The sequence below is a fragment of the Pseudovirgaria hyperparasitica genome, assembly GCF_010093815.1.
Source record: "Pseudovirgaria hyperparasitica strain CBS 121739 unplaced genomic scaffold EJ05scaffold_3, whole genome shotgun sequence".
Taxonomy (NCBI): Eukaryota; Fungi; Ascomycota; class Dothideomycetes; order Acrospermales; family Acrospermaceae; genus Pseudovirgaria; species Pseudovirgaria hyperparasitica.
In genome coordinates this window covers 121,025-380,944 of record NW_022985551.1, presented here as the reverse complement: position 1 = coordinate 380,944, position 259,920 = coordinate 121,025, and the positions used below count along the sequence as shown (strand labels likewise).

The following is a 259,920-nucleotide window of genomic DNA, read 5'->3' as shown; positions in this document are numbered from 1 at the left end:
TCTATAACCACCTCCACCGATAAGTATACCCTATAGACTATTATACTAATAACTAGTACGGCATTCCGTATAACCGTAGAAGATTATCTAGATAATAAGGAAGGAGTCCATTATACTCTATCGCGGTCTAGTTTATACTATACTAGACCTATCCTTACTATAAGACTAGACCCTATTAATATTAACGAATTAATTCGTTAGAACCGACTAATATTAACCACGCCTCACGATAATATATATACTAAGCTACACGCGGAGAGGTAGTATTAGACTTAGCTCGAGTAGTAACTTCACGAACTTAATAAAGCGTAAGAACGAACTACTAGACTCGAAGCCGTACTACGCGCTTTAGTACTAGTAGTAACTAATCTATACTAATATAGATTAACTTAAGCCGAAATAGTCTAACTAAGTCTATTACTATTCTAGTTACCTTAGCCTAAGAAACTACCTTACTTCGACGGTAAAACCAGAAGAAGCTTTCACGAATAGGCTTACTAGTATAGCCGATTCTTCTACCTATTTATAAACGATAGTAATAAGATTAGGTTCGTATAGAACTACCTAGACCTAACGCTATCTAAACGTTAGATAGTATATTAAATTAAATACCCTAAGGATACGTATAACTAGGACACGTTCACCGAATTCCTTCTTTAATACTTTAGTAATAGAGCCGAGCGACGTGAATAGGCTTAGAGCCATATCTTTAAGACTTAATAGCGAGAGAGATAATCCCCGTTATAACTTCTTAAATACCTCCGACCTCTTTAGAGAGAAGCCGAGGAAGATTATATGGTTTAATAATATAATAACTTTAAAAGGTCCCTTAACCCGAGCGTAAAGGAACGTATTAACCTTATAACGTCTATCTCTACTAACCTTTAGGTACTCGCGAATCTCGTAGAACGACATTAGTATATAATAAATAACTAATATCGTATAGGCGTACGACTATCCCCATTAATCTAATCTAATATAAAATCGTCTAAAGAGGACCGGTTTAGTAATAGATTACGCGGAATACCTCGTGGGCGCTACTACTCTATGAACTCGAGAAGACGAGGCCCGTACCGCGGATCTTTCTACTAGTCGATATATTAAGACGCGAGAAACGACTCGTATAAACGACCTAAAGTTATCTACTATACCTATGGTAGGATAGGCTATATAGTACCCGAGTACCGCTTAGGGAAACCACCGAATACTAATATAGATACTAAGTTAGTTATATACTATAAGTGCTAGTAGCTAGGATACATCGCGCCTAACTACCCGGTATACGATATAAAAAACTAACTATCTATAAGGAACCCTCGCGACTTATAGACGTAACTAAAATAGAGGGATAACTAGCTAACTAGTATATTAAACTATAGGCTAGGCCTATCGAGGTCCCTTATGGATAATATTAGACCGTAATGCTCGATAGCGGTTTAGCTACTAACGTTATATCGACTTAACGAGCACGAGAACTTAATATCGATATTTAAGTACTAATAGGTGCTACCTTCTATAGTATCGACGGTCCTATTAAATTATAGGGTACCTATACTATTAAATACGGTATCTAGGACAGCGGGGGGAAGTAGAAACCCTACTACTTAACCTTTATCGTGGTAGATAGTCCCTTTAACATAATTCTTAGTATACCGTGGCTCGAAAAATATAACCCGAAACTAGACTTTATCTAGAAAACAGCTGGCTGGCGTATATACCTACTATAATAGAACCTAGTATAGCTAGTCGACGATGAATAATTCTAGAAGGACTATAAAAAGGTAATCTCCGCTATCTACGTCCTCTTACTTACTTAAAATAGAGAGCTTAGTATTAAAGTAGACGAAAACCTACTATATTAGTATAAAATATACTAATATATCGCGTTAGCGATTAACTCGTCTAAATTACTTTAATACCAACCTACTAACCTTACTATTAACCTTAAAGATGGTTAATAACCCCTATACGGACCCATCTACCCTCTATTAGAACCCGAGCTATAGGTCCTCTAAGAATATATCGAAAAGAACCTTACGCGAGGATAGATTAGGCCTAGTATATCTCTAGCCGGAGCTCTAATCCTCTTTATAAAGAAGAAGGATAGAAGTCTCTATCTATATATTAACTACTATAGCCTAAATAACATCACGTAAAAGAATCGTTATCTACTATCTCTTATCTCCGAGTCTATTAATAGACTAGGGCGCGTGAAGATCTTTACTAAGCTCGATCTATACGACGTCTACTACCGCCTACGTATTAAGAAGGGCGATAAGTAGAAAACGGCGTTTAGGACCCGTTATAGACACTTCGAGTATATAGTAGTCTCTTTTAGACTAACTAACGCGCTAGGAACCTTCTAAGCGTATATTAATAACGCGCTAGTAGGCCTACTCGACACGACGTGTATCGTATACCTCGATAACATCCTTATCTTCTCTAATAACGAAGAAGAATACATCTAGCACGTACGCGTAGTCCTAGATAGGCTAGAAAAATATAAGCTATATATTAAGCTATCTAAATATAAGTTCTACTAGGACCACGTTAACTTCCTTAGCTTCGTTATTACTAATTAAGGTATAACCATAGAAAGAGATAGGGTTACTACTATCGTGGACTAGCCTAAACTAAAATCGGTTTAAGATATACGTGTCTTTATCGGATTCGCTAATTACTACCGAAAATTCGTTAAGCATTTCTCCCGGCTAGTAGTACCGCTTAACGCGCGCACTACTACTATAGATTCGTCTATTACGGTCCGCGGTAGATAGAAATAGTATAATATTAAATTATAGTCTATAGAATTATCGGAAGGCGAAAGGGCCTCCTTTAAGAAAATCAAAGAGGCATTTATAACTACCCTATTACTAGTATACTTCGACCTAACTAAACCTATCCGCGTTAAAACCGACGCGTTAGAATTTATAATCTTAGGCATTCTCTCCTAGCCTAGACTAACTAAGTCTAAAAAGGTCTAATAGTATCTAGTTACGTTCTTCTCATATAAAATAGTCGATATTAAGACTAGATATACTATCTATAACCAAGAGCTACTAGTAATAGTAGAGTCGTTTAAATAGTAGCGATATTATCTTAAAGGTACTATATATAACGTCGAGTTACTAACTAATTACTATAACTTAAAGAGGTTTATAAGTATGATAGTTTTAAACCGTCGATAGGTCTAATAGGCTAAGTAGCTTATAAACTTTCACTTTATAATCTACTATTAACCTAGAAGTATAAACCTAGCTAATAGAATATTAAGAAGACCTAACTATAAAGAAGGCGCCTAGGATTATAGTAGCCATAGAGTCCTAGAGTAGCTATAGGCCTAACTCTTAAGGACGAGGTTAGATTTTAAGTTATTAGGCGATTAGCGAGATGCTAACATCGATACTAGTAATTAAATCTCTAAGACCGAAGCCGGTAACTAAAGACGCGGTACCGAAGTCCCTAGTAGGCCGTTTATTAGCGCTATCGGGAAGGGCGATAATACCCGGCGTAAATATCTAATTAACCTTACCTAGTTAATTATGGATCTATAGAAGATAGACCCGATAGTTTTAAAGTTACGTAAAATATAGTAAGATAGGTTATTACGGACTAAAGTAGACTATAAGTAGACCTTCGTGGACGGCTTACTTTACTATAATAGAAAGTACTATATACCGACGGATAACACGCGATTTAATATAGTTAGCCGATACTATAACGCTAACCTAGTAGAATACTTTAGGTATATACGTACTCTAAGCTTAATTCGTTAGTACTATTTTTAGGAAGATATACCTAAGTACGTTAAAGAATAGATAGCTACTTATCTAATTTATTAAAGAACGAAGGCCCCTAGATATAAGCTATATAGGAATTTATAGCCTCTTTTAGCCCCCCTCTTTATATAGGAAGATGTTACTATAGACTTTATAGTTAACTTGCCTCTAAGCGAGATACTTAGAATAAGTTATAATTCTATTCTTATTATCGTAGATAGACTTATAAAGATATCTAGATATATCCCGGTATAGAAGATGATTACATCTAAAGAACTAGCGTAGGTGTTCTAGAATAAGATTATTAAGGTCCATAGTATACTAAAAAGGATTATTACGGACCGAGGAAGTATCTTTACGTCTAAATTCTAGACGTTATTCTATGAAATAGTAAGTATAAATAGAAATATATCTATAGTATTTCATCCTTAGACGGATAGCTAGATAGAGTGATAGAACTAGACGCTCGAGGCCTACCTACGCGCATTCTATAATTTCGAGTAGGATAACTAGGCCTCCCTACTAAGTATAGTAGAGTTCGTATATAATAATAGTCGTTATAGTATAATAGGTATTATACCTTTCTAGGCGAACCTCGGACGTAGTCTAAGGATAGGTTTTAAGCCTTAGATAGTCTAATTTAATTGAATAATAGACGTAAACGTCCACGCTTAGGAATTAGCGATTAAAATCTTCGAAACCGTATATAACTATCGCGCTATAATCTAATAAGTAAACGACTCGTATACGAAGTACTATAATAGGTTAGCTAAGAATTAGACGTATAAGGAGGGCGATAAGATCCTTCTTAATATCCGTAATATACGAACGTCGCGAGTAAATAAGAAGCTCGATTATAAAATGGCTAGTCCCTTCCGAATTAAACGTCGTATCGGTATAAGAGTCTATAAGCTCGACTTAGGAAGCGATATAAGAATTTATAACGTATTCCACGTCTTACTACTCGAAAGATTTCGATCTAACATGTATAGCCGCACGAACGTATAGTTACACTCTATTATACCCTAAGATAGACTAGACGTGTTCGAAGTAGACTATATTATCGAATATAGGATCGATAAAGACGGTATTTAGAAATATAGAATCCGTTAGAAGGACTATACTAAGGACGAGGATACCTAGAAACTAGTAGTATATATCTTAAGTTCTATAATGGCTGCGTATAAGCAAAAGATATAGAATAGCGTATTATTAATATAAGTATAGCGACGTCGCGGTCGTTATAAAAAGAAGAAGGATACCGTAGAGAACGAAGTACTAAACTAGGAAATCTAGACGCGTACTAGAAAAACTCTATATAGTAGCCCTATAATTTAAGCGTCGTATAGTTACTAGACGTAAAGAAAGTATAAATAACCATTTTAGGAACGCGACGCGATATACCATAATAGAATAATATAGAAGAGTCTAGAATAGACTAATATAGACTATTATACACGAGAAAAACATAGGACTAAGAACCTAAAAAAAGGTACCCTACTATAGAATTAAACTCTTAACACGAAATATAAAAGGTTAGAGTACCCGAACTAATAACTACTAGGCTACTAGTTCGGGTACTCTAATAGAATTCATAGAGATAAACTAATTTATATACGGTGCCTACACTTAGGTAACTTAAGGAAAATTAGAATATAGAAACCGATAGTTATAAGCTAAGTAAGCGCATATATAATATCATTAAGTTAAGAATTAAATTACTAGAAACTAGCCGATAGATATCTAAACGGTCTAAAAAGGACTAAAACGGATAAAAGCTAGGTAAATAGAGCCGGCGCGCACTACCTATAGTAGATCTAGAATATATAGAGCTAGGCATAGAGCTAATATATAGAGCCAGAACCATAGAGCTACTCCTCTATCTTATTATCTATCCTAATCTCTAGTATAGTTCTCTCTAACTATACGATATAGCGGCGGAGGACGATAACCTTAGCCTCTAGAGTAATAACCTAATCCGTTAGAGCCTAGAGAGAAGAGCCTTAAGCGCCGGAGCGTAGCGACTAGGTCTAAAGTTAGCTAATACGATCTAGAATAATCTAGAAGGGAATATATACCCTCTTATAAGGCGACTTAGAGGGAGAAATAGTAGACCTCTTATAAGATCCGTTAGTAGCGCGAGATAGATAGAGGGGGATAGAGTAAATCCTCTCTACGGCCTCTATAGCTAGAATAGACTCTCTAGAATAGATAGTCTAGGCGCTAGGGATCTCGCGGCGGCTAGAAAAATTAATAGGTATTAAAAATAATTAATATACTTATAACTTATACTTTAATAACCTCTAGGAAGAGCTTATAGCGCTCCCTAAACTCCCTCTATATAGTAGATAGGCGGCTATAAGGACCCCTAAGGGTCTCGCGGACGCGAAGGTCGTTATATATATCTTATATATATATAGGAACCTAAGAATATATTAGCGTGGACCACTTTAGATTATACTAGATTAAGATAGCCTATTATACTCACCTATAGATAAGTCTTACTAGTTATAGTATAGCGGTAGTAGCGGGTAGGTAGAGTAAAGATAGAGTATATAGGCCCGTCGTGGTTAGTAGAGTAGTAGCTAATACTAGAGTTAGAGCGAAAGAGATATTTAGAGCCGGCCGTATAGCCCTTAATATACTTATAGTATATCGAACCGTAGTTCGCTGTTTTCCTATAGCGTAAACCGTAACTACGTTTAGTATCCTTAGCGACCTAGGCCTTATTATTAGTAGACTAGGGTTTAGAGCGAATATTAAAGTCCTAAAAGAACCTAGAGTAACTAAATCGGTCTATATTAGACCGGAAGGAAGAGCGGTAAGGCGGCGGCGTAGGTAAGCGCGAGGGCTCGCGATTATCGTCTATAATAAGATCTTCTTTATCCTCTAGAGGAGGTAGAGTAGATAGCGTACGCTTTAGAGCGAGAGGAGAATCTACGACTACTTTATCTATAAGTTTAGTACTAGAATTACCTAGATTAGAGCGACTAGTAGCTATATTAGTAGTAGAGGTAGTAGTAGTAGCAGCCCTAGCTACTCTCTTCTCCGACTTAGAGCGCGCCTTTATACTACCGTAATAGGTAGGCTTCTTAGCCGGCGTGGCCGGGGAGGAGGCGATATCTTTAGAGCGAGTCTTATAAGAGAAAGAGATAGGCTTAGAGATAGGACTAGTATTAGACATCTATATATATACATTAGCTAGAGATCTAAGGAAGGAATATTTATCTACCCTTAACGGCGATTAACGAAGCTAAATTAGTAACCGTAATAACGCGAATAGGTTATATAGAACCGGTTCTAATAAGAATGGACTACTATAGACCCTTCTAAACCTAAACTAGAGAAGATAGTATATAAATTAACGACTTACCTTAAGAGCGAGGTGGATATACTAGAGAATAAAATTAAAGGCGAGCGAAGCTAAATATATACTCGACTAAAGTAGTAATTATATATTCTAGGTAGTAGCCACGAAGTAAGGGATAAGCGCGTATATAAACTAATAAAAGTAAACTAGAATCTCGAGTTCACCTATATTAAGGATAGTTATAATATTATAGGAACTTAGTTACGGATATATAGGTACACGATAGATTATAGAGACTTAGAATTATATATACTTAAGTGCTTTAGGGCGAAGCATAAAAAGAAGAAGAATATTATTAGGATGGGAACTATAACGGATCTATATAGACTATTCTAATCTATATAGCCACGTAGTGGCTAGAGCTAGGTTAAGTTAGCTAAGTTAAGCGAGGTCACTATATAAGTAGACCGTATAAACCGATTCCTACTCGTTAGGAATCAACCTCGTATAAGAGTAAGATTACTCTATAAATACATTTCTATGTCTCTCTATGAACTGTTAGACTACTATCCCACGTCTTTACTCTTTATATAAACTCCCTTATAGTATAGAGTTAGGTATATTAAGAAACTTACTACTAGAACCCTACTAAAATTAACTAGTTTAGCTATATATAGAGCCTTATGTTATATATCCGTTAGCTTATTAAATATCCGCTATCTAGGACCTATATATTTAATCTAATATAATTAATCTAGCTAATTAGATTAAGATTATACTGTCTTAGCAATCATTTTAAGTCGTAGATTAAGCTTGTATTCTCTATTAAAATTTTGGCCTAGATTGAGATTACATAGATTCGGATTGTATATGCTCACGTCTAGGTGTAACGGGGGCCGTTTTACTACAACTAATCATTCTAATCATCCTGATCGGTGAGAGTTTCTTATTTGGCCTGTTACTTGCTAGAGTCGTTCGGAGTACCGCGGTTAGGGGCGCGCGGGGTCTACGTAGCTGGTTATAGGGGTGTAAATTCTAACTAACATGGTTTTCTTTCTCTTACTCTCTTGCTTACGCGTCTATTTAGGGGAAGGGTAGATAGGGGTTGTTAGATAAGGATAGAATACTAGATGGGGGACGTTAGATAGGGGACGTTAGATAGAGGACGTTAGATAGGGGACGTTAGATAGAGAATATTAGATAGGGGACGTTAGATAGGGGACGTTAGATAGGGAACGTTGGATAGGGGATATTAGATAGAGAATATTAGATAGGGGATATTGGATAGGGGACGTTGGTAGGGGATATTAGATGAGGGATATTAGATAGGTGTTATTAGATTAGGGATGCTAGATAGGGGATATTAGATAGGTATTATTGCCAATTGGATTGGGGGATGTTAGAAAGAGAATCTTAATAAGGGGTCGTCGTTAGAAAGGGGATGTTAGGAACTAGACGTTAGAAAGAAGTACAATTCAAGACAAAACAAAAAACAGGTTCGCACGTCGCGTCGTCTACCTTCCTCTTAACTCGAACATCCGAGATCCTTACGGCCCTTTTTATATGATACACGATACAGCTATAATTTACTTGCACCTAATACAAGGATTGCATCGCTAGGACATGTGTATATATATACATGTGATTAAAAACAAGGATAACAACATAAAAATGAAAGCTGTAGATATACCGCAAAATCAAGAATCATAAGAAAGGCACGTGATGTAGAATAAATGTAAGATAAGACAAGCGATGGGAAGAAGGGGATTATATTATTGTTTCGTTATACGAAGTAGACTTAAAAAAGAAAGGGTAATAGATCTTTTATATATAGCTAATAAGGAGTTTTAGCCGCTTACTAATCGTAAGCGGGCCCCCTAACTAGGTAATCTAGATAGTTAGCTAAGTTACGTGATAATCACGTAACCCAAGAGGATAATGTGTAGCCGTCACGTGATAATCACGTGATAGAGCACGAGATTTAAGCACGTGGTGCTATCGATTATATTTAGCCCTACTTTTCGTTTAATATATATACTATAACGTAATCGGTAATTCTTCCTAATCCAAGGTAATTTTATTAGTTTAATTATAAGCCGAAGCCTAACTAGGTCGCTTATCTTGGTAATTCAAGACAATTGTACTCTTGCTATTGCTTGCCTTGCAGAAACCCATGTCTGGATATCGCTGTTCGAATGCGGCTGAGGCCAATTTAGGCAATTCGAAACGAGCAGGCAACACCCAAAACGCAGCCCGGCGACCGCCCCTTCATTTGGAAACAAACGTTTCCTAGGCGACAGATCCTCTTCACTGTGGGACAAGACTCAGACGAGACTCAGCATGATTGAACAACTAACGATCCGCAATGAGCCACCAATATCACGTGGCGTTGGCAATAAGCTTTGCGATTTTTGCTTGCATCAGCAATTCAAGGGCGACGAGCTGGTCGGAACCCATCACAACGATGTCGATTCCCTGAAGAGGTCCCTCAATACTTCTTGTATGATCTGTCAAGACCTTTACCACCAATTCCTCCAAGACGGTCACATAAGAGCTGATGTCAACCTTCCTCTCTACAGATGGTCGCTCCGCAGACCAGGGTCTACGAGGGAGACAACTGGTGGCGAGATTGTTCTCACGTTTCGCCCATTAGGCCATCTAAATGCGGCTTTGTTGGAAGACCGAATCTTTTCGCTCATACCAGATATTGATGGTGAGATACGTCACTGTGTAAGCCTCCCGTGTGACTTACAACAGTCTAGTTCCCCCAGAAAGACATTTCGGGCGAAGTACAAAGCTCGAACAATCGTTCAATCAAATTACGGCATGGATGGAAACCTGTCGAGAAGAACATACAAGATGCAAAAAACTTCTCACCAATCCTCATGCTCCATTCATCCCCAGACGTCTGCTGAAGATCGACGTTCCTCTAGGAGCCAACATTAGGATAGTGGAAAGTGATAAAGAATTTCAATCGACAGTGACAGGACTCCTATATGCGACACTTAGCCACGCTTGGGGTAATCATAAGATTCATAAGTTTGACACGCTTACTAAAGACAACCAAAAGCTCTTCGAAGCCTCTGGTATCGAATGGTCTCGGCTACCAAAGACGTTTCAAGAAGCAATACTAGTTGCAAAGCATCTTGGTCTGTCATGGCTCTGGATAGATTCTCTTTGTATCATCCAGCAAGGCGACGGTGGGACAGACTGGACGTTCCAAGCTCCCCTGATGCACCAGGTGTACCGGAGCGCTTTATGCAATATCGCTGCTGCCGATAGCTGCAACGCAACAATGGGCCTTTTCCGAGATCGCCAGCGAAGCTCATTCCTACCAGCGCACTTTCGTACTCCTGCACGGACAAAAGTCTACACTAACCGAAACTGGTCTGTATTTCGAAAGGACTGGTGGGAGTCAGAGCTTCTTAGATTGTACCTCTACAGCAGAGCGTGGGTTTTTCAAGGTCAGTCTACATCGTTCAAACAGGCCTCTCGCTATAGATTAATAAGCGTCAGAACGTATGCTGGCAGCCAGAATCGTGCATTATGGCCGGAATCAGGTATTCTGGGACTGTGCAGAACTCACTGCGAGTGAAGTGTTTCCTCAGGGTCTACCATACGCACTGGACGGACGGGCGGCGAGCGACCGACATTGGCGAATGAGACTGCATGAGCGGAAACTCTTTGAAGCTCACCAGACCTGGGGAAGAGGTGACGATTCGATTGAGAATTTCTGGCAGCTTGCTGTCGGAAATTACACTCGGTGCAACTTGACCAAATGGAAGGATAAGCTGAAGGCACTCGAGGGTGTTGCGGTGCTGGTTGAGGAGGCCACTGGCGACAAGTATCACGGAGGGCTTTGGCTCATACACCTTGTGGAACAACTTGCGTGGAGGGTCGCCACGCCATCTCAACGCCCTGCTCCTGATCCAAAGGAGAACGACATTCATAGGTTTCCTACTTGGTCCTGGGCGTCTATCAGAGGCATGATCGACCTTCCCACCAGAATCAATAAGAACAGGACTGAAGAAGCGAAAGATCATAGTGGTAACCCAGTCCGGGCTGTATCTTTGCACAAGGCAGAGCAAGGTATTATACACATGCCATCTGAGTTGCCAGCAGAGTCCGACTCTGCAGCAACCCATGATCTACTGACATGGGACGAACGAGCCATAGAGATAACTTGTCACGTGGGGAGCGTGGAGATTCAAGAGCGTGGTGAAAGCTGGACTTTCGATCTGAAGCTGAGTGAAGGTGTGATTGATGTCTTTCCAGACACGATTCCACGAGACACCAATTCAAGCTTCTGCATTCTGGCATACACCAAAAATGAAGGTGAGAGCCGAGATTTCTCGCCTCGTGGGGAGTCAGATTGGCGATATACTGGCATCGGTCTGCTACTTACTCCAGTGAGCGAAATCCCTCGACAATTTACAAGATCAGGCTCTTTTCGATTTACAGGTCTGGACCAGCGGTCTTGGACCTCTTTGCGAAATATCTGCGATGGAGACCACGAACATCTACCTGGGACTCGAGGGAAAGACACTGGCTGGGACATACTGATCAGATGAACCAAGTTCAGGTGAGTGTGTTACCCTCTGCTAGCCAGTCCGGGGGCCTATGCGCAGCTTTCTATTCTGATTAGACCGTGACACCCGCTCCCTGATTTCTCACGTTGCACTTTATCGTATACAAATCCTCATCATAGTCGTCGTTAATGTATCTTGTAAGGACGGGATTGCAACATTGTGTTCCATCCGGAAACACAGCAAGAAGGCCATTAGCTTTACGAATCAACGCAAGTAACTCCTCGCCAGGATCGATATCATCATCCTCGTCGACGATGTCTTCCAGCACCAACAGGCCGCAGATCTTGTTCTTTGTTTCTTCATCCGACATCGTCGTGATCGGCTTCAAGATTGCATCGCAGAACGTCTGAAGGTTTCTTGGTAACCTATCCGGCAATGACATTGCTTGTTCTAATGAAGTTGCATGGAGTAAGTTGTCGAGCCTCATCTTCACAATTGCAACATTGAAAGCGCCAGACTCTACTACGTGATCGACCAGTTGAGTTGTATACTCTTCAGTCTGCTGCATCTGCTGTCCGAGTCTTGACCCCTGGTACTGTGGTAGATGTTCGTTCGGTAAGCCTAGGCCAAGGTATCCGTGCTCTCTATTCAGATCCCAAGCTACATACTCCCGAAGCTTGGCATCGGTAACGCATTCATCCATGCGGTATTCCACTTGTGAAGGGAATACTTCTAGGTCGTCATACGACTTGTCGGTGCTCTTACAGGACGCGCAGACACTGTAGACTTCTGACCCGTTAGACGCCCTACTCCGCCACCAGAATCGGTTCAGGCCGTCTATGCATTCTGGAACTCTGCACTTTTCATCTTCCATCTCTTCCTTTTTGAACAAGCTCGGGATTCGTGAAGTGGTGAAGATTCGGAGCCCATGATCATGAAGCATAGTCAGTTCCTCCTCAAGCACCACAGAAGAGATCGTATCGCAGTAGTCAATGCTGTCTATCACCAAGAAAACGTGTTTCCTCGTATCAAGGAACTCATATATACTGTGCCGATATTGCTGGATACGCTCCTTGCGGTCCGTTCCTTTGTCTACAGCACTAGTGGACAATTCGAGGAGCTGGGAGTGAAGCATGTCCAGAAAGTATATACGCAGGAGAGATACTGGGTAACCCGCGACTCGCTTGGTGATAAAGATGGATGCTACGACGTTTTGTGACTTCGTTCTCAGCTTGCTACTGACGATTGCCGCCAAGGTTGTCTCCATGAAGGTTAATATGTAGTCTTGTACCAGCTTGGTGATTATCTGTACCTTTCCACATCCTGGTCCACCAGTACAGTGGAAATGCCATCCTATCTCTTGCCATTGTTCGAACAGGTCGGAGTCCAAAAAGTTACTAAACAAATCCACGTAGATGTCTGGTAAGATGTCGTGGTCCTCAGCGAAACAGAGCTCTAGCGCCTCGTCCATGATGGAACAACTATGTATTGCTCTACATGATTCTCGAGATCGTAAATAGTTTACAAAAGTAAGTGAACGTCCTTCGACGAGGCTGAGCACCAGTCCCGAAAAGGTTGTTCAGCTGATGTGGATGTGCGCAGAACAGTCCCGATAAGGTTGTTCAGCTTACGTGCGCAGTCTTCCTCATGTGTGAAACGATGCATATCAATGCATTTTCGTCACACTCAACTGCCAGAGGCCTACATGATAGGTGCGGGACGAGTCTCGGCAAGAGTCAGTGACATGGAGGCAGGCATTCCCGAGACAAAACACACTTGGAAGTTGATCGCTCAAGGCCAGGCAGCCAAAAGGCCTTTCCGATTGACCAGCGATTTGATTGAATTTTGAATCGAGTGACTCGAACTTTGCCTCTTTTGACAAGGGTCGCTGATATTTAGAGGCCTCTTGAATCGCCCAAGCTCCAGCTGTTGAGACGATGTGCCTACACACGTTTGCCGCAAGCGTATGCTTTGCCGTATGTTACTGAATAAGATGTATTCTTTCAAGTTGACAGCGCTTGTCTTTGCGTACCTCTCACCTCACTTTGGTAGCGCGGACTCAGTACCGTTACCAGATGTGTACCTGCGGAACCCGCCGTTGATCAATCGGGCCGCTGATCCTCTATCGACAGCTTGTGGAGAAATCCTATCCTATGTCGACGCCGAGTACTATGTTTTTCCAGCCTCTCTAGCATACGAATGCCTGATATATGTTCCTTTCCATCCAGAGGTTGCACTGCGGTTCATCCAATACTACAATGAGACTCTCCAGTTTCAAGGAACGCTGCCATATCTCGCGAATCCTCCTCAGGGCTATCAACAACCGGCTGTTGATTTGCTTGCGGAATTAGACCGGCTGAAGCAGGCAACTACGTCTGGTGTCTTTCAAAATCAGTACGACTTTGAAGCCGCAACCATCAAGATTGTCAACGCAATTCACGACTCTCATGTGGAGTTGAACCAAGGTATTTTGGCTGCCTTCTCGTTTGCGAGTCCCTATGAGATTTCCTCTGTATCCAGGGACGGCTTGGAAGCTCCGCAAATCTACTTCACAGGTCAGTACGTTCTTGCTTTGCAATCAATTTAATTACTCATAAGAAGCAGATGATTTGGTTCAGCGTCAGCAAGGCTTTGAGATCAGTCCCATCACGAAAATAAATGGAGAAGAGGCGATACCCTTCCTCACCCGCTTTGCAAGTGAGAACTCACAAGGCAACGTGGAGCCTCATGCCGACTGGAACCAGCTCATGACCGTCCCTTCGGACAAGCCAGTAGATGTGTACAGCGCTTTTGCTGGCAGCGCAATATTGTACCCGGGCGACAATCTCACATTCACATGCGAAAACGGAACCTCCTTCGAAACAGTCTGGGTCGCGTTCTACAATGACGTACCCAACGCAACAGGCCCTCTGGCTACTCCTGGAGACTTCTACAACTATTTCGTCCTAGGTCTTCTCCCATCATCCTGCTCCGATGATGGTACATGTCCTGCGAACCCACCACCGCCCGGTGTTGAGAATGCAGAGGGGATGAAACGACAGTCTCCTCGACAAGACCAACAAGGCAGCGCAGAACCTGCCCTTACTAGCTGGTATGAAGTCTCGCAACACGCGTATCCCAGTAATCCCGATATTGTCCAGGCGAATCTTGCTGTCGGAAACGGTGGCGTGGTCACTGGATATCTCCTCCGGGACATCTCGACAGCTGTTCTAAGCATACCCAGCTTTTATCAGACCGGAGACCAGGTGATTGAGTTTGACGAAGCTGTCCACAGCTTCACGGCCCTGGCCAAAGAGGCTGGCATGTCAAAGTTTCTCATAGACCTACAGAGTAATGAGGGGGGGACTCCTTTGCTTACACGTCAACTATATCGATACTTCTTTCCGGGTCCGCCTCCATTTGCCGGTTCCAACCGCCGAGTAGAAGATATCGCTAATGTTCTTGGGAACGAATATACCAATTACTGGGATAGTTTGCCGTTGGAAGATGGTGACAAATATGACTTTGCAGGAAATGAATGGGTCATTACGAACAGGATTAATCCTGATACCGGGAGGAATTTCACCTCATGGCAAGAGTACAATGGTCCGATCATCCACAACTCCACCTGGAAGTTTTCGAGAACAGTGCGTCCTTCCCCACGATTGTTCTCGTAATCCTATTCATACTGACCACAACAGGAGCAATACAACTGGACCAATGAAGAGTTCACCGGCTCCGCATTCGGCGACCTCCATCTTCCCCCCGACGGCCCACCCGAGCCCCCACCATGGAGCCCAGAAGACATTGTGCTCCTCACCGACAGCACCTGCGCTTCAGCATGTGTTCTATTCGTGGAGATGATGACCCGGAAAGGCATCCGCACAGTCGTCGCCGGCGGCCACCCTTCCGGTCCAGCTCCAATGCAATACGCCAGCGGCTCCCGAGGCGCCGCCGCATACACGGCCGAGGACATCGACAACGACTTTGCATGGGTCAACAGTAATGGCAACGCAACCGCTGCATCGCTGCTACCACGTCCACACGAGACCGGCATCTTCACGACCTTCGCCGGAATCACTCTCCGCAATCAAGTCCGAAGCAACGAAACGTTGCCGCTGCAGTTCAAGTACTCGGCTGCAAATTGCCGCATATACTACACGCTGCAAAACGCATGGAACATGAGCCAGCTGTGGCGCGATGCTGCTGCAGCTACTTGGTTTGACACCTCTCTCTGCGTCTCTGGCTCGGCCGGATACGCAGAGCCTCCTCCCGACTCCTCGGATAACGATACAGCGCTGCCGCCTCCGTCATCGCCCGCACCACTTGGCCCGATGATCCAGCTTTCAGACCACCAGATGGACTGGAATGATGACGGCTGGAACATCAGCGACATTTTCGCTGGGGATCGGTTGCGCGATGTCAAATCCCTCTTCTCCTGTGCCGGCGGCTGCAGCACCGGCTGCCAAGTGCGCACCGTGCAGTGCGCCGGGTCGCCTGGGTCCCCGCCCGTTAGCAGAAACATCGAATTCTGTGGCAAAGCCTGCCGGCTCGAGAAGGGCAAACAATTGAGCTGCGCGGCTGTCGACACGACATGCCGGACGGGTGTTGGGGGCAAACTGGAGCAGAAGGGTACTGCGCCGGGCCTTGTGGGTATGGCGGGGAAGCAGCAGCTGACGAAGGGGCGCTGCTGTGCGGATAATCCGCAGGCGTTGGGAGAGTTGCGGTTGTTGGGGAGTTGTGAGTTGGTTGGATAGTAGGGAGGGACATGTCAGGAATGGCAACATATACATTTTCTCTTAATTCTTAAAAACTTATATTTTCTCTAATAACTCTAGAACTAGGACTCTAGAAAGTTTTCTAATTATATCTAAATATACTTCTATATAGTCTCTTACTTTCTATGTGATAAAATTAAGAAAAAGAAAAGAAAAGATTAATTAGTAATTCTAAGAAAAGCTCTGTAGCATATATAAAAAAGGTAACTACTAAGGTACTAAGGTATATTCAGAAGAGAAGAAGAGAAAATAGAGATTTTCTCTATTATCTATCTCTTTAAGATTCTTTAGTCTTTTAGAAAAACTTAATAAATATTCTTATAGTAAGATATAAATAAAATTATATAAGATTCTATTACGGAAAGTAACAAGGAGACGAATAACGGTAAGAACTACGGACTAAAGGTCCGATATAGATAGCCGTAGATTCTATAAAGTAGCTAGCAATTAATTTAATACTTGACTAAGACTTAACATCTCTATCCTTAATATCTTAGTAGCTAAAAGCATACTACTAGCTAATCATTTTCGAAAGAAAGATAGTACTAGTCGAATATAAGACACTAACGCCCTAACGTACTAGTTCTCCAAAGCCGAATCAAAAGACGTTAATATCCCGACTTAGTAAATAAAAGACGCTTCCGTAAAATTTAGTAAAAGAAGTTCATAAAAACGGTAAGATAATCGGTAAGGATAAGAGAATACTAGGCACTAGGTAACGTTCGTCACCGTTACTATTATTAAGACTTATAAGAGTATTAAATTATAAAAGGAGTCCTAAGGAAGGAGCCACGGGAACGGTAAATAAAGGATTTGCCACTAGAGGAAAATAGGAATAAGTATCCGCTTTAAAGGCCTTACCTTATTCTAACCACACTAATTTCCGTAAGACTTATTCCAGAGTATTATAGGAACGTAGTATAAGTACTAGTATTCCTAAACGAGTCGTGCATTAAAAGGATCGAGCTCCCTACGATTCCCTAGTTCCCGTTAAGTAAGGAATATAATACTATACTACGACCGGTTATACTTAGTGCTAGTCGAACTCTACTTTATAGGAATAGGTTAGTACTAATTAGACAAGACGATTAGTACGCGAAGCCTTAGTTTCCGCGAGCTACTAAGGTTAGAGTAGGTTCCTACTAAACATTCCTAATTATCTAAGTATACTAGAGAAGCTTACGTCCGCGCCTCTCGCGGCTGATATTCTCGGTATACTTAGGAATATATAAGATATACTAGCTCTATTACTAGTATTATAGAAGGAACCGATTCCTAAGCTATTAGAGTAAGTTATTAAAATAGCTTATTAACTTATTTATTACTTTAAAGATAGCCTACTACATAAATTAAACCCCTATACCCTTATCTTACTTCGAGGTATTACCTACGTATACCTAGAAGTCTTAAGAAATCGAAATCGTTTACGGTCTAGGGGTAAATAGCCTTAGGAAGATAGATATCCTTCTAACTAGAACTATCTTATAAATAAGGATTACGGAATACGTCTAGCGACTACCGAAGCTATAAAGGTTAAAAGGCTAGCGGTAAATTTCCGTTAATCTAAATATTTTAGTAACTTTAGAAACTTCGTATAGCTAAGAGAAGTAAATTTACCTTCCTCGTCCCCTCTATTATTAATTAAAGTTCCTACTACGCTAAAGAAAAGGCCCGTAAGACTATAAGACTTCGAGTTTTACGATAAACCCGTAAGACTAGAGAACTCTAATTCTTACGAGACGATAATCTCTAATCCTTATAAGGCGATTATAGTACTAGAGAATCCTTATTAGAGAGGAAGCTCGAGCTAAGGCATAGAGAGAAGCGGAGAGTAAGTCGGAACGCCTTAAAGCCTCGAGCCTCTAATCCCGGCTCTAATTCTAGTTTCTATTATGGCTTAGTAAGCCTAGCCTAATATACTAAGCGTAGAAATGATCGCGTAAATTACGATAATAGTTTCAGCGGTACTTAATAATCGTAAGAGGGTAAATCCGCTAGTAGAATAAAGTAGAGCTAGCTAAGTCGCGCCCTCTTAGGAAAGGCCTTAGGGAAGAAATAAAGAAGAACTTTCTAGAGACCGTCCGTCTAGAAATGACTACTATAGGTAAGCTTAGTCTATAGTAAGAGTTTTAAGGAACGATAATAATCTAAGCGAAGGCTCGGATAATAATCTATAGGGAGACGACGATAGAGCTTAGGGTTACCGTTATAGATTATATATGCCCCCGTATCGTCGCCGGCGAACTACGGAAACTAGAGACTATAAAGATAATAATAGCTTAAATCTAAGAGACACGAAGTTTAGGACGGAGGATATTAGATTCTTCGATCCGAGTATAGATCCTTCGAGAACGGAAGATGTTTATAATAAGAATAGAAAGGTCTATTATAGATCCGTTCAGCCGTTTATTAACGTAATAAGGAACTATTAGTAGATATACCCTACGAAAATCATTCGTTACAATCTCTATAAGTATCTTAGAGGCACGGTGTAAATTTGGTATAGCTCTTAATTAAGTAACGCTATAAAGTTAAGTCTTACTAGCGGAGATAGACTTAAGCGCTAGGTTAAGAAACTTAAAAAGAGATTCTCTATACCTCTAAGTGCCGCCTTAAAGAGACTCTAAGGTATATTATATGGCCCCGAGAACTTACATGGAGGCTAGAGTATAACTAACTATATTATGAAAGTACTTAGGGCTTATAAAGAGGTAAATTTAAAATCTAAAGCACTTATTATGGTATAGGCCTAGAATAAGCTCGATCTAAGATTTAGGGTGAGCATAGAGGAACCCGGATCTAATACTAATCTAGATACCTTTTATAAATAGCTCGAATAGAAGTTATAGACCTAGCGTGAACTCTATAAGTAGAGTAAGTTCGACTATTCCTATTCTAGTAAAGCGTTATAAGGCTAGTATCCGTCGAACCGCTATCCTCGTAAAGAAAAAGAAGTCGGAAACGACTACTTTCGAGGGAACCGCGGGACGCGATATAGTAGTAGCGGCGGACGAGAGGACCGCCCTAACAAGTTTCAGATAATAAAAGAAAGCGAGAAAGTAATCTAAGTCGTATCTTCTTAGATAAACGAGTAAAGGTCTAGTAAAGACCGCGGTTAAAACTAGTATTAAGGTAGAGACTATAAAGAGTAAAGACGTGGGATAGTAGTCTAACAGTTTATAGAGAGACATAGGAATGTATTTATAGAGTAATCTTACTCTTATATAAGGTTAATTCCTAATAAGTAGGAATCGGTTTATGCGGTCCACTTATATAGTAACCTCGCTTAACTTAGCTAACTTAACCTAGCTCTAGCTACTACGTGGCTATATAGATTAGAATAGTCTATATAGGTCCGTTATAGTTCCCGTCCTAATAATATTCTTCTTCTTTCTATGCTTCGCCCTAAAGTACTTAAGTATATATAATTCTAAGTCTCTATAATCTATCGTGTATCTATATATCCGTAACTAAGTTCCTATAACGTTATAACTATCCTTAATATAGATAAACTCGAGATTCTAGTTTACTTTTATTAGTTTATATACGCGCTTATCCCTTACTTTATAGCTACTACCTAGAACACGTGATCGCTACTTTAGTTAAGCATATATTTAGCTTCGCTCGCCTTTAATTTTATTCTCTAGTATATCCACCTCGCTCTTAAGGTAAGTTATTAATTCATATACTATCTTCCCTAGTTTAGGTTTAGAAGGGTCTATAGTAGTCTATTCTTATTAGAACCGGTCCTATATAACCTATTCGCGTTATTACGGTTACTAATTTAGCTTTATTAATCGCCGTTAAGGGTAGATAAATATTCCTTCCTTAGATCTCTAGCTAATATATATATATATAGATATCTAATACTAGTTCTATCTCTAAGCCTACCTCCTTCTCTCATAAGACTCGCTCTAAAGATATCGCCTCCTCCCCGGCCACGCCGGCTAAGAAGCCTACCTATCGCGGTAGTATAAAGGCGCGCTCTAAGTCGGAGAAGAGAGTAGCTAGAGCTACTACTACTACTACCTCTACTACTAATATAGCTACTAGTCGCTCTAATCTAGGTAATTCTAGTATTAAACTTATAGATAAAGTAGTCGTAGGTTCTCCTCTTACTCTAAAGCGTACGCTATCTACTCTACCTCCTCTAGAGGATAAAGAAGATCTCGTTATAGATAATAATCGCGAGCCCTCGCGCTTACCCACGCCGCCGCCTCGCCGCTCTTCCTTCCGGTCTAATATAGACCGATTTAGTCGCTCTAGATTCTTTTAGAACCTTAATATTTACTCTAAACCCTAGCCTACTAATAATAAGGCCTAGGTCACTAAGGATACTAAATATAGTCGCGGTTTACGCCATAGGAAAACGGTAAACTACGGTTTAATATACTATAAGTATATTAAGGGCTATACGGCCGGCTCTAAATATCTCTTTCGCTCTAACTCTAGTATTAGCTACTACTCTACTAACCGCGACGGGCCTATACGCCCTATCTTTACTCTATCTACCCGCTACCGCCGCTATACTATAACTAGTAAGACTTATCTATAGGTAAGTATAATAGGCTATCTTAATCTAGTATAATCTAAAGTGGTCCGCGCTAATACATTCTTAGGTTCCTATATATATATAAGATATATATAACGACCTTCGCGTCCGCGAGACCCTTAGGGGTCCTTATAGCCGTCTATCTACTATATAGAGGGAGTTTAGGGAGCGCTATAAGCTCTTTCTAGAGGTTATTAAAGTATAAGTTATAAGTACGTTAATTATTTTTAATACCCGTTAATTTTTCTAGCCGCCGCGAGATCCCTAGCGCCTAGGCTACCTATTCTAGAGAGTCTATCCTAGCTATAGAGGCCGTAGAGAGGATTTACTCTATCCCCCCTCGTCCGTCTCGCGCTACTAATAGATCTTATAAGAGGTCTACTATTTCTCCCTCTAAGTCGCCTTATAAGAGGGTATATATTCCCTTCTAGATTATTCTAGATTATATTAGCTAACTTTAGACCTAGTCGCTACACTCCGGCGCTTAAGGCTCTTCCCTCTAGACTCTAATAGATTAGGTTATTACTCTAGAGGCTAAGGTCGTTATCCTCTACTACTATATCGTACGGTTAGAGAGGACTATACTAGAGGTTAGAATAGATAATAAGATAGAGAAGTAGCTCTATAGTTCTAGCTCTATATATTAGCTCTATGCCTAGCTCTATATATTCTAGATCTACTATAGATAGTGCGCGCCGGCTCTATTTACCTAGCTTTTATCCGTTTTAGTCCTTTTTAGACCGTTTAGATACCCGTCGGCTAGTTTCTAGTAATTTAATTCTTAACTTAATAATATTATATATGCGCTCGCTTAGCTTATAACTATCGGTTTCTATATTCTAATTTTCCTTAAGTTATCTAAGTATAGGCACCATATATAAATTAGTTTATCTCTATAAATTCTATTAGAGTACCCGAACTAGTAGTCTAGTAGTTATCGGTTTAGATACTCTAACCTTTTATATTTTATATTAAGAGTTTAATTCTATGGTAGGGTACCTTTTTTTAGGTTCTTAGTCCTATGTTTTTCTTATATATAATAGTCTATATTAGTCCATTCTAGACTCTTCTATATTATTCTATTATAGTATATCGCGTCGCGTTTCTAAAATGGTTATTTACGCTTTCTTCGCGTCTAGTAACCATATAATACTTGAATTATAGGGCTACTATATAGAGTTTTCCTAGTGCGCGTCTAGATTTCCTAGTTTAGTACTTTATTCTTTATGGTATCCTTTTTCTTTTTACGATGACCGCGACATCGCTATACTTATATTAATAATACGCTATTCTATATCTTTTACTTATACGTAGTTATTATAGAACTTAAGATATATACCACTGGTTCCTAGGTATCCTCGTCCTTAGTATAGTCCTTCTAACGGATTCTATATTTCTAAATACTATCTTTATTAATTCTATATTTAATAATATAGTCCACTTCGAACACGTCTAGTCTATCTTAGGGTATAATAGAGTATAACTACACGTTCGTACGGCCATACACGTTAGATCGAAATCTTTCGAGTAGTAAGACGTAGAATATATTATAGATTCTTATATCGCTTCCTAAGTCGAGCTCGTAGGCTCTTATACTAATATAACGTTTGATTCGGAAGGGACCAGCCATTTTATAATCGAGCTTCTTATTTACTTATAACGTTTATATATTATAGATATTAAGAAGAATCTTATCGCCCTCCTCGTACATCTAATTCTTAGCTAACCTATTATAGTACTTTATATACGAGTCGTTTACTTATTAGATTATAGCGCGATAGTTACGTACGGTTTTAAAGATTTTAATCGCTAATTCCTAAGCGTGGACGTTCACGTCTATTATTCGATTAAATTAGACCGTCTAAGGCTTAAAACCTATCCTTAGACTATATCCGAGGTTCGCCTAGAAAGGTATAATATCTATTATACTATAATAACTATTATTATATACGAACTCTACTATACTTAGTAGGGAGGCCTAGTTATCCTACTTAAAATTATAGAATACACGTAGGTAGGCCTCGAGCGTCTAGTTCTATCGCTCTATCTAGCTATCCGTCTAAGGATAAAATACTATAGATATATTCCTATTTATACTTACTATTTCGTAGAATAATATCTAGAATTTAGATATAAAGGTACTTCCTCGGTCCGTAACGATCCTTTTTAGTATACTATAGACCTTAATAATCTCGTTCTAGAATACCTACGCTAGTTCTTTAGATGTAATCGTCTTCTATACTAGGATATACCTAGATATCTTTATAAGTCTATCTATAATAATAAGAATAGAATTATAACTTATCCTAAGTATCTCGCTTAGAGGTAAGTTAACTATAAAGTCTATAGTAACGTCTTTCTATATAAAGAGGGGGGCTAAAAGAGGCTATAAATTCCTATATAGCTTATGCCTAGGGGCCTTCGTTCTTTAATAAATTAGATAAGTAGCTATCTATTCTTTAACGTACTTAGGTATATCTTCCTAAAAATAGTACTAATAAATTAAGCTTAGGGTACGTATATACCTAAAGTGTCCTACTAGGTTAGCGTTATAGTATCGGCTAACTATATTAAATCGCGTATTACCTATTAGTATATAGTACTTTCTATTATAGTAAAGTAAGCCGTCTATAAAGGTCTACTTATAGTCTACTTTAGTCCGTAATAACCTATCTTACTATATTTTACGTAACTTTAAAACTATCGGGTCTATCTTCTATAGATCCACGATTAACTAGGTAAGGTTAATTAGATATTTACGCTAGGTATTATCGCCCTTCCCGATAGCGCTAATAAACGGCCTACTAGGGACTTCGGTATCGCGTCTTTAGTTACTAGCTTCGGTCTTAGAGATTCGATTACTAGTATTAATATTAGTATCTTACTAATCGCCTAATAACTTAAAATCCAACCTCGTCCTTAAGAGTTAGGCCTATAGCTACTCTAGGACCCTATAGCTACTATAATCCTAGGCGCCTTCTTTATAGTTAGGTCTTCTTAATATTCTATTAGCTAGGTTTATACTTCTAGATTAATAGTAGATTATAAAGTAAAAGTTCGTAAGCTACTTAGCCTATTAGACCTATTAACGGTTTAAAACCGTTATACTTATAAACCCCTTTAAGTTATAGTAATTAGTTAGTAACTTAACGTTATATATAGTACCTTTAAGATAATATCGCTACTATTTAAACGACTCTACTATTACTAGTAGCTCTTAGTTATAGATAGTATATCTAGTCTTAATATCGACTATTTTACGTGAGAAGAACGTAACTAGATACTATTAGACCTTTTTAGACTTAGTTAGTCTAGGCTAGAAGAGAATATCTAAGATTATAAATCCTAACGCGTTGGTTTTAATATAGATAGGTTTAGTCGGGTTAAAGTATACTAGTAATAGAGTAGTTATAAATGCCTCTTTGATTTTCTCGAAGGAGGCCCTTTCGCCTTCTAATAATTCTATAGGCTATGATTTAATATTACGCTATTTCTATCTACCGCGGACCGTAATAGACGAATCTATAGTAGTAGTACGCGCGTTAAGCGGTGCTACTAGCCGGGAGAAATACTTAACGAATTTTCGGTAGTAATTAGCGAATCCGATAAAGACACGTATATCTTAAACCGATTTTAGTTTAGGCTAGTCCATAATAGTAGTAACCCTATCCCTTTCTATGGTTATACCTTAATTAGTAATAATGAAGCTAAGAAAGTTAATATAGTTCTAGTGGAACTCGTATTTAGATAGCTTGATATATAGCTTATGTTTTTCTAGCCTATCTAGGACTACGTATACGTGCTAGATGTGTTCTTCTTTATTATTAGAGAAGATAAGAATATTATTAAGGTATATAATACACGTCATGTCGAGTAGACCTACTAGCACGTTATTAATATACGCTTAGAAGGTTCCTAGCGCGTTAGTTAGTCTAAAAGGGACTACTATATACTCGAAGTGTCTATAACGGGTCCTAAACGCCGTTTTCTACTTATCGCCCTTCTTAATACGTAGGCGGTAGTAGGCGTTATATAGATCGAGCTTAGTAAAGATCTTCACGCGCCCTAGTCTATTAATAGACTTAGAGATAAGAGGTAGTAGGTAACGATTCTTTCGTATAATATTATTTAGGCTATAGTAGTTAATATATAGACGGAGACTCCTATCCTTCTTCTTTATAAAGAGGATTAGAGCTCCGGCTAGGGATATACTAGGCCTAATCTATCCTTATATAAGGTTCTTTTTAATGTATTCTCGGAGGACCTATAGCTCGGGTTCTAATAGAGGGTAGATGGGTCCGTATAGGGGTTATTAACCGTCTTTAAGGTTAATAGTAAGGTTAGTAGATTAGTATTAAGGTAATTCGGACGAGTTAATCGCTAACGCGATATATTAGTATATTTTATACTAATATAGTAGGTTTTCGTCTACTTTAATACTAAGCTCTCTATTTTAAGTAAGTAAGAGGATATAGATAGCGGAGATTACCTTTTCGTAGTCCTTCTAGAATTATTTATCGTTAACTAGCTATACTAGGTTCTATTATAGTAGGTATATACGCTAGCCAGCTGTTTTCTAGATGAAGTCTAGTTTCGGGTTATATTTTTTAAGCTACGGTATACCGAGGATTATGTCGAAGGGACTATCTACTATAATAAAGGTTAAGTAGTAGAGTTTCTACTTCCCCCCGCTATCCTAGATACCGTATTTAATAGTATAGATACCCTACGATTTAATAGAACCGTCGATACCATAGAAGGTAGTATCTATTAGTACTTAAATGTTGACGTTAAGTTCTCGTACTCGTTAAGTCGATATAACGTTAGTAGCTAAACCGCTATTAAGTATTACGGTCTAATATTATCCACGAGGGACCTTAATAGGCCTAGCCTATAGTTCGATATACTAGTTAGCTAGTTATTCCTCTATTTTAGTTATGTCTATAAGTCGCGAGGGTTCCTTATAGATAGTTAGTTTTTTATATCGTATACCGGGTAGTTAGGCGCGATGTGTCCTAGCTACTAGCACTTATAGTATATAACTAACTTAGTATCTATATTAGTATTCGGTGGTTTCCCTAAGCGGCACTCGGGTACTATATGGCCTATCCTACTATAGATATAGTAGGTGACTTTAGATCGTTTATATAAGTCGTTTCTCGCGTCTTAATATATTAACTAGTAGAAAGATCCGTGGTACGGGCCTTATCTTCTCGAGTTCGTAGAGTAGTAGCGCCCATAAGGTATTCCGCGCGATCTATTACTAAACCGGTCCTCTTTAGATGATTTTATATTAGATTAGATTAATAGGGATAGTTATACGCCTATACGACGTTAGTTATTTATTATACGCTAATATTATTCTACGAGATTCGCGAGTATCTAAAGGTTAGTAGAGATAGACGTTATAAGGTCGATACGTTCCTTTACGCTTAGATTAAGGGACCTTTTAAAGTCGTCGCATTATCGAACCATGCGATCTTCCTTAGCTTCTCTCTAAAGAGGTCGGAGGTATTTAAGGAGTTATAACGGGGATTATCTCTCTCGCTATTAAGTCTTAAAGATATAGCTCTAAGCCTATTCGCGTCGCTCGGCTCTATTGCCGAAGTATTAAAGAAGGAATTCGGTGAACGTGTCCTAGTTATACGCATCCTTAGGGTATTTAATTCGATATACTATCTAACGTTTAGATAGCGTTAGGTCTAGGTAGTTCTATACGAATCTAATCTTATTACTATTATTCATAAATAGGTAGAAGAATCGGCTATACTAGTAAGCCTATTCGTAAAAGCTCCTCCTGGTTTTACCGTTAAAGTAAGATAGTTTCTTAGGCCGAGGTAACTAGGATAGTAATAGACTTAGTTAGAATATTTTAGCTTAAGTTAGTCTATATTAGTATAGATTAGTTACTACTAGTACTAAAGCGCGTAGTACGGCTTCGAGTCTAGCGGTTCGTCCTTACGCTTCGTCGAGTTCGCAAAGTTACTACTTAAGCTAAGCCTAATACTACCTCTCCGCGTGTAGCTTAGTATATATATTATTATAAGGCGTGGTTAACGTTAGTCGGTTCTAATAAATTAATTCATTAACGTTAATAGAGTCTAGTCTTATAGTAAGGATAGATCTAGTATAGTATAAACTAGACCGCGATGGAGTATAATAGACTCCTTCCTTATTATCTAGGTAATCTTCTATAGTTATACGGAATGCCATACTAGTTATTAGTATGATAGCCTATAGAGTATACTTATTAGTAGAGGTGGTTATAGGGAGACTATTCTCTTCGTTTAGATTTAGAGAGAGTCTCTCGTGTAAGGTAGTGCCACGGGTATTATAGCGTGTAGTAGAAGCTATCTCTATAAGCTACCGTCGTACTATATAGAGAGGAATTAAAATATAAAGAGTAAAGACGTGGGATAGTAGTCTAATAGTTTATAGAGAGATATAGGAATGTATTTATAGAGTAATCTTACTCTTATATAAGGTTGATTCCTAATGAGTAGGAATTGGTTTATACGGTCTACTTATATAGTAACCTCGCTTAACTTAGCTAACTTAACCTAGCTCTGGCCACTACGTGGCTGCATGGATTAGAATGGTCTATATAGGTCTATTATAGTTCCCGTCCTAATAGAGACCGTCGCCTATATAAAGGGAATAGTAAGTATTAGCTAAAGAGTTTTAAAAAGACCACGACGACTTCTATATAAGTCGAGAGGCAACCTTATATAAAGCCGTAACGCGCCTATTATAATACCATTCTAGTAGAGTTTCTTAATTAAGAAGGATTATAAAATAAAGAAGACTCGCCGGACGAAGATTAGGGTAGATAAGCTTAAGAGTAAGCTAAAGAAAGCTAGTCGGACGAGGAACCTTATAAGAAGTTAGCTAGAGTTTTCTTCGTAAGAACTAAGGAAGTTAAGACTCTACCGGTACTATCGCTTAAGAAACCGTAGAAGAGTAAAAGGACTATAGCAAGGAACTATCGCGTCTATGGATAAAAGTATCCTTCTAATAATAAGCTATATTAGTATATTACGGAAAAGCATCCGAAGAAGCTAGTGGATTATATATACATGGTAGACGAGTTTCCGTCGCCTCTACTAGTACCACGAGTTATTAAGAGTACCGTAAAAAGGATAGGAACGAAAGGCCACCGCTTTCGTTATTAGAACTATATTATAATAAACGTAATATTAAACGGGACCATAGAGTCTAAATAAATAATCGTAGATACCGGAGTAAAGCTAAGTCTCGTAGATAGAAACTAGCTAGCCATAGTCCTACTAGATTATAAAAAGCATATCACGAAACTCATGCATCTAATAGTAGTTATGGGTATTGGTAATAAGGTTTATAATAGTAACGAGTCCGTTAAAATAATACTTACGGTACCTACTACCGTAGAAGGAACTAATATCGCGGTTACTATTAAATGCGAAGCACGTATTATTAAAAACCTAGTACTAAAACTACTAATAGGTATAGATACCATTAGTCTAGAAGAAATGGACATTAAAGTTTAAAACCGTACGATTACCTTTCCGTACGGCTAAAATACGGTAGCTCCTATAAGCGTCCGCCTAAGATATAAGAAGTAGTTAAATGTTATAGTAAGAGCATAGTACTTAGTATCTATTAAGCCTAATTTAAGAGGCGTGGTTCTTATAGACATACGTAACCTCCTAAATAATCGCGATATGCTTTTTAAACCTACGAAAGAGTACCTCTCCGCTACTAGGAAGCGATAAGCCGTAATGTATACGGTAGTTATCGACTCTAGTAGTAGAGGAATCATAATTAAGAACGACGGAAACGAGACACTCATAATTCTAAGGAATATAGTACTCGGTAAAATCCGCGAACTAGACATTATAGAATACTACTAAATCTCCGATACTAACGTAGACCTCGCTACCCTTCCTCCCTTAGAAGCCGCGAATATTAACTCTAAGCTTAAGACTCGTCTCCTAAACGGAATAATACTCTATAGTAGGGAAGAGAAGGCTATAAAATATAAAGAACTTATTAAAGAGTTTATAGAGTTATAGCAAGATAAAAAATCCATCGTAAACTCTAGGGAAGTAAAGCTTATCCTTATAGAGGACTAGCGCGAACTTAAGAAGTTATATACTAGAGTATATAACGTCGGCCCTCGGGACCGTAAAGTAATTAATAAAACCTTTAACGGGCTTTACGATAACGACAAAATGGATTAGAGTAAAAAGCCTATCTAATTCGGCTCCCTAGTTTTTATCGTCTAGAGAGAGGTCTATAATCTAAAGATAAATGGGCTGATATAGAAACCACGCGTAGTGATTAATATTAGAGGCCTTAATATAATTACCGTTAAAGATTCCTACCCGTTAATAAGAATACATAACATGCTCTAGGCTAGCCGAGATTACTACTATATTATAATAATAGATGCTATAAGTATATTCTACTAATGGTTAGTACGAGAAGAAAATCGTGAGTAATTTACGGTAAACACCTATAGGGGTTAAGAATACCTGAAAGTTCTTACCATGGGCTACGTTAATTTAGTCTAGCACGTGTAGCGGGAACTCGATAATCTTCTACGAGAGTTCCTATGGGTAAAAGCCTATATAGACGATATAGTAGTTTTCTCTAAGATATTCGAAGAGTATATTCATTATTTACGGTAACTATAGAGTATACTATTAAACTTTAATATATCTCTCGCTGTAACCAAGACGTTTATCGGGTATCTAAGTACTATAATCCTTGGAAAAAGAGTTAACGCCTTCGGACTGTCTTTAAAGGTAGAAAGAATTATAGCTCTAAAAGAAATATAGTTCCTAAAAGATACTATAGCGCTTAAACGATATCTAGGAATGGCGGGATATCTATGAGGATAGTTACTATACTATATATAGTTAGTCTTACCGTTACTAAAAGCTAGTACTAAGCTCTTCCGCTATGCCTCTCGTAAAAAGACTTAGTAAAAAGTATAGGCCTCGAAAAGGCTAGTTCTATAGACTAAAGCACTTATTAAATCATTTTAAGCTATATAAGGACTATAGGATGACCCGATCTTCTATTATTACTATAAGCCGGCAAGACGTACGTTTCTAGACGTCGACGCTTTAAAAGAGTATGGCTTTAGAGTCTTTATGTACCACGTTTACGGGGACCTAGATCTAGTAATATTATTAGTTCCGGTTAACGATCCTATCGATCCCGACGAGACTAATCTCAATCTACTCGACCCCCTAAGAATGTTATGGCTACGTTAGGTAGAATTATTTCTAAAGGAAGTAATATAACTAATATTATTTCTTAGTAAAGCTATCACGGTAACTAAACGAAACTATTAGCCCATAGAACTTAAAATGGCTGGTCTAGTTTAGTTAGTAACTAAACTTTAACACTTCGTTAAATCATTAGTATAGTTTATTATATTCACGGACCATGCTATAATAACGGCTATTATATATTAGACGAAGCTCTCTAGCATAGCCGCCGACTATAAGAATATCCGTCTTATCCGAGTAGCTTAATATCTCTTATAATATAAGCTCGATATCCGATACTGCCCTAGTAGGAACTATATTATGCTAGACGCTCTTAGTAGGCTTATAAGTACGGCGCCAGCCGTAGAAGGTAATATACTAGATAAGATTATATAGACTTTTACGATCGGTAGCGATAAAGGGATAATTACTAAACTTACCTACGTCTATCACGTAGTCTTAATTAAAATGGTAGATGAATTTAAGGATCGTCTACGAAAAGTCTATAAAGACGATAAGGCATGGAATAAAGTACGCGAAGTACTAATTAAGGAAGATACTCTACGACATAGAGACGAGAACGTACTAATATACGTTAACTTCTCTAAAGGGAAATTACTACTAAAAGGGAAATTATAACCCCTAAATAGACTAAAATTCTTTATAAAAGACGGTATGATTTATAATATCGATCGTGGCAACGATCGTAAGAGGCTATGTATTCCCCATGCCCTTCTTAGCGAGATCTTTAACGTACTTCACGATCATAGTTTCTATTAAGGCGAGAATAGACTCTATAAGAGAGTGTCTATATCTTTCTACGTACGATATCTTTCGAAAGAAGTCAAGGCCTATATTAAATATTATAAGTAATGTAATAAGGCGAGGACCTCTTGGTAATAGCTATATAGGAGTTTTACTCCCATCGTAACTTAGCACGTACTATTTAGAACCATATACCTCGATCTTATTACCGCCCTACCTAAAATAGTAACCGGTTACGACGCTCTAGCGCCTATTACCTATAAAGCTACTAAACGAGTACTACTCGTTCTAGGATATACTAACTAGGGCGCTAAAGAATAGGCTAGTCTAATTCTACCAAACCTCGTTAAACACGATTAGGGAATTCCGGCTAAAATCATTTTAGATAGGGATATAAGATGGCTTTCAGCCTTCTAGTAAAAGGTCTTTAGCATGCTAGGAGTTAAATTTCTAATGTCCGCCGTATATCGTCTATAAATAGACGGCTAGGTAGAGAGAATAAACTAATCCGTAGAGATTAGAATTCGTTTCGTAGTTACCAAGAATCCCGACGAAGATTAGGATACCTACTTACCATTTCTATAAGGCTTCATGAATAACGCTACGAATGAAACCACTAGTATATCTCTAAACGAGTAATTATACGGTTTTAAAGTTAAAGATAGCGCGGACGTACTACATGAATTACCTTCTAAAGATTATGAATCGCTCCGTTTAAAGAATAGAGAAATAGCCGCCGAAGCTACTAGCTTTGTAGCGGTTATAATAAAGTACCGATATAATAAGAAGCATAAGCCTCTTCGTCTAAAACCCGGAGCCGAAGTATATCTACGATTATACTACGGTTACCGCGTACACGGGCACGTAAATAGAAAGTTCGATATTTAGAGAACCGGTCCGTTTAAAATTTTATAATATATTAGGAATAATACGTACGAACTCGACCTTCCGGAGAGCGTGAAAATCCACCTAGTAGTATTAGTTAGCTAGCTAGTACTATACCCGCCCGGCACGGATCCATTCGGACGTAACTAGGGTACTAACGAACTACCTAGCGTTTTCGCCGAAGACGATCTAGATAAATATCCGTCTTATGAAATTAAAAGGTTTCTCGACCGATACTAGAATTAGAATATAAAGAAGAAATAGTACCTAGTTAAATGGAAGGGCTAGGGTCTAATTTATAACTAATAGTATAATAAAGAAGACCTTAGAGATACCCGCAAACTTCGAGAGGAATTTAATATAATATATCTAACCTTAAAAACGGAGATAAGAAACTATAAAAGAGGACCTAGATAAAAGGAATTTATAGCCTTGAGTACTAAGAGGCGTTTCTTGCATAGCGTTGAAATTCTAGCTTAGGTTAGAAACCGAAAGGTTCCTACCTAAGATGGATATAATTCCGAATTATTATTAATTATATATATACGTTCCTTTTCGCGTTTACCCTTTAGAAGTACTACCGTGTAATAAAAGAATTATATTAATAAAAGAATTGTATCTAATGTTAAACGTATAATAGCATTAAAGTATTATATCTAATATTAGATACGTCCCTAACCTAAAAAACACACTTCACCGAAACTACGCCTATGTATATAACTATTCCTATAATTATGTTCCCTAAACATTCATAGTAATAGTAAGCGAAATAGTATAACGGTCTAAGAGGAATAGAATCCGTGAATAAAAACATAGTAACATTAATTATTACCATATACCCACGAGCTTAAACGAATTCTTAATATATTATAATACGAATTCCGTAAGGACGATGAAGGAGTAATCTTATAGTACTATATCTATATAGATTAATACTAGGATCCGAGAATGCCCTACTTACTATGTATATCTCGATCGGCTATTAAGTATATGCTATAGACTACCGTTTAGTATCCGTTAGTAGGAATATATTACTATATACGACGACGATAATGAATATAATACTATTTAGTAGTTAAGAATATTATCGCTATACTTACTACTATTAGTCCTCTTAACGACGTAAATCTAGTACTAGTAGATATAATCTTAGTAAAAGGAGAATTTACCCTACTATTAAAGGAAGGTAGTAATAGTAACGTCACGCTTGCGAATACTCTTACCGCTAAGCTCGATTTACCTTCTACTTACTCATCCTTAACTTAACGCGTAACTTATCTTTCTATCCTCTACCTTAACCTCGCAGAGACTCTAGCTTAATAAGTTTTATCTATAATCTTAAACAGTTATTAATTCCTCCTTACTCTTATATCTATAGTATATAAAGATAGTATAGAGTAAAGATAATAAAGCTAAAGTTACCTCGGATAAGGAAAACGCCTTAACCCCGCTAAAAACAGTTACTAAGAGAGGTTATAAGTGAAAGCTAAAAGGAAATAAAGGTAACGGAGGTTATTTAGCGAGCGAAATTAATAAAGGAAAGGCTATAAAGAGTAAGAAGTTACTAATTAAGAAGCCTACCGCCTTAAAATATAATATAGTTCCTATTATAACTCGAGTGGTATATAGAAAGCACCCTCGCGTAAAAGGAATAATAAGCGGTATTATCGGAACTATATAATTAGAAACCTTTCTATTCTATAAAGCGTATATTAGAATCGACGTAGAATAAAAAGGAAGCTTTAATAGAAGATATAACGAACGAAAACTAGTCTATGATTATTCTACCTTAGGAATTATAGTTAAGAGCCTCCGATTTACGATGCTAACTTACGGTATCTACCTTTCTAATAAGTATAAACTCGAGATTTACGTGGTATTGATATTCTATAGGAAACTCGATAACATCTTTTACTAGAAGGATATTATAAATAGATTTATAGCGTTATTTTAAGTATCGAAGACTTAGTCTTTAAAGAAAGTATCGCCTTTTATAATAAAGGAAGGTAATAATTTCTATATTCTACCGCGAAAGCTAGACCCTCCCTATAAAGATAGATACTTATACTACGATAATAAAGGAAAGCCGGTTATAGTTAATAGAAAGTTCTACTATCTTACTATCGGTTAGTACGTGCTCTATAAGGAGCGACCGATTCTTACTAATACTAATATTAAGAATCCTACCTAGTAGGACCCTTCTCTCCTAAAGTACGGGGTTTATCGTTCGAACATAGAGATATCGTAAATGGTATTATATAAGCTTCGATGGATTAACCTTCTATATAAGGAAGATAAGGGAGTTACGTAGGATCTAAAAGGTCTAACCATACTACTAAATGTCGCCGTGCCATATTATATTATAATTAAGATAAAAAATAAGCTTAAGATTATAAGGAAGGGCGAATAAAAGGCGCATGATAAGTATAGTACGAGGCACGGTACCATGCGTTATAATATTCTCGACGGTAGTATAATCTCTAACTCTAACTATAAATATAAGCCGCCCATAATAGAAGAGGAGGAACCAGTCGTTATATGGTAATATTAGTTAGAATTTTCGGACCTAGGAGTAAATCCATACCGCCTCCGCCTAGGTTTACTCGCTCTAGTATCTATGGACGAAATTAGATACATTCTAAAGTAAAAAGAATTCTTTATAAAGATTCTAGCTACGGTTTCTAACGAAGAACTCGAGGAGAGTATAATATCCGTGGACGAGGAATGGAACTTCACCGTTATACTCCTAAAAGGCACGAGATTCGAGGTAGAGTAATCGTCTAAGAGTAGTATTATCGCGTAGCTCTTAAAACTAGGTAATAGATACTCTATAAAGGAAATAGCTTAAGTAGAATATGTGTAGATTCTAGCATGATACTTCGTAATGGATACCATAGAGGAAATCCGGAGCCACTATAGTCACGCGTGGAATATACTAGTATCTTAGCTATAAGGTTTGAATAGCGAGAATATTTAGTACTACGCCGCATGGCGAAGAAGGGACGGATTAGTTTAGGTTACCGTCGTAGCTTAGTAGTAAAGAGATATCGCCTAGGAATGGGTAATAGGACCTCTAGACTTAATTATATAGTAATTATAATATAATTAAGAAGCGACGCTCGTGGCACACGAATACTAACGATACATTCTCTATAGATATATAAGATTCTAGCACGTCGTATAGCGCCTTAAAGGACTTAACGGTAACCATATAATAGTACTATAATCGTCCGGATACTAGTTCTAGTTAATCCACCGTCTAAGTTCCCTAGAAGATAAGGCTAGAATTATAAAAAACGTCCGTGAAGTGCACTTATAGATACCATTAAATAAGGTTATACTCTAAGACTTAGTTTAAAAATAGGGCCTAATAGAGAGCGTAATAGTAGACTAGCGTTAAGGAGTAGAAGAAAAGCTACTTAAAGAAGTCCACGCGCTATATATAGAAGACATAGCGCGTATATAGCTAATCTTAGTAGTCTCTCTTAAAGACCTCGCACGGAAATTCGCCATAGCCTATAAAAAGATACTATAGTTTATAGATCCTTTAAATTACGGTACTATGAACGACTAGGTAACTATACCGATAATTATTTAAGACGGTTCCCGCGAAGATCGAATTACATAGGGTAGGAAAATTAATAAACTCCTACCACGACACCTACTTAGTAGATATACTTTAACCCTGCCTAAAACCTCTACGTAAACTATCTCTATATAAACTATTACTATAAGCTCGCTACCTAGTTTTAATAAAATAGATAACTTTTTCGTAATCGAAGGATTCACGAATACTAATAAGGTATGGCTAATCATTTTAGTAAGAGAGATCGCTAAGGGACCAAAGGCCGGAGTATCTACCTTAAACGTCCCGATAAACCTAATCGAAGGCGTTATTAAATTAAGGATACCGGAAGAAATACAGGCTCTAGTCACGAAGGTAATAGAGGTAATTAAGGTTCTACTCCCTATTATAAAATCTATACTAGCTACCGCCGTAAAGAAAGCTAAAATAGTAAAGAAGGTAAAGTCGATTACCACTAAAATAATAGCATCTAAGGTAGCTTCTACGTCGTTAGAACTTCCGTCTACCCTAATAGAGCTAACGGAGCTACGATCTACCTTAATTCCCGCGATCTAACCTACTATAATTCCCGCCGCGTTAACCGTAAACGCTATTAGTTAATAAGAGGCGGAAATAAACACGCTTATCTTAGCCCACGAGAAAGAGATAGAAGCTTAGATAAAAGATATTATAAGGGAGGCTCTAAAAAGGTTTATAGTAGAAGTATAAAAGATCGCTATATAGAAGATAGCTATAATAGTAGAAATAGCTACGCCCGTAGTAATAGCTACGCCCGCGGTAACTACTACACCCGCGGTAGATACTTTATCTAGGAAAGAATTAATTAGGTAAACACTAAGAATTACCGGCTAGATACGAAGATTCATAGAGATAATTATAAACCTATAATATCCTAATAGCGTGACGAAAACCATAGAGCGTACTATAGAAGTAGGCGTATAAGATATCGAAGAAATCATTAGGAGGTACTAGTAATATATTTAAGATAGCTTCGAGTACCTACTCGCTATAAAAGAAGATAAACTACGTAAAGCTTCTAATAGAAATAGAATACCCTTCGAAACGCTCTTCGACAAAGTAGCGGCCGCTAGTACTTATAATTTACTATTCTAAACTCGATAATATTTAGATAGAGATACTAGTTTCTAGAATTCCTACGCTAGAGTATTAGTTTAAGGAACTCCTAGAACGAAACGCCTAGAAGCTCTTAGACGATAAGGGATCGAGCTTAGATATTAAGCTACTTAAAGTTAGAGAATTAGATACTAATATAAATAATAATCTAATAGAAGTTATATACAAAGAAGTAGTCTCGGATAAGTTTAAGAAATAAAGGTAGTAATTCGCGAAGCTCGCGAATACTAATAACTCGGAGTTAGTAAACGAATTCCATAATATAGAAGACTCCTAAATAGAAGAAGCCGCTACTAAAACTATGCTACTAGTAGAAACTAATGCCGTAACTAATATAGATATTAACGTTATTATAAGTGCCGTAGCTAACGTAGAGATTAACATTATTACTAGTACTACGGCCGCTACCGTCGTCGTAAGCGCCGCCGCGGCTATAAATATAGAAACCGTTATTACTCCGATACCTATAGTTCCTACTCCCGCTAAATCTACTTACTTAAATTAGCTAAGAAAAGACGATAATACGTACGAATGGTCTTAGATCCCTATAGCTATACCGATACTACGAATGGATTAAATAAATATAAAAGAAATAAGAGTAATAAGAATAGTACTAAATCATATATTTAAATACCCTAATAACTAATTCGAAGCTTTCCTTAAGGTTTATAATAGGCTTTAGATAGTTACTATAAATCTAAAGGTAATAGAAGCTATCTTCGCGTAAGAACCGGAGAAACGTAGAGCTATATTATAATAATACTATTAATACTTCTACCGATACTTAGGAAGTAACCTCGCGTAGTATCTACGTAAGCATCTAATTAAAGTAAGCCTACTAGAGTAACGGACTTTAGTATCGTTATAGAAGATATTATCGTTTCGAGTTAATTTATTATTTCGATTTAATTAGAGGTAGCTATTACGGAAAGTAATAAGGAGACGAATAACGGTAAGAACTACGGACTAAAGGTCCGATATAGATAGCCGTAGATTCTATGAAGTAGCTAGTAATTAATTTAATACTTGACTAAGACTTGACATCTCTATCCTTAATAGATTCTCTAATATCTTCTAGAGTCTTAATACTACATTCATTAAAGAGAATATAATTTTTTTTGAAAGAATTAGAGGTATTCTCCCTTTAGTGTGAATAACGTTCACCCTGACTCTCTCTTCCCCTCCCTCCTTTTCCTAGAAGAAGAAGAAAAAAAAAAAACCAAGATTCACCCAACCCTCATCCCCTCCCTCACCTCCCCCTCATCCAAGCACGCCTCAAACGCATAATCCACATACCCACAAAACGGCCACCCAGGCACATCCACAGCCCTCTCAAAATTCAAACAGCAATTCCGCACCCTCGCCTCCTCAACCACAACCCTCACATCCCCCGTCACCCCTCCCCCCACACGCCCCCCTCGCACCCCACGCACATACACCCTCTCCGCACCCCCCTCAACATCCACCCCCGCCCCACACGCACTGAACCGCCACCACGGCACACGGCTGCGTGCGTCCGCGCCATATGCTTCGAGTTGTGGCGTGCAGGTCCTGTTTGCCCCGTTTCCGTTTCCGTTTCCGGTGTCCCAGCTGAGGTAGTCTAGCCGTGCGAATGCGTCTTCGCCGTTCACGGCGTCGGGGATGCGTACTATGCCGGCGAGGGCGAGGGCGCAGTGGGTGTGTGTTGGGGCGTGGCGGGGTGTGCTGAGTGGGGAGAGGGCGCAGATGGGGGTGTGGCAGAGGGGGGAGGCGGTGGTTGTGGTGTTTGAGTCTGGGTTTGTGCAGAGGGGGTCGAGGGGGGAGGTGTTTGTGTCGTAGGGGGTGTAGGGGGTTGGGTGCGTGAGTTTTTGGGGGTTTGGGGTGGGGGTGGATTTGGAGGAGGAGGAGGAGGATGGTTTGGAGGAGGGTGAGGATGAGGGAGAGGATGAGATTGAGGAGGGTGTGGATGTGGGTGTGGAGGATGGTGGTGGTGGTGGGTCGGCTGGGTATGCGAGGGCAGCGGCGTGAGCGAGCGCGCTGGAGGAGAGGAGTGTGATGAGAAGCATGATTTTCTTTTTTGTTTCTTTTTCCGGATATCGCAACTTGCGATGGCGTTGTGTTGTGTTGTGTAGTGAGTGATGCGAGTCCAACGCGACGATGCAAGGCAGGAAGCAGGGTGGGCACGTCTACTTGATATACCACACCATCCATCGCAGACGCGTCGAAATCGTTGACGATGCCCGAGTCTCAAAACAGATCAGCGCGTCGTCAAATGCCTCAAAACGACTATTGAGAATCGGGCGCAGATACGGGACGTGGCGGCATCTCACACGCCCAACATCATATTCTATGACAGACAGACAGACAGACAGACAGACAGACAGACAGACAGACAGACAGACATAAGAATCATCACTTACCACCGCGGACCTCAAGGATACGGACTGGAAGACCAAATCTATTCCCTCGTTACACCCACCTGTCTCATCCTCAGGTGAAATCGAAACGTATCCGCAGCCTCACCTACAATCCACGACATGATACAACATATATGGTACACCAAGGCACAAACGCACCCATGAACACACACCCAACGTCACACCACGCCCGCGCCAATATGATAGAAGGTCTACAACCCCTAGCGTCCCACACAAATTGATGAACACCATAAAGCCCTCCACACCAACCTCCCATTTCCAATTCTGTTTTCCGAAGTTCATTCTCAGCCTTAGTACCAAGCCTCTGTCTAGTGTTTATTACCTTGGCATGACACTGACGTGGGACTCGTCATGTTGGGGGTATATATGATAATTTGATGAGTGTTGCGGTGGAGTGTGATATGCGAATGAGATTAGGAGGTCTTGCGCCATGTCATAGTTTCCATCGTGGTTGCTGGAGAGGCATGTCAGCATAGCACTACCGGCTGCGGATTGTATTCTCGCAGTGTGCGCGGGCGGCATAGTATGATAAATACTACGAAAGAATTCAAGTTCGCCTCACATCTCATTCATCCAGGACGACAGACGGATACAGCCCAATCAGATTAACAATAAGGGTCTCCTAGGGTATCAAAACTATCTATCCATCCACTCAACACGCCCACACAAACCCCCTCAAGTAACCTGCGCCGCCGTAACAACACTACTAAACCTCCGCCTCCTGCCGCCACTCCCCGGACTGCCACTATACGCCCCCGGACTCACGCTCACGCCGCGCGTACTCAGACTATCCCCATGCCTAGGCCCATGCGCAAAGCTGTTCTCCAGAATAGCCTCGTCCAAGTCGTCTTCTTCCTCAATCGCATCCAGCACGCTCGTCGGCGGGTCCGCCTCGAAGACAGCCTTGAGGTCGCCGTGCACGTCGAAGCCCTGGGTCAGATTGCTCAGCGACAGCCGCTTCTTCTTGTTCGGACCGCCTGAAACGGTGGCTTTCTTGCGTGTCCAGAGGCTGCGGCGTTCGTGTAGTGCGATGAACAGCAGAATGGGAAAGTTCAGCGCTTTGACGGAGAATACGTTGATTTTGTGGAACCATCGTGGCGAGAGGATGAACTTCAATGGGAGGAGGATGACGAGGGCCAAAATGTTGAATGGGGGTCGATATAGGAACAAACTGTCAGATTTGACACCCTCAAACGTCTGCACGGCGCGTCGAAACTGGATCTCAGCACTCGCGTCGGCAGCGATTTTGCTGAATGTATTCGTGAGAATGGCCACTAGCACGGTGAGAAAGAGCGTGTTTCCGAGAAACGCGAAGAGCACCATGAGTGCGGGACCCAGAATCAAATGAAACGTGGGCGCCTGTTGGATGCCCGTGCCGTCGAGGCCGAACCATATGAAGAGCATCCATTTCGAGATTGTGATGGGGTTCGTGTCATCGTCCGAGACATCAAAGGCACGGCCGGCAGCAAGCCAGCGCATTGCGAGCAGGAACCCGGCGAAGCACCATACGGCGAGCAGGGTGAGCACGGTAAAGTCAGCCATCATGGCGCGCAGCGAGAGGAACAGCATGTTGTCCGGTACAACATTGAATGCGATGCGTGGAAAGAGAAGTATAGAGGCTATCGACAGCAGGTCAAGGGCTTGCCGGCATTGTTCCATGTTGCCAACCGCCCAGCCGTGTATGCGGACCGTCAAGTAGGTGATGTAGATGACGCAGAAGGATATGTCGAGAAAGGACCACAGATTCTGCGTGTGGACGTCCCAGCCATGCTCGAGGATGGAAAGAAGCTCATCAAGCACCCAGCCTGCAGCGTAGACTATGAAAAGGACTTCGGGTGCCGTCCATTGGGTGTGGTCGCGGTAGTGCATTGCAATGCCGTAGAGGATGAAGAGAATCAGGAACTGAAAGATCTCAATCAGGTTTCGGGTGCGTGGCACGATCAGGCGGTACTGGTTGAAGATAGGGGCCTTGCGGGGATCATATAGCGATACTGGCTTGTGCTTGTAGTAGTCCGGCAGTATGTCCATAAAGGACGTCGGTGTGTAGACTACTCTACCGCGGTAGACCGCATCAACAACCTTCCTGCACGCCGAACCGCTCAAGAAGAACTTGCTCTTTGATATGATTGCGACTTCCAGCGCAGTCAACGTTCCCTCATATCCTCCTCTTCGATTTCGTTTCGTCCGTCTGCTGTGATGTCCACTCTCGCTCAGGACCTCATCTGGTGCTTGCTGGAACGGCTCGAAGCTGGCCACAAGAACGTTGGCAAGAAGTAAAAGTCCGGGCCGGCCGGAATGCTCTTCGTCAATCCGTCTCAGAATCTTCGATGCCACGATCTCGCATAGTGTGGCTCGTGTGATGCTGACCGTTTCATGATGTGTCTGGGACGTCTGCTCACGCAGAAACTGGACTTTATTTACTAACAAACAGTATACTGCAACCAATCAGTCCTGGTCCACCGCACCAATGCTCCACGACTACTCACCGACGGACACGTCCTCGGGGTCATACAACCGATCCACCAACGGTCTCACAATCAGCACGTTCATTCGTGGCTCCTTCAGCTGCTCAAAGGAGTACGGGTCGTCTATGCTCGCCATGACCAGCCTCCGTATCCTATGCAGCGTCGTGTAGACCGGTAACTCAGCATGGGGATTTGGACAGAAGATCTGCTCCGGCCCTTGCACATGCCCCTCTTCCGTGTCCACTCGCTCATCGTCACCAAGCAGGTTGTCCTGCTCCTCGCGTGTGCGCATCAAGCGGAGGGCATCGCTCAGACTACGACGGTGATGCGGACGTTCCGGCTGCTGAGTGTTGCGGGACCAGCGGAGACGGGGGAAGCTTTCGTTGTCGTTGGACATTGTTGCGATTTGGGGGGATTGTTCGCCGTAGAAAGGAGGTAGCAGGATCGATGGATTAGAAGGTAGTGATGAGACAATCGGAGGCCTTTAGGTTAACGAGAGTGTACTGTAGAGGTGGCCATGATCAGCAAACAATCAAGTGTATTGCCCTCCTCGGGAGTAGGAGTGATGGTCGGTGGGGAAGAGGCGTAGTGAGTGAGGGGAGCATCAATCAGTGTTTAGCTTTCTTTGTTCCAAGAAAATGCGCCATGTCGATTGTCCCGACGCGCGACGCTAGTGCCGAAAGAGGCAACTAGTCCCGACAAGGCTGAGTGAGAATCGAGAACCGAGAATGCCATGCTGGAAGACGATGCGACAACTCTGTCGCCAATATCTGATATACTGTAGTATAAATCAAAACATCGTCTCGAGCCTGCATCACCACTCCAGAGGCATCGTATATGTGAACCGTACTATCGCTCCGCGCCGTTGTCCGTAGTCAGCACTATTTACCGGCGGCTCCACACGATGCAACAACTCTTCTGACGTCCTTCACCCTATGACTCGCCTTATCACGTTTCTATTACCCCCAGCTTTCTAACCTTGGCCCAAGATCAGAAATCTATTGCCCCCAGCTTTCTACGAAGCACGACCGAGTAGATAACACCAGTCTTATTTAACCCTCGAAAATCTGCCAGTCTTTTCATTCACCATCACCCTTCCTCTTCCTCCATTCTCAAACCAATACAGTAGATTCATCTTCACCTCACAATGTCGCTCAACCACTGCCCCCCGCTCATTGATGCGCAGCCCCTGAAGGAGCGCTTCATCGGCAAGACGCTGTCGCAGATTGATCCTCCAGCCGCGATTCTCGACCTTGCCCTGATCCGCAAGAACTGCGATGCAATGCTCCAGTCTGCTGCTGCCATAGGTGTGCTGTTTCGCGCACACGTCAAGACGCACAAAGTAAGTCTACTAACTATTTATGTGAAGGAAAGCGCCATCTGATCAGACCAGACCGTCGAACTCACTCGTTTGCAAGTTGGCGAGACGGGACCGGTGAGACTGGTCGCGAGCACGGTTGCGGAGATGGAACTCTTGCTCCCGTACATGCTGGAATGTAAGGAGAAAGGACGGAAGGTTAATGTAAGTGTATTGTAGTCCAGGGACGATGATGGGACTGATTTGAGGGAAGATGATCTACGGCATGCCCACTCCCCCATCAACACTCCGCCGTCTCGCAGAAATCTCCAGCACCCTCGCAAGTCCATCCTCGAACGGCCTCATCCTCCTCGTCGATAGTCTAGCCGGCGTGCAAGGCATCGCTCAGTACACCAGCACCGCCAACGCGCAATTCGACATCATGATCAAAGTCGACACTGGCTACCACCGCTCCGGCATCCCCGTCGACAGCCCCGTCATGGAATCCACCCTATCCGAGATTTCCGCCCTCACGTCCTCATCCAAGGCCATCCGCTTCGCCGGCTTCTACTCGCACCGCGGCGACTCCTACTCCGGTAACACCCCCTCCGACGCCCTCTCCTATCTCCAAAGCGAGCTCGAAGGCCTACGCGCTGCCGCTGCCCTCATCGCTACCTACCCCGGCCTCCCAAAAACTCGTCTCTGCCTATCCTTCGGCGCAACACCCACCGCCACCGCAATCCAAAACATCCTCAGCGCACCCAGCCCCGAAACGGCCTCGCTGCGCAGCCTCATCGACGCCCTGCGCCGCGACCACGACCTCGAGGCCCACGCCGGCGTCTACCCGGTGCTCGACCTCCAACAGCTCGCCACGCACGCTCGCCCGTCGGCCGCCGAGAACACCGTCGCCGCGCTCGACACGTCCCACATCGCCCTGCGCGTCATGGTAGAGGTCGCGAGCGTGTACACCGACCGGCCCACGCCACAAGTGCTCGTCGCCGCCGGTACACTCGCGCTGGGCCGTGAGCCATGCAAGAGCTACAGCGCCTGGGGCGTCGTGACGCCGTGGCTTGACGTCGGCTCTGCGACGTACGCCGCTGCGTGTGCGATCAAAGCAGATGATGCTAGTGTCAAGCGTGTCGTGCCCGTGACGTACAGCGAGGCGGCGCCGACGGGCTGGGTTGTGGACAAGATCTCGCAGGAGCACAGCATTCTGGGCTGGCGCGGGGAACATGCGGAAGAGGGTGCGGTGGAACGGGATGGAGATGAGGCGCGGATTAAGATGCGGCGGATGGGTGTTGGTGAGAAGGTGATGGTGTGGCCGAATCATGCGTGTGTGGCGGGAGCTGCGTTTGGGTGGTATCTTGTTGTGGATGGCGGCGAGGAGGTTGTGGATGTCTGGGTTCGGGGCCGCGGATGGTAGGGGTGTTTAGGACTTTTGGCAGCATACTTTATAGAGCTTGAGTTGAGGTACGAATATGAGATAAATTGCGTATCAGGACCTTCAGTGGTTTGAGCGGCGTTGGTGACGACCGGCGTATTATATTCGAGAACGTGTAGGTGCGCCATGCCTCGGAGCCAGTCGATGCCAAACTCCATCTTTGGGGAGACATCGTATTCCATAGTCCAGGCCCGCGCAGGGCCGATATTAACGTCTAAAACACCGCACCGCCAATGATAAACACCCTTTCCTCCTCTCTCCGCACCCACTCCACAATCTTATTCGCTGCCTGCGTCAACGCTATCCGACTCGTTGTCCCCGGTGCTACGCAGTAGAGCTCGAAAAACGAAGTCGCCCATGCAAGACTGATGCAGTGCACGCCTACATTGTGATGCACCTTCAGAGTCGTTGGCTTCGCGTGGATACTGGCGGAGAGGTCGTGGTATAAGGATATCAGGCGGCGCCGGTCAAGGTCGGACGAGATATGCGGGGCGAATGACGGCATGGTGAACTGCACGTTTCCACGCGATTTGTATAGGAAATGGCGGAGCGGTGTGCCGGGAACGATATCTGTGCAGCTCGGGCGTCCAGACTTGATAGCACTGTTGATATGCGACAAGCTTCGGTTTTTCGCTAGCTGTGAGACGAGGTCGTCGCGCATTTGTTTTAGCTCGAAGAAGCTTTCTTTGTTTGCGCTAATGAGAATTATGGCTACTTCGTCCTGCTCAGATGATATATCGGGACGCTCCGAAATTTCCTCGAGCTTGTCGTCTTCGGCGCGCAAGAAGCTGACGTACATGTAGAGATAGCCGGTGTTGTTGAAGCCAGGCAGACACAGCGGAACCCAGGTTTCGCCACCGCCAGCTCTGACGGAGCCAGCTTCGAAGAGCATGTTGAAGATCAGGTGGAGATCGCCAGGGTGCAAGGAGTGCTTCTTGGGGCGTACAACGCTAACGAGTTTGCCGCTGGCTACAATGAGGCCGTAGAGCAAATTTGGCGAGCGTGTCTTGAGGAGCGTATTGTTGATAACTTGGCGGTGTGACTTCCGCAATTTGAGGCATTCGAGCGCAGATAGGAGCGTGGACGGTGAGCCGCGTGTAAAGCCGTCTGCAAGGGCGGATATTAGAGTCTCGGTACCTTCGAGTGGACGGCGGAGGTCAGTCGAGGGGCGGTTAGAGAACATGCGTTCCATGCTGGGAAGGGTCAGCGTGGAGAGGATTTGCATGTAGAGAGCTTCGAGCTGGGAGCGCAGCTGCGAGTCACTCTCGCTCAAGCGGCTTATGGCAACGAGGTTCAGAGGGCCTTTGGAGAGAATCACAAAGCGAGTATCATTGGCTGTGAAGCCTCGGAGACCGTCTTCAGCATCCTGGTAGAAGGAGATGATGGTTTGTATGACACCAATATAGTGGGATATGAGGCGATCGTCGCCATGACGGCTGTAGATGGGCTTTCCGGCCGAGGAAAGGATCATGAAATGCTTCAACTTTAGCTTCCATTGCTGGAGGACGGCATCTACATACAAATGATATTAGCTATGGCACAACATGACCATGGTCTACGAGTTCGAGCTGACCTTCATTCATGTTGTCGCTTTCCACATCAGTCAGCGAGTCGAACTCGTGTAGATAGGCCTCTTCGAATTCTGGATCTGCAGGAAACAGCACGTCCTGCTGTTGTGATAGAGCAAAGTGTTCACTTAAGCTCCTGAGGCCCGTCTCTTGATTTTTGAGGACCTCTCCCAATATGCTTTCGACATCTGCGCCAACGCCTAGGGTGGGCGCATAGCTTTTTATACTTGCGACATCGTCCACCTCGCTCCCACTTCTGCTTCGGCCTTTCCTTAGGCTTATAATACTGCGCTTCCGCGATACGTGCGCTGAGTATGAGTTCCTCCGACTCTCACTCTGTGTGTGTACATCTTGTAAAGAGAGCGCCGTTGTAGCCTTCGACTGCAGATGTGGGCGCGCACCCCTTACAGGCACGGCTAACGTTTTCGAACCATGTTGAATATCATCTGGTCTCTGCCGTGGTCGTGGTGGCAGTGGCGGCGGGGTGTTCTCTCTGGAGACATCTAATACAGGTTCGGAGGTGCTTTGTAATGCATCATTATCATCAGTGCCATCGGTGGGTAGAGGTGAGTTAGGGTCTTCTGAGGTGATGCTCTTGTGAGCCTCTTGTGCGGCGTCCGAGGTCTGCTCAGTCGCCATACTGCAAGTCAAAGTCAAGGGTCAGTCAGTTCAAGAATGGCCCATAGTCCTACCGGTCCAGAGCACATATACCAGCTCGAGGTTTATGGAGGCATATCATCATTGCTCTGGACGTTTCATCATGAAGGATCCTGGCACCGATGTTGTGCTTCACCTTCCAAGTGTATGCGCGCGGTTGACATGACGTTTACGCGACTCTGCACTACGGGCGCACGGACCCCGAATCAAGAATCATATATGTCCCTCTCTTCCGTTGTCCGTTATCCACTTCATCATTCCATCGGTATCACAACTATATCTCATATATCTTCGCTCAGCCCGTTGAGCATCTTCATTCACTAGCTCTATTGTTGTCCCCGGCACTCTACAGCGCTAATGATGCCATGCTTTCGTCCGTAGGTCAACATTCTATGGCCTCTGTCCTGACCACGAAACAGACAAATAGCATGTCCTGTTCCCACGGATCCTGGGGCCAATTCCCTGGTTTGTACTCGCGATGACTTTGACGATCTTGCTTGTGGCTGGCCTAGTAAGCACTCAAATGCTGAGTGTCTAGTCTCGGAACTGAAGATTGGACCCAAAATTTCCTAATCGGGGATACCGTCCATCATGGTTCCGACGTTTAATGCTGACTGAGGCTTGGTGTCTTACATCCATCAGCCTCTAGAAATATATGTACTTACGTAGTTTCTCAAGCATGCTCGTCGTTGAAAAATGTTTTAATAAGCTTTAAGTCCCTTGCTACAACGCACGTCAGAAGGCATCACACAGCTTCTAAGCATTTCCCAAGAAACATTTCGATCTTTTTCTCCCATGTCTGAACGCTCTACTTTCATGCATCTGCCGGGTGAGCTGCACCTCGAAATCGCAAGTTATCTTTGCTCAGCGGAGCAGATGATGCTACGACTGACGTGTTTCCATCTCTTTACTCTGGTTAGGCCGAGGAACTTTACAAGAGAAGAGGATCTCGTCGTGTTCCACCAGTCCAACGTCGCGGAAAAGTACGGGCTATTATGCTGTTCTGCCTGCTACAGAGTCCGGGACTCTTCCGAGTTTGCTGAGGCACAACGAGTCCACCGGAACCTCCGCAGGTTCTGCTATGATTGTAGTTTCAAGCAAATTGGCTGTTTCTTCACTTGTGGTTAGCTTGTCGAAAGGTTGCCACATACATGCGGCCATGCATGCTCGAACGACCACAAATCGGTTTATATACGACCAAGTCTTCCGGACTGGGTGCAAGGCTCTGGCCTCCCATAAGATCCTAGATGGATCGTCACGACATAATTCATAGCTCTCGACCTAGTGTTTATCCGTCTGCTCCGCGAACACGCCACATCTCACACGAGGAACCAATATAGTCTCGCTGTTAGCCATGTTATAACTATGTAGCTACAGTTGAACCCACTAGCTACTTCTCCATCGAGATAAGACTATCATGCAGCAGCTCACTTTCAGCATTTCGGCAGGCATCTCTGCTGTGTATGCACCGAGGACCTTTGAGGACTTGACAGAGGCATGGGTGACGGATATTCCAAGTTAGTAGTAGTGATTCCGTCGCAAAGATGGTTGGTCTCTAATCGTCCTGTTTCACTATAGTGTCTAACATTTTAATCAATATACTGAACGGCCCAGCCGTGCTGTGTTCTAGTGCTTGACTCAACAAATACAGTTTCCTGCTGGGTGTGTCGCCGGTAACGATTGTTGACCTTCGCTTGCCAAGACGTATAAACCTCGGATTCAGGTGAAAGTCATTTGCAAGTCCGGGCTGGCTCGGGCGTATCTTAGCAAGGATGCCTTTGCTCAACTGCTGGCAGATTGCGAAGAACACCCGCTGTGCAGACTGATTTGGTGATAGGCACATAATTGTCAGCATGGAATCCTATTGCTGCACCACAACCATCGTCGCTTCTGATAGCCTGATCGATAGCGGGAGGGCTCCGATAGGACTTGTATGCGAGTTCGATAGGTTTCGTTGCATATTCCGCGCGTTCTTCGACATGATAGCGAGTTGAGCAAGCTCCAGCTTAACCCCTTACAGCAAGCAACCAGCCTCCTGTGCGGTAGTGAGTTTCACTTGCATTAGCGAGCGCCGAAAGGGGCTTAGATATACGGCCTTTTCGGTGACTACGTTAGATAGCCGCTACTGTAGGGCTGAGTGTAGTGTAATGCCATGATATGATGCAAGCTTGGAAAGCCTATCAGCATAGCTATCTCTTCACACCTGTGGCAGCCCTGCTTTGTTGGCCAACTGTGAATCGATGACCTGGAGGTGATGGCTGCAGTAGAAGTGTACGACTTCTATGCAGCTATTCTAGCCTATGAGTCGAATCTGGACTAGCGCCTTCCTCTCAGGCACGGGCATTTGTCACCTCAGGGGCTCACCGCAACTTCCGAGTGATATCGTTCGAGTGAACGTGATGTCAGCAGTTGTCGTTTTTATTGTTTGTTGTTTTGTTTTTGTTGAATTCCGATGGTACACAAAAGTGCGCCAGCCCTCTTGTGTGTATGTATATATCTATACACGTGAGTATGTAGCTTGTATCAGCCGAAGTGCATGAATCGCTTAGTACGGCGCACTCGGCAGATATTGTGCTTTGTGTTGATTATTCATGCAACATCCTCCTCGTGCTGGGAGACCCCGTGTGACAGATCACTGCAAACCAGGAATAGACTGCTAGACTGCTTCAAGGGACGTGCATGGGGAAAACAACGCCACCAGGATTTGCAATTCAAAGATAGAAAGATCGAGCGGCATACGAATGTGACAGAGTCTAAATGCTTTGCAGAGTGTAGGTATCTTTTTGCCGCGAAACGCGTCTCACATTGTCACGCTTCATGGTTCATCTCGCATATTCTTTTTTTGCAGATATAAATCGTCTACCGCTACTACTTCGCAAGGTCATCCCCGTATTTTTCCTTCCCTTTTTCTCCGATTTACTTTGAGCATGAATAAGACATGCCTACCTTCAATTCATTCTCGTCGCTGACTGTAGCGCATTGGGCTCATTTGAAGCGTGCGTTGAAAGAAGGCCCGATAGCGTTGTCAGGCAGAAACATCACTGTCGCGGACGTCATCGCCGTCTCTCGGTAGGTTTCGATTTTGCTTGGTTGCAAGGGCATTGTTCTCACGATAGCAGATATGGCCAGAAAGCACACCTGGACCAAGCCTCAATTGCAGCTATCAACAAGAGCTCGGCTCTGGTAGAGACACTGTTAGCCAATGGCGAAGTCATATATGGCGTCAACACCGGGTTCGGTGGCAGCGCAGATACTCGCACGGAGCACGTCTATCAACTACAGGACAATCTGATTGAGTTTCTACGGTTTGGCCTCGTCCCCGAGGAGTTACAGATGCGACGACCGAACGCTGCTCAGGAACCCTCCACAAGCGTGTTGCGCCCTTCGGTGTCGATGCCAGAGACTTGGGTCAAGGCCACCATGCTCGTACGAGCAAACTCACTGGCGAGTGGAGCCTCCGGTATCCGAGTGACTACGCTCGAGACTCTGCTGTCGCTTCTCAATGAAGACATCACGCCCATCATACCGATGCGTGGTAGCATATCCGCCTCTGGAGATCTCAGTCCTCTCGCATACATCGGCGCCGCTCTCCAGGGCCGATCCAATGCCATTGTCCGAGTTAAGAAGGGCAAATCTAGGTATCTGAAGAGCGCAAAGGCGGCGCTGAAGAGCAGCAACATTTCGCCCATCCAGCTAGGTCCAAAAGAAGGCCTAGCGATCGTCAATGGCACCGCTGTGTCTGCATCTGTGGGAGCCCTGGCCATGCACGAGGCAATCCTGCTATCCAACCTAGCCCAGATGTTGACTGCCATGAGCGTCGAAGCCCTCGCAGGCACCGACGAGAGCTTCGACCCGTTCATCGCGAGAGTGCGCCCGCACCCAGGCCAGATATCAGTCGCAAACACGATCCGCCACTGTCTCCAGGGCTCGCAACTCCTATCAAACAGCCACGCGAGCAACAACACGCTCCGACAAGACCGCTACTCCATCCGCACCGCCCCCCAATGGCTCGGTCCCATCGTGGAAGACATCCAGCTCGCCTTCTCCCAAATCTCAATCGAACTCAACTCCATCACCGACAACCCCCTCCTCGACACCGACACCGCCCGCGTCCTCCACGGCGGCAACTTCCAGGCCAAAAGCGTCACCAGCGCCATGGAAAAAGTCCGCCAGGCCTGCGAGTCCATCGGCCGCATGCTCTTCACCCAAACCACCGAGCTCATCAACCCCTCCACAAACAGAGGCCTGCCGCCAAACCTCGTCATCGACGAACCCAGCACATCCCTCATCTGGAAGGGCACAGACATCCTCGTCGCCGCCCTCCAGTCCGAACTCGGCTTCCTCGCCAGCTCCGTCGCCTCCCACGTCCAGACCGCCGAAATGGGCAACCAATCCCTCAACTCCCTCGCCCTCATCGCATGCCGCTACACCCTCGACGCCCTCGCCGTCCTCGCCCAAATGATCGCCGCCGCCCTCGTCGCCCTCTGCCAAGCCCTCGACATCCGCTCCATGGACCTGCGCTTCCGCGCCGCCCTCGAACCGCTCTTCAAATCTCACCTCCAGCGCCTCGTCTTCGCTCCCATCGACATCACCGTCGCCGCGGCAGAGGAAATCCATCAGGCCGCCTGGTCCGCGTTCCAGGCCCGTCTCGTCGCCGGCATGAGCCTCGACTCGCCCGAGCGCTTCCGCGGGGCAGCACAAGCCACGCTGCCCGTCTTGCTGGACGCCCTTGGTCCGCACCACGTCCAATCCGCGCAGATACTGCAGGAGTGGACGACGTCCTGCGCTGCGTTCTCGCTTGCGGAATTTGTCCGTGTGCGGGAGGAGCATTTTGATAGTCCGGATACGGTGGAGTATTTGGGGCTGGGGTCGCGGCGGTTGTATGGGTTTGTGCGGAGGACGTGTGGGGTGCCGTTTTTGCGGAATAAGAGTCTTGCTGAGGTTGTGGTTGATAAGGGCGTGGCTGGTGTGGTGGCGCGGGGTGAGAGGGCTGGTGTCGAGGAGAAGGAGGAGGATAGGGAGGAATCTTCTATCCGAGCGCCGACGATGGGCGGATTGATAGGGGATGTGTTCGAGCGGATTGTGGATGGCTCAGTGTGGGATGTGGTCGTTGATTGTGTGCGCGAGGTCGACGAGGATGCAAAGTCGCGGGCCAGGAATTCGAAGTTGTGATTTTTCTTGCCGGCGACTGTTGCGGTTCTTCTGCAAGGGCGTTTTGGGCGATCTGGGGGGGTATCTATATTAGATTGGGTCTAAAGATACATCCATAGACTGTTTATTCGTCATGGTTTTCTTCTTGCTTGGCCGTCGTGAGCTGCCGCGTATGTACGTACATACGCATGCACGCAGTGTGCCATCTGCCTGCCCGCAGACAATAACATTACACCCACCCACCCACACATCGCGCATTCCAAGCGCTCTAATGAATGCTCGCGACCGACCGACCAACAAACCCAATCCTCATCTCATCCATAACAGCATGCAAACCTCATACACAAACCCGATATCAAAACCGACCCTCGCCCACCATCTTCCCCTCCACCGTCCTCGCCGTCCCGGGCGCCACACCCCCACCCCCAATCTCCGCCCTACTATCCGCCGACCCCAACCGCTCATGCAGCGCATACGTATCGTCGTCATCATCATCATCCATATCCATGTCCAAGTCCACGTCCGTGGTCGTAGTCTTGGAGCGCGCGGACGGCGGTGTGCGCATGTGGTTGGTCGCCGAGTTTGCCGACACGCTGTGCTTGGACATGAATCGGGTGAGGTGCAGTTTGCGGCCGAGGCGGATGAGGAGTGGGCGGAGGCACATGAGGCAGGCGGCGGTGAGGTACATGCCTGGTTCGGCGACGGACCAGCCGACGAGTTCGACGGAGGCCCCTGTGGGTGGGAGTTAGGGGCGTGTTTGAAGAGGATTGAGGGGGGGGAAAGGGAAGGGGAGGCAGGGGGAACTTACAGGTGTTATCTGTGAAGGCGTTTGTGTGGAAGAAGGCGGCCATGCGCATGCATGCGGCGACGGAACCTCTGGCGTGGACGGTCAGTATTGTTGCACTTGCACTTTTCGAGTGCTTGGGATGTCGGTGTCATTAGGTTGACTTACACACTGCCAGCAAGAAAAATAAAGCAAAGCGCCACCTTCCGCGTCACGGACGCATTCAGACCCAGCACCGGCTGGATAGGAAGCAGAAGCATGATCACGTCCGTAACAATCGTCGGGATATTGACCGTCTTATAGAACGTCACCTGGTCGAAGCAGCGGCCGCCCTCGATCGACTTGTCCCACTGAAACTCGACGGGGATGCACTGCAGCGACGAGACGATCAGGTAGGCGAACCAGTTTGCAAGCACGACGAAGATGAGGATCTTGGTCGAGACTTTGACCCAGCCGTACGGGAAGATGCGCAGGTACATGAGCAGGATGGAGACCTTTGGCAGGGCGACGGCGGGCAGGTACAGCCATTCGAGGGCGTATATCGATTTCGCCCATGACATTATCTTCTCCGGGTGCGCTTTGTGGATGTATGCTGCGTGGCGACCAACGCCGGCTATCGGGACCATGGCTGTGCTGAAGATCAGGATATGAAGCATTGGAATGGGAGTGCGAGTATAGAGGCTACTCACTTATTGCGAGCACGCATAATCCGATATTCGCAACCCATGCAAAGGCAATCACATAGTCGTCGAGTCCTAGTGAGGTCTGCTTCGTAAATCTCGCGTAGAACCGCAGTCCCACAAAGGTGGTGTTGAGTATGATGAAAATAGTAGCGCAAGCGATCAGGTCCTCGCCACTATTTTGGGCCAGAAACTCCGGCGTGTAGGTTTTGGACATCGTAGTTTGTGTATTGTAGTTGGATCGATGTCGTTGTCGTGGTTGTTGTTATTATGGTTTTCGTGATGCTCGACCAGCTTCGGTACCGGTAGAAAGGGACAAGCCTGTACGAAAAAGTGTGCGGTTCCAACAAACGTACAATGGGGTTACCCACGAATCCAGCAAAGTCCAAGGAAAAATTCCTTAGAGCGGGGATAATCAGACTTTTGGGTATGCGGTGGAGTCAAAAAGGCTGTTCGATCGCATGTGATCTGACTCGAGCTGTCAGATAAGGTACGGGCCATATGGCATGGATATAGCTTTTAAGCATACGCAGTGGTGACATGCACAAGCAACAAGACCTGAAACGTGAAACTCTTAATCAAGACAAGTCTGTCTTCAGTGCACAGCCTTCCGATATCTTCTTTGAGCATTAGGAGTAAAATAAAGGTCAGAAATCATAATAACAGCTTTGTCCTCACCTGACATAACGTGTGAGCTTGAAACAAGCTCAGCTCAATCTCACACAACACGGTTCACAAAGACCTACGAGTGTCGTAGTTGTGAATATCTTGTTCTTGTCCCAAATTAGTTGAATTGAGCCGAAGCTATGGCTTGAGCATGGGCGAGAGAGGAAATGATGAGAGCCGCAAAAGGCTGGACCTCAATCCGTATCCGTCTTCAACGTTGTGTGCGGAGCCCAGTCCGTAAAGTTGGGATATTCAAGTTTTCTCCACCGCATTCCACGGCGTGGGGGTGGATCTCGATTTGGAATCATCCCACGAGTCGTGAGCCCAGGGGTGAGTACATTTTCCAATTACGAGAACCTGCTTTGACGACATGGTATGCCATGATCCTCAGCGGTATTGGATACGATCCCGAGCGTGGAGGATTTTGTGGTGAGGTGGGTCTATCACGACGCACTGGCATTTCTCCTATACCAGAATGTTGAGTCCCTGTGCGCGACCTGGCGCATCGCTGGAGCACTACTTGGCCAAAGAGACGAAAGGCTGAGTGTTGATATTCCCCCTTTATGGCATCTCCAGCAAAGAATTGCGAAATTGGTGTCTGCTGCATTGGAGAAGAACGGATGTAGAATCGACATGCATGCATGCATGGGCCTCAAAATGCAACCTAGGTGTGCACGGATCTCCTGAACGTCGTGGCAGCTCGTAGATTCGGCACAGGCTCTGAAACATCGGTCGGTACCTTCGTAGCGCGCAGAGTGCAGAGGACTGAGTGAGGTAGAAGCTCTGTACGTCCAGCCACATGGTTCTTCGGATCTTCCATAGACGTTCCACGTTCCGAGTCCCATGTGCGGAACATGATCGTCGGCAACGAAGTTGTTCCACTACTCCACCCGGAAGATGACCAGGCTCGGGTAATGATGACGACACATTATATGGAGTGTTATGGTACTGTACAGCTACAAGTGGTATAACCAGCCTCGGAGGCACCAACATTTTCTTTCTTGACTTTGTTGAGCAGAATCAGGAGCCTGGAGAGGAGCCCGGAAATTCCGGCAGCCAGGCACGAAAAGAGTCCGAGTCCAAAGATTGGTACGTCTTACCTTCGGCCAACCAGAGTACAAACAAGCAACGACCAATGTTTGTCAAGATGTGATGAATGCGGATCGCTGGCTGGAGGTTGACATGCTGGTCAATCGCATTGAGCAGCCGTTGAGCCGGAGCTCTACCCAGGGTTTTTTAGCACGTGGACTCCCGGTGGAGATGTACATTCAGGCCAGGATCAGTAGTGCCGAGTCTAGCCTCCAATCACCTACGTTATGGCACATGGTACACGAATAACAGAGATGTTACTTCGTATTCTTCGTAATTGAATACCTTGATGAAGTCGCACTGTGAATGCCACGTCAAGTGATTAAGACATGCTAGATCATCCGTGCTTGCTACCTGCTGAAGTTGTGTGGAGGACGCTGAACAGGTATAGATACACAAACGAGTGAAGAATCTCTCAGGAGAAATGATGTTTGCCGTATCCGATCATGTGACCTATTCGGAATCATCCGTGATGCACTCCACCTCGATGCATAGGCCATAGTACATAAGCCGGGATGCTATCTGTCCAACAACCGAGTCGTCGGGTCCGACAATTCACGACCACTTTCTATCCAAACAAGCGCATCGAGGCTACATTCGCAAGAGCAACTCGCGATTGCTGACTGATTCCGCTGACTGACACGAATGGTTGCTTAGATTGCTTGTTTGCCGCCGTGGATAGGTATGTCACTATGAAGTTTTTCGCACCAGCGTCTGTGCGATGGAAATTTCATTAATAGCTAAATAGTAACCCTACATGTCTTCAATCCTTCCTGCAGGTACACCAAAAGAGAATGCCGAGAGATATCGTCAATATAACATATATCATTACACACCGTCACGCCACCGAATTCCTTCTCGATGCCTGTAATTAGCCGTGATCCTGGGTCGCGTCTCCTCGTCACAACCCTACATGATATAGCACAATACGACCCATCACGTGCGTGGGCATCTGTGCCCATAGATGACAACGATCTTGCAAAAGGCTTTCGCGATGTCACGTACAAGTCGCTGCTGAATGCTGTCAGTCACGCGACACACTGGCTTCAGGCTCATATTCAACTCGAAGATGTCTTCGAGACGCTCGCGTACGCCGGGCCGAAAGATTTGCGGTATCCAATTCTGGCATTGGCAGTCGCGCATATTCGAGCAAAGGTACAATCAGACTTATGAAAAGAAGGTATGCGAGACGGTCTGACCACTTTGCCAGCTGTTGCTCCCTTCGCCATTCGTTGCTAAGAGCGCCCTTTCCCATCTTGTTCGATCGTCGCACTGCAAGATCTTCTTGCACGATGCAACATTCCATAGCCTCGTCAGCGAAGCTGTTGAACTTTCTGGAAATGGTGCGGTGATCCTCCAAGTTCCTCAGCTGGAATCGTGGCTCCAGGATGAGCCAGCTACACCAGTTTTCTGGGACAGATCTTGGGATCAAGCAAAGAATGACCCCTGGATGATCTTCCATACATCTGGCACAACAGGTAAATTCTTGGACCTGCTTGCGTCGCGTATAAGCTAACACGACTCGCTACCAGGAGTGCCACGGTTGGTGACCTACACGCACGAGATGATGACCTCACTTGATGCCGCCGAGCTCATGGACGACGCGAAAGGCGCAGCAGTGTCGAATCAACATTACCGAGATAGACGGTGGTACACGCCGCTGCCAGCATTACATGTCAGTCCATCGAACCTCACTTTGACTCATCTTTCGCATCTGGTCTGACAGGACATAGTTTGTGGGCATGACCATAGCACTCCAATTCACCTTCTTCATGAATGGTGTTCTTGTCGTCGGACCAACGACCCCTGGACCAGCCTCTCCAGAGCTTGTGAGCGAAATCTTGCGGCACGGGCACGTCCAATGCGCAATGATGCCGCCTTCACTCATCACCGATATAGCTGCAACGCCCACTGGTCTGAAAGCTCTCGGAAGCCTCGATTTCCTGTACTTTGCCGGCGCGCCCATGAATGTGGAGACTGGTCGAAAGCTCCAGAACCACGTGAAAGTCAAGCCAGCCATGGGCTCTACCGAAGCCGGCGCTTACTTCCTCGGCGTGGACGATGACGAAGATTGGGAATGGTTCAGTTTTCGCCCGGGCATGGGCATGGAGTTCCGTCCCGTTTCCGGGAACCTGTACGAGGCCGTCTTTGTGCAAAGGCCAGAGCTACAGCGCTGGCAACAGGTCTTCAAGCTGTACCCCGAACTCCAGGAGTTTCCCACAAAGGACCTGTTCATTTCGCATCCAGACAGACCGGGTAGATGGAAATGTGCCGGACGGACAGATGATCTGATCGTGTTTGCACATGGCAAAAGCCTCGTTGCGTCAGACCTGGAAGCACAAATCGCAAGCCATCCGAATGTGGCAGGAGTGCTGGTAGGAGGCAGCAATCGGATGAGGCCGTTCCTACTCGTGCAGTGGAGAGGGGAGGATGGCACTGACGAGATGGAGCGGATACGCCTCCTTTGGCCGACTATCCAGAAGACTAATGACACGTGCTCGGAACTCGTGCGACTCACACGAGGACTGGTTTTGTTCACGAAACCGGGCAGAGACCTGATACGGACGACGAAAGGGGAAATATCAAGGAAACTCAACGAAAAGGCATATGAAGCTGAGCTGTCCAAGCGGTATGCTCTGGAAATCTAAGAAACTTTCCTCTTACCTTCGAAGACTTATCTCGTATCAAGCTATGCTGGATGTCTGGCCTTCGTATTACTGTTGCAATGACCTGTTACGAAGACCACAAAGTCCTATTGATAATTTCCTTGAAACTTTTGGTCGAACCTCCGCACGCAGTCCTATATGCCCTCCGTGTTAGCCGGTTTTGATGAGAACGGGAATGCGAAGGATCGATGCTGCCGAGTGCAGTACTCAGAGGGTGTTATATCGTCTACCGGAGGATCTGTCATAGAGCAGGGGAGATGGAAATACTCTCAATGAGTCTTCAATTGGTGCTAATGCAGTTGTCCGTGATGATAATCTGTCCTAAAGAAGTGTGCACTGCCAAGCATGGATGATTAAGACATTACGTAAGTATTCACGTGACTATCCAATAATTATACCTATAGCAGATGCATTCTGTGCGTCATTATCAAAGCAAACAGTTCGTGGGAAGTGAGCCGCTCGAAGGGTTTAAAAAAGGTCAGCTACACTGATCTCTGTAGCTTCATTTTCTTCGGGTAGTTTAGAAGGTATAGGAAAGCTAAATCTGTGGTGACTGTTTCGAATAGACACAGTCCGAGCATACTTTTAACCCAGTTCTCACACGAGCCACATACACGAACCACACTAGCATCCGAGCTCGCGGCTATCTCGCCTAAAAGCCATGAGCCGCCACCACTGTCCCACTAGCTGCGCCACACGTCAACTATTGTTTCAACGTTCAGTATTTAATGCGCGTTTCATGGGGCCCTATTACCATTGTTTCACGATACATGCGATCATAGTGGGAGACTTCTTGTTCTTGTTTTCATATCCAGAATGTAGTGGCTCGGGGTCTGAAAATCAGGAGCAGACTTCTTTGATGGGGAACGTCCCCGCTGCTGTGCGATGAACTGCACTGTCAGCGAAGTCTGGAGTTGTGGAACGTGGTTCATGGTGGAAGGCCCACACGAGCTTACTATGCAACAAGATGAATGGACTAGAGTCTTCTCTTATTGCTGGTTGTCGCGAAGATGTGCAAATGCCGGTAGTGCGGCGAGCTTAATCACCATGACCTGCAGACTCGGCAAGTGAACCCCTGTAATTGTCCTTGTTGTTGGACCGTGCAGTAACAGATTTGACTTTGACCTGATGTGGATCTGGCTGGGGGTGGGTAGATGCGTATCGTAGATGCTGGACCATGTTATCTGATTCAGAGTCAGATTTTCAGAGAATGGAAGGGAAAAACGAGAACCATATACTCCACTGTGTGGCTGTGTGGGTGAATTGGAGTCTCGCTGGTTGTTAAGCTTGCGTATCATATAGACTACTCGAATGCCGAGAGCAAGGAGCATTGGGCCGAAGAATTGGTATGTCGATGAATCGCAGGCTTGAGAACAGACCATTTGGATAAACTTACGAGGTTGTTTGATGTGCCGCGAGAACGTGCATCTGTGATTCTACACTCAGGCAACTGTCCTATCAGGGACTGGACTTGGAGAGGGGCAGCTAGTGCGCAACATTCCATACTCAAGAAACAAACCTGATGTAGATTACGTGACGCCTAGAAAGCGGTCTGTCTGCATTCGGTTCGTATGGCAGGACGATGATCGTAAAGGAGTGTATTGAGTTCTGTTGAGAGCGTTGGTGCTATGAGGCCTGCTTCTGGAACGCGTATTAAGAGCTTGGTGTTAGGACGTTTGAGTTGCCGACTGCGACTTGCGCATCAAGGCTTCCCAATCGAGCCGAGTCTAGGTATGATTGACATCAAAGGACCTCTGAGGTATGTGTTGGAGAGCCGACCGACACATTGAAGATGGATGCCGACAGATCGCCTCTCGTATTCGTCCCATGTTTCAACTGCGATGCTATCGCAGTGCTCAAAGTAGCTCGTCTTCTATCACTCTGACGAAGTGTAACTTATGCTTTGTGTTTCAAGGGTGTACGCTGGCAGAGCACATCACAGGCGTTGATTGGAGCAAGCCATCGAGCACAATGAACAGGGAGTGAGTGCCACATGTCTGGCGCTGGATGGAAGGGCATGCTACAACTCTGACTGAAGTGTCAGCATCTGCGTTATTAAGTCCTGTGTAACGGAGTGTGTCTCGCCGTGTTATTGTACCCAACCGACACCACCTCGCCACTGACGGTAGCGTCATGGAAGACATCAGTTCGTCTGTTTCACAGCATCGATGGCACTGGCATAGAGGATCGTGGTCTTGTAACTTGTTGATCGCCCGCAAAGCCGTCATCCGTCGGTCCGCTCCATGTCTATGATGCTAGCGCTAGGACCAGTCATTTCTTGATACATGCTGATTGTTTCCAGGATCGATAGCTGGTAGATGGCCATAAGGCAAGGGACCTATAGGAGATTGATCGATTCTTCTCTGCGAGGAAATTGACAGCTGAAGCAGATGAGCAGTAGCTTCGCGAGATTGGGCTTCATCTCGACAGAGACGAGCCCCGAGATTAAGGCATCGGGAAGAATGTAAAGCACGGTAGCAGTACTCAACGTTCTCATTGCCATAGAAAAGGCGTGTTGTTCTTGTCATCGTTGTCGTCACCGTCATCGACGTCGTCTTTCAGCTACGCGACGACGCCGACCTCAACGACATGCATCATGGAGGACGTCTCGTAAGGTCATCATACGTAATCAGAAGTAGAACGACAAACAAGCTCAAGACGCGGGAGAAGAAGCCAGGGGTGCGGCGTAAATGACTGGTTGGTTGTGACGGGGGGAGGGTGGTTACAGGTGGGGAGGAGGACAGCGAGGGGGAGATTTTTGCAGGCGTCGGGGGTCAATGGCGGGCGCTAATAAGCGCAAAAGCTCCTTGGGCCGCTGATCCCATCAGCACGAAGCAGCCAAAACCTTGCAGACAAGCACCAAAGCCACCAAAGCACCCCAAAAGCACCCCAAAAGCACCCCAAAAGCACCCCAAGCACGCTCCTCCTCACTCCTCATCACTGCTGCTCCCTGCCCTTCCCTACTCCTCCTCATCCTCCTGTAGGCGGAGAAGAAACCTTTTGGCCTTGTTTCTCCTCTCAGCGTTTGCTTGTGCTTCTGTCCCAGCGCGCCTCAAATCTTCGTTACTTTCCCTCCTCATTGATCTGCCCTTCTACTTCTTCTTCTTCTTCATCCTCTTCATTTACCGTTCCCTTCTGTCCTGCTACGTTCGCTCCGACTACATAGTCCTGCTGTCGCGGCGGGAACGCCTGGTCATCTCCGCATCTTCTCGCGCCGCTCGATCATCCACCCCACAGAAACCAACACAACACCATGCAGAAAGCTGGCGCCGCAATCCCTGTCCTTCGTCTGCTTTTGCTGTCCTTCGAAAGCCCTACCATCTCCTCACCTAGACCACAACACGCTGTCTCTTTGGAGTGTACTGTCGCATAGCCACAGCATTTGCAACACACCGTCCTTCCCATAGATCTGTCAAACATCGTCGGCCTTGAGGCGTTGGTGCCTCGGGGTCGAAGGTCGTGAGCCTTGCGGGGTGTCCTTGGGCCAGAGTCGACATGGCTATGCCAATGTCAATCCTGACTCTGAGCGACAGACATAGCTCTGATCCTTCGAATTTCACTCCTCATGTTGGCGGGCCACTACCGTCAATGAAACTGTCTAAACCAACCGGCAAGATACCAGTACACGAACTCGCAATTCGAAGTCGATCTAACTTAGCCACTGCGCCTGTGTTGTGTCCTATACAAAATGTCGAGAATGGTGCTCTCCATAGCGTTCCCAACGCAAATAAAGCAAGCTCTGGTTCGGATGCCAATCGCGACAAACCATACTACTCGGACGAAAAAATATACGTCGAAACATCGCGCGTCCCTTCGCATTTCCCTACCCATCCTCTGATCGAATTGCAAGGCCCCTTCGAAGAGTCTATGCTGGACGCTGGGAAGAAGGAGGACTGTTCAAACTACAGAGAGACGAATCCAGATAAATTCAAGGGCAGATCTCGTCGATCTTTGATACTGAATCAGAAAGGCGGTGCTGGAAACGTCTCATACAATGCACAGTGGACGTCCGACTCAGAGTCCAAGCATCATCCCATAATGAAGATTATGTCGCAGGTCATATTTGGCGTGCACCTTCTCTGTCAGTCAATAGCACAGTCTGTGCCTGAGGTATCCAACATCCTCAGTGGTTTCGTCCAGGAATTAGACAGTTTTCTGGAGCGCGTCAACGGCGATTTTGATCAGTCATTGAAGGAAGTATCAGACCTATATCGAAATCTGGCACTACCCTTACAGCATGTTGCCGTTTTCGATAATCTTCTTACCGACCGGAAGTACAGGACACAAACTCTGGAAGGCAATATCCGCATAGACGCTCTCATCAAGGCATACTCGCAAATGATGACTGATTACACGGCAGACCTTGCTAAGCTACAAGAGGCAAATCTGGTGTTTAGCACATATCTGGAAAGAATTGGCGCAGAATGGACACGTGACAGCAGAGAACAATGGGACATCTATGTTGCTATGCGTAAGAACACGGGCATTTGGGAAAACAACGTGAAAATTCTTCAAGAGAAGGCTAGAAAGCTTGGAAAAATGTTGCAGCGATGTGCTCTGTGCGTGAATGAGTTTGAGAAGCGTTGTGCTGCCGCAGCCAGACGCACGATGGTATGTCTAATCTTTCATTATCGTGCAATCACGAGTATATGCCTCATCTTCAATCTTGTCTACGGTACAATACGATACCGTCTCCTGGCACGCATGTCACGCTGTTCTAATGCGACGTAGCAAAGCCATAAGCAGCAAAGCCGTACGTCGTCGTCGCGAAGCTCGACCTCACGGTCCTCGTCCGGGCGTACCTCGTCGGGACGTAAGGAAAAACCGCTTCCAGCTCTACCCAGCAAAGCAGAAATCGCCGTTTCCTCCCCTTCCACGCCGTTGCGGCAAGTCATGAATGCCGATAGCACTCCTGCGCGCGGCGCCTCAAATGCAAATGCCAATGCTAGAGTCCGTCCGAAACCTTACAAGAACACCGGCTTAGGCAAACTCCAACCTCGTGATAAGCAGCGAGCAGAATCGACTGCCGAGCTCGCTGCATTCTTTCGAAGCGTCCCCCCACCGCAAACTTATGAGGAACCATCACCAAGCCAGGAACTTGTCGCACGTCAATATGACGAGTCTTCGCGCTTCGTCAAACACAAAAAATCAAAGGCTGCATCGTTAGGCGGTGTCACGTCTGTGTCAGGCCCTAGCACCCGTCCAAGTACTGCCCCAGCGAGTGTATCAAAGCACATTCCATTGTGGACGCTCATGGAGCAGTCTCCGAACACGATATCGTCAGAATGCTTTCCCATGACGTCGTTTCCACGGCACGATAGCGCCGCGCCTTCTGGAAGACAGAGTCGCCAAAGTCAGAAGAGTCATCAGAATAAGCCTTCTCACGGACGCCTGCGATGTATGTTTCGAAATCCTTTCAAGCGATGAACGACAATGCGTCGGACCGCGTTCACGTGAAACGCGGCCTGTCAAGACCTCTTACGAATCACGACGCCCACTCGCTATCTCATATATACTAATACCCAGTCTTGGCGTTCTTTGGGGTCATTTGCAATCGGATCTGCCTTGGTAGAAGCGCAGTAACCAAAACTACTTCAGTTTCATAATGTCAGAATATGCCGACGAGCAGAACATCACTGCGCCCTGTAATCACAGGTATAGAACAATCTTTTGTCTACACAACATGTCTCACACTATTGTCGATGTATGTACAGATATCTCTCATATGTAGTAGCCATGAATATGGATGGGCAGGCACCACAGTAGTGGTTTACGCTTGCACTAACAGACACCGCATCATGAGTCAAAGTCTGAGACTCCTATCATTTTAATGCTCGTGAGACTCACGACCTGGACGAAGTTAAGGTAGGCGCGTATTCATGCTGACACTTTCCATACCTATGGCCACCGGGTGTGAATCTATCAAGGCTACCAAGGACTGTGAAAGTCGCCCTGGGTGGAGGAAGTTCATGGATGAAGTAGGTACTGTCTACTATTCGTCGCGCTGTCGCTCTTGTCATGCATGCGCTATAGACATGAGCGTCCTATGCCTTTGGTGAGCAAGAGCGCTTGTACACTTTGTCAACAATAGTTCAGCTTCTCTCCACTCTTTGTCTTCCTTCCTACAACAACAACTCTTTCGTCCAGAGCTCGACTCGTCCCCAGCATTTTGTTTTGGAAATCCATCATCTTCTACTCTTGCTGTCGACTCTCGTTCACTTTACCCATTATCTGTCACCCCAACTCTACAGCTTTTCTCTCGAATATTGCCTTCCTCACCCCGTTCGCATTCTCATGAGCTTCTTTCGCTCACGATAGGCCATGCCCCTCACGGATAGGGATCCTAACGTCAGCGGGAGGACAAGTCGAACGTCAACCACATCTACGAACAGCCGCGGTTTTGCGAAGTCCCATGGACCAAAAACGGATTCAGTGCCCGGTGGTGCTGGAGTGATGAGTATGCTCAAAACTTCAACAGAGCTGGGAGATCTGGGCACCTTTTCTGGGAACTCGCGTTTGCCTCCTCTGCCAAGGCAAAGCAATCGTCGGAGCCACACTGCACATAATTCGATTAGTTCAACGCACTCTCATGTTTCGAAGCATGGCTCACGTCATAGACCTTGTCCTTCTGCTTCCTCCAGAAGATCTACAAATAGCAATGGTAACGGCACTGTCCCACAGCTGTCTTATGAACTGCAAACACCAGCTTTGATGGGCTACACGGATTGTTTGGCGATGCTACCACCTCCAGCGATCTCAAAGGACGCTCGATCGTTTTCATTGACCAATACGGAGCCACCAATCTCGTTGTCGAATCAAGCATCCTTCTCAAGTCTTCGTAGCCATGAGACCATCTCCAGACCTAGGTCGCCCTTCAGATATCCCACTAGGCTCAAACGCCCTGGCTATCGCCCCGTATCTCCAGCTTTAAGTGAGACGAATGGCTTTCCACCGGGTAGACATGGTCAACCTGCATTTGTTACAGCCTTTGCACCAATGCCCAGGACTCAGCATTACGCAAAACCATATCCTCTGCAGTCTAAGGAACGCATGCCATTCCCAGAGGTATCGAGTAGATCTACAAACAACCACTTCACCCAATTCGAAGAGCCTTCTCGCGACGCGACATTCGAGCCAGCTCCAGTAGGCGTGGGAATGGCGCCTATCTGCTCAAACCTCAGCATTTCCAACGGGTATACTACCGCAGCCGAAGACTCGTCTCCTGACAAACAAACATCTTCGAATCCTCCATCATCGTCGGCTCCAACAACTCCAAGAGATTGTTCTCCTTATGGGCTCATACATGACCCCACTGTCGTAAGAGACGTTGATGACTCTGGAGGTCCCACTGCTCAAGGTGGGCCCCTATATTATGACTACTCTGAGCAATACGAAAGGCTCGTACGAACGGAGCAAGTATTCGAGCCAGAAAGTGATTCCCAAAAACCCCTTCCTGTCCCCTTTGGATTTGTTCACCGGATCAAGACCATCCTCGAAGAAAGAGGCACATCTAGTCTTCCACTTGTCGATGGTGAGAATCTTCCCATGATCATTGAACCCTCTGGTCCTGTACCTATTGCAGAGCTTCCCGCGGAAGACGTAGTTCGTCCAGTCGAACTACCGGCCGATCAGAAAATCAAGAGAATTACTAGAGAGTTAATTGTGAATGCTTTGCGATCCTCTGACTCAGGCGATGACACAGGCACCTCAATCAGCACGGCGATCCAGAATTACATTGCTCAGAATGAGTCCGTTGCATCTGGATCAAACTCAGATGTAGCCGCAATTGCATCATCTGTCTACACCAGCAGTGAAAAGAGAAACAGTGCCTTATCCGAGACTCCATCTACACAGTCGGCTTCCACGGCACCTGAATTTCTGTTCGAACAGCATCGAAAGAATGAGATGTCGCGCGCTAGTCCATCAGTGCCACTCATGCGCTCTGGTCCACGAGCTGCAACGAAGACGTGCTTGACTGATACAGAGACCATTATAGATGCTACACATGGTACTTTGGAGCACATATCTGAACCATCAAGCCCAGAGGTGTCGCCTCGAGGTCAGACGCAGCCATTGAGTGCTATGAGACCTGCATCGGAAGCTCCGCAGTGTTCACCTCAAGTCGTTCACGTAGAAGGCCGCTTCTCAGCGCCGCCGTGTGCATCTACAACTACTTGGGATGTGGACACACTAACCACGCCATTTGTGCATCGCATGCAAGCTATCATCACGGGTGACGACATCTTCAGCGAGCCTAGCCCGACATGTAACGAAGACGAGCGGGTTGAACAGTCTGAACACTGCGAAACTGATTGGCCACCTACATTCGCGTCGAACATGCAGACCTTGGATCGACCGATATCGTCTCCACCCGCAGTGCACACACGAGCAGCGACTCCCACAATTTGCTATCCGGACAGCAATAAAGTCTCGCATCACACATGGAGCTATCGTAAGCCTTATGCATCCTCTAGTTACAATGTTCAGTCCACCTTACATATACCTGGCTACCTTGATGGAGCTTCAACAGACATGAAGCTGAGCGCTTTTCGCTACCCAGGGACTTGCTTGTCGGATGTCAAGGAAGAGTCACAAGAAGGATCGAGTTTGACCGAATCCCAGCGAACAAGCTTCAAGTTTCCGAGAACTCAAAAACTCCATACACGGTACTCGGTAGAAGATCTTCGTCGCTCTGGACGTACATCGGCACTGTCTGAACCAGTACGAGGATCAAGCATCCAGGTGCAGGAAACTGGTATGATCCCGCTCTTGAACTTTAGTCAGGTGGATTTGATATCTAAGATGAACGAAGAGCTCGAAGTGCGTTCACTACGCTCGGCTGATGGTATGTCTGGAATGCTCAGTTACCGAGACTTTCTCATGCCAATGCCCTGTCGACCCAAGTCGTCCAAAACAATTCGTGAAAGATATAAGAGCTTCTTCGCAAGTCTCGATGAGATGGGCCACGGAGTGGAAGATTCTCCTACTAAGAGGTCTAGGGCGGCTGACTTGTGCGCGCGATCTCGCTCATCCAGTGACGCCATGGACGAAGTAAAGAGACTTTCGATTCCATCAGTTGGTGGTCTTGCATATCGCTTGTCAGAGCTCCTGCCATCTTTCAAAAGGTACTGTGCCCCGAGCACGCCGGTAAAGTCTGGCTGCTCTCCTACCGAAGCAGAACTTTCAGCCGGTAATGGCAAGGTTGTTCACGAGCAACGGTCTTCACGCAGACTGAGAGCCCTTCCTGGTCTGTCAGAGCTTGTCGTCTTGGATGACGATGTCTTTGAGAGGATGACCCGAAAGCCCAACGAGAGAGCATTAACAAGTCTTCCTGAGGAGAATGGAGAGATCGACTTGGGCACAGCAGGAGATGGAAAGTCGACGCCAATATGGGAATTGGAAGCGCCTCTGCCTGCATATCTGCGTGTGCATACACCACCGCCAATCTTTGAAGGAGACACCACTCTCGACGACTCCATAAGGAGATCTATGGCATTGGCGAAGCTCAAGACACGATCTCCACGAGACAATCGACCTTGGAACAATGACAACAACTATCCCTGGGCTGGTATCGAGGGACAGATCGAGATCAGTCTTCCTGAGCCCGTGCACTCACGTCAGAATAGCCCGCAACCCGTCGTGAAGACGAGCCTCTCCATGCTTGATCATCAAGATACGGGGTCGAACGAAGCATTGGATCTCCACAACATCTCGGGAGTTGGCGGCAGCACTAACCAAGACGATTCAGGCTTGCATGAACCAGTGAAACGAAGCGTATTCGGATGCATCAAGGACAAAATGGCACGGTCTAAGCCAAGCTGTGATACTCCAACTCCAATGCCGGCTTATTCCGCGTCTCCTGGCATTATGGGTCGCGAAGATTTCGCAGTTGATCCTGGAGATCGTTATCCTACGACGGGATTGACGCCTCCATCTACATTCATCTTGGACGAAGTGCGCAGCTTCTTTTCCGATGACAGTTCTCAATCACGGAAGAGAGGCATTCGAAGACACTTCACAAGCTTCCGCTCCCGAACACGAATCGCTCCTGTATCGCGGTTGGTCTCTACTAAAGACCGTCGTGTTGATGCTGGCAGAAATTGTAGTGAGACACCGTCAGTCGTGAATACAGCACCAGACCTCGAAGAAAATGACGCTTTAGCTCTCGGACAGCCCTTCAGTGGAACAAGTGGTATGGGTAGGATTGAGTTTCGGGCGCGCAAGATGGTTCAGCGTTTGAAGTTTATACTTTTCAAAGGTCGCCAGTGGGTGCGATCACTCAACACAAAACGTGGACAGGGACGGCAGAAGCCACGACATGGCCGAGCAATTTCAATCCAGCGAGCGAGCCACGATCACCGCGACACAACTGTTGGCGACGGTGATGTCTACATGGGTACGTGATTTGTTCGGAAACAGTCACTACTCCTCAACTTATAATTGTATACCCTCCCGCCTTATGTCAGAGTATTTGCCTCGCTGCGTCTACCTTATCCTGCTCTGGAGATACACAACATACTCGTACTTTCACATGCTATACCGCCACTATCACCCTCATCTTTCTTTTGTACCCGTTTCTCTTTCTCACAACGGCTCCTTGTCGGAAGCAAATGCTCTACACCCGGCAGAGGCTTCGCCGTTGATACTACCATACCGCGGCGGGCCGCTCCATTGAGATAAGAAAGCCACTATAAATGTCGAGCCCCATCGTACATCACCACTTCTTAGACTAGCATCCTAGTGTCTGTAACACTCAGCTCCATGTATCATAGACCTACCAATTAGACAGTTTATATTTACTTGCATTTCCTGGGGTATCAAACCTGAATCGATTCTGTGATGTCATACATTGATGTGTTGACTCTCAAACGATGAATCGCTCGAATGTGTGGTCTTTGAAATAGCCGTGAATCTTTCTCTCGTGCAATAGCTGTGGTAGACTAGCTATACAAGGCATTATTGGTTTTGGGAGAGTAAGGACTTCCGCGCATGTCCTTTGATAACACTGCTATCCAGTCTAGGTCCCAGACTAATTAAAATCACCACATACAATACAAAGGAATAAAATCACTCATATCCCGCTTGTTTTTGGAAACCGTTGCTTGGGCTCCCTCCCAATTCCCCCCCCCAAAACATGGTCTTTTCTTCTTCTTTTTCTTCTTCTTTTTCTTTCTACCAAAACAACAAACACGTTTTTTCTTCGTCTTCTTCGCTTTCAAGATTGACGGATCGACGGACGGACGGACGGACGACTTGAGATAGGTGTTCTGACGAATATATACACGACATATATACCGATTGCTCACTCTTTTATTTTTCTTTTTATCGCGAAGAGAGAAGGGATTGATTGGTTGGTTGATTGACTGGCTGATTAGCTGGCTGATTGATTGATTGATTGACTGAGAGAGTGGGTATACCGTGTGATTTTGTGTGAGTAAGCTTTACCTGTTTGACTGAGTCCGATTGACTGAAGTTGAATCGCGGATTTGAGAATACTGATTGTGTTAGAATTTTCATGAGTATTTCGATTTGAGAAATAAAATTAAGATAAGATATCTGGGTGGGATTTTTCGGGGAGACTATACGAAGGAAAGCGCTTTTGAGTCTTTGGCCTTGGGAGTGGATTGTGATTTGAAGAAGAAGAGAGCGAGAGAGAGAGAGAGAGAGGTAAGAGTTATCGCTATCTTTTGCGACTTTGTGGTTTTTTTTCTGTCTTCTTTTGGGTTTGTCTTTTTGGTTTTCTGTTTCTGTTTTCTGTTTTGGTTTTGGTTTTGGTTTCGGTTTCAATTTAGTTCGGTTCGGTTTTCTCTTGCTGCTTGATTGCTTAAACGGTAGTTGGTCATTCTTGTTGTCATAGTTGTGTCTGTATTGTTCTGATTTGGGAATATTCTGTTGACTTTGCCGAGATTCGTTGTTATTAATTTTCGCCTTGGTTTCTCTGCCTCTTGGATGTGTTATTCCGTGGTATGTCGACCACATCGTATTTACATCTTGTCTTGTCCTGTCTGTCTGTCTGTCTGTCTGTCTGTCTGTCTGTCTGTCTGTCTGTCTGTCTGTCTGTCTGTCTGTCTGTCTGTCTGTCTGTCTGTCTGTCTGTCTGTCTATGACGTCTCATATCTACATTTATAAGCGTTCGACAAGAAAAATTACAATGAACAAACACATCACAGCACAAACACTGATTCTAAACTAGTACCACCTCATGTATCAAGCACCACTCTTTCCCCACAGAGCCATGGAGGAACTATACATGATGCCCAGCATCGACGCCACCATCACCAACGCACGCTCTCGATCCCCCAGTCTACGCTTCGATTTCACGTTCCCTGCCAAGCCAGCTGAAGACGTGGATAGCAACGAAAACGACGAAAGCAACGATAACAACGAGAACGACGACGCCGACGACGACGAAAACATCAGCACCGCCGCCATGGACGGCGGCAGCAATACAATTGACATCAGCGACATCAGCATAACCCCCAACCCCTCGCCACACCAGCAGATCCCGCAGTCCCTATCCGAAAACCCCTGGTCTGAGACAAGCACCACCACCTCCCCAACGCCCTCCACCGCCGCCACAATGACGAGGCTAAAGCGAATCTCAAACCACGACGTAAGCATGCGCGAGCGCAGACAAGAGGCGAATATATTCAAGCGGCTTAGTATGGGCTCTACTAAGGACATGGCATACGAAGAGGGAGAGGACGATGGGCCGCCGTCGCTGCTGCTGGCGACGATGCAGTCGTACGAGAAGATCCACGGGTCCAAGTTGAGGAAGATTGGCGGGCAGGGGGATTTGCGTGGACAGAGTGTGGTGGAGAGTGGGGTGGTGCGTGATGCTGGTGGGCATGCGAGGGTACCTGTGTCGAGGATTGTGCGTAAGCCTGTGCCGGAGAGGAGTGTGTGTTCTGTTGCTGTGCCGTTGGGAGAGAGTAGTAGTCTCAGTTCTGTTACGGTGCCGGAAGTGCCGAAGGAGCCAGAGAGAGCGACGACGCCGGTCTCGACACAGACGCCTTCGCCGTTAACAAGAGAGCTGACGAAGACGAAGACAAAGGACGCTCGGGAGAAGAAAAAATCCGATGCCGCGAGCGCGAGCGCGAGCCGCAAGGACAGCGGCAACAGCAATAGCAATGCCATCACAACACTTCTGAACTGGGCGCGCCGCAAGAGCAGTTCCAAGACGGCGAAACGGAGCAGCGTCGACGTCGTCGGGGACAGTGACGACCGCGAAGAGCCGTACCCGAACGCACCCCCGCCGCCCAATCCGGATATCTTCCCGGATATAGACGAACTCGACACCGTGTTGGCGAAGAAGAATGCGGCGAAACGCAAGACAAAGGACCACAAGGCTGCTAGAATGGGGGAGAAGATCCTGCTTGGTGAGGCGCGGTGTATGCGTAACGAGGGCGAAGATGCGGTGCTGTTGCAGAAGAAACTCGAGTCTGTTGCACGTAAGAGTAGTCGTGCAAAGTCTGCAAATGATGACGGTAGTGCGTCGCTTATGAGTGGTATTATGCGGACCATGACGGCGCCGGCACGAGTGTCTGGTAAGGGGAAAGAGAAAGTCGTCGTGCAGCACAAGGATGAGGACGAGGATGAGGCGGCTTTGATGCCGCAGCTCACCCTACCCGATATGAGGAGCAATCCGTGGGATTACTTTGGCTTCTGCCTTGCACCTGGCTACAAGCCCGACCTGGGCGAAGCAGCGACTCGGTTTCAGGGGCTTGAACGCGCAATCGGCCATCTTCCCACCGCGGATCTTGGGCTTTCTTCTGATCGTTACGACGCCCAAAGCCGTAGTTTCCTCGATCGAGACGATGATGAGGACTGTGTCGATATGGATTTGAGTGATCTCACTGAGGTGGACCTGATGGGCGACATGGCGCGGCGCTTCCCGGAGCTGAACCAGCTGCAAGCAACAACAACAGCGACACAAAAAGTCTCGTCCGAAGCGGTTGAAGGTTCTTGTGCTGCCGTCTCGTCGCCATCTCCACCATCTTCCGATAATCAGTTTTCTGGCCACTGGGTTGCTGAGCTGGCAATGCGCTCACTGGGCGACCTGTCAATGGTGTCCACAGCGGCGTCTGACCCACTGGCCCAATTCAACTTTACGGACGGCACATACCAGATCGATGATGGCACCGCAAGTAACGAAGGAGATGCAGATCGAACGCATTCCAGCCTCGGCGTAGATTTTGGCCCACTGGATAACATTGGCCGCGCATTCACAGACAGCCCCAATGAGGGCAACGAGACTCCAGTGTCCCAGACTGGCAGCGATAGTGATTCTCTCCTTGAACTGGACGTCACACCATCGGGCCGCGGTCGGAGCAGACGTCGAATGGCGAGTATGTTTCCCGGCTTCACGCCAGAGACACGCAAACACACCCCCTCTCCCTTGCAACGCACGCTGAAGTCAAAGTCGAAGCTGAAGAAACCCTCGGTTTCCCACTCAGTGCCGGATTTCGAGGATCTGGCAATCAATTGGACCGACGTAAACCCTTTCCTGGACTATGAGGACTGGGAAGACCGCCCGAGCTTTGCATTGCGCAGGGATGATGGGCATGGAGATGATAATGGTGATGATGAGAGCGGAGAGCCAGCGAGCCCTTCGCCAAAGAAGAAGCATAGAGACGGCTCCTTCTCAACCATGAGACAGGCGTTTGGTTTCGGACCAGCGAAGCCTGAACCCGCGCGCGACGGATGCCACGAAGCATCGGCGCAGAAACCGCAGGAGGACGCCGTCTCTCAGCCCCTGGGCGCTCTCCCAGAGATGCAAGACTCAAGCTCAGCGAGTCCCTCGACATCCCGTCTGCGCCTCGACGAGAGTGGTTCTACCGGCCTAACGCTGTCGATGTTCCCGGCGCAGACAGCCCCTGTTCCTCGCGTCCTGCCCATATGCATCGCGCACGAGCAAAACGAGCGTTTCAACATCACCGTCCAGGAGATTAGCTCGTCGGCATGCTCGACAACGGCATCCGCACGGGATGCCAGTACCAGGAGGCAATCCAAGCCGACTCCGTCCAAGAAACTCGGACTGTTTGGCCTTGGTCTTGTCCGTGGATTCGGTCTAGGCCGCGCAAAAGGCGCGCGCCAGCCCAAGGGTAAGGAGTCCGCTATGTCGGTAGACAGGATGGCGAAACACGATTCTACCAGCTCGTTGAGGCTTGTTCGTCGCACTGGAGATGATGGATGTGTTATTGGGCCCGTGGAGCGCGAGATGAGAGGGCCTCGGATTCGGCACATAAGCTGGATTCCGGAGGATTGGGTGCCGCTTGCGCGTTCGCGGGTACAGAGTGGGGAGGCTGAGGAGAGTCGCCGTCCGGCTGTTGGTGTACAGCCAGTCACTGCGTGGCCTGCTTCTCCTGAGCTGCCACTGCTTGACGACAGTCTAGTCGAGGACCAGATGTATACCGAGGGTGCTCAGATGCAATTCTGCACGCGTTTCGCCTCTGCTCACTCGTTCCGGCCCCAGCTCTCGACGATCCCGTCGAGTGCTGCTACTACCACGACCACCAACATGGGCGCCAGCGGCCGCATGGCCAGACGTCGTCTGAGCTCCGACGATATGTCAGCGCTGGACCTCAACGACAGCGACGCCCTGCTAGACGCCGGCGACGGTGATACGGCTGCCGTGCAAGAACAGTCCTCAAAGCCACACGTCGCCAATAACAACAAAAAGTCTGGTCCAGAACGTACACCCATCCACATCCGCACGTCCTGGCCCACGGTCCCAGTTGCAGAGATTGGTGTGGCATTGAGCACGAATAACGCGTGTCGTGCTGCTGCTCCGCCAACAGAGCCTCAGGCGGCCGACGCGCGGAGGAATAAGAGCGATAGCGGGCAGTGGATTCGCGCATTTCTAAGTGATGACGATCCGCGTAAGGCTCGGGCATCGAATTTACAGGCAGCAGCGACGGCGGGAGGGGAGCCTACTGTCCCTATTCCTGCTCCTGCTCCTGCTCCTGTTGCTGCTGGTGCTGGTGCTGCTGGTAATGGTCCAGAGTACTACTATTCGGCGGATGAGGACGTGGAGGAAGAAGCTGGAGACAATGAGGGTGAGTCGTCCTTGTCGTCATCGTCGGATGAGCAGGTTGGCAGTGCGGAGATGGTGAGAGAAGACAAAGGGAAGGGCAGGTGCTATAGGCGTCGTCATGGCTGGGGTCGGACGCGTGAGTTGAAGGTCGTGAATGGGACCAGTGCTGATGCGCAACTGTCTGTCGATGGAGAAGAGGAGGAGATTGCTGTCCCAGGAGCATTTGGGAATGAATTGTGAAAGAAAAATTGTGATGGACCGGTAGGAGACGGTGGGTGGTGGTCTTTCCTCAATTTGGATTCCATATTGGCGAGACGCTATTTTTCACTTTTCTTTCAGTTAAGCCTGCGGGTCTAAGGTACTTACCAAGTTGCATGCAGCGGTGATGGCGAAGCGAATTCTTCTGCGAGAAGCATTTGAGAGCTACATCGTGGCAAAGGTATAGCGAGGAGAGTCCTTTGGGTTCATTGTGGTTAATAAGATTTCCTGCAAGCTTTATTAAGTTTGAGAAGCTACCTGCTTCGTGGAGCATGAGTTATTTCTTCCCTACTATCAGTACATTTATATATAATTGTTTATACACTTAAAACTTTTTCAGTCACTTGCCTCGACCGGGCACTGACTCGAGACTGATGGTATAATTAAGAGTGAAGATCAACCACCTACGCGAAGTAGCGTGGCTCATCGAAAACGTGGTATCTGTGTCCTCTGACACCGGCACCTCTGAACATCGTCGGGAAGCGCATGCCATATGGGACTTGCTCTTCGGGGATGATCGTGTCCGAACCTTCGGGCTGACCGACCTGGAACTTGCCAACCTGATGATCATCAGTACAAAGCTATATACACGCACTCCTCCAAGTTTGGAAGCGGAAGCGGTAACTTACCTGAATCTCTGTATCTGTGATGGTATCACGGCTCACGCGAGCATAGCCAGTACGCTTGAAGCCCTTGTACAAGATATACTCGCACCATCGGTCGCCGACATCGCTGGGGTCGATATCGCGCATGCTACTCTTCTCGCCGACATACGTGTTGTAGTTGCCTTCATGCGGCTTTGTGACAAGGTATGAGAGCAGGATTGCTGGGCGAGGCGTCTCACGCATGAGCTTCGCCAGGTATTCGGACTGTAGCCGTCTATCCTCCGGGTCTTCTTCCTGGCCGCTGTGGAACACGAAGACGTCGATCATCTCGCCATACATGTCGAGAGTGGCGTGGATCGCGGGCGCGAGTTCGCCGACTGGCGACGGAAGGAGATGGTGGGTGGAGTTGACGATGGGGAATTTTGATAGCAGCGCGGAGCCCCATGTGTGCTTGTTGGGACCGGGACCAAAGTCGACGTACATGCCAAGATCTTCGGCAAGGAACTGGGTGGTGTCTCGGTTGCCCATGATGATGCGCTGGAGATCAGACTCGAGCAGACCAACGACGTCCAATTCAAGCTCCTTGATAACGTCGCGCATACGGTACTCGGAGCTCCACATGTCATTGTCCAGAGAGAAATGAATGGTCCAGATGCCCGCAGTAACGAGCTTTTCGTCTTTATGATACGGTGTGTAGTCGTATGTTGGGAAACGCAGGTATGCAATGGAGACAGAAAGAAGCTCGAGGGCGAGAAGGACGTACAGGTAGTAGCTGCGTTGCTTGCGTGTTGCAGGATTGGGCGCCTTGCTGCGGGATTTGAGAGAGACTGAGTTTCCGGACGCGTTCGCGCTGAACACACCGCAACCGATCAACAGCATCATGGTCGTCATGACCCAGTCAGTACGCTCGCGAACAAGCGGTCCACCAGGGACGAAGGCATATGCCACAACCCAGACATGAAACAGAACCATGAAATTATAAACGAGGAAACCTAGACCGAACGTCGTAGCTGGGGAGTGCTTGACAGCGGACGAGATGAGTGCAGGTGCCAGGGCCATCGTGTAGGCAGCGAGAACAAGGGCACCATAGAAACCCAGCCAGTTGCTGTATGTGGTGAGAACAGCGGCACCAACAGAGCCGATGCCGTAGAACGTCCAGCTGCGGCTCAGATCTGGATAGAAAAGGCCTACGACGATGCCTACACCCATGGCGAAGAGGGTATAGCTTCCATGCGGAACGGCGATGGGTCCTTGAACAGGGAAACCCTCCCAAACCCAGAGAATCATTGTGCTAGAATCAGACAGGAGAGAGTGCATGGCGAAGAAGAGCCCAGCCAGGCCAAATGCAGATAGTACTGATGAGCCACTTTTTGGCCCTGGAGCGCTGACATCAGACCCTGCTGGTCGACCTGTCGACCTAAGAACTGCGAGCACGGCAACAAAGAGGCCAAACTTGTTCCATCCTCCATTTTCAGCATGCATGATGGGCCATAGGGGATTGTTCGTGTAGAATGCGAACTTGGCAACACTAGAAGCTAGGAGACCGAGGCTGAATGCGCTCACACGAGCCTCTAGGCGATGTGGTTGAGAGCGCTCACCATAGAATGTTGCAGCCCATGCCAGAGTGGACATCCAGACGCCGAAGCCAACCGTGAACAGACGATGGGTCGGTTTGGGAGTAAGAAACGCAACTAGTCCGGCGAGACCGAGAAGATGAGTGACACGAAGGTTCTTGACGATGAGCCTACGAAGTGGTGGGACTGAAAGAAGAAACGGTGAGATCGTGGTCATGACCAAAACCTCATAGCCGGAGATTCCCATGTACCATAGGGGGAAGTCTGGCTATTGTCAGAGATGGGCACTCGCAAGACTGTGGCGCACTCACACCAAACACAAACACCAAGCGAGGTCAAAGTGGTCCAATAGACATACTGCAAGTGTGAGCTTCGTCTATATAGATGTGGTGGCATTTCTTACGCCATTGTAGACATCGGCAGCAGCATCAATGGCAGCGGGCCACGAGAAGGCCTGACCAAAGACGACACCTACATCCTTGTTCTTCCTGAAACGAGATTAGTGGACATAGCAGGTCTTTTAGAGGCTGACATACTCTTTCTCAAGCACAGCATCGGCAACATATTTACCTTTCCTACTCGGGAGCATGAATATTAGATTGATTCATTGGCACATACATTTAGGATCCCAAGTATCACTTCGGAAGCCATGACACATACCCTCGGCCAAGTCCTTTAATATCCTTCACCACAATCTCAAGACCATCGAAATCAATGATTGTCACCGCATCGAAAGCTACATCAAGAAGGACCAACGCCCATTCGAAAAAGGCATAGATCGTGTACGCTGGATCGCTGTGAGCAAAGATATTGACAAAGACTGGTTTCAGACGTACCTCCAGCAACTTTGTGCACCTTGTGCTGGATGAAAAAGTAGATTAGTGGAACGAGTGTACCAAAAAATGAGTACCCAAAAATCTTGCGATATTTAATGGTGGTCGGATTTTGCGGACTGAGCAAGATGCACCCAATGGTCCATGGAAGGGTCGCAACTAGATACGAGATCATGAATATGTCATGCCAATCATGATCATCTGTAGAGGTCACGTAGGTCCATCCACCACAAGTCATAGTTCTAAAGATGCCAGTCCAGAAGACGAATCTGGGCAGGCTCGAGCCAGGCTTTTGTGTCATGAAGTACCACATGGCGCAAAGAGCGAATCTTGGACCTATTACCTCTATCAGCACAGCCCTCCCTTTCTATCATATCATCGTACCGGATGTCAAGGCGATGAAGAGCTGGAAAACAGAGCGTTCGGGGTATCGGTCGCCGATTGTCGCGGAGACGGAAGGGAACCATTCTTGGGGATATCCCTAAGACATATCATTAGAGACATTGATTAAAGGAGTATCGGCAGCGCATACGTAGTGCTCATTTTGCACAATCTTGTGGTAGTGAAGTTTGCTGGAGGTTGTCAGGCAGGCTTATTTGAGAAGAATGTTCTCCTCACATTCCGACAATGAGGGCTCCAAAGAATGCCGCTATCTGATATTAGCGCTGCGCATACTATACGATCGTGGGCTGCAGCATACTATATGCCATTATTGTGTGCGCCCATCCAATCCATTTTCCTGAGAACTGCCACATTGTCAGCTATATGCCGCAACATTCGAAAGCGTATCGCTACGCCAGACGTACAGATGCGATTACATCGCCCTCCTTGAATTTCGGAGCCATCTTGGAATGCTCTCAATCAGAACCCCATACAATTGAAACGAGAAAGACAAAGGAATGTCAAGAAATGTGGTGGAGAGAGTAGTTAAGAGGCAGATAATACTGAAGTCGCGTCTCTCCTGAGATCGCGCGGAGTCGGCGGGACATGTGGTCAGAAGTGCGGGCCGAGACGCAGCCGGATATGGATCTATCACCGGCATGCCGAAGAAACGGCTCGACTTTTTTCTCCCTAGTGAGTGAAGCGTACAATCCCCACCCTGCACATCAATACAACCACGACTTCTCAGACATGGCGTCAGCTTCAGACAAAGCGCGATTCTACCTGGAGCAGACGGTTCCGGAGCTGCGAAAGCTTGAACGAAAAGGCATATTCAGCAAGGCAAATATCCCCCAGGCTATGGCATTCAGTGGAGGTTTGCTGACTATGTAACAGGAAGAGATCACTTCGATCGTAAAAAAACGTTCCGACTTCGAGCATAAGCTGAATACGCGCGCTGTATCCTCACCTTCTGACTATGCACGATATGCGGAATACGAACTCAATCTCGAAGCCCTCACCCAAAAGCGCGCAAAGCGTATGGGCGCAAAGATATCTGGACACAAAGGGCAGCAACGGATATTTTTCATACTTGAGCGCGGGACGCGCAAGTTCTACGCAGACACCAGCTTATGGATGCAGTATATCGAATACACCAAAAAGCAAAAGGCATACAAGAAATTGGAACGAATCTTTACAGACGTGCTGCGATTGCATCCAACGAAGCCGCAACTATGGATTTCTGCCGCGCGATTCGCAATGGACGAGAATGCTGATATGCAAGCTGCTAGAGGACATATGCAGCGAGGTCTTAGATTCTGCAAGAAGTGCAAGAATATATGGTTGGAATACGCTAAACTGGAGATGATCTACATTGCGAAAATCGCAGCTCGACGGCATGTGCTTGGTCTCGGCGAGGACAGGAAGCAGGAGGCTGAAGTGGAAGATCAAGTCGCAACGGCGCCAGGGGATGATGTCAATCTAGACATGCCGCAAGAAACTGCACTTGACGAAAAGGCCTTACAAGACCTATCAAACACACCTGCCATGACGGGCGCCATACCCATGGCTATATTCGATGCAGCGATGATTGAATTCGAACAGGACATCGAGCTAGCGGAAAGCTTCTTCGACATGTTTGCTGAATTCGATCAGATCGCAAACCTCAAAAATATACTGCAACATGTACTGGACTACCTGGAAGCTTCCGCGCCACAGTCAGTTTCGCATGCTACTTCGGCTGCCAAGTTTGTGCTTGTAGGCTGCCAGCCTGACTCTCCTGACTTTCCCATTGCACTCGGGGAATGCTTGCGGCTGCTGAAACTGGCCTCAACATCGACCTCGTCACCTGGATCGGTGGCAAGGAGAGCGATCCTATGCCTCGTTCGACTACTGCGGCACGAGGACTTGGATGCTGCAGTCCGCAAAGTAATTACGGCGTCGATCCGACAGCAGTGTCAACTTCTGACGAGTGTAGACTCATCTAGTCCGCAGGCAATTACAGCTATTATCATGCAGCTTCGCGCAGACGGTCATCAAGGTGATGCGACCCAACTCGTACGGATCAGAGATCGCATATGGCCGAAGAAGCCTGATGGAACAGGAGTATGAGCCGCAATTGGGTCTTCTGAGCCAATACACAGCCATATCTAAAAATCTGAGTGGCTACCACGTCTGCTGCTTTTCTTGAGACTATGCAGCTTTTTGGTCTTCAGCCTGCTCGAGTTCTGCGCCTCTTCCCTAAGCCGACTCAGTATAACTCTGCGAGTTGTGAGTCGAATCTTACAGGCTCTTCATTCGCCGCCTCTGCTCTGCAGAAGTTTCACCAGGCACCGCGGGCTGACCAACTTCAGTGATCAACTGGTTCAGTTTTGTAAAGCACGCATGTGAATTATCGCTCTGTTTGCGACTATCATCGGCTTGCAAAACCAGCGAATCTGACTTTGCAGCGTAGAATCGGGAAGCGCGGATCGCTGGATGGAGTAGCAAAGGAATGCGTGGAAGAAGTGTATCCAAAGGCACGCGTAGAGTTGCTTTGGAATTGGTTCTATCTCGAGATTAGTCGCTTCGCGAACCTATGTACATGACATGACCAGTATATCACACACTTGTTCACATTCTGACCACCAGGGCCTGAAGCTCGACTGAAAGTGACCTCGCATATATTCTTCGGTATCGTGTCCGGATTGAACTGGTCAAGCCATTTCCGTGCAGCCCCAATGTTTTCTTCCTCGTCGCTCGTTGGTCGACTGGAGGCGTACCGTAGCTGCGCAACACCAAGGATTCTGCGATTGCACGACCACTTGGCAATAGATGATCGAACGCGTAGCATGACCGTGCAAGTGCTCGTCCAGGGTGGTTCTCAGCAGAAGTAATAGAGTAGAATTGAGGTAAGAAAGAAAAGACTCTATGATGTTCTTGATCCATGAATCCATGGCAGTTCTCCGGCTTTGGGCCAAACGGCGCTAAAATGCGCAAAAAGCTCAAACGCCTTTCAATGAATGGATGTCGCCGTCGCCATTCTCCTTCACATCCCACCTCTCCTCCCACACATCTTCATAACAAACACCATCCCAATCTTCTCTTTCCCTACTTATCACCCTCTCGCCCTGCCATACACTGGAACTGAAATTCTCTTGACATTCGTCCCATTCGCCCATCTACTTGCTCTGGAATTGTTGCCGACGCCTTGCTTGTCCTCAGCCATCGCAATCTTGCCTTGCTTCATTATCGCGTAAGACTGCTTCACCGCGCATTCATTCGCATCATCACGACACAGCGCAGCGCATTCAACTGAACGCCTCGCGCACCTTTGCCACCTGCTTTGACATAGACCTGAGCTACTAGTCCTTCAGCGCAGGCCCATTTGTCGATGAATTGAGGTTGATTTCGATTGCGGACCTCGCTGGTGCACTTGCGCCCCTCCCTCTAGATGATACCCAGTCCTCCGCAAGAAGCAGTTCAATTTCGCGGCGAGACCCTCGAACCTGTGTCTCCGAAACCAGTCCATTACCCTTCGCCTTCCAATATCCCGATCCTTGAGAGACAGACCGACCTGACAATGTTGAATGAAACATCTGCTCAGATAGGTAACCCCACACCTTTCAGTGCCATGCAGGACTATACCCCCTCGGACGCACCTGCGGCCAACTCTCTGTACGACACTCCAGATGGAAACACAATAGCTCAAGCTTTTGGTCAAAATGGCGGCGCAAACAGTGGTTCAGGGTCCTATGCTCAAGCATATGATTATGACGGCGAAGCAGTAACCTCAACTTCTCAAGGTACCAACTCAATTCAAGATTCCACGCAAAGACCTCAAAATCCCACCGCACCAGCCCCTAGTGACATATCTACTTCCCAAGCCTCTACTTTGTCCAGTCTCCTTGCGGGACACTTCTCTCCAAATGATTCTCAGGAGCCTCGTATTGAGGCTGATAACAACAAAGGCAGCAATGGTGGGGCCAACTACTTTGCCTCTCTCAACTTCCTCATACCAGCGAATTCTAACTCTCAATCACAAGAAGGTGAACCCAATGACAACCAAGCCTACATCCCATTCACCGACCCAGCCTCGAATGCCGCTGCTGCTCTTCTATCCCATCCCAATCTCCCTCCACGTCCACCTCCGCAAGAGAAACCGGCCACACATCCGAATTATACTCCACAAGACGACATTCGTTCGTACCATCCCCATAGCCAAACAACGGCAGGGGCGCCTTTCAGAGCCCAACCAGGCCTGACCCCTCTAATGACCGCTACCCCTACCTCTACTACATCTATGAATTACCAGAAGACTCCACTTTCTGCTACCCAACATTCTTACACGCCTTCAACGCCAGGCTATCTGCCCAAAGAGTCAGTCGACGTTCGCCATGAAAAAGACGTCGGAGATGACGACGAGGCACCGTGGCCTCCTGAGGTGCAACGACTTTATGATCAGTTCCTCGTCGACGAGAGAACGAATGTTACGGAAGGTCAATGGGACAAGTTTCCTCCTGGATCGCGTCTATTCATTGGTATGAAGCTCAAATGTAATTGGTCAAAGTCTTAATCTAACTTATACCTAGGCAATCTACCCACCGAAAAAGTCACGAAGAGAGACTTGTTCCACATATTCCACAGACACGGCAAGTTGGCGCAGATATCGCTCAAGCAGGCATACGGCTTTGTACAATTCATTGACACGAATGCTTGCCGCGCAGCTTTGTCAACGGAGCAGGGCCAGCCAGTTCGCGGCAGGAAGATGCGTGAGTTCATTGCTCCTCCTGACATGCGTAGGTCTAACCGGTTTTAGATCTCGAAATCTCTAAACCACAGCGTAATACAGGCAACGCAGCCAAGCAAGATAGGGATGGCAACCGTGGTAATAATAGACGTCGCTCACGGTCTCCAGACTACGGTCGTGGTAGTGGCCAGCGAGGCGTAGACCGGTACACTGGCGGACAAAGCTCGCCTCGGGATAGAGACAGACGCGGCGGAAGAGACGATTACCGTCCAGGCAGATCTCCGTCACCACCGCGAGGTAGTCGACGTCGTGATCGCAGTCACGATCGATACAGGCGAAGTCGATCAAGATCACCTTATAGCCGAGCAAGGCGCCGCAGTCCGAGTCCCCGGAGGACAAACGATGACGACGATCTTCCACTGCCTAGACGCGCCCCACAAGACGTTCCCGACATACAAATCATCGTACTCGATACATCTCTTGACATGAATTTCATTGCTTACGTGGAGAAGGCGTTCAAAGATCGGAGCGTGCGAGTTGACGTTCTCCTCCTCAGTCCACGCTTGTCGGAAGCCGCTGTTGTCCGCCGACAGATTGTTGAAGGCGTCCTGGCGGTGTCGAGGCTGACATTAGCATCGCAGCAGACTGGCAAGATCCCGTTACAAGTCTTCGATAGGAGTCGTGGCGCTTCCGATGTTCAGTTTGTTGAATATCAAGATCTCGACGGCGCGATTGCAGCAGAGCTTGTTGTACGAGCAAAGCAGAGTGCTGTGCCACAGGTGCAATACGGTCTTCCCCCTGCTCAATACGGATTGCCACAACAGCAAGCCACTCCGCAGTATGCACCACCTCAGGCAGCCCCAGGCCTCCCCTCGAACCTTTCCTCCGCCATATCCTCGCTAGATGGCCCTGCTCTCCAACAGCTACTCGGTGCTATGCAACAGCAGGCCCAGCCGAACTCGCGAGTTCCTCAACAGCCGCATCATTCTATCCCGACCAGTCTCACGCCTGACCTGTCAAAGCTGCTCAGTGGCCAAGCACCGCAGCAGAATATGTTTGCTCAATCTGGCCCTCCTCCAAATCAAAACAACCTATACGCCAACAACCCAGCTCTCGCAGCTCTACTCGCGGCCGCTCAACCTTCACAAGCCCAACAGCAGCAGCAGCAGCAGCAACAACAACAACAACAGCATCGACCGCAGCAGCACCAACAACAACACACACAGCAGCAGCAGCAACACGCTTCACCGCAATCACCAGCCCAGATACAGCCCGACATGGCTCAACTTATGGCCCAACTGAGTAACTACCGGCGTTAGGATCCATCCCATTACGATCAAAAAGCTCCGTGACCGTCTGGTGATCAGGTGGGGACCGGGGGTTTGGGGTTTGGGCGCTTTTCCTCCATAAGAAACGAAATCAAGAACAAAAACACTGTATTATATACATATACCTCGACCACAACAACAACAATGACGATGATCATGTGTCATGAGGCATTATTAGCTTAGCTTAGCATAGGTTTTTTTGTTGTTAATTTTGACTTGACATCATATATATATATATATATCTGTCGATTTCGACATTCCGAGCTCTGCACGCACTACCCCCCAACCTTCTTTTCTTCTGCGGTGCATCTTTTGTGGCGCATTATGTTGAAGCTTACGCGTAGCGTCTACTTGGAGAATTATGAGGCGCAAGCTGGGATTTGGCTGAATTGATGGGTGGATAAACGGGTGGGATGGATGGTCGTGGCGCCGGGTATTGATGTCATGTAGAGCGAAAGGGGGCGAAGGAGGGCGGACGCGGACGTGTATGCCTATGCACACGTTGTATAGGAAAATGGAATTCGCAACCTGTCCCTCATTTTGATATGCCTGGGCTCGTCTTTTGAAAGACTTGGAGCTAGGTGGTAGGGGATAGATGGAAGAGGGAGTGTGTAAGCGATGGTGGAGTTTGTTGCGATGGGTATGGTGTGGATACTGCCAGCTTATACTCCTGTAGCATCATTTCATAATCGTCAACTACGAGGAAGGATGGTGTGGCTTATTGTGCGAGTCGTACCGTGAGTGGTTTTGTTTCGTGTAATTTGGATTTGTGCCATTGGATGCATATATGGATACAGCCATATCATAAGCTTGACATTCGGGAAGTGATGGTGAGGATCGGCTGAACGTGCCTCTGCGTTCGGCGGAATGATTTATCGGAAGTACGGAGTGGGAATAGGGTAGGTTGAACTTGTTTATATGTGTTGTGCAGTGATGAGGACGCTTTGGGAGGGGAACCCAACGGGCTGCGTTCGGTTGGGTTAGTGGGTAGGTAGGCAGATAAGATTGTTTTGGAAGATTGCAGATGATTTTGAAGAGTTTGGCGAGCGTATGATGCGATAATAGTAAATAGGAACGAAGATTCTACATACATCATGAGTACGAGGGCTCATGAGGTAGGTTTATTTCGTGATGACCAAAGGGGTAAGTCTTTTGTGTTTGATGGGTGATTTGGTGGGGTAGTCTATATAGGGTTTTTATGCTTTCAGAGGAGACAAGACGGCGGATCTCGTATTGCGGAACGTATCACGGGAAGAGGAAGATATTTTATGCTGTATCATGAGTGATGCGTGGGAAACGTAAGTGATTTGAATCAGGTAGACGATTCAAGGGATCTCAATAAGGGTTGATTGGGTAAATAGCTTAAACAAGCGTAGAGAGTGTAGTAAGTGCAAAGGGGGATAAATCCAGATGTGCGGGGTGAAGACAAGAAGACAGATATATTATATGTCAGATATGGGATATAAGTGATTCGTTGAGGAAAAAATGAGTTTTTGGCGTTAGGTGCTGGTTTCGAGGGATTTCGAATGATTTAAATCGATCGGTAACATATGAAGATAGATATAGGTGTACTGAATGAAAGTAAGGAAGGACGCGCTAGCGAAGCTGTGAAGTTCATTCGTTTGATGAGTGTAGGTGTGCGTGGTTGTCGCATTCGATCTCTCCTCCTCCTCCTCCTCCTCCTCCTCTCGTTGGGATTTGTTAAAACGGCGCCAAACTCGCCAAGTCGGATCTCAATAGAACTGTGCGATGTGGTGCTTATCATGCATCAGTAGATTATGAGAAATTGTAAGTGCCAGTCGCTGCGTGTGGGGGCTCGTAGAATGTGAAGTAGAAGGCAATGCTTTGATCTTGGGTGGTAAGTGGAAAGTTGGAGCGTAGCAGGTTCAAAACCATGACTATGGCATACAGTAGATGGAGCAGTTGGGTCATTTAGTGGGAGTTGATACCAATGCAGTATGGTTCGGGTTGAGATATTTTAGGAGCCGTATACGTTGGATTTTTCAGACTAGGTTTATGGTCCGCAATGGGACACCGATCTTGCGGAGAAGATTTGGTGTGAACCCGGTCCCGTCCGGCTGTATAGAAGCCCTTTCTTCGGCGCTAAGTTCACTGTGGAGGATGTTTGGGAGTCTGGGGTCGGCAAACTGTGCATTGTTGGTAATTGAATCCATATAGGCCCTTTTCGGTCCTCTATTATCTGCGTCACGCCCCAGCATAGCCGGAAGCCAAGGTCGCAGGGGCCGCCCAAAAAGAGCCTCACCATACATGTATCCGTGAAGACAACACTCTCCAACTAATTGATAATCGCTTGAAGCTGACACCGGACGCAGGACAAAGAGGACCGATGCTCCAAGAAAACTGGCAACAATATCGCCTGAAAGGGTGTCGGCTGGGCCAATTCCATGTGAACCGTCTTCGGCCATAAATTCGACTCTCTTGGTGTTACATCTTTCTTCTAATAGGAGTTCAACAATTCTGAAGCTATTGCAACCCTTGCTTGGAGAGCCTACGAGCTTTCTTATCAACTTGTCTTTTTGAGCTCTGCCCATACCGGGAAGGTCAAAGCGTTCATCGGGGGGAACTATACTTGGAATGGAAAACGGATTGTATACTAGAGGCGTGGGAGATTGTGACGGCGTGTCTCGGCGTAAGTCGGGGCATTCTTGCGAGGCCAGATTCTTGGAATCGGTCGAACTTGGCCAAACATGTACAATACTTTGGAGGATCAGTCCTCTGCTGCTCAGCTTTCTTTTCAGCTTATCGTATTCTACCTCAGCTGCTGTGCCCGCCGAGGCCCAGTGTCCTGCCCAGGAGAATATGAGGCCTTCTTGTGGCGAAGCAACTCGCCAGTCTCGCACCCACGTGGGGAAACCATAAGGGCGCAAAGCCACCCCACAGTGAGATAACACATTCAGTGAACCACCTATATCTATCATGTGGAGCAATAAATCCGTATAGACACTAAGCACAGTACGGGAGTAATCTGGCTTGATCCTCAGACGAATTTCATGATTGAAGGAGATCATAGCAAAGACTCTGTCGCGGGGATCAACGCAGTGGCTGGTTGAAGCAGCCATCATTGCATTCATAAATCTGACTTCTTTCTTTGGTGTGGCCATCAAGTTCTTGAAGATACTGAACACGATCTCGTCCAGATCCTTAATCGGAGGGAGCCAACAAAGACGAAGATTTTGATAGAGAGGGGTAAAAGCGTTCCTGAGCCTTCCCCATAGGAGGTGATCCCAACCACACTGTACTATAGATTCATCTGAAGAGTGTACTATCTCTTGTCGAGTCCAAAGCCGTGAGAACCAGGTACGGGACGTGATAGATAAGATGGAGCGAAGGCCTCTCTCTGTCAACGGTCGTTCAGGGTCATGATCAGTTGACGAGGAATTGACATCGTCTTCAGCAACTGGTCGACCAAAATCATTCCCGCGTCTCCCAATGGTATCCAAGAGATGCATAGCGTGCGAACTGTCGTCTGCTTCTGGGCCTAGCCAAACGATACAACGCGTGGCTTTATGAAACACGTCGGCCATGCTGTAGACCTGATCGCTCTTCTCGAGATTGTCTTCCTGATTGATACAGATGGCATCAATCCACATGACCCGAGGTGCATCGATGTATCTGAGGTGTCGTAAGGCTGAACCGAGATTCGATGTCACTCCGAGAATGTCATAAGGAGTTGCTGGTACGCAGCATCCTGGCTTGCCATAGCCTGGATGATGCACGTCGTAATCGAAGCATGTCTTGTTTCGCAGGTAAATCGTTTCTGTCTTTTCAGGGCTTCCCCAAGCGTACGAGAGTGCTTCGTATTTCGGAAGATTTGCGCTTATTAACGGAGTAGTGCATATCTCAACTTCCAAAGGGTCATCTTCACGCCCAGGTAGTATATTGATGAGCCGGATCTCCAAGATTGAATCGATGAGCGGAGTATACGCGTATGCTTGCGAGTCTCGAGGGGACTCGGGCAATGGAGGCAGGTTTGCCAAATCATAGATTTCCTGAACTCCAATGGGCGCAGAGTGCTCAGAACTGGTCTGGGAAAGAGATTGGATGGCCATCGTGAACTTGATGCTTCAGTGTAGTGGTGGACGGAGTACTGAGCCGCCGGAAGACGCCTGAAGGTGGAATATGCATTTATTCTCTTACAAGGCTAAAATCCTGCGGTGGGGTATTGGTGGCACTGGTGCTACGAAATTGCATGTGAAGACAATGAAGACAAGGATTTGGAATAGGCAACACTTTTACATGTTAGCACTGAAGTCTGAGTCCCGTGTCTAGTTCGCTTTTCGTCCATCCTCAATTGCGGTGTGCATGCCATAGTGGTATCAGCCCAGCTACAATGTTTCTATCAGCCAGCAGAGGATGAAGGTAGTACATTACAGTGTAGCGTTACTAATGAACACACATATGATGAAGACGAACCCATTCAGAAGCTTCGTTTGGATACGGGATCCATGATTAACGAAAGCTTATCACTACTTCTATGTTTGAACTCTGAAATACTCTACGTAAGCTTATAGAGGTATATCTATATACTTATTGAAGTTATTGTGCTGCAACAGTCATAGAGAGTCACATAATTTACGCGTTGGGCATCAGACACTCAGTGTAGAGTCGCCTCATATATACACGATAGCCTCTTGTAACGGAGATAAGGAGGATCATCGTGGACATACAGATATATATATACACTGCTACGACGCAGACTTACATAGAAGAGACACGGATCGCCACAAAGCACACTCAGACTATGAATAATACCTGCCTATTACATCTACACCCACGAATTATTCCTATATTACACCAAAAACCGCCTTAAGGTACATGCTGAATCTATCTGCTCATCGACACACCGTCCGAGCTTCGGGTAGGACAATATCTACTTAACATATCTTTACATACTCATCTACAAGCTTAAGTACATATAAGCTCTTAATAGAGAATGGATGAAGATACGCTAGTGACAGGATTCCGGGAAGCACACGGATATGGACTTCAGTGCGAGCTGGTAGGATGTGTTTGGTCTACATGTTTTTATGCAACAGCGGAACTATATATACAGAATGAGAAGAGCAGTAGCTCCAAAACTTTTTGTCCGAGTGCGCCGTCCAATACACCTTAAGATGCCCAGCACCTACTCGTTCTCGCAGCTCCATCGAACCTATCTTCAATACACGAGCATGTAAGGTCTCATTTCGTCAACCCAAATCCAGTTGTGGAAGGTTTCGCCCGGATAGCCTTCCCTTGCGTGGTACACCTCATCCGAGATACATCCATATATCAGCCACAAATCATTGAACACCATCAAACCGAATGCCGCCCAATACACCCATATTAGCGGCGTCTTTGACTTGCGAATCCAATCAATATGCCACGTTCCAACACAGAGCGCCACGAACAGCAGCGGCGTGAAGCCCTCAAAGTACGGTTTGCGCGAGCTGATTGGCAATAGCAATGCCCACAGCAGCCCTCGGATCATCGCGAGCAAACGATGATGGAAGACATGAAAGAAATTGAAGAACAACGCGTTTGCAGGATAAGATATCATAAGCAATGTTGGAATGCCCAGGCCATTGGTGGGCTTCCGCGATACACGCAGTGCGGCTTCCGGTGGGTACGTCCACGTCTCTAGTGCCGGGCCGAACATCAAAATGAGAATGACATGGAAGGCTGCAATGCAGCCATTTAATGCTGCCAGTCCGTTCCAGAAATCGAGAAGCAGCCAGGAGTGTAATACGAGTACGATGCGGCGCACGACAAGAATGACAACGAATAGGCAGCCTACGAACGACGCCGCAGCGGCGAGGATTTGGCCTAGGCGTTCCAAGCGGACCTTTTGTGGCTGCTTGAAGGCGCGAACAGATTGCCGGATGATTTTACGTGAGTCGCAGGCGCGAAGAGACACGAGTTGGGAGGTTTGCCCGCCGGTCTCGCCGTCGATGCGGATGCGTACTCCAGCGAGCTGGAGCACTACAAATTGAATCGTTCGCCTGGTGCGATTCCATTTGAGCGAGGCGAAGAACTGGATGATTTGAGCTATATAGTCGGCTAATGCGGTCACAGGTAGGATCGTGTAAAGAGCGATTTGTTGTTGGAAACTGCGGCCCTGAGGGTGCTGACCTTGAAGAGCAAGGAGGGATGATTGGGTCAGGGCAACGACGATCCGGAGGGCGAAAGTCCGGAAGAGGATCTCGGAGACAGTACGTTCGTTGGATAGTTCAGACATAGTGACGCTTAGAGAAGGTCGAACACATGGTCTTGTGTGCCGGAATGTGGTGATGGACTTGTGGTGTTGAGACAGGTGTTTGGAACTTGAGAGAGTGAGGCTAGCGCGACACGTGTTTTGTATTCCCCCTGAATTAGTGCGAGGCTAAGTGTGGCTGAACAGACCACTGCGCCACAAGTTCCCTTCCACTCTGCTCCATTTCTAAGCGGTCCCAAACCTTTTTCTTGTAGATCCAGCAGACAGTGGAGTTATAAGCCTTATTACCCATCCTAAAGCTCATTATAGCTGATGGAGTAAAGAATCAAATAGCGGAATGGATGAAGTATATTCGAGTCTGCTCCACATAACATGTCCCACACGCCCTTTCTGCCTACACATGGATAGCAAACTTGAACATAAAGACAACTCGAAAGATGAGTAGAATTGAATCAATCGAATGATTGTAATGGAGCATGATGAGATAAAGAAGTCTTCTTAGTACTACTATATTCCAGTCAATTTTCCTCCCGTATCTCTGTAGTATCGGTTGCCGAGTACACTAAAAGAACCACAGAAGAAGAACTGATGCCTTGGCCTTCTATCCTAGAGTATACAAGTTTGTCGTAGCAGCGGTGCTTTCGGAGTGATTTGATGTATCAAAAGAGACATGCATGGTGTTGACTATAACCTGGGCGTCTAATACCACCGAGATCGGCAGGGACAACCCTGGAAGGCCCGAGCTCCTCCTACTAGTCAATCGAGCAGTCATAGGTTTTCTGATCTCAGTGAATGAAAAGTGCAGCGCAAGTGTTTGTTTCTCTTTCGAAGTGTTGTGTGAATTGAATGGCTCTTCAAATGCGGCAGGTGAGTTCGGAACGAAGACTGCCTCGCGGCTTCCATTCGCATCAATGATCAACAGGCAGTCTCCGACTCTCCGATGCGTGTCAGACATGTGGGCCCGAGCTCTGTAGCGCCCGGCGCGGGGCAGTGAGAGGTTCGCGGGTTGGAGAAAGTTTTCGGTGGCCGTGACTGTCTTGGCCAGGTTGGTATGATCATTATAGTCTCCCACTTCCCACGTACCCTCGTGTCTCGTCTCCTACTTGTCACTCCCTCCGACAATTCACTCTGACAATTCTCATATACACCATCCAAAAGCTCGTCTCTCATAAACCAAAATGTCTTACGCGCTTCCAAAGTCCCACCAGGACGTAAGCCATGCAACTACCTACCCATTGAAAGTTCGGAGTTGACTCATTCTGTAGCTCATGGAGAAGTCTTTGGTCGAGACTGATCCCGATGTTGCTGAGATCATGGTACGTCCATTCCGAACTGTTCCTTTGCACCCACTGACTCCGTGGTAGAAAAAAGAGATCCAGCGTCAGCGCGAATCTATCCTCCTCATTGCCTCCGAAAATGTCACTTCCCGCGCCGTCTTCGATGCACTCGGCTCGCCAATGTCCAACAAGTACTCTGAGGGATACCCAGGCGCCAGATACTACGGAGGGAATGAGCACATCGACGCTGTCGAGCTGCTGTGCCAGAAGAGAGCTCTCGAGACTTTTGGTCTTGACCCAGAGAAATGGGGTGTCAATGTTCAGTGCTTGAGTGGCAGCCCAGCCAACCTACAGACATACCAGGCCATAATGAGGCCTCATGATAGGCTCATGGGTCTGGATCTGCCCCATGGTGGTCATTTGAGCCACGGATACCAAACACCGCAGAGAAAGTGAGCGAAATGTTGACACCAAGCATACTCAATTGACTGACCTTACGCAGGATATCTGCTGTATCCACCTACTTCGAGACATTCCCATACCGTGTTGACCTCAAGACCGGCCTCATCGATTACGACCAGCTCGAGCAGAATGCACTGATGTACAGACCAAAGGTGCTAGTCGCAGGTACATCTGCCTACTGCCGTGAGATCGACTACGCCCGCATGCGTGAAATCGCCGACAAAGTTGGATGCTATCTCATGATGGATATGGCTCACATCTCTGGACTTGTCGCCGCCGGTGTCAACAAGTCTCCTTTCCCTCACTGCGATATCGTTACTACGACAACCCACAAGTCTCTTCGTGGCCCTCGTGGTGCTATGATCTTCTTCCGCAAGGGTGTGAGAAAGACTGACGCTAAGACTGGCAAGGAGACACTCTATGATCTTGAGGGACCAATCAACTTCTCTGTGTTCCCAGGTCACCAGGGTGGTCCTCACAACCACACCATCACTGCGCTTGCCGTTGCCTTGAAGCAAGCACAGACACCAGACTTCTTGGCCTACCAGCAACAGGTTATCAAGAACGCCAAGGCCCTTGAAGAGGAGTTCACCAAGCTTGGCTACACTCTTGTCACCGGTGGTACTGACAATCACATGGTGCTCCTTGATCTCAAGCCTCAAGCCCTCGATGGCGCTCGTGTCGAAGCCGTCTTGGAACAAGTCAACATCGCCTGTAACAAGAACACCACACCCGGTGATAAGTCTGCGTTGTCTCCCATGGGTATCCGTATTGGAGCTCCAGCCATGACCAGTCGTGGTCTTGGTGAAGCAGATTTCAAGAAGATCGCCAATTACATCGACACGTGTGTCAAGCTATGCAAGGAGATCCAAGCCGAGTTGCCTAAAGAAGCCAACAAGCTCAAGGACTTCAAGGCTAAGGTTGCTGCCGGTGACGTGGAAAAGATCAACGCCCTCAAGAAGGAGATTGCCGCGTGGGCAGTCACTTTCCCTCTCCCAGTGTAGGTTCACAAACCTTAGCATCTTTCGCGCATCTTCAAAGGCGCTTGGAATTGGGTTGGCGTTAGTGATCTGCTTCTTTCAACAGTAGACAAAAGGACTTTTGGGCCAAGTATTCAACCACAGTAGGGATCTTTGTATCGCCTTTACATAAAAGCGAAGAGTAAGATATTCAATACCTTTCCTCTGTAAGGTGGCTGATGGACGACGAGTTTGTCAACAACTCGTCCTGGGTGGGCCAAGGAAATAAGAATGGCCCAATATCTATGCATGAGGCTAAACGAGAGTGACGGATGGATACGACGATGAATATACTGAGCGCTCAACGCGCTCGTTAAGCAGGCAGATCTTCAATGCAACATGATCTCCACTCTATCTGTCCTTTGAACTTTCGATTTATCTCTGTCTACTCTGTTGTCTGTAAGGTGCATACGATCCTCTCTTCCCGGGAGCCGGACCTCTTCATTACCTACTAATTGCTACCGAATCCGGCAATCGCGCTCATGCAGGTGCTGTACCACTTGCCCCGCCTACCTAAAGTAAACACTAGGCTCCAGCTGTGAGGTTTGTGGCCCGAGCTTCTGCCAGGCATCAATGATCAATGATACTATCTATCTACGCACATCTGACAAGCTAGACCTCCACCCAGGACGGTACAAGCGACTTCAAAGCTCAACCGTCTTTGCCGGATCGAAGCCGTCTGACTGTGCGAAGTAGTAACCACGCTGATTCGTAACGAATCTGGTATGATGAGCTTCGTGTTCAAAATCACAGTTGAAATGAGTGTGTCCGAACGCCCACACCGCCACACGTTCCGAGGAGAAGCAAGCCTCTGAGGACAGATCAGTCATGAAACCAGATGAGATATTACTGCTCTTGTGCTTGGGATCAATAGCACGAGCATCAACAGTCGGCGAGTAGTGTGTCATGATAATGATCTTCCTGTCGCGTCCCGGTTCACCCATGATCCTCTGCGTTTCGGCGTTGAGCCAACGGAGCTCGGACTCGTGCCTCTGCACATGCGTCTCGACGGTCCAATCTGCAATATGATAGAAGTCATTGAGTCCGAAGCTGACATAGTCCTTTTGGGCTGCGGTGATGTTGGAGAAGAGCGTGCAGCCGAGGATGGACACGGTTGGCGAGAGATCGTAGCGTGTTTGGTCGAGCAGGACGAATTTCCCCGTGCTTTCTTGTTGTGCGGTCTCGGTCTGGAGGGCGAGAAGGTGTTGCTTGCAGGTCGCGTAGGACGAGTGGTATGGCTCGTGGTTGCCGAGCACGTAGAACGTGATTTTAAATTTGGCGAGGTGTTTTCGAAGGAATGTGATTAGGCTGGCGTCTTTGATGTAGCCAATGTCTCCGAGCAGCGCGAGGTATTCTGCCGTTGGTGTGATTTCAAAGACATCGTATGCCGCTGGAGCCTCCAGATGCAGGTCAGAGAGGATCTGTATCTTTACCATGTCTGTGGTTGTCAACTGAAGGGGATGGAAAAAGTAGCAGGATGCAGACGATGCAGTTTCTTTGTTTGGACAGCAATAAGGGAGTCTGTGGCTAAATTCTCAGCAAATGGAATGCATTGCACATGCTTTGCATGAATGGGTCCAAAATAAACAACCAAGGAAGTGTTGTGGAAGGCGAAACTGAGGCTTTGATTGATCTTTCAATGAAATCGATTTGTGAGCTAGAGCTAAGTGAATTTGTTATTACATGGTGTTGGTCTCACATTCGTTATCTGCCTAAACCTAACTCTCTTGGCACTCGTGCATGCGTGTTCAAACCCCAGTCTTTGTAAACAGAGCTTTTTTTACATTTACGTCTAAATTTAAAAGTATTAGAGTGATAAGAGTAGATGTAATAGATAATTAGATGTATCTTGATCCTTTTATAAGTTCATGTCTATCTTATGGAGTCTCTTATATAGAGGTAGAAAAGTAGAATAACTAAGACGCAAAACGCCAAGCTCATCAGGTTCTAGGAAAACAACGGATACAGTAGTTCCGCCACCTATTGAGGCGGTCCGTTACGAGCTTGACCGGGGCACGGCTGCTGCGTTGCCAGGCGCCATTCCTAACGACTTAGACAGTATCGCTGCTCACTGATCAGCTACTTCAAACACTCTCACGATGGCTGAAGACGTCAGTCAGGGGAAAGTTGATCTTGAATTGCCACCTCTCGACAACAGACTCGTTGCATCAGCAGCTGCAAGACTTGATGCTGCCAAGATTCCTCATGTCCTATGGGGCAATTACATGTTAACTATCTTTGGAATACCAACGATAGTCGATGTACGTACCTTGTATTCATCTGAGCCTATCAGTCTAACAACACATGTTCAAGGGTATCGACTTCGTTATTGACGATGATTTCATGGACGCCGCCTATCACACTCTCCAAGGCGAAGGGTTCAAAGAGTGCAAGTCAGAAGGTTGCATTAGTAAAAAGAACCTTGGCTATGCTCCAACCCCTCATAACCATCTACACATCACCGAATCTCTATCATTGGGCTTTTATAAAAAATCCGACATCCTGTGGCGACTTCCAAATCTATTAAACGTGGACGGCGAAACTATAATCCTAGCGTCTGATCTGAATCAACTACCCGGTCCAGACATCCTAGGGAGAGGAGGGCGATTCCAGCAGGATCTGCATCCAGTGCGCGTTCTGGCCGTCTATCAACTAGTTCCTGCGCTGCTTTTGCTAGCAAAGAAAGACATGAGCACCTACGGAAGATACTGGATGAATTGGATTAGTTACATACTGGAATATTGCACCGAAAACGGCGTCTTTGATCAAAACCGACTGACCGGAATTTACAAGACCTACATCAACGCTTTCCTTGAGGGCGATTACACAGCGAAACACCAGGCTTTTGCATGTATTGGCATTACAGAGTAGTAGAGATGTTGGTGATTGTAAGGAAAAGGAGGAGGGTCACTCCGGCCTCCGTCGTTCTTTTTGTACTCTTAAAGAAACTTCAGTTATTTGCCGCCGCCACATGTAGCTACGGACACCCTAAGAACGTGTCTGGTTATGCTGAAAATGTCACATCCTAGGAATTGTTGTTCCATACTCATAGTATGTACTAGGTCGAGGTTAAGCCAATAAATTGTCTACGAATACCGTGCTTTAACTTACTTCAAAAAGTTCCTACATGCGACTGAACGCGCGTGCATGGAACTTATAGTAGCTCACATCCATTGGATCATCAGGACGACAGCTATGGGAGGATGCAAAGGTGGATGTACAACTCAGCCCTTGGAGCATTCGAGCATATTGCCAGCTGCAGGTGGATATGGTAGGGCCCAGCGTTACCACCTATCTTCACTTTTTGCGATAACGGACCCGTCTCCCAGCTCCGAGCCTCGTCTGATCCTCGAGCCGTCGCCGGTCCTCTCGAAGGTCTTTCTTGAGATGATACTTTGGAGTACAGGAAGGCACGCGGCTAAGGTAGACGAAACTATCAGCGCTTTCTTGTCGGTCGACTGATCTGGAGTGTCCTCGTCCTTGCGATAGGCACGGCCAATATGTAAGATCCGTAAGGATGTTACATGCTCCAAAATAATCACTATCAACATAACGCTGTTGGAGCTACAGCCGGACTTGATACTAGCTGTTAGACCATCACGATAGGCGGATCGATAGCTTGATATGACCAAAAATGGTATAGTTATTACTGTGCATACTATAATACCGGTGTAGATAAGACTTTTAGGTTTGAACATCAACTCCGAAGAACCAACAAAAGAGGTTCAAGAGCGATATCTTCATGAGATAGATTGTCGGGGCATAAATGACATTCATGATGCTCAATACTGCACGATGACCTTGCTGGACACCTGCTCAACACATATTCGTGGGTCCTCTGAGCACACTAGAAGTCTTGTCTTTTATGATGCTTGACACGCGAAAGTCCTCACAAGTGTTTACCGTATCCGGGACTGTTAACGACTAACTACCCAGCTTGAAAGACATGATATTTCGTCGCAAATGTACAGTACTCTCTTGCGCTAATCGAAAACGCTCTCCTATTACTGACACGTGGTTAAGGCTGTTCTACGATTGTATAATCCTTTCTATTCTAGAATAGTTGTTATGGTACTGATTCTAGAGGACTAACTACAATACTGGTACAATTGCCTACTGTAGTAACTATAGGTCGACTGATCAGGTAAATACTAACATTAAGCATATAAACCAGTAAACTAAAGTTGTGGAGACCTTCGGCGCTAGTATTCATACGTAATCATAATCTTTTCTATAATTAATGGCAAACACAAAATAAGCAGCGCTGCTATTCAAGATAGTACCGTGAGGATTCACCATCTACTAGGATGTTTCCTCCCGTATGGTATTACAAAGTAGAGTAGCCAGGCCACTGATAGTCAAACTCCCAGCGAGCAGCTTTTGAAACACGACATCAACTCCAAACTCTCTAAAGATCCAATTGCGAAACTCAGCCCCGATCATGCTATCGAGTCCGTAGCTGGCTACCGATCGCGATCCAGCTCCATCTTTGACTTCATCAAGCTCCAGCATCAGAAGCCGCGACATGCGCTCGATAACGCTTTCTTCAGCGAGTTTTTGTGCATCGGCTCTAGTGTCGGTATTCTTGATAGAAAGTTGGATTCCGCGATTGGATTTGATGTTTCCACCTTTCGAAGAGCCATGAGCCTCAATCATGGAAGCCAGTCTCAATAGGCGAGAGTCTCTGAGCCAGTTTGTCGCCTCGGTGTCAGTTGTATTGGATTCCATTGCTGCGGCCAGACGCTTTGGCTGTAAACCGACGATAAGATGATCATTGCCCTGTGTATTAATGGTACCACTGGTCTGTAGAAGCATGGCGTCCTCGAAAGATTGCAGCATCTCCTGCTCTTCAATCCCGTAAGTACCTTTTCGTATAATAGTAGCCTCCAACTCCGGCCTATCAGCGACATAACCGATACCGAGTACCATCGGTAGAATGAGAGATACTCCAGGAAGTCCTAGGACCGATCGATGGCGCGCCAACCCATCCAGGAAGTTGTTGCCTATAATGGTGTGAGCGTCCTAACGACTACCAAGATGCTTGCTGTTCAAGGCTGAACTACTTACCTGATGCATAGTTACTCTGACCAGCAGATCCGAGTGTGGCCGATGCTGAGCCTGTCATCAAGAAGAAGTCGAGTTCACCCTTTGTAGTGAAAGCCTCATGTAGATTCAGGGAGCCCTTAACCTTCGCCTGGAGAGCCGCATGCCAGGCATCGATGGTCATATTGCGGAACATTGAGTCCTGTAACAGTCAGATCTGGGCGAGTGGATAAACTCTAAGGACGCCTCTACCTTGAAACTACCTGCTGCATTGACGACGCCACGAATAGGGCGAGCAGGGTCTACTTTTGTAAGAGCATCTGTAAGTGCTTTTTTCGAGGATACATCCGCCTGGATAACTGTGACATCAACACCTCTGGCTCGAACAGAGCGCACCAACTCAGCTGCCTCGCGATTGGTCGCTCCGGAGCGTGAGAGAAAAATAAGTGATGTCGCGCCTTGATTGACCATCCAGTTTGTCAAACTACGGCCCAGGCCTCCGAGACATCCGACAAGAAGGTACGATGCATCGTTCCGGAATCTCATTCTTTTCTTGGCGGGTATAGCCTAGAGATCGTCAGTCTGTTCTAGTAGTGCAGGATGATAGAACTCACATGGATTTCCGTTGCCTTGGAATACCTGATGACAGGTCTCGCTGCTGCGATATCGGTGGGAAATGAATGGAAGAGAGCATCAATTTCCCCGACGGTGACTTCGGAAATATTCCACGAACAATATATTTCGCCGTTCTCAAGAAGCTGCCATACCTTGTGCATGTTCCTACGATGCCCATTAGATTGATCTTGAGATTTTGGTTACAATGTGGGACTTGCCTTTCTAATGCCTTCAGTTTGCGAGATTCTGCTAGACTCTTGATATCGAAACAGTCAAAGTTGAGCCCGTTCGTGTTGTTTAAATCGGATGCCAGCTGACTCGCAATCGTTTGACCATATCTTATGAGCCGCCCATGCGTTCCGGCCGCGCGACTACATTCCATTAACAAGGATATATCCCCAAAACTCGGTGCAAGAATTATATCAACCCCCTTGCCATCCGAAACGTCAGCAAGTTGACAGACAATGTCTCTGTCACGCGCCATTAGTACATTTGCGTAAGGAAATTGTTTCCGCAATGCTTCTGCATTCTCGTTGGAATGGGTGATTACAGAAACTCGAGCTCCTGCGAGGCGACATAATTGCAAAGCCGCGTGTCCGCATGACCCAGAGCCATCCAGGATGACGACATTATCACCTGCCGATAATCGTCCAAGCTCGTGTAAGGCATAGTGTGCAGTGGTAAATGCGCAATATACGCTAGACGTCGTGGCACTATCCATACCCTCAGGAACGACCTTGACAAGCCTGGCAGGGGTAACTTGGATGGGACTCAATGTGCCGAAGCAGAAACCTGCAACTCTATCGCCAACAGTAACCGACTCGACTCTCGATCCAACTCGGAGGACTGTACCAGCTACTTCGTGGTTGAGCAATTCGGATGCCAGGGAGCCATTAGCGGCGAAGCTATCCTCTGGCCAAAGTCCGATCGTGCAAACGTCGATCTCGACCTGATCAGGACCCAGTTCTTGAGCCTTGTCTGGTTCTATTCTGAACATCACACGACCACCCCTTGCAAAGCCAGTGAGGCCACTCTTGTCATTTGTTGCAGCTAGAGTGATGAGACGCCCGCCTTCATTCTCGTGTTGAAACGGAGCAATTCTGCAGATATGTACGACTCCAGCGCGGATGGCGTATTCCGTTTCCAGTGTCGAGGAATAAACGAGCTGTCTCCTCGCAATCTGAACTACCTGCTCGAGGTTGGGGCTGGACGACTCGGCAAGATCAACAAGCACGAGTTTCAGAAGAGCAATTTCGTTTCTAACTACGCGAGACCAGCCCGACATCATGGAATGTTCGGGGAGTCTGGCTGCAGTCAAGTCGCCAAAGGTAAGCCAAAGAAGAGGTGGCGGATTCTCGAGTAGTCGTTGCAGCGTAGACAGCTCTTCTTTCTCCATATCTGCCAGCATAGGGCCTGCCGCATCCGTGAGCATGATGAGCTGCTCGTCTTCGGCAACGGTCAAGTCCTTGAAATTCGAAATGCGGACTTTGCGACCATGTCTCAAAAAAGCCTGCATGAGCTCGTTCAGGCAGCGTGGCTGTTGGTTTCGGTATACCTGCTGCAATCAGTTACTTCCCCTGTAATATTGCATCCTGATCTTACAAATACTGCAGTCTCTGATAGTGCGCGAGCTTGGATCTCTTTCGACGTAGCAGTGAATGCATGCATCTGCTTTATACAGTGGCCGCTTTCGTCTAGGTCCCAATCGGTGATACTCTTAAGTAATAGCTCACCTGAGTCTGACAATTCGTCTAGGTATTTTTTTATCTGCGGGTACTTGCCTTGGAAGATAATGATACATTCCGAACCATCTTCGATATGAAGCTGTGCAAAGACATGTTCGATATCACCACATACAAAGCTCTGGTCATTTAATTTGTTACTTTTTGAATGCCGCTAACATGGAATATAATGCGTGACTCACCGAGGGTATGACGACCAGATTCGCCGGATCCTTACTTGATGGGACCCAACTCGATACGTCAGGACTTGCAACGCGATCCAAGATAGCTGACGGATGCAGATGCTGTATCAGATCTGCAACTTCGGTATCAAATGAGACCACATTAAGCGAGCCGTATTTGTGTAACGTGTGCCTCATGATTGCTTCCAGATCAATCCGCCCGGTATCGAGGCTTGCAATACCCACTTGTGAGGTCACAATATCGGGCAGCCATTTCTGTTGCATGTAGGTCGGCTCGGGCTGGATCGAGCTTTGCGGAATTGCAGCTTCATAGTAAAGACATCGTATCTGTGAAAAATCCGCGATCAGCTCGCCGTCATGGGCGATCATTTGTGCGTCCACCAAGAAGGAGCGACTTCCTTTTGCGGAGACGGATACATGGGACATCGCCCCTGTCGTTTCCAGCTGAGCATCGCGTGGTGGCCAAATAGATACCTCGTCAAAGAAAGTCAATACCGTCCCCGCGGTCACCTCAGCGAGTCGACCGGCAACGATAGCTGCTGATGTAATCTGTAGGCAGCTGTCAAGAGAAACGGGATGAATGCAGTAACGAGACTCGTCTGTGATGGTTCCGCTCTCTTTCTTGATAGCAATGTCAGCAGTAGCACAATGTGTGATTCCATCTACATTCAAGAACATAGTGTTGCGGAATGATGGCCCGAAGTCAAATCCGAATGAGCGTAAACGCTCGTTCCAGGACTTGTACGTGGTCCGCATCGGCATTGCTGGGATCGGCCGCGGTTTTCTTCCTGTAAATCGCATTAACAAGAGTTCCGCTTTTCCAAAAGGTAGCATACCTCGTTTCCGGACATTGATGGCTATTTTGCCCTCCGCATGCCTCTTCCATGTATCAGTGAGTACCGAAGACATGGAGAACGAGTACCATTTGACTTTCCCCCGACCGTTGGTGACGTCTAAAACACTTTCTAGAGGACTCATTCTGAAGATAACCTCTACTCCGTCATCCTCCGCTGGTATTACTAATGCCGTCGATATGGAAACGTCACGTAGGGTGTAGCCTTGTATCTCTATGCCAGGCTCAGTTGCGTATATCTGCGTCAGGGCTTCGATAGCCATTGCAAAATAACCAGTAGCAGGGAAAATTGCATCGGCACCTAGCTAGATGAACTCATGAGCGCAAGTCGACCTTGACTTAAGATTCACCTACCGAATGATCCTTGAGCCAAGGCAGGTCCTTGTGCCGAAGAATGTTGCGCCACACTGGCTCGATAGCAGAGGAACCAGCAATGCGTCTGCCTAGAATATCGTGACGCGGGAATACTGCTTGACGGTGCTCACGACTTTGTCTTGCCTCAAACCAGAGCTTTTTGGAATAGGCCCATTGATAAGGTGGAAGATCTACGAGCAGTTGGCCTCGCTGCTTTGCGATCTGTCCCGTGCAGTCTACAGACTCTCCCTGAGTAACAGCATCGATGTCGATCTTGACATTCCTGGCCCAAAGAGTCCCGACCGCTTTCAATAGCTGGACTGCATCATCTTCGCCACGTCTTAGGGTAGCTATGTATTCGATTTGCGCGCCTTGAGCCATGATAAGCTGACGGATGGGACCGGATAATGCAGCATGAGGGCCAATTTCCAAGACACATCCAATATTGCCAGTTGATTCGACCATATGCTTGAATCCATCGGCGAATTGTACTGGACTAATCAAGTTTTTTACCCAATACTCTGGGTTAAGCTCACTCTCATCAACCATGCATCCAGAGACCGTTGAAAACATGGGACACGTTCCTTTCTTAGGCGCCGCGTCTACGAAAAGGTCGCTTATGTACGATTCGTAAATTCCAGTAACGGGTTTCATGAGGTGCGAATGGTATGCATTTCCAGAGGTTTTGAGTGCTCTAGCAAAGATACCCGCCTTGTCGAAAGTTTCCTTGAGTTCCTCGATCGCACAGCGTTCTCCGCTCAAGGTTACGTTGGAAGGCGAATTTATGCACGCAACAGCGACTCTGCCCTCAAATCGCTGGATTCTATGCTTGGCTTCGTCCAAAGTATTCGCAACGGCCAGCATGGCTCCGTCACTTTGCTTCTGAGCAACCGCCTTTCCGCGATAGTACGCGAGGAGAAGGGCTTGTTTAGATGATATGATCCCAGCTGCATATGCCGCTGCGATCTCTCCTGTTTGCACCATTAGGAAACAGACGGTACATATGATAGGTTGAGAATGTCTCTAACCTGACGAATGGCCTATCACAGCAGCTGGCTTTACTCCCCAAGAAAACAGCAGATCAACAAGGGCTATCTGAATAGCAGTGCACAGAGGCTGCGAATATGTAGGCTCATTAATCAGATTGTCTGCTTCAGTCCGTTCGAGAGTCCCTGTACCACTTGCATGAGTAAAAATGGAAGTAAGGTGCGATCTGGTCGACTTACCCAACAGGGTCCATGATGGAGGCGTTTCAGTGCCAGAGAGGATCGAGTCAAGATCTTGAATACTATGTCGGAATGAGGGGTAGCAGCGCATCAGGCAAAGGCCCATCTGTGTCCATTGAGCGCCCTGTCCTATTTGAAGTCATCATTATCTTCCTGCACGTATACAGTCTCGAAGGTTGAGTACCTGTGAAAGCAAAAGCGACCGACTCGTTCTCTTTTGCGTGCCATACATTGCGCTCGAGCGCAAGTAGCATGCCATTATCGAACTCATGCTTGTAACATACCGCAAAGGTACGGTAGCCTAAAGCAGTGCGACGACTGCTGAGGGTATAGCTCAAATCTAGCAAGTTAGGAATAGGTCTAAAGGCTGCGTAAGTCTTGATATTTTTTCGAAGGCTAATTTTATTGTGAGCAGAGAATGGTAGAAGGAAGGGCCTCTGTGCGTCCAGATTTTTGGAATCCATAGCGCTATGGCTCGGAAGTTTATGACCCCTGTAGTCTGGGACGAGATTCTCGACATTTTCTACTATTGCGTGGCCATTTGTGCCGCCATATCCAAAGGCGCTCACACCGACGCGCCGAACTGTTGGTTCCGTAGGGAATGGCGTAGGCTCCGTTACCACCTTTACCTTCCAGTTTTCCCAGTCGACTAGAGGAGGCTTAGTACATTTCCACAGTGCCCAATTCTAATGCAGATGAACCAGCACTTACTGTTTCGGGCGAGTCGTCGTACTCCAGCAGTTGGTGGAATGACTTTATTCTCCAACGCCATCACAACCTTCATGATGGTAGCAATGCTGCTGGAAGCCTCGCTGTGGCCCACGTTCGGCTTGACCTGTGATATCTCAGTTGAGTGCGTGAGATGATGTTAAGGACGTTGACCTACACTCCCAACCAATATTGGCTTGTCAGAAGTGCCCATAGGCCTCATAGCTTGTGAGACTGCGTGCAATTCGATAGAATCACCTATCTTTGTGCCTGTACCGTGAGTTTCTATGTATGTAGTAAGGTCGGGGCTTAGTCCTGCCAGCTCATAAGCTTTGAGGATTACGTCCCTTTGCCCTTGTATGCTTGGGTAGGTGATTCCATTGTCTGAATGTCGGCCATTGCTGTATCTCTTGTCAATACGCTGCGTGTCTGAGTCATATCAGACTTCAACATACGCATTAGTACACACGGATCGGATGACTCCCCTGATCGGATCTCCATCTCTCATAGCCGCTGCTAGTCCTTTGATATACAGGGCTCCAACGCCGTCAGCTCTTCCATAACCATCAGCAGATTCATCGAAAGTATGGCAAGCATTTGTTGGCGAGAGCACTCCAAGTTTAGCCGTATTGATCTGTTGATCAACCGTTACGACCAGATTAGCGCCTCCCACGATGGCACCTTCGCATTCTCCACGACGGACTGCATTACAAGCAGCATCAAGAGCATACATGGTGGACGAGCAAGCAGTGTTCATGAGTACACTATGAATTGTTAGTGATGGGGGCATATTAACCTTTTCTGAACTTTCCTGGGACCTCGCAGTCCGAACACATGGCTAATACGATTGCCAAGTATTCCCGGGTCCACTCCCGTTGCTGTATATGAATGACGGAAGTCTGGTTCTTTCATTATCATCTGCTGCCAGTCACTGACAAATGAAGCAGCGAAGCAACCCGTGACTTGACTTGCAACCTTGTGCATCGGAGTGCCACTATTTTCTATAGCTTCATAGACCACTTCTAGAAGTTTTCGTTGCTGTGGATCCATCCACGCTGCCTCAATGGGAGATAAGTTGAACATAGTTGGGTCAAAATATTCTAGGTCATCGTCTAGGAAATATCCCCCAGGGACATTAAAGCTGCCAGGACGCTCGGGATTCTCATGTAGAAAAGCAGCAATATTGAATCTAGAGGATGGAACCCTTGCCGAATTTGCTACCTGCTGACGCAGAAGCATATTCCACAGATCTGAAGGACACTTCACATCTCCGGGGAGTCGGCAGCCTGTGTCCGCTGTGAGTAAGCTACGAGGTCCAGTCGTGGGACCGACTCACCCATGCCTATAATCGCAATTGCATCACTGACATTGTCCACACGCTCACTTTGGAGTGTACAGGCCATAATGACCAAGCTTGTAGGACTCTGATACGTTATCAGCAAGGATGTTGTAGGGTGTCGGGGAGTAAATCTAGAACAATGTTTTCCTATAAGAATCCACTAAATGGAGATGCAGTCAGGAAACATGTACTTAAGTCAGCTGAGATCTGGCCTACTACTAATCGTTTACATTCGACAACTGCAGCCATTAAAGCCGAGGAATGACAGACTAACGGTTATCGTGGAAGTCCTGGGCGGCTGATTTTGCCTTATGGTTGAACGCAAGGGGTTCTGCATGCAACAGTACTAGGGTTCGACAACTGTTGGAGCTAACACCTGCAGTCATCATGCAAGCCTACCCGCCGATAGAGGGCGGAAATTTGGCTCACAACAATCTATGCGCGGCAACTCTAATTATAGTGTCTTCTTATAAGCACGCCGTGCGAATACTGGCGAAGAATGCTCCTGATACTGAACGCCAGCAGTCACCACATGAACATGAGTCAGTCAGTACTTTCGCCTGAATACGCCGCAGAGAACATTGGTCCCCGAGCCTATGGTACTGCTATAACCTTCGCTATATTGGATATCACATTCGTGAGCCTGCGGTTCATATCTCGAAAGGTTTCTCGACTGCAACTTGCCACGGATGACTTCCTTATTGTTTCTGCACTCATCATTTGCCTTGGGCTGAGCGCTTGTGCCATAGGTGAGAGATTCGCTGAATCCACGGTGCCATCACGTAGCTAATCCATACGCAGTGGAGGTTGAGATTGCCGGCGTGGGACGTCATTTGCCAGTAGTGTTGGTCACTGACCCAGAGGCTGTGAAGAACTGGGCCAAATGTGCCTATGCGGTTGAGCAGTTATACTGCGTCGCAGTCTCTCTACCCAAGCTATCCATTGCAGCCACATACCTTCGGATTTTCACAGAGATGCCTTACCGCATTGCGACTCTGCTGGTCTGCGGAGTCATGATAGCAAACGCGACTGCTGGTATCATCGCTTCGCTTGCTCAGTGCCAACCATTCAGCGCACGGTGGAATCTTCAAATTATGCTTCATAATCCCACTTCAGTGTGCATAGATTCAATCCAGTATTGGCGCTGGATCAGCTTCCCGAACATTGTTACGGATGTAGCACTTTTAATACTCCCACTCCCGGTTGTTTGGAGGCTTAAGATGTCCACCGCGCAGAAAATTGCGCTTTCTCTCGTTTTTGTCACTGGTAGTGTGTAAGTCATGATTTCGAAAATGACAGTTGAAGACATGCTAACTCATCTTCAGTGGAATCATTGCTGCTATTGTCCGCTTCTCCTATTTTTTCTCAATCGATGTCCTCACTGATGGCACCTACGTTACAGCAAACTTGCTTGTCTGGACCATAGTAGAGCCTGGAGTCTACTTGATGGCTGCCTGCCTGCCGGCCATTCGACCACTATTCTTGGCAACAGTATCGCAGCTAAACAGGATAACAGGTCTTAGAAGCTATGGTATCACTGCTAGCACGAGCAAGGCTCGAGACAACAAGTCTGATGAGGCTCATATTCATGTGAGCAACGAGATCCAGTTGGAATGGAGCCAAATAGATGCCGAAAGCCGCTGATACGTGTCCACCTTAACTGCCACGAGATTCAGCTTAAATCAGCACGTACAAAATCATCTCATTTCTTTCAATCCATTTCTTATAGCATTGTACAGCTTGCTGCGACGGCGGATGAGCGGCTCAAGCCTCATCCTGAAGGAGAGCACGAGCGCATGGTGGCGGACCACTGCGAGGCTGAGCCACATCAGACAGGTAGAATTACAATCATACGTTGGCACAGATCGAGTGAAGTGATCAGGTTGTGTAATGTGAATTTTCATGGTTCAGGTTATTTCAAGGTTTCGAAGTTTTGAGCTAAGGTTCCAACTGTTACACACGTTCACACTAACCTAAAGAAGTGCCCGGAGTACTGTCTTTGTAAGCGACTATTAGTGGAGTTAACTATTTCTTGTCCTACGATCATTCTCAGTAAAGATCATCGCAGAATGAAAAGATCATGTTGATGTTCGAAAATAACATACATGTTGATGAGTTCCCACCATGTCCTCGCGGTCTCTAACTAACCTAAACTGATTTCAAGTCGCAGGGAGATGGCTGACGCCAAGGCTTGGCGCAGAAGTACGAAAACCAACTATTCCGAGAGGCACAGCAAGAAGACCGGGATGGATGTTCGACGACAATCTAAACGATGAGGAGGCGGAGTTCAGCTCGGTCATTTTCGGTGAAGTTATATCGAACTCCCTTGCAAAATTACTGCATTTCAGCCGTAGCGACCAGCGATGACTGCGCCTTGTTCGCATGGAGTGAAGGTAAAACAATCACTCGATCTGGCTAGCATGAGTAGGCCCACGAAGGTTTCCAGGGCAGTAGGGCGATCACTTGCTGCGTGGCACAGGGGAACCCCAAGGAAGATCAAGAGTGAACCGGCGTCCTAAAGAATCCGACCTGTGCGCTTCTTACCCTCAAATCTCTTCGTCGTTTTCTCTACAGCCGCAGCCATATCAACAATGGTACGAAATCAGGCCCTCATTTTCAAGAGTCCTCCGCTCGAAACACCTGTCGAGGGCGAACATTTCGCTGTTGAGACTGGCGAGTTCGACTTGGAGACAGCCCCACCGCAAGGCTGTATCACGGTCAAAACTTACTATGCCTCCTTTGATCCTTATCAACGTGGTCTGATGCGAGATCCGGATAGCCAGACCTGGGCTATTCCTTTTGTCAGAGGCAAGCCTTTCATCAATGGAGCAGTCGCAAAGGTGCTCAAATCGAACAACCCAGGTTTCAAGCCTGGGGATGTTGTATGGGGAATGCTCGCAACCTCGGAGTACAGTGTAGTCCCCGAGTCCCATATGCCTACGGTACGACCTTTGTTTAATCCTGCTGGCCTTGACTGGAAATACTTTACTGGTATTCTTGGAACTGCCGGTATGAGCGCGTGGGTGTCTCTTTATGAGTATGGGAAACCAAAAAAGGGCGAGACCCTCTGGGTTTCTGCCGCTAGCGGTGCTGTAGGCACTTTGGTTGGTCAGCTCGCTCTTCTGGAAGGTCTGAAAGTGGTCGGAAGCGTAGGATCCCAGGAGAAGCTCGAATACATCCAGAAGTTGGGCTTTGTCGGTTTCAACTACAAGGAAACTAGTCCTGCGGTAGCATTGAAAGAACTCGCACCTGAGGGTATCGATATCTACATTGATAACGTTGGAGGAGAACACTTAGAGATCGCTATCGATAACATGAAAGATTTTGGCCGAATTGGTGAGTGTTGCGATGTTCAAGCTATATGAGATCTCACTAAATTACCTATAGTCAGCTGTGGAGCAATCTCTCAGTACAACTTGGAACCACAGAATCGCTATGGTGTTCGAAATCTCATGGAATTCATGCTCAAGAGGCTGACAATGAGCGGTTTCATCGTCTCAGACCCTCATCTCTTGCAGAAACATGCGGAGCAGTTTGGACAAACTATGTATGGATATCTGCTCCAGAAGACAGTGGCGCCGCCGAAACATGACGTGACGATAGGCATAGAGAATGCGCCAAAGGGCTTCCTAGCGATGTTCTCTGGAGCTAATTCGGGCAAATCACTTCTTCAATTCGACGAACTATCGACTGGTGGCGCACAGTGATTGATCTGCAAAGTTCCTGAGACTCTGCTTGTGAAGTAGAAAGATGGTTCGAGCGATTGATGTTAACCTAAAGAAGCTTACGTATTGAACAATGACTACGTTTGGAAAGCAAAGTGCAATTTCAAGTATCTTCCATGTCCTGTAACCCAAAGATTCGCCGCGAACCGGTATTTAGTGTCGGGAGTCTTTTAAGTATGTATCGAGCTGTACATTGCCGAGCTGATACCTACGCTTTCGATGCGTGTTACCAAGATCGCTGCATACGTATAGCAGTCACCGAAGCATTCAATTTCGATGTCCTCTGTTTGGAATTCGTTGCCGTGGCGCAATAAGGCAAGATGAATCCTCGGTCAGAGGTTACGGTATGTCGCTGGTGAGTCGGTCGAATGAACATGCGTCACCATTCGAGAGGCCCACTCTAACTCATGAAATGTGCAGGGTTTATATGCGGCATCGTCTTCTACATCCATCAGTCAAATCTTCGCGAGGCTGTCTGTCATGCTAAGAATATACTGGCCCACTGTTACACAGTAGATGCCCTCTTGCAAGCCTCAGGTGCAGAGCGGCTGGAGTGGCCGGGCAAATGCACCACACGGCTCATAAAACGCTCGGCCAGGATTATTTGGATGATCGTTGATTGCTATTGGCCGGTAAGATCACTTGTCTCATCAACTGCAGGATCGCCCTTGCAGGATGCCGTGGAATATCGCGCTTCCATGGATGCCGGCTCTTGGATGTCTGATCCATGCCCCGCCTCAGCTACGCCATTAACTTCGTTACATGATCTAAAGTCACTGGGATCTGCTACAGACTTATGTGAAAGGCTAGTTCAGTACAATGCTGATAGCTGATAGACCCAGAACTCTACTTAGTGGCAGTATCCTTCGTCCAAGCGGCAGCGCGGTACTCTAGGCGCCTATCTATGCACGCGGCACGCCCCCTAAGGGTTTAACTGGGAGATTTCTAGACCACGATGCACCATGCAGGATAAGCGCTGACCAGTACTGCAGCAGTTCGAGAGAGAGGTCCCTCGCACCGCCTAAAGAACAGCTTGCAGTCTTTCAGGCGGTGCATATGAAAGGTCTTGTATGATATGATGCGAGAGCTCTCGCACGTCGTCACTGATGTTGATCGTGTGTCCAAGTTGCCCGTGTTCATTGATGTAGGGCTTCATGAATACGAGGCTAGTGCAGCACTCACCTGCAAGGTACCTACGTAGGCCCCGAGTTTGATACGGCACGGCACGGAAAGCTTGGCAACGGTTCCCCACAGGTCTCGTTTAGTCTTAGATGGATGGATCTGGGGTTTTCGGCCCCCAAGTCTTGGACGTCACTCTCACTCTCGAGGAGGGCTTATTCTCACAGAACACAAGTTCGGTTCTGAGCTTTGGAATCTATCTGAGCCTTGCCATCCGTCTCACATGGATAACAATAGGATCATAGCTCTCTCTGTTTGCAAAACTGCGAGCGATCGGAGGCAACGTCAAGGTTGGGAAACACTACAATCCTCGCGCCAGACTATGTCTTCAATTCTAGCAGGTGCACTTCGCCCTGTCATCTCTCTATAGCGTAGCCGCTCAAAACCGATGGTTGTCCAACAAGAAGCCATCTCGCACGAGGTTAGCTCAATGATCCAAAGAGCCTTCGATAATCATCTCTTCCTACTGGGGGAACCCGAAATCAGAGCTGAACATCAATATCCACATCACAACACAGGCTAACTTTTGAATTATGCAGGCCCTGGGCCCCATTTGCCTTTTCTGGGTACCACAGTACCCTCTTGAGAGCTCCCAATTGTTGGTAGCTGACTATCGTGTTGGTAGATGCCAAGATGGCCAGATCGGTTGGAGAAAGCGTCTGGTATCGGTCCTTTTTTTGCCTTTTTGCCTTTTTCCTGGATCAAAAACTCCGCCCCCTGGCAATTACACTGCTTATCTCATCTCACACTGTCCTGGTCCCCTGACCCCTGCCCATTTTTTACCAAGTCATTTGCCTGGACATCGATGATGTACTGTTTTGAAAGTGGCAGCATGCATATTCTTGCCCGTGGGACTGGCACTACCCCGAATCTACAGCGCTTATATTCTATAATCTATATGCTCCAATGGCACAACGGCATATATTCTCTTTCCGCACTGTAAACTTCTAGTGTTGATCATAAGGTGGCACTAGAAAGTGGCAGGGGATACCCTCTAATTGATCATAGTGCTCGAAATGTTGTACAAGCAAGGGGATGCGCTCAAACCCGCGATACCGACATCTAGATGCTACTCACGACGAGGCTGGCCCCAGTTCTGACCGTGGCGTAGCCGCTGAATGACGATGATTGATGACTCTATCAGTTCAGTCGATCGGGCCTTTCGTTCTCGTATCCTTCTATCACTCCGCCAGTAGCGGGACTGGGAAGAAGCGCATTGGCTTCTTCCCCCGTTATACTGTTGCACTGTCGTGCAGAGACTTGCGACGGGCCGAGTATGCAGGCCATCGGTCCTACGAACGCAATGATACGATTACGAACAAGATTGATGGCTTATCTATCAGCGCGGAATGACCCTGTAGCAATATGCGAGAGGTTCTATTTGCGTCAGTGACGGAGATCGCAGAGCCGCCAGGACCATGCACGTTCCTCTTGATCTGTATCTACTTGATCATTCACCTCGTCAAGTCTGAGAGACTAATACTGTCGTTAGCACGATCTCCTGACAGCAAGTCCTCATGCATGTGAGTGCTTTGACACCTTCTCTCTAACATCGGTATCAGCGCAATGTCTTCAACCAGTAGTTTCCGCATGCTTGTCGTCGATGGTGGTCCGATCGGTCTTTTCGCGGCATATGTCCTTCACGACCTTCAAACTCGACTGTATTGTCCGCGAGGAATCCAGCGTCACAGGCAAGCGAGGTGGATCCTTGTTCCTTCGAGTCAATACGCTACGAGTATTCCAACAGTTTTGACTGTTGGATAATTTACAGCGTTGGGGTCTCTATGATCGAGAAGGTCCGATCCCCTGACCGACGGTCGTGTCCTGCGAAAAACGAACGGGATCCGGTCTTCCAGGGGAAGTACGTTACAACACTGTCTATCCGATTTGACGCTCTGTTCAAGAGTATGATTTAGTCATGGGTAGTTCAGTGTGGGTTTAGAGCGCGAGGCTCTCATAGACAAGCTTCTCAGCACTCTACCCATTACGAGAAGGTCCTACGGGTGTATAGCAAGGTGAACGACAGCGAAGTCTCCAAGAATGGCGTTCGCATCACCCTCGAGAACGGATCTATCGAAGAAGATCTAGCTGTTTAGTGTCTCATCGGGATATCCTCGAACGACGACACGAAACAGAGTACGCTCTATGAGCATCGTTCAAGCAGATTCGGAGACCATGTCGTTTCTGGACGCGGTGAAGTTGCACTGAGGACTTGCCAGGGCCTTACCAGCTGTCTATAAATGTCACAAAAACTGGTCGCGAGGCCTTCGCGCAGCCTTGATAGGTAAGTTCGTCTGCAAGAACATTAGAAGACGGTCAAGTGTCGACCCCCCTCAATCTGGAAATGGGCTTCTCGAAAGTCTGGTACTAGGACCGTATTGTCGTCGCAGAAGATGCTTTGTGCTATATGGAGCAGTTTGCAGGTATAGCGTTCAACTGCGGCGCCCAAAGGTTCGTCTCTCTAGTCAACGTTCTTCGCGAACTTCTTCATTGCGACGCCGAGCCGATAACGGCCGATCTCCTCTGCGTGTTTGAGACATACAGACTCGAATTCGAAGCGCTATGTACGAATGCTATCGACCTGGCTAGGAAAATTGCTCATGGTATCCCGTGGCCTTCCTGATTTATGTAGATCGTCTATCGAATTATATTTAAGGTCTACCGAAGGATAAGCTAAAGCATGTATCTATGTCATATCGTTATGACTGACTTGTGCGTGATTGAGGATCGAGTTTTTAGCATAGGAATGAGCCTAACCTCGCGCCAAATTTCATCTTCTATTGTAGACCTCCATCATATATAGAACGGCTGAGGGCGTAAGCAAGAACGGTGAGGAGATAAATAATAGATCTCGTTGATATTATACTTATACTTTTTCCTTCACGCACCTCTTCTAAATCCTATCACTCTACTAATACTACGTGCTCTGTCCTTCTTGCATCAAACTCTTTACACGAAAGACTATGCCTACTTATTGTATATCGCCTATCCCCTACCGAACATACAGTCTCCATACCAGAATACGAGGGATTGAAGCCATATTGAAAAATTCTATAAGTAAGAAAGTATTTCACATGCACATTCGACACGTAGTCCTCTCCCTTTCCTTTCCTTGCCTTCCCTTCCTTTCATATTGATATTATCCCTATCCACTTAAGGTACTACTTTACTGTATAACCCTCCGCCTCCTTTTACTTCTCCTCCTCCTTATTCTTATTACTATTTTCATTTCTATATGAACGTATGTACACCCAATACTAGACCAACCTATCTCCCACGATCGCTCTCATTATCTCCATCCTTACAATATCTAAAACCACTACCCTTGATTCTCTATGGAATTAGACGTACTAGGCCAATGAAAAAACAACACTAGAGTTATCCATTATATCAGAATTTAATATATTTGTATACATTCTCCATCCCGTCTTACCGTAGAGGTAAGAAGAAAAACGATGGGACTTTGTATTTACATCTGGAATCTTATCAGGCTGTTAAACTTATCGTGTAGTAGTGGATAGTGATGAAAGGGTATCAAAGACGATATTAAAGTTTCTGCCATGCTTTCCATCGATATAGATGTGGCTACCAATGTAAAATTTGAAATATGCTATGATGACGTAGAACTTGTATCAGCATTCCTTCGGCTATGTTTCAATCTCCTAGACAAACTATCTGTTGAAAGGTAACCCCAAGGCCGCTTCGTTATAAACGATGAGCCAGCCCCGGTCTCACGCTCATAGCCGATATATCCAACGAAGGAATCACGTTAGATACACATTCCTTGTCACGTTAGGTCATACCGCAGTAGGAGAATCCGGCTAAGGTCCGTCGGCAGCTTGCGTTTCGGCCGCAGAGTCAGGAGCAGACGGTGCTAGGGAGTCTTGCGTAGCAGTTAGAGTCGCGAAACAAGGCTTCATATTTGAGCTGGGTGCGGGAGCTCAGAAGGTTATGACTTTGCGCCCGCCATTGTTTTCTTCTCCTTAATCTGCTCCCTACCATGTCGTCCGCATGGTCGCCGAAGCATTCCTGGGTCGGTAATTTGTCACCGTTGGATTGCGAATCGTTTCTGAGGCCAATAAGACATGGGTATATACCACCGGATACAATCCGAAGGCCTAGATAGGAATTATATAATTAGTTACTCTAACAGTACAGGTTGAGCTTGCAATCTGAGCCAAGGGATTAGGTTGACTTTATATTAGATTAATTCAAGAGCAAATATGGCGAGGTAGTAATTAAGGTTCTTCAAATAGGTTAAAATATCTAAGAACCTAAGAAGCTTTAACATACGTAGATACGTCGTACATAGAATGGCCACCTAATTCTCCTCGAACCTGTCTATATTCGACTAGTATAGTCGTATATAAGGCCTTGAATTGTACGTCTCTAAGTAATAAACTCCCTTGTGTTATAGAGTTAGATATATTAAGAAACTCACTACTAGAACCCTACTAAAAATCGAGTAATTTAGCTACACATAGAAGCCTTACGTTATCCCCCCCCCCCCCGTGGGTAACAAAGTATCCGCTCTTTGTGGACTCATATGTTTAATCCAGTATGTAAACAACTGAATAGATAAGATTGGACCGTCTTGAGAATCGTTTTAAGGCGTAGATTAAGCTTATATTCTCTCTATATTTTTCTCGGCCCAGATTGAGCTTGAATAGATTTAGAGTGTACATGCCTTTGCCTTGGGCCAATCTTTGGAAGGTAAGAGACTTGGGGGGATTAGTGGTGCTTATGCCATCTTCGATAAGACTAGACGTAATTACCCAGCATGAAGCTTCGAATCAGCCTATGGATTCAATCGATAAGTCAACTTAGTCAAGTAGATAATACTCAAGATATTTTAGTAGATATAAGGTTATGAAGATAAGAACCACTGATACTTCATTATATGTATCTACGGCTATTCTATCTCCAAAGAGTATATATGGCTCTTAGGACTCTAAAGCTAATTAGATCCTCGATTAATTACTCGCTTAAATCGATGCTCTACTACTAGCTCTACCCAAGTAGGTAAAGAGTGAGATCTAAGCTCTAGCTGAAGATCCATGTGTGGCCCGAGCGTGCGCCAGGCACCAATGATGTTATCTACAGATCTGACAGATCTTCATCTCTTGCATCTTCATTGTTACAAGGCGGATAACATCAGAACAGCCCGGAAAATGTGATTTGAACCGAGGATTTCACTCAACACAATCGCACGCGCTTCTTGTCAAACTTGCATCGCTCTACTGGACTTACCGCTCCACTTAGACAAGCCGTCAAGTTCTGTCCTGGACCTATTATTGAGAACATCTTGAACAAGTCTCACCACAAAGATAACGGTGGCTAGACTTATATCGGGATGCCTAGGGTAGACCACGACAATGCTGGCCGGTCTTCTGACAAGAGCGGACCGCCGTCGAAAACCCGTAGCTGCGTGACTTGTTACACGCGAAAGGTCCGCTGCAACAAGGAGTCACCCTGCTCAAACTGCCGTCGCGCAGGCGTTCCTTGCATTTTCCCATCTACAGAACGGCCTGTTAGGTGGGCTCGCCGTTACGAGCGGGCTGGGACCGGATCTGCCTCAAAACACGCAGAATCAGAGATAGCTGACGCTGCGACTCCCCAAGTCCTGAAACGCTTGAAGGGTCTCGAAAGTCTCGTCAAAGACTTACGAGGACAGCTGGAGCGCGCGAATGTTGCCGCTGGGTCCTCTACCGGAAGCTCGCCAAATGAGAGTTCTCCCAGGGGTTCTGCGAATGATGGTGGCACCAATCGCGAGGCTGGGGTTTCTGGTTCTGACGCTGGGAATCTGAGCGATAAGTTTGGGAGAATGGTGGTCAAAGATGCACGTGGCGGTCGATATGTCAGCAGCGGGTTCTGGTCTCGAATATATGATGAGGTATGTTCGGCCGGGAGTCTGCATTTGGCGACGATGAGTTGATTGACAAATCATACCAGCTTGATGGCCTCGAGAACGATAGTCGTGGACTGCTTCCGGACAGATCCTCTGATTCAGAGGATGACGAACTGCCTGCCACTTCATTGACAAACGATGAAATTGATCGGACACCGTGGAACCGAAACGCATTTTTGTTCAAGCAGAACCTAAACATGACAGGGCCTGATTTGCGAGAGTTGCATCCACTACCGTCACAAATTCCGTATCTTCTTGACATCTTCCAGGAAAATGTCAACTCGATCAGCGGACTTATTCATTGTCCCACAGTGGCGAAGATGCTACGCGACTCCCAAAAGACTGGCTTGAGTCCTTCGGACGAATCTTTAGCATTTTCAATATACTACGCAGTAGTGGTATCTATGGAAGAGGAAGATGTGTTGTCCAACTTTGGCGTTCCAAAGATTGACCTCAGCCTGAAATATCGCATGGGGTTGGAAAATGCCCTTGCCAAGGCCGATTTCCTCAATGCGCCAGACTTGACGCTCGTACAGGCTCTCACCATATTCATAAGCCTGGCTCGCCGTCACGACAGTCCGAGGTTTGTATGGATGATGACCGGTATCGTCATTCGGATGGCACAAGCCATTGGACTGCAACGGGACGGATCTCGTTTTGAGCACATGACACCATTTGAAGTCGAGATGAGACGAAGAGTCTGGTGGGTCCTATACACGATGGATATCAGATCCTCAGAAGACCAGGGAATGGAGTATACAATCGTAAATGGCAGTTTTGACACCAAATTTCCTCTCAACATTAATGATACAGACATCAGCCCTGATACTAAGACCTCCCCAAAGGCTCGTGACGGTCTGACTGATATGACATACCCCCTTGTATGGTTAGAGATGAGCGAAGCAACGAAGCAGATGATGAACAAAAGCACTAGCGGAGCGCTAGACATGGCAGAGCAAGACCACATGATGGACGAGGCTTACCAGAAGCTGAACGGTGGATTACTGCGGTACATGGACGAATCCAGCGATGCTGTGTATCGTATCGGTGTTGTGATTGCGCGCATCGTCATGGCAAAGATGACGCTCCTCATACACATGCCGATCCTGTTTTCCGAGACAGACCAACGACTCACCGCAGAGCTCAGGAATCGTTTGTTCGTAGCAGGTCTGGAGATTGCCGAGTATAACCATGAGTTGAACGAGGAACCAGCTGGTCGTCGTTGGCGATGGGTCTATCAAGTATATTCCCATTTTTGGGCAATCATCTTCATCTTGTTGGAGGTGTCTCGACGGCCATGGTCACCTCTTGTTGAACGAGCCTGGCTTGCACTTCACAGCCCATGGCTCATTCCGGCTCAATCGAAAGCTGACAAAACATCTCAGATTTGGGTACCGCTGCGCAAGCTGCTAGCCAAGGCGAGAAAACACCGCGACTCCGAGCTAGGTCGGCTTAGAAGTGATGCCGAGGCAGCTTCTCTGCTGTTGAAAAGTGACGAAACGTTGCCCTGTCCATCGAGCCCTGGTCTTTTCACGGGAGTATTTGATGTTACTGAGGTCTATAGAGAACGCTGGCGCCGGGTCTTGGGAATCTCCACCCAAGCCAGGTCTGTTCAAGAGCCTGAGCCTATGACAGCACCAACTCCAACTGCCACAAATACGCCTTCAACGCAAGGCCTCCAAGGGTATCCACTCCAAGGCGATGTGTACGCTCATGGACCCATGCCACACGATCTTGACCTCTTGTACAACACTATGCCAATGGAAACGGGCAGTGAGAACATAATTCAATACCCCGTATGGCAGGAATCCGGCATAGTAGACCCCTCTAGCACAGCATGGCCTATTGATCCCAGTTTCCCTGCATGGTTGTGGCAAAACGAGGATCCGTCTCTTGGTGCTGCTAACCTTAACTTTGCAGCTGCTGATACGAACATGGACCTCGACGTTGACTGGTACGACTGGATCAAATCTACCGGAGGCATGGGTTGAGCTCACCTATTCGGACGACATGAACAGCTAGTCGTAATTTTTGATAAGGGAGTAAGAGCATTAGATGATCTATCTCACCGTGGATTTAAGGTCGGTCTATTCTGAAGCACACGGGCAAACCCGAGCTTCCAGCGCTTATGCGAAATCAAACTCAACATACTCAAAGATGCTTATCCATCCACTCCAGAGCCTGCTTCTCTGAATCCTCCAACGCCTTCCTCTCCTGTGGATCATCCGGATTTCCCCTGACAGCGAAGCCATGCCGTCCCGGCTCATAGACACGATGCTCCATCTCGGGCACCTTACTACCCTTTGCTCTCAACCCCGCATGCACATCCTCTACCTTGCCCTTCGTCGCAATACTCACACCCTCATCCTTCAAGCCCCACCCATAGCTCACAGGCACAACCAACCCCTCAACATCCCCCGGCACAGCCAGATGCGACGGATGCAGCGCCACCACCGCATCCACAAGCGGCACCTCTCCCCTCCCATCAACAGCCACCCGATTCGCCGCCAGCCCAGCCCGAATCGCATACTTGCCGCCCCAGCAGAACCCGACCATGCCAATCTTCGTGCTCGCAGGCGTCGCCGCCCGCAGCTTCCGCAGCCACGCCATACACACCTCGTTCGTCTTCTTCTCGCCATGCCGCGTCATCCACATGACGAAACTCGGCCCCTTGGCCAGCATCCCCGTGTACTTGCGCAGCGCACACTGCGCCCCGGCGTCCACGGGCAGCAGCACGTCTGCTATGTCGAGTGCCACCGGGTCGCCCTTGAAGAAATCGGGCATGTAGACCTGGTAGCCTGCTCGTGCGTACGCGTCTGCGATCAGCTTGTTGTTTGGCAGGGGCAGCCCAAAGACGTCGGTGTATATTACGATGATGGCCTTGGGCGTCGTGCCGCTCGGTGGGTTTGCGATGTAGACGTTTAGGTCGTGGAGGCTGGCTTCGCTGCCGGTGGGCTGACCTGTGTGGATGGTGCCCTGGATGCAGTGCTCGCAGGCTGGGTTGGATGCGTCCATTGTGGGATGTTGTGTTTACAGTATGTGCGTGTGTATATGGGTGTCGGTGTGTGTGGTTGTATATGTTTGAGAGTATGTATATACGTTGCTCGGGGCAGTCGATACTATACACGCGAAGCCGTATTCTAACGTCGCTCTCTGTTTGGTATCAAGATGTGAAAAAGTCTGATAGAATATCACAACAGACTCAACCAAACCACCAGGTACCTTTCCATCCCTTTATATACACCCCTCTCATCCCCTCCCACTCCCACACCGCTCCAAAACCCAAAATCATCTCAGCCCCCAAAAAACAACAACCCAGTCCCGTTGGGATCAGCATCCCCTTCCCTCTTTCTCTCTCCTTTCTTCTCTCGTCCGCGCTCGAAACTCGCTTCGAGCTCGCTCGCTCGTCGGTCGTTCGGCCGCGTACTTCCCCATTCGGTCTAGCTCGCTCTAGTATGGTCTAGCGCAATCCAGCCTAGTGGCTATCTAGTATATCAGTCTAGCGCGTCATTTGATCAAAAGCATTTCCGGCACGCACTGGGACCGAAAACTAGAAAGGAAAATCCCCAACAACAGGGTCCTTGCGTAGAGTGGAACTTGAAATTAACTTGGTTTGGACTGTGGTGGGTTGGAGTGTATCAGGGTTGGATTGGATTGGTAAGAGGACTACGAACATGGGTGGGCGCTGACTGGACATCATACATGTATGGGATGGGCATGGGAATGGGACATGGAACGGGAATTGTGGTGCGAGTATGCGTATGCAATGAGGATTACGGTAATCAGGAGGAAGAGGATGCTGGCTGGTATCATGAGCGTGCTATAGTAAGCGAGATGGGCAGGCTTGCAAGCGATATGATGAAGTCTGGCGCGTTGTTGCAGGCGCTCGTATTTGGTATTGCTACTCTACTCTATCGGGGTTTGTCGTGAAGGTTCATCAATACATATGCGTGTGTGCATGCTTCCTCGCCACAATCCGTCCCAGTTTCAAGCAAATGCAGTGATCCCGCGCGCGCGCCATATTCCCCGTTCCATGCGATGCAATGCAAGTGATATATACCCCAAAAGTCCAACCGTTTCGTATGCAGAGGGAATCACGACTCCCTACCCAACTCCCCAGAGTCCCACATTCTCAGCATTTCCTCTCTGACAACCTCATAGATCAAGGCGTACTGGACCTCGTTCTGCACCATCATTACGCGTTGCTTCCTCATCTGCTCCACGGCATTGTATATAGGATCCTGCTTCTCGTCGACTGTGCTCTTTTTCAGTCTCTCTTCGCGCATCAGTCTGAAGAGAAAGTCCAGGGCAATAAAAGTCCCGCTTCGACCGACACCCGCACTGCAGTGTACGACGCGTGGACTGTCAGGATTCTCAGCGGTGACACGGCGAACTTCATTGACGAGAGCAGCGAGTTGTTTCTTGGCGTTAGCGTCGGGAACAGAAAAGTCTGGCCATGATTCGAATGCGTAGTGCATGATGCGCCGCGTTTCTTGGGTTGCTTCGTGGCGGAGAGTCAGGTCGCGATGGTAGCAGCCCGTTGTAGCGTCAAGATCTGACGTTCCTGGTATTACGGTATAGTCTGGCTCTTCAAGGTGCTCGTTGGAGTAAATGGAGGCAGGTTCGTGTGAGGGCAGATAGTCGGCACACTTCTCGCGTCCGCCCTCGGCAACTTTTGTGAGCATAACTATGATTGCTGTAGAGGTGGACTCGGTGAAAATCATGTGCCAGAAATGGCCCACGGTGATGTCTTTCGGACCTTGTGTGGCGATGCAGCGGCTCGGTTGTTCATCGCCGTCGAAGCGTTCGAGGGTGATTGGGGAGGCGTTGATATAGTCGCAGGCATCTTCGTCGACCTGCAGTAGGACGCGGTTGTAGGGATAGGCGTCAACATTGACGTATCGGTTCCTAGAATTGATAATCTTCTTCAAGTTCTCGTCGTAGGGTTCCTCTGATAGGGCGTTGTCATGTGGCAGCTGGCGTTGTGTCCATTCCAGTGACTCGAAACGCTTCTTGATTTCTAGACTTGCAGTCAGCTCCTAAACGTCATTTATGTAGACAGCCTTCCTACCTGATTTCGACTGTAGGAGGAAGTGTGGATATGGGTCGTTTGGATTTGTACGTGGTCTCGAGGGACTTCGTGAATCACTCCTTCTGGCTGGTATGCGCAGACGTCCTGGCGAAGGAGGTCTACTGCTCGGTTGTGAGATAGCCCCGTCCGGATCCCTATCTTCAGCCTGGTCTTGTATCTCCGGGGCGGTGACAACGCTAGCGGCAGTAGATGACATGGTACTTTCTGGAGAGGAGGGAAGGGGACTCTGAGGGGAAGACTGGTCGGCCATCGAGGCGTTATTAGAGAAGGGCAACGGAGTCTTCAGCTTCGCCAGACGGTTACGGCTGTTGCGAGCAGCCTTCTCGCGGAGGCTGCGAAGTTGGTTCAGTTTGGCGGTATTTGGTGGAGACGACACGGCGCGTGTAGCGATAGGCGACAGGCTGGCGGTAATTGCAAATCGGAATTTGATTGGAGTATGCAGCATGCAGGCCTGAGGTAGTCTCGGACTCGCGTGAGGCCTCAGGGCTCAAGGATTGTCGGCGTGGGGGAGAAGGGCCGGATTAACAGAAGCGAGGCGCAGGATGCAGATGCGGGGGTCCGAAGGAGATATATAAGATATACATATGCTGGCTGTGATGTACAGTGTATAGTAGCTGCTGTTGTAGCTGTGAATGATGCCAAACGTTGTGGGCGTGTGTAGCAAAAGAGATGTGGCAAGAGGGCCAGGGGAAGTGAATGTTATTGTGATGAAGATGAGCAGCGGGATGATGACGATGCGCGCGTGGTGGGGCTAGTACTCGCCAGCGACGCAGCTAATTCATCGCGATCTGTGCCCAATGCACAGGCCGGAAATAGGTACAACAGGCAGCAAAGTAGATATATATATATACGTATATATATAGTCACTGTTGAAGGATACTTGACGCTTCCATTTGACCACGTGTAATTGTTAAGTCATTCAATCATCTCTACTCATCCATGTAATGAATTCGTCCCGTTGGGGCACTATTGCTGCCTCAGGCTGACACTAGCTCTACCGACTCAGCCACAGTGTTCCGATACATAATTTACGCTAAAATATATAACGCCACGATTCACAACCACTCATAGAAGTCTTACATAAGCCTATCATGACTTTTCAAATCTTTCAAGATAGGTCATTCTAATAGGTATGAGTGTGTCTATGTACTAGCTTTATGTCATGACTTATTCGTTCTGTCTTGTCCGCGTGATTTATGGCGTAGGCCTATAATTAGTATATAGTATGATTAGATACTAATACCATGGTTCCTTTTGAGGAGAGGAAAGAGAGATAGTAAGAAGACATATCGAGAAGTGGACCTCACTCAGTACAGGTAGACCTCAGTGTCGGTAAGCTAAGATACCCTGAATACAGATGTTGCATTGTAAGCTCCACACTTCTTAAGATTCGACACATCCATCTCTTCAACGTCTAGAAATCCACGAAATCATTGCCCCTGAAAGCATCCATCCATACATCGTCAACCCCCACCACTCACATCACATCCTATATCACCACCCTCTAAATCATCTCACCATCAAACACAACCTCCAACAACCCATCTCCATCCTCCCCAACCCACACCCCAGCAACCCTCAAGCCCGCCTCCTCCACCAACTCCCTCCACAACCTCTCCTCCCTCTCCGTGCCCGCAAAGCCCGACATCATGACAACATCCAGCCCCGCTGCCGGAAGCCCCACACGACCCTGCGGCATGACAAGATCCAAAATAAACAACTTGCTATACCCAGGCGTCATCGCGCCCCGGATATTTCGCAGAATCTGCACGGCCATCTCATGCGGCCAGTCGTGGCAGATATGCTTCAGCACATACGCGCGTGCGCCGTGGATCGGCTGCGGCGTGAAGAAGTCGTGTGTCATAAACTCGACGCGTGGCGCTTGGTCACGCAGTGCGGCTGGCACTGATCCTACTACGGAGGCTTGGTCTTGACAGATCAGTCGCCCTGGCTTGCGCGCGCAGTGCTCAGCGAGGATGTGAAGGTCATGCCCGAAACCGCCGCCGACGTCGACGACTGTGACGTCTGCGTGGTTGGCATCCGGTAATCCTTGAAACAGCAAGTCTTCGACGGGGAAGAGGGCCGCCCACGCGGGTTTGGCGGCGCGGTAGCCGGTCATGAAGGCATTGAAGTTGGCGGCGGCGCGTGGGCGTATGGCAAGCCATTCAAACCACGAGTCGAAGGTGTTGAAGGCGAATTGATAGGGGCCGGTGCGTGGATTGGAGGGGTTGTGGTATCCGTGAGCAGCGATATACTCGGGGAGTCGTGAGGCGGCGCGGAAGGCTTGCTCGTGGACGACGGAGATTCCGGCGGCGAGAGGGGGTGCTGTAAAGGTTTGGGAGAGTGGAGTGTGCGTGTATGTACGGGGACTGGTGATGGTAGTGATGTGGAGAGAGGCGAGGACGCGCATTATGCGGACTGCGGGTAGTGGTCAGGGGGGAGGATGAGTGGGAGAGAGAGGAGGTGTACTTACCGACGAATTCTTCTTCGGCGCCGGAGAAACGGGCGATTTGGGAGGCGGTTAGCTCCGAGTGGGTAGCGAGAAGCTGGAAGATGTCCATGTCGACGGCGATCTTGAGGATGGGAACTATGGAGAAGGACATGAGGAGCTCCATTGCTCTCTCACCGGGGTTTTCGAGTTGGCGAACGATCTCCCTCGCACTATCAAGGATCAAGGCTTTGTCAAGAGTGTTGTAGGGGTCTTTGTCGCTCATGGATTGGATCAGGGACGTCAGGCTTGGTGGCTCGAGAGGTAAGAAGCCGGAAGAGGGCGGGTGCATCTTCTTATGCTCTGGAGAAACTGGTCCATCGTGGAGGTTTGATAACACGGTTTGGGGCTTCTCACACACGACTGGACTTTCTGGCGGTGTATCCATGACCAGTGGCGGAAGGAATGTAGTGCCATTGAGAGCATCTTTACATGGAGTCTTTAGTAATGGATTATCTTCAACAGGTGTTGGCAGGGCATGGAACTGAGCCATGATTTTGGAAGCAACCTCGCTGTTTTCGTCTGTCTTGATGGTTGCTAGACGCTGTGGAGCTTCCATAGGCGGCTCCTCCAGAGTAACAGTAGACATTTTCGATACTTGGACTGGTTATAATTCCTTGTATGTGCTTGAAAAAGGTGAGTGATATACGTTTCGGACCGGCAGAAGCGTGTCTCTCGATGGATAAATCTTACACCACTAGTATAACAAGGAAAAAGTAGTCCCTTAGGTATGGGAATTCAGTAGAGCTTTATTGAAAGTAGACGTAGAATTGCTAGATGGATGGCTTCTTTTTCTGTCGCTGAAGAGTAGTACAGCGTGAGAGCACTCTTTTATATTGCAAAACCTACATTTTGAGTTTCGTCAAGGTCTCCTGTCACATCCGAGTCGCGTCCACCAGATTGGGTTTCAAGCTCGAGAGCAGGAGTGATCCATTTCCCATTTACGGAATCCATAGCTCTTCTCGCCAATCGCCACTATCCACTAATGGGATCCCAGCGCAGTTTACTTTCCTACTAGCTGAGAACATGGGCCGAGATACGATCACAAAATAGTGATGAAGGTACCCATTGGTTGTCGCCGCTTCATGCCAAAGAAAGGTGACTTTTAGTCAGTATGAGGAGTCGTAGTTCTGACACTAGGGCATCCAATCTTCTCTCTTCACGCTCTCTACTATTACGACTCAGAAAGCATATGAGTAAGTCGAATCCTGGTATCTTGTCTGTATTGGCCTATCTTTGACCTAGCCAAGCTCGTATGACATGTCTGAGCTAGTCAGTCGGAGGCATCCCCTGAATCTTTATCATAGAACGTGCTTAGGCCTCTGGAATGATTCATGGAGCGAGCGAGTCAGGCTATGAGACCGTATCATTATTTACGTTCAGCTGCTCTGTTCAAAATTCGTCCGCCATCTCCCCGCCTCCAACGCTAGGAATTACCGCTTAGCGCCTTGCGCCAGATACCGCGCGGCAGGAGAAGTTGGGAAACCGCACATCCTGTGCGGCGGCAGGGATTGCCTTTGTTCGGAGAGATGGGTTCATCATTGCGACAGGAGACGGAAACCGTAGCGTTGTAAGGGAACCCTGATCGCGTGTCGTATAATGCTAAACCGCGGAAATAGCGCCTCCGTGCAATCATAAACTTGAGAGTCATGATAGAGTGAAGATGATAGAGGAGCTCGTGACTGGGGAAGATCGAGTTGACAGACGTGGATTTAAGGCTGAAGAGCTAGTCTATAACCGGTTAGTAGATCCCGCTCATCACTTTCTTGGACGGAGATGATGGAGGTCTAAATCGCATGGACTATTCTTCCCGCCCTACCATGCCACCACCAGGTATTTTGCTTTTTTCATCAGCACTCCACTCTCACTCACTCACTCACTCACTCACTCACTCACTCACGCACATACCACTGACCATACATCCATCAGCAACGCGTCCGCCATCTCACCTAAGTATAAGCCGTGTGGCCTTATCACGGCCCTACTCCAACACACCGGGCTGAATTCTTCCTTCTGTACGTGGCTCATGTCGGCAAACCCGTATTTACCAACAGCCAACATGTTTCCGTTACCCTCTTCGGCGCTCTCTCCGAGCTCTTTCTTTCCAATCATGTGTATGCATATCGATAACGTCGGCCGACTTGCCCCACTCTTCGCGTCTTCTGTGGGTGTCGGCGGTCCAGAAATGCAAGACAGAAGCGATCGTGCATAAGAGTTCCAGCTAGGATAGCAAGCAAGATCGTATCCTAGAGCAGCCCCTGCCCCGATACAGCGGATCCTGGTGTTGGGTCCGTATAGGAACAGCCCGATGACGTGACTTCAGACCGTCAGCCGGTTAGTACCTATAGCGACTACTACATCCCTATTTCATTCATACAATCCCGGTATACATGCCGACGAACGAAAGGAGCTACGCATCGAGTGATGTTATCATAGTCCAATCGCCTCGGACTTTTTCGACCGAACTAATCGCTTTCTCTTCGTATCTCCTGCCGTTTGCCAAGCATAAATGAGTGGCGTGATTTCCGCAGAGATAGACCCTAATACCAAATAGTATGCAAACAGTACAACACCTATCTAGTCGCGAGATACTATGAGAAATATCACACAGCGAACCATTTGGGGCACAGTTTATAGTGCAACTGTAGCGCTTCATTGGTAATCTCGTCACGATCCAACACCTTCCGATAATTGCGATTGGCTGATATACTCGAAAAGTGAATGTAGAACAGGATGGCTTGGACACTTTCGAAGCCAGACAACCTGGCAATGAGATCGTCAAATACCGAGACTCCGCCTATCATTGTGGAGATAGTGGCGATCATAGGGAACCAACAGTACATTCTGAAACCATAGAGGCCTCAATCACATGAACTCATCGCCATTGCGTCACACAATGCACATATGGTTGGCTCGCAGCTTGCCTATTGCCGTCAGCTTCGCACTGTAGTCACGAAACCTCCCTTGCATTCCAGAGTCAACCTTGACTATCATAGCCATGATGGATATCGCCGCTGTCAGCAGCCCACAAAACATAAAGTTGAACTGATAACGGAACAGACGGGACGGATTTGATATGACACGGCCCATATGTGAAGAGACTACCGAGCAGCTTCCCGTGTTTGGTATTCCTTGGTCTTTCCAAAAATTTACCTCAGCACTTGGGTAGTCAGCACTGGGGATAGTCAGCACTTGGAATACTCAACTCTCCAGATAATCAGTACTCAGGATAATCAGCACTCAATATAATCAGTATTTAGTACAATAGTACTCAGAATAGTCAGCAGTTGGAATAATCAACACTTGACATAACAAGCACTCGAAATATCTAGACAATCCCGCCCCAGTGAACTCACATGCAAGACATGAAACCAAAATACATACATACATACATACATACATACATACATACATACATACATACATACATACATACATACATACATACCTACCTCCCTACCTCCCTACCTCCCTACCTCCCTACCTCCCTACCTCCCTACCCACCCATAAGCCCCCTCCACCCCATCCCCCCATCTCACAGCCCAAAGCCCCCCAAAAACCCACCCCAATCAACCAAAAAACAGCACATCCTCGTAACCCCAATGTCAACATTCTTCTACCCCAATACCAACCCCAAGATCCACGACCCCATCATCCACGCCCTACTACGCACAACACCCCGACAAACACGCCGCACCCCAGCCACGCCCAATAGTCCCATCTCGGATACCTCCGACAACGCACGCACGCACGCCCCAGGTACGACTGACAGGCGGGTGAGCGACTGCACTACACTACACTACACTACACTGCATGCATACCCCTGAGCGGGTCGGGGACGGGGGGAAAGAGGCAGCGGTAGCGAGTATGGACAGCCCTACCTACGCCTTTGAGATAGCGGGTTTGGCGATGCCGCGCGGTGTGAGGTGCGAGGGCAGGTTGCTGGGGATCGGAAGGGTGTTTCGTGGGTTTAGTATGGTCGGGTTTTTCTGATGCGGGTAGCGGGTTGTTTGTTGAGCTTGTCTGGTGCTGTTTGGTGATTTGTTCGTCGTACTTGCTAGGGTGACGTTGCGCGGTAGGTATGTGATGGTGGTGGAGAAGAAGAAGGATTCAGGGGTCGGGGGTCGCTAAGGAGGGAAGCATCTGGTTGATTAGCTGAGTTTTGCAGTGCCGAGCTGTGTACGTGCATGGCTGGAGTATGAAATGCGTGCGTGTTTTGCGAATTGGGCGGCTGCTGGAGAATTTTCTATACTGTGCGAGTCGGGAGCTAGGTTATTGAGTGAATGTGATACTTTCACCACGAGCGAGAAGACACTGAGTTCTGATTCACTATTCTTCCAGAATCTTGAGGTCAAATGTGTCATCGTCTTGCAGGCAATCAAGGAATGCCTGTTCGGGAGTTGTTCTACCAATACGGAAGCCTATATAAATCAGTCATGCAGAACCCATATACAAGACCTCAACGCCAGCTACACGTCGCACAATTTCCACGGCCAAAAAAATATGCCGAGGGTAGTCGTTTCGACAAACCCCCGAGTGCGTCTATATTCAAAAAGAAAAGGGCGGCTGGTCTAGCATGCATTCGTCCCCCAAACTTATGCGCCCAACATCGTGCTTTCTTCCAAATCGTATGTGCCTTCATGTAATCCCTTCATGACTTTCTCGCCCTCCGGTGTGAGCTCTGGCTTCCCGGCAGGTGTAACAGCCCCTGTAAAAAATCTCGGTGTCCACTCGATATTTGCAGTCTTGCGCTCTGCCGCTTTCTCCCGTTGCTTTTCCTCGATTTCGACCTTTAGCGTTGTGGCTTGGGAGAATTGCTTTGAGACAATGGCATCGGTGACCGCTTGCCAGAAGCGACGTGATTCATTGGTGAGCTGTTTTTCTTGGGGAGGGAGGAGTTTCGGAGCGGGGAAAAGAGGGTTTACGTCGAGTAGAAGAATCTTCTCCTGATGGGTAGAAACGCAATTAGCATAAGATGGCTGTATAAAAGGGACGTAGGTCGTGTGGTCTACCTTTGATTTGGCGAAGGGCTGGCTCCCCAAGGAGTAGTAAACCTTGTCTTGCCAGCAGCCTTCTATCCGTGCAAGGACGTCTTTATCGGGCACGTCCTTTACTTTGGTGCAGTTGTCGTTCTCAGGATCGTATTTGAAAACCACACCCTCAACTTTATTTTGGGCCTTTCCCAGCCACCCCTCTTCCAGATATGTCAATATGGTTTTTATTTTGGTTTTGGCGCACGTAATGGTACACGTATCAGCGACTGATATGCTGAGTGATCCTAGGATATGGTCAATCACGCCCAACAAGCGATTGGACACAAACTCACCTCGAATGAGTCCACCAAGGAAAGCAGCTGGATGTGTGAGTTTGTATTGCTCATTGTCCCGCTTCGTAAGATTGATGAAAATTCCCTCATTGTGATTTCCTGGTATGACCTTTATGCTGGTTCCAGTAAACTTGGCGCTTAATTGGTCATAGCCCCTAGCAATAATGCCTTTCTCTTCACAATCAACCCACCAAGCGGAAACGGGAGGATGGTGCGATGTTTGTTCGGTCAGAAAGGAAACCTTTACGGTCTTGCCACTGGGGCCTCCAGATGGCGCTTCGTCTTTGTACTTTAGAGCTGGAAGATTGTCCTCGACCTCCCAATTGCACTGCGGGCCAGTCAATTCCGCCACATGAGCATATTATCATGATCATACCCTGAAGAATTCTCCAAGTGTAGAGTTGTACGGCTTACACGGCTTCCCCTTGACGTATTTCTGCGCGCCCGTTCAGTAAGAGAGCCACTCCGCTCCCTCAAGGAACACAATCATACCAAGTCTTTTGTGAACCAGAACCGCAGACATCCCAGCATTCTCCCTAGCGGATCTTCCGAATCGCCAATGCTGCGTTGCTACATTAATTATGTGTCTTTGAGTCTGGAAGGCGGTAATAACCTTGCAAAAGCCTCCGGTCGGTCCATGTAGTTCCAATATTCTAGTTGTCCTTGTCAGTCGTCGCTCTTGTATTCGAGGTCTTGGTGTTGAGGCTAGGGTTTATGTACCTAGATTAGGAATAGGCTCCATGAGTTGAGCGGGGAGCGAAAAGCGCACTGCTGAGATGTCGGCAACGCCCAAGAACCTGCAGTGCTCTGTTTAGTATATGATCTAACATGGTGTCTGCGCTCAAGCGGTGTGAGAGGTGTGGTATTTCCACCTGGCAGTGCTGAGGAGGTGTAGCAGAGGGGCTCTGCGCGACTCTACTTACTTCCTCAAGATTCCCAACAGAAGCCTGAGCTTTCCCTGTTCATCTGGCGGTTTCTCGCCGCCAGCAGGCACTGGCGTAGTCTCTCTCGACGGCTGCTTTGAACTTGATGCCGACGCTGGCGCGCTGTTGGTCGGGTGGTCTGGAGCACCCACGCTGGGAGTGGGCTCAGACATGATGGCGGGCGAACAAGGGAATATGGAAAAATACAGAAACAAACAAAGAAGCCCGCGACCGAGAGGCTTGAGATATCTTATGCGAACTGTAATGCGCGGAGAGAGGAGCCTGAGAAGAGGCGAGTCGCGGTCAAGCAACAAAGAAGAAGCTGGAGTCTGGAGAAATGCCTTATCGTTATCGAGCGTATCCTAGCGCCAAGGATGGAGGGATGGGTTCAGGCGGGCGGAGGTCCCTTATGACGCAGCCCAATGAATAGACCGATCCAGATTCGGGATCAGCTATTAGATCAGCTGTAAGCCAGTTCACCAGTTCCAGCAACAAAGTTACCTGGTGTTGCTTTCACGCCACGACGAGCCTGGTCACAGGGGCTACAACATGTTGTTCATCAATAGTTAAACACTCCTAATCATCTATACAAAGCATAGCCATCAAACTAATGCGACTAGGACTCGTCCATGGATCTTCTGCAGCTCCAACTACCGCGGCAATACATATTCTCCGTCTACAGCCTCAAAACACCCCCATCCAATCATCCCGTCACGCTTGCGCATCTCGAGCTGTCAGGTTCTCAGAGAGCTTTCAGACGCGCATGCGCTCTCGCTGATCCACAGCACCATCTCCCTGGCAGCTGGGCTTTGGCAGACTGACCTTCTTATCCTTACAACTGTCCGGCAACAGCTGCGTGCTCTCTAGACAGATATATGCACCGTGTTCGCAGCCACTATTAATCATTATGCGACACCATTCGTTGACTCGAACAGGAAATGAACGGCCTTTCCTTGGGCTAATACGAATACATCGTCGATCGACAAATCGAGCATGCTAGAGAAGATATGTCGTCTGTCCGGAATACACTTGTAAGATCATCTGATGTCTCACTCCTGGGAAACATAGTTCGTTCTGAACTGCACGTATACTTTCAGTCATCCCATCCACGCCAGTTGCCAAGCTGGACGCCATTGGGAACGTCCATAAATAGCTGTACTTCATAAAGCTCTTCGAATCCAGGATCTGGTCCGGCGAGCCTCTCCATGACCAGCCATAAGTCGCCGTGTGCCAGGAGTCGAGGGTAGAGATCAACCGTGTCGGTCCGTACGACCTGTGCATCACTAAAAGCACCTTCGTTGCTGGCAAGTATCGTCTTCTTATCAGGACCTCGACCAACATCGATGGTGATTCTGAGAGGACTGCGACCACAGTCCGTGCTGTCCATGCCAGGCCGAACGCGAACTTTGATGAAGCTTGCGACAATGTTGAATTTAACTTGTCTCTTTGGAATAAGGTTTGCTGCCATCTTGCTGTTCTCTGTGCCGAAGCAAAGCTGGTTTAATTTGTAAGCGAATTTTCCAGCTCCTTCTGTGGGTATCTTTCTAAGCAGGCACCGACACGTTGCGTTGGCCGTCAGTGTAAACTCGGCGTGCTGGCCAGCTTCGAACGTGGAGCAGATGACTGTATAAGTGCCACTGTCGAGATCGGAGACATTGGCGAGGACGACGCCCGGGCGATACGTCTCAGCTTGCACGATGATATCCTGACTGCGAAGTTTGAAGACCCTCTCACCTCGTCCATGAACGATGGCGACATGTATTGGGATATCATCTGCAGGCGATTCTAGAATCATAGAGAGTGACGTTCGAGCTGGTACTGTCAGAGCGAACTGCGGATTCTCATAATACCTCGAAGAAGACTGGCTACCACCAGAGCTTCCACTTTTCCATACCCCTGTGATGTCGACCTTGCAGATCTGTTCTTCATTCACGTGTGACAGCTCCACATCAACGTTCGAGAATGCGGAGAGACTGAAACCGAATGTGATAGGAGGTAGCTCTTGTTGTGCAACAACGATAGTGTTGGCCATATGTGCTTTCATATCCAAGCGAAGGAGTGCCTGTGGCGTGCTGACAAAAGGTGATCTCTCAATACAACCTTCGTCAAGATGGACCCGCTCTCCTCTGCTGTCATAAGCGGTCAGACTAATATAGCCTGTTGGAAGTTCTCCGACGGCAGAGCTTCCCTCGCTCCCCAGTCTCTCATTCTGAAAATGACGGTTCAGCAGGAGGAACACAAAGCCATCCGCTTTCGTAACGAGAGAGAATTGCGGATTACCTCCGAGTGAAGCAGGACTCTTAACCTTTATGTTCCACTGAAAATGGAGATCTTGTCGGAAGGAGAAGAGACCTGGGTTCCAATTTAAGAAGATGCTTTCAAATCTTGACATGACCTGCTCAAAGGTAAACCAGTCTGAACCAGCAGGAAGTGCTGAGTCGGTCGTAGATGCTATGCCAAGACGGTTCTCGTCCTTTTTAGAATCCAAGGACATGTCGGTACTGGAGGCACCCTTCTGGAGGTTACTGTTCCATTGCGTACCTGTTAACCATGGGTTTTTGAGTAGGAGCATGCGATCGCCAGCGGATCCTTTCATGTCAATGACAGCGTAATTGTGACGGCTGACTAGACCATAGTTGTTTTCCTCTTTACGAGCCAAATGTCCAGTTCCAACAGTCACAAACACGTCACCGAAGCGAAACGCGCGAATGATCCGGTTCCACAGGGCGTCAGGGAGGATATCATCGCTAGCTTGGATCAGCCGAGCTCCACTAACACGGAAGAACACTCACGCCTGTAGAAAGATCTGTTCAGGTATCCATCCTGTGAAAGCCCAGAGGTCGCTACATGAGCTACTACCAGGGAAATCATAACCACCGCGGACTTTCAGATATGCTTTTTCTACTAGCGCTGGCCATATTAGCGCTGGGTGTTTACGATCGACTACATGTAGAAGACGGGTATTCTTCGATACCGGAAGACGATCGTCGATGACGACTTTTCTCCAGCACCCATTGAAGTTGAGCTTTAAAATGTATTTTCCATTTGGAGATGCAATAGGATGTGATCGATCTAGCGAGCGTGGCCAAATAGAGTCTGAGATGATCTAGAAAGAGGGCAAAGTCAGTACTTAGAAGCGTCCGAAGTATAACACAGTTCGAGCATCGCCACTAACCCAAGGAAAATTGCGCTGTGCCCGAGCTGCTGCACTGCAGAGACTTGCAACGACTGAACAGTCTGAAGCAGCATCCTGTACGAGATCTACACTTGAGGTGAGCTCATACGCCGACGCTGTCGGTATGTCATTCGCCAGTCGCCATGCTGGGGGAGGTAATGCATCTTTGACCCGCTTCCAGCCTTCGAAAAGCTCCCTCTGTTGTTCAGAGAGCTTCAATTCACGATCTCTGCTGTAGTTTAGTTTCTTTACAAACTTTCTGACCTTACCGCTAACTTACACGAAAGGGGTTTGGAATTCAGCATCATCAGGTGGATCGGTCCAGGGAGGAAAGTTCGAGTCATTCAACTTCGACGCTTTCCACAGAATGAGCTTCTCGCCCGCGGATAGCTCACGAGTAGTTTTGGGACCTTCTAACTTTCGAATCTTAGCTACAGGTACTTCCGTGGAAGCTGATGGCTTTGGTTCCACGTGCGTGAGAGTCGTACTCTTGATCGCACTGGTGATTTCCGCGACAGTCGGTGAAGGTCTCCAGGCCTTTTCGTGTTTGATGGACTCAGCTTGACCTATCAACGAGTTCGCTTTGCCGCGCAGCTCTTCTCTTTTCGGCTCTGTTTTCGCGACTTTGATGGCTTCGATACAAAGGTCAGCAGATCTAAGCGCAAGCTTAAGAGCTTGGCTTTGTGTTGGAGCTTGTGTGATCTTTTCCTGCAAATCCTGTGACAGTCAGTACTCAGCTATTGGGCTGAGGAGAGACACGCACAGCGATCTGGGCCTCTAAAGCTTCCATTGTGCAAATCAGAGGAGGTCACGCATTAACGTGGAGAAGATTCCTTTCTTTCTATCGTCTAGTGCCACAAATATACGACTCAACCAGTCGATCAAGCGATCGAAGCTGACAGTGTTCAATTGTGCCGCATAAGCACATTAGTGACGGAAGAGTTGTAAGTTCGATGCGGAAGAGGTGACGACTAATTGACCTAGATAGAATCTCGAAAATTACAGTAACCAGATTTACTGAGCGACGATATCTATGGTGGACTGGCAATTGCAGTCAGAAGTGTGCACTCATGGATGTTGTCAAGTGAAACAGCTCCAGGTGGAATGATCCACTTCCGTCTAGCGCAAGCAGGAGCTCAGGCCAAGCGGGAGGACGCTGCTTATGGATAATAGCAGATCTAGCCACAGTCTCCATGCCAACATGATGAGACATTACAAAGTCCTTCGCAGAAAAGAGGCAGACCATTGCATATAATATTAGTCAACATCCTTATAACTAGCTGCAGAACTAGCTGCGCACCGTTTCGGGGAGTATTGGTTCTTCCGAAAGTCTTCCGAGATAAGATAAGATAAGATATAAAGGAGCCTTGTTCTCACAGGGAAACGGAGGCGAGGCGCGACCCGCACTCTCGCAACCTCGGCTGAACTGATACACTTGTCGGCTCAAGGCTCTACCGTCATGAGGATCTGGACTAGAAGTACAACTTGCAGCAATACGTTTCATGCTGCTAATTCTCTATTATCTCTAAAACGCCTCATCCTTCCTTAAACCAGGACCTCGACGATTATCTTCCGGCTACACCTTAACCCTCATGCTGCGCTGAGCATTGTAGTACTACTCTCCCAAGTCCCCACTCGCAGCTGTTCTCCCTCGGCATTGGCTGTCTACAGCCTGTATAATTCTTCCCAGGTTTCGAATTGCTGTTGACGCGAAATGGCTGCACAATCAAAGGTGGCTCCGCTGCCTCCTTGGGGCTACGCGATTGCTGGCTCTGCCGGCGCCGTCTGGGCAAACGCTCTCGTTTATCCTCTGGACATGTAAGCTGAGCCAAAAGTCATGCACTTTACCCCAAGAATCATGCTAAATTGCGCGCAGTGTAAAAACGAAACTCCAAGTTCAGGTAAAGAGGAAGCCTGGCGACACAACCTCGGACGAGGACCACTACAAGGATACCGGCGATGCCATTGCCAAGATCATGAAGCAAGAGGGGGTTGCAGGTCTCTATCAGGGCATGGCCAGTTCCTTGGCTGGTGTTGGCTCTACTAATTTTGCCTTCTTTTACTGGTTCACGATGGTCCGCACACTGTATGCTAGCTACCAGAAGACTCCCGGTCCTCCAGGAACTGCGGCTGAGCTTTCCATGGGAGCTGTGGCTGGCGCTTTGGCTCAACTGTTCACTCTACCCGTCGCCGTGATTACCACAAGGCAGCAAACCCAGAGCAAAGGAGAGCGGAAGGGATTCTTCGACACCGGAAGGGAAGTCATAGCCAGCGAGGATGGCTGGACCGGTCTATGGAGGGGTCTGAAGGCCAGCTTGGTGCTGGTCGTCAATCCATCCATCACTTACGGCGCGTATGAGAGACTTCGAACCTTACTTTTCCCAAATGTTGTTGTCCTGAAGCCATGGCAAGCATTTCTACTCGGTGCGATGTCGAAATCGCTCGCAACGATCGCAACACAGCCTCTCATTGTAGCAAAGGTCGGTCTTCAGTCGAAGCCACCGCCAGCCCGTAACGGCAAACCCTTCAAATCTTTCCTCGAAGTTATGGCGTTTATCATTGAGCATGAAGGTGTTCTGGGTTTGTTCAAGGGCATCGTACCGCAGATTAGCAAAGGAATCTTGGTCCAGGGTATTCTCATGATGACCAAAGAGAGGTATGCGCGAGCCATTCACAGATTTGAATATACCATGAAGCTAACACATATAGGGTGGAACTTGCGTTCATTCTGCTCTTCCGATACGTTCGAAAACTCCGCGACGAGCAACTTAAGAAGGCCGCCGCGTTCGCAGCAGAGAAGGCAAAAGAGGCAGCTCCAGCACTGTTGAAGGCGTAACCTCGTTTCCGAACCCATACGTGATGATCTAGACGGGCAGGGAAAGTGATACATACATTTACATATTCTAGATCTGGTGCATGAAATGGTGGACATAGTCTGCATCGGCGTTGATGGAGTAATTACTGCATTACGTGTACATAGTTCGAGCCAGGCCACAAGCTCATCCGTCGCGTCGTGAACAACGTAGAATGGTCACTGTGACACTCGAGCAAATCGTAGTTTGACAAGCCAGCAAAACACAGCAATCAGAGAGAATGCCTGCCATTGGGTGCACGTAGTGGACCACCCTTGACTTGGACAGGCGCAACGACATCATACATCATCGTGCCAGCGATACAGAAAAGCGCAACATACATACCGTAAAAATGCCGTCTGGGCTGCAACTCGCGTCGTGAAATCTGATCCCTCCACTCCTCTGGAAACATTAGCATTAGCTTTGTACTTCCCGAGACTCTCTCGCAACACAGAATAAGAAATGCCTGTTGAAGATCCCATTGCCCGCATACTGCAGTCCAAGGCGTTTGTGGTCCTGGACGGCGCGCTTGCGACCGAACTAGAAACGCGAGGCTGCGACCTCAACCACCCACTCTGGTCCGCAAAAATCCTCCATGAAGACCCAAAGGCCATCTTTGACGTGCACCTGGATTACTTCAAGGCGGGCGCCGACGTGGCCATCACAGCAAGCTACCAGGCCTCCATCCCGGGCCTGAAGGACTATCTGCAGCACAACTACTCGGCCGGCCACGCCAACGACCTCATCGCGCAAAGCGTGCATCTGGCCCAGGAAGCGCGAGACAAGTACTTCTCGGGCTCTAGCTATGGCGATTGCAGAAGGACGCTTCTGATCGCTGGCAGCGTCGGCCCGTATGGAGCCTACCTGGCCGACGGCTCCGAGTATCGCGGCGACTACAAGCTAGCTACGCGGGCGATGAAGGATTTCCACCGCGGGCGCATACGCGTGCTTGTGGACGAGCACGTCGACCTGTTGGCCTGTGAGACCATGCCTTCGTACGCCGAGCTCAGCGCGCTGGTCAGTCTGCTACGCGACGAGTTTCCAGACACGCCGGCCTGGGTGTCGTGCACGTTGCGCGACTCCACACATATCAGCGACGGGACGCCCATAGCAGACGTCGTTGCTCTGCTGAACAAGGCAGACAACGTCATTGCGATTGGGGTTAATTGCGTTGAACAGCAGATGGTGCACGATGCCCTTGTAGAGCTCCACAGGCTCACCACGAAGCCCCTGGTCGCGTATCCGAATTCCGGCGAGCGGTACGATGCCAGCTCGAAGACGTGGTGTGATAACTGCGCCGGACGCGAGGAGTTGGGTGAGGTCGTTCCGAAATGGTATGCCGGTGGAGCACGTTTGATTGGAGGCTGTTGTCGGACGACTCCGAAAGATACACTGACCGTGCGGCTTATTGCTGACAGGCTCACAAAGCCACCTGGAGCCCTGGAGAGCGTGGAAGAAGACGCAGATGACGAGTCTCTAGATGATACATAGGCATAGTATTGTGGCATGATTTGACAGTAATTAGTAGTGTAGCGCTCTCCCGGATTCTGGATAGTCCCACCGGAACCGCATGGTCGACCGTGATTGGGACTATACGTGTTCTTACTATCTATATGAAATTTAATGACACCACTTACGCACAACACTCAAGAGTCAAGTACGTGATGAAACACGCGACAATATCCACTCGTTCACAGCTGAGATTTGCCTGTCCATGTTCATCGGAAAAATCTAAACAAAAACAAAGCAGATTCCACCAAACAAAAACTACGGCACTGCTTCCCGCCCGCCCCGCTACAGCCATCATATGGCTCGATCATGCACTTATCCTTCATGAAGTTTCATAACTTCCACTTTAATCCACTGTGATCCACTTCAGAACTTCCCCACGTTCTCGCCAAGGCTCCGCTACCAAGTCTTACGGTAAGCTGTAGACTGGGGGTTGAGCGGGGGCTTATTTACGGGTGCAGGGGAGAGTTCTCGTTTGATGCATATTACCCAGTATACGGCCCTTGTATATGACCCTGTACATGTCATGACCGGTCCCGGGGATCCGCTATTCTGGATTCTTCTTTTCCCACGACGGATATAAATATATTTCTTGTTTACGCCAGATATTTCGATCTTGGACATCCAGCCATCTCCCTTTCATACTGCCATAACTATCGCGAGAGATAGAAGCACAAGGCCTGGCACTCGAAGCGAAGCGAGAGAACAGCCCATTCATTCCAAGAAAGAAAATGAAACTCCTCGCAGCCCTCTCAGCGCTGCTCACGCTCACCCATGCTGCGTCCCGCACCGAGCCTCCAGCCGGCGCCCTCGTCGTCGGCGGCTCAGGCTCCTACTCCAAGATCCAGGACGCAGTGAATGCCCTCAGCACAACCTCCACGACGGCGCAGTCCATCTTCATAAACCCAGGCACGTACAAGGAGCAAGTGTACATTCCGGCACGCAAAGCGGCGCTCACCATCTACGGCTACACGAGCAACACGGCGGCCTACTCCTCCAACCAGGTCACCATCACGCAGGGCAAGAGCCAGGATGACTCTGCGAACAACGACCTGACGGCAACGGTCCGCGCGTGGAGTACGAATTTCAAGATGTACAATATCAACATGGTCAATACCAGGGGCAAGGGCAGCCAAGCACTTGCTATCTCCGCACAGGCGGACAAACAGGGGTACTATGCGTGCCAGTTCAAGGGATTCCAGGATACGGTGTTGAGTCAGACGGGCGCGCAAGTCTTTGCAAAGAGCTACATCGAGGGCGCGACGGACTTCATCTTCGGGCAACACGCCAGCACATGGTTCGACGGCGTCACGATCGGTGTGTTGTCTGCTTCAGTTGGGTACATCACTGCCTCTGGACGTTCGAGCTCCTCGGATGCCAACTACTACGTCATCAATAAGAGCACGGTGCAGGCGGCGAGTGGAAACACTGTGACGGCGGGTGCGTACTATCTCGGCCGGCCGTGGGGCAATTACGCGCGGGTGGTCTTCCAAAACACAGCGCTGAGTGCGGTTATCAATAGCGCTGGGTGGAAGATTTGGAATACTGGCGACGAGAGAACGGATCATGTTACGTTTGCGGAGTATGGTAATACGGGCGCCGGAGCGTCTGGAACAAGAGCGAGTTTCTCGAGTAAACTCAGTGCTCCGGTAGCGATTACAACGATCTTGGGAAGTGGTTACACGAGCTGGGTTGATACAAGCTATCTGTCCTAAGCGCCTGGAGAGTACGGAAGTTATCAGTCAGATTGAGGAAGGGTTTCGATTCTGTTGCCTGTCAGGGGTGAATTCTGTATATATCATGCTATCTCGGCTCCTTGAGCATGGCATTGTTCATATCGAGGAGAAATCCTTTCGTGTTCGTGGGGGTATATACAGAGCCTATGTAGGCTAGAACATTGTATGAGTAGAATTATGTCAGGATTACTGACAAAAGTCCGTGTTAAGCCTGCGAAATCGGGGACACGTTCGTGGACGTGATTCTTAAGACCTGGCCAGGAGATATGGCTGTTACTCATGCCATCCACATATGATACTAAGGTTCGAGGAGAACTTTTCGAGTGAGTATCCTATTTTTTCTGCACCTTGTCCTCAATGCTCTTGACGTATCCTTCCAGGCGCTGGACTGCGGATTGGAGAGCCTATGTATCTCAAAGTTAGCAGCCCATTACTTTGTTCCAGACCCCCCCGGTGCGATAGAAGGAGCTTTCGGCAAGCGCCTGGGCCTTGATTTCATCTCTGGAATCGACATACGTAGATATCTTCCGTCAATAGCGAATTGGAAACGCGGTATTCGTTGAATACATAGTAGTACATGCCAGCGCCGGACGCAACGGCACCTGTGAGGAATCCGAAAAGTCTATAAGTCGCGCATCAGTGATTGTTCCAGGGTCTGAAAGCGAGATCGTTCATATACCCTCCCCGAAAAGCACCAACGGGCTTCCGCGCTGGTGCAGCAGCAACGTCACGGAGTGTTTGTGATGACTGGAAACCGCGGGCCTGGGTGCGGGATACGTTGACGGTCGTGAAAGCCCGGCGAGCAGCGAATTTAACTATTTGAGAAGACATTGAGTCGGTATGGAGATCGATTGGGGTCCGGACGAGAGAAAGAGAGAGAGAGAGAGAGAGATGAGAGAGGCTTGGGCAAGCAATGGATGTCAAACGTCAGAGAGGAGGAGCTTGTGCACGGGCCCCACCACGCGTCAATCACATCCATCTGTACCCAAGTCCTCTTTCTTCCTTTCACAGCATAAACGCTCTGTGTTCACTGTCTCCTAACAACTATTCAAATGCTTGATGCGAGTACGGAGGAAGGGCAAGGACGTGCCTTGTGACCCTGACTCTGAAATAACACCTATCCTTCAGTAATGGACTAGGCACCAGTGATCAAAAATAGGTGTCTATCATCAGTCAAAGAATCTTTAAAGCCAACGTGCCTTCTCCCGAATCTGACCCTGTATACCACAAGGTAATTCACACCAGACTTCGCTGCCGTGCAGCTCCTCGTTTCTGTCCTTTGTAACCATGTCTAAACTCCATACCGACTTCAAGGCTGAACTGCGCACAAGGGCCAATGAGAGTTTAAAGCGTCATTTTGAACGAGAGGAGCATGCAACTCGAAATGTCAACATCCCACCTCCTTCGGAAGAGATGATCAAGTCTTTTACAGAGCATCTGATTCGGTCGAAGAGGATATTGGCGCTCATCGGTGCAGGTCTTTCCGCAGCATCAGGAATCCCCACATATCGCGGAGCAGGTGGTTTCTGGAGAAGCTACTCTGACATACAACTGGCCACGAAGACAGCCTTTGACGAGGACCCGAGCCTCGTGTGGCAGTTCTACAATTACAGGCGACACCAAGCTCTCACGGCAGATCCCAATTCTGCGCATCACGCTTTAGCAGAGTTGGCAAAGAGAAAGCCAGGCTTTTTGGCCGTAAACCAGAATATAGACGGTGTGTGCTTTCTAGTGCTATATCAGCTGTAACATAGATCATGGTCTGACAATAAATAGGTCTCTGTAGACGAGTTGGACATCCGCCTACTCAGATAATTGACTTACATGGATCACTGTTTCGCGTCAAATGTTCAAACGAAGCATGTGGCTACAATGCTGAGGATTACAACGATCCTATCACACCAGCCCTCAGTCTGACCAAGGACTACGATAACGATGTTACGAAGGCTGACATCCCGCTTGCTAAGATCGACCATACCGATCTTCCTATTTGTCCATTGTGCACCGATGCGCTCTTACGACCCGCAGTCGTGTGGTTTGGAGAGTCCATTCCAGCAGACAAAGCCTCAGGGATCGACAAATGGTTAGCTGGCGATACCTTCAACCAAGCTACAGCAGGATTAGATTCCGTTGGTGGCCAAGTTGACCTCATGCTGGTAGTTAGAACATCAGCAGTTGTTTACCCAGCGGCTGCTTACATTCAGCAGTGTAGGAAGCGCGGTGCACGTGTAGCATTCTTCAACATGGAGGTAGCGGCGGCAGGTGCAGCGCGACCGGAACCTGGCGATTGGTCTTTTCAAGGTGATGCCTCGAAACTCATTCCTCAGGCTCTAAGAACTTATCTAGAGCTGTCGGATTTGTAGAGGCCATAGCCCTATCTTTAACGCTGCCAGGTTCTCGAATTGTACCAGTCACAGCTTTGCACTACATGGAAATTCGGAAACCGTCGCCTACATGTTACCATAAAGACAGGTAGTGCCCCCGAGTCTTACTCAAGCAAACCGTGAGGCTTGGTACTGCTGACTGCTGCTGACTGCTTCTGAGCATCCTCCTGGTTCTGGAACCAGGGACTAACGCGGATGGCGCTTCTTCCGTCAAAGCATTGATGCCTAGTGCTGTGGCAAACCATGAGCGTGGAATGCATGTACTAGGTTGATGTGTTTGCTGCGTTGATGAGTACTGTTGGTGTTGGGCACGCTTTTGCAAGTGCCACTGGATCTGGTCCGGTGAACCCCTTGCAATGTAGGCATTCCCGCAGCAGAGATATTTGCCACGTTTGTATCCCTGTGAATACCTCAGCTATGCTGGTCTTGGCCCTGACTGCCCTTCCTCTATTGCTCATGTTGAAAAACAGGCTATTTTGCCCTTTCCTTGGCAGTTTGAATTCCTGTGTGACGATGAGGGTGTGAAAAAGACTTGGGTATGTAGTAGTAGCATCATTTTTCAAGTGGAAAACTACGTCCGAGTAGATCTCTTGGCTAAACCACGCACGGAAACCCACTCGATGGTACAAGGAGGAGCACCACAGCAGGTATCCATCACTACGCTGACACGTTCCACATTCCGGGGCAAAACATTGTAAAATATGTGGCAACGACATTATTAATCGTTTAGGCGAACAGTTATGGTAATGGAATGTGATGCAGATATTATATATTGTCTCGATATCAACGAACACTCTTGCGCTTGCGACCATGTCAAATTTCCTTACGTTCAAGTCGTAACACAGCCCAAGATTATCATCATGGATAGCCAGAACACCCAGGCCGGTGATCATAACTATGGCGGCAGTAACAATCAAGCTAATAACCTGTCTGTCCAGCAATATCAAAGCCTCCGATTTGAAGGGCTTCCACCACCAAGCAATAAGAAAGACCCTGCTCCACCAGGTGCATCGCACTATAGGCCTCCCAGCCCGAAAAATATTCCCCAGTACAATATTCCTCGCAACGACTCCGCTGCCACAGGAAAGCCCTACCTCGCCCACTTCGCCAAGTACATAGCAACCTTGGAGAAATTCTGTTCCCCAAGGGCCACGGAGATCGCCGATCAGATTGATACTAACATCCTTTTGCTCCAGGGCGAAAGTATGATGAAAGAATTCGATAAGCATTGCGCTGAAAAAATACGTGGAGCACAGAGTAGGCTTCTAGGGCTTATGGAGGAGGCAGCTTCTTACGAAGGCTGTGTTATTCCGGTGCAGGCATATTATGATACATTAAATTATTTATCGATGGAAGATCTGGCCATTGAGGAGAAGCCATGATATATCCTATATGAGACGAGGAGAAAATCTTAACTCCTATGGTGAGAGCCTCGGACTTTGGGTCTATCAAGATGGGAAGTATAGAGACGAGTGAGAGGATGGGCAACTACTGGCGTAGTTGAGATTGACAACAATGCGAATTCCCGGGCTCGATAGCTTTGTCCAAACAGAAAGCTAGCATTGTTAGTAACAAGACTGGATCTAGTACGTCTCACGGATGTATCAGAATCATGCAAGATTCTTCATAGACCGAGTATATCATGTTTTAATCTTCGTTTTGCCTACCATCTCTTCTACAACACGAGTCATGACTACACTTTTGAGCATATATATATAGGGAGGCATTTGTATCACCGCCATGGAAGGGCATCTCCGAGGCATAGAGATTTCGTGACTTACGGACGACCATGCATTCATAACTTTTGCCGCACTAGCCCCCCAGGCGAGAATGAGAACCATGTCTATGCCCAGAGCATGAACAGGAGTCGATTTCGTTCGGGGCGCGAGTGAGCCGGAGGATCTGAGTGGATGTTTGGACTCCTCATTCTTTGCATTCGAATAAAGAGAGAAGATTTAACGATGATGATGATGGGATAAACGATATCGAAAAAGTACCTGACCGCCAGCTAGGCGATCGCTACTATGACACGATTCGTCATGTCTCACGGACTCGGATTCTGTTGAGAACTTGGGAACCGTATAGCTTGTGATTCACAATACGGTCCCTCACAATCCTGGGGACTTGCCTCATACTACTATATAGAGTTCTTCAATAGAAAAACTTCCGTGCATCGTTCGGTGCTTTGAATGTGGAGTCGGTCCTACGGCACTAGTGAGACGCTAGCCCGTGCACGGTCCACTCGCACCTTTATATCATGTTAGATCGAAAACACAGACATTTGCGTACCAAAAAAAAGAGCACCAGCACCCCCAATCACGGGAAATCACTCAATCAGAAGCAAAAGAGCATAGAATTGGGCTTAACCGGGAGTCGAACCCGGGACCTCGCGCAATCAACCCAGGGTTTACCCTAAGCGCGAATCATACCACTAGACCATCAAGCCACGTGACATAAAACCGACAGTAAGGTTATAATCTTCTGATTTTAGGTTTGGAAGAAGTTTTGAGACCATGGAGAGACAGGAGGCATCTTGAATTCGGCAATGATAGTTATTCAACGGTAAGGGAAGACCCAAATGTGCGATGGATCCATTCGGTTAAGCGAGGTCTAATTAACTAATCAGTCCTACGATCCGGATTCTCAGATTCGTACATCTAGAAGTGCACCGCCACAGCGTCGACTCACACACATGACAACATGGAATTACAAGCATGTATACCTCTCGTATACTCTCCAGATCTAGAAATATCAATTACAGCATCCAATCAACGAATACCCTCCGTTCCACAAAAACATACCTTCATAGCCCCTCAATTCTCCACGCACCTACGAAGTCCTTCCCAATAGAAGCCATGAAACCTCCCGAAGAACACAAAACCCCTAGCCTCCCACGTCCACAGAATACCCACCTCGTGCCCAAGGATAAACACGACATCGCCGCTATCAAAAACCTCACCACACTCCCCGCTGCAACATGGACGCCCCTGATTCTCTTTCCGCCAACACACTACTCCGCTCAGAGCAGCGCACCCGAAATAGACAGTCGAGATGGCCTCCTTGCCTGGCTCCAAGATCCAAATTGGCCCGTGGCGTATCCTACTAGTCAGTTGCTGTTGGGGCTGTTGAATGGCGGTGCGCCGGTTTGCGCCTCTCGTGTCGACGACGGGAGTGTTGGAGTAGGAAAGGATGAGGATGTGGTCAGGCTTGCGCATGCACCGACTGATGAGGATGCGCGGGTCTTGGTGAGTGTGCTGCAATGGATGTTTAGAGAAAGTGAGGATTGGGAGTGGGTGTATAGTCTTATAGTTGCTATTGTTGCGAAGATCGAGAATAGAGAGAGGAGAGAGGAGTGGTTTGGCGACGCATTAAGAGCTTTTTTAAGGCGGGTGCCAGATCAGGAGGAGAAAGAGTGGGGTTTCAGAGAGGAGGTTGAGAGTATTGTCAGGTTGGAGAACGGGATTACGGAAGCAGAAGGCAAGGAGAGTCTAGAGGCGAGAATGCTGGATCTTTGATGCTCAAAGAAAAATATTAATTATTGTATTCTTCTCTATCAGAGATTCAGGCAACAAAATTTGAACAAGAATCATAGCCCGGAGTCAGGCTGGTCAACGACATTCGTCATGCGCCACAAGTTCCACTCCTCACACACGTCCGTGATGGCCGCCGGGACCTTATATGTCTCGATCGTACTCTTCCCATACGCAACTTCGAGCATCATTCCACCGGTCAGATGTCTGCATCAAATTTTTAGCACAGTTTCACTTCTTCAGTTTCGTGTCTTTCGATGGGTCAGAACGTACTGTGAGACATGGCAGTGTAACGGCCAGATTCCCGGATTGTCCAACACCATCTCGATGACGGTATACCCTGGCGTTACACCGCCATCAGGGCTGGGGAGCAACTGATGTGTGTCCCTCCGAATGGGATTCGCTGCGTTCGTCACGGTGCCATCCCAGACGCCAGCACCGTCCGCAAGAACGTAGAAATCGTGACCGTGCAAATGCATAGGATGCGGGGCCGCGAAGATGTTGTAGAGCAGAATGCGCGCCGTCTTATTCGACCCGAGATTATAGATGTTAGCTAAGGGGTCAATGTCGGAGAATTTGAATGTAGGCGCAGTAGACTGAGCGAGAGATGCGGAGTTCATGTTAGCTCGGAAAGTGTGATTATTGAGAGACCATATGAAGACGCCAGATGCATTGGCCATGATTGTCATGTCGACAGTGACTTCGGTTTCAGGCGTGGTGGGAGGGGCTTCAGGAATTAGTGGAACTGTCTTATCGAGCGGAAAAGTACCGCAGCGCGCTGTTGTTGTGTATTTGGTCGCTTGCGTTGTAGGATACTTCTTGCAGTCTGCTTTCTCATAGTAGACGATAGCCTTTGCGTGCGGCTGACGTGAACCTACGCCACATACGGACGCTGTGGGATCCGAATTTTGTGGATTAGAAGGGTCGATATCGGAGCGCAGCCAGTAGCTATCACTTGGTTTTCCGACAGCTTTGACGAGGACTTCAGTTCTTTGACCAGGGGCAAGAGACACTACATCAGTTTCAAACGGCTCGATCGGCGTGTAGTCGACTGATACAACAGTGAGCTTGTGGTCGTCTATGGTGAAGTGTTGAAGTCCATCGGCTCCTGGATTGATAAGGCGCAGTAGATGCGTCTTGCCTGACTTGAATCTAAACTTTGAGAATCCAGCATCCGGGAAGCACGCAGCGCCATCAGTTACCAGTGAACAGTTGTAGTCCCTGGTTGCGTCAGCAATGTTGATTAGCTCATACGTGTAATAGATAGAAACGTTACATCTTGCCGTTGATGAGATTACTGTCACTCTGGACAGGATTTGCTTTGAGAGTTTCGTCATTGAGGTCTTCGTAATCAATGTGCCATCGATCGTGCTACATCTCGTTAGAACCCCATTTAGGCATGAAAAAGACAGGTTAAGGACTGACTAGCATCACAGGACCAACATCAATGTCGTATCTGAATAGCGGCGGCCTGATTCTTTAGTGAAACATTACGTGACGATATTATAACTTGCACATACCCATGGATGATCATTGGACCAAAAAGGCCAGCAACAGTCTGTCCTTGATAATGCGAATGCCACCAGCTGGTGCCTACTCGATCCGCTTTGAATCGATAGGTAAAGGAAGCGCCAGGAGGGATAGGACACTGTCCAATAGAGGGTACGCCGTCCATGAAGGGCGTCTGCTTCTGGAACAGTCCGTGCCAGTGGATAGATGTTGGAACGTTTGCATTGTTGTTAACCTCGATCACGAATGTGTCACCCTCATTGGCCTCAATCGTTGGACCTGGAAAGCCTCCATTGACCATGATGACGCTGCTGTTGACTCCATCGGGCGAGAGGAATCCCCTCGTGATATCGAATGTGTAATGACGTTCTTTGCTTGGCTTGACCTCGTGCAGCAGATCGTCCCATCTGTCTGGAGCCCAGTCCAGTAGCTGATTACATACCGAATTCGGCTGTTGATAGGGTTATCACAGGTATTCGGCCCATTTCGTGTGTGATGTGTTACATACATTGTCTCCTACGCAAGGTCGCCAGGTCAGGTCCAAAGTACCAAGATCAGATTCTCCATTAGTCTCGGACTGCGGAGCAATGGCAATCGCAGCCGATGTGAACAGAACGAACGGTGACCACTTCATCTTGCGCGATATAGATGCGCGTGCGATGAGGTCGATTGAGCTAAATCCAAGAGGTCAACAACGCTAAGACTAGAAGCCATGCGGGCAGTCTCTAGTTTTGAGCTGCTACAGTATGGGTGGTGTCACTAGCCAAGTGACTGGCAGACCGTATTCGCGGTACGAAACTGCGTAACAAGTCAGGCAAGCTGACCGTTGATCAGGGTATATCAATTGCCAGGTTTACGGTCCCGTCATCGGCCTTGAGGAATGTCTCCCGTGCGGCGCATATCATTAATTTACCAAAAATGGGCGAAAATCCTACTAGCATTCCGCGAAGTCAAGGTCGAAGCTTATATCGAACGGGAAAAGGCTAAAATTGCATCCATAGCCAGTGTAGACGTCTCATTTTGCGCTAACACACAAGTGAACTTGGTGTCTGGGCAACATGTAATCTGTCACAAAGTTTTGTAGTTACACCCATAGATACAGTCCGCAGGGGATGCAATTTGCGAGTAGTGATTCCTGGATGGTCACCTGCGCAGCCTGGGAATCTGGTCTACACGGCACATGGCAAATAAGCCGATTCCGAAGGTATGGACCACCGGGTTGATAAGACACTGTACAGGCAGGCCGCTATCATTCTACGCGTAAGCAGGTCCGGCATTCAAGCTTTGATGTTGTAATGGACTTCCTTGTTGCGGGAATGTGGCGTATTCAAGGGGATGCTGCTGGGTTGCCGCTTTCTCGCTTCTGCACATCATCCAGGGAATAGAAAGATGCGACTCCACTCGTGGATGCAGAATCTGCGGAAGTTCCAGCTCGATGCGGTCTTTGGAATAACATTTCGGTCGTGGTCAACGTATTCTATACCCCGTCCTTATTTCGCATGAACAGTTGCGTCTTGCATGCGGTTCGGTCCGATGACAACCCTTGGATCGAGGGGAAATGGAGGGACAACATCACGTGTCTTCCCAATTTCCTGATTGGGACAAGATCGTACAGCATTAATTATTCTCAAGCCGAGATTGGCTAGCTTCAACATCATCTGTTCACCTTCTACCGATTTGATGTTGCCATTCATCATAAAGAGCACAGTGCAAATATACACTGTGATGCTGGAATATATGCAACGAGAGTCAAAGTAAATGTTCCACCTCTTTTGACGCTGTTTGTTTAATATTTTCTCAGCCTCTCACTTGACATCTTTCTACACAGGACCTGGTTGCTAGTCTACACTGCAGAACATAATGCTTTGCTGACCAGCACACCACAGCATAGCCAAACCTCGTCTTGAACATGAGAATCCAGATCTCTATCAGATTTTAGTGCAACATTGTCCCAACTCTCAGCTGACGATCTAACACAGATGTGGCGTCTCGTATTTCTCTAGCAAGCCTCTCATACTGACGGCCTTTCGGTGCTAAAATGTACAGTTCGGACTATACATATCCATCAATTAAACATTTTGGATTACCCGCATGCATGCTACCACGTGTCATAAGAGGAATCTGCCGGGAAGAAGCCGATCTGCAAGTCGATCAGGTATGTGTACTAGCTCGTTGTGATATATAAAGAACTACCGATAAACAATGTCGGACCCTGGGACTGAGTTCTTTGCTCTTATGCATTAGATTTCACCTCACTACGGTCCGAAAGCTGTCTCAGCAACAATATATATGGCCCCTGTTTCATAAAGCGATTCACATGTAGCTGTTACCAAAATGGCACTTGGTCTGCATCCATGCTTCTATACATGTCTCGTAGTCATGTTACAGGACTGAATTCTTGAATTTCGGACAAGTGTCAGAGTGGCGCAAGTTCGAGATTCTTTGCATCAGAGAGACTTGCTGAGTCTCTTGTTGGGCTTATTACAACTTGTGTTTGCAAAGACGTCTGAATAATCTCTCGAGGGTGTTGGCAGCACTTTTCATCAGTGAAAAGTGCGATTCACGCGCAACTTTGTGAAGCATAAGATGGGTAGACATGACAAAGAAGAGAAGAGTTCTCATCCTTACCGCATGCTCCACGACACCAAGTTAACACCCTACATGATATGGGTACGAAAGGAAACCGCCATAACTTATTATACTAGCCGAATCAACCACAGCACGTATTCTTTGTCGCCAACATGAGCTGCACACACGTTTTCTCCGAGCTTGAATGTCTCAAGCGTCACATTCTAGGTGAGGATCTATTGCAGTTTGTCTCATCCTCATACTAACCAATGTAGAAACCGCCTACGCACTATGGGCTATTCCCCATGCTGCCATCATCGTCAGCGAAAGTGCTTCTCGCAATAAGCACGTTAGTTGTGCCGCTTCTATAATCTCGCATGACGGTCCAGCCGCATCATCGTTGAGCTACAAGATCCTTCTCACTGCTTATGGCTTGAACTTCGATCGCGCTTTACAGGAGCTCTTGAAGATCGTTCAGACCGCGCTGAATACCAAAATGGCAGATCTATCCAAAGAGGACCTGAATAGAACTATAATTCGCAAGATAGACTATCGCACCACGACACAGGAGTCAAAGTAGCGTATACTCTGACCATATTAAACCAGGCTCTGGACGTGGAGGTGAGGAATATTGGAGGTTCTCTAGCTTGACAGATACGGAGATTTCCCACGTGCAATATCCTTTAACGCGAGAATGGCATATGTTCTACCATAACCAGTTCCACCAAGTCTTGACGTTAGCATGCGATCCATACACATCCGTAATGCAGCAATCTATGCGCCCAACCCAAGGACTGCGGTGCAACGTTCGTCAGGAGCTGGTACAGAATTTCAACTTTACTTCTTCTCCTATTTTGTCCATTCATGGTCGTGGCCTCATATCTCTCAGTGAACTAGAGCCGACCTAGCATATTACAGTGTACCTGTTGTCTCTTCCTGGACTTCACGTCCATCGGCTGCTAGAGAGAATTAGATGATGATGATGCCCTGATTGATCCAACAAGGTATATGAGTTGTATCGATATATAATAGTCCAAAAGAGCGAAGTCACCACGACGATCACGTTGTGAAGTAGTCATAAGATGTGAGAATTTGCCTACTGCCACTATTGACTGCGCGTGCGATCTCTGGTACTTTGCCAACTTAAGATATACACCTAACATGAATGGAAGCATTTTGCTAGGACACTGTTACTCATTACCATAATGTAACTGTTCACTCGGTTAGTCAATCTTGTTCAAGCTGAGCTTTTCTGATGAGGTTTGGCCTGATTCAAAAGTGAATCATGCCTGCTATTTCGGTGTTCTGTGACTCTTTGCTTCTGTTAGTACGCTTGCTTGAACCTCATGTCTACCTCACCTCATGTACAATCTCGAGACAAGAGTTTTGGGCAACTCTGCTACTTCTGCTAATATCTCTCAGCTACTTTACGCCTTGCACTTCTCGAGGATACTAAGACGACAATCATATCGATGTGAGTGTGAGCTACGAGCCATGACAAGAAATAGTGACTTGATACCGGTATCTAGACCATCAACGACAGGTCGGAATCCCGGTCCGGTAACATGACCATGACAGAACTCGAGGAGCTGCAGATGCAAAAGCTTCTGAAGGACAAGATTCTTGGTAAGCTGTTTAGCCACTACCATCGATCGGACTATCCAGTGCTGACCCATATAGATCAGGCGTCTGCCATCCTGATAATTCTTAACCCTGCCATCGTAGTTGGGCGTAGTAAAAAGGGAGAACCACTGTTCAGCGCTTACCTGACTGGTCATGACAATCCACGATCGCAGTCTACCTACATGTTCATTCTCCCACCCAGTATGGCCGCCAGTGAAGAAGCCGCTCTGGCCTCTCTGCTCGAGCAAATTCAGCATGCAGTAGACACCATCTACGACAACATGATAGGCGAGGATATCAGATACCACGAGAGAGGCGACAAGAACGACAGTCATGCTGATGCAATTGCCATGCTGTGGGGGTCATATAGAGTCCCAACTTCCCTATCCCAGTCGGGAGACCAGTCTTCTTAATCTGGAACCCGCAAAGTATTACAGAAGACTTGGTAGCTGCTTTATACTCAGCCAATGCCACTTCACTCACGGTTGACCACTTCCTCGATAGCTCGTTGAACATTAGGATTAAAGTGAATATGGATGTGGTAATATAGCCTACGATCACCACGTGGAATCACCTTGTAGCGTCCGGGATAATGCCTGTACAGCAGACCAGCACACATGCCAATCACCAACCCTGTCCGGCCCACAAAACCTCAGACGAACCGTCCGTGACACAAACACACGAACCTCAAAATGGCTCTGCCGACAAAGAGACTCTCCAACAGCAGCACATCATCTCCAGTTCTCCCCGTCAAGCCACCGACAGCATGAGCCCACAGGCCACACCCGACCCATCCACCCCTCAACCGTACACGATCATCGCCCACCACGTAAGTATCGCGAACCCACCACCTCTTCTTCTTGTTCTTCTTCCGACTAGTATGAGGCTTGCTGCTACATACTGCCTAGCTAGCTACCCGATTGACATTAAGAGCCCCAGCCCATGTCCGATCCACACACGGCCAATTCGCCGCCTCCGCCGGCGGGCGCGTATGGCCCACCGCGCACATTGATCTACCCATTCGACCGCACGCCATTCTTCGCCCAGCGCAACCTCGACTACGAAGCGTCGCTCAAACGCAACATCATCGGTACCTACGCTATTTGCCCCCCCGCCCCCCCTCCAGAACGGCCCCCTCCCTATCCCTAGCTCAGCACCCGAGCTGGTCCCTGCTAGCCTGCCGCTAACGAAGTGTCCTCCTTCTCTAGAGAACGCCCATGCGGTGTGGACGTTGGTGAATCCAGAGGTGATGCTGACGTGCCATGGCCCTAGCCAGCACTGCGCACACCTGATCTCCCACGACGACACGCCGGAGAAAAGTACGAGCTACAAGGTGATCACGGGGGCGACCGGATGCTGGCACTTTCAGGGTGCGTTGGAGGTACTGGCAGAGCATATGCAGGGCTTCATCAACGGTCATGTCGGCGCCTTGTCCAGTGATGGGAAGGTCAAGGACCAGGTGATTATGAAGATCGATTTGAGGGGCGTACAAGGTAGTTGAGATGCAAAGTCCTTGAGATGGGAACACAGGTGTGCGGGCGGTTTCGGTTTCAGCTGTATCAAAATAATGAGTGCGACGAGAATGAGAATGAGGACGAGACTGGAAATGAAGATGAGCTTAAGAATGAGAACGAGAACGAGAATGGAAATGAGAATGAGAATGAGAATGAGAATGAGTTTGAGAATGAGAATAAGATTAAGATTGAGATTGAAAACATTCATCTGATAATAGCTGGCAATCGTTGGTACATCAGCTTGTTGACTAGTGTTATATCGAGAACCAAAGCGACGGACGGACCGACGACGTATTAACATAGGAACTGGTGAGTTTCCAGACCGACGCACTATCGGTGTATACACTTCTGGGACAGTTTTGCAGCTTCGAAGGTAGATTTAGTCGACAACGCCCAGCCCCGTATTTTTGAAATCCAGTCAGTAGTATGCTGCTGACACGCAAAGCCAGAAGAATACGGTTGAAACGGAAGCAATCTTGCCTGTATGTACGCATTGTACTGTTGAACGTCTACAGATCGAGTGCCTGCATTGCGGAACGTCCAGATTGAACTATCGTCAGACACTCAAACCGTACGAAGCTGCTCGAACAACTATATCACCAGCGCGAACGAGCGTTAGTGGCAAGGCCAAACTGATAAATGGAACGATAGTCAAGCATGGGAAAATATCCATAGTCTAGGTATACGGGGGCCGTTGCCAAGGAACACGTAGGCACTATAACTCCACGAGTCCTCCGCCCGAATTATGCCCAAAAGAGGCAACGCTTGCGGAACAAATTGACTTCAATACGAGCCAACAGAGGCTTCAACCCATTCAGATGATCCTGTAGGCTGTACATATTATACCCGACCCTCCAAAAAAAACCTCCGACATCTCGCTTATATCACGTGTCCATGAACGAAACAACCAACTTGAGCACCATAGAAGTCCTAGGATCAGGAGCAGCAGCACCAGCCCCAAAACTCAGCCTTGCATCAATGGCGGCCCACGATCCGAATCTCAAGCTCCGTGTCCGGCAGATTAAGCTTCCATTCATTCCACTGGGTACATTCAACCATTGCTGCACACGCGTCAAAGGATCGAAGGGCTTGCCAAGAAGTATCGTGCCGCCAACCACCAGGGCATATCGTGAGCACGCTAGGCCTTCAAGCAGCGCAATATGCGAGAGAGGATTCTAAAAATGACACCGATGATCCTTGTGGCTTGCTGCCTGAAGCAAGGAGAGACGACGAGGGCCCGGTATGTGGTATGTGACAAGAGTCCGGGCCGGCGCAACTCCCACCCCGGCCGTTATAAAGTGAGAAGTGATGATACCGATCGAGAAGTATACCGCGCCCGTGTCCGACTAGTGAGGCAGTGCATCGTTGATTTTTCGCTTACTACACGTGACGTCGTGAACGGAGATGTGCTCTGATGGGGGAGCTAGGCTGTTTACGAGCAGTTGTGAAAGTGTACAGCCAATCAGCGTGTATATATGTCCGACCCGATACGGCTTGACCGGTTCGGTGAGAGGACAATGGCTAGTGGGCGCAGTCTCACTCTGTTGGAATATTACGCATTGCAACAATAGTGCTAGGCGCGTTTTGGGATGTTATGGGGTCGGAGGTCTGGTTTGCCCGTACCTCAGCTTAACGGCTGAGAATGTGTGTTCGTATAAGAGAATGGACGTGGGACTTCGAGATTCGAATCAGCATCTCATCTTACCATCTCACCACGTCATTGACTCTTCGCCTCTTCGACTAGATATATACTTCAGGAGCCATTGGGTATTCATTCCGATATTTTGTTTGCGAATTTTGAGCTCCAGCACCGGCGATAATGTCAGACTCCATCACTCTACCCTCCGGGCAGGTCATCACCGACCTCGACCAATGCACACTCGACATCTGCCCAATCGACATCGCCCGCTTCCACTATCTCCCAAACGTAGCCGGAAATGTCTTCTTCTGTATCGTATTCGGTGTCTGTCTACTGCTGCAATTATTCTTCGGCATCAAGCATAAAACATGGGGCTACATGGTCGCCATGGTCTTCGGACTGGTACTCGAGTTGCTCGGATACGTAGGGCGACTCTTGCTACACAACAATCCGTTCTTGTTCGATAACTTTCTACTGTGAGTCGCCTCATCCGCCCTTGTGTCACAGCGGATTCGTGCTGACAAGTCCACAGATACCTCATTTGCCTCACCATTGGCCCTGCATTCCTCTCCGCTGCAATCTACCTCTGCCTCGGCCGTATCATTGTCATCTATTCGCCCGCTCTCTCTCGCCTCAAGCCGCGTACCTACACCGTTCTTTTCGTCTCCTGTGACCTCCTATCTCTCGTCCTGCAAGCTCTCGGCGGTGCTCTTGCTTCGACTGCTGATGACGAGAAGTCAAATGATCTGGGCATCAACATCATGATTGCTGGTCTCGTTGCGCAAGTCGTCTCCCTCCTGGTCTTCATGCTGTTGTGTGCCGACTTCGCGTGGTCTGCGCATAAGCGCCGCAGCGAACGGGATCCGGCATTTGCTGTGCTGAGGTCTAGTTTTATCTGGAAAGCCTTCTTGATCGGTCTCGGTGTGGCTACACTTACAATCTTCGTCCGAAGCGTGTATCGTGTAGCCGAGCTTTTCGAGGGCTTTGACAGCGAGTTGGCGAACAATGAACCATTGTTCATGGCGCTTGAGGGCACAATGATCAGTATCGCTGTCATATGTCTCACAGGCCTGCACCCTGGAGTCGCCTTCAAGGGCAATTATGCTGCTGGTGACTTCAAGTTCCGCACCAAGAAAGGAAAGAAGGATGTCGAGAGTGACGCCAACAGCGATGCACAGTCTCAGAATGTCGAGTTGCGATGAATAGTGCAAGATGAGCGTGGTATCCATAGAAACGCAAGAGATGAAGCGTTCGAGCCGCTCAGTGGCACTATTCGCTGCCCGGTACATCCGTGACGAAGTCTTGCGGCAGTCAATTGGAAGTGTCGAGCGCGTGTGTCTAGGTAAAAACGCATCTCGACACTGTCGTACTATGTAACAACGAGGATAGACGTTTCAAAGGATAGATAAATGGTGGATATACCTTGGATAGAAATGCTTTTAGCTAGGAGCTCCGGCGTACATAGACGATTAACAACGATTTTTATTTGTGTGAACCAGAAATGTTCGATAGATCTGGGCGTGAAACAATTCATATGTCCAACATACTTCGATATTCCCTCTTAGGTTGAGCATCGTTATCAAGAGTCTGTCCAGTCATCCCTGTGGTCTCCGAGATAGAGGTACTAGCGCTATCCATCGTTTCTATTGACGCCACACCTCGAGGTCTCGATGATGATCGCATCATATGCGTCGCCTCATGCGATGGTGTGACACTACCAGTGAGGCTCGGATCTCTGAACGGGTCCGGATGGTCAGCAGATTGCGACCCATTCTCCGAAGGCGGATCAAAGGCATGCATTTCAACATCCTCAAACAGATCTGAATGAGTCTGTCTATCAACTGGTGCTTCACGAGTGATAGCTTTTAGTCTATCATCGTGATTCAGATGCATGGACGCAGCAGCTTTGTTCCACCAAGAAGGTTTCGCTTTGTATCCAAGCTCAGCATCTACGGCACGTCCCATTTCTCGGCGCAATTGTATGATCACTTTGTCCTCGTTTTCGTCTCTGAGCCCAGCTATCTCGAGGATGACAAGCAGTAAGAGAGAGCTGCCATAGCCTAGCGCGAATGGCCATGCCGGATCGCCATCGAACTTGGAGATACCGATGTCCCATACGTAGGCCGAAGCAGTCGAATATGCTATCCTGATGGCCAGTACGACAAGGGCAGCAACAAGCTTGAGTGGGATGCGGTTCTGTGAACGCGTACTGTAGTGTCGCGCTGAATGAAAGAGCGAATAGACAATCACAGACCAAGCGACAGCTGCTATTATGCCACCGATCTTGAGCCTGATGTTTGTTGCATTTGGCGCAGCTATTTCGGCTTGCTGTTCAGGCGATCGTTGTTGCTGCAGCTTGCCCCAACTCCGTGGAATTACCAGGAAGAAGCTTAGCCAAGCAAAGACATAGAACACCAAGGGAAAGTAGAACTCAGTCTTAGCTCGTCTATCATCGTCTATGAGGAGATATGGGTCCCGCTCGCTCACTCGTCTTTCCGAGAACGAGCCCCAGTGCCTGACTGCCTCCCATACAGCTGCCAGCATCCCAGGAAGCATCAATGCGAAAAAGAAGCTTTGGAGCACGATTGGTAAACTTTGAAGGTAGAAGCGCTCAACATCAATGCCTGTGAAGCAGCTGACGAGTCCGCATACCGCGACAAAGATCATCCAATACCACTGCCAACGTCTTCCTATAATCTTAAATCTCTTGTCTTCCCGAAGATACATGCGTCCATGTTTGCGAAGGTTTACCAACGTGAACACCAGTGTTATTCCAAACGCAGTTCCGAATGCGATGCTCAATGATCCTCTTGTCCTTATGCCATAGTATGGGGTGTAACATGATGTTCCATTTATCCATGAGCCGTTTGGCAGCAACGAAGGGTGGTAAATGTCGAAGACAAGGAAGCAGTTGGAACCGTTCGAGATCGTATCGTTCGAATACAGCTGGTAGCTGAACAAGTCAAGGGTTGTTCGATTGTAATGCACGCCATTAATGAATGTGTCGGTTGAGTTATCGCCTGCGGGAAATTGGAGAAGGCTTCGCGTATGAACACTCATAGTGAGCACAATAGAGAAGACGTGCGAAGTCAGTGCTTCCTTGCGATGTCATTAGTCTCACGACACGTCTTTCAAGTTGCCTCGTTGTTCAGTGGTTGATAGGTATAATGTGAAGGAAAGCTTGTCAACATTCCGTGCAGATCCGCTGTAGCATGATTAGCTACGGTGGAAGGACAGCTCAAGAGCACTCCGCTGTGGAAGACGTTCTTGGATGCGGCCGATGGCAATGCAGAATATAGCGATCACACGCTGACATCGAGGGCGCTGGCGCCGCGGTCACTACTTCGAGGCTTGAACGTGAGGGTGAAATGGCGTCTGTCCCCGGGTTAAGCCTTACTAAGTAAGGCCGCAGGGCGACGCCTGCGCCTCAACACCATGCCAAGCATCTCGTTCGAACCAGGTTCAAGGGCTGTCGCAAACGACAATTCGAGTAAAAAACATCAAGCTACTAGAAAATCCAACAACTTTTAGTATCAAACTATGGTAACCACTACCAAAGCGCCAGTTTCCTGTTATGCTCGCTCTACGCCATGCTTTACTGCATTCATCATTCGTACAACGCGACTCTCAATGGATGCGGTGCCAGTTGGTGGTTGATAGGGGCCCAAACTGCAGATGACAATATTAAACGGCTTGACATAAACACGGGGTTGGCAACAGTTAGGGAATCAAGCTCAAGGTCACCCGTGATACTTGCTCACTGGCACCACGAATCTGCGGGCGCTATCTGCTTGGACTAAAGCATTATTTCACAACACCAGAATCGATTATATGCAACTGAACACGCCAAATAAGCCATCACATTCGTCATTCATGCTTGCGACGTAGTATCCGAGACAGCCAAAACCATGTCAGGGAAAGAGTCCGGAATCACATGAACCGTAGTACCATCATTCCAGAAGAAAGGAGCCGTTTTCTTCATCACCGCAACTCCAACGGCGCCTCCCTTCATTGACTTGTTCAACGCCTCCTGCAGCACGGTCCGCAGACTCTCAAGCGCCCTCCAGACATTGCCCCCTGCTCCACGCGCCAGGGGCAGCATGAGGTTGGTATCGGGAGGCGCGGCTGTGGTCACAAGCCATGCTATCCACTGTGCGTCTGGACCTTCGGTCTGGGCGAGAATGACTGCGTGGTTAGGTTGGTAGAAGACGTGCGAAGCAAGGTCTACGTTCGTTAGTCGACTGACAAAAGGCACAGGAGATGGGGATTGTACCGAGGAGATCCTGCTTCCTTGCCGTTATGTTCTGCAGATCGAGAGTTGAGCTTGGATATGGTGTCATGTTTTGGGATTGATACTTGTTTTCTTTCGGTAATCGGGAAGTGGTAGAAGAAGTGGTGAGTGGCTTCCATGCATCCTTGCTCTTCTCTATTCTTTTGTACTTGTAGATGCCTATCGAGTTCCAGGGAGAAGTGATCTCTCTACCTTGGGATAGTCACGTTGATTCATCGACGTGTGATTTGAGAAACTAGGTCGCTACTCGGATTCACCGATATTTGTGGCAAGTCACATCTTGATGGGATGCGTGATTCTAACGAGCCAACTAAGTATTCTACGTCTGCACGAACTACTACACAGGCTCAAGTTCAGTGACTGTTGCGACTGCATAACGGCGATTGTCATGCCAGTCTTGTTACCTGCAAGGATTTTGGTGATTCAGATTCACAATGGCATGAACAGAATGTTGTGTAGATATCAAAAACATCGCCTGAAGTGAATTGGGCTCTTTCACGTCCTGGACGTGGTGCATGCATTGCACTGTTCACAGTGGGTCTTGATCTGTATCATTTCCCGTCTGGTCGTAAATCTCGAACGAAGAATGGTCATGTGCCACAGCTGCAATGATCTTCATAGGCTATGGAGAGGAATATGGCTCCTTCAAGTAGAGTCATATCATGAGGAGGGGATTACTGCGGGTGGTTCATTCTGACCGCAGACACCAGAGTAAATCCACGCAGGACCAAAGTGCTACGATCGGTATAGAATAGTTGCGCCGAGTACGATGAAGGGATACCAATGACGAGATACCTACAATGAACACCATCTTTAATATCGCGGTGCAGAATGAGGGACTATATTAGGTAAAGTAACGATGAAGGCGTGGAGGATGAGTGACTATATTAGGTAAAATAACGATAAAGGCGTGGAGGATGATGGACTAATCGGCGTTGGACAAGGATTGACTTATAAGATTTTACTGTCTGTGGCGTGCACTAAAATTTATAGCTATCACGAAGCCAGTATATGGATGGACGTTTCAGATTAATTCTATTTTCGGGATTTCTTTAAAAAATGCCTCATTAATGACCTTGTTAATGAGACATTATGCTACTCCTATAATACCTGCGCGAATCATGGAAAGATAGAATGAAACTAGTAATTTCGCGACCATGGGTGAGATTTATAAATTATCTTCGAGTTCCCGTAAACTCCATTTATAAGTGCATCTACCTACAACACTCTACTATGCATTTCTCAAAAACCCTCATTACGATAGTAGCAGCTACTACTAGCCTAGTCATCGCCGATCGAAGACGCCCGTTTCCGGAAACCGACCCAGACATGATACGAGAAACTATCACTCTACCAGTTATAAAGGAGATTAAAACTCTACTCGAAGACCCAGAACGCAAAAGTCCAGTCCAATGGAGAAAAATATACTATCAAGCCGGATATTACAACGTCTGGGACCAGATTTGGGCTGAAGTCATACATGGGTTTGACCGTATTAAACTACCGACGTATCTGGAAACTATAAAACCTACATGTACAGACGAGAAGTTAGCTCAAGAAGACTATGAGAAGGCTCTCGCAGGGGCTTTCACTGAGGTTATAAATACCACAAATGGTGAGCTGTCCTTCGACAGGTTTATGAAATCAGATAATGGCTCTGTCATGGCCTATGGATGCAATAGCGGCTACAGGCAGACTGTACACCTCAGCGATCTCATAGCCATTCACGCCGCAATCAAGGAGTCATGTGGTGACAAAGCCGGTTCTTTCGATATTGGTAAATGGCGCGTAAAGTATGGTGTTTCAGAAGCTAAATGGTATCCATGTTAGATAAGTAGTCATAATTACTAGATTAGGACTAGTGGTTGAGACATTAAATAGCTCACTTGAGACTCTCTCTCTCTCTCTTAGTCTTACAATGATCAATTCAACACAATCAAGTCTATAATCTTATCTTCTACATTAAGTACCTAATCATGAGTGACCATCCACGGGACAAGTCAGTCGCCATCGTTACAGTATAAGCAATGAAATTAGCAAGAAACCACATTGCTGGACTCGATAGAGGTTTGGGGGGGAGTCAGTGAATCAGCTGTCTTCCGACGCCATGAACCTCCTGCAGCTCATGGTATACTGTCTTTTTTCTGGTTCTCACGGAAGAGTTCGGACGGCTAACTACTGGCCTCCCAGCCTTTTTGTTGTCACTATGGGAATGGTGCGCACTGTATGCCCGCGCGGTTAGTGGCTCCCTACTATTACTAACTACCCTACACCTAAAGTCTCACTCGCACACTCCAAAATTCTCTCTCTCTCTCTCTCTCTCTCTCTCTCGCGCGCGCAAAGAAATCACCTGTGCTGTGAGACGTACATTCCCAAAGATGCCCATCTTTCTATCACAGGCTGCACTGAGGACCATCTTTCCAGACGTAGATATTGACCGGCAAGTCCAGAGCACCTCCGACTCCGATGCCGCCCCTGCATCATCAGCCCTATCAGCGGAAGCAAAAGTCCGAGGCACGTCCGACTGCAGTCGGAACGCTGATACTGCTGCTCCGAGTCTGCCTCCGATGGCAGACGGGGATGGTAAAGACGGTGTAAGTACAGACACCACGCTGGGAGACGATTTGCCCCATCTTTCACGCTCAGCTCGCGTGCATTATTGCATCGCATTCACTTACACATTTATTGCATTTACAACCCCCCTCCCCCCCCTTTTACCCAGTCACTCTAGCCCCCCCCCTTTCTTAGCCCCGCTAACCCCGCAACGAGGGTAATACGTTCCAGACCACCGCTCCTTCACTTCATGCTTCCTCCACTCCACAACAACACCTAAACTCCACCATAATGCCAAATGATAATAACGAGCAGTCGGCTCTGTTGACCCTGCCCTCGGAGATCCTGATCCACATCTTCGATCTCATCGACGAGAGAAACACTCTACTCAATGCCAGCAACACGTGCACCCGCCTGCGCAAGTTCGCCCAAGAACACATCTATCGCGACGTCCTGATCCGCACCGGCCAGGCCGCGCGCCGCATGAACAGAGACCTAGCCAACAACCCGATCCGGACTCGAAACATCCGCCGTCTAGCCATCCGCTACCTGGCCGAAGACCAGGACGGAATCGAAGACATCAATCCCAGGATCCGAGAAATGAAGCATCTCCGCCATCTCTTCATCGAGACGCCCTGCTGCAACGACATCCAGTGGCGGCCCCATCTCGAGGGCCAGCGCGAGTGGGCCGAGAAGGGCCGCATCGACGTCACGGATCTCTTCCGCAATGCCACTCTTCTCCGCGATCCCGCACATCGAAGCCTCGCATTCCTCAAGTCCTGTAAGCAAAAGCAAAGTGAATCCCAAGTACCACAGCCCTAACATACCATTCCCCCCAACAGTCACATACCACTCCCACGGCCTCGGCAACGCCAAATACGCCTTCCCAGACCACTCCGTCTTCCACCACCCCACCCTCGAAACCATCAAACTCTCCTGCCTCGACTTCACCCCAGACCCATCAACAACCACCACAACAACCCCCAACCACACCACCTCCCTCCGCACCCTCATCTTCGACGAATGCAACATCTCGGCCCCAGCCCTCCTCACCACCCTCCGCCTCCCCCGCGCCCTCCAAACCCTCACCCTCGGCGAACGCAAACACCACTTCCACGACTCCCCGATCCCCCTCCTCGCAAGCTCCCTCTCCACCCTCCTCGCCGCCCTCGCCCTCCAATCCCACGCCCTCACCTCCCTCTCCCACGACGGCGGCAGCCCCCACATCTTCGACTCCGCCGCCACCCCCTCCTCCTTCCGCAATGCCCTCCCGTCCCTCCACACCCTCGTCATCGGCCCCGCATCCTTCCTCCACCGCTACCTCCAGGCCGAAGCCCACCCGCCCCGTCTCCGCGCCCTCGCCCTCTCCGGCATCCAGACGCACCACCTCGAATACCTAGAGCAGATCCTCGAGCGCTACCTCGCGACCTGGCTTCCTGCGCCCCGTTTCGGCTCCGATACGGCCATGCCCACCCCCATGCCCTACGCCCTAGACATCCACATGCGGCCCACCAAGGATGTGGACACCATCGAGGATGCCGTGGCCTTGCTCTGGCGCTCGCCCAGTCGCTGTCTCGGCACGCGCTCGTTTGGCGAGAGTATGGCGCGGCGCGGGTGCAGGGTGCGCGTGTGGGCGAGCTTGTGGGGGAATTTCATTCCGCCGTATATGTATGGTGAGCAGGAGCCTGTGGAGGTGGTGGCGTATGATAGTATGGCGGCGAGTGCGCGGTCGGGCGTGGGCGTGGGGGAGGAGGACGTAGTGGAGATGGAGGAGAGGGAGAGGGAGAGGGAGAGTAATGGTAGTAATGGTAGTGGTGGTGGTGGTGGGGAGGAAGGTCGCTGGCGGATGTAAACGTGCGCGTCCGCCTGTATATCATTCATGACGGGGTCGTGTAATATAAAGTTTATCTTTCTTCTTCTAGAGGCAGGGTCAGGCGCGGGAGTTATTCAATCAGGCGTTATCTGGTGGGACAATTCAGGTCTTGAGACTGCGAAGGGAATATATTTTGTGCAATATAGATAAGGGGGAAGGGGCAGACAACTAGCAACATAGAATATCTCAAACGGTAATATAATCTTCTAAGCTCAATCGCCACGACGAAAAAGCATATGGATATTTTATATATGTATATATATACAGGTCCGCGGGCAAGATAGTATGCTATCCATCTATCAAGTGACATACCGAAAAATTCAGGCAGGCAAAAAGATATCTTCAGCTCCAAACGTCCGCTCCCCCAACCCCAAAACCAGAACTGCGCGCGCTTCTTCCGCGCTCTAAAAGTTCTCCTTTCCATACACAAACTGAAACGCATCATCACTGTACATATTACACTTCACGTGCAACAAGCTCCCCAATGGCTTCGGCCCACAGAAGAACACGCCAGCCTCCGCCGGGGCATGGATCCTGCGGATGCTGCGGAAGATAATGTCCCAGTTCGGTCTGCCGAAGGATGTGGGCGAGCGAAGGCCGGTGATGGCGTCTTGCTCGGCGTTGGCGTCGTTGATCATGATATTCGTGGCGTCGTCAATCTTGATCTTGGCCGTGAGATACTAAGTTTTTATCAAGTCAGTATGCATCCAGAGGAAAAAGGGGGGCAGGCGACAACATACAGTATGAATCTCAATCCGATCCTCCAGATCCTGCTGTTCAATCGCCAGCAGCAAACTTCGGAACCACTCCAGACTGCCAAAATCCCGACATATCCAGAAGAAATACACCTTGCGTAGCCGCGTGCGCCCTTGGGGGTAGTTCATGCGGTACCAGATACTCTTCAGTATACTTGCAAACGGCGTCACACCTATGCCCGCGCCGACGAGGACTGCGACTTCAAACTTGAATACGTCTTCGGAGGCTGATCCAAAGGGCCCGTCAATGTACACCCGTGGCAAGATGCGCCGTAGTGTCGGATCCGCGTGCCTGTCATCCGCGGCAGCAGCCTTGACCTTCGGTATGTCTGCGCCCGCACCACCGCGTCTCTCGGGCTCACAACCCAGCACGGCGTGTAGTCTACGTGTAAAGTCGCCGGCGGCACGCACGTGCACGCTGATATAATCCTCCTCCGGGGCGCTGGTCAGCGTGAAAGGATGGTACTGCCAGATACTGATTTCCGGACAGCACAGGAAGATGTACTGGCCCGCACGCGTTTTCGTATTCTCCTTCTTGATCTGGATCTCGCACACGTTGCTGGGATGCTGGATGACCTTGCTCACGTACGTCTTGTGTTTCCCCCGTACCTCGCGCGCAATGCGCTCCGCGAGGTAGATGAAGCCGCCGTACATCCAGTACTGCCAGAAGACGCCGGTACCGGAGCACACGGGCGCAAAGTCCTGCGGGATCAGACAGAAGGCGCCATGTACGGACCAGAAGACGAAGAAAATGATGAACAAGTGGTGCGTGTACCAGAAGCGTTCAAAATTGGCGCGGCGCTGCTTCTCCATGGCTGTCCAGACCATCGCCATCAGGGCGACGAGCATCACGTAGCCCGACCAACCCGGACCGGTGGCAAAGTTGGCGAGGAGAAAGCCCACAAATCCAAGCTTGTTTTGGGCAGAGAAGCGCGCGAGGTTGACCCAGTGGCAGATGGTGTGTACCCAGGTGAAGAAGACGATGGACCAGGCGGTGAGTTTGTGGAAGGTGATGTTCTTATCAAACTGGATGATGCCGTTCAGGGGAGTTCGACGAAGAAGTGAGATTAGATTGCGGCACACGGCTGGGAGACCTTGTTAGCCATAATCCGACGATAGTCTCGGAAGCCTTACGAAGAAGGATAAACGCTACATCTAGATGTAGGACCAACGCAGACGCACGCGCTATAATAAATGTAAAGCCAAATCGCTGCCGCGAGTTGTTGAGGTTATCCTACAGGTGTCAGTCATAATACCTCCACGGAGTATGTAGTCCTACTTTCAGACCGTAATGCAGACATCCAAATGTGAACACCAGTAGGTGCACCAGCATAAAAACACCAACGAACAGCCTCCGGTAGCCCTCGTTCACCATCCATCTGTCAAGCATTTCCCGCCAGTTCAACTCTCTAGGAGCCTGATCGCTCATCTCTCCCGACATCAACATCCGTGTCAACGGTGGCCATCTCGATCTTTCTCGCCCCGGCAGTCTGTATGATTCTCCTTGCGACATGGTAGATGTGCGTGCGCTGATCTAGCTATTAAAACCTGAACTTGGGCAGGCAAGCTTCGGAAGGAATGCGCAGTGTAATGGAGAGCCGATCGCCTGCTGGAAGGTAAGGATAACGTATTATGATCTGCGCCCAATGTCAGCCAACTCCTTCATCCATCGACAAGTCTCGACATACCAAAAGTGCCAGCACTGTACGAAGAGAATCTAGAAAGAAGGGAAAGCGAGGAGGCTGCAGATCCAGCAAGCCGGCCGCCGAACGAGACCTATGAGAGAAGGGCAGAAAGAAGGTATTCAGAAGACAGACATGAACAAGCTGTTACCAAGGGTCGGGAACAAGGCTTAAGGTCCAGGGAAGACGCAAGCCGCAAACCGCAAACCGGGGTGATGAGTACTGGATCATACGATTCTCGTCGGCGGCGGCACGCTGCTGTTGAGAATGAGAGACAATGGGACTTTGTAACGCGAAGGATCTCGAGTACCAGGGGAGCGAATCAAGATGAAGGGCGAGTGTCTTTGTTGATGCTATGGACGTCTATGAAAGGGCAAGCCGACGAATCAGAGAGACGCCACAGCGGGGTTTTGCGGGCAGCGAAGACGACAGTGGACGAGCCATTGAAACTGTAAGTGATTGACTAGGAGACCGAGTCTAGGCGGATAGTGTATAAGAAGCAACAGAAGAGCGATGTGAGTGGTTGAAGATGATGTGGGCGCTTAGAGTCAGCACGTTTGAGGCGCGTATCAAGCCGTCTCAGCACGTTTCAGGGTCTTGGTTGGGTTGGTTGTTGCCTCAGGCATACATACCTACACATACCGCCGGCCATCAAACACCAAAACAAGCACTTGTATCCGCTGACTTGATACGCTGCCTGGTTACATATATTGTTAAACCAGGTCGCTATAGCCACGACGACTTGGCCGCTCTACCCGTTGATAAAGCAATAGTTCGGCTGCCATTGCTTGTATTCATTCTGCGCCACCAAAGGAACGTTTCCAAACATGCTTGACACGAAAGAGTGGGTTTATGTCTTCAAATGCCCAGATAGTGTCTGGAACACGTATTCTGTAGACTGTCCAGTTTATGCAAAGCTTGCCTGTACGTACTCTGGTGGACTGGCCCATGAAGCTCTCTCTAGATATGACAGCATGACCCGAAGAATAGCAATGACCGCAGACTCGCTCAACATAAGGCGATATACACATGAAAAGGAACGACATCTCAATGACTCCATGTATCGTCCACAAAGAGACAGCCAATCACAGCCCTATCATGGGAGAGAAAAAAGGGCACAACTAACTAAAATAATGGCCGCACAGCGACGTACTACATAGCATAAATCGTGATAGGAGCCCGAGCCAAGGGATATATATAGTGTGTGCTCGCCGAGGAAATCTCGCGGCACAGAACGCTTCAGGGAACTCCGAGAAAAATGACCAGTCGGTCGCTCTGATTCCAGTCCAGGACGTATCTCATCATTGTAACGAAGAAATTTGGGTTTCATCGCCCCCAGAGAGCTCAAAAGACGCCCATGGCCTCTGAGACCCGCCCCCCCCCCATGCAATATTTGCTCCTCCCTGTATTCCCCCCGATAACGCCACATTGCAGTAGTAAAGTCGAATTATATCTCTAGAGCTTCCCATGCCTAGCCTTGAAAATGGCCACCTTGTCGTCGTAGAACAAGATCTCGCGAAGTCGCACCTTCGGCCCTCTGCGATCGTCGTCGTGCATGTAAGAGTCCTCGCCGTCGGTGTCCGTCCGGCCATCGTCTGAAGGCTCTGACTCGGTCTCGTCCAGCTCACCATTCATGCCATCGTCATCGTCATCATCGTCGTCGTCCTCAGTATCATCTCCCTCGTCGTCCGAGTTCATAGGAGCCTGACCAACTGCATTGTAACCAATTCCAGTAGCGTTGGAGCTGCTATGCTGAGGGTTGGCGTCGCTATGTGAATCGTTGCCCGACGGCTTGTTCTCCAAGATTTCGAAACACTTGTTCATGATACCCATATAACATAGCTCAACCTCAGGCTTCAAATGTACTATGTCGATGACCTGCATTGCGAACACCTTGGGGTCAATATTATGGCCGTGGCCATGCTCAGCCAAGACAGGAATATAGAGCGATCGCAGATGGGGAATTTGAGGAAGCCGTTGAAGGAAATAATGCTGTGAACAGTTAGCTTCATTATACCTGGATCGAGATCTGCAAATCATACCCAATCTCGGAAGTCCATTGTAATGGCAAGCTCCCGTAGATTACGCATCCGCCCGCTGGTGATGAAACCGAGGAATTCGCGGTTGACCATCCACCTCCTCCATCGTGCGGGACCGGTGGCGTGTCCATCCACACACTTGTCGCTGCTATCGATCATGACTTTCTTGAGACTCTCCCGGTGGCGCTTTATAGGACCTTTATATATAGCATCCACTGTGACGTTTGAGTTGTAAGACCGATGTTCTTGCAGGAAGAGGACCTCCAGACTATTGGGTGCCAAAGTCTCTTTGAGGAACGAGATGAGCGGTGCCGAAACTGTGTTTGTGTGAATCTTCCTGAGATTGAGCCTATAGTCGTAGCTCGTCGGTCTTGGAGGGTTAGAGACTGCCTTGGATGCGCTGTGTCCACTATATCTGGGCGAAAAGCTGCGTCTCAAGAACTTCCAAAGTGCGTCATGGCCATGACAATTAAGCAGCGTGAGCGTGGTTAGCATCGACCAGTCGAAAGCTTTGAGTAGAATCGGGACGGATATGGGGACCCTTTCAAGCTCTAGCGTGTGCAGTTGGAGCCTATCCTTCAACGCAGGTCCATAAGCCTGGTCTCTTATTTCAGCCCGGTTCAGTTGAGCCACATCGCAAAGCATCTCCAATGCCTCCGTACCTTTGAAGGCACTCGCAGAAGAAGACCGGGAATGCACGTTTTGCTCTCCTGTCGGAGTATCGTGCTTGAGACCAAGTGCTGATGTGACGGGGTCCTCAGGAGTGTCGCTCGGTTCGTCGAGGCTTTCATCACTTTGTGCAGTCGGCGAGTGTTCGACTGGTGATGTGACGGGTGTTGTCGAATCCATGGTAGGGGTCTCCGTCTTGGTAGAAGCTGGAAACAGATCTCCGGCGGCTTCGACTGAGATCGGAGGCTTTGCATCGTATGCATTCCGCCGCATGTTATAAACCCGGCCTACCAAGATACCGAGCACGCCCCCGAGGCGCTTGTCTTGGATCCGGGGGGTAGTGGAGGTCCATTTCCAGTTGTAATCAACCTGTTGCAGCCCGTCACCCTCCCAAGCGTTGACCCAATCTCGCTGTTGCGAGTGTCTCGCTATTCCAACTCTCAGCTCCCTGAGTTTGTGTTGCGACCGTGCTATCAAGATGCTCATCTCATCCAAGTAAGGTAGCTCATCGATGTCAAGAACACTCAAACTCTTAAGAGCTGGGAGCACAGAAAAGGTCGGCCGCTCGACTCGATCGATGGCTGAATTCGTTTGTATAGCGTGTGCGGATACTGCTACTGGGGCAGAAGTGACGTTAGCACCACTGGTATGAGGCGCATGTGGTGCGGGCATAACGTGTGCTAGTGGTATAGGAGGTGATGGAGCCGAAGTGTGCGAATCGATGTCCGAGTTGTTGTGCCACCGAATCCATATTCGCTCTAGTCGACAACTTTCTGGATCATTCCTGTCCGCCAAGGATGATAGTGACAGCCAGACATCTCTCAGCACACCTGTGGGCATGTCCCAGACGAAGGTTTCCAGATTTTCCATTCTTGCTACAGCTAGCGCGACCTGAGTCCCGAGCATCTTTCCGGGCTCTTTCGTGATCAGGTATTCTTGCACCCAGTCTGTTGGCCCATTGCCAAGCGAGAACTTCTTCGTGTATTTGGCGTAGTAGTTACCCCGCCGGATAGGGGGCAGGGCATATTGCTGGTAACCCTTGGGCAGCGCCGTCTTGGGTTTTGATGGCCGTGAATCTTCGCGAAACATTGGTTTGGCCATGACCAACGTAGACAGGCCGTAGGTGAGGGCATCAACACCAACCCGTGGCTCATTGCTAGTGCTTGCGTCCGGCCAAACAATGTCGAACCGGGAGTAGATGTAGGGAATCGCGAGGCTATGGAGAGCGGAGTGACAGAGTGCGAGTGATGTGAGGTCGTTCGTATGTGGAAGCTGTTGCCATGGTATATCAGCAAGACGGTTCTTGTGCTCATGACGCAGCTGAGCAGGGCATTCTTACCTGGTGCACGATCTCTTTCAGGATGTCGACGGGTAGATCAAGGAGAGTCAAGGGCCCACGCTTCTCAGCAACCTCATTCCACTCTTTCTCCTTGCCTTTCAGAAGTCGCGAGATGGATCCTTTCGGTCTCTGGTCTTCGGAGGGCGGCATGCCTTTCGAATCATACTGGACTGGGGGACGCGGGCTGGATGGTAGAGATGCGGGCTGCTTGCTCAGGGAACGTTCGACATCACTGTAGACGATGTCGTCATCATCGAACGCGACAGGCGTACTGGATCCGCTTGTGGGGGTAGAGAGGCTGGTCGTATATTCCATGCTGTGAGAGCTACGCCTTGCGGTCGGAAGACGATCTGGCGACCGTCATGGGGAACGATAAGGTTTGTGTATCCAGTATAGCACGCGACCTGAGAGCCTTATGGTAGATGTCAGATTCACAGCTATTCAAGTCGAGTGCAGAGAGGTGTGCGAATGTGTCAGCGATGGATATATGGAAAGGTGGCTGGGTGAACTATGGATGGACCTTATATTAATAGTTAGCAGCACGGCCGGACACTTCTTTAGGCTCCTCATTCGCCAAGAGATCCGCCCAGCAACCATGGACAGGTACCCACGATAGTAATTAATGCCTAGTAGCACACCGGAGAGACAGCTAGTGTCCAACAAAGAAGTGGGACAAACCTTGCGGGGTGTTTTCTACGTGTTTATTTTTATTGTTGGTTACTATTCCGAGAGTCTTTTCACTGGTTTCGTAGATTTGTGAATGTTATAAACCCCAACAGAGAACAACACAACCGGTATGACGAAATGAAAGCACATGTTCATTCATAAACGGCTAACCTGCTTCAGATCTCGTTGCATTGAGCTATTGGGGGGGTATCACAAAAAAATCGGGCCTCCGCCCTATCGCTATGCATAACTAACTCTATCTTGAGAGTCCTTGCGTCACGATACGCTGAAAGGCAAGGTCTGCTGTCCACGCTCTGGATCTGGCATCCTAAACACATTAATATCCTTCTCCGTATGCCCATCACTCACACCATGCGGCGTGATCAGAATGAACTGGCGACTGACAGACTGCCGCGCGGCTTGGATCATCATCTTCGTGCTTTCGGATCGTATCTTGTTGTCCATGAACACGTCATACTCATCTAGACATCGAAGAGGGGAGCCCATGGCATCCCAGAGAGCCAACAACAGGCAGATGGTCGAGAATGACTTCTCCCCACCGGACAATGTCTTCGACTGTCTCCCTGTTTCGCCCTCTTTGGTTGCATCGGGCTCGACGGAGATGTCGAGTTGTTTTTTGTGCGGGTCGATCTTCAGGTGACCCCTAAAACGGCGCTGTTGGAGCAGGTATGTGAACATGATGCGAGCCCTTGATGATATGTATCTTCGGAACTTCTGCCAACGGGCCAGTCTATCGGCCATGGAGTGTTTCAGGGCGTCGGCCTGTTTCTTAATAACATTCACATTACGGGCAATTTCATTGCGATCTGCCGTAGCCTCAGCCGCAAGCTGGCAAAGTTCCTGGTGAGTAGCACCCGTTCTATGTCTGTTAGTAGAGGACTTGAAAGCATTGATAGAGAGGTACATACGAAGCTATATTCGTTTGGAGCTCGCGCTGGAGTCGCAAATAACGGCTTTCGAGTTGCTTTGATGTATCGTTCAAGTCGACCTGTACACGGGGACCAGCTGCATCCGTAGCCAACTCCTCAGCTTCGGCGATTCTGGCTTCCTGGGACTTGACGTCTCGTTCGGCTCTACCTTGCTCAGCTACGGCATTCTGGACGGCGGCAACGGCCTGGCTCTTCTCATACAGCATCGTCTGCCGAGCCTTTTCTATTTCATCCCGTGTGGATTTTGCCCTTGCCGCCTGGCGCTCGTACTTTTTGAGTCTTTGTTTGATCTCCTCCCATGCTGTCTTCAATGCAGTCTGAGCCTGATGACTATTCGTTCTCTCCTGTCTGGACGCCCTGAGTGAGTCTTCAGCAACAGACAAAGCTGTCTGAGCCAGGCTGATCTGCCTGTCGAAAACTGCAAGTTCGCCAGCGGCCTGAGGGGTGGCATCTTCAAGCTGTTCCTTCAATATCTCAATGTCGTCTGCAGCCTTTTCCTTGGCAACACGAAGGTTTCGGGTCTCTTTGTTGAAACTGACCAGGACGTCTCTTCTCTGGCGCAACACTGCCTCTAATTCTTTCACTTTCCGTTGCATGACTTGATATTCATGTTTGGTGTGCTCAAGGTTGTCACGGTAGATGCTAACAAGTTTGTTAGTGAAGAAATTTGAACACACGTCTAGAACCCACGTGAGTTGAGTGCCGGCATCCGATTGCATTCGTGGGTGACCTGGGTATGCTTGAATGTTATTCATGGCCCGGCCTCCGGTCGCGGATGCGATGAGCCTGTGTCCGGAGCCCTTTTTTGTCTCATGCATTGCGAGACATGCCTTGACGTTTCTAGGATGGGAATTCACAAAGTCAGAGGCCACGGCACGGCTTGGGATGAGCGCTATCTGGTCTATAGACTGCACGATAATGCAAACGTTGCGGACTTTTTCGTTAGTAATCTGAAAATCGTTAGCCTAGCAAGCAAAGATCAAACAAGACTTGAGATACTTTTAGAGCGCGGAGCCAGGTGAGCTGTTGCGGATCGGGCTCTTGGTCAACGTTTATCCGTTCACCATTGTTTATGTAAATTGGAGCATGACTACACAGCTTGGTCAAATTCCCTCATCACATCCAAGTCCAGGGGGCGACTTACTAGCGTGCTTTCTTGAATATCTGGTGTAGGAGGCTTTGATCATTCTTGTCTGACACTACGAACGCATTCAGGAGCATCCCAAAGGACGACTCAAGCACGGAAGACCATTCAGGTTTCAGCAGTTGTATATGTCTTCCCATGGGCCCAATGGGAGCAGTCTTGAAGCGACGTTCGGCTTCGATGGCACGGAGTACACTGGATAATTCTCTGCGATACCCGCCCATCCAGTTGCTTTGTTTGTTAGTGTGCTCGTCCAGCATTTGTTGCGCTCGCTGCATGTCCGCCCTGCTAGCGTCCAGCTTAGACTTTGAGTCATCAAGTTGATGTTGTGCTTCTTTTTGTTCTCGCTCGACTACTGGAAATCTCGCGGTGTGCACATCTAGTCTCTGGGTGGCTTCTTCGAGCCTACTCTTGGCTTCGCTAATTTCGTCGTGTATTCGAGCCAATGAACCATCATCGGCGGCTGACTGCCGTTTCAATGCCTCATCCTTCTTATTCTGGTTCTGGGAGATTTCATTCCTCTTCGACTGAATCTCTCCCTGCATGTTGCGCTCATCTTCCTACGAAGCGATTAGCAGTACTCTTAGGCGTTGTGGACATTTCGTACCAAGGCACTTTGCATGTCGGCGGCAAGGGAGTCGATTTCACTCTTCTTCGTGTCAAGGTCGGCTTTGATCGGCCCAACTGCTGCCTCTGCTTCATTGGCATGTTCGCATGCCTTTTCGAGTTGGACTTGTAACTCTGAATACCTTGTCTCGACGTCAGCTAGGGTAGCCTGTTGTTGCTGGACCATGCTCTCGGCCAGGGTTAACTCCTGTACCAGTCTATCTCGGCTCTACGTCACGTAAGCAGCGGACCGGGGATGAGCAATTACTATGGCATACTTCTTCTTCATCGGTGACCAGTCTCCATGCTGTTTGTTTCCGAACCTTTTCGATCTGTTCCCTGAGAACCTCCTGTGAGGCAGAAGCATCCAATCTCTTCTTAGCGGCAGTCTTCCGCGATTCCGCGGCACGAAGACTAGCTTCGCTCTTCGTCTTCTGAGCTTCGAGCGCGTCCAGAGTGTCTTCCAGCAGTCTGTAGTCCTTGGCCAATTGCTCCAGCTGAGTTCCTTTGAGGAAGAATTGGTATTTCTCGAAGGGCGTAGAGGTGACGAGGAACGACTTCGCCGCGTCTTGGGACAAGATGGTAATGGGGTTGTCAATCTGCATAGCAAAGGAGTCCATGATATCCGCCAAATCCGACGCCCTGGTAGTAACGATTTTCCCCATGGCGTTTTTGATCTTGTAGCTACTGCCACTCGACTTGGAAATGTGTCGCTCGACGATTATGGAGTCGCCGTATTGCTCAGGCTGGTATGCAGATGACCCTTGGTTCTTGAGCTTGACGCTGACCATGCCAGATCTTGCACATTTGTCAGTCCATGGTCGGAGCGCGACTGAGAACGAACTTACTCTTCGCCCTGCTTGATGTAACCCCGTATACTTGAGGCGCGCTCTTTTGACTTGCCACCCAGGCATAGACTTATGGCGGCCAACACTGCGCTCTTCCCACTGCCATTGCGCCCAACGATGAAGTTGATGAAAGGACCGAGTGTGATCTTGAGTCGGGCGTGGTTCATGAAATTCTCCACTATGACTTGCTCGATGATGGCGTTGTCGGCTGCAGGACGTTCGATTGATGGTTCCGGGCGTGCTTGACGTATCTTTTCGGCTCTGCTATCGTCCTGTTCCTGAACCTCATGAATCTTCTGAATGGTTTCGACATCGTCTAGCGCGTCGATATCGATGTGGATGAGATTATCACCATCATTGCGCAATGGTTCGGGTTGCGGACTCTCTGTTGGCCTGACTTCATCGGTGGACATGCGCGGCCGTTTGCTCTGTATCCTCTGGGAGGCGGTCGTGAAAGAGACGACGGACTCTTCATCGTCAGCAAGCTGCCTCGGACGTTTGTGGGGAATTGATGCCATTGCAGGCTTTGTAGCAGGCGAATCTCATTCAGATGGTGCGCTGCTCATCGACGTGAGGGCATGTTGACATGGTGATCTAGAAATGTTACATTCTGCTAGGGACACACGCGTTCCTGATCGCGTCGAACGTGTTGCGGTGGACGCGATCCACTAGCGGCCTGGGCACGGCGTGCATTGCTAACCTCATATATAAGGCATTCACAGCAATACTCAGCCTGCTCAGGAGTCCAGGTGCCCTCTTGTCTCTTGACACTCAACAATCCTTCAGATTGTCTGCAGCAGAGACAAGGACTGCCAGTGATGCTCTGTCAGGTGTCTATATCATGCGATGTAGATGACTAGACTTGCGCCGGACTCTGTCTACATAACATACATGGATCCATATCTTAAGTCTTGACAATCTCTCCACAGCTCTCAACCTCCAACGCAACGTATATCTACCAGCGATGTATGTTACAATACAACTTCCATGTCCGAATAAGACATGGTCGAACCCAGAGCCTTCTTAGGTAGCTTGTACCCCTCTCTCTGCCTTCGCACCCGATTCGGCCGTCCATGTTCGGTAAATGGTCGCGTGCACACGTCACTTCCAGTCGAAACTCGTGACCAATACAAAGCACTGCATGTTCGAATATCATTCTATACTGAAGGAACTGAATACTTGTACTGCACTCCTCTCATCATGTCAACTTCATTCTCGTCACTTCCTTTCGTCGATCTCTCCGCACTTTCTTCGTCAACCAATCCTGAGGAAAACCACAAACTCGGCAAGCAATTGTATGATGTCTTCTCGACCACTGGCTTTGCGTATCTTGTAAACACTCCGTTGAGCTTTAGCCATGGCGAAGTCCTGGACCTTGCACGGGAGTTCTTCTCTCTGCCAATGGCGACCAAGATGGAGGTGGCCAAGCATGCTTTCAAGAAAGACAACACGAATACATACCATGGGTAATCAGGCCACCAGCAAAGAGGATCAGACATTGACATGTCGATTGACACGGCCAGGTACTTCCCACCTCAGCCGGGCAGCCCCGACAACCTCAAAGAAGGGTTTGAGATTGGCCCTTCCGAGCCACCGTCCGACCCGGCGGCTGTACTTCACCGCGACATCAATCTGAATGAAGCAAACGTGTGGCCGGCAGAATCAGCGTACAAGTCACGGCACAAGCTCGAAAAGCTTCATGGCGAGCTGCAAGCATTGTCCTACCAACTCCTCTCGCTCCTCGCAGTATCACTCGGAAAACCAGCGGAGCACTTTGCGCACTACCTACAGCACTCAATCAGTACACTCCGACTGCTTCACTATCCGCCACAAGAGATCAAGACAGCGAATACTGCACGGGATGAGCAAGAAGCGCGATTGTGCTGTACGCCTCACACAGACTCCGGTATACTGACCTTGCTGCACCAGGACGCAACAGGGGGGCTAGAGGTTCTCAATGCGGCAGGAGCGTGGATCCAGGCTCCGTATGTTGCTGACTCGATTGTGGTCAACATTGGAGACCTCATGGCTCGGGTTTCAGGGGGACGGTTTGTTGCGACGATGCATCGAGTGAAGGCTTCAATTAGGGGACAGGGTGTCGGTCGCATGGGCAGGTTCAGCGTGCCTTTCTTCTTTGAGCCAGGTGAGAATTGCGTGATCAAGAGCGTGGACGGCGATGATGAGGGCGTACTGTATGGACATCACGTGCGGGCGAAGATGAGCTCGTGGGTCGAGTTTCAGGGGCATGAAGATGGAGAGGAGAGATTGCCGGGGCGATACTGACTGTTGGAGCGTTAATGCCTTAATGCCTTAATGCCTTACTGCCTTGTTATGTGACCACCTCAACGTCGTATTGCCTTGGTGGTAATTAATTAGTAGGTACCTGAGTGACCTTGCTGTCTTGCTGCCTTGCTGCCTGGGTATTGCTGCCTTAGTGCCTTAGTGCCTGGCATATTACTGCCTTAGCATCTTATCGCCTTGGGCCTAAGTAGTCGGAGAGCATAAATCTCATGCCCACATATACGCATCCCATGCCATATAGTACCGTGGCCGAAGTCGGAAGCCAGGCCAAAATACCCCTCACTGCCGACTGCCGACTGCCGACTGCCGACTGCCGCCTGCACCCCGCGTCTCGTAATTCGTGATGATGCGTCAGTCACTGCATACACAGTACAGTACGTACATACAACACATACATTAGTACATCGTACCACTCACCAAGTGGGTATCTAGGTACATGATAAGTGTAGTTGCGTGATATTAATATTGTCCAGTGGGCAGGGGTGTTTGCCATGTCGTGATTTTGGACGCTGGCAGACCTGCTGTGCGAGAAGAGGCGGTCAGGACACACAATATGGGGTTTGTTGGATAGAGGCGCGTGTGGGAGTATAGGGACTCGTCTCTCGTCTCTCTATGTCTTACCGTCTCGGACACCGACAGAATGATATGTTTTCTTTGTCCCAGACACGGAGCAAATAAAAAGATATAAGAAAGTTTGAAACCGTCACGACCCTTGAATCCTTTAGACGCCGAGGACATGTCTCGCTGGAGATTGTGATTGGCTGCGTGGTGCCGAGTCGTGACATTCCCTCTCGGTCCGGTCAGCAAGAGTCAGAAATCGTCAAAACCCACTTTTCACACTATCACCACCACAATCACCACAACCACACACACAATTCATTCACTCTCTCTCTCTCTCTCCCTTCTCCGACTCGGATCCTCCGTATATTAAAAACCCTCCGTCTTCTCCGCCTTTTACAATCTATTTTCTCTCTATTACGCCCCCATCATCGTCGTCTCTCCAGAATTCCCATCCATCGGTTTCCGTAAGTCAAGACGCACACCTTGCACTGATTGCCCGCAGAGTCTACTGTCTCTCTCTATTACTCGCCAATCCGCCCCCAGTCCCATCTCCGCAACATGGCTGTCGCCCCGGAACTTCTTCGTAAAAGCAGCAGAGAGTCTCCTCAACGTAAGAGAGCAAGTCAGTACTGCTGTACCTTCCTCCTCCTCCTCCTCCTCCTCCTCCGTCCTTGTCCTCTTTCTCTGCTTCTTTCCACCCCTCCCCTAATGCTCTCCATCAAAAACACTTGCGCCAACACCACTACATCGATATATATTTCCAACAAATATTGTCAACATGACTAACTTTGCTTCAACGCAAGGAACCCAATCTCTCCCTCCTCCAGAGTTGCCCAGGCTGGTCGCTGAGCAACACCATCCCATTCCGTCCAGCGACAAGGACAGCCAGCGCCTCGTTGTCGTCCTCTGCAACGCCACCCTCGAGACATACCGGGCTGCCCACTCTGCGAGCCGACATGGCGGGCCTGTCCAGCCAGACAAGTTTACGCTGCTCAACAGCGACGACCATATCGGCGTGATGAGGAAGATGGGTCGGGACATCAGCGAGGCGCGTCCCGACATTACACATCAGGCAAGCAGGACGCTCTTGTTGTCCATGTCCAGCTGGATTGTCTGCTGACACTTGTAGCGCAGTGTCTGCTGACTCTGCTCGATTCGCCCATCAACAAGGCCGGGAAGCTCCAAATCTACATCCACACGAACAAGAACGTGCTGATCGAGGTGAATCCCACCGTGCGCATCCCGCGTACGTTTAAGCGATTTGCCGGCCTGATGGTGCAGCTACTCCATCGGCTCTCCATTCGCTCGACGAACTCGCAGGAGAAGCTGATCAGCGTGATCAAGAATCCCATCACCGATCACCTGCCGCCCAATTGCCGGAAGGTGACGCTGAGTTTCGACTCGACGGTGGTGCGGTGCCGCGACTACATCTCTGCGCTAGGGCCAAAGGAGAGTATCTGCGTCTTCATCGGCGCCATGGCCAAGGGCAACGACGACTTTGCCGACGCGTTCAAGGACGACTCGATTGCCATCAGCAACTTCAATCTCAGCGCCAGTGTAGCGTGCAGCAAGTTTTGCCACGCTGCAGAAGACGTCTGGGGCATTATATAAGTCCGTTGGCACGTAGCCCAATCGCCCCGCCCGTCCTTGCGCGCGCGCGCGCTGCACAATCACAACCTAAAATGTCCCGGACCGCTTGGAATCTGGATTTTCGTTTGTGTCATAGTGTCATCGTGTCATCGTGTCATCGTGTCATCGTGTCATCGTGTCATAGTGCGGGAGGCCATTGGAGCTGCGATCTCAACATCAAAGGTTCTGGTGTGTCATTTCGCTCGTGTTGAGGGTCTTGTCGCGAGGTCCGCTGTCTTTACAACCAAGGCCTTGGCTCCCCCCGACAGCCTCAACACGTAGCGTTCATTCTACGGGGCACTTCAACTTGCTCCCGTAGCTTTTCATATCAGCGTGCGTGCCATTGACTGTGTTGGTTGGAGTCTGGAGGCGGTGGTAGTCGTTGTTGTTGTTGTTGCTGTTGTCAATCAGGAGGAGATGTATAAAGTCTCCGTTCATGTATGCGTGGAATCGTGTGGATCGCAGATAGCATAAGGCGCAGGAGGCATATTCACATGTGTATGTGTGTATGTGTGTATGTGTGTGTGTGAGCCACACACGACTGTGGATCACACTAAACAAAAGCCAAAGGTCTGACGAGATACGAGTAAGAAATGGACATCTGGAACACACACACACATAGCGTACTGATGATAGTGTGTGTGTACTATTGAAACGCAGAGACGTGCATGAATCAGCCGCACGTGAGCATGCATCCCCAAGAATCCGTGTCCGTGGCACCTTGCAGCAACCCCCAACTGGGATCCTCCACGTCACACAGAGTGAGTGGTAAGAAGTAGTAGAGTCAATAACAACAACAACAGGCGAGTGCATCGACAGTGACTGTGAGGGAGTTCTAGCCGTGGCTATTACGGCGGGGCCCATGATAATCTCGCATATCATGATCACTGACTCCTATACCGTGACCGTATACCGTACTCTCCATGATTAACATACCATACTCGGGCCTCTCCTGTCCTGTCCTGTCCTGTGCTGGAGAACCTCTGAGTCAGCAGTGTAGGTAGTCGGGTTCTAGGTAATTAGTACTTGGCGGTCAAAGTAAAGTCGAGTCCACAGCCGCTGATCAACACACTGTGCCGGTGATCCTCTTTCATCCATGTAGTGATCCCCACCGCTCGCACAAACCCTCAACTCAAAGCCTCAAACCCCCCGTAAGTTAGTACAAGGACCCCACAGCGAGACACTACTACAGTAATACACACTGCCCACTGCCCTAGTGCCAGCTACAAACACGCGGTCGTCGGGGATGTTCGATGGAAGTGAGGCGGTAATCATTTCCCTCTTCTCTCACGTGCCCCCCAATTGCCCCCCCGGTCGGCTTGGACGGTCCGTTAGTGGCCAGTCGGCTATTCGCGCAACGGGCCGCAACGAGTAGTATTGTGTTTATCTAGAGGCTGTTGTTTATCGTCCATTCATTCATCATCCATCCGCGTCTGAGTGTCTTGCTGCGTTGGCAACCTGGGACTCGTGAGACTTTCTCACCCTGCCCCCTCTTGGGTCCCCCTTGGGTCCTCTTGAGTCCCCACTTGTCTTCCGTCCTCCCCCAACACCCGCTTGCAACGTTCTCTCTCGCCTACCGATGTGAGGGAGGGAGAGAGAGGGAGCCTACATCTGCCTGCCTGCCTGCATGCATGCACGTCGGCTCCTTTTCTGAAAGATGCGTCTAAAGTTGGCGAAACAGAGGAACGCTCCCCCTTCCTTCTCTGGCTGGCGAGCGAGTCAAACGAGGGGCTCCACCCCTCGACCGACTGGGAGGCGCTGGCGCTCTCTACTGAACTGTGTGTATGTATGTATGTGTGTGTGTGTCTGTGTGTGTGTGAGCCGCCCGCCCCGCCGGGCTCGTCCTATTACCTCGTTGGGAAAGCCTCAGAGAGAGAGAGAGAGAGACGTACGTACATGCAGGAGAAGACTCCACGATGGTTGTATATCTGGGGGTGTGTGTGAGAGAGGGAGAGAAGAACACTTTATTTGTCGCCTCTCTTTTCCGCTTCGTTTTTTCGGCGGCCTGGCTTCGTTTCTCTTCTTCTATCCTCCGACCGACTCGTCTATTTAATCGTAGGTAGAGGTACCTTTCTCATTCTTCCGTCTCTAGTTACATACTCCTCGACACAGTTCTTCGATCTTGTCTGTCTGGTTCAAAGAAGTCTCCGTCTTTGGATCGTTTTTAGTTCTTCTTCTTCGTCGTCGTCGTTTATTCTCCTGTACACACCGCTTCTCTTCTTCACCCCCCTCGATCTGTGTCCACACCTACCTGCCCGTGTGTTGTTGCACCCGCTATGCCCGTTTCCCACATCGGTCTCACTGTCTCTCATCTGCCAACCTCGAGCTCGTTCTTCCTGTCGGCGCTGCAGTCGCTGGGCTACCGCTACATCGGCCAGCAGGGCAACCAGGTGGGCTTTGGCATCGACGACGCCGACTTCTTCCTGTGCCAGGAAACTCCGGGGTAAGTCAAAAAAGTCCTTGTTTTATGTGTCCGGCGTAACCCAAGCCCATACTTCATGCCATGCACGTTGCTGATCCGTCCTACCTACGTCAGTGTCAAGGCCGGCGCCGCCCACATTGCCTTTTCCGCGCCCAGTCGCACCGCCGTCAGAGAGTTTTATACCGCTGCCCTGACCGCCGGTGGTCGTCCCCATGGTCCTCCTGCCTGCCGCAACGCCGACACGGGCTACTTCAACGCCGCCGTCCTCGACTTTGACGGCAACAGCATCGAGGCCGTGTACCGCCCCGACGAGGAGTCTGCCTCTGACCAGTCTGCTGGCCGGAGCCGCGTGCTCGACTGGCGCGACGACGTGGCCGACACGCTGACCGAGGCGGAGAGTATCGAGAGACGCACCTCGACCGCATCGTCGATATCGTCCATGACGTCTGTGGCCAAGAAGGCCCTCACCGTCGTCTCCGCGTCTGCTGGCTCCGCGGCGAGCAAAGCGACGACATCTACACCCTCACCCTCACCACCACCACCAGCATCACCCCCAGTAGAAACCGCCCTTACAACTACTCCTCCCCCAGCCCTGCTCATCCGCACCACAAGCACCGACAGCAGCGCCTCCAAGACCCTCATCGGCACCCTCCTCGGCGCCGCCGCCGGAGCCGCAGTCGCATACGCAATGTGCAGAGGCGAAGAAGACGGCGCCCGCGCCGAAGCCCTCGCCTACGCCGCTTCCCAGTCCTCCTCCCAGCGCAAGCCCTCCCTCGTCGCCCCGGACTCCTCGCCCTCGCCCGCGCGCCGCAACTTCAGCGTCACAGAATCAGCATACAGTTCGCCCGCACACAGACACGAGCTCGACGTCCGCGCCATCGAGGCTCCTCCTCCGCCGCCGCATTCCCACGCTCAGAGCCGCTTCTACCATAACCACAGCCCTCATCCGCCTCCGTATGAGACCTCGACAGATGCCCGGCTCGCGCAGTTTAGCTCGTACATGTATGTTGCGCCCACGCGCGCCTCGTTTCGCCATTCTGCCGGTGCGTCGACGTCTGGGTCGTCGACTGTTAGACCGGCGGCCACGGCAGCGTCACAGCGGCCGGAGAGTCGTGCGCCGACGCTGATATCGAGCTTTGTGCCTGAGCAATCCTCTCGCTCGGCGCTGCTGCTTGCTGTGCCTGGGGGTGGGGATGGAGACGATGATGCAAGGAGTCGTGCGTCGTCGCATCGGTCGAGTAGGTCGAGGCGTGAGGGCGAGGGCGCGAGTAAAGCGCCGTCTGCTGCTCCATCTAAGGCCCCCTCGAAGACACCCTCGAAAACACCCTCGAAAACCCCCTCCCACCACTCCACGCCCGCAAAATCCTACCTCGAAGTCGAAGTCATAACCGACCCCGTCATATCCACAACATCCACCTCCACCCCTCCCCCGGCCGCCAACACGACCATAACAGCAACAACCCCCATCCCCACCCTCATCGGCCCCCAAGACCTCGAGCTCTCAGACCTCGACATCGACGACGCCACCGTCGTCCCCTCAGACTCCATCTCCCAGGCCGGCTCGTCCTCGCGACACTCCCGCCATTCGCGCTCAAGCCGGCGGTCAAAGTCCAGCTCGAAACACGGCTCGAAACACAGCACTCACAAAACCGAAACCGCCACCGAAACCGCAAAAAGCTCCCACCCAACCCTCCACGCCCGCGCCGAAACCCTCCTCGACGACGTAAAAACAATCTTCTCGCGCCACCACTCCGTCGCGCTGCGCCCTCGCCGCGACTCGCACCATCAGGATCCTCCCCCCGAAACCGCGAGTACACATTCACACCATTCCCACCGCTCGCGCCACAGCCATGGCAGCACACACTCGCACCGCTCGTCCAAATCCTCGAAATCGAAATCCTCCTCTTCTTCCTCCCATAAATCTAAACACAAAGACGCAGATGCAGACGCAGAAATAGCGGAAATAGTGGATGCGGTTGAGCAGATACCGGTTATTCGCCGTGCGGAACATGGCTCGAAGGCGGGGAGTGAGGCGGGGAGTACGGGGACGGTGCGGAGGTTGGTTGCTGTGAAGGATGATGCTGGGGCGGGGATGCTGCCTGTGAGGGGGATTACGAGGAGTATGGTTGATGGTGGGGATGGGGGGAGTAAGGGGAGTAAGGGGAGTAGGGCGGGGAGTAGTAAAGGGGGGAGTAGGGCGGGGAGGAGTGTTGCTACTGTTGTTGTTTGATTTTGATTTTGCTTAGAGGGGGTGGGGGATGGGGGATGGGGGGATAGGGGAAGGGTATTCTCTTCTCAATCTTTGTGTGTTTTGTCCGTCTTTGGTGTCGGCTGTCAACAGGAATGTGGTTTCAACTCTTCGTCTGCATTCATGTCATGTCATTTCGTTCATTTCATGTCATTCCGTTCGTTTCTTGTCTTGTCCTGTCTTTGTCTTGTCTATCCTTTGTCCCCATCAAGCATGTGCATCTGCATCTCCATTCCTATCTTCCTTCATTCTCCTCACCTCATCAGAATGCATCATTTCCTCTCATTTTTTTTACCATCACTTTGGCATCACCATCTCGGGAGCGGGCGTAACGTAATGACGAAAGAAATGAAAGAAATGAAAGAAATGAAAGAAATGAAAGAATGCAAAGCACACCTCTCCTATCTTTTATCTTTTTCCCAATCGAATCCCCCTTTTTATTTTTATTTTACAAATCTAGAATTAGGATTAGAAGATAGAATAATCACAATTCGGGCGGTTTTTTCTCCCTTGATTTTCTGTTGTTTTGTTGTTTTGAAATTTGTGATTTGTGATTTGTGCTGGAGACTTTGCAAAAGAGATGAATGGTCGGATGAATGGATGGATGAATGCATGGACGGATGGACGATCTGTGTAGTAGTAGTTCTTCCACGTTTCCCAGTCCCCACGTTCCACGGCGACACGCTATCTACTGCAGTACAGTACGTTGTCCTATTGCACTGCACCGTCGCCCCGTATCTATCCATCCCCTTTCGATCCAGTCCCCCTTCCATTCCGGACCTTCGACGAGACTGCCGTCAGTTGTGAATAAGTGGCCAGGCTTGGATTCACGCAAGAGACACCCAGACATCACGTATGACATCGGCACAGTTCACTCAGACAGATATAACAAGCCCTTTATTCATCGTCTATGCACTCTACCAAGCCGTAACCTTGCCGTCCACCGCTCTCGTAAACGCCTCGCTATGCATGCCAACGCCAAGACACTCCACCCCTCACGATGCCGTGGGATCTGCGTCCGCATCCTCTACCGATGCCGCGTGCGGATTCCTCTGCTGCGCTGTATTCGTCGACGACTCCCCAGTCTGTGGTGTCTGAGCCGTGGGACTCGTGGTCGTACTGGTCGGTTGGGGGCTGTTGTGCTTGAAGCTCCAGGTTCGAGGCTGTGATGTCCGCAGCACACCTTGTCCACTCCCCCTTGGCTGCATTGATGTTGGCGGCCTTTGCTGCATTGACGTTGGAGGAACTTGCGGCATAGCCGTTTGTGGTATATGCTGCTGTACTGGCGTTGGTGGTAAAGGCTGCTGCATGAACGTTGGTGGCATTTGTTGCATACCCGTTAGAGGCATTTGCTGCATGGCCGTTGGTGGCATGTGCTGCATGGCCGTTGGGGGCATTTGCTGCATCCAGGTCGGTGCCATTTGCTGCATAGCCGCTGGTGGCATCTGCTGTTGCTGCTGCATAGTCGTCGTGGGCGTTTGCTGCATCCAAGTCGGTGCCATTTGCTGCTGTTGCTGCTGTTGCTGCTGCTGCTGCTGCTGCCATGACGCTGGTTGCATTTGCTGCATCGACGTTGGCGGCTGTGATCCTGATGGGCTGGATGCTTGTGCAGGCGCCGGAAATGCCCTGGCGCTCTCCTGGTTCTGGATGCTGGGAGACGGTAGAACCTGTCCGTCAGTCCGGATACTGGTAGATGGGATCTGCAAGCTCGGAACCTGGGGCGGCTGTTGGACCGGAAACAATCTTTGCGCTGTATAGCCTGGCGGAAGCACCATGCCAGCCGGTAGATTCGGATGCTGTCCTGCCATAGGGGGATTGCCTGGCTGAGGTCCGTACTGTTCTAATGGTGGTACCTGAGGCCCCCTGGGCCGATCATCAATCCTTCTCAACTCCCTCGCCATATGCTGCATTATATTCAGTTCGCTGTGTTGAGCTTGCATACGCCTAATCGTTTCAAGTAGCTGGGCACGAAGCGCCTGTGACTGTTGTATCAGCCCTTCAATGTTGTCAGCTTCGGCAGGTTCCTGGGCTGGTTGCTGCTGGTTGTCCGGTTCAGCCCGGGCCATGTTGTTTAGTAGCTCGTTGGCTTGGTTCAACGGGCCTGCCCCTATAGCAAGCCGGAATGGTCCAAAGTTAAAGACTCTCATGTTTGCTGGTCTTTGCGGGATTTGGTTCTGGTTCCGATCTTGGTTTGCGTTCTGCTGGCCCATACCCCGATTTCCAGCCGGTTGAGCGGGCGGCGGCACACCATTCCTGTTACGTGGTGGAGCATTGGCTCCTCCCGCACCGGGCTGTCGATTGTTGTTTTGTTGAAATCGTCCTTGTTGATCTCGTCCGCCTTGAGGTCCACCACGGTTGGCAGTACGGCTGTCTGCTAGAACTGGACGCCTACAGGTAGGGCACACGCGCTGCCGCTCCAACCAACTCCGGAGGCAATTGAAATGGAGTATATGACCGCATGGCAGCTTCTTAGCTCTCTGCCTCTCATCCATGGCACGAGCGCCTCGTCCATCACCTTGCTGTGGAGCCCAAGCCGACATCTCTTCCCTGCAGATAATGCAGGTGTTGTCGCTCTGGAGATCCGCGACAGTTGCGTCTGCGTATTGCTCATTCATGTTCTTGGTTGCTTGTCGGTATTGCACGAAATCCATTATACGTTTGCAAAACGACCGCACGGTGATGTATAGGTCTCTCATGATATGGATGGGAAGACCATGGAAGACGAGGAGAATGACAAAGAAGCTGCAGTATACGAGCGATTTGATAAAATCTAGTCAATCATCAGCACCTGCGCAGTCATCCACAGATCGTCAGGCATCTTACCAGTCACCAAATCAAGATAGAATACCCATCGCCCTTTCTCTTCCCAACCAGGCACATCGATATCGTGCTCATCAATCTCAACCGGGTCATCTGCTGATCCTCCCACTTGCACTGTTCCGCCACGCGCAATGTGTGCTGCCCGAGATTCCGCACGAGCTGCCTCTGCTTCAGCTCGTGCCACCTCAATAGCCACAGCTGTCTGCCTCTTGGTAATAACTATCTGCGCTACATTCAGAGCATACCTCAGAAGAAGCGAGAGGGACTGTATGCTCAGAAGGGTGAATTCAAAGCCGTACATAACCATCATTCCCGGACGTGCTTGTCGCAGAACGACCTGCAGACACCAGCCTAGCATAAAGCAATCGAAGAACACCGAAAGGACCAGGGAGCCAGTCAGTCTCGCGTGGAACAGGAGAGGGTTTGCCGGAGGTTGCTGTTCCAGAAACTCGACTCGACCCTCTCCGATCCAACACCAGATCTTTCCCGCCATCAGAGCCAGGAACATTGCGAAGAATTGGGATCCTATGTCTTCTCGGAATATGGTCAAGGAAAGCAGCGTCTCCGTAACAGCCATCCATCCTCTTTCCCATAGCTGCTCCACCTCGATCGGTCGTAAAGGTCCGTACAGGAGTCTCTGGAGCGTATAGACGATGCCGCCGGTCAGAATGAGAGCGACATTGGTAAGGACGATAAGGGAGCCATTGCTTGATGCCAGCAATATGGTTGCTGACCAGAAATTTGGCCTTGCTATAAAGGCTCGACCGATGACGCCGATCGCGGCTGCAATAGAGGTCTAAACAGGCGCATTAGATACACACTGAACAGATCTTTGACAACAGTCTTACCAGAATGTATACTTGGAACTTCGTCATCTTGAAGCTAGATCGAAAGCCGTGAGAGATTGATTCTCAGGAGGTTCAGGACATTGGAATAGAGAATGGGATGTCCCTCAGCTGCACCTGAATGGAATGGTATAAGTGAAAAGGATAGCGACAGGTTGTGATGCCGAGCTCAGATGCATTCAAGACTCGTCTGCATAAAGTGAACTTGATGGTACTGAACACGGTTGCCGGATCTGGTTTGACGCGTCGAAAGCTTACCGAGCGCCGTTCTTTCCCCACATGGGATGCGGGTAGCTCCTTCCTGCGTCATTGCAAGCATGCAACATCTTACAAGGCTACAATCAGGCACATATCCCGGACAACTTGGTATATCACTCCAACTGGCTCTGCACGCATCATGGCATGCTCAACATCCTGTCTAGTCGTAGACTACCCTGTCTTTGCACACGACACTCACAGTACATGGCCGTGCGGACTAGCAAACGAACACGATGCCTATGAGGCAACCTCAACCAGCAGCTAATGGGCCTCTTAACGCCGGAACTACTCAACGTAACACGGTCAAAGTACCAGACTCCGGGGTCAAGCTTTCTGATACGGCATCCTCGCCATCTGTACCAGCTCAAAATCTGTCTCAGACTGCCACAAAACCACGACGGAAGCCGCGCAAATTGAATCGTGACGCGGCCACAAAAGCAACCCCAAACGATCTGTCCAATGTCCTTAACGACGAGATCTTGACTCTGAAGGCACGCGTGCGTGAGCTGGAAGCTCAAGTCGAAGCCCTGTACTCTCGCCCGTCTGAGTCCAGTATTCCTGCCAAACTCCCGCGTCGACGTGGTCGCGGCCGGCCAATACCAGGCTCAGAAGAAGCAGTAAAGAAGCTCGAGGCAGAATTGGAGGCTGTTCGGACAGAACTGGTTGAGCTAAAGCATAGAGCAGATGAAGACCCTGGCAAGTCATCGGCTGCTGGTATAGATGACGCAGAAGACGTGCCTTGTGCGAGTGAACCAGTAGTAGAAGAGCTTATCGCCGGCCCAGGTAAGGCTGTGACGCTGACAGGCAACTATCGAATCCCATTACCAGCCAATATTAGCTTGGACGATGTGCGGACAATTCAGAGCGGCATCAACTCGGCGAACAAGATTGCCAGGGGCATCGTTGATTCGAGGAGAGAGCAGCGGTCCCGATCAAACCAAAACACGGAGTCATCAGGAGGCATGAATGGTATGTCGATCTGTGCCATGTCACACGTCCTGTCATCTAATTGGACCTCAGAACACACTGAGAACAAGAGCTGGGGCGAGTGGATTGGAGGATACAGCATGTCAATCGCGAAATTCGTGAAGAACATTGAAGCAGATGCGGCAGTGGAGCAGGATCCAACGAAAAGACCCGTGACCGGAGCAAGGCGACGCACAGTGCCGGTCATCGAGCAGGAACTCAGCACAGCACCGAAGCAGGCCGAACGCCCAAAGAGACCACCAGCCAGGCCGCAATTTTCAGGAGGGTCAAGTGGCCGGTTGAGTCAGCAGCAAGTCGAGACGCTGCTGGCCTGAACAATTCATACAATCCCTATCATCCGTCCTAGATGGATTACTCTAGTAGGTAGTGGCACTCCAAACTCATTGACCGTGTTGTCCGCACCTGATTGTGAGAGCAAAACATATGTGTTGCCCCTAACGTGATCGACAGTCTTATGCTCCATAAGACTGTCCAGCTGCACAACCTGTTAAAACCACTCTTTCAATAAAGTCATCTTGAGCAATCAGCACACACCGAGACTAGAGATCTCCGTAGACACTGTTAATCTGGATAGAAGGTACCAGGCGGCTCAGTATCTATGCATCTATAGACTTTCATACACACAAATGGTAGGCCTATGATAGGTGGTTGAATATGTGAATAGAACCTGTTTCAATGGGTGCCCAAGCATGTCTCGCCTGCGATCGGTACCTACAGTAAAGCCCATCCCACTGTGTCTGTGATGTGTTCACCATATCGAGAAAGTCTCGGTTCTCCTTAATATAGCGATCTATGTAACTAACCACAGATTCCGACGCTTATATACCGAAAATCCACGCGAGGAACAAAAAAACACCATGCTCCATATTCACATCGCAATGATCAAGGCTTAAAGGATTCCTCGTACAAGCCCACTAGATCCCTCCGCCAAATCGTAATTGCTCCACGTTGGAATGCAGCGCCAATATCTCAGGCGCTTACTTATTATGCTCGCGCCCAATCCCCTGTCGTAACGCATCTACCTCCGCCTGCAACCGCGCCATCTCAGCCAAGATGTCCACGCTCTCAGACCTCCCATCTACAGCTGCATCCTCGTCAATCGAGCTTCGACTGAACCGCTTGCTGTCGCTGCTCACACGCCTTGCATCTGCCAAGGCCTCGACGCTCGGACGCACCACGTCCATGCTGCTTCTACTGGAGCCGCGCCGCGGTGGGGGAGCGGGTGGAAGAGACCCAGAGGCCTGTATCGAATGTATGGACGAGCGCGACGAGCGGGGGATGTCTGAAGATGTGCTTGCGCCTGCGCCGGGACGGCGCGTGGGTGGAGGCGGAGGTGGAGCTGTCTTGTGTGTCATGGATGTGGAGGGTGTGTCGGAGTGTTGAGAGGAGATTGTGAGGTTTGAGTTGGAGCGGGAGCGGGTTTCTGGTTGCTTGGACGCGGTGCGGAGCTGGGAATGACGACGGGTTATTGGAGGGGCAGGAGGAGCCTTCTTCTGCGATGTGGGTTCTGTGGTTATTGTAGGTAAGGCGGAGGTGCTTGTTTGCGGACTTTGGTCCAAGGAATCGGTGGTTTCGCGAGAGGAGGAGGTTCTGGTGGATGCGGCTGGAACAGGTGGAAGCGGAAGCGGTTTGTTGAGATCTGTGGAGGGACCGCTGGTGAAGGTCACGGGTTCATGTTCGGTGGTCATGGATAATGTGAAGTCCGAGAAGGAGACTGTCTGCGGAGCGCGTGGCCCGACAGGCTTGCCATGGCGATGCTTTGGTGGAGGAGGCTTCTTTTTTTCTGGCTTCTTGCTCTCGTTGACGGAGTCTGCACGATCCTTGCTCTCCGAGACTAGATCATCTTGGTGGGCTGTTGAAGGAGACTCCTCCCGCACGAGGTCATAGTGCAAGCTGGCTGTCGATTGTCTCGACAGCGATTGGTCCTCCGAGGTGTCGCCCGCTTCTGCGACGGTTCCAAGTTGGGATTGTGTACGAGGTGGTGTACCAGACGATGTTGGTACAGCACTACCTGTCATTAGGAGTCTCTTGAACGCATCAACATCTAGCGATGCTCTCATCCTCTCTGTGGGCTTCCTATCGACCTGAGTCTCTTTCTGGGTGGAGTTCAATCCGACCGGTTCTATGTTGGCCAAAGTCTTGGAGAATGGATTGAGTGGAGCTCCAGCTGTTGGCTCGGCTGGGTGCGATATTGGTGAAGAGCTCCTTCTTGCATACAATGTCGTCTCATCATTCTCCTGCGCCAACTCAGAGTCGGAGAGATCGCGCTCAAACGGATCGACCGCTTCGCCTCGTTGTGGATCGGATCTAGCGAGAAACGGCTGCGGAGGAGGCGACCCTTCGTGTGAGCTTCGTGGAATCCGATCCGATAACGCATCTTGGTATGCTTGTGTGGCCGTGGGCGGCGATTGCGGGGGTGAGTTGATGCGGACTGTCTTCTTCTTATCAGACGGTAATGATGTTCTTCCAGCTTATAACAGTTAGCTCAGTTGCTCTGAATGGATCTCCGTCATACCATCTAGAGACCCATCTACTTCCGGAGATCCGGTTCTGAATGTTACTGGAGGCGCACTGGTCACAGATGGGAGCTGGGAGCGGCGGAACGGATTGGAGGACATGGTGAATGCGTTCAGAAGCTGTCCATGACGCTGCTATGGAAGAGGAGATACCGTAGCAGCATTCCCAGGGATTTGCGACACGAATCTAGGCTTCCAAGGTAGTTGTCGAGGTGTTCCTAAGCTGATGCAGGATCGACGACGACGCCGAAGCTTGGGCGATCTCAACCCTGGCTAGCGGTGATTCGCGTGAACTATCTTTGGAACCATTTCTTTGATAAGTAATACAAGAACAAGCCTAGGCAGCCAATTTTGACTGTTGTTGACATATACATTCACAATGCTATTGTTACTTATTGATAGCATAACATACTTCCACACCCGTGCACAAGGTGTCGCAAACACTGAGACCGGCCGGCATCAACCGTATCGACCCCTCAGTTGACGTATACATGCCAGCCGGAGTCTTGTCCAAACCATTTTCGCGCAAGATTAAATCCGCTATCAGTCGGCTGACTGAATGCTACGAGACTCTTTGGAACCTTTAGTCCATACAGGAAATTGTCGACTGCGCAGTCCAACAGGTTCCTCGCTACATTGGCCTTTCGATGAGCTCCTGACGTCCATATACGAGATATACCCATCATTGCTTTCTCTGGCTTTGTACTGACTATCATGGACGATGTAGACGCAGGAGAGCTCAAAGGTTGGTTAATACCGCTTGCGGCATCCTCTGGAGCAAGCACAGTACATGCTTTCGATAACGACTCTGCAAGACACATGCCCACGCATTTCTGGCCCTTGATGTAGAGAAACGCCTTGAAGCGATCCAATGTTCCTAGAGGTTTCGTGCTCGTGCCAGCAGGCTGTTGCTGCTGCTGCTGCTCTACATCTGACGCCCGTGAAACCTCACTCCATAGATCCTCATCTGATATTGCCACGGCATGCAGCTCTGCGTTTACCACAGTCAGAACCTTTATCGCGCGTTTCCTTGATGCCAGGCTGCTTTTCCGTCCTATGGCCAGGATAAAGTCGCCTTGATCGTTGCTCCAGATAGCATTCGCCCTCCTCTGATCTAAATATGCCTTATCCATATCTACCCCTCCCAGGTTCGTGGTGTGGAACTTTTTATGCACCGCGGCGTCTTCAGTGTCGGAAGGTATGTACTCCATGCCGCAATCTTTGCACAGCTTTCTTGTTTGCCATCCGAGGTCTATCTTTAGTTGCACGAGGCTCTTGCGCTTGGACTTGTTGAGTAACGTCTGACTTCGTTCAAGGAGGGGTATCCGCTGCGTTTTATCGTATATAGTATCGGTTGTCTTCGGAGATGTGGTTTGAGAGCTTGGAGGTGATGAAGGTGGACTCTCTGGGACATTTGCGTCTGAGAATATTCGTGGGCTAGATGAACGATGGCTCGACGAAGATTGAGGCTCTTCGATTTGCTGCAGACTGATTCCGCTCTGTATACATCTACGTTTTAGAGGTGGTTCGTCATCTGGAGTACGCCGCTTGCGCTGTCGGGAGTAGGTCTTGAGAATAGGCCTGGACGCCATATCAGATAGAGGCAATCGGTGAGTTATATCTGCACTGACTTTGTTGTTGAGTCCATTGTTGTTGCTGTAATTACAAGTTTGGAGTTGTTGAGACGCGCCTCCAAACGCGTTTCCTAGCGTGGTTTCTGGTTAGTTCAACATCGATTCATCCTTCCATCGTTTGTCTCGTTTTGGCTTAGTCTTTGCCAAGACTAAGAGCTCGATAGCAGCAACAACCTATTCACAACCTCACTCAGGCTCTATAATCATTGCTTTGTCAATTGGGTTACGCACACCCACTCAAATGAATGCGCTCTATCGCCGCTGGTAGAGGCAAAGCTGTAACTGGCCTCCGACCACAAGTCTCATCAGACCACATCTGGATCAGTGACGAGCTTCTTGCAGACACTTTCGCTCACTTTACACTTCGAAATCGGCCGACGAAACGCTACGGTAGCAATGTGCCAGGTCCGCTTGAAGCTCGAAGACGACTAGACAAACGACGACATACAAGCGTAGCGTCCTACGGACCAAGTGCTCCACCTCCGCCTTCACCAGGACTACTCAGCTGGCTTCTGACTCCTCCCAAGCGAAGTCACACCTGGTCATATGAGCCGCCTAATTTAAGCCGGCCATCCGGCCAAGCTCCAAGTGAGTCGCAAACTCTTTAGTACAGGCAGTATCTTATGTATATCGTAGTTTGTGAGGTGTCACATTCTCATATAGGAGATGGACATCGTGACAGCGTTACCTGCGGAGATATATTCAGCAAATATACAGATAACAAGTATGCACACACCTTCGATATTACATGTCCCCATGCACATAGCGAAGATGTACGCCGCCCGGACATACAGAGCGAGAATATACCAAGCAACGACAAATTTAGCAACAAGTTACTCCATGACGATACGAAGAGTGTTGATGTACACAAGCACGATACACGGAGTGATGGTAGCTACAAGGATGATACACAGAGCGAAGATATACAGAGCCCAATCTCAACTGTTGATTCGTCATGCCTCCTCCATCCTCCTATAGCATTAGAACGAAAGAGGCCTGGCGTCCAAGCTGCTACATCCAGGCCCGTGACACCACCCAGTACGAATACATGGAAAACTCCAGATGAACTAGCAGACAGGTGTATCGCTGAAGCTGTCGAGGAAATGAAAGAAGTGGATCCGAGTTTGCCCCTTCTCATACCACGTCTCTTGAAGCCAACTTTCATAATGCTTCAGAACATACATGAAATATCGATGTCCCGGTTCGATAGAAGAAGTTCAAAATCAAGAACGGAAGGAGTATTGTATCAAAAGGAACAGCGCACTCTGACCGTAGAGTATCGAAAGCTGTATTCCCGCGCATGGCAACGGATCTGCTCGGAGATGAGTGCCAAAGATTCTTCCCTATCACGTCACAGTGTTGCGTGCGTGAAGCTCGTCATGGACATCATGCATGAGGAAAGTTGGTATCTACACTCGAAAGAGCAGCTAGAACGGGAATTTGCGACACACCATGCGACTAGCGAGGCACTCATTGTACGGGCACTACGACCAATCAAATCGAAATATTTCCATTTTGAGAGACGAGTCGACTTGATAAGCCAGTTATTACTCGACTGTCCGCAAGGCACTGCGTTAGCGGAACAAGTCACACTTCGGCTTGCACGAGCATACGAGCAAGAAGAGTCTCGTACTGAGAAACGATACCTTCGGCAGAATTTGCTAAATTTTGAAAAGATGCTTCGAACCAGTGCTGAAAATCAAGACACACATACAATTGACCCTAGGGATACGCCAGATACTCAAGAGACAATGCGTGCCGTAAGCGCTACTCGGAAGATGATGCTCTCGGAACTACAAGCCGTGGACTCAAGTGTCCTGAAAGAGATGCTTGAGGGTGAACTTCTTGTCGCGGGCACCACCACCAAGAAGGGAACCTTGCTACGATGGCTCACCTTATTACATCGCTATGACCGGACCCTCCGGAGGCTTCGGAGTAATACGAAGACGCAAGATCTACAGAGAAGAGTTGATTGGGACCATTTGATCCCATTCTTGAGCAACGTTCCTCACGAGCACATGCTCAAGATATTCCGCATGCGGGGTAACACATCGTGTGTTAATAGGTACCTCCGAACTCGCTACATCTTGCCGCACTCGGGGGGTCACCAGGACTTGGGCAAATCCCGCGATCAGGATCTTGACCCATTCAAGGAGTCGAACATCAATGCCACTGGTGTTGCCCAGCAATCTCATGCTATGAGACGACCTCTTGTAATAGACATGTCAACACTATCAACTTTCATGCTTGACTTGCTCCAACGTCGAGCCGACTCAGATGTCGTCCAGGATGCATGGATCGCATGTCTTGATATCATATACCGCATGTGGGGCTCAACTGCTTTGATACAATTCGTACGAGACGTCAGATCGTGCGCTCATCCGTTTCCTCGTCTTCTCTTTTCGCAAGGAGTTATGGAACGTATCATGCAATTGCTAAAGCACCAGGCCACGAGAGCCAGGAAATCCCAAGATCCCACAGAAGCACTCAGGATCAAGAAACTCACCAACCTTTATATGTTCCCAGACCTCTTCGACAAGCGACTACAACCTGTTTCGTCGCGCATCATCGAGGACGGCTCGATGCCTGCCACTAGGCTCGTTCGCAATATGGGCCACGGCCGCAAATCTGACAGCAAGTGGATCTCTGACCCTCAGGTTGCTAATTACCTTACCCTCTCGCCCGCTTTCATCGAACACATGAATAATATGGCATATGCCATCGCCACATCGCCTGCCTACAGGCCAACCCAAGCTTGGCGCGGCGTGAAATGCATCTACTTCTTCCTACACATTCGCCGGGCCCCGATCCGCCCCAAGTTCACCCGCGCTCTCGTCATGGCTGGCGTTACACGCTTCTTTCTGGATAACCGCTGGGTCAATCGCGCGCAATTTGCCTGGATCCGCCACATCGTGGCCAAGGTGGAGGGTGAGGATGTCGCCATGGACTTGGAAGATTTGTGGTACGAATGGCGCGGCAGGCTTATTGCTATGGCAGCGCAGGCGTACAAAAGCCACGGGATCGAAGGGATGGCAAATGTTACGATTGCGCGACAACTGGGGCTCACGGATCCGAAAAGGAGGTGGAATGGGGCTATCTACCACAAGCCGGAAGCTACGGCATTAGTTGTCAAGACGCCGGACTCGGAATTCGATGTTCGCAAGAGGGGCTTTGAGGATGTGTAGTAGTTGCACCTAGCTCGTGGACAGCGGGGGGATTGATGTAGTAGAAACAGATATACAGCATCTTTGGAATAATCTTCATAAATCCAGGAATCGTGTCAGATGAGATTAGAACATTCGGACCAGGACCTTTGTCGAAAAGTTTCCACCAGTCCCGATGCCGTCTTTATAGGGTTTTTCCAGTGGTCCATTGCTTCGTGAGCATGTTGAAGTAGGCCGCCGCAAGCGCGTACTTTAGACATTGGCTTCTCGCTCCCCTTTGGGATACTCCAAAAGCAGAACATTGATAATGATACATCTGAGTCATGCAGTTTGGTGTATGCTACAAACTTTTGTATGTCCGTAGCTCCTCGGGTCGTGTAGCGCAGCAGTGTGATCTGTCATTATCTTGTTCTTCCGGCCATCTTACCAGAGTGTTCCTTTATTTAAGGAAAGGAGATATTCCTAGGCGGACTGGTAGTCATATCGTGATGTACTTATGTCCGGACTGGCATGTAGCGTGACCATACCACCAGCTCGTCTAACGTACTGGAAATCATCGTACCCCGTGCTGTGCGCCATTGATGACCCCAAAAAAGCCTCAGAACCGCCTCTGCGTACAAAGTCAGGTCATACCAGCAGCGGCCTTCAGTCTGTCTTTCCGGCCCTCTTTCCACGCCGTGTAAAGGTCGTCTATCTTGCCACCCAAAAAAGTCACAGTCGCTGGTTCCAGCATCACCACGCCTCTCGCAACGGTAGCATTCTGCAGCACCAGCTTCGCGCCGATATGCATGTCCAGCCCAATCTTGTCCACCTTGACCAGCTCGATGCCATACACAACCGCACCTCGCGCGTCCTGCAAGAGCAACTTGTGCGGACCCCAGCTTTTCTGCTCGCCGGGCTGCTGTTGCTGCTGCTGCTGCCGATTCCGTGCATTCGCAGCCTGGGTGGCCCCCTGTTGAGCCTGATCCGCCTCGTCCGTAACGCGGATGATTTCTCGTCCGCGGGTGAATTCGCCGCGTTCCTGGGCTTCGATGGCTTCAACTTGGCTCCAGCGGCTTGTGCCTATGTCTTCGACGTCGAGAACCTGGACTAGCAGCGGACCCGGGAGGTTTCTGTCTTTGATGGTGCCGTCCTGGATGTCGGGTGGGAAGACGGATGAGGGGGTGAAGGTTGTTGTTTCTTTGATGTCCGATGCGAGGATGCGGAATAGAGCGGTCTGCTTGAGAGCGGCGATGGGGGTGTTTGGGCGGACGGTGGTGAGGAATGTGGTGAGCCAGGTAGGGGTTGGTGAGAGGCCTTTGGTTGAGAGGTGGGCTAGGAGGTCGGATGCTAGGTTTGGTTGTGATTGTGCCATGGTCGGGAGTTGGTTTACGGTATTGATGTGTGTTATAGGGTTTGTGATTCTTTTGGGAACGGGATGTCAGGATATCCTGTTGTTGCTACGCCCTTTGCAGGCTTGCTATGTGGCTATCACGGCACAGCTCAGTCTTCTCGACACGCTCTTGGTCCCTTAGTCTTTCACCGCTAGAGTTGTGGCTGTAGACAAGGACTTCTCCACGCAAGGAGAACTCCCACATCCGATGATCCACCTTGATATATGGTGTACCTTTCGCTATAGGTAACTAAACACAGTTGATCTACCAACAATCACCATCTGACCCCAAACCTCTCATCACCATTGGCCCTTAGACCACTATCAAGGCAGGCAATTCAGCACATCCATTGAAGTGCGTGGTGATTTTGAGTTTTTGCGAACCAGGCCTTGCGACGATATAATGCCTTTCTAAGGTCGTTGAGCCGCTCCGAGGACACACAGTTGACTAGTGATTGGCTGGATAGACGGGGTCGCACAATAAGCGACTGACAGGTGTCAAGCTAACGTTTATCGATTGATCTGATGCGATGGTGGTTGGTTGGAGGCTGGTCGCATGCAGAATTTGGAGAATGAGATGGTTGAAGTTTATTTTGGAAACTTTAGTTCAGCCCTACGAATCATGGCAAAGTCGTGGGAGCGTCTGCCGTGCTCTATTGTACGCATGACCTGATCATGGCTTGGCAAACGCGAGGGAGCTACCTAGACTGTCTAGACTAAATTGTTTATTGATGGAATATACATTCACTTTAGGTTTTTGACGTCGTTTGCTCAGAGAACACTCGGTTGGATATATTACGCTTACAGGCTCTCCACAATGTCGACCATCAGCTCTCCTCGCGCTTCCTCCGCTGTTCGCAGCCCTGCTGGCTCTGTTCGCACGTCGATGGAAGCTCCGCGTCCTGGCACAACCAGACGTAACAGAGCAGCACTCCGCGACTACTACAACATCAAGGTTGCGGAGACTACAGGCGAGGATAAATCAAGCGAAGAAACCGTTATCCGAGAAGAGAATGTGAGCGAGCTTGATCGCGACGGATTTGATCCGGAGGCATACGTCAAGGACATACTTGCAAACCAAGGGCTCGAGGAGGTACTGAAGGTTGAGGCAGGACTCATGAGTGGTATGGCAGCCTTGGTCGCTATGAAGCTCTAGATTGCTTGCTGATTGCGGGCCAATACAGAGATCAGGGGTTTAGACGGCGAGAAGAAAGCACTCGTATACGACAACTACTCGAAGCTTATAACTGCCACCGACACCATCCGCAAGGTATACAATTGACCCATCGGACTACACAGGACTCTCGGCTCACATAGGGACAGATGCGCACAAATATGGACCCCATGACTCCCTCCACATCGACGCTCGCCCCCGCCGTGTCCCACATTGCTGAGACAGCCGCAACGCTATCAACGCTGCTCAACGACCGCACACCGCCCGCCCCAGAGCTAACGCCTAATACAACGGACACGAAGTCATCAAATGCAAAGCAGACTGTCCGATGGGTGCTCGATGCGCCCCGTCGGCTGGCGCATTACTTGGAAGAGAACGATAGAAAGACGGCAGAGGAAGAATGGGTCGCTGTACAGGGACTTCTCAACAAGTGGAAAGGTACCGAAGGAGTTGAAGAAATTCGTGCGAGGTGTGAGGAGGCATTGAGTGCGGATTGAGCGCCTCAAAGAGATTGCCAGACGCCTGGACATGATCGTCAGAGCTGGCCGATTTCCAACACTACATCCAATGAGCTTCGCAGCGACCTAGTGTGTTCCCGTGTCTAAACGGTCCAATCGGAAGTGTAGGAACCCCTGAATGCTCTTAACAAGGCAAGAATTCTTGTGTAGATCGTCAAACATCTCACCGGTACGCGGGTCCGCCCAGAGACGAGTCTACCTGGGACTGCCATATTTCCAACCTGATACTCGGAAATTGCTAGAACCGACGGAACCGCCAGGTAGTCGTGAATTTCGTAGAGCATACGCAGGTCTTTCAAAAAAGTGGATTTGGAAGACCAGAAAATCAAGAGTGTAATGCGATGCCTCAGATGAGAATGGACAATCTACCGGCTAGAAACAAACATTTCAGGGCTATCAAGGCCCGCCTAAGGCGATACATAGAGCCATATCTTTCGCAGTACTCTCCAACGAAAGAGCCCCAGAGCAATATGAGAGAAGACTGGAGATTTGAATTCGACAGGCCTGCTTACGATTTTGCATATTTATGTAAGCTCCAACCAGACAAGTCCAATCATGACGATCAGTCGAAAAGGGCAGTCCTCCAAAGTCGATCATGGAACATCGTACTCGGCTCTCCGCAGAAGCCGGCATGTTTGAGCTCACGGCTCTGCTCCAATGAGACGATTGAATGTGTTCCAGTACGACAAAAAAGGCAGAAACCTAGTGAAGATCGTTGAATCTCGTACTCGGGTCTCCTCGGACGTGGAGGTTCTGATCGTCCATCGAAGCGTCCAGTTGGAAGCCTGCTGTCTTCTTTGAGGGACCTGAAGAGGCAGTGGAGTGCCTCGTCGATCGTTGGACTTCGTACTCGGGTCCTTGTTCTGACGCTGGTGGGCTTAACCTTCAGCCTAGGACTTTCCGCCTACCAGATGCTCTGGATTTCCCTAAATGAGGCAGGAAGGTGTCGTGTCGATCGTGGGATATCTCATAGTACTCGGGTCTGCGCAGGGTCTGGGCTAGACCGGTTTTGGTGTGGAATGAAGTCGTCGGCGTCCACATATCTATTATTGAGGGGACTAGACAACCACTGCGGATTTCATACTTGTTTGTATTATACGTCTAGCTGCGTAGGCAGAGGAGTCGCCAGGCTCTCAAGCACAAGTCACGCTCGTGCCGGTCCTATATGAGGAAACATAGCCGAGAGGCGTATTGACAGATATTCCATACTTTCCAGACCATAGAATCAAACAAACAAATAAGTGATTAACAAGTACCCCGTATCTCCCAAGACCCAAGCGATCCTCAAGATCAACCCCAGCTCCCCTAATCAGCAGAGCAACATACCTCTCCCACCAACCCCAGCCGCTCCCCACCACATGCTATCTATCTGACGGACTGACTGGCTGGCTCGGGACACACTTAGTGTTCATGACGCATACACAAACGCGGGGTTCTTGTCGCCCAGCTCTGCAATCTCACTGGCGTTCAGATGCGCCCACGTGCCGTCCTCCTCGCCACGAGCCCGCCGCGCGTTCATGCGCGAAAAGTGCAACGACAGGCCTGCCAGCACGATGCACGCAAAGGCAACCATGCCGAGTGTGACGGCGTGGCCACGCACGTAGCGCGGCCCTTCAGCAGACGGGTAGAGCTATTTGTCGAAGTCAGTTAATTAGTCAAAGCGTCGACGACGACGACGACAAAAGAACATCCAAACCGGCACAGCAGTGCCCGCGCAAAAGGGACAAGAGAAAAGAGAAAACAAAACATACAAAACTCGCCATGATGCCCGCGCAATTCCCAATCGTCAGCTGCAGCCCCGTGGCAGTAGTCCTCTTCCCATACCGCGGGCAATTCGACGGCAGCCAGGCGAGCGGCAGACCCACAGCGACATACAGCCCCATAGCAACCAAGAAGCAGCCTGCGTAGTGCACGCCCGCGCTACTATTGCTGATCAGCAGCGCGTAGCCGACGATGCTGACGAGGCCAAAGGACACCGCGTAGACGCCGCGGCGCTGCGTGCGGTCGCTGACGCGCGCAACGAGCAGGTATGTTGCCGCGCCGAGCGCGTACACGGGGATCGTCAGGGCCTGGACCAGCGCGGCGCCATGCCCCGGATACAGGGCGCGGATGATGGTGGGCAGAAAGGTGCTGAAGCCGTACAGCATGGTGTCGGTGCCGAACTGCGCGGCGCAGAAGGCCCAGACGGTCCAGTCGGAGACGCAGGCGCGCACGTCTGCCCAGTGGAAGTGCTGTGCGGAGGCGGTCTGGCCGGTTTGTCGGGCGCGGCGGACGTGCATGAGGGCGCGGTCGGCGGGGGAGAGGTAGTATGCTGTGTTGGCGTCGTCGGCGAGGAGCCACCAGGTTGCGATGCCGAGGATGATTGTGGGGAGGCCCTCGAGGATCATGATCCAGCGCCAGCCGCGGAGGCCGGCGAGGCCGTCCATGTGGCCGATTGCGAAGGCGAGGAGGCCGCCACAGGCGCCGGCGAGGGCGCTGCTGACGAAGAGGTATCCGATGCGGAGGGCGAGTTCGCGCTTTGTGTAGAAGAGGGTTAGGTAGACGGCCATGCCGGGGAAGAGGCCGCCCTCGACGGCGCCGAGGAAGAGGCGGCAGACGAGGAGGCCGGCGTAGGAGTGGGTGATGCCGGTGAGGGTGGCGATGATGCCCCAGGAGGTGGTGATGAAGGCGATCCATCGGGAGGGGCGGAACTTTTTGAGGACGAGATTCGAGGGGACTTCGGAGAGGATGTAGGTGACGAAGAGGATGGAGATGGCGACTTGGAACTGTTTCGGGGACAGCTTGAGATCCGATTCGAGGCCGTAGAGGCGGGCGTTGCCGATGTTTACTCTGGGGCTTTATTAGCATTGAGGACGTTATATTTGAGGTGGCCGATGAGGTACGGTACGCTCTCGAGACGACTCTTGGAATGGAACACAATTGGAGAGGTACATCAAAGAACAATCTTGTCAAGTTGATATGAGCCCATATCATGCCATTGCAATGTGATTTTGTGTGAAGAGGTTGACGAGCGGTATAAAAAGAGGTATATTGACCTGTCTAGGAAGCTAAGAAGATAGAGAAGCATGACGACAGGGACAATATACAGATCAAGCTTTCTAACAAGCCTCTTCTCTGCCTGGATATCGATCTCTGGAGGCTCGGTGTCGCCCGCGTCGATGCGCTCTGGTGATGATCCATTGATAGACTCTGGAGTCTTGTTGTCGGTCATGATGAATAGCGCTATTACTGGAGTTCGTGTGCTGTTTCTGGCCACTACTCGGTAAAGACGTACGCGTCCCGAGTTCGTTCACTCTTGAGGTCGATGAACCATCTGCATAGGAGGACAAGGGTTCTTTGTGGAGTAGCAAATGAGGGTCATCGGCGAAAAAAGCGATAAGATTGAGAGCGGCCGTTAATCGAGAACAAGCTGGGATTCCCGGCTCAGTCTTGTAACTCTTGTGCGCCTCTCAACATGTAGGACATGAAATTGGTGTTTCGCAAGGCTGAAAGCCCGGTGGTACCGAGAGAAACATTTAGCTGTGCGGAGGGTGAAAGAGTCCTGAATGCAGATATATCAATGCGCTAATTTCTACGTCGGCCATGGTGGTGAACGGGTCATAGCTTGGCATATGCATCTTTCAATGAGTTGGGTGGACTGAGATGTGTGCATAGCTTCAAGTCTTTTTGTCTGCGAGGATTAGATGATGTTTATATTGCTGTGAATTCTGGTGATTTTGATAGAGAAAGGGATGAGAGAGTGGGCGGCGCGGTTGTTTAGACGTTCATCGACATCACGTGCCTCATTCCCAGTACATTCGATCGCAGCCTCATCATTATCATCAGCCTCGTCGTTATCCTTTACTTCCTCAAGTTTCACGTCTATAATCTACGGCATCTTCTTCTCGAATGTACTTGTACTTTTATCTTTCCGACCGCTCAATGGGCCAATCTTCCCTCTTCTTTACAAGTCACGTGCTATATCTCAGCTTCGTAAGCCTCACTCGGAGTGGGTCAAGAATGTTCGAAACAAGTCCAGATGTTATGAGCGTCAATTTACAACAATTGTGTCCTTCTGCGTCCCTCACGACGTCGAGTTATATACAAGGGCTGTGGCAGCGGTTTGGCGGCGATGATACATGCAAACTCTCAACAGACGCCCTCGTCTCGTCCAGCTCGTCGACGGAATCCCCGCGCCATCAATTCATGTCTCGAGTGTCGTGAGCGAAAGTCGAAATGTAGTAAGACTTATCCTTGCGAAAGCTGCGTGGCATACGGACGAGACTGTGTCTTCATCAAGGACACCGTCGAGACCGAGCACCGCAAGAGGACACACTCGCATGCCACGAGCCCCATCTCCCATGGCTCGAATGGCAACCATGGCAAGAACAGAGATTCCGACCAAGAAGCCACTCCTCCACGAGACTTCGAATGGGAATCCTACCAGCAAGATGTCGTGCCGGATCGAGACCTGTACGAAAGTCTCGATACACACACACGTGAGGACACGCCGCAGGATGAGCGCGACGACGGAGAATCCATGCTAGATATGGTCTTCAAGTATGGCAAGCTGGTAGTCACGCAGAGGATAGATGGCGTATCACTCGCCCATTACGCAAAAGATGTAACGTCTGCCCTCCTCAGTTCTGAATCAATTGGATTGCCTGACTCTTGGATGGGTAGCTTGGGAGAGTGTTGGACTATAGAGACCCTTCTGTACCGAACACTGTGACTCCTGCCTCACATGTCCCCTTTTATGCCAGCCTGGACTCGTCCAATGGATCGCGATTGCTGGACGGTTCGAGCTATGGTGCCATGTCTTCGCGGCCAACGAAAGGTCTGAACCTGTCCAGAGCTCATGCCCAAGTTCTGTATGACCAGTATGTGCAGGCCGTGAATCCTGTTGCACATGTGCTTCATATGCCGAGCTTCAAACGCATGTTTGACGAGTTTTGGTCAAACCAATCCACAGGAAGGCATAATTCAGAATCCAGCTCTGCGTTGATATGGGCCGTGTGTATGTCCGCAGGCATGAGCATGCCTTCGATGCAAGTCATGCTCCACTTCCAAACATCACTCGATGACCTAGTAAGGTCTCTACAAGACGCCACGGAAAACGCTCTTAGACAGGCGAATTGCCTTGCTACCTCTAGCATCACGACTCTACAAGCACTCACTATATATCTGGTAAGCATACCAAGCTACATTCGCAATCCCTACCTAACATCCACATCCACAGATCGCACAATGCCGTTCCGAAGTCCTCCGCTCTCACTCCGCTCTTGTCGGCGCTCTCATCCGCCTTGCCCAGGGCATCGGCATCCATCACAACGCCTCTGCATCATCCCTGAACCAGCTGCACCGACACACGCGGTCGCTCCTATGGTACAACATCTGCATACTCGACGTCAAAACGGCCGAAGCAATGGGCGTGCAACCTCTCATCCGCGCCGACGACTTCGACGTCCCCCTCCCCCTCAACACCGACGACACATTCCTCGACGTGCCCTCCTCCTTCACAGCCCTCTCGGTCCGCGCATGGACCGACACCACCTTCGCCCTCATCCGCTTCGAATGCAACGAGCTCCACCGCCTCATCTTCCGCGGCTCCATCGACGTCTCCCACAACGCCCTCACCCTCCACCAACTCAAATCAAACGTCGAAGCCCACAAGGCCCGCATCTCAAGCACCTACATCCCCCTCCTCGACCCCCTTATCCCCACCCACCGCTACGCCAGCCTCGTCCTCAAACTCCTCATGGCCCGCTGCGACACTATGCTCCTCTCCCGCCTCCTCCCCAAAACCGCCCGCTCCCCCTCCGAATCCCGCCTCCGCGACATCCTCATCCCCCCCGCCCTCACCACCCTCGAAATCGCCGCCACCCTCGAAACCCACCCGGACTACGCCCCCTTCGCCTGGTTCGCAGGCGCCTTCCAGCAATACTCCGACATCATCTTCCTCCTCTGCGAAACCTACCGCAGCGGCTCGCCCCCTCTCCCATCCACATCCTCATCCACACCCTCATCCGCACCCTCATCCACATCCCAATCCGCAATCCCCCCGCAAGACCTCAAACGCATCAGCACCCTCATCTCCCACGTCTTCGGCCACTGCTACGCCCTCCCCCTCCACCAACGCAGCGGCATCATCCTACACGCCCTCAAATCCGCCCTCGAGCGCTTCTCCGCCCTCCGCCGCGTCTCCTCCTCCTCCTCCACCTCCTCCCACCCGCACACCCCCACGCCCCTCCTCCAACAACAACAACCCCACAGCACCCCTCTCGCAACCCGTCTCGGCGGCAGTAGCGGGGAGAATCTCTCCGTCCTCGACGACGGCCGTGCAGATAGGGATATTATGATTCAGTGGGATGACGCGGCGAGGCCGGGTGGTGGTGAGCTCGAGACGCTGCTTCGTGCGTATCCTGATGCGGGGTATCGGCATGGTGGTGTGGATTTGATGGGTGGTGGTGGTGCTGGTGGTGCTGGTGCTGGGGAGCCGATGGATGGGATTTATATGCCTGGGACGGATGGGACGGCGGCGGGGGAGTTTGGGGGTCAGACGCCGGGGGTGGAGTGGATGGGGACGGGGACGCAGGGGATGTGGCCTGGGCAGGGGGGGTTTGGGTATGGGTCTTAGGGTTGTTGGGTTGGGGTTTGTGTGTACGGGGTAGTTGGTGTGCGTGTAAGGGAATATATGTGATTGGATACGTTTTAGATATGCGTGGAGAGAAGCATGTGTTCGTATGATGCAAGTGAGAAAAAAGGACAGGAATGTGTACAGCAAACCCATCACCGCCGATTCGATGGGTATGGCGCATAGTGCAATTGAAGTCATGGCTCGTCAAGAAGATAGATTTTTAGGACGTTAGGCCGTCTAGGTAGACATGAAGCTCGTTCCATTCATCCAGCGTGATCTCATTATCCACCCAACATGCGCAGACAAGCCACATGTTATTTCGGTGTCATAAGTGCCTTGTTTTAGACAGTAGCTTGAACCTAGATGCCCCGCCCATTCAGTCATCTGGATACTCGTCCCGCACATTGCTGACAAACACGTTGTGCTCGTCGCTCCAGCGCTTGAACCACCGCCCAGCAAGGCTCAACATGCGCTCCGATGGAGGCCCTTCCGACGGGTTGATGTTCTCTTCGGCGACATATCGGATACTTCCATCGCGCACGCTACCACGAGGTCAGCTCATGTATCTCATATGTGACTGACGTACTTACGCGACATGGTAGAAACTCTGGTGTCGTCCTCTCGACAACGTAGTGTCGACCTTCATCCTCTGGATCCAGTCCTCTCCCGCCTCGCATACCGGATCCCATCCGATAACGGCGCCCTCGTACGCATACTTTCTGTGCGAGAACAGTTGTCCGACTTTGTAAGTGACGACCTTGCTGGCTGTACGTCGAATAGGTCTTTTCGGCATGCTGTCCACATCGTTGGTGACGCGGATGAAATCTTCTAGTTCCTCTTCGCCGGGGAGATCTTTAAACAGGGGGAGAAGGTGCATTTCCATCAGACTGAGGTCCCAGGGTTGGTCCGGCTGGAAGCGCGAAGTGAAGAGGGATACAGTCTGGCGTAAGTGTAGCTCGTTTGTGGCGAACGCCTCGCCATCGCTGAGCCCGGTGGTGAGAGTGACATTTGCCCATATCACGCTGTACCACGCTTGCAGTTGGTTTGGTATTCCCGGTACAGGGACAGCGTCGAATGCGGGCATCTCAGCTTCCTGCACAGCGCGTTGCAGATTGCGTGTTGAGCGGAGGACCATCTCCGTCACGCTTGCTGGGCTGAGGTACTCGTCGTGGTTCCAGCTTCGGACACCCATTGAGTCTAAGGTACGCCTGAGTTGGTGCTCGGATATCTCAACGTCCGATCGGAAGGGGTCCAGGTATATTCTCGGGCGGATCGGCTTGGCGTCTGAACGATTCGTTTGTTTGCCATCCAGGTCTTGTTCGTCTGGCGCGCTGACTATGGCGTATATATGAAATGGGTAGCCACAACAGGATGCATCGAGGCCAAGACGTCTAGCAACAGCACAAAAGATCGCAACGGTGATCAGTGGAAGAGCCTCGTGCTGTGGATCGCGCAGGGCGAGACCGATAAAGTTGTTCTCCATGTTCTTGTAAGATTCATCATTGACCCCACAGAAACTCTGCAAACGAAGAAAGTTCGCCAGGGTGACTGCTCGCTGTCGTGTGCTCAACTCGCCATGATCCGGGTGTATGGTGCGAAACTCAGCGGCGAGGCTGTCGAGCGTTTGCGCGACTTCCTGGATATCGGCGCTCTCATTGCCTAGGACGAACATGTCGAATGCAGCCAGAGCATTTTCCAAAGGGACGTCGCACGCGTTGCGTAGCTTGAGCCATTCCTGGATTGCAACAGAGCGATGTATGCAATTTAGAGCCGCCGAGCTATAGTACTTCCTCGCTAAAAAATCCTCTGAATCAATGGGCGGCTTACACTGGCGAAGAAGTTCCTCTTTCGCGTCATAGCCAAGTTCAACGATCTTCTTAGTATTCAGACTTCTAGCCTGCTGCGATGCGAGTATGCTGCTCAGAGTCTGGGAAATGAAGCGATCGGTTTCCTTTCGCCGCCGGAACAAGGCCCTCCAGTCTACGGTGTCTACTGGGGCTCGTAGCAACGAGACAATGTCATGCTTTGGATGCCAATAGCGCCAGCCTTCTTCACAATGACGTTTCCATAGACTTGGCTCGTTGCCTATTGACGCTATTCGTTTGCAGGTATACTGGAATGCCAAAATTGACTCTGGAGGCAAGTAAGAAAAGATGCTCTCGAGCAATTCAGTCGGTAGAGTTTCCAGCCGCACAATGCTCGTCATGCTAGCCCGAATGTTAAATTAAAGCAACCCGGACGGTGTGTGGATGTGTATGCTTCAACAATGTGGGGACTGTGGCGGATGAGTTGGTATCGTTCCAGACTCGATTACTGTGACGGATGGTTTGAGCCAGCAGATTGGTTGGCGAGAGAAGACTGGTAGAGATCAAATCTGAATCACCTGCCTACCTCAAGTGATGGAGCGTCTGTGAGAGAGCGACGATGAAGATGATGTTGGTGATAATGGTGACGATGATGATGATAGCTCGATGCCAGACTGGGCAGTCTAACGATACTGGTGAATAGATTACCTGTTCTGATCACGTAAGGTTAGATTACGCTTTGCTACGTAAGCAAGATCGCACAGAAGACAGGTCAATGGAAATCCCAATGAAGCTTCTCAGCAAAGTCCAACTTGACATCCTCATTGAACTTCACTCTCCGTTTGGAATTGACTACATCATGCTTCAGGCTCGTCTGTTCCCACGAATATGCACAGCGGCCGCGTCTCCATCATCTGCCACGACGCCGCTCCACACGCGGTACGGTACAAGACTGAGCAGCTCGGGCTTACAGCACAGCGCCATCCTCGGTTGTGCCTGTCCCACGGCCCACAACTTGGACTCATGAACGACGATTGTTCTGGGAAACAAGGGGCGACACAAACCTCCTATAAGACGAGTTAGGAAAATGCTGCCGCGAAAGCAGAGTGGGAGAGAGAGGGTGTTTAGCTCGTCGCCGGTGTCTGGGAGGCGGCGAGGCCCCAACGCCCCCAGTTTTCTGCCGCTGGCTGTGTTGGCTTTTCCCTTTTTCGGTCCATGTGTCTGTCCCTCACATCGCTCAAAACGGAAAATGTTCTCTCGCGACACTCAACGATGGAGGAGAATAGATTTCCTGTTCTTCTTGTTTGCAACGAATCGCACGCGTTCGCCCACTGCTTCAGCGTCAAATTGCCTCTGCCCTGGGTCGGTGGCAATTGCTGAGGGAATGTTTGCCGATTTCGGTCAGCCGCTCCGTGCTTATTACTGTCCGGGAAACCTACTGCGCTGTTCCTGTCGCTTCGTGAAGACCTCTAGTCACAATGGCACGACGACAAATTACAACCTTTTTGACATAAGAGAGGCTGCTGCACTGCTCATGACTGGAGCTCGTGAGTTCTTTATGATGACATCATGCCTTCAAAAGCTCCGAAATCGTCACAGTGTGGCGTCGGTTGGACGGAATGCACCCTATACCACCAGCCACACTCCTGTATGCAGAATGGATATAATACTGGCTGTCCAGACGGCGTAATAACACCATGGATACCTTTGTTTTCTCCATGGCACCGTCATCTGCAATCATTGATTCGTTCATGGCTGCATATGTTTGGAAACGCGACGACATTGTGGAGGTATGGCACAGTGACCATTAAGCCTTGCCTAATTTGAGACAAAAGTAAACGTACCATAATTAGTTGAGAACAAGAGCAGGTTCAAGTGGTTATCAAGGTAAGTCCGTGCAGATTGCTTTTACATTTAGTACATATCTTCGTCCTGTTGCCAAGGCGCCTATGGCACGCGTCACTGGAGTCACTATGACGAAATCATTGGATTGGACTCATATCACCGTCTTGATCATATCACCGGCAGCTCCAGCTTCGGGATTTCGGCCTGCTCTGAAACTGCTTTGAAAGGTCAAACATGGAGATAAGCTATCGCCGCCACGATATTATACCAGTCCTACATTGGCAAAAGCCAGGGGCAGCTTTCATTGCTTTTGAGCAATGTTCCAGAACATATGGTACTGATTGACGTGTCCTAGGTCACAAAGATTGGGCAGGATTCAAATACATGTTGGGTAGCGCTCACGTTGCAGCAAAAGCAACAACACGGTCCATGCATGAGTACTCTCCTGCTCGTCATTGGCCTGGAGGTGTGTGCAAGCTGGAGTGTACTATATGATGGTGTATGGGCACGGCGCACGGCTGCCCGGCTGCCTGTCCGCTGCCAAGGGGTAAACATTTGTGAGCAGCGCCAAGGTACTCGCGGCACTGGTCATCGACACACATCGGCGGAAGTCAGAGGAGCCGAATCTCACTCAGTCTCCAGCCCGATTGCGTAGCTCAAACAGCATAGCCGCCTTGGCCGATGTTGTGAAACACGTTCTATCAGAGCGCCCCCAACGTGATGAGATCCCGCTGCGCAGATTCGGCCGCCAGCGCAATGTCTAGACCCAGAGTCGGACATAGCACTTCCTGGAGAAACGACTGGGGTGACGAGCAGCTACTATGGATGTAGTGACCAAGCGACATTCGGTACTCCTGCTGTCAAGGTCTCCGCGACGAGGCCACGGCTCATGACCACAGAGACTTGCCAGGTAGCCCAAAGCATCGTCTTGTGGTTTCAACCCGGGGTGCGGGAAAGATAAGTCGGGCTTACGTGCGACCCGTCGGTAGGCGTGTAAATCGTCTTCCACCCTCTGCGGCACATTCATGCATGTTCATCTGCTGCTGTAAGCGGGGAGCTGACCGAGTCAGATCAGACTCCAGAGTGGAGCGTTGCCAAGTCTGTCCGCTCCACTGCCCAAAATGAATTTGAAGACCTCAACACCAAACCCCGCGTCTTCGTGCAGCACACTACTCCAGGTATACAAACATCATTCGGCCGAATGCTGCAACTGCTATATTATAGCCTGCTCTTGGTACGGAGCACTATGGCTCTTCGGTCCATACTCCCTCGAAGATGGCCTAGCCAGGTGCGCTGGGGTTGCTTAAACTTCGGCTCGACTGTCGACGCCGCCAGGGCTTGAAGGCTTGAAGGCTTGTGCAACAACAAGGCTTGTGCAACAACAAGGCTTGCGGCTTGATGGGCGTGGGCGGGAGGTCCCTCTTCCGTCCGGACGGATCTGTCTGCTCCCTGCTTATCAGGATTCGAGAGTCTTCGTCAGTCCGTCCCGCCTGAAATGGATATCTAAGCCTCTTGATATGCTGAGTGATGGACAATCCAAATCCCGAGCTTATGCTTCTTCGGTACTGCTCACCGTGGGTCCTGTTGTGCCTCTTTCTCAGCGTGGACCTGAATGTCCCGAAACTCAGCGAGAACTGCTTGGCACATCTTGGCGCTGTAGATCGCTTTGCCTCCTTGCTGCCTTGGCCCTAATGTCAACAATCGGCGACGAGTCCTGGATCTCTGGGCGCACGGTGAAAAGCACCGCTGACGCAGAGCTTGTCGCACCCCACACGTCAGTATCTTCGCTGTCTAATTGGCCATGTTGAACAGGGCAAATGCTGGGCTAGTTAATGGTGGTATTGAGGCCAGCAAAGACTACTCATTCCTTTGGTGTCCCAAGATCTGGCTCTTCATAAATAAAGGAGGTCACTTTTCCCTTTCCGTGGACTAACCTTCGACCCACGTTCTCCATACCCACTTCTTCCCCGTCGTCTCTATATCGACTCCCGAATTTGTCACATACTACGCGTCGCTTGACATTATACCACGCTCTTTGCTGCACAAAAGTCGCCATCGATCATGTCTCGAGGGGACAATGAGAAGCAAAGCACACCGAGGGGTGATGTTGCTATCGAAGACCAGCCAAAGATCCCTAGAGAATGGCGAGCCTGGGCTTGTCTCGCCGGGTGTTTTTTCCTCATGTTCAACAGCTGGGGCAATGTCAATGCCACCGGAACCTACCTCTCATACTACAAGCAACATCTACTAGCAGATTCGAATGACATACTTCAAAATCTCATCGGTGCAACACAGTGCTTTTGTGTGCTTGGTCTATCCGGAATCGTTGGCCGACTCTTGGATGCAGGATACAGCCGACAACTTCTCGGCGTTGGCGGACTGCTCACTTTCGTTGGCATGCTCACTCTCGGCTTCGTAGGCGGGGACGGATACAACGAGGGTAACTACGGTCTCGTATGGCTCACCCAAGGCTTCATCGCCGGGTGTGGGATGGGCTGTCTATTTGTCTCAAGCTCACAGAGTAAGTTCCTTCTTCCCGACCACGGGTCTGACTGGATGCTGATACACTTCGCTCTACAGTTTGCTCAACGTGGTTCCCGCGCATGAAGGGTCTTGCTATCTGTATTGTGGCGTCAGGAGCCAGTATCTGTAAGTCCTAGCCTCATCTTCTTTCCTTCCTGGCATCCCCAAGAAAAAAAGTCTGTGATGTACGCCAAGCAATGGCTGCATTCTTTATCATTTGCCAAGCTCAGGGCTGACCGCCACATGCAGCTGGTCTTATCTACCCTGTTATGATCAAAGAACTCCTGATCCAGGTCGGCTTCAACAATGCTGTGCGCTATGTCGCCGCCGTGTTTGCGGCGACGCTGCTCTTCTCGTTCATCTTCGCTCGACCCAATCCTGCTTGGCACTTGCGCAAGCCCGAGCGCTGGACTGACAGCAAGGTCTGGGTGGACAAGAATGCATTCAAGAACAGGTCGTACGTGTTCTTTACGGCGTCGATCTCTATGCTATTTCTGGGATTTTATCCAGTATTCTTCAATCTCGAGGAGGTGAGTTTTCTGCAACTGTCAAGTACTGTTACAGTCTAACGTACTGTGTAGTGGGCCGCTTCAGAAGGACTTGGTGTCAAGGACAGAGTTCCAGGTGGATTTCAAAATATCGACCTGGGTGAAGAAGAGGTTGCTGGCGATGCCATCCGAACTTTCTATCTTCTGGCAGTCATGAATGCCTCTAGCACGATCGGACGTCTTGGAGCTGCATTCCTGAGTGATTGGTATGTCTCTAACTCTGCGTGCTTTATGATGTTATACTAACACACATGCAGGATGGGCGCTCTGAACCTGCACATCGTCGCTACATCTGTCATCGCCATCTTGGTCCTCTGCTTCTGGACCTTGATCAACAACACAGCCGGCGCCATCGGCTTCGTCGTCATATTCGGCATCTTCTCAGGCACAGTCATCGGCCTGCCCCCAGCTTCCACAGCCTACATCCTCGAGCAGTCCGGCGCCCAGCAATCCCGTCTCGGGCAATGGGTCGGCATGATGTATACCGCTGCGGCAATCCCGTCACTCATCGGGCCCATTGCCGCCGGCGCTCTCGTCCAATCCTTCAACGACTACCTAACTGTTCAGCTTTGGGCCGGCGTCTGTTTCGTGCTTTCCGCACTGCTGATGGGCCTGTCCCGCTGGTTCCTTAACGGCGAAATTCGCAAGAGGAAGCTGAGCGAGGGAGCCATCGTCGGCGACGATGTCGAGGGCCATCCGAATGTTCTCAGGAGCATGACCATGACCAGCGGCACGCTCACTGCTGTGCAGACTCCACGCCGATCGGTCGACGAGGAGAACAAGGACGACGAGGATGAGACGACGGAGAACACGAACCACAACCGACGACACCTTGAAGCCGCTGCATGACGGCATTTCGGTCACCATCACCATCATCATCATCATCATCATCATTACGACAAACGGCCGCGCATTGGATACTGGGTTTCTACGTTGCATTCCGAGCATTTGTAACTCTGGATGTATGGGCGTTTGAGGGAAAGGGATACACGAATTTACCGAAGCCGTTGGATCGGCAGGGATGCATTATACGACTGGAACTAGGAAGTGTTCTCAAGGTTCTCAGGTCAGGTCTGGAATGGAGTTATTTCTTTGGGAGATTTCTGTGTTTGCTCTGGCTCTAGCAGATATATGGAGAGAGTCAGCTATCTGGTCTAGTTGACTGGTGGTAATGAGGGCAGTAGCAGGTCTAGACATTGCATCACGAATCGAGCTTCATTATAGAGAGATGGATCTCGGATTAGTTAGTATACATACATAGCATAGACGCATTTCAATCGCGCGTTATTTTGGACAAACTCTTCACTTCCCTTCTCCGTTTCGAACGATGATTATCTTTAATTTCGTATTATCATCTACCGCCCCACGTGCGACATCCATCCGTCCCCCAACCCAACAATTTGCACGTGCGACATTGCCGACTACTACTTACACATGTAATATATTCTCAGATCAAAGCCGCTACATACCTAGATTTTGCCCAGCGCCACGTCATGATCCATTATAATCTTAGCAAACCGACTAATTTATCGTCGCGGGGGGTCCCCGTCGTGCAGCGTCCCCAAAGCCAGCCCAAACCAAGACCAGGACCGAGCTGTTTGATACTCGTACTGTGCTGGAATAATATGCGTTGGGCTGTGAGGGCTGGCTCGCATGTATGCATATACACATACATACATTCATACACAGATACATACATACATGCACACATGCACATATCCATCTATCCATACCTAGTACAACAGAGTGACCTGGCTGTTCTAGACCCGAGTCCGTTACACGAGGCGACAGACCGCGACGACTACAGCTACAGCTACAGCGGCAGCTAATCATGCGCTCGCACCAGGGCTGTCTGTCTCTGTACATACAGTATTGCTTGCTCCTCACCAAGAAATCGATACGTCACCATAAGCAGCGCCGGCTAATAGGAAGATTAATATTGCCAACTTGCAACTCGGAAATTCCACCAGCCGAAAGGGGCCTTGGGGGGGAGGAATCTTCCTTTGTCTTGGCGCGGAGCAAGCCGGGTCCGCATCGCGCTCCCTGATTCTCATCCATCACCCGATAAGACATTTAATTACAGTAGATGCGTGGTGGGACGCAGTATATAGTCGACTAGGATGGATGCATCATAATCACAGCGAAACAATGTGCAAGGGTAGGAAAGGGAGCCTTGGCGTGGTTTAGGGCATCCTTTGGAAGACGACCTGACGGTTGTAATACATATGGATATAGATGTGGCAGACAATTGCAAGGGGGGAGGGAAAAAGAGGAAGGGGAAACTTTCAAAGTTGTTTGGCGGGATCGACGACGCCCTCCCGGCCGGGATCCCAAGAGGCGCCTTGTTCCAGACGGAAAAGGCGCCTCTTCCACCATAGACCCCAGCAGCGATCAAGAAAGGGAATGAGATGAGGCTGCCAAGACGGTTGGCGCTTACGAGGCAGGGAAGATCCTGGCTTTCTGACCGAGCGGGATGCCCAGACTTGGCGTTATGCTGGGCGCGGAGAGGAGGAAGGCCCAACTGGCGGAACGCGAGGAATCCATAGTGGTGGGTCTCGCTCGGCACGTAAGCTGTTTTTGTGCCGTGGTGATGCTGCTACTGCCAGTCGATTGGTTTCAGCTATGCAAGATAAGCTGATGCGAACGTGCAGCGAACATCGTGGGAGAGGCGTTTTTCGCTTGGTTAAGTGGCGGGCGGGCGGGCAGTCAGGATGGTCTTGCGGAGATGTCGGGTCTGATAAGATCAGATTCGGCGCTTCGGAGGGCCTGAAAATTGCGATTTCGATCGTGACATTTAATTCTCCTGCACCGATCCATGTCGTCGACAGTGTGTACTGCTCTGCAATCTGGATGATGCATGACCTGTTTCCTTTCAGCCCAACGATGCACCATGCATTCAACCTCCTGCGGGCTGGCAGCGATCCAGACCACGATGGTATCATGCAGCAGTCGGGCAGCTGCAGTACAATTATCTTCCGTTCATCGCGTGTAATAGCAATCTCGGCCTTTACACCGCTCCCAGACCAGATGTATGTCACATTACAGCTTTGTACGCACCTGTTCGATGCGCCGGCCATGGCAGTCCCACAATGCCGTTACGAGGCTCACTTAGCGGTTCTAGTACAAACTGGCGGAGATGCTTGGCGGTGGCTATGCTCGCCGACTCGGTGATTAGAGTCCCATGGTTAAGTTACGTCCATGCCCCACAACATGCTTGGAAATGTGCGGAGTAGAAATGTGACTCCAAACTCATCACAGCCGGCCGAGGTTTGTGAGCCAAGTGGAAGCACATCACCACATGTTGGCAATTCAGTTGGACTCCTGTGGGGCTAGCCAGCCAGCCAGCCGTGCACGCGTGAGACACGGGATGTATTGGTAAGAACCCTGATACGACACCAGTGAGCGTCACAATCTTCCTAGTCTTCAGCCGTGTTGGCGGCAGGACAGAAGAAAAGAAAGACGTCTTTAGCAGTAGCTTTTTGGGCGACTTGCAGATGATGTACAGATTAGAAATCAGGCATGTCTCTGAATATCCGGATGTCTGTGCTGTCTCTCTTCCAGCCGCTCCGTGAGATAGAACTTGTATCAGCCGCAGATAAGTCGTCGTAATGCTGTGAGATGCATTTTGCGAATCTCGAGAAGTAGACTCTTGGCTGAAGATCTATCATAACGCTCGTCGGAGGCCGAGTTCTAATCATCTTCCGCTCTGCCCCCGCCAATTTTTCACACAAGTCTAAAGATTATCTTACCTCAAGGGGTGTTCTACTGCATCTTTCAAGCCCGATTGACTGACTCCAGGATCTTTCAGCACTGTTGCTGTCAGCTCCACCCTCGCTTTGCGGCACACGATGTATGACTATGGGGAGGGTGTATGAGCTGCGGCGCGAGATTTGGCATGATGTCAGAGCTTGAGTTGATCAAGAAGATGTCCGTCTCTGCGTGGTCTGTAGAGGGGGTAGTAAAGACCACTGGGGACGTGTTCGAGCTGTGAGAGCCGTCCGTCAACTTGTCAGCGTCTAGCGAGTGAAGTGATCAGCGACATGCTCTGTGGACTCATCGTTGACGCTGATACGTCCTGACCTTGGCATGGTCGTTGACGAGCATACCGGCGTGTGTTCAAGTGTTGTTGACGCGTGGGCAGACGAGGTAATATGGGTGGGTGAAGCGAATTGTAGACTGGGAGCTTGGTGTGCGGCTGACTAATCATTTAGTACTGGTGTCTTGATGCCTTAGTGTATTAGTGCCTTAGTGCCATGATGCCTTGATGCCTGGCTACCTTAGTGCCTGGGTGCCTTGGTGCCTGAGGTTTCAATACGATCTTCCATCTTCCACCCGAAGTCCCTGTGCCATATAAAACAACAACAACACGACATCACTTACCAACAATATCACTCTACACTCGTCCGCCTCCTCGCCATATCCTCTATAAATCTCATCGTGCGTCGAGTCAGAGCTGGAAAATGACATCCATTCCGTGTGTCATGTGGGCAGACAAGGGTTTTCATCGTGACCGCCCGGGGCCAGAAATTTTCTGTGGCGATTTCGGCCGGTCCAGCTCTTTCGCGATCAAAGTCTACAAAAACACTCCCTCCGCCCGCTTCACACTCTCCTTCTGGCGCGCTATGCCCTCTCCACTTCTCTCGGGCTTTCTGTTTCGTCCTTTGCGCATATACCCCAGGTTTTCATTTCCTTGATCGCACAGTTTTCCGCCAAATCTATTTTTGTCCCTGATCTCTACCCCTCCACGTGGGCGAACTAGGCAGCCCCCTACATATCTCCGACTCAGCCCTACGCGTGCACAGACAGGTGGTGGTGGTGGTGCGCCTATCATCATCATGAAGTTCGGTCGGGTCTATCAGGACCACCTTGAGAATGATGGCTATCCCCAACACTGGATCGACACCTCCATATCCTACCGGCAGCTCAAGAAAGTCATCAAGCGTGTCGAGAAGGAACTAGCAGAGATCGGCCTGGACATTGAGACGCTGAAACGGCTACTACAGAGTGCAGAGAAGACTCGGAGTGTGCAGCAGAAGGACAGACAGGTCCAATACTCTCTCAACGACGGGCATGACGACAATATCTCTAGCAGGCCTCCAGAGACACCGTTTCATCCAAAACTCCTCATAGCCGTCGACGATGCGACGGGCGAGCCATTAGACTTTGGATTCACTCCCGAAACACTCCAATACCTTCACGAGCAGGCTGTCCTTCAGAAGTTGACCGAGGTCAAGATTGTAGATACAGCACCGGATGGTGCTGTTCAGCCTCCCTCGATTTACGATCGCGGTGAAGCTCAGCCGCATCGCATGGTGGAGATAGCACTGACGTCGGACTCGGAGTTTTTCAACATCCTTCATAAAGAGCTGAATGCTCTCGAATCACTGCAGACTGAGCAAGAAACCTCGTTGCAGTCTGAAGTACATGACCTGAGCAAAGCTGTGTCCAAAGTCGCCAGACCCAGTCGCAAGATCGCAAAATCCGACATCAATCAGTGGCGACAAATCTTCCAGCTCTACCTCGAGAGCCAGATCTTCTTTGCGACGCATGAACAAGACCACGGTGCGCACTCTTATGCACAGGCCAGTAAAAACTATCAGCTCTTCGTAAAGCAAGTTAAAGATGCCGGTCTTGCGTCGCAATTCCGCAAAAAGGAAAGCGTCCAGGCACTCGAGCGCTTCTTCGCCATCAACTCTGAAATCTTAAAGACTCTCAGTTTCCAGGAGCTGAATCACATGGCACTCATGAAAATCCTCAAGAAGTTTGACAAGCGCACCTCCTTCAATGTCAACGGGACGTTTGCACTCGCACCGCCTGCGAAGACACTATCCCGCGATATCGCCCAAGCCGTGTGTTTTCAGGTCACAACAGATCTTCTGGCGATTGTGCCGCAGCTTGATGACTATCTGTGTCCAGTGTGCTGCGATATTACTTGGCGGCCTGTGAGGCTAGCTTGCTCGCATGTCTTTTGCATTCGCTGCCTAGTCGTCATGCAAAACGAAAAGAAGACCATGTGCCCCTTGTGCAGGGAGAAGGTGTTGCTGCAAGCCAACACGGACAACATCGATCCAGCACTGAGCAACTTTCTAAAGGAATACTTTCCGAATGAGGTCAAGGCCAAGCAGAAGAGCAATGAGTATCAAGCTGGTGTGGACGAATACGGGGAGCATTTTGATGAAGGATGCATGATCATGTGAATGGAGCAACGGGGTCAAACGACCTTCATTAGTGTCGCAGTCGTGCTCAGCATTCTAACTTTACACGTTGCAGATCGCGACTTTGTCGCAGATCGACGACAGCAGGTGCTTAAGAAGTACAGAAGACAACACACCTAACGCCGTTTGCCACACCATGCGCAGCGTTGTATTCTACCAACAGCTAATTCTTATCCGCCAACAGCACCTCTGCACTATCGCCTCGTTCCAGCCCCCTTTTCGTCTCCCTCCTCCGTACAACCAGCACCAACACCACAATCGTCAAGATGGCCAACAACGCCTGTACTATTCCCGCATACCAACTGAAACTCTGGATATTACATTGCTGCTCAAACTTGACCTCATTCTCAAACACCTTCTGGATCGCCTGCGCGGCCGAGCTGCAAGTCCAGCCCCACAGGTCATCGTTCTTCTTCTGCTGGCGATACAGACTCGCAGCCACGGCCCATACGACCGCATTGCCGACCATTACGACCCAACTGAATGTGGTGGCGACATAGGCTGTTCGGTTTGCAGTGCGCACGTCGGTGCGGAGATATGCGATCATGATGAAGAGGTTGAGAAGCAGGGACACGGCGGCGGTGCCAAAGTACATGTACGTCGGCCACGTGGTACTGTTCTGCGCCCACGCAGTGCGGGAGACGGTCTGAGGCGCGGTGCCGGGGCTGGCGATGGTGACGACGCGGCTGATGTCGTTGGTGCGCAGGAAGGTGACGAGGGTTATGGTGATGGGCACAAACACGAGAACGGACACCACGAAGGCGAGGATGCGTGATACGAAGCGTAGGACGCGGATGTGCCGTTTGAGACGCTAGGATATGGTGGTTAGGACCTTTCGTCGGTTGGTATCTGGGAGATGCTGGGAAGGCCGTACCTGATCTCGTCCATTCAACGCCCGCATCTGTTCCTCGCTCTCCACACTTTGCGCATATACCGGCGGTCGCTCTTCCATACCGTTCCCACTCGCATACCTATCCACACATGGCTCGTCATACCGATACTGTTGTACCAAATGCATCGTCTTGATGCCACCGCCGAAAGTGTCCTGTTTGTCAAATCCCAGATCTCTGCTCGGGACGCGATAGTTGTAGCTCGGACTCGCCGCTCTCGTCATATTGCTTCCTAGGTTCATGACTGGGGCTGCGAATACAGGCGCCGGCTGTGAGGGTGTCGCGTATGGGGGTATGCGACGGGAACCTGTGGGGTAGAGATGCAGTGGTTGTGCCATGGCTGGCTGGCTGGCTGGCTGGTTGATATATGGGTAGTGGGAACAATGATTGGGGATGCGCTGTGGCACAGGGGCGTATAGTAAGACTGACGATCCGCTCACGCGCGCGCGGCTGTGTATGGCGGGTAAATAATGAGTGAGCGAGCGAGCGGCGGTGTCTTGCGGCGCGAACAAAGACCAGGATAATTCTGGGTTTCGTAGGATGTAAACGAGCGACTCGATCCAGCGTTCAGTGATGCTCAGCCTGCGTTAAAGCCCGTGTGAGATATTATCGGAGGGGAGGTCCTTCTCTTTCACTTCAGCTTCTAGTCGTCAATACAAGCAAGCCTGTAAGCCGAGAGCGCGCGCCCAGAACGCCCTTCAGAATATGGATGGATATAATATTAGTAGTAGACAATACAAGAATAGTCACACCAGGAAAAAAAATCGTGAAGAAAAATTCACCAAAGAAGAAAATATCACCAAACCCGCGCGTCGCACACATATATACATTTTTATCACTCCCCTCTTTCCGGTGTTTTTTCCGCCGCCCTCATATTTTTGCCTTTTTCTCCCCAATCATCATCATCATCAAACTTCCCGCCTTCAACCTGACACACGCCAAGACCGTATAAGAACTGTCGCATCCTCCTCCACCGCGTCGCAAGGCTTCTTGGGGCCGCGCGCATCCAAAACTCGATGCTCTGACTACTGTTTGATGTTGATCCAGGCAGAAGGGGGGTGTGGTGTGTGTGTGTGCATTCACTCGGCGTGCCATGCCATGCCACGCATACCATCACACATCCGCCTTTATGCTCTCTTTTCAAGTTTTGACGGTCTCTTTATTGTTGACGGGCTGATCCTATCCTATCTAACAAGGCGTCTAACTAATACTTCTACCCCAGACAGACAGACAGACAGACCCTTGGACGAATCACCACCGCGTCGCATGCTGAGCGCCGCAAATTACACCGCATCACAATCCGCACCGCACCGCATGGCTACATATTCGCTCTCACTAAACCGGTCAACCTGAGAATGCGAGGGCTATTTATAGTGTCTTACTGGTGTGCAGATCCAGGGGGGTAAAGCAAGCCGGCAAGGCAGGGTGAGGAGAGGAGAGAGAGGGGGGCGCAGATCAGGCACAAGGCGTGGCGGGTGAGGGCGAGGGGACTTGTTTGATCTGCGACGTCGTGTCGGGGATTGTATCATGGATTCAATCTTTTGTCCATCCAGGAATTCATTCATCCATTCATTCATTCATTCTTTGTGCTTCGGCCCCGATGCTTCATCAGCGGCTGTGGTTATCCATTCATCGAGTCATTCCGTCCGCTCTTTGACTGATTCATCATCGACGACAATGCTCGTCCCCACACGCTGCTGTCTCGCGCGAAGCCATCTCGCTGCTCGTGCTCGTGGACATCATGCGCGTATATCTATATTGACGCGACGATGGACGTCTACTCATTCCTATGAGGGCCAACATCAGCAACAACAGGAACAGGAACAGGAACAACACGCCCAATTCCTCACGCTGCGCCAGGGAACCCCAGTGCGCACAGGCGTAGACGTCTTCATGGGCGATCCGCATCAGGCCCTCGCCATCGTCCCGTCAGACATCGGGTTCGCATTTCGGAATGCCGTTTTCCCGCTTGCTGGGGGCCAGGCGGATGGTTTGGATACTGATGTTGATGTTGATGTTGATGTTGGTGTTCTGCCCCTGGTGTTCTACCATGATACGCGGCATTTTGCGCATGGTATGTACGGATTTTTCCTTTTTTTTCTTGTACTTCTTTTGGGGGGACACGGCATACGGGTTGTATGATCTCGCGAAGCATCTCTTCATATATGGACAGTTTCTGAGATTTCAGAAATAGCTTCGTCGGCGCTGCCACAACTTATCCTGCCGCGCGACTTGCCGCGACAGAGGAATGCGAATGCGACGAGCACGAGTCCGGCGGCGTTGTATATGTATGGGCGATCGCATACCTTTGTGCTCACGGGGACGGAAGACGGTGCGTATTTACTGAGGGGAGAATGAATGCTTTATACGAGAGATTCGCTAATAGTTTGTACAGAGACCTTCACACGCCATCTCCGCGACTCCATCCGCGAACTCGGACCATGCCTCGAGCAGCTCAAGGATATGTAGCACGCGCGACCGAAAGAGCATCTGTATGCCCACTTCACTCCACTCCACTCAACACTTCACGACGTGTCTTCTACTAACTCCTCCTACTCCTCCTTCTCCTCCCCCTCCTTCTCCCCGCCAACAGGCCTCGCAATCCCCCCATAATACCGCGCCAAATCATCCACCCCCCACCGCCTCGTCGTAACATCCACCTGCGCCCTACTCAACCCATACACCCCCTCCCCATCCCTATCCACACCTAACCCCAACCTCACCCCATTCACCCGCAGAAACATATCCGCCGCCAGCAGCGCCGTGCGCTTATTCCCGTCCTGAAACGCATGGTTCAACATCAGCTTCTCCGCCAGCACGGCAGCTAGCTGGAAGACGGTCTTGTCGCGCTCGTAGTGGTGCACGTTGACGGGCGACGCGACGGCGGATGCCAGCATTGTGGGCTGGGTGGGCTTGGTGCTGCGCGGGTGCAGGGCCACGCGGTGGAGCTGGTTTACCTGCGCTGTGGTGAGGAAGCGGTAGGTTTGGGGTGCTGCTTTTGTTGCCATTGGGGATTTTTGGGGGTGTTTGTAGGAGTGATTGGATAGTAGGTATGATTGACGCCGATGTAAATCACGTTAGCAGCTGTGAGGTAGGGTTAGTTGGTGTTGGACTTATGGCAGTGGTGGTAGGCATACGGTGAGATGGTTCGCTTTGTACGGATACGGTGTCAGTAGGCTGGGTTTGCATGTATGTGTGTGTGTATATTGGATGCCTTCTGTTAGAGAGGTGAATAAGGCTAATCATGCGCGTTGGGATTTTTGCTATGCCTTAGTCGTAAGAGACGCTAAACAGAGCACATGACGGCTATATACTCGTCAGTGATATAACTTTGAAGATATCATTCACATATATTGTCATTATAGTTGATGGGATGTGATGGAGAGATTCATCGAATCGACAACTGCAATGGATACCAACATATACCCAATCCATCCGAAGTAACGCCATATCTCGTCTAGAACACATCCGGTTAGCTTGCGCAGCTCCACCATTTAAGGCTTAAGGCTGGGGAATGATTTATATGATTCCACGAAAATACGCGCTGCCCTGGGAATAGATATCTAGACAATAGTCACCCAAACTCTCGAACGAACTCCGTCTGGCTCGTCCACCTCATCGCAGCTCTGCTCTATACAGGGCACTTGACATGGAAGCAGACCAGTGAACGGCAACAGCGCTGTGTCTTAGCATACGTATTGCCCTACCTACTCAACGCCAGCAAAGGTCTTCTGCTGCTCTATCTTACTAACCATATCCCCACCCAGCCTTGCCATCTCACTCAATATAGCCTCCACGTTGACAGACGAACTCATCCCATTCTCGTCATCCCTCGGTATCTTCGGGATGGTAGAGTAGAGCATCATGGCTCGCCAGTGTTTTCTGCCCACCACAGCCGGGTTCCAGAGACCCGCAATGACCCTCCCACCATTGCTGTTGTCGTGGAAGAAAACGGCACAGCTCCCGTAGAGGGATTTGAGATCTTCCACATACGCGGCGACAGGGTCGTAGCCAATGTTCTTGGTGTTTTGCAGACTGGCGGCCTGCAGCTGGAGATTCTTGAATTGGCCGTTGGCGAGAGTCACGCTCTTTTCCCGGCCTGCGCGCGTGTATTTGGCGTGTAGGTGGATGACAAAGTCGTAGTCCTTGAGAGACGAGGTGAAGAGAGACTTCACGTTGAGCTTCACGAGTGGGTCTAGAACGGCTTGCGTGGCTGCTTTCGCAAGAGCTGTCATGCGTGACGCTGCCACTCGGGGAGGGCTCCCTTGATCGGTCCACGTGGTGCCAGCTCGATCCACACTCGAAGCAGCAAACAACACTACCTTATTCATCGATGGGTCCTTGGCTCTAAGCGATTTGAAGTCTGCTTCGATTGCCTCGAATTCATCGCTGGTCATGTCTCCAGAGAGGTCTACGATGAGTGGATCTTCGCGCCAGTCCCAGCGGGAAAGGAAGTACAGCGTTCGCACGAAGCCAGTGGATACACTCGAAGGCGTGTCCCATGGAAACGGCTGGAGAAATGCTCGCACAACAAGCAGCTCTATCACAGTCTCAGGAATGTGAGATGTGAGCAAGTGGGCCGCAAACCACCGCTTGACGAGTCTGATGGATGGCGACAGGGCTGGATAACGTGTGCTTAGAGTCTGGAGTGCCTGCACGTGCGACGGACTGACCAACGAATGGCGCTTGTATACTGCTAATGCTTGAGAGTATATCTCACGTTGTTTTGCGTCCGTCAGTTTGTTGGCCTTGACTCGTTCCAGGGTGGCTTGTTCTCGATCGAGACGGATACGGAGGCGGAATGCAGCAGACGTCGAGTAGATTATGTCCAGATATGCTTGGTTTAGCATGTTGTTCTCTTGATTATCCAGTCCAAGACGTGTCGTCGTCCCATCGGCTTTCTGCTCAAACAGCTCACCAATTTTCAGAAGAAAGGCAATCTTCGTCTTCTGGATGGCTGGAATTTCGTCAGGCCACCTTCCAGACCCTTCAAACTCTATAATCACATCCAGTGGCTGCGCGGCTACGTCGTGCTCTTTAGACAGCGGTGCCATCACGGAACTATAGCTGAGACCCGACGACGCCGCGAGCACATGTCTGAATTGCAGGGGGAGCTCATCTAGGCCTCGCAGATCACGTTCTAGTGTCGAAAAGGCTGTCATGATGGGCTTGAATGGAGCAATACTGGGGTGCGGCGCACTACCTGGCAGAAGCTTACCAAAATTCTCCCCAGAGAACTTCACTTCCGTTGCCACAGTCTTGCCAACATGTCTCTCAAGGATGTGCAACACGATTTGCTCAAGAATCGTACCACTTTCAGGCTTGGCTGACCATTCGAGTGTCTCAACGATGCTACCATCTTTGAATCTTCTAAGCTCGGCCTTTTCGCCCCAGAATTTTCGAAACGCTGCAGCATCTTGCTTGTCTTCAGCGGATGGCCCACGATCTATTGTCCTTGCAATGTGCACTGGATGTACAGAGAACCCAACATCAAGTGTCGTGTTCACATATTGTTGGACTCGCGCGGAGTCGATCGTCCATGGTGAAGGGTGGGGCGGATATATCGCAATAGATGACACACGGTCACCCAATCCCCTTACAAGCAGACTATAGACTTTGTGGATGAATAGATGAGGGAGAGGATCTAGACTGCTGCTATTGACAGCCTTTGACAGGGCACCGACAGGTACATTCATGACTATGTCGTGCTTCAGTAGTAGCGGGTCGACCTTGATTTTGAAAGTTGCTTCGAAATTGTCGTGAATGTTGTCTCCAAGCATTTTCACTGTGAGCGCCGCTTCGTCCCGTAATGTCTTATAAGACCACGGTGACATCTGGAACAATAGGTTGATGCCAGCTTGGCTGTCAAAGAAAACGGGAGTTCCATTTTTCGGGAACTTACATTCCAGTCTCGATGTCAGAAATGGGTTTCGGCTGATGTCTCGTGACGACAGAAATTGAAGCGTTGCCTTGAATAACTGGTAACTGCTATACCCTGGGGACAGTGACACGCCACTTGGGGACTTCTCTGTCAGCAATAGCGTAGCCACAATAGCAGCCCATTCAAAGTTGCCAAAGCCAATGCTGTGTATATCGGAGCTCAAATTGCGTTGCTGTAACCACAATCTCCCAAGGCTACAGGCATCCCTGAATCCATCGCAAATCGTGGACGCTCGGTGAATCAGCTTGAGATAATGTGTCATCGAGCTATCTATGCGAAGAGATGCATTATAGAATGGTGTAGGTTCAAGCTTATGCTTCTCTGAATCAAGACCAGGCTGCGGTCGAACACAATTCCTGTCGGGCTGCGTCTTCTCCGCCGAGAAAACGGATTCCGCAATCGATGGGAGTATTCGAATGCAAAACCCAGCGGGTGCAGATGTCTCATTGGTGTGTACTATTACAACTGGCAGCAACTGATTGCCATGGAGCATCTCATAAGATACTTGTAGCTTATGAGTCTTGTCGCCCTTCAGGATCGCTGCGACGCAAGCAAGGTAGTACGCTCTCTTGTAGAAATAGCGATAGTTCAGAAAGTCCTTGTCTTGAAAGAGCGCAGTTGGCATCGATATCATGAGATCGACTGAGATCTGCCCATTCTTCTGGGTGGCCAGTTGAGCGGGATAGCTACCGATAACGTTGATGTGAGAAGGCTTCCTGAATTCCAACTTATATTTTGCGTCCTTGGGCGGCCGAGGACTGGGAAATGGTATGGCGACTCCATGGCTCCTCTTCAATTCCTTTTCTGCATCGATGATAGAGACCGGCGGAGTATCCGAAGCGTTCTCGATAATCTGTTTTACCATACGCAGTGCCTTGTCTATCGATTCCACCCTTGCGCTTGACTTCTGCCTGGAATCTCGTAGCAGTCGGTCCAATTGCAGTTTGAAGATGTTTGATTTGTATATCTCGCCATTGTAGACTCCTCCATCCAACAACGGGTTATGCATAAGCTTCCTCTTCCCCTCACGACTCTTTTGCGCTTTGGAGGCTTGGTCTTTGTGTCCGTCTGTTCGCGTCGCAGATGTCTGAGCATCGTCTTCAAGATCGGTGTTGTCTGTCTCGTCTGCAGACTTCTCTTCACTGCTTTCTTCCTCGCTCATGCCAAAGTCATCACGCGCGTTGTCTGGACTCTCTTCGTCATCAAAGTCGCTGTCCTGCGAGCTCCCAGACGCATGAGCATTTGGCGGCGATGCTGGCGAGAATGATACATCTTCGCTCTCTGGAGTAGGGCTGTGGCTCAATTTCCGTCGTTTTGTAGTAGGAACAGCCATCACGAATTCGCTCGTGGTGTTGTAGCGACTTGCAACTGACACGAAATTTTGTCGCGGGCGCGCCACAACAAGCCGGAAAAGAAGTCGGCTGTGGCGCAGGCCCCCGCCGAGCTCGGAGCAAAGCTCTGAGTTGACGAAATATCTCGGCGTTTGAAAATCGAATCCGGACAGCATGATTGACTCACAACTTCTATAGACCTGTACCTTATATTCTTATACCCTACCTTAACGAAAGAAACTTCTTCTTATTTCACTGCTCCTCAATTGCATACATAAACATGGCAGTCGCTATTGAAGTGGGCGAGACCATCCCGCCGCTAACTGCACATGTGAGTGTCTATGCTTGACAGAGGTTATCGGGACATGAACTTGACGTTCGGATAGGCTGTTAGTGTTTCGCTTCCTACATGGCGTGCGAATGTAGGCTATGAAGAAGGCGAGCGATGGGTTGTAGACGCCATGAAAACAGGATATCCCAGGTACCTGGCTATCCAGCAGTTACGCGCGAGACCTTCTAACAATCTGAGTAGATTCTTTATTCATAAGTCAATTGCTCGTCTCGCAGAAACAATAGTAGCAGACCATGCACTCCCGCAGCAGACCGCGATGCTCTTTCCCTCTCATACCAACGCTCTACAATGTCAAGAATTTCTATTTCGGAAAGCTCAAGATCTCAGTCTGCATGATGTGCAAGTAATTGACTTTGTTCTGTGTCCGGACTATGAACACAAGCTAGCGGATCGCAAAATGCCCCCGAAATTCAGCGCCGTACTCTACCCACAAGAAAAGTTCAGCGTGGCTAAGCAATTCTGGCAGCACACGGGGTGTGGACTCTCGAGCCGACGGGCAGAGTACTGTCATCAACTGTATGATGAGAAAGTCATGGTCAATAAGGCTAAAGCTGAGGGGATGTGTCGGTCTATCAAGGGTCCCAAACGTTACCAGAAAAAAATGTCGATAGACCAGTCCTCTGACACGAATGGACATGATGTGAATGAGACCAGTGATCCAGCAGATACCCAAGACTCAACGCAGTTTGTAGAAGAGCGGTTTGGACGTCACTTGGGGATGTCACTTGCCCCGAATGCAAAACTGGCTGTCAAACGCCGAATTGCTGGTAATCTTACCGCAGATGTCGAACTCTCTGAGGCCATAATACTAGCCAAGAACGATGAGACGACAAGACTGATGACTGGATTCTCTGAGGACGACGTGTACCTCTTTCCAAATGGCATGAATGCGATATATAATACACATCGAAACATGAGAATTGCCAGAGGAGAGATCAAAAGTATAAGCTTCGGGTGAGGCCTACATAGCGGTTACTAGAAGACTCTGACTGACACTGAGACAGCTTTCCCTATGTGGATTCGCTGAAGATTCTGGAGAAATTCGGTCCTGGCTGCTTATTCTACGGATTTGGCGAATCAGAGGATCTCGACAATCTGGAAAAGCGGCTTGCAGACGGCGAACGATATCTAGCTTTATTCTGTGAATTTCCAGGCAATCCGCTTCTAAAGTGCCCTGATCTAGAAAGAATCCACCGACTAGCAGACCAGTACGATTTCATGGTGGTAGTCGACGAAACCATTGGCAATTTTTTGAACGTCGATGTACTACAGTTCGCGGATGTTGTGGTCAGCAGTCTTACAAAGATATTTAGTGGTGACTGTAATGTCATGGGAGGCAGGTGAGTGTATTCGCCAGCCCAGTCTTCAAGTCGCGCGCTGACAAAGTCAGCGCTATCCTGAATCCTAAAGGCAAAAATTACGACCTGCTCAAGAAGACGTGGGACACTGAATATGAGGATAATGTTTGGTCTGAAGACGCCATTGTCTTGGAGAGAAATAGTCGTGATTTTGTATCCCGTATCGAGAGAATTAACGGCAATGCCGAAGCTGTCTGCGACTTGCTTCGTGAGCATCCCAAAAGTATACAAGAACCTAACAATGCCGTCTGCCTCCAATACTAAAGATTGTCTAGTCAAGCAAGTCAACTACCCCAAGTACAGCAAAACTCGACAGTACTATGATCGCTGCCGTCTACCCAAGGGTGGCTATGGTGGGCTTTTATCAGCAACATTCTATGCGACAGAGGATGCGATCGCTTTCTACGACCATCTAGACACAGCAAAAGGACCAAGTCTCGGAACTAATTTTACTTTGAGGTATGTCAATATGTTCCATGGGTCTCAATGCTAGTATTGCTGGAATTAGATATGCAAACATGCTCTGGGTGACGATCCAGTCCTAAGCTCTACTTTACTAACGACACATCAGTTCCCCGTATGTCATCCTGGCGCACTATGGTGAGTTGGATTGGGTAAGTCTTCGTCCTCATCATGCATGTGTGTAACAGATTGCTGACGAGTCCAGGCCGCTTCACTTGGGGTAGACTCAAATCTTGTGCGATTCAGCATCGGACTTGAAGAGAAAGCCGAGCTTGTTGAAACCTTCCGGCGTGCTTTGGCTGCAATCGCCGCATAAGTCAACAAAAGAGCCATGTAACAAATAAGTTTTCTACTCGTCTATCTAAATTAAGAGACATGACAAGATGCGGTTAAAGTTCTCAAGGCTGTAGTCAGGAATACTGCGGATCGTGAAGGATCATATCATGAATGCCACAATTGTACCCGGCCACATGCTTTTGTTCCAACATTGCCTTCATCGCATTCTAACAATAATTCCTCCCAGTCATGCACCCTGCACTGCCTTGTGACTTTGACGGAAGCTGGTTCAAATGCGAATTTCACGTGCGAACATTTAAATTTGTCCATGCTTACGAGAACCTTTCAAGTAGTGACCCAATACACACAGTGAAGGCAACACCTGTCCTTGGGTCAATGTGCACACCAACGCCCCTACTATCTTTAGATGATCCTAAATATACACATGATACACTCTGCAAACGGCCCTAATTCGAGTTAGAGAAGAAGCAACCTTGGTCTATTAGCCTGACTGTTATCCCACAAATCACGTCCATCGTCAGATCAGCAACGCGATTGACGATGTTATAGATCATGCTATTTACTGGGTAGACTATGGGGGCGCAAACGTCCCCGAAGGATCCGGCGGGACTGAACCATTGGACAGCTCGGCGCATAAAGTCCAACCCCCAACTAAACCCTCGCAGAACGTAGAAACCTACTGGAAATAGTCATTGGGATGATTCCCGAAGTCTACGGAACTCTCCCTGCCGTCAAAGCTATGATTGAGATTGGGGGCAGTTGATCATAGTACGTCTCGGCCGAAATCTTTTTTTGGTTCATGAACGATATCTTTTTGGTTGATCTTTCGTTATTACGATTTCGTGCTTCGCAAATATTACCGAAGTCCTGTATACTGTGGCTTTTCTACAGCAAGCCCCGGAAGGAACAAGCTATATTGCTAGTACTTTCACGGAGTACTGAACACGATGCAGACCAAATGGTATACCGCTTCAAGGCTTCGAATTGGTAATCTGCCACCTCTGTTTCCTTGTACTGAGGCTTCGTTTGATCAACCTTCTAGATAGGCGCTCACTTACCAATCCAACGGTGCCAAAGCCGCTAAAGCGTCGCCCACGACTCAGTCACCGACGATTGGAAACCTACCCCTACATGGTTGGTGTATGCAGAGTGATCACGTGGCAGTGAACGAGGGCAAATGACTCCCAGCCTTGGTCTCACTATCTATAGGTCTTACTGGCGCCATGGGGTTGTCCTTTGGTTTGGAAATGCCACAAAAGGGTGTCTATTATTGAGTGCAGAGGCTGAAGCTCATAGCCCCTATACATCGCGAGGAGTCAGTGGCATCGAGTGCAGCTATAAGTCCTCCGTCAACAGTAGTATGTGACGAAAGTTTAGTTAATGCCTGCTCGAAGATAGCCACCTAGCACTCTTTGCCTGCGTGCTATAGTTACGAACCTGGCTGCTGTAGTGGACAATATGTAAATAAACTACTCATTCATTGTCTTGCACAACTAGTAGAACGATTATCTTCCGAACGAGCTGGTAGAGTTGGGTCAGCTCGCAAGTATCTCGCATCACCAGGCAGGGTATGAGCTGACAGACCCCTAGAGCTGTCATGTCTTTGGGTACCAGCACAAGGGCGAGGGAATCAACAGAACACACAGACGAGCAAATGGGGACTGAATTACACTAACAACACGCCTTAGAGATAGATACCTAGCCATCGATATAGAAAATGTCGTTCAGGCAAGGCAGACACATAATACTATGGCTGTTACGAGGCAGATGACCGTTGACTATCCTACGGGCTGCAACCCCAACAGGCTTCACGACTCATTCACTTGGCTTATTCACTTGGCTTATTCTGGCGTCACAAAAGCCAAAGCCATGACTATCATAACACTCGGCTAGCTCTATGCATGGTAATACCCTGAGTCCAACTGTGATCTGAACGGCTGTGACGCGGCAGCTAAGTTCTTTAACGGCCCCCAATCCAGTTATTAGTAACTTCGCTGGAAGGGCGAAGCATTCAATGGCCCGTCATATTGGCATAGACTGTGGGCGGCCAGGTGAGCTTCCATTGATGTACGCCCCCAGTGGAGGATTGAATGCGCAGCCGCGACGGCAAACACCCCCTTACTGTAACAATGTGAGGATTCAAACGCCCTCGAAAGGTCAGTATTCTACAGACTTACCAAGCAGTAGGTGCAGCGATACAATGCTTACCATAATGCTTATTTGGAGGCGTCGTACGAGCGAATTTCTGACGTGGCAGCTTGTCAAACATGTCAGGGGACTCCCTCAATTTGAATCTGGTTACACAAACTGACAACGACAGTCAGATATAAGGCATGACTGGGTCAGGGTAAGGTTACAGACACCAGACAATGGTGGTGGATCAGTATACTATGAAGCTCCTAACGAGTACAACGGCGGCATGAGAACTCAGCCTCGTTGCAGGCTTAAGCATAGAGAATTATGTCCTTCCAGCCCTATCTATATTACATACTGTCAAAACATATGAGCACAGGCAAGGATTGAAGCTTCGAGAAGGGACGGCAAATCGGTGTAATCGCATATCCGACCACAGCCCTTGTCTTCACTGTTTAAGCAGCCCAAGATAGATATCCATTCGGGATTGCAAGATGCATAATACCGAGGGTGGCTACGCGGCTCGTATCTGATGATCGTTGCGCAGGCGAGAGACTCAAAACGGGGAATCGGGATTGCACATCAAACACTGCGATCTGGTCAAGAGAGGGAAAGGTCTACGATGGCATGTAAGTGTGCATATTCATGGCGGTAGCAGTGATTCATACATTCGATGCCATGCACAGGGACGTGGGACTAAACGTGGTGGCCCCGAGATCTTTAAGCACAGACCAGCTCTTCTCTTAGCCGCCGTGGCCGTTCTGGTGTGTCCCGAAGCAAACTTCGCCCGAGGTCTTTCTCATACGGCCCAATCGCTTACAAATGCCCGATGCAGCCATTCACATCCTCGCTTTCTCTTCTTCAAAAGCCCCCAGCCGCACTCGACAACAGCCACATCATGAGCACGAGAACATGTTGCCCTGCGACCACATCGCTATCATCAGCCGCCTTCGCAAGGCCCGCCGTCTTGTATGGCTCATGACAGGGCCAAGAACACTCTATAATCACCCCCCGCGCCACCAACAGTCTCCATGACTTATGCTCTATACTTGGTTTGTTGGTTCTTGAAGCCACTGAGCAGCCGCTTGTGGTGTTGTATACCACTATCCCTCTTTCGATTCTTGCAATCAGCGTTCTCTCGCCCCTCAGTTAGAGGGGGGTTTAGCATGCGGCCATGCCGTCAAAGTGGCCCCCAATTTCTGAGGCTCATCGTTTTGGTCAGAATGACTGCGACCGCTCACGCGCTAATCTAGCTGTCCTCGTCCTGACGGACGAACACCAGAATAGCCAGAACGCGAGACGAGCAATAACAGCAGAGTGTAGAAGGCAAATGTGTTTACTCTTGCGGCTACATGTTTCGAGAACGATCCTCATCCTCCAGGGAATGTGGCCATAGCAAACGAAGTACCGTCCTGGGCACTACTGAGAGCGGTATAGCTCGCGTGGCCCCGATATTTACCAAAAGTTCCAGTCTATCCCTCCGAGGAAAGGGACCGAGCCATCTTGGCAACATGTCCCATGGCTGCCAAAATAACGGTCCGCCCGTGCTCTGCTCCAGGGCCGCTTACAGGGGTATCATCCTTCAAGGCACCGACCTCCCCATACAAGGTCCCGGGAGGGGGTGAAAATCAGTTGGTATGTTCATCCGCAGTAAACTGCTATTAGGTTTGCTATATGACCTCTTAGTTCCCCTGGGCAAGGCGCAGATAATCGCCAGACTTCTCAATCTATCTTAGTTTCGAGCAAGCATAACCGCCCACAACACTGCAGTTGCATATTACTATTAGACCACCACCCTTCCCGCTCGCACGAGGTGGGCGTTCACAAAAGACACCAAATTTTTCCTTTTTGAGTTATCCCACTGTAAGAGTCTCCCGACACTGAGGTTCCCAATGGTGTCGATTCTGCCTTTTGTTGAATCATGACCCATCGTCCCTCTCGCACTTCTTCAGTCTCACGCCGGAATAGATCTCGAACTCAAACACATCCTCAAATCGCCGTTCAGCCTACAATACAAACTCGTGTGAAGCGAGTATCTCGCTTTCGTCCACCACGCGGCGTTTCCCAACAACAGCAGCGCGAGGATTTAACCTGGCCATTTCCCGAAGAGTCCACTGAGGCCTTTACACAACATCGACAGCCAAAAGCAGACTCGGGTCTTAGCACTATCGTCGAGGACCCTTCAGCCATTGTGCAAAGGCCTTTAGACTCCCAATCCTTTGAACTGGTACCTCACAATACAGCTCAAACACATAACGAGGACCCAGCTTCTCAGCCTGTTGGTTCTACCCCAACCCCGACTCACTTTGGTCTCCGTGCGAATTCGGAGCCAAGTCCCTATCTTACTCTTCAGGCCCCATCCTCGACCGAAGACCAGTTTAACTGGACACACTCCCCCGGGCCTAGGTTCGAGGTTGAGGCTTCACAACCAACAGCCGACTTTCCACAAAATATGAGGTGAGCACTGTACCCTTGTGTCATCAACTCATTCTCTAACATAGTCTAAGCACACTTGGATACATGAGTGGCGTTGCGCACCACTTCGCCCCATTGGAGCCGGCTTACGGCTCGCACTTGGACTCCTCCCGTAAGCCTGAGCCGCTCGTATAAAGCTACCGTTGTTGTACCCAACTGACCCCACCCACAGCCTTCATGATGAATAACCACCACCACTCTAGCAATCAACCTGTGCTACCTACTCCTTCGTCTGGTCCTTCACCTGGTTACCTTCCATCCTTCCCGAGTCCTGGCATGTTGACAAGTCCGCAAAGCCTCGACCGTCGGGCTTCAGGCGGTCGCGAAGTGCTCGCACCTTATCAACGAAGCCCGTACCAACCTCATCACAGTTCGAGTCTACGAACGAGTCCTCCCTTGAAATCAGAGAACCCTAACATCAACCCGTCGTCAATGCCTAGCTACTCACAAGTGCACCCTCTTCCTTCGCAACCAGTGAGCCAGCTCAGCTACTCCACCTACCCGCCGTAAGTCATTAGGTCTCTCCCCCTACAATTCACTGCTGACAACCATTAGACCACACCAATCATACACCACCAGCGGTGACTATTCCAGCACATACGGCATCGCACCCTCATCCTCCGCCCAACAACACAGTATGTACGCATCTTCAGCCTCCGCATCCGCCTACTCGCCGCAATATGCGCAAAGCAGCATGCCCGAATCCTCGATGCCCAACATGGACGCCTCACGCAACGTCCGCGTTATCAACTCTCGCCCCAAGCCGCAATGCTGGGAGCATGGCTGTAACGGGCGGCAATTCAGCACCTTCAGCAATCTATTACGACACCAACGCGAGAAGAGCGGCACTGCGGGCAAGAGCTACTGCCCCCGATGCGGTGCCGAATTCACGCGCACCACGGCCATGAAGGGCCATATGAACAACGACAAGTGCAAGCCGCGCAGGACGTCGGATGCCAGTTGATGTTGTTGTTGTGGATGATGATGCTGATGACGCGAAACTGAGTCTTTACGAGGGTTGCGAGTACGACGAACGTGATTGGGGCGAGTGGTGGATTCTGAATAAGCACGACACTAAAATACGGACGCTGACGTGGAGGGAAGGGGGTTGCACCCGACCTTCATCAGCCGCGTCTCATCTCACGAAACTCACCACACACTCTATCAAAATCGGGAATAAGCGCGACTTGTGCATCAAGGGAACTGCATACGGGCCGGCGTTCATCACCATTTTCTGCTTTCGTCGAACAAGGGAAAAATCGTGCCTGGTACTCGTGGCATTGAGCTCACCAAGAGGAGCCACTGCTGAGTACAGGAGGAAGTGAAAGCGCAGTCACCCTTTGTCATTTTCATTCTAGCATCATTGTTTTTTTGCTGTACTTGAGCGCCCATTTGTCCTCCTGCATATCTCTGTTTTTCGAGGTTACTTGCGAGCGCGGATGCATACCACATATGTATTCTATGGGTCGAGCACACCGTCTCCCCTCTGTATGTTGAACGAGAATGAAAACACTCATACTAGATCATACCCGTCCATCTACTTCATCATGCAAATTTGAGACTCTTTTACCGTTAAGCAGTACCACGAGCAGCTCGGTAAATAGTCCCTTTCATCAATGCAAGCAACATACCAGCCGCACCATCACCCCTCCCTGGTCTGACACTCGCACGCACCAGCACCGCGCATCTCCCCCCTGTCACGATAGGTACAGCTCAGCAGCCAGCCAGACAGCCAAGCAGGGCAGGGCAGCACTCAGCATCACGCTAGGGCCATGTGCAAGGAGCTTTGTCCATCTACTCAAAACGGACTCGCGCGACGTCGATCAAGCAGCCTACACACACACAGACAAAAGGGCTTTTACGCAGCGCACAAGCCTCTCGGTAGGGGGGAGGGGGAGGGGAGATCCATCAGCCACCCCCGGCCGAGACAATAGATAGATGGGATGCCCACGTTTTTGCCCAGTCCCGAAGCTGCAGGCCGATCTCTCGCTACCAGTCCAGTGAGAAATGCAATGACGGAAGATGGACTAATTAACTAGCTAAGCTAGAAGAAGGGGGGGGGGCTGAATTCGGCCGTGGTTGGTGGTTATAGGAATTTGGGGTCTTCGTTTTTGCTGTGATATTTCGGCCTTTTTGACGATTCTATCTATAACCAATAATTGATAGGAGGGAAATAGGGATATCATGTCGCACGCCTACTTGCAACACCTCATAGGTACAGGGCGGTCATAGCGTGTGGGGATGAGGCGAGATAGATTGATTATCTTGAGCGCACACCGCACATGGGCAAACGTGCAACGCCAAGCCTCTTTCTGCACATTATGTGTAGCTAAGAATAGTGGCGGCCTGGTAAAAAAAAATTATGAAACGAGATATACTGAGATGGTCAACAGTTGGGTGGCCGGTGCTCAAAGCTGGTTGGGTGAGAATGCGACGCATGTTTCGCTTGGCTTGCATGCATGCAATGCCATGCAAGCATTTTTTTTTGACTTGTTGATTCGCCTTCAGGGAAAGAGTTGACCACGTCCACGTATCTCCTGGCTTTGCTTCCCTGACTCCCTAGTCTGCTGAGCGCGCACTGGGGAAGGATGCAGGTTGGCACGTGGAGAGATGGCGCAGAAATGCAGGGGTAAATGATGGTTAAATGAGCTGCATTGAGAATCCCTCGTGTGGGGATCGGGGTACTTTTCGCCTAATGAGTATATACGTAGTGCTTGGGGTCTGCGATTGGTGGTGCAATGGTGATGTTGGTGTGTTGTGAGCGAATGGTGAGGTTTCAACTGTCCAGCAGATGAAGCTGATGTTGTGACTTTGCTCTCGGAGAAGTGGTTGCATGGATGTTTTGTGATGTTTCAGCAGCTTTCATCTTCCGAGGTTGTCCTTTGCGCTTTTGACTCATAATTCGTCAGGACGACTCTGTTTCGATGAGAATGATACTGCGCAAGCACGGCCTAGAGATACAAGTTGAGCGTTGATTTGAGGCTCTTGGAGTCTTGGTGTGTATATTGCTGCCAGAGCCCGTCTGAAGTCGCAGCGTTAATACTGAATATAGCAGCGACCGCACAAACACTTAATTGAGTCTCGGGGTACCGCTAATGGCATTCCGTCTAAGTCTTGGCCCCCTTCACTTCGCATAAACTACCCTTTGCAAAGGCGCCAGCCAAGCCACGCAAGGACCCGTCAGGGTCTCACACGGGAAGTTGCTGATCAATCCAATCGACGTCTGGAATGCATGTTGCTTATGTGTATGCCGCCCACAGCCGCACTTCCAGGCCAGGCTACGTATTCACATCTTCAGTCTACGCAAGCGCCATTGTTACCAATTTCCCGATGCGATGCGCGGAAGCGAAGCGAAGGTACATACGTACTCTGCACCTCCATCATCATGCTAATGCGTAGATGAATCTTGGCGTGGCCGCACTTATCGAAAGGCGTAAAATCAGATAAGCTGAAATTTAGCATAATTAAACAAATGAGGCTGGGTGCTGGGGCGGGCAGACAGGCGAGAAGGATCTTACAACGCACGTGGAACACTGGATCCTCCCGTTCGACAGGGGGGCCGCCTGTCTCGTCCTCAATCTATTCTTGCCAACTATTATCTGTCCTTTAGGCAATGTTATGAGCAACAGCTCGATGTTGAAAGCTGCATAAATCTACAGTTTCAAAGATCAAAAGGCTTCAGAAATGCTGGATGCTGTGAGAAGCCTCGAGTAGCGAGGTTTTCTCATACTTTAGTGCGACTGATTTCGTCAAAACAATGCAACATTGATTGGCTGGCTACCACCACTTTGATGTGGTTGGTAGATGCTCGTGCCCAAATGCTTGCGGCGCAAGAATCTGTTGAAAGAGGCTTGGTTTCTACGCTTATGATCCCAACGTGCTTCGCCTAAGACAGGAAATGATGACGATACACCAACCGCTTGACAATTGGGAAGTTGAAACCAACTGTTATCATACTCCGCCACGCGGTGTGGCCTGAAGCCACTGTGGCAGATGGTAAAGCTAGCTCCAGCTTCGCCTCTCGATGATTCTTGTAGAGGATCAAAGGCTATGTTGTGAACGAACGCTCACGGGAAGGATGGAGGAGCGGCGTGTGGGGGAAACGTTGTAGGAATAAGGAGCGAGGGAAGGACCCGTAGGTTTGGCGGCGGCGGCTGTCACCATCGCCTCGCCCTTGGCACAGACTGACTAATGAAAGTCCGAATGTATCAATATAAGTACTGTAACGAGTAGAAGCACGGTATGGAGTGATGATAAGAAATCTGAGCGTGCACTTTGATGCCAGGTATTCCTTGGACTGAAACTTGGCAGCTTTTCTTCGTACCAAGCAACACCTACTTCTGATTATTCATCACGCCGGGACTGTGCCGCACGGCCACCGGAGGACTCTCACGGAGACATGTCAAAGAGATCGGATTCGACTGGTTAGCTTGCCGGTCGCGGTTGCCGATGCCGGTGTTCGCGACGCAGGCCTGTGCCTGTCATGGTACAGGCAGGGCCTGTTGACGTTTCGGAGCATCAACACGGCACATGGCCAGGCGGGAAGGACTCGCGGCTCAAGCGTGCCCCGTGCGTAAAGACGGAGGACCTACCATTTTACCATTCATTCGGATTTCAAGATGGTCGAGAATCACGGTCCGAGCAGGGAATCTGCGTGGCACTTTTGCCCCGTTCGATTAGAGCGACAGACTGTGTCGCGCCCAATGCATCGCTACGTGTACGTCACCAGCGGAGCCGGTCATCAACTTCGAAACCAACCTCTGTTAACCAGATGGCATGCTGATGGTAGCAAAGAATGACCGCCGAGCGCGGCGAGCAGTAAGAGTCTCAGACCACCCGACTTCGCTATGAAGGAGGTTACCAGGAGAGAGAAGGTATGACAACGATATCGTCTGCGCGCAATGCGTAAGACTCACACAAGACAAGATATCACTTTCTACGTTATAAGACTCTCTTTCCCTCTCCCAAAGATACGACATGACGTGTATTGTGTGTGATTCGGCCCTACCAAGGTCGAAGCACAGTTGTATATGACTCCCTTTCTCGCTCAAGCCGACAACTCCCCTTTCTAATATCCTCCACAGTATGTTGTGCAGAAGCCCGAACACACTGCAGAGGGTCATAGAGAGAGCTTTGCTGCTGCGATATATATGTACAGTCCGTGAAACACGTTACACAACCGTATTATCTAACGCCTGGCTCCAGAACCGGTTGTTAGAATCGGCAGTGCAGATTCACTCTCAATGTTTGCAGGACAAGCTACAGCAAGCATACAACAAGCGCGTAGATCAGGGGCGCTTCCATGCAGCAATTTTTGCCTATTCTGGAACGGCCTGAAGCCGCTGAGGCTTGTTGTTGGTCTGATCAGTGGTAGATGCTTTCTTGGCGCATGCGTTTGACCACTCTACGCACAGTCGGCATAATTACGTGCTGTCTAGAGGAGAAGGGAAAGCTGTATGCGTCAAATTGTCGCCGAGTGGGCGCGAATTTATGCAGTGCAATGAATCGCGTGCACGGGAGGGAGGCTCCCTCGCCATGACCCAGGAAACCCTTCTCATGCGCGCCCGTTATGGATCGCGACCGGTCCTGCTGAATAAATTGCAAGGGACGGTAAACGGTCCGAAAATGCTGGCCTACATTTCTATATCCCAGATCAATGTTTCAAGATAGCTCCGGGCAGCAAGCATTGCCCTTGAGCACAATAGAGCTTGGTGAGGCTGGGAGCAAAAGGGTTACTAGTAACCACACAACTCAGAGGACAGGTTTGCAAAGTACTAGCCGCAAATCGGTGACCATGCCCACGGGTCATGGCTCACGATCGCAAATCTTGGAGAGCCGTGGTTCCAGATGAGATGTGCACTCTTCGGCCGAGCATTTCTTATTCATTTGGTTGTCCACGTAGCCGTAGGGAAGCGACTTGACTATTACAAGCCCTGTGGCAACGGTAACAAACATCCGAGACACCTTAACGACTTACTCATTTATCTTCCAACCATACTTGTATGGTTGCACAGACAAGTTTGATGACGCCAATCTGGGTAAAACGGGGCCATTTAAACAATCACCGAGGCTTGTCTGCCTCGTTGCATCTGCCATTAGCATGGCCTGATTCTGGATAATATGGGGTTGTGTTCCGTCGAATTTTACCTTTTCGACCCCGGGCTTATAGATTCCCATACACAGTGGGCCAAGTACAATTGCTTGAAGAGGTCAAGTCATATACCGAATCAGCATGACTGTGGGGGCGACGAGCCGACATATCGGGTCACCATGTGCTCAACTCCAGCTGCTTGGGAGAATCGCTTGCGCGGGCTCGATAAAAGCTAGTAGAGCAGCCACTGGCTGCTTTGAAGATAGCTCCAGTGATAGCGAGCCGATTTGTACTGATCAACAGCAGGCGAGATGATGCTGCCGTGGGGTAAGCTTTAGTTAGCTCATTCCGAAGACTTAGTTATGATGCCTGATAAAGCTATTCCATTTATAGATAAACAGCCGCCACGCCAAAATACTTGTGCGTGTGTCGAGGGCATGCGAGTGTGTCCTAGTGTCAACCTCGTGTGTCCTGGATAGCATTCTGCTCTTCAAGGTGCACAGCCCCTAAGAAACCCTCAGCCTCAAGTTACCGCACTAGGCGCCTGACAAGAAGTCAGTATTTATCTACAGAGTAGATTGTGCCACGATTTCTCCTACATTTGATAGCGCTTTCGAAGGCAGAAATCTAAGGTCAGTAGTCTGCTTGCGGTTGTCAGCTGATATCTTGACGTTATAGCTCTCGCAGGAACAATCCTCTTCAAGAAGGTATCGAAGTATATATTGAATGTCGTTACCTCTCAAATGCGATTTCTGAATGTGACGACAACAGCACTCTTGGCGCATAGTTTCTAGGATGTGGTAGGCTAGGCATCGTACGTGACTATATATTGAGAACGTTTGCGACTGGAGTAATGACACAACTTAAAGGGGTCGTGAAGGAGTAGTAACGAGTCAGAAAGTCTCCCAGTCAAGTGACGCGTGACTCAGACGTCTTGGCAAAGGCATTACTTCCAGACCAGCGACCCTCGCCGCCGTCATCTCTCTGCATCATCGACAAACTTCGCATGTCCTGGGAATACACATTGATCTACAGCGGGCAATCTATTCACATAGGATCAATGTCTTTGGCTGCGACATAATACTCTATTCAGCATCTTCTTATACCGGCTCACGATGTCAACTACTCTGTAATTGACCTCCGACTTTCTGGGATATCATTCCTAAGATCAATCTCTTGAACGTACAGCGATAGAAACGCACCCCTCACTACCGACAAGATGCTACGTCCACTATCTCAACTATTCCGGCTCCACTACCTCCATACCAATACACGATCGATGCGAGCAAAATCACATTCCACATTCGTAATACGGTGAATTGGGTATCACACGAACGCATTGCTGAGTCGAACACAAGGGGTTACAGTCAGACCTAATTCGGGGGTGCCTATCACGACATGGCGTCCATTTTTACGTACGACCCAGATCCGCCAAGGATCTCCTCCCCATGGTCTACACCCCGCGCATCGACACCGCGAGACCCAGCATCAAATATATTCTTGCTAGCAAGCCAAGGCTCCTCAGCTATAGTGGGAGAATCAGGATCCGGGGAATTCGCAGAGCGAACAGAAATAGATCCAAGTGTTACAAAGCTCGAAGCTGAGCCGCAAGAGGGACCAACCGAATACAAGTTACATCTACTATTGCGCCCGAGACGTTCGTTCGTACGAAACACCAGTCAGCATGTTCCGGGGACCTACCGCGAACGGGCTGAAAGCTTGACACCCCCGGCGTTGGCAGCTCGCAGAGCGTCTGATTCTGCGCTGACAGGTGAACATATGGTAGCGTCGCCTGCCTCGGTCGCAGCGTCCGTACAAGCCCGCCAACATCGCCTAGAACAGCTGACAACCCAATTATTATGGCGACTGCAACAGTCTTCCCCTTATCACTCTTCGGCGGCAAACAACTTGGTCATTCCTCAACTTCCTGAATCGTCTTCGTCCCAGCTCGTCCCAGCTGCCACTCCCGGCAGTCTTGTACCGGGCTTAGAAGAAAGTAAAGGGGCACTTTACGAGATCGGCGTCTCAGATGATGGCACGATTGTGGGTCTTGCAGAGGACGAGCTTGAGGAAAGTCTCATGAATCTTCGAGCTATGGCTGCTAGTCTTGGCTGCGTCGTACAATTGTTGCGCAAAGCGACAGTTGGTGAATGCATGTGGTATGAGACTGTGCGCAATGGAGATGAGGTACGCAGCGACCTGAGATCTGGAAAATTATGGGTGGCCGAAGCGTTTGTCAAGCCGGCTGGTGTTCAGATCACCACCATTGAAGCCTCATCTGCTACATCTGCTTCAGCTCTCAGCATCGCTGTGGACTCAAGCCTGACTAATGGTCATTCTCTGACCGAGCAACTTCGAGTCTCACTTACAGGGGCAACTATGTCAGGCAAGTCAAGTCTACTGGGAAGTTTATCGACTGCTACTTTAGACAATGGCAGAGGAAAAAGTCGGCTTAGCCTGCTCAAACACAGGCATGAGATTGCCTCTGGGATGACCAGTTCCATAACCCAGGAGCTCGTAGGCTATACAACCGATGGTTTTGAGGAGGTTGCATTCATCGGGCCTGTGCAGGTCGTCAACTACGCCTCAGACAACGTTTCAGCGTGGACGGACATACACGAGCGATCGGCAAATGGCCGACTGGCATTTCTATCTGATTCTGCTGGACATCCTCGGTATCATCGAACCACCTTGCGTGGTCTTGTTGGCTGGGCGCCTCACTGGACATTCTTATGTGTACCTGCAGACAACGTCGAAGATACTTCTGGAAAGAGCGGAAGCACTCCTCCGCCTCAGGAGGTGCTGGGCACAAGCACGGTGGATGTAGATCTCTCTCAGGCCCATTTAGAACTTTGCTTAAGACTTGGTCTACCTTTGGTGATAGTAATAACGAAGTTAGACTTGGCGTCGAAGCAAGGTCTCAGACAAACTCTGTCCAAGCTTTTGTCTACACTGAAAGCAGCCGGAAAGCGACCAAGCATCGTTCCAGACACAGCCTCGGTGACTGCCGTGGCACATCTCAAGAGCATTCCCATAAAAGACATTGATGCTGTCAGAAAAGTCATATTAGCTTGTGAGGACGACCCTTTAGCTACTGTTCCCATTATTATGACTAGTGCGGTCAAAGGCACTGGTATTGGGAAACTTCACGCTCTTCTACGTAAGCTTCCCATTAGACCCGCTGATCAAGTCCAACATGATCGAAGCTCAACAAGCAGAGGTCCAATCCCCTTGTTCAATATAGAAGATGTGTACAATAAGGCAGTATCGAACACTCCCGGCTCCGTGACCTCGGTCACCCGGAGTTTTATAGTAAGCGGCTACCTTCGTACCGGTACGTTCCGTTTAGGCGACGAGCTATACCTTGGGCCATTCGCGACGGAGCAGATTGAAGAACATAGTCCAGATAAAACTGACAGCCTGAGTTCGCCTCGCCAGCCGCACAATGGAGGCCTCAGCGACGTCCAGAGCTCGCGATCATTTCCCGGGGCGCTCCGTAAGTCGGCCACACTCCGTGCTCGCTGCGGGTCATGTGTTCCTTGGCTTCGTGTCCGCATTGTATCGCTCCGTAATCTCCGACTTCCAGTCCGGATTTTACATCAAGACCAAGTTGGCACTATTGGTATCGAGCCTGTGTTTCCGGAAGAGCCCATCAGCGCCTCGGAAATGTCGAGGGTCAGGAAAGGAATGGTCTTGACTGGCGCTGGCGAAGGCGGTGCACCCACACCAACGAGAGTATTTGATGTGTTCTTCAGGCATCAGGTCAGTGGAATGAGTATAGGAACAGTCGTCGTGGTCTACATTGCAAGTGTACGGGCTAGCGCCAAAGTCGTCGCCGTCTCCAAGTCTGCAGGATTGCGCGAAGACATCTCTAGACGGGGACTCGACGAAGAGGACAGTTTCGGCTTCGGCTTTGACCATGATGAGTCAGTGAGCGATGAAGCCAAAACTCAATCTACTATGATCTCGTTTCAGTTTCTAGCTTCGAGAGAATTCGTTGAACCTGGCGCGCAGGTGCTCGTTATGCCTGGCGGTGGTCCTGGTTTGACTAGCGGCACTGAGCGCGGAGAGAAAGGAGTTGCTGGACTCGAGGGGTTTGTGGGTAGAATATGCTAGTTACACGATTGACTGTAGGTTCGATGAGTTAGTTTTCGGATTCTCAACTGCTTAATATGAACGACCCTTGCAAGCTCTGCGGAGATAATCTCCGATCATACATAAAGTTCACCTAGAGCGCAGCACACACTTTCCAGCATGAGCTCAATTCGATGTTCTTGGCGAACCATGTCCAGGGTAGGCATTATGAGAGTTGCCACGTGTGTGGGATTCGGGATGAAAATAGCTCCATTTGTGTCACCTTTATACGCCGCAGTATGCCAGCCGGCACGAATCCAGAAGTTGCAGTGTGAGGATCCATCCCGAGGGGCGGAGAACCTGGCGCCCAGCCAATCAAGACCCAGCCCGGGACCCGGGATGTTGGGAGACCACCCGGCGGGATGTTACCCCTTACGGATCGGTCCGTGTATATATATACAAATATATATTTACTTCCCGGCCACAGCATTTCCAAGCACCTGCATCTGCACTCCCTAACTTCCCCCAAATATCCGCAGACGTGCCTGAAAACAAATCTCACCAGCTCACAATGACAGTCACAACCCGCGGCAGCGGCGACGGCGGCGCCTCGCGCACATACTCGACTCCGGACGAAGTGACCAGCAAGCTCGCGACGCTGCGGCGCACCTTCGCCAGCGGCCGCACCAAGAACCTCAAGTACCGCAAGTGGCAGCTCAAGCAGCTCTACTGGCTGATCGAAGACCACGAATTCGACATCACAAAGGCCCTCGCGGCAGACCTGGGCAAGCACGAGTTTGAGACGCTAGCGGGCGATATCGCGGGCTGCAAGTCGGACATCCTGCTGCATATTGCTAATCTTGAGGCCTGGACGGCGGACGAACGGCCTGCGGATGCGGGCTTTGTGTTCAGGCATGTGGGCAGCGCGGTGGTGCGCAAGGAGCCGCGAGGTGTGGTGCTTGTGATTGGGGCGTGGAATTTTCCGCTGCTGCTGGTTGTGCAGCCTCTTGTTGCGGCCGTGGCGGCCGGGTGTACGGTGCTGGTGAAGCCGTCGGAGATGGCGGCGCGGACAGAGGCGCTGCTGGCGGAGCTGCTGCCCAAGTATCTAGACCCGGAGGCGTATGCGGTTGTGACGGGGGGGCCGGCGGAGACAGGTTTTGTCCTTGCACAGCGGTTCGACCATATCTTCTTTACGGGCTCGGCCGGGGTAGCGAGGCATGTTGCGCTTGCGGCGGCGAAGAATCTGACGCCGACGGTGCTGGAGCTCGGAGGTCAGGGCCCGGCGATTGTGACGGCGAAGGCGGACGTGGATCTGGCGGCGAAACGGATTCTGGCGGCCAAGTTTATGAATGCCGGGCAGATCTGTCTGAGCGTGAACCATGTGTTTGTGGACCCGACGGTGCATACTGAGTTTGTGCGGCGGCTGAACTTCTGGGTGGGGGAGTTTAATGGTCAGGGCGACAAGCATTATGAGGAGATGACGAATATCATCAATGAGCGGAATTATGACCGGCTGAAGGGGGCGTATGATAAGTCGGCGGGCAAAAAGTTGACGAATGGGCGTGAGTTTGTGCGCGAGAATCTGCGCATTCCGCTTACCATTGTCGACGATGTCACGACTGACGACTCGCTCATGAAGGAGGAGCTTTTCGGGCCAATACTGCCTGTCATAAGGGCGACCTACCATGAAGCAGTCCGCGAGATGGCGAGACTACCACATGCACTCAGTCTGTACATCTTCAGCGAGTCGAGGCCGGAGATTGATTACAGTATGTGGCAACCCTCTTTTCCTCTACCCCGATCTGCCGTTTCGCTAATTACTTTATAGTCTTATCTCACACCCTCACTGGTGGTGTAACGATAAACGATTGCATGGTCCACGCTGGCACACCGGGCGTCCCCTTTGGCGGCGTCGGCGACTCCGGATCCGGCTCGTATCATGGCAAGTACGGCGTGGAAGCCTTCACGCACAAGCGTGCCGTTGTGCAGCTGCCCAACTGGCTAGACAAAGTCATGGGTTTCAGATACCCGCCGTACGATATGGAGAAGAATCGGAAGAGGGTGGAGAAGAAGAACACGCTGGGGTTCAAGAGAGGGGAGGGAATCGAAGACCAGGTTATCAAGATGCCAGGAGAAGGAGGGGGTTGGAAGAAGTATACGCTGGTATTGGCATTGTTCGCAATTGCCGTGGGCTCTTGGAGGAGTGGAATTGGGCCGGTGTGGCTGCAGGAGCTGGCTGGAAGAATTGTAGGAACAATGTCTGGAGTATTAGCGTCGAAGTGAAGAGCAAGGATAAGATAATGCAGTGTAGGATACCCGGACTGGATTTCCCTTGTTGTGACCTGCGTACAATACGAATAGCGTACTGAGATGGTAGCCGTTCACCCATTTCATTGAGTATACCTCCATAATCAACTACAAGAACGTGGTCTAACTTGTCTTTACCATTTCGTTTCCTTTCAGAAGATTCAGTGTTCTCGAATTGGTATACCAGTTTGTTCTCAGAGCCGTGATAGCCTAGGTCTAGAGTGGCCTCATACTCGTCGGGACCTAGACTGGCATCCATCTGATATCATAAGTCTACAGCTCATAGCATAGTAGTAGAAAGGGACACGCCTTCATAAGTGAATGAGCCCGTACCCCAGTCGAATTCATCTCACCTCGATACACTTCGAAACCTCAAGTCCATCCTCCTCGCCGGTCGGTTCCCAGCTCTCCTCCAATCTGCTCTCATAAACATGCTTCCTAATGCCCTCACCCTTTGCCGTTCCACGCACATACTCCAGATAGCCCGGCGCCCCAGGCAACACCACATTATCCGCCACAACCCACGTGCCCTTACGTACCAAGCCCAAATCCTCCGCACGTTGTAGATCACCCACATACGCCGGCTTGTAGTGATCGATAAAGAACATATCTGCCGTCTCGAGCTTGAAGTCCTCCCTCAACTCGCGAAGCCCATCCTCCGCCTTGCCCGTGACCACAGTGACAACATGGTCCAGCCCGGCCAGCTTGACCAACTCTCTGATGATGCCCGCGAACTTCTCACTCATCTCGAGACTGTAGTACCGTGGCTTGGCACCCTCCACTCCGTTCCAAGCATCTCTCAACGCACTCCCAAACAGCAGCGCAGAATACCCCGTGTACCCACCCATCTCCACAATCGTTTGCGGGCGCTCCTTTGCGATGAGATCGGTGACGACGGCGCCCTTGTACTGGCCAACAGTCATCATGAAGTCCTTGGTGCGGGCAAACTCGTCGATGACGGAGAGGATGATGTGTGGTTTGTTCTGGAAGGAGTCGGCGTGTGGGTGAGATTTGATGTACGAGACGAGCGCTTCTTCGCGGCCATCGTCGAACTGGGTTGAAGTCAGCGGTATATCGACATGCAGCAGGTGGAGTTGAGTACCCAGACTTCACCTTTCTTGATGTATGCAGTCTTTCGGTCGAACTCGGGGCGTCCCATGGTAGCTGGTGGAGAGGGCTATTGGAGACTGTTTTGTTGAGGAATAAAGCAAGACAAGAGAAACAGCCAGGTACTAAATAGATAGTCGTTTTATCTCAGGATGCCCTTGCTGTCCGATGGCTGATGCGTGCTCAGGTGATGGGTGGGGTCGACGCAAATGCAGGCTCTGGGGGGCTTCAAGGTTCAAGGCACCTTCAATCTATCTATGTGTTCTACGTAGCTAGGATTCCCGAGGTCTTTGTCGTTGTTTGAGCATCAAAGGGACGAGTCGAGTGTAGCAGCATCCAGATCTGGTAATGTATAAAACGAAAAAGAGTTGACCTGTAAGTTTCTATATGCATGTTACGTCATGCACGGGTCATCATGGATGACCCCTACGTTTCCGCTTCAGGGATCTGTGGCTTGTAATTCACTTTCAACCTTTCAATCTGACTGACTAATCATGAGATATCATAATATATTGTAGGCGTCAACATAAAAACTCATCCTTTGCCTAATGTTAGGCGCGCATATGTTTACTCCGCTCCATAATCACCCCTCGCAACCTCTCCACAACCTCCATGCCCAACCATTTCAACTGCTTTCCTTGCGGTGCATTCTGCGCCCAAGCAAACAAAGCCTTCACATTCTGCAAATCTGTCCGATTCCAGGACCTAGCCGCTGCATTCAGAACAAGGCGATCATCGAGAACCGTACCATGTGCCTCGGTATGCACACTACTATTGCCATCCGGCGGTAAGATCAAGCCGATATCAGCCTTCTCAAACTCCGCAAAGGCATGCAGGTCAAAGATCCAGCTCCACTTGAGCAACACCCCTGAATGGCTCCACATTTGTGATTCGTTCAGCGCTGCTAATGTCGAGCTGAAGACTGAGCTGTGTGATTCCTGTGCTGGCCGACGACGCACGCGGATAGTCTGGTTCTTTCTAAACGAAGACAGATGCTTTGAATTGTGCACAAAGTCAAGTGTGACCTGCCAGTAATCCATACTTACGGTACGTAGAGAGGCGATGCTATCCAGCTCGGGCAAAAGGCAAGGCGTCGAGTACTCTCGTTCTGTACCATTCTTCATGCGTGCAACGACCGGAAGAGTGATAAGCCTGTGAGTGTCGACGTCGCGCACAACAACACAACGAGGTTCGGCGGCTAGGACCCAGAAGTGGCGGAAGGCCTGGAGATGGGCCTTGTTGTCCAGCACATCCACAGGGAAGAGCGGGTAGAATGCGCAGATGAGCGAGGCGATGGCGAGGTTTGACGTGCCAAAGGTATATGTTCCGCCTGCCATGAAGAGGGCACCAAGTGCGAAATGCGCTGCAAGATGAGACCCATACGGAGTGTCTGGGCCAACGCGACCGTGAAGAGCTCGCAGTCGCCGGAAAACCTCCAAGTCTCCTGTTCCTGCCATCACCGTCGCCACCGACAAAGCTACTAAGTCTTGACAGTTGCGCACCGTGTTTCTGGCCAGTTTGGCGTCGTAGCGGAGAGCAGGAAGTCGACAAATACGTATAAATTGGTCAAGGTACCTAAGTAGAAAGTCCCGCGCCACAACGTCACCAGTTCCGGCATGCTTGAGACCAACTGCCCACAATAGCCCAGCTACAATATTGTAGAATGGCATGTGCTCACTTCGGAGCTTTTTGATCGTTCGAAGACTGTACTGTGACTGGTACTCGTGAGGTAGGTTCTTCACTACCCAGCGCTGCTCAGGTTGTATCTGCCTCCACATAATCACATGTTTGGCCAGTGTCCGAAGAAGAAAGATATCAGGTCGTACGTAGTCAAATTGAGGAATAGTGTCCGGAATATCGACCTTTCGCGCGACCGCTTCGTTCTCGGTTTTCATGAAGATGAGAGCCACTGCAATGGTTCCGCCAGCAGTTGCTTGATCTAGTACGTGGATCACATCAACAGGCTTGGTACTCACAGCGACAGCCATGAGACGCTCCACTATTCGCATGTCGTGAAGACCATGCATATCATTTCCATGTCCAAGATTTATCAGGCCCAGCGCGAAGCCAGCAGCGAGTCTGTAGCCCTCGTCACGGAGTGTGTCCGGAGGCTCAGACGGATCTGTGACCTCAAAATGCTCTATCTCTGAGAGCATAATCTCACTCATGCGTCGATGCTGGGTATTATAGTATAGAAGGCCGATCCCCATCAATCCTGTAGTTTGGGTAAAAGGCGATAGGTTGAGTTCTGCTGCACCCGGTGGTAGCATTCTTGTAACGTGGACCGATAACAATCGTGTTACAAGTGCATCCATCGTCCCTATGAACGAAGCAGCAAGGCCTAGTAATAGTCCAACCGTGGTCATAGCATGTTTCGGCGTCAGATACTTGAATGAGAGCCATTTGGCAAGGTTTCGGAGATGACCGTTGAGACCCAAGCCGAGTAAGAGGCCGGCGTGCTTGTTGGTCAACTCCGATGGTTTGTTGAAAACGATCCATGACGTGTCAATACCTTTGGCCTCTTTGGAAATTGTCAAACCTGCGAAGACTCCCGCATGAAAGAATGCCCACCCGAACTTTTCTTCCGTAAAAGTAGACCGATCCGCCGTAACTATGTTGTTCATCGGTTTCATCAAGCACGAAGTTGTGAAGCCATGTAAGGGGTATTTCTCCGTCAGAAGTGGTTTCCGAAGATTGTAGCTAATCATGGCGTTCCCCGGTGGTAAAGCAAATGTTCGCAACATGACCCATTGCATGACGCCTTTCTGGGCATCAAGGTATTCAGATTCAGACCAACCTGGTTCTGGAATACACTCAGCAACAGTTTGTTTCAGAGGTTCGAGAAGTTTGGCAGCTTCTGCCAACCGACGATCCTCACGGAATATCAGTCTAGAGACATGACTTCTTTCGTGTTCAGGAGAGCTGTGAGCCGTTACATGTTGCTCAGCATGGTGGCATATTGTATGATAGTCTTTGGACGATTCCTATAAAGATCAGCAGGTATTCCGACATCTTCAGCGATGCAGGGCTTACTGGAATCGGTGGCTGGCTGTGCTTCCATTCGCGTTCGATTGTGGCGATACTTCCAAGATCATCCCTGCCGATCAAATGAAGGAGAGAGTTGGACCACGTTGTTGGCGGAGCTGATTGACACGATACTATCGCCTCCCTCAAAGGTGCGACTGCACACTCGGGCAAAGTTTCAAGCATTTTAGTATCGATACCATTACGCATCAAAAGCTCGACCCGCTCCGTAGAGTCGTTTGCGCGCTCTGCGTGCGCGTTGCGGAAGAATCCAGACAAGGCGTGAGTTCGAGGCGTTATTTTGGCAATACTAGTTTGTGTGAATTCCCAGGGATCCTCCTCCGGAATATCGTCAACAAGCTTATCGAGTAGGGGAAACGGCACAAAACTCTGCATAGAGGATACCTTCTCGATCCATGACAATATGGACGGAGGAGACTCCCAAGGCGAACATGGTATGCCAACTAAATTGAGGTTTGCTTGAAGTCGTTAGTTTAAACTAGCACCACACACACTGATTCCTCCGCGGGTGTAGACAGGGAATCGTTGGACTCACAAGTTTCGAAATACCAGTCCGCAAGCACGATCTCGTCCAAGCCATAGTAACTATCATCATCAACTCCCCACCTGTCCCAACCAAGCCAATGGCCTATTTGCGCAATAACAGCTGTCAGATACTTTGGACCGGAATGAGACTCACGGTCCGCAACTTTGTTCAATTTCTGCTCCTCGCAAAGCAAATGCAAAGCAACAAACAGTCTGGGCAAGTATACACTACGTATGTCTCGGTCTCTATCAACTGACATGTCTCTCCACAGTTCATTAGCCTGTTTACCGAGTGGAGAATCATTGAATTCTCTTGCGATTTGTATGCTCGTAGGGATGTAGTTTCGAAACGCTTGCTGCTTGTTCGAATCATCTTGTGGAGGAGACAGACGATCTGTCCATCCCCAGCACGCCTCGACTACTGGATCTGATTCGTTCGACTTTGTTTCGACAAAAATCATTGTATCCCAGGAAAGCTCTGAAGTTCCGTCTTTGGCTCCAGTACGTGGCACTGCGTGTTGATCGTTATCGTTGCGGTCCGATCCACTTTTTGTGCCTCGATGTTCGACAAATACCAGTGGTATACTGAATAGCGCGGCAGCCAGCGCTATCCAATGTACATCGCCTGCTTTACGCTTGCGGGCGGACTGAGCTGCGCTCCACCAGATCGACAGAATGAGATCCGCTCCATGCTCGGGTAGAACAAACCGTAGCAAGTCGATAATAGTATTGAGCAGTTGGTCGTGAGGTGTAAGTTCTACGCTTAATCTATGGTGCACTCCCTCGGCATCTACAATATTAAAGCGACCATCGGACGCAGAATGAGAGAACCCATGGATAGCATTTGGTATGCTCAGCGTCCTTTTGAGCCCAGCAGTCTTTCTTGTTGAAGGTGACGAGCCGTGAATATCGTAGGGATGGAATAGTCGTAGATGACTTAGGGGTAGCAACACTGGCAGATGACGCATCCCACTGGGGTATAGAGAAAGGCTGATCCCCCCGTCCGAGCTTGTTCCTAGACTGATAAGGCGGGATACAGGGCCATCTACGACCTTCACCAAATCCAGAGGGCCCTCAACGATCCTGTCGGCTATTTTGACAGGCTGCATAGCGTATAGTGGCTTCTCCGAGCGCTCAGGTTTCACTTGCTGGGGGTCATGTCGTCTCTTGCGAGGTTGTATGGCCAGCTGGACCTCAGCATAAGTGTTGTCAGAAGACCTCTTGACATAAACGAAGAGATCTTGCCTGACTTCACCGTTTATGGCTCTTGTGCAAGGAGGTACCAAGACCGAAACCTTAGGTAGATTCTATGACCATCAGCAAACCCATTTACTAAAAGAAGTCAAGAGAAGAGATAGGCTTAGACTGACTTTGTCATCATTGGAAGACAATGAGCTACTGAAGATTGGCGCAGTCCCGCCGAAGGGAACTTCAGCAACTCTCATCAAGACGACTTCTCTGCGAAGGCCTTTCATTGGCTGCTCCAACTCAAGGTGTTCAGAGGAGTCCTCCTCCCAGTAGTCGTCGAGGATTTCATCATCTGTATCAGGGCCAGTTTCTGCAATGCTGAGCCTAGCAATGCTCCCAGGAGTAGATGCGCGGAGCTGCCTTTGTGATGCACCAAAGCTCATCCGATCCGCAGGGCCCCCAAAGGAGGGACCACGCTTCTGTCCAGCACCAAAGCTTGCATGTGCCGCAAGGTCTTGGAAAGGAGTGTGATCGAAGCTTGTCCCGACGTCCCCCCGGGAAAGTAAAGAGCTGACACGCCGCGAGTCTTTGGGCGGCTGCTGTGACAGACTGTAATCGGGATCTAACTGAGATGCAAAGGCTGCTTCTGCCTCCTTCTTGCTCGTTATTTCTGCTCTCGGTACCATAGCATGCTTCTGTGACCTTGTAAGTGGCTTCGAGGGGTCCTGTGCACCAGATTCTGTCCGTATGGCGTCCCTTGTTCGTACACCGGGTGTTGTCGTCCCGGTGCCAGTACCTGGACCGTACGAGCTTCGTCGCCGTGTCTTTTTGGCGGATAAGGACGATGTTCTTCGCTTCTTCCTCCCCGAGATGGAGGTTGCGGCAGAGTAAGATGCATTCCATATTGTAAAGGTTCTGCTCTGAATATTAGAAGTGACCACTAGGATCAATGGAAGGTGTTGGGTAGTTGTGTGGGCCAGTTCATCGTCTTGAGATACGTAAATGACTTCCTCTGCACGATCGATAGGATCCAGACGTCTATTGCCGGTGGAAGACTGCGATGTGTTGAAATGGGCGCTCGAATTTGTGCCCACAACGAGTCCCAGTTCAGACAATGGATCGGTAAATGAGAACAATCGCGGGACGGTGTCGACCACTGGAGTTTCTGCACTTTTCAGAATATCTTCGAGGAGTCTACCATTGGCTGCGTTTCGACTAATTCGACGACCTTTCTTGGTGGCAACGAAGGATTGCCCAATCGAGGTCGACAGTCTGAAAGTCGGTTGACTGAACAGTTGAGATGATACAAAGGTAGTATTCGGCGCTAAAGGCAAAGATGGCGTTGTAACAACGCCTTTCTCGGGGGGTAGGCGTCTCTGTAGTAGGAGGCCATAAGGAGTTGCATGCACCTTTTCGACTTCGAACGGCAAGTTCACGACATGGGTCGAGCCTCGGAGGAAGAAAAGATGGGCTTGAAACTTCAAAAAAACAACCAGAGCACGAGAGCGAGTTTCTGGCAGTGTTTCTCGATGGTGGTTGGTTGCCTGGTCATGACTACCGTATATCGTGCTGGATGTACAGTTTGTGTGGGTCGCATGTCTCCCTGGCCTTGAAAGTCTTTCCTCTTGCTCCTCTTTTCCTGGTATATTCGATGGCTCACTACTCACGAAAGCAGCATCATCAGTGGCGAACCAAGTCAAGACCGACTGAACGACTTTTTGCTTCTCAATCTCAAAGTCGAAGGTCTTTTGTACTACCCCTCCCTGAGACCATACGACACGATAGTCTGTCCATACTAGCTCTTCGGTTACCCAGTGGTCCCCTGACTGATAGGTGTATGTCTCCCACTGGTAGTCTTTCTGCGAGGCATCTTCGTTAAGGATCGATTCGCCGACTAGGTAGGGGAGAGCTGAAGGAGTGTGAGCTCCTAGCGACCGAAGTGAGGCCATGTAATATGTCGCATAGTCCAAGCCATGGAAAAGATCAGCGAGCCTTGAAGAGAATCAGATCGAATTGGAAGTGCGCAACCGAGAAAAATGTGGTTCTATTGCTTTGTTGTATTAATTATAATTAGTTATAGAAGTTATAGTGGGGTCCGGGCGACGCGATCGTAACGTCCGATTTTGGACGCGTCGCGCTGTAGAGTAACTTCAGCTTCAACAAAAACCTATCATCAACACTGTCGCTCTGATATCCCAGTAACTGTACCACCACTTTCAACTTGATATTACCGCTCTTCAATGAAGCCCACGGTCTTCAAGAAAGGCAAGACTGCACTGTTGAGGTCTGTCCAACCCATAGCGGAGGTGCTGATCTTCTCCGCACGCTAATCCTGTCACCAGCTACGAGCTTCCACATCGCGTCCACACGGCTCAGATATATCCCAAGAAGGCGCCGAATGGGTCGACCATCATAATCTATGGCCATACTTCTGGTGTACGGATATTGTGGAGAGGTGGTCGACGGCTGAAGCAATCGAGTGAGACGTCAAAGACGAACCAGAGGCAGGCAAAGACCAATGGCACACAAGGCGACGCTATTGCGGTGGAAAATGACATAGTCGACGACAACAATCGAGTCGCAGAAGCTCGACGGCTGGAGGCATTCGAAGATGCGGAATTTGAATCAGATGAAGAGGAGCTCGACGCCCAAAGCCCAGTTCCATCCATAATACAGCACGTGGACCTCGCCATTCCCTCAGAGGTCCTTCATATAGCCATCCCCGGGCTCCCATCCGCAGGAACTAGTGTCACCAAGGATCAAGTACCACAGATACTTCATGATCGGGTCGTCTTCACTGTGGCATCTGTAGACAGCAGTATTCGTGTAATTTCACTTCCCATCTCTCCACCCTCCAATGCGAGAAAGGCTGCCGCAAAATCAAGCAAGACCGCCTCAAAATGGGGCGAGGAGATGGCTGTGATACACGGCCAATATGGCCATGCACAGATACCTGGTGGTGTAGCAATGACGTGGACACCACGGCATTCTTTGCTTGGAGGCTCTCGGTCGGACGTTGACATGCTCGACATCGATGAAGCTATAGCTCCTAGGTCTGCTAGACAAAAGGTGGAATGGGATCTCATCATCGCCTCGCACTCTGCCGACGTTTCCGGCATTCTGCAGATATTTCGCCTTCCGTTGGCCTCGGGCCAGGGGAAACGCGTCTTGCCAGAAAGCGCGCCTCCAATATTTCCCTGCCAAACGAGGTATCTGCCCAGTCCAGCTGTATGCGTTGCTTTCAGTCCAAACACATTTCCGGCAACACGACACATGCAACTGCTTGTCGCAGACAGCAAAGGATGCATCAAGGTCTACGATCCATTCAGAACGCCGCTGGATAGCAAGCGCGTAGTACGAGCAGAAGAATTACTCACGCCAGAGCAGTCCATAAGCCGCCTTGGCGAATGGGTTGCCTCATTTAATACTGGATTTGAAGTACCTAAGACGGGCAGTATTAACGCACCGGCTACTGCACAGCGAAAGCGAATACTTGATGCAAAATGGGCAACAGGAGGACGTAGTATAATCACCCTACTGGCAGATGGCGAATGGGGTGTCTGGGATATCGATCATACTGGCTCGAATGCTTCTCGCACCTCCGCGACAAAACGAGTTGACAACACCACTTTCGCCATCGGCGGCTTCTTAGTGGCAGTATCTGGATCAGAAGTTGTAGCTGGTAGTCAGAAGCCACGCAGTTCTCGTGCTTTGGCTCCCATGACACCGAATACGCGGCGGACACGAGAAGAGAATCTGTTCCAAGACCACTCTATTCCTATAGGTCCTGTCGCGCGAGGTGGCATTTCGGTGGCAAGCCTTGTGTCTGCCAGTGGTGGCGTACCTGAAGATTCGGTTGTCATTCGTTATGGAACATACGTATGTCGTATTTCCAACCTCGCACAATTCTGGGCTCGTAGTGCTAGTGGCTCATCAGGTTCCCTCCATGGGCCTGGGCTCAGCCGCGTTGAAGGCATCGACACGCGTGGTGAATACATCAATGGCATACAACAGTTCGACGTTCCAGCGGCGAAGGCTAGACCAGCAAGTCCACGGGACTTACTGGTCGTCGCGGAACATCGCTTGCTCATTTTGACCGAGAACACGAATACTCACGAACGAGGACGAATACTCTTTGCGCGAGAGGCAGAGCATGACGAAATAATAGTACAGGAAGAGATGGATATCGATCAGAAGCTCCTCGAGGGAGGCCAATTGAACCTCGATGGCATTGACAACATGCTTGACGGGATGGCCTCTGGCGCCACCACCGCACCGACTGGTCGCAGAGTAGGCTTCGCGACATAGTCTTGTAGTAAGTAAGAAGGGCCCTGTATGTCTACATGGTTGGAAAATGTTGTCTCTAAGAGCTCGTATAATATACCCCTTATACTTCAGGGCGGATCTTGTCCGTGCATAGCAAGCAGCAACGTATTACGGTCTATCGGCATGGTCGCAACGCGTGCTGGCTAGATGTTGTCTCTTTCTCTCTGGTAGTTTTCACTTTTTTCGTATGCACTCGCGGGGCCAAGGTGGAGTACAAGACAAGCCCATTTCTTGAAGCTCAGTATACCACGCGAGAGATGAAGCGTCCACACTCTGCTGCCTGTCGCCGACGACAGACATGGTAACATGTCTTGTCTGGATAGCTAGGCGAGGGTGTGACGAGCAGTATCTCCGGCTTGTGCTTGAGCGCTCTTCTCGGATCGAGAGGGCGTGAGGATGGCACGGGTCATGCTGACCAGCCAATCAGTGCTGGGTAGCAGGAGTGGCACTGCGACATGCCAACAACGTCATGATGGGCGATCCGTTTGTCCATAGTTACATGGGAAAGCTTGGCGCCCGATGCACGTCTGTGCCACCAACACGCGTTTTTATATGTAATTAATATTTTACGGCATCGTCGACGAATACTCATATACCTATTAAAATACCTATTATATATTAGTATTATATGATATTAGCCATATATTAGTATTTTTTTAACTATTTTACACTATCTATTATATCTCCTAAGTAGCGTAAAGGTATTTAATTCGGATAGAATAACTTAATAGAACCTCTACTACCACCTTCTAGACTATAGCTATATATATCTACGTCGAAGGCGCTCTAGTATAGTATAGATAAGGTATTAAGGGCTACGAAGATAGCGGTAAGGCATAAAAATATACCGCTAGTACTCTCTAACGTACCCTTATTAAGTAATCCTCTAGCCTTACTAGGTAATATACCTAATAATACTAATAACTCTACTTTAGTTTATAGAGATATAGTTAAGGAGGAGGAGAAGAAGAATCTATAGGATAATAACGCGGCTCTTAATAAGATAATATAGTCTATCTATATAAATTAGTAACTTAGAGTAGATGGTTTTAGAAAGATTATTAAGGCTATATTACTAAAGATAGAAGCCTAGTATAAGTTTAAGAAGGAGTTATATAAGGAGGAGATTTAGTAGTTAATTAATAAGGCTCTTAGTACTAATAACTAGCTATTTAAGACTTAAGGCTTTACTATAAAGCTCGGAATATCTAGTCGTACTAGAAAATAGTTAATACTTCTAGACTAGAGTCTAGATAACTAGAATAAGCTTCTTACCTTCCTTAATAAGATCTATAGCCTAGTAAGAAAGGATCTACTAGAGGCTATATTCCTTACCTTTAAGAATACTATTATCTATAAGTCTTATTAGCTACTAGGACGTAAGAAGGCTATAGTATCTAATCCGAAGTCTCCTACGCTATTACTACTTACTAGTATAGTTTCTACTAGTCTAGTATCGTTATCTATAGATCCAAACCTTAAGGGACGCTTAAAATAGCTATTTAAATTATAGGAGAAGCGAAGATAGCGAGGCCGTGACCGAGAAGTCATTATTAATAATATTTAGAGTAAGCTCTAGTATAGTAAGGCGACGTATATAAACTACTAAGGTTAGTACTATAAGATTATATTATCTAATAGAATACTCTACTTATTAGGACGGGAACTATAACGGACCTATATAGACCATTCTAATCCATGTAGCCACGTAGTGGCTAGAGCTAGGTTGAGTTAGCTAAGTTAAGCGAGGTTACTATATAAGTAGACCGCATAAACCGATTCCTACTCGTTAGGAATTAACCTCGTATAAGAGTAAGATTACTCTATAAATACATTCCTATATCTCTCTATAAACTATTAGACTACTATCCTACGTCTTTACTCTTTATATTTTAATTCCTCTCTATATAGTACGATAGTAGCTTATAGAGATAGCTCCTACTACGCGCTATAATACCCGTAGTACTACCTTACACGAGAGACTCTCTCTAAATCTAAATGAAGAGAATAGTCTCCCTACGACCACCTCTACTAATAAGTATACCCTATAGACTATCATACTAATAACTAGTACGGTATTCTATATAACCGTAGAAGATTACCTAGATAATAAGGAAGGAGTCCATTATACTCTATCGCGGTCTAGTTTATACTATACTAGACCCATCCTTACTATAAGACCAGACCCTATTAACGTTAATAAATTAATTCGTTAGAACTAACTAACGTTAACCACGCCTTATAACGACGTATATACTAAGCTATACACGGAGAGGTAGTATTAGGCTTAGCTTAAGTAATAACTTTATAAACTTAATAAAGCGTGAGGACGAACCGCTAGACTTAAAGCCGCACTACGCGCTTTAGTACTAGTAGTAACTAATCTATACTAATATGGATTAACTTAAGCCGAAATAGTCTAACTAAGTCTATTACTATCCTAGTTACCTTAGTCTAAGAAACTACCTTACTTTAACGGTAAAACTAGGAGGAGCTTTTATAAATAGGCTTACTAGTATAGCCGATTCTTCCACCTATTCACGAACGATAGTAATAAGATTAGGTTTATATAGAACTACCTAGACCTAACACCATCTAAACGTTAGATGGTACATCGAATTAAACACCCTAAGGATACGTATAACTAGGACACGTTCACTGAATTCCTTCTTTAATACTTCGGCGATAGAGCCGAGCGACGCGAATAGGCTTAGAGCTATATCTTTAAGACTTAATAGCGAGAGAGATAATCCCCGTTATAACTTCTCGAATACCTCCGACCTCTTTAGAGAGAAGCTAAGGAAGATTATATAGTTTAATAATACGACGACTTTAAAAGGTCCCTTAACCTAAGCGTAAAGAAATATATTAACCTTATAACGTCTATCCCTACTAACCTTTAGGTACTCGCGAATCTCGTAGAATAATATTAGCGTATAATGAATAACTAACGTCGTATAGGCGCACGACTATCCCTATTAATCTAATCCGATATAAAATCATCTAAAGAGGACCGGTTTAGTAATAGATCGCGCGGAATACCTCGTGGGCGCTACTACTCTACGAACTCGAGAAGACGAGGCCCGTACCGCGGATCTTTCTACTAGTCGATATATTAAGACGCGAGAAACGACTCGTATAAACGACCTAAAGTTACCTACTATACCTATAGTAGGATAGGCCATATAGCACCTAAGTACCGCTTAGGGAAACCACTAAATACTAATATAGATACTAAGTTAGTTATATACTATAAGTATTAGTAGCCGGGATACATCGCGCCTAACTACCCGGTATATAATATAAAAAACTAACTGCCTATAAGGAACCCTCGCGACTTATAGGTATAACTAAAATAGAGAGATAACTAGCTAACTAGTATATTAAACTATAGACTAGGCCCATCAAGGTCTCTTATAGATAATATTAGACCGTAATGCTCGATAGCGGTTTAGCTACTAACGTTATATCGACTTAACAAGCACGAGAACTTAACGTCGATATTTAAGCACTAATAGATGCTACCTTCTATAGTATTAATGGTCCTATTAAATCGTAGGGTATCTATACTATTAAATATAGTATCTAGGATAGCGGGGGGAAGTGGAAACCCTACTACTTAACCTTTATCGTGGTAGATAGTCCCTTTAATATGATTCTCGGTATACCGTAGCTCGAAAAATATAACCCGAAACTAGACTTCATCTAGAAAACAGCTAGCTAGCGCATGTACCTACTATAATAGAACCTAGTATAGCTAGTCGACGACGAATAATTCTAGAAGGACTACAAAAAGATAATCTCCGCTATCTACGTTCTCTTACTTACTTAAAATAGAGAGCTTAGTATTAAAGTAGACGAAAACCTACTATATTAGTATAAAATATACTAATATATCGCGTTAGTAATCGACTCGTCCGAATTACCTTAATACTAACCTACTAACCTTACTATTAACCTTAAAGACGGTTAATAACCCCTATATAGACCCATCTACCCTCTATTAGAACCCGAGCTATAGGTCCTCCGAGAATATATCGAAAAGAACCTTACGCGAGAATAGATTAGGCCTAGTATATCCCTAGCCGGAGCTCTAATCCTCTTTATAAAGAAGAAGGATAGGAGTCTCCGTCTATGTATTGACTACTATAGCCTAAATAATATTATGTGAAAGAATTGTTACCTACTACCTCTTATCTCCGAGTCTATTAATAGACTAGGGTGTGTGAAGATCTTTACTAAGCTCGATCTACGTAACGCCTACTACCGCCTATATATTAAGAAGGGCGATAAGTAGAAAACGGCGTTTAGGACCCGTTATAGACACTTCGAGTATATAGTAGTCCCTTTTAGACTAACTAACGCGCTAGGAACCTTCTAAGCGTACATTAATAACGCGCTAGTAGGCCTACTTGATACGATGTGCATCGTATACCTTAATGACATCCTTATCTTCTCTAATAACGAAGAAGAACACATCTAGTACGTACGCGTAGTCCTAGATAGGCTAGAAAAACATAAGCTATATATTAAGCTATCTAAATATAAGTTCTACTAGAACCACGTTAACTTCCTTAGCTTCGTTATTACTAATTAAGGTATAACTATAGAAAGGGATAGGGTCGCTACTATCGTGGACTAGCCTAAACTAAAATTAGTTCGAGACATACGTGTCTTTATTAGATTTACTAATTACTACCGAAAATTCGTTAAGCATTTCTCCCGGCTAGTAGCACCGCTTAACACGTGTACTACTACTATAGATTTATCTATTACGGTCCATGGTAGATAGAAATAGCGTAATATTAAATCGCAGCCTATAGAATTATTAGAAGGCGAAAGGGCCTCCTTCGAGAAAATCAAAGAGGCATTTATAACTACCCTATTACTAGTGTACTTCGACCTAACTAAATCTATCCATGTTAAAACCGACGCGTTAGGATTTATAATCTTAGGTATTCTCTTCTAGCCTAGACTAACTAAGTCTAAAAAGGTCTAATAGTATCTAGTTACGTTCTTCTTACGCAAAATAGTTAATATTAAGACTAGATATACTATCTATAACTAAGAGCTACTAGTAATAGTAGAGTCATTTAAATAGTAGTGATATTATCTTAAAGGTACTATATATAACGTCGAGTTACTAACTAATTACTATAACTTAAAGGGGTTTATAAGCACGATAGTTTTAAACCGTCGATAGGTCTAATAGGCTAAGTAGCTTATAAACTTTTACTTTATAATCTACTATCGACCTAGAAGTATAAACCTAGCTAATAGAATATTAAGAAGACCTAACTATAAAGAAGGCGCCTAGGATTATAGTAGCTATAGGGTCCTAGAGTAGCTATAGGCCTAACTCTTAAGGACGAGGTTGGATTTTAAGTTATTAGGTAATTAGCGAGATGCTAATATCGATACCGGTAATCGAATCTCTAAGACCGAAGCCGGTAACCAAAGACGCGGTACCGAAGTTCCTAGTAGGCCGTTTATTAGCGCTGTCGGGAAGGGCGATAATGCCCAGTATAAATATCTAATTAACCTCGCCTAGTTAATCGTGGATCTATAGAAGATAGACCTAATAGTTTTAAAGTTACGTAAAATATAGTAAGATAGGTTATTACGGACTAAAGTAGACTATAAGTAGACCTTCGTGGATAGCTTACTTTACTATAATAGAAAGTACTATATACCGATAGGTAACGCGCGATT

General features: G+C 49.0%; 87 protein-coding genes and 1 non-coding gene across 88 annotated transcripts; 47 read left to right on the top strand and 41 right to left on the bottom strand.

Moving 5' to 3' along the window:
• Positions 1–9,919: 9,919 nt before the first annotated feature.
• On the top strand, positions 9,920–11,081 carry EJ05DRAFT_435325 (HET-domain-containing protein; the record flags this gene model as incomplete). Its single annotated transcript, XM_033741693.1, has 2 exons — positions 9,920–10,553; positions 10,606–11,081. Coding segments are annotated over 2 exons (1,110 nt in total), but the record flags the coding sequence as incomplete, so codon positions are not given.
• Positions 11,082–11,730: 649 nt separating this feature from the next.
• EJ05DRAFT_483248 (uncharacterized protein) lies at positions 11,731–13,089 on the bottom strand (the record flags this gene model as incomplete). Its single annotated transcript, XM_033745236.1, has 1 exon — positions 11,731–13,089. The coding sequence occupies one exon, from the start codon at positions 13,087–13,089 to the stop codon at positions 11,731–11,733; it is 1,359 nt and encodes a 452-aa protein (XP_033603255.1).
• A 522-nt stretch (positions 13,090–13,611) lies between these two features.
• Positions 13,612–16,354, top strand: EJ05DRAFT_497366 (uncharacterized protein; the record flags this gene model as incomplete). Its single annotated transcript, XM_033746528.1, has 3 exons — positions 13,612–14,173; positions 14,223–15,244; positions 15,299–16,354. 3 exons carry the CDS (start codon positions 13,612–13,614, stop codon positions 16,352–16,354), a joined length of 2,640 nt encoding a protein of 879 aa, XP_033603254.1.
• A 21,230-nt stretch (positions 16,355–37,584) lies between these two features.
• Positions 37,585–38,970, bottom strand: EJ05DRAFT_535710 (uncharacterized protein; the record flags this gene model as incomplete). The annotated part of the gene is made up of 2 exons (XM_033749267.1): positions 37,851–38,970; positions 37,585–37,642 (listed from the first exon to the last, which is right to left on the bottom strand). Exons 1-2 carry the CDS (start codon positions 38,597–38,599, stop codon positions 37,585–37,587), a joined length of 807 nt encoding a protein of 268 aa, XP_033603253.1. The 5' UTR covers positions 38,600–38,970.
• Positions 38,971–39,557: 587 nt separating this feature from the next.
• EJ05DRAFT_461371 (uncharacterized protein) lies at positions 39,558–42,040 on the bottom strand. The gene is made up of 2 exons (XM_033742642.1): positions 41,458–42,040; positions 39,558–41,406 (listed from the first exon to the last, which is right to left on the bottom strand). The coding sequence occupies exons 1-2, from the start codon at positions 41,831–41,833 to the stop codon at positions 39,647–39,649; spliced, it is 2,136 nt and encodes a 711-aa protein (XP_033603252.1). The 5' UTR covers positions 41,834–42,040; the 3' UTR covers positions 39,558–39,646.
• Positions 42,041–42,247: 207 nt separating this feature from the next.
• On the top strand, positions 42,248–44,229 carry EJ05DRAFT_473407 (uncharacterized protein). Its single transcript, XM_033743395.1, has 3 exons — positions 42,248–42,778; positions 42,830–42,958; positions 43,008–44,229. Exons 1-3 carry the CDS (start codon positions 42,584–42,586, stop codon positions 44,154–44,156), a joined length of 1,473 nt encoding a protein of 490 aa, XP_033603251.1. The 5' UTR covers positions 42,248–42,583; the 3' UTR covers positions 44,157–44,229.
• A 159-nt stretch (positions 44,230–44,388) lies between these two features.
• On the bottom strand, positions 44,389–46,381 carry EJ05DRAFT_497361 (DUF254-domain-containing protein; the record flags this gene model as incomplete). The annotated part of the gene is made up of 2 exons (XM_033746527.1): positions 44,389–45,686; positions 45,748–46,381. 2 exons carry the CDS (start codon positions 46,379–46,381, stop codon positions 44,389–44,391), a joined length of 1,932 nt encoding a protein of 643 aa, XP_033603250.1.
• A 711-nt stretch (positions 46,382–47,092) lies between these two features.
• On the top strand, positions 47,093–47,916 carry EJ05DRAFT_473405 (uncharacterized protein). The gene has a single exon (XM_033743394.1). The coding sequence runs from the start codon at positions 47,195–47,197 to the stop codon at positions 47,525–47,527; it is 333 nt and encodes a 110-aa protein (XP_033603249.1). The 5' UTR covers positions 47,093–47,194; the 3' UTR covers positions 47,528–47,916.
• Positions 47,917–48,840: 924 nt separating this feature from the next.
• On the top strand, positions 48,841–51,746 carry EJ05DRAFT_448995 (phenylalanine ammonia-lyase). Its single transcript, XM_033742323.1, has 2 exons — positions 48,841–49,468; positions 49,519–51,746. Exons 1-2 carry the CDS (start codon positions 49,338–49,340, stop codon positions 51,569–51,571), a joined length of 2,184 nt encoding a protein of 727 aa, XP_033603248.1. The 5' UTR covers positions 48,841–49,337; the 3' UTR covers positions 51,572–51,746.
• EJ05DRAFT_243018 (uncharacterized protein) lies at positions 51,739–53,539 on the bottom strand. The gene is made up of 4 exons (XM_033740078.1): positions 53,024–53,539; positions 52,503–52,962; positions 52,359–52,426; positions 51,739–52,282 (listed from the first exon to the last, which is right to left on the bottom strand). The coding sequence occupies exons 1-4, from the start codon at positions 53,229–53,231 to the stop codon at positions 51,906–51,908; spliced, it is 1,113 nt and encodes a 370-aa protein (XP_033603247.1). The 5' UTR covers positions 53,232–53,539; the 3' UTR covers positions 51,739–51,905.
• Positions 53,540–55,317: 1,778 nt separating this feature from the next.
• Positions 55,318–57,417, top strand: EJ05DRAFT_508042 (AMP-binding enzyme; the record flags this gene model as incomplete). The annotated part of the gene is made up of 5 exons (XM_033747976.1): positions 55,318–55,451; positions 55,518–55,924; positions 55,980–56,247; positions 56,302–56,444; positions 56,503–57,417. Exons 2-5 carry the CDS (start codon positions 55,631–55,633, stop codon positions 57,415–57,417), a joined length of 1,620 nt encoding a protein of 539 aa, XP_033603246.1. The 5' UTR covers positions 55,318–55,451; positions 55,518–55,630.
• Positions 57,418–58,424: 1,007 nt separating this feature from the next.
• Positions 58,425–58,817, bottom strand: EJ05DRAFT_497357 (uncharacterized protein; the record flags this gene model as incomplete). The annotated part of the gene is made up of 2 exons (XM_033746526.1): positions 58,425–58,619; positions 58,674–58,817. 2 exons carry the CDS (start codon positions 58,815–58,817, stop codon positions 58,425–58,427), a joined length of 339 nt encoding a protein of 112 aa, XP_033603245.1.
• A 1,949-nt stretch (positions 58,818–60,766) lies between these two features.
• Positions 60,767–62,360, top strand: EJ05DRAFT_242811 (uncharacterized protein). Its single transcript, XM_033740077.1, has 2 exons — positions 60,767–62,110; positions 62,167–62,360. Exons 1-2 carry the CDS (start codon positions 60,931–60,933, stop codon positions 62,175–62,177), a joined length of 1,191 nt encoding a protein of 396 aa, XP_033603244.1. The 5' UTR covers positions 60,767–60,930; the 3' UTR covers positions 62,178–62,360.
• Positions 62,361–63,756: 1,396 nt separating this feature from the next.
• EJ05DRAFT_497355 (uncharacterized protein) lies at positions 63,757–67,839 on the top strand (the record flags this gene model as incomplete). The annotated part of the gene is made up of 1 exon (XM_033746525.1): positions 63,757–67,839. The coding sequence occupies one exon, from the start codon at positions 63,757–63,759 to the stop codon at positions 67,837–67,839; it is 4,083 nt and encodes a 1,360-aa protein (XP_033603243.1).
• Positions 67,840–69,433: 1,594 nt separating this feature from the next.
• On the top strand, positions 69,434–73,711 carry EJ05DRAFT_535702 (uncharacterized protein; the record flags this gene model as incomplete). Its single annotated transcript, XM_033749266.1, has 1 exon — positions 69,434–73,711. The coding sequence occupies exon 1, from the start codon at positions 69,638–69,640 to the stop codon at positions 73,709–73,711; it is 4,074 nt and encodes a 1,357-aa protein (XP_033603242.1). The 5' UTR covers positions 69,434–69,637.
• A 222-nt stretch (positions 73,712–73,933) lies between these two features.
• Positions 73,934–77,715, bottom strand: EJ05DRAFT_473397 (calcofluor white hypersensitive protein-like protein). Its single transcript, XM_033743393.1, has 12 exons — positions 77,548–77,715; positions 77,442–77,487; positions 77,360–77,390; positions 77,274–77,313; positions 77,126–77,222; positions 76,745–77,077; positions 76,569–76,695; positions 76,445–76,483; positions 76,312–76,396; positions 76,220–76,265; positions 74,359–76,172; positions 73,934–74,289 (listed from the first exon to the last, which is right to left on the bottom strand). The coding sequence occupies exons 1-12, from the start codon at positions 77,584–77,586 to the stop codon at positions 74,134–74,136; spliced, it is 2,853 nt and encodes a 950-aa protein (XP_033603241.1). The 5' UTR covers positions 77,587–77,715; the 3' UTR covers positions 73,934–74,133.
• A 108-nt stretch (positions 77,716–77,823) lies between these two features.
• EJ05DRAFT_530617 (uncharacterized protein) lies at positions 77,824–79,164 on the top strand (the record flags this gene model as incomplete). Its single annotated transcript, XM_033748981.1, has 3 exons — positions 77,824–77,962; positions 78,017–79,106; positions 79,139–79,164. The coding sequence occupies exons 1-3, from the start codon at positions 77,873–77,875 to the stop codon at positions 79,162–79,164; spliced, it is 1,206 nt and encodes a 401-aa protein (XP_033603240.1). The 5' UTR covers positions 77,824–77,872.
• A 105-nt stretch (positions 79,165–79,269) lies between these two features.
• EJ05DRAFT_508035 (uncharacterized protein) lies at positions 79,270–80,024 on the bottom strand (the record flags this gene model as incomplete). The annotated part of the gene is made up of 3 exons (XM_033747975.1): positions 79,729–80,024; positions 79,407–79,667; positions 79,270–79,360 (listed from the first exon to the last, which is right to left on the bottom strand). Exons 1-3 carry the CDS (start codon positions 79,950–79,952, stop codon positions 79,270–79,272), a joined length of 576 nt encoding a protein of 191 aa, XP_033603239.1. The 5' UTR covers positions 79,953–80,024.
• Positions 80,025–80,455: 431 nt separating this feature from the next.
• Positions 80,456–83,573, top strand: EJ05DRAFT_242600 (uncharacterized protein). The gene is made up of 3 exons (XM_033740076.1): positions 80,456–81,639; positions 81,691–81,870; positions 81,918–83,573. Exons 1-3 carry the CDS (start codon positions 80,553–80,555, stop codon positions 83,165–83,167), a joined length of 2,517 nt encoding a protein of 838 aa, XP_033603238.1. The 5' UTR covers positions 80,456–80,552; the 3' UTR covers positions 83,168–83,573.
• A 1,606-nt stretch (positions 83,574–85,179) lies between these two features.
• Positions 85,180–87,246, bottom strand: EJ05DRAFT_497349 (HET-domain-containing protein; the record flags this gene model as incomplete). Its single annotated transcript, XM_033746524.1, has 1 exon — positions 85,180–87,246. The coding sequence occupies one exon, from the start codon at positions 87,244–87,246 to the stop codon at positions 85,180–85,182; it is 2,067 nt and encodes a 688-aa protein (XP_033603237.1).
• Positions 87,247–88,192: 946 nt separating this feature from the next.
• Positions 88,193–89,483, bottom strand: EJ05DRAFT_473394 (uncharacterized protein). The gene has a single exon (XM_033743392.1). It carries the CDS (start codon positions 89,412–89,414, stop codon positions 88,356–88,358), a length of 1,059 nt encoding a protein of 352 aa, XP_033603236.1. The 5' UTR covers positions 89,415–89,483; the 3' UTR covers positions 88,193–88,355.
• A 974-nt stretch (positions 89,484–90,457) lies between these two features.
• EJ05DRAFT_242498 (glycine hydroxymethyltransferase) lies at positions 90,458–92,162 on the top strand. The gene is made up of 4 exons (XM_033740075.1): positions 90,458–90,601; positions 90,656–90,706; positions 90,755–91,119; positions 91,170–92,162. Exons 1-4 carry the CDS (start codon positions 90,569–90,571, stop codon positions 92,131–92,133), a joined length of 1,413 nt encoding a protein of 470 aa, XP_033603235.1. The 5' UTR covers positions 90,458–90,568; the 3' UTR covers positions 92,134–92,162.
• Positions 92,163–92,792: 630 nt separating this feature from the next.
• On the bottom strand, positions 92,793–93,584 carry EJ05DRAFT_435146 (ser/Thr protein phosphatase superfamily; the record flags this gene model as incomplete). The annotated part of the gene is made up of 1 exon (XM_033741683.1): positions 92,793–93,584. One exon carries the CDS (start codon positions 93,582–93,584, stop codon positions 92,793–92,795), a length of 792 nt encoding a protein of 263 aa, XP_033603234.1.
• A 445-nt stretch (positions 93,585–94,029) lies between these two features.
• EJ05DRAFT_530615 (uncharacterized protein) lies at positions 94,030–95,245 on the top strand. Its single transcript, XM_033748980.1, has 2 exons — positions 94,030–94,409; positions 94,462–95,245. Exons 1-2 carry the CDS (start codon positions 94,248–94,250, stop codon positions 95,017–95,019), a joined length of 720 nt encoding a protein of 239 aa, XP_033603233.1. The 5' UTR covers positions 94,030–94,247; the 3' UTR covers positions 95,020–95,245.
• A 1,023-nt stretch (positions 95,246–96,268) lies between these two features.
• EJ05DRAFT_461353 (uncharacterized protein) lies at positions 96,269–104,469 on the bottom strand. The gene is made up of 18 exons (XM_033742641.1): positions 104,427–104,469; positions 104,208–104,370; positions 103,683–104,157; positions 103,327–103,635; positions 103,050–103,272; positions 102,875–102,998; positions 102,348–102,812; positions 102,164–102,292; positions 101,966–102,109; positions 100,938–101,908; positions 100,567–100,888; positions 99,731–100,518; positions 99,409–99,669; positions 98,025–99,361; positions 97,806–97,971; positions 97,444–97,758; positions 97,216–97,393; positions 96,269–97,151 (listed from the first exon to the last, which is right to left on the bottom strand). Exons 1-18 carry the CDS (start codon positions 104,457–104,459, stop codon positions 96,451–96,453), a joined length of 7,104 nt encoding a protein of 2,367 aa, XP_033603232.1. The 5' UTR covers positions 104,460–104,469; the 3' UTR covers positions 96,269–96,450.
• Positions 104,470–104,659: 190 nt separating this feature from the next.
• On the top strand, positions 104,660–106,144 carry EJ05DRAFT_473390 (uncharacterized protein). Its single transcript, XM_033743391.1, has 3 exons — positions 104,660–104,959; positions 105,012–105,483; positions 105,536–106,144. The coding sequence occupies exons 1-3, from the start codon at positions 104,743–104,745 to the stop codon at positions 105,852–105,854; spliced, it is 1,008 nt and encodes a 335-aa protein (XP_033603231.1). The 5' UTR covers positions 104,660–104,742; the 3' UTR covers positions 105,855–106,144.
• A 129-nt stretch (positions 106,145–106,273) lies between these two features.
• EJ05DRAFT_242390 (uncharacterized protein) lies at positions 106,274–106,698 on the bottom strand. The gene has a single exon (XM_033740073.1). The coding sequence runs from the start codon at positions 106,592–106,594 to the stop codon at positions 106,370–106,372; it is 225 nt and encodes a 74-aa protein (XP_033603230.1). The 5' UTR covers positions 106,595–106,698; the 3' UTR covers positions 106,274–106,369.
• Positions 106,699–108,099, top strand: EJ05DRAFT_242399 (putative zinc-type alcohol dehydrogenase-like protein PB24D3.08c). The gene is made up of 2 exons (XM_033740074.1): positions 106,699–107,546; positions 107,598–108,099. Exons 1-2 carry the CDS (start codon positions 106,802–106,804, stop codon positions 107,915–107,917), a joined length of 1,065 nt encoding a protein of 354 aa, XP_033603229.1. The 5' UTR covers positions 106,699–106,801; the 3' UTR covers positions 107,918–108,099.
• Positions 108,100–114,256: 6,157 nt separating this feature from the next.
• EJ05DRAFT_242344 (uncharacterized protein) lies at positions 114,257–117,048 on the top strand. Its single transcript, XM_033740072.1, has 2 exons — positions 114,257–115,007; positions 115,067–117,048. Exons 1-2 carry the CDS (start codon positions 114,468–114,470, stop codon positions 117,011–117,013), a joined length of 2,487 nt encoding a protein of 828 aa, XP_033603228.1. The 5' UTR covers positions 114,257–114,467; the 3' UTR covers positions 117,014–117,048.
• Positions 117,049–117,173: 125 nt separating this feature from the next.
• Positions 117,174–118,037, bottom strand: EJ05DRAFT_435735 (alpha/beta-hydrolase; the record flags this gene model as incomplete). The annotated part of the gene is made up of 1 exon (XM_033741710.1): positions 117,174–118,037. The coding sequence occupies one exon, from the start codon at positions 118,035–118,037 to the stop codon at positions 117,174–117,176; it is 864 nt and encodes a 287-aa protein (XP_033603227.1).
• Positions 118,038–118,889: 852 nt separating this feature from the next.
• On the bottom strand, positions 118,890–120,827 carry EJ05DRAFT_473387 (uncharacterized protein). Its single transcript, XM_033743390.1, has 2 exons — positions 120,094–120,827; positions 118,890–120,042 (listed from the first exon to the last, which is right to left on the bottom strand). The coding sequence occupies exons 1-2, from the start codon at positions 120,557–120,559 to the stop codon at positions 119,117–119,119; spliced, it is 1,392 nt and encodes a 463-aa protein (XP_033603226.1). The 5' UTR covers positions 120,560–120,827; the 3' UTR covers positions 118,890–119,116.
• Positions 120,828–121,478: 651 nt separating this feature from the next.
• On the bottom strand, positions 121,479–123,584 carry EJ05DRAFT_242258 (S-adenosyl-L-methionine-dependent methyltransferase). The gene is made up of 2 exons (XM_033740071.1): positions 122,588–123,584; positions 121,479–122,532 (listed from the first exon to the last, which is right to left on the bottom strand). Exons 1-2 carry the CDS (start codon positions 123,189–123,191, stop codon positions 121,619–121,621), a joined length of 1,518 nt encoding a protein of 505 aa, XP_033603225.1. The 5' UTR covers positions 123,192–123,584; the 3' UTR covers positions 121,479–121,618.
• Positions 123,585–124,042: 458 nt separating this feature from the next.
• On the bottom strand, positions 124,043–125,445 carry EJ05DRAFT_483223 (uncharacterized protein; the record flags this gene model as incomplete). The annotated part of the gene is made up of 3 exons (XM_033745235.1): positions 124,043–124,204; positions 124,598–124,919; positions 125,219–125,445. 3 exons carry the CDS (start codon positions 125,443–125,445, stop codon positions 124,043–124,045), a joined length of 711 nt encoding a protein of 236 aa, XP_033603224.1.
• A 1,465-nt stretch (positions 125,446–126,910) lies between these two features.
• On the bottom strand, positions 126,911–129,240 carry EJ05DRAFT_461345 (uncharacterized protein). Its single transcript, XM_033742640.1, has 8 exons — positions 128,852–129,240; positions 128,649–128,725; positions 128,542–128,581; positions 128,421–128,490; positions 128,305–128,364; positions 127,929–128,256; positions 127,615–127,880; positions 126,911–127,548 (listed from the first exon to the last, which is right to left on the bottom strand). The coding sequence occupies exons 1-8, from the start codon at positions 129,022–129,024 to the stop codon at positions 127,198–127,200; spliced, it is 1,365 nt and encodes a 454-aa protein (XP_033603223.1). The 5' UTR covers positions 129,025–129,240; the 3' UTR covers positions 126,911–127,197.
• Positions 129,241–129,944: 704 nt separating this feature from the next.
• Positions 129,945–133,132, bottom strand: EJ05DRAFT_461343 (cysteine proteinase; the record flags this gene model as incomplete). Its single annotated transcript, XM_033742639.1, has 6 exons — positions 132,790–133,132; positions 132,307–132,743; positions 132,027–132,255; positions 131,644–131,957; positions 131,363–131,598; positions 129,945–131,302 (listed from the first exon to the last, which is right to left on the bottom strand). The coding sequence occupies exons 1-6, from the start codon at positions 132,814–132,816 to the stop codon at positions 129,945–129,947; spliced, it is 2,601 nt and encodes an 866-aa protein (XP_033603222.1). The 5' UTR covers positions 132,817–133,132.
• A 160-nt stretch (positions 133,133–133,292) lies between these two features.
• EJ05DRAFT_448970 (mitochondrial carrier) lies at positions 133,293–135,162 on the top strand. The gene is made up of 3 exons (XM_033742322.1): positions 133,293–133,844; positions 133,903–134,682; positions 134,736–135,162. The coding sequence occupies exons 1-3, from the start codon at positions 133,741–133,743 to the stop codon at positions 134,860–134,862; spliced, it is 1,011 nt and encodes a 336-aa protein (XP_033603221.1). The 5' UTR covers positions 133,293–133,740; the 3' UTR covers positions 134,863–135,162.
• EJ05DRAFT_241758 (homocysteine methyltransferase) lies at positions 135,098–136,743 on the top strand. Its single transcript, XM_033740068.1, has one exon. The coding sequence runs from the start codon at positions 135,341–135,343 to the stop codon at positions 136,367–136,369; it is 1,029 nt and encodes a 342-aa protein (XP_033603220.1). The 5' UTR covers positions 135,098–135,340; the 3' UTR covers positions 136,370–136,743.
• On the top strand, positions 136,744–138,278 carry EJ05DRAFT_241757 (carbohydrate esterase family 8 protein). The gene has a single exon (XM_033740067.1). The coding sequence runs from the start codon at positions 137,119–137,121 to the stop codon at positions 138,100–138,102; it is 984 nt and encodes a 327-aa protein (XP_033603219.1). The 5' UTR covers positions 136,744–137,118; the 3' UTR covers positions 138,103–138,278.
• A 177-nt stretch (positions 138,279–138,455) lies between these two features.
• EJ05DRAFT_497332 (uncharacterized protein) lies at positions 138,456–138,954 on the bottom strand (the record flags this gene model as incomplete). Its single annotated transcript, XM_033746523.1, has 3 exons — positions 138,456–138,527; positions 138,640–138,745; positions 138,803–138,954. The coding sequence occupies 3 exons, from the start codon at positions 138,952–138,954 to the stop codon at positions 138,456–138,458; spliced, it is 330 nt and encodes a 109-aa protein (XP_033603218.1).
• Positions 138,955–139,287: 333 nt separating this feature from the next.
• On the top strand, positions 139,288–140,628 carry EJ05DRAFT_242028 (silent information regulator protein Sir2p). The gene is made up of 2 exons (XM_033740069.1): positions 139,288–139,840; positions 139,900–140,628. Exons 1-2 carry the CDS (start codon positions 139,411–139,413, stop codon positions 140,484–140,486), a joined length of 1,017 nt encoding a protein of 338 aa, XP_033603217.1. The 5' UTR covers positions 139,288–139,410; the 3' UTR covers positions 140,487–140,628.
• EJ05DRAFT_242029 (uncharacterized protein) lies at positions 140,629–141,317 on the bottom strand. Its single transcript, XM_033740070.1, has one exon. The coding sequence runs from the start codon at positions 141,221–141,223 to the stop codon at positions 140,771–140,773; it is 453 nt and encodes a 150-aa protein (XP_033603216.1). The 5' UTR covers positions 141,224–141,317; the 3' UTR covers positions 140,629–140,770.
• A 50-nt stretch (positions 141,318–141,367) lies between these two features.
• Positions 141,368–141,889, top strand: EJ05DRAFT_483216 (uncharacterized protein; the record flags this gene model as incomplete). The annotated part of the gene is made up of 1 exon (XM_033745234.1): positions 141,368–141,889. One exon carries the CDS (start codon positions 141,368–141,370, stop codon positions 141,887–141,889), a length of 522 nt encoding a protein of 173 aa, XP_033603215.1.
• Positions 141,890–142,804: 915 nt separating this feature from the next.
• EJ05DRAFT_508016 (uncharacterized protein) lies at positions 142,805–144,117 on the top strand. The gene is made up of 2 exons (XM_033747974.1): positions 142,805–143,069; positions 143,134–144,117. The coding sequence occupies exon 2, from the start codon at positions 143,222–143,224 to the stop codon at positions 144,020–144,022; it is 801 nt and encodes a 266-aa protein (XP_033603214.1). The 5' UTR covers positions 142,805–143,069; positions 143,134–143,221; the 3' UTR covers positions 144,023–144,117.
• EJ05DRAFT_t22 lies at positions 142,866–142,953 on the bottom strand. The gene has a single exon. It is a non-coding gene; the product is annotated as a tRNA-Pro (tRNA).
• On the bottom strand, positions 143,988–146,656 carry EJ05DRAFT_473378 (extracellular dihydrogeodin oxidase/laccase-like protein). Its single transcript, XM_033743389.1, has 6 exons — positions 146,055–146,656; positions 145,558–145,997; positions 145,463–145,508; positions 145,314–145,408; positions 144,311–145,258; positions 143,988–144,244 (listed from the first exon to the last, which is right to left on the bottom strand). Exons 1-6 carry the CDS (start codon positions 146,178–146,180, stop codon positions 144,094–144,096), a joined length of 1,806 nt encoding a protein of 601 aa, XP_033603213.1. The 5' UTR covers positions 146,181–146,656; the 3' UTR covers positions 143,988–144,093.
• Positions 146,657–149,399: 2,743 nt separating this feature from the next.
• On the top strand, positions 149,400–150,150 carry EJ05DRAFT_523924 (uncharacterized protein; the record flags this gene model as incomplete). The annotated part of the gene is made up of 3 exons (XM_033748811.1): positions 149,400–149,441; positions 149,644–149,740; positions 149,795–150,150. 3 exons carry the CDS (start codon positions 149,400–149,402, stop codon positions 150,148–150,150), a joined length of 495 nt encoding a protein of 164 aa, XP_033603212.1.
• Positions 150,151–150,172: 22 nt separating this feature from the next.
• EJ05DRAFT_241589 (uncharacterized protein) lies at positions 150,173–151,081 on the top strand. The gene is made up of 3 exons (XM_033740066.1): positions 150,173–150,566; positions 150,646–150,827; positions 150,946–151,081. Exons 1-3 carry the CDS (start codon positions 150,330–150,332, stop codon positions 151,007–151,009), a joined length of 483 nt encoding a protein of 160 aa, XP_033603211.1. The 5' UTR covers positions 150,173–150,329; the 3' UTR covers positions 151,010–151,081.
• A 1,734-nt stretch (positions 151,082–152,815) lies between these two features.
• On the top strand, positions 152,816–154,409 carry EJ05DRAFT_473373 (putative RTA1 domain protein). Its single transcript, XM_033743388.1, has 2 exons — positions 152,816–153,366; positions 153,423–154,409. The coding sequence occupies exons 1-2, from the start codon at positions 153,071–153,073 to the stop codon at positions 154,090–154,092; spliced, it is 966 nt and encodes a 321-aa protein (XP_033603210.1). The 5' UTR covers positions 152,816–153,070; the 3' UTR covers positions 154,093–154,409.
• Positions 154,410–154,420: 11 nt separating this feature from the next.
• Positions 154,421–156,206, bottom strand: EJ05DRAFT_530605 (uncharacterized protein; the record flags this gene model as incomplete). The annotated part of the gene is made up of 2 exons (XM_033748979.1): positions 154,421–155,945; positions 156,199–156,206. 2 exons carry the CDS (start codon positions 156,204–156,206, stop codon positions 154,421–154,423), a joined length of 1,533 nt encoding a protein of 510 aa, XP_033603209.1.
• A 2,136-nt stretch (positions 156,207–158,342) lies between these two features.
• On the top strand, positions 158,343–159,011 carry EJ05DRAFT_508010 (uncharacterized protein; the record flags this gene model as incomplete). The annotated part of the gene is made up of 1 exon (XM_033747973.1): positions 158,343–159,011. Exon 1 carries the CDS (start codon positions 158,415–158,417, stop codon positions 159,009–159,011), a length of 597 nt encoding a protein of 198 aa, XP_033603208.1. The 5' UTR covers positions 158,343–158,414.
• Positions 159,012–159,401: 390 nt separating this feature from the next.
• EJ05DRAFT_241542 (uncharacterized protein) lies at positions 159,402–161,639 on the top strand. The gene is made up of 4 exons (XM_033740065.1): positions 159,402–159,418; positions 159,632–159,775; positions 159,966–160,515; positions 160,577–161,639. The coding sequence occupies exons 2-4, from the start codon at positions 159,749–159,751 to the stop codon at positions 161,584–161,586; spliced, it is 1,587 nt and encodes a 528-aa protein (XP_033603207.1). The 5' UTR covers positions 159,402–159,418; positions 159,632–159,748; the 3' UTR covers positions 161,587–161,639.
• Positions 161,640–161,798: 159 nt separating this feature from the next.
• EJ05DRAFT_241492 (cytochrome b-245 heavy chain subunit beta) lies at positions 161,799–163,977 on the bottom strand. The gene is made up of 4 exons (XM_033740064.1): positions 163,642–163,977; positions 163,497–163,596; positions 162,348–163,447; positions 161,799–162,287 (listed from the first exon to the last, which is right to left on the bottom strand). Exons 1-4 carry the CDS (start codon positions 163,873–163,875, stop codon positions 162,012–162,014), a joined length of 1,710 nt encoding a protein of 569 aa, XP_033603206.1. The 5' UTR covers positions 163,876–163,977; the 3' UTR covers positions 161,799–162,011.
• On the top strand, positions 163,920–165,077 carry EJ05DRAFT_535673 (uncharacterized protein; the record flags this gene model as incomplete). Its single annotated transcript, XM_033749265.1, has 5 exons — positions 163,920–163,978; positions 164,016–164,495; positions 164,526–164,559; positions 164,942–164,968; positions 165,018–165,077. Exons 1-5 carry the CDS (start codon positions 163,941–163,943, stop codon positions 165,075–165,077), a joined length of 639 nt encoding a protein of 212 aa, XP_033603205.1. The 5' UTR covers positions 163,920–163,940.
• Positions 165,078–165,499: 422 nt separating this feature from the next.
• On the bottom strand, positions 165,500–168,241 carry EJ05DRAFT_435194 (uncharacterized protein; the record flags this gene model as incomplete). Its single annotated transcript, XM_033741687.1, has 3 exons — positions 165,500–166,036; positions 166,087–168,024; positions 168,092–168,241. The coding sequence occupies 3 exons, from the start codon at positions 168,239–168,241 to the stop codon at positions 165,500–165,502; spliced, it is 2,625 nt and encodes an 874-aa protein (XP_033603204.1).
• A 792-nt stretch (positions 168,242–169,033) lies between these two features.
• Positions 169,034–172,718, bottom strand: EJ05DRAFT_435641 (P-loop containing nucleoside triphosphate hydrolase protein; the record flags this gene model as incomplete). The annotated part of the gene is made up of 8 exons (XM_033741708.1): positions 169,034–169,637; positions 169,687–170,349; positions 170,398–170,657; positions 170,707–170,797; positions 170,852–171,411; positions 171,459–171,686; positions 171,736–172,255; positions 172,306–172,718. 8 exons carry the CDS (start codon positions 172,716–172,718, stop codon positions 169,034–169,036), a joined length of 3,339 nt encoding a protein of 1,112 aa, XP_033603203.1.
• Positions 172,719–173,383: 665 nt separating this feature from the next.
• On the top strand, positions 173,384–174,686 carry EJ05DRAFT_448947 (putative gibberellin 20-oxidase). The gene is made up of 2 exons (XM_033742321.1): positions 173,384–173,771; positions 173,829–174,686. Exons 1-2 carry the CDS (start codon positions 173,506–173,508, stop codon positions 174,586–174,588), a joined length of 1,026 nt encoding a protein of 341 aa, XP_033603202.1. The 5' UTR covers positions 173,384–173,505; the 3' UTR covers positions 174,589–174,686.
• An 849-nt stretch (positions 174,687–175,535) lies between these two features.
• On the top strand, positions 175,536–176,930 carry EJ05DRAFT_241350 (protein required for 18S rRNA maturation and 40S ribosome biogenesis). Its single transcript, XM_033740062.1, has 3 exons — positions 175,536–175,777; positions 175,971–176,239; positions 176,302–176,930. Exons 1-3 carry the CDS (start codon positions 175,726–175,728, stop codon positions 176,776–176,778), a joined length of 798 nt encoding a protein of 265 aa, XP_033603201.1. The 5' UTR covers positions 175,536–175,725; the 3' UTR covers positions 176,779–176,930.
• EJ05DRAFT_241385 (uncharacterized protein) lies at positions 176,927–178,023 on the bottom strand. The gene has a single exon (XM_033740063.1). It carries the CDS (start codon positions 177,676–177,678, stop codon positions 177,082–177,084), a length of 597 nt encoding a protein of 198 aa, XP_033603200.1. The 5' UTR covers positions 177,679–178,023; the 3' UTR covers positions 176,927–177,081.
• Positions 178,024–179,072: 1,049 nt separating this feature from the next.
• EJ05DRAFT_497314 (uncharacterized protein) lies at positions 179,073–181,448 on the top strand (the record flags this gene model as incomplete). The annotated part of the gene is made up of 2 exons (XM_033746522.1): positions 179,073–179,239; positions 179,333–181,448. The coding sequence occupies 2 exons, from the start codon at positions 179,073–179,075 to the stop codon at positions 181,446–181,448; spliced, it is 2,283 nt and encodes a 760-aa protein (XP_033603199.1).
• EJ05DRAFT_241270 (uncharacterized protein) lies at positions 181,399–182,367 on the top strand. The gene is made up of 2 exons (XM_033740061.1): positions 181,399–181,415; positions 181,496–182,367. The coding sequence occupies exon 2, from the start codon at positions 181,590–181,592 to the stop codon at positions 182,271–182,273; it is 684 nt and encodes a 227-aa protein (XP_033603198.1). The 5' UTR covers positions 181,399–181,415; positions 181,496–181,589; the 3' UTR covers positions 182,274–182,367.
• On the bottom strand, positions 182,077–185,361 carry EJ05DRAFT_535667 (uncharacterized protein). Its single transcript, XM_033749264.1, has 3 exons — positions 185,135–185,361; positions 184,290–185,082; positions 182,077–184,236 (listed from the first exon to the last, which is right to left on the bottom strand). The coding sequence occupies exons 1-3, from the start codon at positions 185,159–185,161 to the stop codon at positions 182,462–182,464; spliced, it is 2,595 nt and encodes an 864-aa protein (XP_033603197.1). The 5' UTR covers positions 185,162–185,361; the 3' UTR covers positions 182,077–182,461.
• Positions 185,362–185,453: 92 nt separating this feature from the next.
• Positions 185,454–187,064, top strand: EJ05DRAFT_508001 (uncharacterized protein). Its single transcript, XM_033747972.1, has 2 exons — positions 185,454–186,358; positions 186,410–187,064. Exons 1-2 carry the CDS (start codon positions 185,623–185,625, stop codon positions 186,688–186,690), a joined length of 1,017 nt encoding a protein of 338 aa, XP_033603196.1. The 5' UTR covers positions 185,454–185,622; the 3' UTR covers positions 186,691–187,064.
• Positions 187,022–189,209, bottom strand: EJ05DRAFT_241265 (uncharacterized protein). Its single transcript, XM_033740060.1, has 2 exons — positions 188,892–189,209; positions 187,022–188,846 (listed from the first exon to the last, which is right to left on the bottom strand). The coding sequence occupies exons 1-2, from the start codon at positions 188,992–188,994 to the stop codon at positions 187,354–187,356; spliced, it is 1,596 nt and encodes a 531-aa protein (XP_033603195.1). The 5' UTR covers positions 188,995–189,209; the 3' UTR covers positions 187,022–187,353.
• A 20-nt stretch (positions 189,210–189,229) lies between these two features.
• Positions 189,230–190,599, bottom strand: EJ05DRAFT_507999 (uncharacterized protein). Its single transcript, XM_033747971.1, has 2 exons — positions 190,524–190,599; positions 189,230–190,473 (listed from the first exon to the last, which is right to left on the bottom strand). The coding sequence occupies exons 1-2, from the start codon at positions 190,538–190,540 to the stop codon at positions 189,369–189,371; spliced, it is 1,122 nt and encodes a 373-aa protein (XP_033603194.1). The 5' UTR covers positions 190,541–190,599; the 3' UTR covers positions 189,230–189,368.
• A 106-nt stretch (positions 190,600–190,705) lies between these two features.
• EJ05DRAFT_507998 (uncharacterized protein) lies at positions 190,706–193,931 on the top strand. Its single transcript, XM_033747970.1, has 2 exons — positions 190,706–191,114; positions 191,163–193,931. The coding sequence occupies exons 1-2, from the start codon at positions 190,772–190,774 to the stop codon at positions 193,709–193,711; spliced, it is 2,892 nt and encodes a 963-aa protein (XP_033603193.1). The 5' UTR covers positions 190,706–190,771; the 3' UTR covers positions 193,712–193,931.
• A 51-nt stretch (positions 193,932–193,982) lies between these two features.
• On the bottom strand, positions 193,983–195,262 carry EJ05DRAFT_473360 (RecQ mediated genome instability protein-like protein Rmi1). Its single transcript, XM_033743387.1, has one exon. It carries the CDS (start codon positions 195,042–195,044, stop codon positions 194,313–194,315), a length of 732 nt encoding a protein of 243 aa, XP_033603192.1. The 5' UTR covers positions 195,045–195,262; the 3' UTR covers positions 193,983–194,312.
• A 617-nt stretch (positions 195,263–195,879) lies between these two features.
• EJ05DRAFT_523908 (uncharacterized protein) lies at positions 195,880–196,930 on the top strand (the record flags this gene model as incomplete). Its single annotated transcript, XM_033748810.1, has 3 exons — positions 195,880–196,186; positions 196,247–196,332; positions 196,380–196,930. The coding sequence occupies 3 exons, from the start codon at positions 195,880–195,882 to the stop codon at positions 196,731–196,733; spliced, it is 747 nt and encodes a 248-aa protein (XP_033603191.1). The 3' UTR covers positions 196,734–196,930.
• Positions 196,931–197,095: 165 nt separating this feature from the next.
• Positions 197,096–197,688, top strand: EJ05DRAFT_497306 (uncharacterized protein; the record flags this gene model as incomplete). Its single annotated transcript, XM_033746521.1, has 2 exons — positions 197,096–197,468; positions 197,525–197,688. 2 exons carry the CDS (start codon positions 197,096–197,098, stop codon positions 197,686–197,688), a joined length of 537 nt encoding a protein of 178 aa, XP_033603190.1.
• Positions 197,689–198,162: 474 nt separating this feature from the next.
• On the bottom strand, positions 198,163–199,965 carry EJ05DRAFT_435466 (putative MFS transporter; the record flags this gene model as incomplete). Its single annotated transcript, XM_033741700.1, has 3 exons — positions 198,163–198,384; positions 198,506–199,583; positions 199,790–199,965. 3 exons carry the CDS (start codon positions 199,963–199,965, stop codon positions 198,163–198,165), a joined length of 1,476 nt encoding a protein of 491 aa, XP_033603189.1.
• Positions 199,966–200,865: 900 nt separating this feature from the next.
• Positions 200,866–203,370, top strand: EJ05DRAFT_435648 (uncharacterized protein; the record flags this gene model as incomplete). Its single annotated transcript, XM_033741709.1, has 3 exons — positions 200,866–201,412; positions 201,442–201,920; positions 201,973–203,370. The coding sequence occupies 3 exons, from the start codon at positions 200,866–200,868 to the stop codon at positions 203,368–203,370; spliced, it is 2,424 nt and encodes an 807-aa protein (XP_033603188.1).
• A 188-nt stretch (positions 203,371–203,558) lies between these two features.
• Positions 203,559–205,743, bottom strand: EJ05DRAFT_241114 (F-box domain-containing protein). The gene is made up of 2 exons (XM_033740058.1): positions 203,961–205,743; positions 203,559–203,912 (listed from the first exon to the last, which is right to left on the bottom strand). The coding sequence occupies exons 1-2, from the start codon at positions 205,574–205,576 to the stop codon at positions 203,747–203,749; spliced, it is 1,782 nt and encodes a 593-aa protein (XP_033603187.1). The 5' UTR covers positions 205,577–205,743; the 3' UTR covers positions 203,559–203,746.
• A 230-nt stretch (positions 205,744–205,973) lies between these two features.
• On the top strand, positions 205,974–207,159 carry EJ05DRAFT_241152 (uncharacterized protein). Its single transcript, XM_033740059.1, has one exon. It carries the CDS (start codon positions 206,263–206,265, stop codon positions 206,863–206,865), a length of 603 nt encoding a protein of 200 aa, XP_033603186.1. The 5' UTR covers positions 205,974–206,262; the 3' UTR covers positions 206,866–207,159.
• Positions 206,873–208,828, top strand: EJ05DRAFT_483188 (uncharacterized protein; the record flags this gene model as incomplete). Its single annotated transcript, XM_033745233.1, has 7 exons — positions 206,873–206,965; positions 207,029–207,062; positions 207,376–207,486; positions 207,773–207,930; positions 208,078–208,198; positions 208,245–208,308; positions 208,390–208,828. The coding sequence occupies 7 exons, from the start codon at positions 206,873–206,875 to the stop codon at positions 208,826–208,828; spliced, it is 1,020 nt and encodes a 339-aa protein (XP_033603185.1).
• A 253-nt stretch (positions 208,829–209,081) lies between these two features.
• On the top strand, positions 209,082–210,940 carry EJ05DRAFT_483187 (MFS general substrate transporter; the record flags this gene model as incomplete). The annotated part of the gene is made up of 5 exons (XM_033745232.1): positions 209,082–209,541; positions 209,601–209,669; positions 209,793–210,073; positions 210,125–210,297; positions 210,349–210,940. The coding sequence occupies 5 exons, from the start codon at positions 209,082–209,084 to the stop codon at positions 210,938–210,940; spliced, it is 1,575 nt and encodes a 524-aa protein (XP_033603184.1).
• A 631-nt stretch (positions 210,941–211,571) lies between these two features.
• EJ05DRAFT_241031 (uncharacterized protein) lies at positions 211,572–212,141 on the bottom strand. Its single transcript, XM_033740056.1, has one exon. It carries the CDS (start codon positions 211,955–211,957, stop codon positions 211,613–211,615), a length of 345 nt encoding a protein of 114 aa, XP_033603183.1. The 5' UTR covers positions 211,958–212,141; the 3' UTR covers positions 211,572–211,612.
• Positions 212,142–212,580: 439 nt separating this feature from the next.
• EJ05DRAFT_497301 (uncharacterized protein) lies at positions 212,581–213,168 on the bottom strand (the record flags this gene model as incomplete). Its single annotated transcript, XM_033746520.1, has 1 exon — positions 212,581–213,168. One exon carries the CDS (start codon positions 213,166–213,168, stop codon positions 212,581–212,583), a length of 588 nt encoding a protein of 195 aa, XP_033603182.1.
• A 1,574-nt stretch (positions 213,169–214,742) lies between these two features.
• EJ05DRAFT_241044 (RING-14 protein) lies at positions 214,743–216,498 on the top strand. The gene has a single exon (XM_033740057.1). It carries the CDS (start codon positions 214,927–214,929, stop codon positions 216,286–216,288), a length of 1,362 nt encoding a protein of 453 aa, XP_033603181.1. The 5' UTR covers positions 214,743–214,926; the 3' UTR covers positions 216,289–216,498.
• Positions 216,379–217,683, bottom strand: EJ05DRAFT_241026 (uncharacterized protein). Its single transcript, XM_033740055.1, has 2 exons — positions 217,181–217,683; positions 216,379–217,117 (listed from the first exon to the last, which is right to left on the bottom strand). The coding sequence occupies exons 1-2, from the start codon at positions 217,532–217,534 to the stop codon at positions 216,470–216,472; spliced, it is 1,002 nt and encodes a 333-aa protein (XP_033603180.1). The 5' UTR covers positions 217,535–217,683; the 3' UTR covers positions 216,379–216,469.
• A 1,190-nt stretch (positions 217,684–218,873) lies between these two features.
• EJ05DRAFT_497297 (uncharacterized protein) lies at positions 218,874–219,665 on the top strand (the record flags this gene model as incomplete). The annotated part of the gene is made up of 3 exons (XM_033746519.1): positions 218,874–219,270; positions 219,391–219,528; positions 219,592–219,665. 3 exons carry the CDS (start codon positions 218,874–218,876, stop codon positions 219,663–219,665), a joined length of 609 nt encoding a protein of 202 aa, XP_033603179.1.
• On the bottom strand, positions 219,544–220,379 carry EJ05DRAFT_240985 (DOC family protein). Its single transcript, XM_033740054.1, has 2 exons — positions 220,334–220,379; positions 219,544–220,280 (listed from the first exon to the last, which is right to left on the bottom strand). Exon 2 carries the CDS (start codon positions 220,202–220,204, stop codon positions 219,749–219,751), a length of 456 nt encoding a protein of 151 aa, XP_033603178.1. The 5' UTR covers positions 220,205–220,280; positions 220,334–220,379; the 3' UTR covers positions 219,544–219,748.
• A 524-nt stretch (positions 220,380–220,903) lies between these two features.
• Positions 220,904–224,470, bottom strand: EJ05DRAFT_435399 (pre-rRNA processing protein-like protein Utp22; the record flags this gene model as incomplete). Its single annotated transcript, XM_033741697.1, has 2 exons — positions 220,904–224,272; positions 224,408–224,470. 2 exons carry the CDS (start codon positions 224,468–224,470, stop codon positions 220,904–220,906), a joined length of 3,432 nt encoding a protein of 1,143 aa, XP_033603177.1.
• Positions 224,471–224,640: 170 nt separating this feature from the next.
• Positions 224,641–227,266, top strand: EJ05DRAFT_535652 (PLP-dependent transferase). Its single transcript, XM_033749263.1, has 8 exons — positions 224,641–224,799; positions 224,855–224,949; positions 225,001–225,774; positions 225,825–226,160; positions 226,211–226,401; positions 226,454–226,637; positions 226,750–226,792; positions 226,846–227,266. The coding sequence occupies exons 1-8, from the start codon at positions 224,749–224,751 to the stop codon at positions 226,954–226,956; spliced, it is 1,785 nt and encodes a 594-aa protein (XP_033603176.1). The 5' UTR covers positions 224,641–224,748; the 3' UTR covers positions 226,957–227,266.
• A 3,577-nt stretch (positions 227,267–230,843) lies between these two features.
• EJ05DRAFT_240920 (uncharacterized protein) lies at positions 230,844–232,058 on the top strand. Its single transcript, XM_033740053.1, has 2 exons — positions 230,844–231,527; positions 231,578–232,058. Exons 1-2 carry the CDS (start codon positions 230,992–230,994, stop codon positions 231,678–231,680), a joined length of 639 nt encoding a protein of 212 aa, XP_033603175.1. The 5' UTR covers positions 230,844–230,991; the 3' UTR covers positions 231,681–232,058.
• Positions 232,059–238,630: 6,572 nt separating this feature from the next.
• On the top strand, positions 238,631–241,844 carry EJ05DRAFT_240866 (uncharacterized protein). Its single transcript, XM_033740052.1, has one exon. It carries the CDS (start codon positions 239,035–239,037, stop codon positions 241,750–241,752), a length of 2,718 nt encoding a protein of 905 aa, XP_033603174.1. The 5' UTR covers positions 238,631–239,034; the 3' UTR covers positions 241,753–241,844.
• A 359-nt stretch (positions 241,845–242,203) lies between these two features.
• EJ05DRAFT_461288 (aldehyde dehydrogenase) lies at positions 242,204–244,422 on the top strand. Its single transcript, XM_033742638.1, has 2 exons — positions 242,204–243,479; positions 243,539–244,422. The coding sequence occupies exons 1-2, from the start codon at positions 242,282–242,284 to the stop codon at positions 243,991–243,993; spliced, it is 1,653 nt and encodes a 550-aa protein (XP_033603173.1). The 5' UTR covers positions 242,204–242,281; the 3' UTR covers positions 243,994–244,422.
• Positions 244,093–245,490, bottom strand: EJ05DRAFT_461285 (catechol O-methyltransferase). Its single transcript, XM_033742637.1, has 2 exons — positions 245,120–245,490; positions 244,093–245,069 (listed from the first exon to the last, which is right to left on the bottom strand). The coding sequence occupies exons 1-2, from the start codon at positions 245,174–245,176 to the stop codon at positions 244,362–244,364; spliced, it is 765 nt and encodes a 254-aa protein (XP_033603172.1). The 5' UTR covers positions 245,177–245,490; the 3' UTR covers positions 244,093–244,361.
• A 148-nt stretch (positions 245,491–245,638) lies between these two features.
• EJ05DRAFT_461284 (uncharacterized protein) lies at positions 245,639–251,944 on the bottom strand. The gene is made up of 4 exons (XM_033742636.1): positions 250,065–251,944; positions 248,705–250,001; positions 248,158–248,627; positions 245,639–248,108 (listed from the first exon to the last, which is right to left on the bottom strand). The coding sequence occupies exons 1-4, from the start codon at positions 251,829–251,831 to the stop codon at positions 245,676–245,678; spliced, it is 5,967 nt and encodes a 1,988-aa protein (XP_033603171.1). The 5' UTR covers positions 251,832–251,944; the 3' UTR covers positions 245,639–245,675.
• A 98-nt stretch (positions 251,945–252,042) lies between these two features.
• On the top strand, positions 252,043–254,402 carry EJ05DRAFT_240797 (uncharacterized protein). Its single transcript, XM_033740051.1, has 2 exons — positions 252,043–252,166; positions 252,225–254,402. Exons 1-2 carry the CDS (start codon positions 252,123–252,125, stop codon positions 254,188–254,190), a joined length of 2,010 nt encoding a protein of 669 aa, XP_033603170.1. The 5' UTR covers positions 252,043–252,122; the 3' UTR covers positions 254,191–254,402.
• Positions 254,403–259,920: the final 5,518 nt, after the last annotated feature.

Excerpts from the sequence above, each read along its gene's own strand:
- EJ05DRAFT_461371 (XM_033742642.1), bottom strand. The coding sequence starts at position 41,833 with ATGTCCAACGACAACGAAAGCTTCCCCCGTCTCCGCTGGTCCCGCAAC. Across the intron at positions 41,407-41,457 it reads CCCCGAGGACGTGTCCGTCG|TATACTGTTTGTTAGTAAAT; the intron begins GTGAGTAGTCGT and ends GATTGGTTGCAG.
- EJ05DRAFT_473407 (XM_033743395.1), top strand. The coding sequence starts at position 42,584 with ATGTCGCTCAACCACTGCCCCCCGCTCATTGATGCGCAGCCCCTGAAG. Across the intron at positions 42,779-42,829 it reads CACACGTCAAGACGCACAAA|ACCGTCGAACTCACTCGTTT; the intron begins GTAAGTCTACTA and ends TGATCAGACCAG. Across the intron at positions 42,959-43,007 it reads AGAAAGGACGGAAGGTTAAT|ATGATCTACGGCATGCCCAC; the intron begins GTAAGTGTATTG and ends ATTTGAGGGAAG.
- EJ05DRAFT_473405 (XM_033743394.1), top strand. The coding sequence starts at position 47,195 with ATGTCTGAACGCTCTACTTTCATGCATCTGCCGGGTGAGCTGCACCTC.
- EJ05DRAFT_448995 (XM_033742323.1), top strand. The coding sequence starts at position 49,338 with ATGCCTACCTTCAATTCATTCTCGTCGCTGACTGTAGCGCATTGGGCT. Across the intron at positions 49,469-49,518 it reads GACGTCATCGCCGTCTCTCG|ATATGGCCAGAAAGCACACC; the intron begins GTAGGTTTCGAT and ends TCACGATAGCAG.
- EJ05DRAFT_243018 (XM_033740078.1), bottom strand. The coding sequence starts at position 53,231 with ATGTCCAAAACCTACACGCCGGAGTTTCTGGCCCAAAATAGTGGCGAG. Across the intron at positions 52,963-53,023 it reads ATTATGCGTGCTCGCAATAA|CCATGGTCCCGATAGCCGGC; the intron begins GTGAGTAGCCTC and ends TCTTCAGCACAG. Across the intron at positions 52,427-52,502 it reads ATTTTTCTTGCTGGCAGTGT|AGGTTCCGTCGCCGCATGCA; the intron begins GTAAGTCAACCT and ends CGTCCACGCCAG.
- EJ05DRAFT_242811 (XM_033740077.1), top strand. The coding sequence starts at position 60,931 with ATGGCTATGCCAATGTCAATCCTGACTCTGAGCGACAGACATAGCTCT.
- EJ05DRAFT_473397 (XM_033743393.1), bottom strand. The coding sequence starts at position 77,586 with ATGGCTCCGAAATTCAAGGAGGGCGATGTAATCGCATCT. Across the intron at positions 77,391-77,441 it reads GCACACAATAATGGCATATA|CGGCATTCTTTGGAGCCCTC; the intron begins GTATGCTGCAGC and ends AATATCAGATAG. Across the intron at positions 77,314-77,359 it reads GGAGCCCTCATTGTCGGAAT|CAAACTTCACTACCACAAGA; the intron begins GTGAGGAGAACA and ends GACAACCTCCAG.
- EJ05DRAFT_242600 (XM_033740076.1), top strand. The coding sequence starts at position 80,553 with ATGATACCCAGTCCTCCGCAAGAAGCAGTTCAATTTCGCGGCGAGACC. Across the intron at positions 81,640-81,690 it reads TGGATCGCGTCTATTCATTG|GCAATCTACCCACCGAAAAA; the intron begins GTATGAAGCTCA and ends ACTTATACCTAG. Across the intron at positions 81,871-81,917 it reads AGTTCGCGGCAGGAAGATGC|ATCTCGAAATCTCTAAACCA; the intron begins GTGAGTTCATTG and ends AACCGGTTTTAG.
- EJ05DRAFT_473394 (XM_033743392.1), bottom strand. The coding sequence starts at position 89,414 with ATGTCTGAACTATCCAACGAACGTACTGTCTCCGAGATCCTCTTCCGG.
- EJ05DRAFT_242498 (XM_033740075.1), top strand. The coding sequence starts at position 90,569 with ATGTCTTACGCGCTTCCAAAGTCCCACCAGGAC. Across the intron at positions 90,602-90,655 it reads TTCCAAAGTCCCACCAGGAC|CTCATGGAGAAGTCTTTGGT; the intron begins GTAAGCCATGCA and ends CTCATTCTGTAG. Across the intron at positions 90,707-90,754 it reads CCGATGTTGCTGAGATCATG|AAAAAAGAGATCCAGCGTCA; the intron begins GTACGTCCATTC and ends ACTCCGTGGTAG.
- EJ05DRAFT_530615 (XM_033748980.1), top strand. The coding sequence starts at position 94,248 with ATGGCTGAAGACGTCAGTCAGGGGAAAGTTGATCTTGAATTGCCACCT. Across the intron at positions 94,410-94,461 it reads GAATACCAACGATAGTCGAT|GGTATCGACTTCGTTATTGA; the intron begins GTACGTACCTTG and ends CACATGTTCAAG.
- EJ05DRAFT_461353 (XM_033742641.1), bottom strand. The coding sequence starts at position 104,459 with ATGGCTGCAGTTGTCGAATGTAAACGATTAGTA. Across the intron at positions 102,813-102,874 it reads ACGACGACTCGCCCGAAACA|TCGACTGGGAAAACTGGAAG; the intron begins GTAAGTGCTGGT and ends AGCCTCCTCTAG. Across the intron at positions 102,293-102,347 it reads GGTCGCTTTTGCTTTCACAG|GACAGGGCGCTCAATGGACA; the intron begins GTACTCAACCTT and ends GACTTCAAATAG.
- EJ05DRAFT_473390 (XM_033743391.1), top strand. The coding sequence starts at position 104,743 with ATGAACATGAGTCAGTCAGTACTTTCGCCTGAATACGCCGCAGAGAAC. Across the intron at positions 104,960-105,011 it reads GCTGAGCGCTTGTGCCATAG|TGGAGGTTGAGATTGCCGGC; the intron begins GTGAGAGATTCG and ends ATCCATACGCAG. Across the intron at positions 105,484-105,535 it reads GTTTTTGTCACTGGTAGTGT|TGGAATCATTGCTGCTATTG; the intron begins GTAAGTCATGAT and ends ACTCATCTTCAG.
- EJ05DRAFT_242390 (XM_033740073.1), bottom strand. The coding sequence starts at position 106,594 with ATGCGAACAAGGCGCAGTCATCGCTGGTCGCTACGGCTGAAATGCAGT.
- EJ05DRAFT_242399 (XM_033740074.1), top strand. The coding sequence starts at position 106,802 with ATGGTACGAAATCAGGCCCTCATTTTCAAGAGTCCTCCGCTCGAAACA. Across the intron at positions 107,547-107,597 it reads GAAAGATTTTGGCCGAATTG|TCAGCTGTGGAGCAATCTCT; the intron begins GTGAGTGTTGCG and ends AATTACCTATAG.
- EJ05DRAFT_242344 (XM_033740072.1), top strand. The coding sequence starts at position 114,468 with ATGCCTAGGGTAGACCACGACAATGCTGGCCGGTCTTCTGACAAGAGC. Across the intron at positions 115,008-115,066 it reads GGTCTCGAATATATGATGAG|CTTGATGGCCTCGAGAACGA; the intron begins GTATGTTCGGCC and ends AAATCATACCAG.
- EJ05DRAFT_473387 (XM_033743390.1), bottom strand. The coding sequence starts at position 120,559 with ATGCTGCATACTCCAATCAAATTCCGATTTGCAATTACCGCCAGCCTG. Across the intron at positions 120,043-120,093 it reads CCTCCTACAGTCGAAATCAG|AAATCAAGAAGCGTTTCGAG; the intron begins GTAGGAAGGCTG and ends CTGCAAGTCTAG.
- EJ05DRAFT_242258 (XM_033740071.1), bottom strand. The coding sequence starts at position 123,191 with ATGTCTACTGTTACTCTGGAGGAGCCGCCTATGGAAGCTCCACAGCGT. Across the intron at positions 122,533-122,587 it reads CGCCGAAGAAGAATTCGTCG|TCCGCATAATGCGCGTCCTC; the intron begins GTAAGTACACCT and ends CACTACCCGCAG.
- EJ05DRAFT_461345 (XM_033742640.1), bottom strand. The coding sequence starts at position 129,024 with ATGTCTGAGCCCACTCCCAGCGTGGGTGCTCCAGACCACCCGACCAAC. Across the intron at positions 128,582-128,648 it reads GGAGCCTATTCCTAATCTAG|AATATTGGAACTACATGGAC; the intron begins GTACATAAACCC and ends AAGGACAACTAG. Across the intron at positions 127,549-127,614 it reads AGCCCTTCGCCAAATCAAAG|GAGAAGATTCTTCTACTCGA; the intron begins GTAGACCACACG and ends TCTACCCATCAG.
- EJ05DRAFT_448970 (XM_033742322.1), top strand. The coding sequence starts at position 133,741 with ATGGCTGCACAATCAAAGGTGGCTCCGCTGCCTCCTTGGGGCTACGCG. Across the intron at positions 133,845-133,902 it reads CTCGTTTATCCTCTGGACAT|TGTAAAAACGAAACTCCAAG; the intron begins GTAAGCTGAGCC and ends AATTGCGCGCAG. Across the intron at positions 134,683-134,735 it reads CTCATGATGACCAAAGAGAG|GGTGGAACTTGCGTTCATTC; the intron begins GTATGCGCGAGC and ends TAACACATATAG.
- EJ05DRAFT_241758 (XM_033740068.1), top strand. The coding sequence starts at position 135,341 with ATGCCTGTTGAAGATCCCATTGCCCGCATACTGCAGTCCAAGGCGTTT.
- EJ05DRAFT_241757 (XM_033740067.1), top strand. The coding sequence starts at position 137,119 with ATGAAACTCCTCGCAGCCCTCTCAGCGCTGCTCACGCTCACCCATGCT.
- EJ05DRAFT_242028 (XM_033740069.1), top strand. The coding sequence starts at position 139,411 with ATGTCTAAACTCCATACCGACTTCAAGGCTGAACTGCGCACAAGGGCC. Across the intron at positions 139,841-139,899 it reads CGTAAACCAGAATATAGACG|GTCTCTGTAGACGAGTTGGA; the intron begins GTGTGTGCTTTC and ends GACAATAAATAG.
- EJ05DRAFT_242029 (XM_033740070.1), bottom strand. The coding sequence starts at position 141,223 with ATGTCGTTGCCACATATTTTACAATGTTTTGCCCCGGAATGTGGAACG.
- EJ05DRAFT_508016 (XM_033747974.1), top strand. The coding sequence starts at position 143,222 with ATGTATACCTCTCGTATACTCTCCAGATCTAGAAATATCAATTACAGC.
- EJ05DRAFT_473378 (XM_033743389.1), bottom strand. The coding sequence starts at position 146,180 with ATGAAGTGGTCACCGTTCGTTCTGTTCACATCGGCTGCGATTGCCATT. Across the intron at positions 145,509-145,557 it reads GGTCCAATGATCATCCATGG|GCCGCCGCTATTCAGATACG; the intron begins GTATGTGCAAGT and ends CTAAAGAATCAG. Across the intron at positions 145,409-145,462 it reads ATGTTGGTCCTGTGATGCTA|CACGATCGATGGCACATTGA; the intron begins GTCAGTCCTTAA and ends AACGAGATGTAG.
- EJ05DRAFT_241589 (XM_033740066.1), top strand. The coding sequence starts at position 150,330 with ATGCCTGTACAGCAGACCAGCACACATGCCAATCACCAACCCTGTCCG. Across the intron at positions 150,567-150,645 it reads ACACGATCATCGCCCACCAC|CTAGCTACCCGATTGACATT; the intron begins GTAAGTATCGCG and ends CATACTGCCTAG. Across the intron at positions 150,828-150,945 it reads GCTCAAACGCAACATCATCG|AGAACGCCCATGCGGTGTGG; the intron begins GTACCTACGCTA and ends CTCCTTCTCTAG.
- EJ05DRAFT_473373 (XM_033743388.1), top strand. The coding sequence starts at position 153,071 with ATGTCAGACTCCATCACTCTACCCTCCGGGCAGGTCATCACCGACCTC. Across the intron at positions 153,367-153,422 it reads TTGTTCGATAACTTTCTACT|ATACCTCATTTGCCTCACCA; the intron begins GTGAGTCGCCTC and ends ACAAGTCCACAG.
- EJ05DRAFT_241542 (XM_033740065.1), top strand. The coding sequence starts at position 159,749 with ATGGCAGACGGGGATGGTAAAGACGGT. Across the intron at positions 159,776-159,965 it reads ACGGGGATGGTAAAGACGGT|ACCACCGCTCCTTCACTTCA; the intron begins GTAAGTACAGAC and ends AATACGTTCCAG. Across the intron at positions 160,516-160,576 it reads CCTCGCATTCCTCAAGTCCT|TCACATACCACTCCCACGGC; the intron begins GTAAGCAAAAGC and ends TCCCCCCAACAG.
- EJ05DRAFT_241492 (XM_033740064.1), bottom strand. The coding sequence starts at position 163,875 with ATGTCGCAAGGAGAATCATACAGACTGCCGGGGCGAGAAAGATCGAGA. Across the intron at positions 163,448-163,496 it reads TGTAGCGTTTATCCTTCTTC|CCGTGTGCCGCAATCTAATC; the intron begins GTAAGGCTTCCG and ends AAGGTCTCCCAG. Across the intron at positions 162,288-162,347 it reads ATCGGATTGAGATTCATACT|TATCTCACGGCCAAGATCAA; the intron begins GTATGTTGTCGC and ends ATAAAAACTTAG.
- EJ05DRAFT_448947 (XM_033742321.1), top strand. The coding sequence starts at position 173,506 with ATGTCAACTTCATTCTCGTCACTTCCTTTCGTCGATCTCTCCGCACTT. Across the intron at positions 173,772-173,828 it reads AACACGAATACATACCATGG|GTACTTCCCACCTCAGCCGG; the intron begins GTAATCAGGCCA and ends TGACACGGCCAG.
- EJ05DRAFT_241350 (XM_033740062.1), top strand. The coding sequence starts at position 175,726 with ATGGCTGTCGCCCCGGAACTTCTTCGTAAAAGCAGCAGAGAGTCTCCT. Across the intron at positions 175,778-175,970 it reads CAGCAGAGAGTCTCCTCAAC|GAACCCAATCTCTCCCTCCT; the intron begins GTAAGAGAGCAA and ends CTTCAACGCAAG. Across the intron at positions 176,240-176,301 it reads GTCCCGACATTACACATCAG|TGTCTGCTGACTCTGCTCGA; the intron begins GCAAGCAGGACG and ends CTTGTAGCGCAG.
- EJ05DRAFT_241385 (XM_033740063.1), bottom strand. The coding sequence starts at position 177,678 with ATGATATGCGAGATTATCATGGGCCCCGCCGTAATAGCCACGGCTAGA.
- EJ05DRAFT_241270 (XM_033740061.1), top strand. The coding sequence starts at position 181,590 with ATGTCATGTCATTTCGTTCATTTCATGTCATTCCGTTCGTTTCTTGTC.
- EJ05DRAFT_535667 (XM_033749264.1), bottom strand. The coding sequence starts at position 185,161 with ATGACGAAGTTCCAAGTATACATTCTG. Across the intron at positions 185,083-185,134 it reads AGTTCCAAGTATACATTCTG|ACCTCTATTGCAGCCGCGAT; the intron begins GTAAGACTGTTG and ends GCGCCTGTTTAG. Across the intron at positions 184,237-184,289 it reads CTATCTTGATTTGGTGACTG|ATTTTATCAAATCGCTCGTA; the intron begins GTAAGATGCCTG and ends ATGATTGACTAG.
- EJ05DRAFT_508001 (XM_033747972.1), top strand. The coding sequence starts at position 185,623 with ATGCCTATGAGGCAACCTCAACCAGCAGCTAATGGGCCTCTTAACGCC. Across the intron at positions 186,359-186,409 it reads GTCATCAGGAGGCATGAATG|AACACACTGAGAACAAGAGC; the intron begins GTATGTCGATCT and ends ATTGGACCTCAG.
- EJ05DRAFT_241265 (XM_033740060.1), bottom strand. The coding sequence starts at position 188,994 with ATGTCCTCCAATCCGTTCCGCCGCTCCCAGCTCCCATCTGTGACCAGT. Across the intron at positions 188,847-188,891 it reads AGTAGATGGGTCTCTAGATG|CTGGAAGAACATCATTACCG; the intron begins GTATGACGGAGA and ends AACTGTTATAAG.
- EJ05DRAFT_507998 (XM_033747970.1), top strand. The coding sequence starts at position 190,772 with ATGCGCTCTATCGCCGCTGGTAGAGGCAAAGCTGTAACTGGCCTCCGA. Across the intron at positions 191,115-191,162 it reads GCCATCCGGCCAAGCTCCAA|TTTGTGAGGTGTCACATTCT; the intron begins GTGAGTCGCAAA and ends TGTATATCGTAG.
- EJ05DRAFT_473360 (XM_033743387.1), bottom strand. The coding sequence starts at position 195,044 with ATGGCACAATCACAACCAAACCTAGCATCCGACCTCCTAGCCCACCTC.
- EJ05DRAFT_241114 (XM_033740058.1), bottom strand. The coding sequence starts at position 205,576 with ATGACGAGCATTGTGCGGCTGGAAACTCTACCGACTGAATTGCTCGAG. Across the intron at positions 203,913-203,960 it reads CAGAGTTTCTACCATGTCGC|CGTGCGCGATGGAAGTATCC; the intron begins GTAAGTACGTCA and ends ACCTCGTGGTAG.
- EJ05DRAFT_241152 (XM_033740059.1), top strand. The coding sequence starts at position 206,263 with ATGCTGCCGCGAAAGCAGAGTGGGAGAGAGAGGGTGTTTAGCTCGTCG.
- EJ05DRAFT_241031 (XM_033740056.1), bottom strand. The coding sequence starts at position 211,957 with ATGTACAGAGACAGACAGCCCTGGTGCGAGCGCATGATTAGCTGCCGC.
- EJ05DRAFT_241044 (XM_033740057.1), top strand. The coding sequence starts at position 214,927 with ATGAAGTTCGGTCGGGTCTATCAGGACCACCTTGAGAATGATGGCTAT.
- EJ05DRAFT_241026 (XM_033740055.1), bottom strand. The coding sequence starts at position 217,534 with ATGGCACAACCACTGCATCTCTACCCCACAGGTTCCCGTCGCATACCC. Across the intron at positions 217,118-217,180 it reads CGTTGAATGGACGAGATCAG|CGTCTCAAACGGCACATCCG; the intron begins GTACGGCCTTCC and ends ACCATATCCTAG.
- EJ05DRAFT_240985 (XM_033740054.1), bottom strand. The coding sequence starts at position 220,204 with ATGGCAACAAAAGCAGCACCCCAAACCTACCGCTTCCTCACCACAGCG.
- EJ05DRAFT_535652 (XM_033749263.1), top strand. The coding sequence starts at position 224,749 with ATGGCAGTCGCTATTGAAGTGGGCGAGACCATCCCGCCGCTAACTGCA. Across the intron at positions 224,950-225,000 it reads ATGAAAACAGGATATCCCAG|ATTCTTTATTCATAAGTCAA; the intron begins GTACCTGGCTAT and ends CAATCTGAGTAG. Across the intron at positions 225,775-225,824 it reads ATCAAAAGTATAAGCTTCGG|CTTTCCCTATGTGGATTCGC; the intron begins GTGAGGCCTACA and ends ACACTGAGACAG.
- EJ05DRAFT_240920 (XM_033740053.1), top strand. The coding sequence starts at position 230,992 with ATGACCCATCGTCCCTCTCGCACTTCTTCAGTCTCACGCCGGAATAGA. Across the intron at positions 231,528-231,577 it reads GACTTTCCACAAAATATGAG|CACACTTGGATACATGAGTG; the intron begins GTGAGCACTGTA and ends ACATAGTCTAAG.
- EJ05DRAFT_240866 (XM_033740052.1), top strand. The coding sequence starts at position 239,035 with ATGGCGTCCATTTTTACGTACGACCCAGATCCGCCAAGGATCTCCTCC.
- EJ05DRAFT_461288 (XM_033742638.1), top strand. The coding sequence starts at position 242,282 with ATGACAGTCACAACCCGCGGCAGCGGCGACGGCGGCGCCTCGCGCACA. Across the intron at positions 243,480-243,538 it reads GAGGCCGGAGATTGATTACA|TCTTATCTCACACCCTCACT; the intron begins GTATGTGGCAAC and ends ATTACTTTATAG.
- EJ05DRAFT_461285 (XM_033742637.1), bottom strand. The coding sequence starts at position 245,176 with ATGGGACGCCCCGAGTTCGACCGAAAGACTGCATACATCAAGAAAGGT. Across the intron at positions 245,070-245,119 it reads TCAAGAAAGGTGAAGTCTGG|TTCGACGATGGCCGCGAAGA; the intron begins GTACTCAACTCC and ends ACTTCAACCCAG.
- EJ05DRAFT_461284 (XM_033742636.1), bottom strand. The coding sequence starts at position 251,831 with ATGGCCTCACTTCGGTCGCTAGGAGCTCACACTCCTTCAGCTCTCCCC. Across the intron at positions 250,002-250,064 it reads TGTCTTCCAATGATGACAAA|AATCTACCTAAGGTTTCGGT; the intron begins GTCAGTCTAAGC and ends TGATGGTCATAG. Across the intron at positions 248,628-248,704 it reads GGACTGGTATTTCGAAACTT|CAAACCTCAATTTAGTTGGC; the intron begins GTGAGTCCAACG and ends AACGACTTCAAG.
- EJ05DRAFT_240797 (XM_033740051.1), top strand. The coding sequence starts at position 252,123 with ATGAAGCCCACGGTCTTCAAGAAAGGCAAGACTGCACTGTTGAG. Across the intron at positions 252,167-252,224 it reads GGCAAGACTGCACTGTTGAG|CTACGAGCTTCCACATCGCG; the intron begins GTCTGTCCAACC and ends TCCTGTCACCAG.